This window comes from Martes martes (assembly GCF_963455335.1).
Source record: "Martes martes genome assembly, chromosome: 14".
Classification (NCBI taxonomy): domain Eukaryota; kingdom Metazoa; phylum Chordata; class Mammalia; order Carnivora; family Mustelidae; genus Martes; species Martes martes.
In genome coordinates this window covers 87,731,572-87,979,261 of record NC_137902.1, presented here as the reverse complement: position 1 = coordinate 87,979,261, position 247,690 = coordinate 87,731,572, and the positions used below count along the sequence as shown (strand labels likewise).

Below are 247,690 nucleotides of genomic sequence, written 5' to 3'. Positions count from 1 at the left end.
GGTGGGGGGATGATGATCCCAGGGCCCCCCGTTCTCTTTCCTGTCATCCTTGCAGCCCGACTGTTGTCCCGTGGCTGCATCCCTCTGAGGAAATCCGGGGAGTGGGCTTTGCTCCGACACATTCACATGCCGTCCTTTGAATGCCCCCCCCGCCCCCACCGTGTTGCTCCTCACGTGACGTGATGCTCAGGCCTCCCCATTTTTGCATTCATTACGACACTCTGTTTCCTGCAGCAGGTAATCGGTCCACGACTCGTCGTCGGAGGCTCTCACGGCGTGCTTACGAACGGCTAGGAATTAAGCCATACAGCGTCCTTCAAGAGAACGAGAGTTTTAGCATCAATGGAATTTTCTTTCTTTTTCCCCAGAGGCATTTGGCTGACTGAGCAGTCACAAACGGGTGGCTAATTTAGTTGTCATGGTTTTGTTTTCTGAGCAGCTTCCCCTGCATTTCCTGACACGATCCTCCACCATGTTGGAGTTTTTAAAAAGGAGACATTGCCTTGAGAGCGTGCAGCTGAGCTCCTGTGGGGAGCAGTGGGCTGGCCTGGCCTCCTGCCCTTCTGGGCCCTGAACTCCCCAGGGGTCTGCCCACAGCAGAGGGAGGGGCCCCTGTTCCGATGGCCTCGGGGCTGATCTGATATCCCGTCTGTTCTGCGTGAGTCGGGGGGCCGCTGAGAGGATGCCCTCCTAGGATTAGGACACGTCCCAGAGCCGCACTCCTTGTAAACACAGAGATTTCACAGGACCTGAATGAGCTCAGTCACACGTTTTATTCGGTCATAAACGAAGGATTTACGACCTGTTCGGGTCGTGACAGGCTTGCTGGGCAATTCTTGCTCTGTTTCCACAGTGGGAAATCGGCAGGACCGTCTCATGTTTTGCCGGGGCAGAACTTCCAACGAGTCGGAGCTGAGAGCCTCCGGTCAGATCTCAGGGGGTCTCCACGACACGTTCGGGAGTCTGTGTGAGGACAGCAAAACAAAACACACGGGACTGACCCATTTTTGTCTGTTTCATGCAGACAGAGCTGCAGTCAGAACGCTTGGTGTTTAAGGGCGTGGAAATCCGTCCCTGGGGAGGTCACACGTGAGTGCCTGTGGGGCGCTTTCTCTTCCTCAAGATCACTGGCACTTAAAGAAAACTCAGGGTGACAGGTGTGCACCGAGCACGTATTTTCATTTGCCTTCCGAAGGGTCTGTTTACCAAGCCATTTCGGGCGTCTTTGCATTGCATGTAGGAACCCGGCTCACAGTGAGGCACCTGCGGTGACGGTTCCCCTCTGGGTGCCCTTCGTGGGAAATGTCCTGTTCTCCCGGCTGAGGCTCCTAGCGCAGTGCAGGAAGCACACAGGCAGGGGAGTTGAGGGCCCCGAGGCAGGGTTTCTGGGCCTACTCCGTCCTGATCTCCGGAAGGCTACCTGGACACAGCTGGTGCTGCCTCTTGAGGAACCAGAGTTGCAGCAAATGCCTTCATGCCCTCAGTAACAGCAGCGTCTGACCCAGGCTTCAGTGCATCCAGCCCTAGGACCCCTGAGTGGGGAGGTCAGGGGGACCTCGACACCATCGCCAGAGCCTGTCTGCCTGCTGGCCCCTCTTTCCTGGGGATGCCCATGACCTTCCTGGGGACGCCTGTCACCTTCCTGGGGACGCCTGTCACCTTCCTGGGGACACCTGTCACCTTCCTGGGGCAGGCAGCGATGGGCTCCTGCTTCTCTCCTGCCCTTCCCGCTCCTGCTGGGCCCTGCCTGGAACTCTGAACGAGGAAAGAACACCATTGCTGGATGGGATCCCCTCCCAGACAACGGAGTATTGACTGCGAGGGGACACTCCCCTTGGCAACAATTGTAGCAGAGCCACTTACGTGCTCGGCATAGACACTCCGAAGATGGGTAGGTCTGTTCACGTCCAACTAACCCGCTTGACTTCTGCTCTGTGGGTGCCATTTCTCCCTCCAAATTCAAGTTAGTTAACACGTAGTACAGTGTTAGTCATTCGTCATTGCGAATGACACCGAGGGCTCGTCACATCGCGTGACCCCCTTTGCGCCCATCGCCCCGCTACCCCACCCCCGCCCACTTCCCCTCCAGCCACCCCGGTTTCCTGGAGCGAAGAGTCTCCTACAGTCTCTTACGGCCGCTCTCGTGCTTGCTGAGGCTTGAAGAAAGCGTGAGGTTTGGTTCTTCACCCCGGGGGTCATGTTCTTCTCTGCGTGAAGCCAACGGTTCACACGAGCACGGGTTCCGTGAGCACCAGGGGCTGTGGTCACGGTCATTGCCATTAGCAGACAGAGCAATTCAGGCCCCGCTGAGAGTTTCCTAGCCAACCTTTCCTCTCCCCGAGGAAGTGTCCCTGCTGCTGTCAGAGCCACCAAAGTGGGGGGAAGCAGTCACACAGGATTAACTAGAGACAGAAACCTTCCGACAGATCGATTTAAATACAGTCTGGCTGGCGGTCAGCAGACAATCTCGAATAACCCAGGAACTGCAGGGAGATGTCTGTACAAGGGGTGGAGGGTAGAAGGGGGCCAAGCTTTCATCCAACAGCCTCACAGGAACCTCAAGTGCTGTGTCTTCCTCATTGGCAGAGCAGGGACCATCGTGCCGGTCCTGTTTGCTGGGTGTGGGGCTTGTGGGGTCCCACGTGGGGCCCCAGGCGAGGTCCTTGGCCCATCACCCATGCGTGACAAGTTTGTCTTTCTTCGCCGTCTTACCTTTGTCTGAGAAGAAGTGCAGGCAACAGACCTTCAGTGATAAGGTCACCGGAAAGCTCAGCACTGCGGCTGTGGCCCCCTCATGACCTGGAAGCCATGGTGGGGACGGCCCGGTGTAACGGTGACTGTCATCCAGCCCCCAGCAGCCCGTGGGAGGGACGACACTGGGTGCTGCACACATCCTCCTGCATGCGTCCCTCACTGCCCACTAGCTAGCACACTGTCCCCAGGAGGGAGAAGGATGTTCTGTGTGGGGTGACCTTCCAGGCCCTGCAGTTTGCTCTGCGCAAGTGGGGCCCCCAGATAGGTTTTCCTTGGTACACATTGTGACACTGTATTCAGGAAGGGGCAGAGGGGGGAGAGAGGCAGGTGGCGGGGGCAAGGGATGCACACTCCCCCTGCACATCAGCCCCCAGCAGCGATCTGGGGGCACGGGGACCTTGTTAGCCTGCTGGAGCGAACCGCCCCTGGCATAGCGGATTCTGCCGTTCCATGCCTGTTGCCGCCCCAAGTTCATCTGTTGGCTTGTTGTGTATGCCAGAAGCATGTCCTCACCGCAGGTCAGGAGGAGATGTTCAGGGTCGGTTACTTGTGGGTGGGGGAGGCTGGTTGGCAGGTGGGCAGCGGCACCTTGGGAGAGGCTGGTCCCGGGGCAACATGCTGGTGGCATCGTGATCTGCTTACTGATTTGCTTCCCCGCACAGGTGACGCCATGCTGGTGATACTTCCTGGCCTCGAGAGAGGTTAAAATTCACGGGGAAAGATGATGACATGCCAGCAAGAGTATCATCAGCACCTTCTACAGGACTCTGCTGCGAACTAGGATGAGCCTGGATACAGGACGTCAGTAGTCCCTCAGAGATCGAAAGTGATCTGTAGGAAATTTCAAATGTGGAATCTCCACATTAAAACGATCTGCTGAATGCCAACACCTAATTTTTAAGGTTATTTTTGTGACAATTATAAAAATCACGCCCGGCTGCCAAGGAATGTCCCTCGGACCGTGAGTGGCTCTCAGCTAGAATACAGAAGGACTTCCGGTCATCCGCCGCGAGCGGGGCCCTCGGACAAAGCGGCAGAACCAATCTTGTCACGAGAGGCAAGAAAGGTGGCAGAACTGGCGTGGGCTGAGGACACAGAGGAGACTCGGTGTGTAAACAGCCTCCTGGTGCAGAGGAATGGGGTCAGTGGGGACACTGGGGAATCCAAATAACGTTTGTCTTTGCATTAATACTGTACTGTGTAAATACCTTCATCCTGATAGAAGCCCCATGACGATGTAGGATGGTAACTTTGGGGGAAACTGGTACAAAGGAGACAAGAATCCCCTCTACCACGTTTGTAGCTCTTTGGGCAATTGGAAGTTATTTCAGAATAAAAAGTTAAAGATGCATTATAGGATAACCCAAAATGCAGCGCATTTTGGATTCTGGGTCAAAGAAAATCATTGTGCTTGCGGTACATTGAGAGGAAAATTTGGAATACCTGAAAAAGATTCAGTCTGGGAGATCTGGGTAGAAAGAAACGAGAAAGAATCTGGGTTCTCCTGAAGGTTGTGCTTGAGCACGTGCGGTGAAGGGGGGACGTGGTGAAGGGGGACGTGGTGAAGGGGGGACGTGGTGAAGGGGGGACTTGGTGAAGGGGGAGGTGGTGAAGGGGGACATGGTGAAGGGGGACGTGGTGAAGGGGGACGTGGTGAAGGGGGAGGTGGTGAAGGGGGACGTGGTGAAGGGGGGACTTGGTGAAGGGGGGACGTGGTGAAGGGGGGACATGGTGAAGGGGGGATGTGGTGGAGGGCGGGACATGGTGGAGGAGGGAACCTGGTGAAGGGGGGACGTGGTGAAGGGGGGACGTGGTGGAGGGCGGAACGTGGTGGAGGAGGGGACCTGGTGAAGGGGGGATGTGGTGATGGGGGGGGCGTGGTGAAGGGGGGGAAGTGGTGAAGGGGGACGTGGTGAAGAGGGGACGTGGTGGAGGGGGGGACGTGGTGAAGGAGGGGCATGGTGGAGGGGGACGTGGTGAGGGGGGACGTGGTGAAGGGGAGATGTGAGGGGGTGAGGTGAGGGGGTGAGGTGAGGGGGGACGTGGTGAAGGGGAGACGTGAAGGGGGGATGTGGTGAAGGGGGACATGGAGAAGGGGGACGTGGTGAAGGCGGATGTGATGGAGGGGGGATGTGGTGAAAGGGGGACGTGGTGAGGGGGGACATGGTGAAGGGGGGATGTGGTGAGGGGGTGAGGTGAGGGGGGACGTGGTGAAGGGGGATGTGGTGAAGGGGGGGACATGGTGAAGGGGGACTTGGTGAAGGGAGGATGTAGTGAAGAGATATCCGTTCCCGCCCCCTGGGGACGCCCCCATCCTGATACAAGTGCCCACTTCCGTTTCCCTCCCAGGTGTCCTGGGACCATGTCACAAACTTCCTGACATACACTCAGCCCTACAGGCCTTAGCAAACCCAGTGGGGGGGGGGGGGTCCGTAAGAGCCCCTCATGGGAAGACGGTCAACGTGGTTTAATGCGTTAAGTCTCATTATGAGAACCTCAAGCGAGGGGTCAGAAGGTGGGGAAAATTGTTTTCCAAAACCCTCCTTTCATATTACAGATGACTTCCATGACTCGTATTTTCTGGACACAGATAATTGGCAAAATATCAGTTCCAGAAGGTGTTTCAAGCTTATTTTTCAGTTTTTTAATTGCTTATTCATTTAAAACCAGAAACTTCAATGTGACGTCTAACTCCAATTTCAAAACCCACGTTTCTGGACCTGGAAGAACAAAATATGTCCCAACACAGCCTCTGGGAGCCTCCTCGGAGTCTGCGTCTCATCTGTTTCTCACTGGACAAGACAGAGCCTCGTGATTTCTGCTCTGCACCTGTTGTCTCGAAAACCTAGAATGTCCTTGTTATTCACTCGCTCTGTGTTCTCCCTCAAGCCCCCCGCTGCCCCTCAGGCTCTCCCTCCCTGCGCAGGAAAACCTTCACGTCCACCCCTGCTACTCTGTGTTTCACATGGTTCTACGAAATGCCTGTTTCTCGCATGAACCTGTAAGCGTAGGAGTGTCGGGTTTGCCATCACCACCCTTCCCATCCTGTCATTCAGTACGGTACTTCCTCGTGCTGGGATTCCAGAATTAAGCTTTTCTAGTTCTACCACGGGCTGCTTGTATTCCTTCAGGTCCAGCCAAAGGTATGTCATACATACAGGCTGGCGGAGACACTAGTCTCAAGCAGGGAGGCGGTGACCTGGTGTTTGGTCGGCCACCTGTTGCTGGGAGTGCTGGACACCCGAGAGTCAGGGTTATGACCAAGAAACCAGAGCAATTCATGAGGAATGTAGGATTCATCTGTTTACTTAACCCATGGTTCTGAGCACGTGTGTGTCTGTGTGTGTGATCATGGGGGGTTATATGTTCTAGAATTTGGAACTCTGATTTTCGTAACTTTTATTTATGATCTCTTTCTTCACAGGATAATGTAGGTCTTAAAGATTTCTTTCCCTTTACTATTTTCTCCTGCTTCTGTTTCCTCTCAAGGGGCCGGTGGCTGGTCTCCACTTGTATCAGATAAATACCAGTGGCTGCAGGTCGACCTTGGAGAGAGAATGGAGGTCACAGCTGTGGCCATGCAGGGAGGGTACGGGAGCTCCGACTGGGTGAGCAGCTACGTCCTCATGTTCAGTGACGGCGGGAGGAACTGGAAGCAGTACCGGCGAGAAGAAAGTGTCTCGGTATGTTCCTTGCTGAGAGCCGTCTCTCGGTATGAATTGTGCCAGTCACTGCCTGTTGCTACGGATCTGTCAGAGCGAGCACAGAGACGGAGCCCCCGAAGTACCTGAGCATGTTTTCAAGTGAATATAAGATGCATGTGGCCCTGTATGATCTATGCGCTAAGTCAAACAGCCTGGTGCTGCAGTGAAACACTGAAAACGTCTCCCTGTTGTTCCTGGACGTAGTGTGTGATCGAAGGGGTGGGGTCGTGTGCAGCCTAGTGTAGTTTCCCTCCCAGAGCCCGGGAGTTGGTGTCCGTTGTTCAGCCAAGTAAATTCGTTCTTCCGAGTCCTCCGGTTAAGTGAGATTTCTGAAGTCTCCAGACACTGCCACACACGTCATGGGCAGTCTCCGTTTGGACGACAGCATGTTGAGGGACATATGTCTGGCTCCAGCAGGAACCTGGGCACTTGTGTGTCCCCTTGTCGTTAATGGGGGTAGATCTCAGGGATTCTTTGGAGTCACAATGACTTAAACTCTCTTACACCAGGGACGTGCTTTCTGCTTCTGATTCCATACCCGCACTTCTTTGAGAAGAATTAAATTTCATTTTCCTGACCTTCTGAATATTAAAACATATGGAATTTATCAGATATGCAGAGTTTTGAGTCTTCGGATCATAGGGTGCCCTGAGGGAGGAGCTCTGAAGATAGAAGGGGGTACATGTCTGCTGTGTTGCTGTTGGCTGTTGGGGCAACAGGGGCAGGGCTGTGGCCTCAAGAAGATTTCTCAGGTGGAGAAGGAATTACTTTCTTCTTATTATTAAAAATACACTTGGGGCGCTGGGGTGGCTCAGTTGGTTGAGCTTCTGACTGTTGATTTTGGCTCAGGTTGTGATCTCAGGGTCCTGGGATCGAGCTCTCTGTTGGCTCCGTGCTCTGCGGGGCGTCTGCTTGAGATTCTCTCTCTCCCTCTCCTACTGCTCTCCCCTCTTCCTTGTTCCCACACACTCTGTCTCATGAATAAATAACTCTTTAAAAAAATACACTTTAGATGGTTGTCACGGGCTAGGGGAAGGGAGGAATGGAGAATTACTGTTTAATGGGGACAGTGTCAGTTTAGAAGATGAGAAAGTTCTGGGGATGCATGACGGTGACGGTTGCCCAGCCGTGTGATTGTTAGTGTTACACAATGGCATGATTACAAGTGGCCGAAATGGTGAATTTTATATTAGGACAATTTACTCACAATAAAAAATATACAGTTTAGGTTCCATTTAATTTAGGTAAGGATATTTAGTTAAGTCTTAAAAATTCTATTGTCATGGTAAGAGGGGAAGTGTCAGCGAAAAAGCCGTTACTTATTAGGTGGTAGCTTGTTGCATATCTGTAACTCTAACAAGCAACAAAATTATAATACTAGTTGGGTAACAAATTGGCCTCATTTGAACTCCCTTAGAACTCTTTTACTTAGTATAACTTCATAGGTTATGGCCTATTTAATTTTTTATCTCTGGACGTCTTTCTAGTTCATCAATAGATGTTGATTTAAATTGAATCAGGAAGAACTAGCCAGTTGTCTAACGCTGGATAAAAGAACAAAAAAGGCAAGAATTTGTGTATAGGGGACCAGCTGACTTTAATACCCCAAACAAGCAGTTGCCAAGTGTGTAATCGGAAGTACATCTGGACATTGAGCTAATTCTAGGAATGCCAGGTCCAAACCAGGGTTAAGACCAACATTAATTAAGAATGAATAACAGTTAAAAGTTAAGGAAGCATTTACCTATATAGAGAGCTTTTGCTCCAAATTAAATCTTGTTTTTCGAAATCAGGTAATGGATGGCTAATGCATGCTTATTCTTGGTTGTATTAACCAAGGTTCATATTTTTACCCCCATCCCACCCCAATACATGGATGCGACATTGTGACCATTCCTGTTTTTTAGTTATGTGGTTTTGGGGGGACCCAAGCCCAAGCCTCACCATGTGGCACCTTGTTTCAAGGAGCCCAGGGGAGTAAGGGCCAAGGATAGTGGTGTTACGGACCCTAGACCACACAGGTGAGGACAGATGCTTGGACTCCTCGGTCCCACTGGCCGTCGCATGGTCAAGACTGCTGTGGTGGCCTTCCTCCCACACCCGGGGAGCTCGCTCACAGAGACCCACTTTGGTGAATGTTTGCTGGATGAGTGCAGGGTTGGAATCTACCTTCCCTTGAGGTAGGACGATTCTCCTGAGCTCCTTGCTCTGCCCCCTTTGAGGCCCTCGTCTCGGCTCAGGGCTTCTTGAAGCTCTCCAGGGCAGGAATCCCTTCTGCACTTTGGTCTCCTCTAGGAAAGGCGCTCCTCCTGGCACGTCCTTCAGCCATCCCCACGGCGCAAGTGGTGCTGTCTCCGCCCCAGACTGCAAACATAGCCGGCTCTGGCCACAGTAAGTCCCATGAGCTGATAATTAAGATTCTACCCACAGTCTCTTGAAGACAATTGGGGTGGATTTGGCTGCTCTCTGGCCCCTCTCACACAGAGGGCCCGCTCTTAACCCAAAAGCACGTACCTTCCTGGACGCCCGTCCCGTTCTTCAGGTGCTGGTTTTTAATGTGTGCTTCACTGCCACTAATTTGAGAGTTGATGACCCGACCGAACCAAGCCCCACCTCACGTAGGCAGTTGCAGAAAGGGTGTGCAGGGTCTGCAAGGTCAGACTGGGGTCTGGGCCAATGCCAGACTCACCAGGTCCAAGTGCAGTTCTGAGACCAGTCGGTTTGTAGCAGAATGAGAGCAGCACTTGACAATTCCATTATCGGTCACTTCCGTGTACTCAGCCTTGTGAGGACAAGGGTATCTCCTGCTTAACTGTCCTGCTGCTCACCTACAGTGTATCAATCACCATGGCAGCCCCCTCTACCCTTCTGTGTGGATGGTGCTTAACTGTTGTGGATGGCGATTGGATTTTATACGTTTCTTCCCTTCTTGGGCTTTGAGGGCCATTAGGTCAGGGACTGATCTCCAGGGAGGCCCAGGCCTATTATGGTTTCTCGATAAAGGGCTGTTGGGTTGCATTAAGGGAAAGTTGCTGTTCTCAAATAGGCCTCAACCAGATGTGTAGTTAATGATATGGAAACCTTAGCCACCCATGGGATGTGGCTTATGCAGTGGGAGGCTTTTGGTGCCAAATATGAGAGTGAGAAGTTTAACACTTCTTCCCCACAAAATTGTACAAGGATGATACCTATTGAGCCTAAGGTGGTCTCCCATGTGCCCTTAACTGCAGGTCTCAGTAACAGCAGATAAATGCTGGATTCCGTCCTGGAAAACTGTCCTTCTCCCTCCCTTCTTCCCTCCCTCCCTCCCTTCCTACCTTCCTTCCTTCTCTGTCAATGACGATCTTCCCCAACCTGAAAACCTTCACTCTGTACTGAAATTGCTTGGACACTCCCTGCATTCTCGCTCACTACTCTCTCACATCTCACACACTACTCTCTCATGTCTCACACACCACTCTCTCATGTCTCGCTCACTACTCTCTTTCACTCCACTCATTCATCTCATGACTATTTCACATCGGCTCTGGAGTCAGGGTCTCTGGCTTGTTTGTCTGTCTATCCTTTGTAACTACTTCATTAAAAGGATTTTTTTCAATTCCTTGAAAGAGCACAAAAATAAAAATTAAAAAAATCCTTTTTTGTTAAGCAGGAAAAGTGAACAATGGAAAAATTAAGTTCTTACAGAAAAGTTTCTGCAGTAGCCCAGTCATTGAAAGGAAACTTTGTTGAGCTGAGTCTCAGGGAGGTGGAAGGCAGGGAAGCTCAGGGAATCTCCAGCAGAGTCTCCTGGGGATTCTTCCCAACGCCTTGCTACTCGGGCAGTGGAGCTTCAGAGGATGATGTACCAACATTTGGTCTCAGATGGAGGGACCATCAACTCTACACTTTTCTACAACTTGCAGATACCGTAAATATACAGAATGCGCAAGTGTAGTGTATACTTAAGCATTCTGTATACGTACAGTATCTCCGCAAGTTGTAGAAATTGTAGCGACCTGCAGTTAGAACAGTTTTCCACCTTTGATGCAGAGTACATTTTGTAAATTTGTATAGACAAAGGCAACAAGGAAATAAATAATAGTATTTTGCAAAAGAGGATGACAGGTTTTTAGTATTTAAAAAAATGTTAGTGTCGCTGGTCCTAAAACTCTGAGATGGTGAGAATTTCTGATTAGCAATCCTCAAATTTCCAGCCAGTACTGTCGAGGCATCAGTTGAGAAGCTGGAGGTCCTCTAAATACATTCAGATTTCTCACACTGAGAGGACTGCTGGTGTGTTCCAGGGGTCTGCTAGCCTGTTCTGTAAAGGGACAGATAATAAATGTTTTTAGTGTTGTAGACCATACAGTCTCTGTTGTAGCTCCTCCCTTGTGTGAAAGCAGCCACAGGCATTGTGTAAGTGAATGAGCGTGGCTGTGTTCTAGTAAAACGTTATTTACAAAAACATGCACTGGTTGCATTTGTCTCTGGGCTACAGGTTTCTTGATCCCTGGTTTAGTCCATTTTGTATCTGTCTAGGGTGTGAGGTAGGGATCTGTGCTCATGGATTTTTCCAGATGGCTGCCTAGTTGCTACAGTATCATTTACTGAGCAGTGTTATGCAGGGAACAGGATTAACATGGCAATCTGAAGGAGACCAGTGTTTTTCATGTTTCTGTCATGAGGTCTTATGGGTGACTTGTCTTCATAATGGGTCGTCTTACTTAGGTAAGAAGTAGTCTTTCCCCTTATTGTTTGTTCATCTCCAGATTAAGTTTCAAACTTCTACTTCTGTCTTATTTCAGAACTTGTGTCAGAGATAATCAATCTGGGATTTCCTTTACTTTTGAGAATTTGAAGGGCTTTTTATTTTTATTTTTTTTCTCCAATTTTTTATTTATTTTCAGCGTAACAGTATTCATAGTTTTTTCACCACACCCAGTGCTCCATGCAATCTGTGCCCTCCCTAATACCCACCACCTGGTTCCCCCACCCTCCCACCCCGCCCCTTCAAAACCCTCAGGTTGTTTTTCAGAGTCCATAGTCTCTCATGGTTCACCTCCCCTTCCAATTTCCCTCAACTCCCACGTGACCTTAAAAGATGGGCGTGATGGGGCGCCTGGGTGGCTCAGTGGGTTAAAGTCTCTGCCTTCGGCTCGGGTCATGATCCCAGGGTCCTGGGATTGAGCCCTGCATCGGGCTCTCTGCTCAGCAGGGAGCCTGCTTCCCTTCCTCTCTCTCTGCCTGCCTCTCTGCCCACTTGTGATCTCCGTCTGTCAAATAAATAAATAAAATCTTAAAAAAAAAAGATGAACGTGTTAAGCCCTCCTTTCTAAGCCTCTAAACTTACATTCTCAAGTTATGACGTACATGCAGATAGAGAGGGAAATGATAAAAGAGACACAAAAATTAGAAACAAAGATAAATTATCATTGTATGTTCTTAGAGAATCATAGAAAATCTCCTGGGAAATAAAAATTAATAATAATAAAATAACTCAGCGATCTATCTCCTCATGAAAGTAATTTCCAAAATTAATTTCTCTTTGTGCCTATAAGTAATTAGTTAAATGATAAAGGAACCATGGACTTCATTTATAATAGAATGACAAACAATAAAATTGGCAAGAAATGCTCCAAAAAATACTTAAAACACCATTAAAGGGCATCAAAGAATAGTGAGATTAATCCTTGTCCTTGGGTATCAAGACTTGATAGTGTAATGATGTATGATGTATGCTCATCCTTAACTAACCCGAAATAAAATAAAATAAAGGCTGTCTTTCTTCCTCCCTCCCTTCCTTCCTTCCTTCCTTCCTTCCTTCCTCTCTTTCTATTTTATTTATTTGACAGAAAGAGAGAGAGAGACAGTGATAGAGGAAACACAACAAGCAGGGGGATTGGGAGAGGGAGAGCAGGCTTCCCATCGAGCAAGGAGCCTGATGCAGGTCTCAATCCCAGGACCCAGGATCCCAGGACCTGCCTTACCCAGGTAAGGCAGACGCTTAACCACTGAGCCACCCAGGTGCCCGTAAAATGAGGTCTTCCTAACTTTCATTTTAAAACGTTTGCATGCAGAAGTAGGCACAGCAATTGGTAAAAAGAATAGTATTAAAGGGAATTATTCCTATTAAGTTAATAAAATGCCTTACAAAGCTTAAATGTAGCTATTTGAAACTACTTAATATTAATATTGTTTATATTAGCATATTAATGCAAAGATTAGTGAAGAAACATAATAGGGTTCGTTAATAAATATATTTACAGAATTAGCAAAAAATAAATGTGGCATTTCAAATTAGTGACGGAAAATGGATTATTCAATAAATGATACTGGGACAACCTGGAAAAAAAAATAAAGTTGGATCCCTATTTTATACCTTAAATAGATACAATTTAAAATAAATCAGCCACAGAGAAAGGGCTAGATGAAATTAGAAAATGTTTTGTATGGCTTATTGGAAAGAGCATGCTAAGGAAAATGGGAAACCCAGATGCTACGAAAAAAAAAAAATTGATAAATCAGGTTAATTTAAAAATGATGTGGGGAAAAAATTGCTGTAAGAAGACACCAAACATAAATTGGGGGAAATTTAAATATATATGACAAAGAGCAAGTTTTCTTCACTTATAAAACATTCTTATAAATAAATGGGTGTGATTTAAAAAATCATTTAAAAATGGGTAAAAAGGGACGCCTGGGTGGCTCAGTCATGAAGCATCTGCCTTCAGCTCGAGTCATGATCTCAGGGTCCTGGGATCTAGTCCCGCGTCAGGCTCCTGCTCAATAAGGAGCCTGCCTCTCCCTCTGCCCTCCCTCCTGCTTGTGTGCATTCTCTTTCTCTCTCAAATAAATAAATAAAATCTTTAAAAAATAAAAAATAAATAAAAATGGGTAAAGATAGGGACGCCTGGGTGGCTCAGTTGGTTAAGCGTCCTCCTTCAACTCAGGTCATGACCCCAGGGTCCTGGGATCCAGTCACACACAGGTCTCCTTGCTCCGTGGGAAGCCTGCTTCTCCCTTTGCCTGCTCTGCCTGTTCTGCCTGTTGCTTTCCATGCTTTGGCTCTCTCTGACAAATAAATGAATAAATAATCTTGAAAAAAATTGGGTAAAGATAGAAATAGGCTGTAAACAAAACGAAACAGAGAGTTTTATAAATGCATGAAAAGTTGTTCACTCTCACAATCCCTTGGAGGGCAATTTCCATAAAATTAAGTAAAGGGGGTCCCAAACACCTGCCGCGTAGCTCTGAAGATGACAGTCCAGAAGGAGCAGCACCTTAAGTCCCCTCAGTACACTGTATACACTGAGTAGAAACTCCACTCCTGGGAACGAATCCCACAGGGATACGTGAGCTGCACAGACTACTCCTGTGAGGACAGTCCTCACGTCCTCACAGTCACAGTCCGGTTCTCTGCCGCTGGTGAGTGCAGAGATAAAGCATGCTACAGTGCAATATTGCATAGAATGCCTTCCTTTGAAAAGAGGGAGGTGAATCTCTTTATTGATAACGAGTTTTAGGAAATGCTATTTTAAAATGAGGAAAAGCGATGCACACACTGTGCCCCCATCCGAAGTCCCAGAGATGAACAGGCACATACGCATGCATGTGTGCACACGCAGTAATTCTGGAAAGACACACAACAAATTAGTAATAGCATTTCTCACTCTGCAGAAGGGGCTGGGGCTAAAAATACACAATAATTATTATTTTTAAACTACATGTATATATTGCTATTCAATTAAATACTGGGTGTTGAAAGGGTTTAAAAATACAAAAGTTAATTTTTATTGTGGTAAAAAGCATATAACATTAAATTTACTATTTTAACGGGTTTTAGGTATTTAGTTAAGTATAATTACTGAAGATAATTATATTGAGTTAATATGTATATTCGTGTAGTTGAGCAACACATCTCTAGAAGGTTCTCATCTTGTAAAATGGAAGGAGGTCTGAACACACTGAACACCAAGTTCCCCTTCCTCCTCTCCCCAGCCCTCAGAAACCACATTTTAGTAACTGTGTCTGGGACTTTGACTGCTTCAGGTGCTTTGTGTAAGTGGAATCCTATAGCATGAGTCTAGCTGTGTCTGGCTTGCTTCACTCCGCATAAGGTCTTTGAGGTTCATCCACACTGTAATGCGGGACAGGACCTCTTTCCTTATAATGGTTGCATAATATTCCATTGTCTTGATACACCATCTTTTCTTTATCTTTTGTGACGATCTGAATGTTTGTGTCCCACCTGAAGTCACTGCTCTAACCCAAACCCCCAACGGTGATGATGGCATTAGCAGGTGGGACTTTTGGGAGGTGCTTAGGTCACGGGAGTGGAATCCTCTAGAAGCGGATGATGCCTTATCAAAGAGGTTCAGACACATGCCTACCCCCTTCTGCCCTGTGAGGACGCAGTGAACGTGTGTGGCCCAGAAAAGGTCCTCACTGGTCATGTTGGCACACCATTCCCATACTTCCAGCCTCCAGAACTGTGAGCGGTAATTTTCTGTCATTTAGAAGGCACCCAGTCTACGGTGTTTTGTTCTGCCAGCCTGAATGGATTGAGATATCCCTTCTTCCATCAATGGCCCCTTGAGTAGCTTCTACCTCTTGGCTAATGTGAATAATACTGCATTGAACATGGGTGTGCACCTGTCTCTTGGGGATCCTAGTTTGAAGTTTATTGGACATATCCCCAGAAGTGTAATTGCTGGATGTGGTGATTCTATTTTAAGTTTTTGAGGAAGCTCCAAACTCTTTACCTCGAGAGCTGCACCATTTTGCATTCCCACCAACAGCGCACAAGCGTTCTAATTCCTCATCTACACAGTGTGTTTCTGTGGTTCTCTCACCCTTGAGCTTTGTAAGGACAGGTAATCCCCGGTGGACCCTGAGCGGCCCCACACGTCCTTGCTAGGTATGCCAGGTGTGCAAGTCCCTGGCTGTGGTTAACGGAGGCCATTCTCAGGGTGTATCAGAATAACAACCCTGAGAGCTGAGGGGCTGCCTCCCCCAGACCCAGTCCGGGTTTGCTTCTGCTCACTCTATGTGGATCCCCCCAAGCTCTGTGCTCTTGTCCTCTAAAGCAGTAGGACCCTTTGCATCTCTGTGGTTCTCAAGAAGGCATGATGACCTGACCCCATATTCACGAAGCCACGTCTTCTCTGTTGGGTGAATGGCTTCCAAAACGGTGTCATTCCTGGCTATGTTCCTCGATGATTGTGACTTCCATGATGCCAGTCTCTCCCTGGTGGCATTTGGAAACTTCCAGTTACTTACTTCTCCTTTCATGGTGCTCTGTGTTGGCCTTTCTCCCCAGATTACACCCTTGACATAAATTGTGTCGATTCTAAGATCTACAGGCTAATGGCTACAAGGCATATCATGTCATTCATGCTGTTTTGATTACACATAAAAAAAAATGAAAGTATGCTTGCCATTTATTTGAGATTTTCAGCTGAAATGAGGATTTTGGCTTGAGTGTCCTTCATGTAAATAGAATCTTAAGTCATTTCCACTATGACTATATTCCTAATATAGGCTTTTTGATACTGTAGTATAGTATAAATACTATACTATATAAATACTCTACTATAAATACTATTCCAACTTAAGGGATACCTTTTTAGGTGGGATTCATCTTGCATGTAAAAGGGCAAGCTGCCTCTGGAATTATGGTACAGAGGCCTTTGTGTATGGAGATGAGCATGTCTGTCTGTCCTGTTCCTGTGCACCAGCTGAGTTCTACACCTGAGACACCAGATCTCCTGCCATTCATAGTCACTGTGACGCTGTGCTGTGCTCAGAACTTTTTACTTTCTTAATGGCATAATCTTTTCCCTCCTGCCCTTGAGGAGAAATCAGTTAAAACTATCAAAAGAGTCCAGTTTTGAAAAAGAGTCCAAGGTCAGCCACCTTTTCCAGGAGGAGCGGTGAGCAAGAAAGGAGGGCAGGCAGTGGATGTCCCAGAACTTTGCCTCACGTCATGTCTCTGACCAAGAGAGAAGTTTAAAATCCTCCCCATTTGATGTGCATTAGGCAAAGGCACTTTATTTGGATTTGATCCCGTCTTCTATTGTGTATTTTTTTAATGGTCTTAATCATTCAAACCCTAGTGGCTTATCTTCCTTTCAGAGCTTTGATCACTGTAATGACTCAATAGCCTTCTTTCTTAAAAGAGAGAAGAGATCATTTTCAGGACCACGGAAAGAGACCCCCGGGGAGCTCAGTGCCTTCTGCAGCAAGAGCTTTATTATCAGAAGTTCCCACTGAGGGAAGATTCAGACCCAGCATCAGCTCCTATTTCCTGGGAGGAAACTTGAGGGTTAGCAGAAAAGTGTCTCAAAACGGAAGGTAAAGTTACTGTGGTAGTTCTTTTTTCTGTATGCCCCCAAAAAATAACAAGTGAAATGCTCAATGCATTCCTCACCTTGTCAAAGATTTTCTACCCTTAAATTAAATAAATCTGTTAATCGATTATTAAGGTGGCACACAGTGATCTCCAGCTCTCTTGGAAAACCTGCCTCTCAGACCCTCCTGGCCACCTTGAGGTGGGAAGGAATTAAGTCTATCCCTGTAAGATTTTCCTAGGTACTGTTACTAAGTACCTCGGGCTCAACACAACAGAAATTTATTCTTTCATGACTCTGGAGGCTAGAAGTACAAACTCAATCTGTCGTCAGGGCCCTGCTCCCCCCAAGGGTCTAGAAGAGAATCTTCCATGTCCTTCTAATACTTTGATGTTGTTGGTGATTCTTGGGGCCCCTGGCTTGTAGATGAATCACTGCGATGTCTGCGTCTGTCATCACATGGCACCTTCCGTGTGTCTTCTTGTCTCCCCTCTGCTCTTGTCTCTCTTGTTATAAACAAGAAGTTCCTGCCTCCATCACCACGTGGAGAGCCTCAGACGCCTGCCACTTGACTACCAGTTTCCCCGCAGCTCCCCAGGCAGGGGGCTGGACAGCACCCCAGAGCCAAGGCTCTCCCTTCAACAATTCCATGTCATTTTCAACTCTCCTTTTAAGTTTCTCCTTCACACTCGGTGGCTGAATGTGCTTCAGTTTTTCTTTCTGCTTCTTACTCCTGATTTTAGCATTGTGACTCCCAAGTTATACTTTTTTTTTTTTAGACATTTTATGTTGTTTGCCAAAGGCGGATTTTGTTACCTTGGTCCTGCTTAGCCTATGGGGCAGCCTCTGGAGATGATCCCGCTCCTGCTTTGCAGTCCCCAAGAAGACCGGTGGGGACAGGCTCACAGACAGCTTTCTGGGAGAGGCTGCCACCTGTTCTTGGGGTAGGGGGCAGTTTTAGTGAGACCTGGCTGCTCAGCTGTATGCCCTGCCCCCATGCAAACCATAAGGGGGTGGGAGGGGAAGCCTCTGATTTTATCCCTATGGAGTCATGGATTGTAACTTCCTGGGTTTCCCTGCTCTGTTTGGATTAATGAGTCAGAGTTCATTACTCTGAAGATAAAAGGTGTTGGTGGTGGCTACATCTAGGTTAAGAGACTGGGCTTTCTGAGCACCTGGGGGGCTCAGGTGGTGAAGCTTCTGCCTTGAGCTCAGGTCATGATCCTGGGGTCCTGAGATCGAGCCCCGCCTTTGGCTCCCTGCTCAGCGGGACGGCTGCTTCTCACTCTCTCCTGTCCTGGCTCGTGTGCTCTCTCTCAGTGTATGCACATGCATTCTCTTTCTCTCTCAAATCCATTAATAAAATCTAAAAAACAAAACAAAAAGAAACACCAGAGTGGGCATTTTGGGGCCCTCACCGTGTGAAGTTGGTGGGGGGTATATTCCCACTATGTGAGGACAGGTGAGAAATTGTGCCAAGCGTTCTGCCGCTCTGTGACTCCAAACGAGGCATGATGGCAAGTGGGTCCCATGTCACTGCCGTGATGTTCGGGGTGGGCATGGTGGCTGATGCACAGGGTGACCAGGAGATCTGCACTGGGGGGGGCGGGATTGGGTGGGGTTCCCCATCACCCCAGGGAGTGTATGTGCAGGTATTGGGTTTCTCACTGGATCACAAATCAGGCTGGGTTTCATTCACATTAATGAAAGCGCACTTTTTGTTTAAATATTTCTTATTGTGGTAAAACAGACATAACACAGAAGTTAACTTTGTAACTATTTTTAAGTAGACGGGTCAATGGCATTAGCACTTTCACATTGTCGTATCTCCAGAATCCTTACCATCTTCCCGAACTGAAACTCACTGCCCTCTAGACACTAATTCCCCATCCCTCCCTTTCTCCAGACCCCAGCAGCCACCATTCCACTTTCTGTCTTCATGAATTTGACTCATCCGGGTACTTCATCTAAGTGGCATCGTAGCATTTTTGTCCTTTCGTGACAGGCGGATCTCATGTAGCATAATGTCCTCCAGGTCCATCCGTGCTGGGGCGTGTGTCGAAATCTGAAGAATGGTCTATGGCATGTATATGCCAGTTCTGCTCATCTCTTGAGGGATCCGTAGACTTTTCTACCTTTTGGCTGTAGTGAATAAAGTTGCTGTGAAATTGGGTGAACAAATATCTCTTTGAGACCTTGCTTTCCGTTCTTTTGGGTATATATGAACAAGTGCAATTCCTGGACTCTATGGCAATTCTATTTTTAAGTTTTTGAGGAGCTGTCTGCTTTGCTGCTTTACATTCCCACCAGTGTACTACGGCTCCAACTCATGCTCATCAACACATCTTATTTCCCATTAAAAAAAATAGCCAAACGGTGTGAAGTGGTGTCTCACTGTAGTTTTGATTTGCATTTCCCTGATGACTTCTGATGTTGGCATCTTTTCATGTGCTCATTGGGCATTTGTATATTTTCTCTGGATAAATGTCTATTGAAGTACTTCGTGCATTTTAAAATTAAAGTGTTTGATTTTTTTTTGTTGTTGTTGTTGGGATGTACACAGTTCTTTATGTATTCCAGATATGAACCCCTAATCAGATAGAGAATTTGCAGATATTTTCTGTCATTCATGGGTTGCCATTTCACTCTGCTGATGGCATTCTTTGATGCACAAAAGTTTTAAATGTTGATGTATTTGAATTTATCTATTTTACTTTATGTTGTCTGTGCTTTTAGTGTCCTATCCAAGAAATCATCACCAAATTTAATGTGTTAAAGCTTTTGTCCTGTTTTTCTTCCCTAAGAATTTTTATAGCCCTAGGTCTTATGCTGAGGACTTTGATTCATTTTGAGTTAATTTTTGTATACGGTATAAGGTGAAGGTCCATTTTTATTCCTTTGCATACTATTATCCAATTTTCCTAGACTTGGTTGTTGGAAACCTGTCCTTTTCCTGTTGAGTAATCCTGGCACCCATGTTGAAAATTATTTGTGGATCACATTGCAAAGCATTAACATCTTAAATATATCAAGTTTTCCAAAACATGAACAAGGTATTGCCTTCCAGTTATAAGTGTATTCTTTCATTTCTTTCAGCAGCATTTCATAGTTTCCAGTGTACAACTCTACTACCTCTTGGTTAGGATTATTCCAATGTATTTTATTCTTTTTGATGCTGTTATACATGAAATTGTTTTCTTAGTTTCCTTTTTAAATTATTCATTGCTGGGGTATTGAATTGCAGCAGATTTCTGTATGTTGATTTTGGTCAACTATCATTGATTAGTTCTAAAAGTGTTGTTGTTTTCCTGGAATCGTTAGGGTTTTCTACATATAAGATCATGCCATCTGCAAACAGAGATAATTTTACTTGTTTCTTTCCAATTTGGATTCCCTTTCATGCCTAATGGTGCTGGCTTGTACTTCCAGTATTAGGTTTAGTAGAAGTGACAAAATCTGGCATCCCTGAATTGTTCCTGATCTTGGAGGAAAAGCTTGTAAACTTTCCCTGTGGGGTATGATGCTCACTGTGGGTTTTTCATATATGGCTCTTATTATGTTGACATAGTTTCTTCTATTCCTAGTCTGTTGAGTGCTTTTATCATGAAAACGTGCTGAATGTGGTCAAGTGCTTTTTCAGCATCAGTTGAGATGATCATGTGACTTACCCTTCCTTTCCTAATGTGACCTGTGACACTGATTGTTTCTTGTATATTGACTCATTCTTGCATTCCAGGAATTAATCCCACTTGGTAAAGGTGCATAATCCTTTTCATATGGTACCAAATTCAGTTTGCGAGTATTTTGTTGACGATTCTTGCACTCGTCTTAATCAGGGATGTTGGTCGGTAGTTGTTTTTTCTTCTAGTATCTCGGGATTATGGAGTAATGCTGGCCTCATTGAATGAGTCAAGGAGTTCTCTCTCCTCTTCATATTTCTGGAAATGTTTAAGAGGATTAATGTTGGCTCTTCTTTAAATATTTGGTAGAAATCACCAGTGAGGCCATCAAGTCCAATGTTTTTCTTTGTAAGGAGACCTGATGACTGATTCAGTAGCCTTACTTGTTATGGATCTGTTCATATTTTCTATTTCTTTTTGGGTTAGTCTTGATGAAATTTCATATTTCTAGAAATTAATCCATTTCATCTCAGTTATTCAATTTGTTGCTATACAGTGTTCACAGTATTCTCTTGTAACCCTCCCCTATCTATAAAATCTGTCATAATGACCAACTTTCATTGTTGCCTTTAGCTGTTTGAGTATTCTCTCTTTTTTTAATTAGTCAGTGTCACTAACAGCTTGTCAATTTTTTTATTTTTGAAGACTCAACTCTTGATTTTGTGGATTTTCTCTGTTTCTATTTTCTATTTTGCTTATCTTGTTTTGTTTATCTTATTTTTATTCTCTATTTTGCTAATCTTTATTATTTTCTTCCTTCTGCTAGCTTTTGATTTCATTTCTTCTTCTTTTTTTTCTAGTTCCTTGTGGTGTAAAATTAGGTTGCTGACTTTGAGATATTTCTTCTTTTTCAATGTAAGCATTGATAGTTATAAATTTCCCTATTAGCACTTCTTATGCTACATCCCGTAAGTTTTGCTAGGTTGTGGTTTCATTCCCATTTGTCTCAATAAATTTTCACATTTCCTTTGTGATTTATTCCTTGACTCATTTGTTGTTTAAGGTAATGTTCAATTTCCACATATTTGTAGATTTTCCAGTTTTCCTTCTGAAACCTTTCTGGTTTCATTTCATTTTGATCAGAAAAGATATTTTTCATGATCCCCATCTTTCTAAATTTTTTACGACTTGTTTTATGGGCTAACATTCTGGCCTATACTGGAGAATGTTCCATGTCTTTTTGAGAAAGATGTGTATTCTACTCTTGTTGGTTGGAGTATTTTGTAAATGTCTGTTGTGACCAATTGACTTATAGTCTTGTTCAGGTCCCCTAATTTTTACTGATCTTCTGTCTGATTATCTGTTTGTTATTGAAAATGTGGTATTGAAGTCTCCTTCTTTTATTCTAAATCAATCTATTTCTCCCTTCAATTCTGTCAGTTTGATATGTAGCTGCTCTGATGTTGGTTGCACATTTATTTATAATTCTTATATCCTCTTGATGAATTGACCTCTTATCATTATATAATGTTCTTCTTCAGTGCTTGAAACACTTCTTGCCTTAGTCTGTTTTATCTGATATTAGTATACCCAACCCTGGTCTTTTGGTTAGTAATTGCATGGAATATCTTGTTCTATCCTTTTTATTTCCAAATCTATGTTTGTGTCCTTACATCTAAAATGAGTATGTTATAGACAGAATAAAGTTGGATCCTGGTTTTTTTTTTTTTTTCTTTTTTTCTTTTTTTTTTTTTTTGTTATCATTCCGCCAACACAGGCCTTTTGATTGGGGAATTTATTTCACTTACATTTAAAGTGGTTACTGGTAGGATGGCCTACTATTTGCATTTTGTTATTTGTTGTCTTTATGTCTTAACTGTTTTGTTCCTCCTTTATTGTCTTCTTTTGAATTTAATTTTTTTACTCATTTTGATTTATACATTTTGATTTAATTTTCATTTCCTTTTCTGTAAATTCTATAAATATTTTCTTTGTGATTTCTATGGGGATTGCATATAATATCTTAAAGTTATAATAGCCTGTTTTTACCTGATATTTAACTTTATTGCATACAACACCCCTTCTTTTCACCCTTCTACCCACACCTTATTATTTATTTATTTATTTATTTATTCACCTACACTTTACCTTATTGATGTCACAAATTACATCTTTATATATTTTGTACTTAGTAACATAGATTTATAATTATTATATATACTTAAACATATATTCATGGCTATTTGTTGTAATTTTGTAGAAGAATAAAAAGTGGATTTATGTATATGTATGTCAGTAATTTCTCAATAAAAGTGGAAAGGAGTAACAATTTAAAATTACAATAGTACTTTGCTAGTTTTTGTATTTGTCCATGTATTTGTCTCTCCTGGAGAATCTGATATTTTCATATGGCTTTGAGTTGCCATCTAGCATCTTTAATTCCAACTTGATAGACTCTCTTTAGCATTTCTTGAATGGCAGATCTAGTGGTAATGGACATTTTCAGTTTCTGTTGTTGGTCTGGGAATGTCTTTCTTTCTCCCTCATTTTTGCAGGATATTTGCCTAATGTTGAATTCTCCCTGACTTGCCTTTTTGCCTGAGGAATCCACTAATAGTTTTACAGAGGCTGCCCTGTATGTGATGAGTCACTCTTCTCTTGGTGTGGGTCTGTTTGTTTTTATCCTACTTGGCATTTGTTAACCTTGTATTGCTATATCCATGACTTTCCTCAGATTTGTGAAATGCATGGCCATTATTTCTCGCAGTAACTTCTCTGCTTTTTTCTCTGTCCTTTTTCCCCTGCATGTCCCATAATGTCTATATTGGTCAGTTTGATGTTCTTCCATCATAAGTCTCTCAGACTCTGTTCACTGTTCTTCCTTTTTTTCTCATTTTACTCTTCAGTCTCAAAAGTTTCAAATGACCTGTCTTCAAGTTCGCTGAGTCTTTCGTTCTGTTTGCCTCTGCTATTGAACCCCTTAAATGATTCTTTTTTCAATTCAGTTTTGTATTTTTCATCTCCAAAATTTCCATTTGATTGTTTCTAATAATTCCAAATTCTTTGTAGATATTCTCATTTTGCTCATATATTTTCTCGATTTCCTATAGTTCTTTTGTCCATGTTTTCCTTTAGCCTTTAGAACGTACTTAAGGCAATTGTTTTAAATCCTTCCCCTAGTAAGTCCAAAGCCAATATTTCTTTAGGGATGGTTTCTGGAGATGTATTTTGTTCCTTTGAATGAGCCACATTTTATTTCTTCTTTGTACACCTTGTGATCTTTTGTTGAAAACTGGATATTTTTAAAAACAGCCCCCCAGCTTTGCATGCTGCCTTCATGCAGGGGAGACCCTCACTATTCACCTTGGCATGCATTTTTCTCATGCCTTTGTTGTCCCTCGATCTGTGCGCGTGCTCTCTTCCCAGGTCTCTCATTGATATGGCTGCTTTTAACGTCTTCTTCTCTGTTAGGCTCACACCTTTTCTCATTTTAGGGACGTTAGCAGTTCTATTGTATTCCTCAATCAGTAATCACTTGCCCCAGCTGTCTGTGTCTGTAAATACCTTTAGGACGGTTTCCACAAGTCGTACCTGCTGCTTCCAGTGATCCCCCCTTCTGTGGTGTGAGCCACGTTTGGTTGTCTGAACTCTTGTTGAGTGTCCCAAGACCAGTCCCTCAGGGATCCCGTAGACAGGTTAGAAATCAAAGGGTTGCAGAACAGTCCACTCTGCTCTCTCTGGTTTGCAGCGGGGACTAGCTTGTGGCGACCATTCTGCTCAAGCTGTTCTGCCCAGCACGGTCACGGAATTTCCTGCCCTGCCACACATGGCTCATTCTTGACCGGGCACTCACTTGGTTGCTGTGACTCTTTGGCCATTCCCATAGTTCTCATATGTTATTTTAGTCAGTCTCCAGTTGTGTATTTGGTGTTTCTGTGGAGGGAACAGGCCTGGAGTTTTTTTATGTGTCTTCTTGCTGACATCACTTTCCTGAATTTTTAAGTAAGTTTTTAAAATATCCAGTCTATTTCAAAATGTGCTGGTATGTACATGTTTGTGTTCCGTTATTTTCATCTGCCAGTTTCCATATTTTTAATATAAAAACATAGTGTTAGTGGGTTCCAGTCACTGGTGGAAGAAGAGGTCTTTACCCTGCCAGCCTGATATGTGTGATGCCTAAGAGGACCTTTAAACTGCACAGGGATATGGTCACTTTTACAGAGACCGAGTGACCGCCATATAAGTGGAGAGGCTCCTTGTTGTACACAGATCTGCTTCCTGCACTGAGGGCTGGTATCCGTCTCTCCAGATGCTGCTGGAAACACCAGGTGTCTGGATGCTCACAGCATGAAAGGGCACTGACAAGGCTCCTGGGTACCAGGGACCGTCCCACTGGTGCTCAGGCCGTGACAGTTACTGTAATAACCCACTGGCGACCCAAGCAGTCTTCCCTCCTCAGAGGAGGTTTGTGGGCAGCGTGTGACACTGACGGAGAGCTGGAGCCCCAGCTGGGACCAGCACTCAGACAGGCTCCTCACCTGTCCCTGTCAACCTACGGTCACATCCTGTGTGCCTCTGTCGCTGGCTCTGCAAAGCCCCTTCGCCCTTCCCTCCTCCAGCCCATTTTCAGGCACCCGCACTTCCCATTTCCTATCAGATGTTTCCTGAGGGTCAGCTGGATGTGACCGTCACCGGGGGGGGGGGAAGCAGTGCCATCTTGGGGACTCACTAAATGACCACTTCTGTGGGGCACATCCTCACAGCCCAGGGACCCTAACAAGTGCAGCAGGGAGGCCACTGGCAAAGAGATGAAAGGTCTGTAGGCCCCCTCTCAGGGCCCTCTCCAGGGCACCCTCTTCAGAGGAAGGAGGGACAGCCCCCCCTCCGACCTCAGATTGGGGAGGGTCGAGGACCGTGGATCCACGTGAGTCTCTCAGGGTGCCGGATCTCCCCCCAGGGATCCCTGGGGGAGCTGTATCCACACGAGGAGATGAGGACCCTGCTCCTGGTGGCTCCCACCCATGCCCAGCTAGTCACTGGAACTCTGCCTGATGCTGACTTCATGGCTGGTGGTTGGAAAAGAGGGAAACCCGACAACAACGAAAGCCAGGCTGGGCACCAGGAGACAAACCACCTTGCAACCTTACAAGAACTGGTCTCACTCCGTTTGACTCAGTCCTGATCACTAATTAGCTTCGTTTCAGATAGTCTGTAAAGATAGATTCCCAGCCCACGTTCCCAGCAGCCCCACTCCCCTCCACAACTCCGGGCACTGTGGGGTCATCCCACTGAAGCACATGTGGGTCTGTGCCCTGAAGCCTTGCCTGGGGACCATGGTCGCCCTTCCTGGCTTGGACACTCAGGGTCCCTCACAGTGCAGGTCCTGACCCGTCTTGCAGGCTCATCCCCTGGCCAGCCCGTGTCCTAAACGTCCTCCCGTGTCCCGGGGGCAGCCTGACAGCCCCCCACAGCCTCCTTCCAGCTCGGCGTCTTCCCTGCAGGTGTGCCCTGCCCCAGTTGTCCCTGCTCTGGTGGCCTCCGTCTAAACTCTGTGCCATGAAAACCCAGCATCCACCTCTTCCTCCTCCAGGAAGCACTCCCTGACTTCTGACCAACGCACCTGCTGCCTTTCCCCATGGACCCTGGCCTCTGGGGTTCCCGATCTGGTGGTGCTAGTTCCCACCCACAGCCCCAGCCTGGGCAGCCCTGAGAGCCCGCTCCAGCCCCTTGCACTCAGTGTCCAGTGTGTTTCCTCACCCTTCAGTCATTGGAATCTTGTAAGGAAGTATTCACTGCATTTCCAGGTGAAAGCAGCTGTCATCTCATAGAAAATAACCTTTTTAAATGATTCCCTGTGTATAGAGCATATTGTACTTCTATCACTGGTGGGTGGGCAGGGCTGATGTAAAGTATTTTACAGGATTCCTGGTGTCCAGTCAACAAAGAGATGACGGAAGGCAAGGACAGTTATGACAGCTTCAGCACAATAATTTTGAATTCACAAAACCCATTCATTGTAAGACTGAAAAGTCGTGTGTGACATAAGCCTATTGCATAAGCACATTGTTCTGGGTCCCCTGCCCTTAGATCCTCTCCGGACGGGTTAGCCTTTTAGCTGCATTCAGGACTTCTGAATTGCTCATGCTACAATATCCCATAGCATTATGGTTTATCTCATTTAGTAAAATGATGCTTAAAAATCACACGAATAAATACTGAGCAAAGGTCAAACTAACTCTTTTCTTAATCATAAAAAGATAATATCAGGGACTCTGTCTTTTTGTAAGGCATTCCAAAATTATGTAAGTTAAATTACGTTTACTTCGCACACACTGTCTTTTTAAAATCAGTCATAGATGGTAAGTGATCTGAGGGACTGGCCCGCTCAGACGGAGCTATGCAGCTCCGTCTATGTGCTAGATGTCCTGACATCTTCTGATTCATGTTTTAAGAAGTTTTTTAGTTTTAAGAGACTGTGGCAGAAGTAGGACTTCTGTCTCAATCATTTGTCATGCAAGGTCCTCCTTCTAGTGTATTTTACATAATTGGAATTGACTAGTCATAAGCCATGGCTGTGGTCATGAGAACAGGGTCAGTCATGAGCAGGGAAGCAAGGATTTGGGGCGGCGAGGAACTGAGCTGTTGTGATCCACTGTGCAGGAAATGGGCTCTCTGAGTTCATCAGGCATCTAGGATGTAGGGCACCTTCTAGAAGTCTGGCTTAGTGAATCACTTAGCTTTCCCAGACCACATGTATTTGCAATGAAGATTCTGTTTTCTGCCAATACCATTGTGTTGTGAGTGGGGGAGGTCAGTCCCCCTTGTGGGGTCGTTAAGGAACATTCCAGCGTGGTTGTGGAAGTCACGTGCAGGAAAGCTAAGAAATGACCGGGCTTGTTACGCTCACAGGTGCTAGGGCGGGAGGCACAACGGGCACTCCTTGCTCGTGGCCGCACGGCAGGTGGGCCCAGGAGGTAACCGTATCCAGCAGGTGCAGACCTGAGCCACTGAGAACCCCTGGGCAGCTCCCTGTATTTCAGGTTGGGGTGGCCACAAAGCCTTGCGGGGATTTCACTGGTATGTTTGGAGTCCCTGGGTCACAGACAGGGGAGGGCGAGATGGGGACCTTGTGACAGGAGCCTGCCTGACCACCCTGGTGGGCCCGGGAGGGGGCTCACGGCCTCTGCCTGGTGATGTTGAGTCATCAGGGAGAGAGGAAGTGCTAACAATTTACGATCCAGTCTTCACCCTTTCTTCTCATTTTCAACCTTATTTTCCTTCTCAGGTAAGAGAACCAAGACTCTGGTACTGCCCGGGACAGGCCCAAAATATATAAACAGTCTTTCATCACCTGAAACTGACAGAGAGGAAGCATTTCAGTTCATTAATGGTGACGTGGAACTGACATTTGTGTGTTCTGCTGAGGCTCAGGGGTCCGTGGCGTCCGCTGGGCCCTGGACCCTCCCTGGCCACCTTTCAGACTCCTCGGTGCATCTGTTACAGTCTAAAAGAAAAGGACACTGAGCCTTTTTTTTTTGTTGTTCCTTCTTTTACTTCTTCTTCCTACCTGGCCTGGTTCCACAAATCATCAGCCATGGGACTCGTGTGCTTTCCTCTCAGTCTACAAATCACAAGCACCCCTTCCCTCCTCCATGGCGGGGGCTAGCCAGGGCATCACTGTCCCCTCAATTTGGCATGGAAAGAGTGGAAGTCCATGAAGAGTCAAAGATGTAGGCACAGACGCTGCAGGATAGTCAAACTCTGCATTAGAGCTACTTAACAGATGTTTTCTTCCCTGGTCCGCCACTGCCTCACTAAGACTACATGTATGTCACATGTGGGCAGAAGGCTCTTATAACCCTCGTTTGCAACAGCCACCATTGCGTCCTGGGAGTGGGTGGCCGGGAGCTGAGGTGGGGTGCTGCCCGGTGAGGGGGCAGGGAGCCCAGGGGAAGCAGTGCTAAGCGTTCTCACTGCCCTTGATCTCCCCTTTTACTATCCTGGGCCATGGTAGGACTCTGTGGGCAGATCATGTGGTTTATTTACTGAGTAACTTATTTAATAAACCCAGGTGGGGCTTGAACTCAAGACCCTGAGATCAAGAGTTGCACACTCCTCTGCCTGAGCTGGCCAGGCACTTGGCAGTTAGCCTCTTGAAAGATATGGGAAGCCACAGAGAAGGTTTCAGAAGTATTTTTTTAGTTGCCCAGTGGTATTCAGTCTCCCTCAGAAGTTATTTAAAAATGGGGAGTTTTTGTTCAAGACGTCTAATGCTGGTATGAATTCCCCCCCCCCCAATTTATTGTGCTGCAGTTGACGTGTGACATCTCCCTGGGTACTCACGGGGTCTTCCCTCCATGTGCACGTTCCCTGGGGTCTCTGTGCATCCAGATTTCCTCTTGTAATGACCCAGGCTCGTTGGATCAGGACTCACTCTAATGGCCTCATTTTACCTTGATCACCTCTTTATAGACCCTGTCTCCAAACAATCACATTTGGAAGTATGGGGGGTTCAGGCTTCCACATATGAATTAGGGGTGGGGGACACAATTCAGTCCATCACAGTAAGTTAGATGGGTTCCCTATTTTAAAAATTTTTTAAAAATTTATTTATTTGACAGACAGAGATCACAAGTAGGCAGAGAGGCAGGCAGAAAGAGAGGAGGAAGCAGACTCCCTGGGGAGCAGAGAACCCGACATGGGGCTCGATCCCTGGACCCTGGGATCATGACCTGAGCCAAAGGCAGAGGCTTTAACCCACTGAGCCACCCAGGTGCCCCAGGTTCCCTACTTTATAAAGTATTTTAATGTTGAATTAAATACATATGGTATCTCTTCAAGTCACTGGTACTTCTCAATGAGAAATCTTCTAAATTTTATACAAATAACCCATTTGATATATCATTATTTTGAACATATGCAGGAGGCTAAGAGGATCGTGCTATTCTGCCAATAATCTGAGTTGTTAAAGAATGCCCCCAAACTGTGCCTGGAGTCAAGTTTATATTTAAGTCAAGTTATATATTTAATTCTTTTCATTCAGTTAACTTACTTAATTCCTTCAAGTTGCCGATAGGAGAGGCACACTATTAAACACTCATTTGAGGCATTTCTTATAACACTAACAATACCTCCTTTTGTTCTTTGGTGTCACTCTTCAAATACTGAAGGCTAATTCAGTTTCCAGAAAATACGCTTGTGCCACGTATCAAACCACACACCTTTTTTGCGATGTTCTGGTATTGTTTTCAGTAACCATACATTGCTTTTAAAGTATGAATTTTTGCTACTGGAAATGTTTTTTTCTGGCTTTTTCTCTACTTTCAACCTCTTTGCCAACACCAGTGGGACTTCCAGATAGCTTATAAAATGTATTTCTCCTGATCACATAAGAAGTTAGGGACGGGAGGAGCGTTGAGAAACCCTACTGGTTTTTCTGCAGAGTCAGAAACATGTCTTGTCTAGTCTGTTGGGTTCGTATTTCAAGCAGAAGGTAAAACTAAACAGTAAAGGCCTATAACTTCTCAATGTGCTTTAAAAATACTTCATTTCAATAATATTTTGGTAATGTTTACATTATCCTTTTATACAGCTGAGTTTACAAAAGCATATTAATGAAGAGTAGCATTCGGGACCGTGTTTCTGGCACCTGCTTTGGCCCTGGGACGTGGATGAGCCCAGGGCCAGGCGCTATGGGTTTCTGGGAGGTGTAGCTGTGCTCAGCCATGGGGCAGGTTCACTCTCCAGGTAGGGAAAGGTGCTGGGACCCAGAGACGTGGTCCTCTTTTTTTGCTCAGTCACTGGTTTGACTGTGTGACTTGATTCCACGGAGCCCATGAAAGAAATCAGGAAATGCTTACTAAGTGCACATTTTTTTCTGACACACTGAGATTGTCACATCAGAAGATGCTCATCGGGCACCTGTCTGGTTGTTTTAAGTGAGAAGGGAGATTATTCGTTCACTTTCTAGGACACTGTTGAAGTCAACTCATCCGCATGAGTTAAACTCTAGCGCTCACCTCGCATGAAGCGCCTGCCTGACTTACATATAAGGGGTCAGGCCCTCCCTCCGGGTCATACTTCTGACATCCCAGTCTGGCTCACTCAGTAAAATGACAGGAGGAGGATTTCCTTGAGTTATCTATGTGTAAATGTTGCGTACTTTCTAGTTCACTCAAATATTAAAAATAATTCATAACAAGATCACTTACTTTAAAGCAACTGAGTACAACTTTGACATGGTCTAACGACAGGAAATAATTTTAGTACGTCCCTTCATGGTCCGTGAGCCTCTGGAAATAATGGGGACAAAATATTATTTTTAATAGTAACAGTAATTATTATTATTCCCCCATTGCTCATGAAGAAACTGAGATGTGGGGAGATTTAAGCATCTTGTCCAAGACCATCATGGCCCTGTAATTAAAATGGCCGGAATTAGAGCTTGGGGATTCTTGCACACTCTCTTGATCCCAGCAACATCCTTCCTCCCAGCTCAGAGCTCTTAAAATAAAATGAACAGCGGTGAGTGAATAATGAAGCTCGGATTTCCTAGGGGCCTGCAGTAGAGGCTTAATATTTATTTATTTTTTAAATCACCAAGACCTGTTTCTATAGGCAACACTGCTTATTTGGAAAGAAGGCATTGGTATAAAGGCCGACCTTAGGACACAGATATTTCAAACCTGAAATGAAAAATACATAATAGGCATCTTGAGGTCATTTGTTGACTCCAATGAGGAATTGTGATGACTCAGTTTACACCCGGGACCATGGCTCCGAGGGAGTCTCCCAATGATTCCTTCTCCAGATTTAGAGTCGACTAACGTGACTGCTAACTAAATCAGTGCAGAGTTGGCAGCTTTTCAGAGATGTCACCGATTCCTAAAACAAATTATCTCCGAAACATATTTCTAGCACGTGAGCAGAGCCCAAGCCATGGACTCGGGTTACCTTCAACCTAACTAATGTGGAAACAGAAGACTTCATCAGACATCGTCTGCTCCTAATAGTGGACAAAGGATTCAATGTGATGCCTTTAAAGTGACCGGATATTGAGTCCGCGTCAGATGAAGTGTCCCTGGTGATCAGTCATGGGGAGAGTCTCGTCGGTGTGTTTTTTTTTCTTTCTTTTTTTTTTTAATAGAATGTGTTACAGGTTCTGTGACTTGTTTATATTTACAGAAGAATTTTTGTTGTTGTTGTTAGGTTTTATTTACTTATTTGACAAACAGAGATCATAAGTAGGCAGAGAGGCAGGCAGAGAGAGAGGAAGAGAAGCAGGCTCCCTGCTGAGCAGAGAGCCTGATGCAGGGCTCGATCCCAGGACCCCAGGATCATGATCTGAGCTGAAGGCAGAGGCTTTAACCCACTGAGCCACCCAGGTGCCCCGTCGTCGGTGTGTTTCTTAATGCTAGCGAGCCAAGAGGGATGCCAGAAAGACAGACCCATGGAACTCCTCCCACTAACTCATCAAAATTGTAAGAGAGGTTTTCTTGTTTTTACTTTACACACAAAAATGCTGGCTTCCCCGAGGTCAGTGCTATCACGAGAGATGGGGAAGATGGGGTTTTCATCTTCCCACTTACTAGAACACAGAGTGGGCCTTTGTTCCTGCAAGTTTGTGTGACCTGTTCACCCAGATCTGTTCTGGAAAACCAAAGCAAAAATACATACGGCAAAGAACAGATCACACCACCTCTTAAGAGATAAACACTAGCTTCACCAAAATATATGGGATCATTTCAGTAATGAGCCCTGAAAGTGAGAGTAACATGCTAGTAGGGATCCGTCTTGTGCCAAAGTCATTTCATTTAACTTCTGTATCTTTAAAGAAACGCATGACTGATTTCTACCCAAAGGGACTGGTGATAGTTCTTTGCAAGACAAAAATAATGTGATTCCTTAAAATTAGAATGAATTAACATGGTCACACAGCTGTGCACACATACATACATACGTTTCAATATCTGAATGTAATTAAAATCGTGTGTGACAAATGTTTCATATACAGATTCTCAGAAGTTTTAAAGAGCGCCTTCTGAATCTCCTCTTTTCTTAAACTATTAAGACATTATTGCCACTTGAAATATTCCTTAAATAGTATTTTGTCTAAATTCCATTAAAACAGCGCTAGAATTTCCTTTTGCTATATGGCATTGCCATCACACAGTCTGAATGAAGGTGTCCAGAATTTACCTTCCATGGACAAAGTGCTTCAGAAGGAAGTGATGATATCCAAGGAAAATAAAACAATTTGTTCAAATACCTTTCCTAGTTTTTGTCAGTTACCCTCAGATAAACATGGACTTCAGTTCTGAGGTTGAATTGTAATCTTGGCATCACAGTAAATGTGGGAGCCGATGGTGATCTGCACATCTTGGGTCTTGAACCTGAGACAGAGTGTAAGGAATGGGATGCAGAGTTGGACAGATGAACAGCCTCTGCCAGATGTGCCCGCCATAACCACAATGGCAGCCAAGGCCATGGCCACAGTGGCTGGTACTTGTGGACCACCTACCTCCAGGGAGGTGTGGGAACATGATTGTCAGGTATTATCTCATGTAATAGCTCCTCAACCTTCAGAGTTTGCTGGGCCAAGCTGGTTTTGTGAATGAAGGCAGTGGGTCTGGGAGCCTGTAATGACAGCCAAGAGCATGTTCTGGACAGTGGTGGTGTTGGTACAAAGCAGCTCCTGCCCACGCCAGCCTGCACTTCCTGCAGGAAGCTGGGGGCAGGGAGGGCACATTCCTGACTTCCCATTCAGAGCACAGAGTCAATGGAGAGGGTTTGCCTGCTCTTGGTGTAACGGTTGCCAACCCTTGAAGAACAGGGGACGTTGGACAAAGATGGCGCTTCCAGGGAGCAAGAGAGAGAGGCCAGAGGGCTTCCCAGATGATGTTTCGTTCACTAGCCAAGAGGAAGTGTTATAGGGTCTGAGACTGGCCCTGATACCACATTTAAGTTTTCTGTATTCTTGGTTCCATCTGTTCCTACCTGCTTGTCATGGCTTACAATCCCGAGTAGTGATCCAGCTTAGTTTGGTTGGGTTTGGATGTTAAGAGAGGTCTAGGGTTTCACAAAGCAAAATGACAAGATGGGCATTCTTTTTGGCCCAACTACGAGCTTTGCTCCCGTGTGGCGTGAGTATGTCTGACCCTTTTAACTGTGGTGGGAGGTGGAGTGTGTCCTTCTGATGCAAGGGAGCATAAGAAAGGGTCAAGTCTTCTGATCCCTCATTTTATTACTATTATATGAAGGAGTATTACGAGAACATCTTTGGCCCTCTGGATGATAAAACTTGGAGAGATCAAAGAATGTAGAACCTGAACTTTTGACAGGGGGCCCAAAGAACTGAGCATTGAGGTAGATTTACCAGTTGACATAGGTTTTTAGAAGAGAGGCACCATACCTGGGGCTCTGTTTGTTTTCAGAGCGTAGACCAGTAAGGTCCTTGGATGGGGCAGCATTTTTCGCTAACATGCTGTGTTACGATTGGAAAACCTTAGGCTCCTATGGCTTTGCTGTTGCATAGGTCCCCTGGGAAAACTGATGGACAGTCTGAGGAAGGGTCGATGGAATCAGTTTTAAAAGGGGGTGTACAGTGTCAGGGGCAGACACCGAAATGCCCAGAGCAGGAAGAGCCTGTCGAAATCCTGGTGTGAAGGAGGCTAGTGGAGGTTCTGGGGCCCAGGTAGCAGGACAGAGGAGCCCAGCATCTCAGGGGACTTTGCAGGCGCAAATTGTCAACACGAGAGCTGTGGTCCTGTGACTCACACACCAGCTTCTGGAAGATCGCTGTTCAGGAGTTAATGCTAAGGTAGGCAGGACCGTAGGGGTGAGGGGAGCGGATTCGCCGACAGGGGTAACTAAGTCCATGTCATCGGAAGCCCGCCCACCTTTTTCTTCCTGGACGCAAGTATGGAGCACTTCAGGAGCGTTCAAGAGAGGGTGCGGGTCAGGGCAGAGAGGCTGCGTGGGGACGCACTTCCTGGTGTTGGAGTGTGTGCTCAGTTCTCCGATTCTTCTCGCATGTATGTGTTACCTTTGAAAAACTGAGCAAATCATTAGTAACATCTAAAATAGATTAAAACATTAGTGATATAGCTGTCTAAAATAGATTAAATCATTAGTGATATGATCGATGTGTGTATATGTGAGCATCACCCTTTTTTGGGTTTCCCCATATGCTGATCTGCATATGAAATCAACGTGGTGAGAAACGAGTCACTCATCCCCTGTAACAACGTCCACTATGCTCACACTGGCCCCTTCTAGCCTGAGGCCAGGTGTCTGTGTCTGGGCAAGGGCACCCCTCTGTCTTGTGGGTCTCCCCAGTGCTCCAGAAATGCGGCTAACTTGGGGGCAAGCTGATTGCACACTAAGAACACTGCGACTGAAATCCAAAGCCCAGAATCTAGTCTTGGCCATGCTGGGTAGCCGCTGTCCTACCGCCACAGACTCTTTCTACTTCCTTGGACTTCCGTTTTGCCTTTATAACTGAAGGGTTTGGAACTAGAAGCCTGTGTAGGTCCCTCCCAGCGCTCAGACCCCAGAGTCGAGGGTTCTCCCTGCGCGGATGGCCAGTTAACATCGTGCTCGATTGCCTTGGATGTGGGGCTGCAGGAGAGCATCTTCGCTCCTTAGGGATGAGGGAAACGCTTTAGGGGAAGAGCAAGCCTTCAAGGGTGGCCGGTTTACAGCCAGCTTAATGGTGCCGCTGAAACGTAAATCACCCTGCAAATAAGGAAAGCTTAGAACAATGGTGACTAATCCAGGCCCTGAGGAAATGTGGTCACATCCCTCTTAAACATTAGCAGACTTTCTATAAAGCAGGCAGGCTTTTACCTAAGAACAGAGTGAAGCTTCTGCCCCTAACCCGCAGGAGAAGAGCCGGGAGCTCCGAGTCCTGCAGATACACTGATCCTTTCTCCGTTCTCTCCCAGGGTTTTCCAGGCAACACGAACGCGGACAGCGTGGTGCAGCACCGACAGCAGCCTCCCCTCGAAGCCAGGTTCCTGCGCTTCCTCCCCTTAGCCTGGAGCCCCAAGGGCAGGATCGGGATGAGGATAGAAGTGTACGGATGCGCGTACCGTAAGTGCTGTTTACCCCTCTCCCCGCCCCAAAATCAGTGACAGAGGGACAGGCTCTCATGGCCAGGCGGAAAACCGAGCTTGACTTGTTTCTAACTTTTTAGGCATCTCTGTGTGTTTTTGTGGAAAGCCTGGATACTGAGGTCTTTAGTTACTTTAGTTGGACAAAGATATGGGCCCGAACTGAGCCTCAGAATCCGAGATTCCCAGGAGAGAGCAGGGTACCTGTTTTAGAGTGGGTGCGTCATCCAAACAACGAGGTCCAAGTCAACCACAGCAATTCACTGTGATGGATGGTGCCGTTCTTGGGCACTGAGGTGACCCTGGTGTGGGGATGCAGGGGACAGCAGGTGATCTTGTTTTCCCCATAATCCAAAATGACTCTGGGCTTCTCCCATATTCACTGCTCGAATCCCCACTTTCCTCGATGTGAACCCTGGTTTGAACATCATTTATGTGTTGTGTCTTCCCTCCTTTCCCCACTGATGAGCAGAGGGACAAAAGTCACAGCCAATGTGAGTGTGAACACAAGCAGAAACACATTCAGTGACATCTGTGGGTAAATTGACTCTACCATTGCCATTTTGATGATTTGGAATATACAGGAATTTTTTAAACGAGTACAAAAAGAAAAAATATTAAAGAAAAATTTCTAGAAAACTGGAGAATAACTCAAAGAGTATGTTGGCTGGGAACATCGTGGGAGGTTGGGTTTTTGGTCACGCTTCATTTCATACCTGATCAGGGCATTAGCTTTGCAGAAAAGTGTCAGCGAGATCTGGCACAGGCAGAATATTTAATATGTCAGATCCTACCTAGCAGACATTTTCTCATTCAACAACCACACCGGCCAGACGTATCTGGTATGGCCTCGAGGGAGAAGAACTTGACCATGGAGACAGGGAGATGTTTGCGAGAGCTATTCCATACTGGACCTAGGATTTAAAAACTGTCTTCCCCCCAAATTTGGTTCTCATAACTACTATGTTATGCAGGCTTTCGTTTCTTTGTTCCCTCATGTGCCATGTCAGAATTTATCAGACACTTGCTATCTGCAAAGAACTGTGTTAGGGACTGGATGTAGGGGGCCCTTCTAAAATGATTGGTTTTCTTCGTCAGGATTTTATGAGAAGTCATAAAATTATACAAAACAAATGTGAAATATTGGAACACGGTCCTGGGGCCTAGGGAGGAGGGTGGTTAGTCAGTTTTCTGAGTGAAGGGCTTGCGGGGTGAGCTGGGGTAGGGAGGGCTTCTGGAGGGAGGAAGGCAGGAGCACACAGTGGCTGTGGGACTCTGGGCTTCTCTGGTCTCGGGGCCCGGGAGGGTGTGGGCGCTGTGGGGCACAGGGAGCCACTGCAAAACAAGGATACCATTGCCCGTTTGCTGGTCCCACAGGCAGGGAGACTTTCTGGAGGTGGTGCTCACCATCCCAGAAGTGACCCCATCCTAGATTCAAGCGTCCCCTTCGGCCTCAGCTCCACCATCTTCCTGAGCTCAGAGGGGCTCCACTTTCCAAACACTGTCTCTGTGTCGGCCTTTCCATGCAACATTCACTGGAGACGGTTTCGCGATGCTGTCCGCCCTTCCCCCCCTTTCCACAGGCCATCGCCTTCCCTCCTTTTGTGTCTGAGATCCGTGAACGTGCTCACTGCTGCAAGCGGCTGGGACACCCGATACTCCGTTTTCTCTTTGATCCCATAAAGTCAGCGTCTCCTTCCTCCCTTTACTCTGGAAACGGCTTCGGGTTTACTGACTTCAAAGCAGAACAGGGTCTTTGATGGTGATTTGCCGTTAGCCGGATGTTCTTCGTGAGGTGGTACCACCTCCTTGGGGGGAGAGGTCAGTCCCAGGGAGATCAAAGCTGCAGGCCTGGTCCCGGGAAGGACCTGCGTGCACCCTAAAGTCAGCAAACACAAGCTGTGCGCCACGGGGGGCTCCTAGCCTAAAACTGTGGACCGATAACAGTCACGGCAACTTGCAAAACTACGCGGCATCTGTGGCTTACTAGTGGAGCTTCTGTCTTGTCTTCATTCTTACTATTAATGAGAGCAGTTGTTCAAGCATAGAGCTTTGCACTTTTGTTTTTGACAGTAATTGTATATGTTATGATTTATAACCCAAAGTGCTAATTATTGCCCCCTCCATTTCTACTTTCACTGCTCTGTTGATATTGAGAAAATGTCCAGATTGCTTATCTTGGCATATAATGTCTCTTAGATGCAACTTGTCTCTTTGGTTTCACTTCTTTAAACTCCAATTACAATGATATTTGCTGTTCCTATAAACACCATGGCTTCATGGCTTCCTGGTGTGGCACACACAGGTTCTCTACCTAGAAATCCCTCCCTTTCCCCCACTTCTAGAGTGCACGTGGAGTGTGTGTGAGGTCTTCTTAGAGTCCCATGCCCACCAGCAGCCCCATGGAAGGGGGGAATCCAGGGCCATATTCCCCACGGACTTGTTCTAGGCTTTGTATCCCACTCTAAAAAGGTTTCTCTTTGGGTGTCCTCTGCTTTCTTAAATTTTCAGTTAACATTTACACACTCTGATCAGTTTCATGTTGACATCCTTGACGTAGGTCTCTGTAAGCCACAGACACCGACACTGGCCCCGGGTCCTCCTTCATTTCTTTCTCGACTGTTATTCTTCCCTGGGGCGTCTTCTGCTCCTTCTTTTCCACTTTGACTCCTGTGTTCATGGTCTGTGTCTTCTCAGGCATTCCCTTGAGCTTGTACTAGTCCCATCCTGTGGTGGTGTAATGTCATCTTGTGTTCATTAGCGTGTTGTTTGTCTGAATAAGGGAAGAGAGAGAGAAGGAGGGGAGGACAGAAGGAAAGAAGAGGGAGGGAAGGAGTGCATGAGTCCTTGGGAATACGGACTATGTAGGCACAGAATGGCCAACACCATGGGGACCTACCAGTCATCCCCGTGACACTCTGGTCCTGTGTCAAGTCAGGCCTGAAAATAAAATTGGGAGTAAAACATGTAATTGGCCATTTTAAAACATTGTGTTTATCTGGGGCACATGGGGGGCTTAGTCAGTTAACCATCCGACTTGATCTCAGCTCAGGTCTGTTTCTCAGGGTCATGACTTCAAGTCTCATGTTGGGCTCCACACTGGGCATGGAGCCTAGTTAAAAAAAATTAAAATATTGTGTTTATTTTAAAAATGTACTGACTGTTACAGCAGAAATTTATAGGTTTTGTTTAGCAACCTCAAGACATCCTTGATATTTATATATTTCTGTAAATATAAATATATATGTAATATAAATACATATGTAATATAAATATCATAAAATTTTAAATAAATAATGCATTAAATTATCCCTTAGCATCACACTTAACTTTTACAAGAAGGCTCCTGAAAAATGTGTTCGTACGTAATTCAACTAATTAAATTATTGGGGTACTTGAGATGGAGGTCCACTTATTATGAATCAAAATGGGAACCAGTAGTTTTGTCCATTGCAAGAGCGCAGAACCTACATTCCAAAATGGAAAATGTGATATGATGCTTCGTTGAAAATTTGAAGTGTTTTTCCAATTTATATGATTGTATTTTATAATTATTGGTTTTATTAACTGTGACTATTTTTTAATTAATTTATTTATTTTTATAAACATATAATGTATCTTTATCCCCAGGGGTACAGGTCTGTGAATCGCCAGGTTTACACACTTCACAGCACTCACCATAGCACATACCTTCTCCAATGTCCATAACCCCACCCCCCTCTCCCGACCCCCTCCCCCCAGCAACCCTCAATTTGTTTTGTGAGATTAAGAGTCACTTATGGTTTGTCTCCCTCCCAATCCAATCTTGTTTCATTTATTCTTTTCCTACCCCCCCAAACCCCCCATGTTGCATCTCCACTTCCTCATATCAGGGAGATCATATGATAATTGTCTTTCTCTGATTGACTTATTTCACTAAGCATGATACCCTCTAGTTCCATCCACACTGTTGCAAATGGCAAGATTTCATTTCTTTTGATGGCTGCATAGTATTCCTTTGTATATATGAACCACATCTTCTTTATCCATTCATCTGTTGATGGACATCTAGGTTCTTTCCATAGTTTGGCTATTGTGGACATTGCTGCTATAAACATTCGGGTGCACGTGCCCCTTCGGATCACTACGTTTGTATCTTTAGGGTAAATACCCAGTAGTGCAATTGCTGGGTCGTAGGGTAACTCTATTTTCAACTTTTTGAGGAACCTCCATGCTATTTTCCAGAGTGGTTGCACCAGCTTGCATTCCCACCAGCAGTGTAGGAGGGTTCCCCTTTCTCCACATCCTCGCCAGCATCCGTCATTTCCTGACTTGTTAATTTTAGCCATTCTGACTGGTGTGAGGTGGTATCTCATTGTGGTTTTGATTTGTATTTCCCTGATGCCGAGTGATGTGGAGCACTTTTTCATGTTAACTGGGACTATATTTTGATGGCTATCACCAGCATGGGCATGAAGGTGAGGGAACCTCTACTTTTACAGTTGGGCTGTCCCCCATCCATGCTTGGAGAGCTAGCCCATGCAAACTCACTGAGCGAAATCTTCTCTGTCCCACAATATGATGTTTTGGTTTAATTTTTTTAAAAATCTATTGCCTTGGGGCACCAGGGCAGCTCAGTGGGTTAAGCCTCTGCCTTCAGCTCACTTCATGATCCCAGGGTTCTGGGATTGAGCCCCACATCGGGCTCTCTGCTCGGCGGAGAGCCTGCTTCCTCCTCTCTCTGCCTGCTTGTGATCTCTGTCAAATAAATAAAATCTTTGAAAGAAAATCTATTGCCTTTAAAAATGGTGTATGAGTGACATATGTTTAAAAATGTCATGTTATGTTTAGTGACGTGTCCATTTGTTTTCAGATATTCGGACTGATTCATGAATGTTTGTAAGTGAACACCATCTACAGATTCTCTTTGACTAGGCCAGTGCACACACTACCACTGTAAGTCATTCTTGTGACAGGGCATACTCTTACTTATCACATGGACTTCATGTTTATCATGAGGGGCTTCTTGATCAACAGTATAGCCCATTGTTTGAACCATGTTGGCTGCTTTTGGGTGCCTATCTGTAAATTGAGTGTGACACATGCCATATGATTGGTGGGTCTTACCTTCTTTCTTTCCAGACAGTTCCCCAGAGAAGACCTCCCCGTTGATCCACTTCCTCCTTCCTGACTATGAGCTTCCTTGTCTCTAGTTTCCTAAGCAGCCCACAGTAAGACTAGGCTATTCCTGGTGAAATGTGTTCTTTTCATGATAGCTGAAGTGAGAAGGTGAGGGGAGCACTGTCAGCTCTGGAAAGGCCAAGCCATGTCTGTCCTCTTGGGTTTCATCCCAGCACCTAGTGGGTGCTACACCCATGTTAAATGAAAATAAAGTGTACTTGTGGGAACTAATGGAAATTAAGTCAGGGCAGTGTGGGGGTAGGGGAGGAAGGGAATATGGGGGAAAATGGTCTTTTAATAACAAAACTGTATTTTCCAAAGCCACATCCCTGCCAAGGCAGGGTCTGAAGCTACGGATGGTCTATATAAAACCAGTCTTCTGTGATGTTCCACAGGAGCCGTAGTATTTACCTATTTTTTGACTTCATAAATATAGATTCATGAAAGGCCACAAAAAGAGTGTATTGAATTATGCAACAGGCAGATCAACAGAAATAATTAAATTTGTGATTTCCCATCTAAAATAGGGTTTTTAATACTTATTTATTTATTTTTTTTCAAAATTTATTTATTTGACAGACAGAGATCACAAGTAGGTAGAGAAGCAGATAGAGAGTCGGGGGAAGCAGGCTCGCCGCGGAGCAGAGAGCTCGACGTGGGGCTCGATACTAGGACCCTGGGATCATGACCTGAGCCAAAGGCAGAGGCTTTAACCCACTGAGCCACCCAGGTGCCCCGGGCTTTTAATATTTAAATCGAAGAAGGATCGCCACATGTCTTGCGGTGAGCTGGTTCTTATCACGGCCACCTGTAAGCAGTCAGGAATCTGGCTCAGAAAGGATCACTGGCTAATGTCGCTGAGTGCGGGATGACAGGCGTCTGTAAAGGGCCAGACAGCACACATTTTAGGTCTGTGGGCACCTGTGCTCTCCTCCATGATTCTTCATTTTTTTTGTTTTTTATCGAACCTTTAAAAATTAGCTCATGGGGCCGTACAGGCTGCAGAGTGATGTAGGTCATTTCAGATGAAGAGAAACAGCCTCACATTCCAGACTTCTGAAAGCAATTCCTCATTTTTATCTGTGCTGTTTTAACTCCTCTCCACTGAGCTTACATTTGTTACCACTTAAGATTTTAGTGAAACCACCAGGACTACTACAAGATATATTGTTTGAAGTGGTTTTGTTTTACTCCATTGATGACATCTTTAGATTATAACTCAGCTCCCTTCTAGGCTTAGAGGACCTGTCAAAACACATGTTAAATGTGCCTCGTAAGATAGAAGGTGATGATTAGCTTGTGGTTGTTCTAGGTACGAGTGTTAGGGATCTCACTGGAGAGGAAACAAAAACATTACAACAAAAGGATTTTCAGCCCATTCTTTTGTGTTTCTATAAATCCAATAAATTTTTCACTACTCCATTTTGCCTGAGGGGAATGTTCCTGGAAATATAATCTAGGTTCTTTAGAGCAATGGTTCTCACACGTAGTCACCAGACCAGCGGCATTGACATCATCAACATTGCTAGGGGACATGTTAGAAAAGCAGACTCTCAGGTCCCACCCCAGGCGAGCAGAGTCGCAGTTCTGGGATGGGGCCGGATCTGTGCTCACCCAAAACACCAGGACAATTCATTCGAATTTGACAAAGGGATATGTTTTTATCAGACGTTCATTTAACTATGCAATGGAGAATAATTGCTTGTTTCCATGATTTTTAGACACACTGCTGTGTTTATATATTTTCCACCATGTACGGGAACCAGAATCAATCTCCTGAATTTTCAGAAGGTGGCTGCATGAAATAAAGGATCCCTTAGAGTTGTGAACATAAAGGGTTTACTGTATACATTTTGGTTTGTCTGAATGCAATGCAGGTCCTCGTGTACATTGGCCCCAGGCTTTTGTGAAGTTAAATAAACCCAACGTCGTATCACGTCGTATCATCGGCTCAGAAGACATCAGCCTCCTGTTTCTTTGGCTTCCTCTTGCACCTTCATTTATTGCACACACACATTTGAAACAAACTCTTTTTCAAAAATTTGAGTGCAGCGTACACACAGTGTTACATTAGCGTCAGGTGTACAACATGGTGATTTGACAATTTTACGGGTTGTATGGTATTCCCCACCAGCGTGGCTGCTGCACATCCCCGTACAACTCGATTAGAGTATCGTTGACTAATTTCTTGGCCGTACCTCTCACACCGTGTCTTATTCGCTCACTCCATGACCAGAGCCAGAAGCTGCCGCTCCGCGTCACCCACTTTACCCAACCCCCACCCCATCCCTTTGAGAGCCACCAGTTTGTTCTCTGCATTTATAGGTCTGGTTCTGCTTTCTGTTTGTTTATTCATTTCTTTTGTTTTTAGATTCCATGTATGAGTAAAATCATATGGTTTTTGACTTTTTAAGGGCAGTAAAGTCTTGTCTTTTTACTTGTGAAATATGAGAAATACGAGCGATTCTTCTGGGTAGTATGAATCCCTTTGTGTGTCTCCTGTTCTGTCTTTGGTTGCTTTGACCAGTGTTCTTTTTACATTAATGATAAAATATAACTTTTTCAATAAAGAGAATGCAAGTGACCTTGATAGTGGGAAAAATAAGACTGTCAGAGAGGTGAGGGACAATCGCAGCTTCGTAGCCACGATGTGCCACCGTGGGGAGTGACTTTAACTGTTTTATTGATCTTCGTTGTTTGCAGGATGAGAAGTGGCCAGTACAAAGCCAGAAGCAATTGGGCTTAGTCAACAGAAGTATTTCTAGCTGATACATGTTAGGGAAAATGTCAGAAAAGGCAAAGATTAGAGGTTAGGGAATCTCAACTACGGGTATCGGGGAGGATAGGCAGCACCATTTTTCCCCCCCTGGACTAAACAGACCAGAGATATATTATGTGTGCATGTGTTTTTATGTCAACTTACTCATTTCAGTGCATGAGTAAAGGTATATTATACTTAAATTATTTTCTAATTTCTCCCGCTATAGGATCTGAGATGGTTAACTTTGATGGGAAAAGCTTCTTGCTATACACATTTAATCAAAAATCCATGAGTCCAGCAAAAGATGTTATTTCTTTGAAATTTAGAACCAGGCAGACTGACGGGATTCTACTCCACAGAGAAGGACAAAACAGCAAACACGTCACCCTGCAGTTAGTTGGAGGAAATCTCATCCTATTGCTTAATTCAGGTAAAAATTTCCCAGTGGATGTTTTCAAAAATATACCTCTCTAGATGGAAGTGTCTTTTTATGCTTAGTTTTTCACAGTTAAATAGCTAATTTATCCTGAAACCAGAACACTTTCGGGAAAGAAAGAAGACCCTAGAAATAATTACCCTGGAGCAAGAGGCATGAAACAGAATGGTCTGGGCAAATGGAAGCGTGGTCGCTCCGCGGTTGAGGTGTACTACGGGGAACATGCATGTATCCCAAATGTACTTCACTGTAACAAGTTTTATAGCTCGATTAGTGTGTAAGACCATTTGCACAGGTTCAGTAAACAACCTGGTAATATTGTAAAGACGAGGGGTGGATCCCCGAAACCATGAGGCAGTGCTCTTCGTGAAGTTCTCAGGAGCTGTGAGGCCATGTGTTTCATGAGGTTCTCAGAAGATACTTCCAAGAAAAATGAAAATGCAATAACTAATAATAATAAATACAAGAAAAGTGGAAGAATCATTCCTGAGTGAGAGAAGGTTGTACATGAGGCTGAGGTAAAAGCAGTTGACCAGCTCTCCAGATAGAAGTGTGCAAGGAAAGTGATTGGGGGACATATTGACCTCCCACACGGCACCATGGTACCGAGTTGGATGGGGTGGTTCATTTGTTTCACCTGTGCTTGTAGGCCGTACTAACCTACCCTGCCCTGACGCCCATGCGACCCTCACCCTGGGCAGCCTGCTGGATGACGAGCACTGGCATTCTGTCCTCATCGAGCTTGGGAACACGCATGTCCACTTCACAGTGGACAGGCACAGTCAGCATTTCCAGGCCAAGGGCAAGTCCGACTACTTGGATCTTGATTATAAGGTGTGAACATTTCTTTTCAAGTATTATAGATTTTATTATTTAAACACAACATAACCTTTTAAGAAAATACCGCTACATAGAGAAATACCCATTGCTAGTAATTTGGAATTCTGGTGAAACGTTTCCCATGGGTGATGTCAGCCCAGAGAGAGACCCACGTGCATTGTTGAGATGTTTTATCACTCATAGGTGTGAGTTCTCCCCTGGGAGGAAGTAGTCGTTGAATTCGGAAAGTGTGTAGTTGAAGAGCTATCAGTATGACAGGCGGCACAGTAAAATACACGTGTCCAGACGGCTTTCCATATTATCTCTGGTGTTGGCCGTGACCCATTCTTTTGGAGATCTCTGTGTTTTAGGGCGATCGTAAACAGAATTAGCAATCTAGGGTGCTTGGAGAAGTAATCACCATACATTCCAACCTGCTTTTTTGAGGAACGAGAGAGCCAGAGTCAGGCGATTCAAAATACTGTTTCTCGGGACATTTAAAGGCTTAACGCATCCCCAGCGTGTTGCCCGCATGTATCTAACCAGCACTGGAGAACACCTTTTATTCTGCCAGTTCTGCGCAACACATCTATCAGAGCAAAGGGGATGATTTCAACATTCATTTAGTGTAAGTGGCCTCAGCCGAGGAGGCCAGCTGCAGAGCCTGGTCCTGAATGAGATCATCGATGCCTTCATTATTCTAACCGATCAGCAGTGTCCTGGCAAATACCCGGACCCTGAAGCTGGGTTCTAGGAAGGTTTGTAAAGTGGAATGTCATCACGGTCAGCCGCCTTGTCACCCAGATCAAGAGTGACTGTGGAAATGAACGTACAACATTCCCCATCAGCTGAAGTGACATAGCCCTTTGAGTAGCAAATTGTGAGAAGGGATATTTAACCTACTTATCTAAATGTAATAAAGAAAGCCTCGGTACATCTATGTCTAAAAATTCACTTGAAATTAACATGATAATGTTAAAATAATGCCAGATAGATTGGAGGCAATTATCCTATAACTGCTGAGCATACGTGTTTTAGGCAGACAATCAGGAAATCATTAAACAATATTATTTATGTCATTTTTTTTCTTTCTAAGATCAGCTTTGGAGGGATTCCTGGACATGGAAAATCAGTGGCATTCCCACATAAAGACTTTCACGGCTGCTTTGAAAATCTCTACTATAATGGAGTGGATATCATTGATTTGTCCAAGAAACACACACCACAGACCCTCGTCATGGTAAGAAAGCTACACATGAGGTCAAAGGAGAAGGGAACTGCAGCTTGTCTGATGGACCCAGTCTAGAATATGCCTCTCCTGAAGGCAGGGAAAGTGCCAATCACGTATACCTTTTAGTTCGTTTTTGACTTAATTCACTAAATAATTAACTTGATTTTTAAATTTAATTTTCTAAAATTTTAGTTCCAGTCACTAACATACAGTGTAGTATTAGCTTCAGGTGTACAGTTTAGGGAATCAGCATTTCCTGCATCACCTGGTGCTCCTCACAAGTGCCCTCCATCATCCCCACCACCGGCTTAATTTTTACAGGTGTATGAAAACAGATGTACGGTTTCACAAATGCATCATGGCACATCTGAATAAAGACTTTTCGGGGCAGGGTCTCTGTTTGGGATTGATTTCCTCTTGCTTCTTTCTACTGTTACTGAACTCCAAGCTCAGCTGCCTGTCACTCACTCGAAAGGCCAGTACTCGAGAGATGAATTTGGGTTGGGAAGGAATTTGAGCTTAATTTAATTTGAGGCCCGGAACCTGGGGAGAAGGTGGACTCTTGTGCAAAAGCCAGCTGCCGGGTTTCTGCCCGGCCCAGTGATTTGCAGAGGGGTTAGGAGTGGGTTGGTGAAGGGAGCGGGTGGTCTGCTGCATCTGTCCATCCCGGGCAGACTCCATGGTGCCGGCCACAAATCCTACCTCCGTGCTCAGGGGCTGTGCCCCGGGGGTCTGGTGCCTGTTTGCTGATGTGCAGGAACACCCTATTGTTCTGCAAAGGGAGGCCGAGGCCCACAGATACACAAAGGGAGGTTAGTAAAATCAGTCCTGGGAACTAAGGAAGAAAAAGGTTTGCCAGAAAACTTGCTTGACTCTTCGGAAGGCAGATGTGGCTTCGAACAGGCGACTGGGAACATTTGGGACCTTCTTGCCCCAAGGCCAGGGGTCTGTCTGCTGTGGATCTGGGGACTTAGGTCAGCGAATAAGGAGCATGTTATCTCAAGGCAGGCGGACCCCTCAGACGGGTTGGACTGTTGTCAGGCTTTCGTCTCGCCACGCGGCTGCAGGCCATCCCCCCGGGCCGGCGTGTTACGGAGCTGGCGTCTGTCCCCCCGGCCGGCGTGTTACCGAGCTGGCGTCCGTCCTCCCGGCCGGCGTGTTACGGAGCTGGCGTCTGTCCTTCCACGTTTGGTTCCTTAGACCCGAATCCTCTACAAGCAGTGCACCCAGCTTTGTGAATATCGATGCCTCCATATCGAGTGTCGTTTACAGAAATGGGATGGTTTTATGTAAGCTTTTCTCCATCTCCATTTTCCAACTCAGCGAAACCTGTGGGAATGCTTTTTTTTTTTAAGACTTATTTATTTTTTATTTATTTATTTTTTAGAGAGAGTATGAGCGAGAGAAAGAGAGGATCTCTCAAGCAGACTCCCCACTGAGCTCAGAGCCACACATGGGACTCAATCCTGGGACCATGAGACCATGACCTGAGCCAAAATCAAGAGTCGGTCACTCAGCCGACTGAGCCACCCAGGTGTCCCGATTTATAAGAGAGTTTTAGGTTTGATATATCACCTTATGTCATTAATGATCCAAATATTTCCTCAGATTAACCAATTTTCTATGAAATATAAGATCATGTTATAATATAATTATATATCATATATCATATCTTTTATATTAAATGTTATGGGCCATGTTGAGTATATAAATGCCTTTATTGATACATAGCCAATGTCTCAATGTATTTTTTTAATAGCTTTGTAGTATTTGGTCTTGCTTTGAAATACTTCTGAAACCCTAGACTCTAGATACAGTCTCAAGGATTTTCCTGTAAAAAGTTTTAAGGCGGTTTCATTTATTTATTTACTTTGAAACTGAAAAAAAATTAAGTCTTCAACTGTCTGGGCTTTACTCTTTGTGTGGATCAGTAGTTATTTTAGGTCTCACGGGTACCCATTCATGCCTGAGTTGTTTAGTGATCAGACCCAACCTCCGCACACAGGCTTGAATCTTACCTCTCACCACATACTGACTGTACCTGTGGTCTCAGATCTTTCTGTGGGTCAGTCACTGGGCTCTGCTGCTGTGTTTACCCCATACCAATGCCATATTGACTTGATTACAGTGCTTTTATGGTATATATTTTGGAGAGGAAGGACAATGTTTGGGCACATATTCCTCTGGAATTTATGAAAATTTATCTAAATTTTTAAAAGAATTTATTTACTTGAGAGAGAGAGAGAGCACATGCAGGGGGAGAGACAGAGGGAGGGAGAAGCAGACTCCCTACTAAGTCCTTGATCCCAGGACCCCGAGATCATGACCTGAGGTGAAGGCAGAGGCTTAACCCACTGAGCCCCCCAGGTGCCCCACTTAATTGGAGTTCTTTTAAGAACTTAAGTTCCTTTCTCCCAAACACTATGATTAAAGGTAAGTTTGCTCCTGGAGCAGTAGATATAATGTAAAGCTCAAAGGTGTGTTTTTTAGTAAAATAGAATGAAATAAAAGCAACAGGAAGCCAGCGGGTCAGGCTGGGGAGAGCATGCTGGTTGACACGGCCCATGGGAGCCTCTAAGAGGCTGACAGCCCACTCAGGCCGGCCACACCCCTGCCTCAGATGGGCCGAGGCTTAAGGCCTGCCTGAGCCAGATGTTTGTGTCCCCTGAGTAATGGGTGTGTAAGCATTCACACAAGCAAGGGGAGTGCAGGAAGGGCCCCGGAGCCGCTGTCCATGGTGCTGGGCTTCGTGCCGCACGTAAACAGCCAGTGCCTCGAGGTATAAGAAATCTGGCTCCTGTGTTGTGTCCTGCGCCCAGCACAAGGCCTGGGAAAGACGTATCTCCAGATTCCTTTGCCAATGCCCAGAAATGGAGGAGACAGAACTGCCCTAGAAGCCTCAGAAGGAGGTTTGCCCAGCCAGGGCAGTGTCACGGTTTGAGGGACCTGTCAGGTAAATCTGGACTGCAGCTGGGTGGGGAAGCCTAGGTCTTGGGTCCTTGCTTGCTGGAAGGTTGATAGGAAACTGCACCTCTTGGAAAGCCCGTTGTTCATGAAAGCATCCCTTCTGCCCCTTCCTAAATCCTTTTCCACTGTATTCACAGGGAAATGTGTCCTTCTCGTGCTCACACCCTCAAATTTCGCCCGTGACTTTTCCGAGCTCCAGGAGTTACTTGGCTCTGCTGGGCACCGTCGGAGAGGACAAGGTATTGGTCGCTTTCCAATTCCGAACGTGGAACAGGGCAGGGCTGCTGCTGACCATTCAATTCCGACATGGGCCAGCGGCTCTCGTCCTCGTTCTTAATGATGGAAAACTCAGGCTGAGTCCCAGCCCCGACACCCGGCGAGGGACGTCACAGCAGGTAATAGGCGTTTGCTGTGACCGCACGGTCCTTCTGTCACCTCTGCGTTAAACGTTGACTGAATCAGTAAGATACTCGTAATCCTTCTAGAGGGAACTAGAGTTCTTTCACCTTTGAACTAGGTACCTCCAGGCTGTTGGTGTGTGAGTCAGTGTGAGCCGAAGTTAGCTGCAGATCACACATACCTCTCAAAAAGTTTAAAAAATAACCTTGTTATCAACTGATGGTGGGGAGTTGGCAGTCCGCTTGAAACACTGGAGAACAGTAGCCTAAGTTAGAGTCCTGAGAAAAGAGGTTCCTTATACCGTCTTTTGAGTCTATACACACACCAGTCATAATATTTGAAGTTACAGTTTTTCCCAGATTTTCTGTTCCTTCGGGAATCCCTGTTTCGAATGAGGCTTCTTATAATTGTGGGTGAATGTTCTGCTTGGCTTCCAAGAAGGACCCACATTTCTAAACTCCCTTCCGGGGTTGTGTTATCCTCGGAGTCTGGGGACTGTTTTGCGTTAGAGTGCTGGTGAAAATGTAGAGCCAGGTAGGTGTCACTCCACGAGTGTTGACTACGGAAGGAGCACCTTGCCTGACCCAGGTTACCAGGTCAGGATTGAAAGCCAGGAATGAAATGTAGCTCCTTGTTTCTCTTTATAAATAAAAGAAAAAATCTGACCACTGGCATAGGGAGTTCCCTTTTGGACCTCAGCAGATGAGCACAACCAAGTCAGGTTTTGGAAACTGCTTCACTCTTGGTTTGTGTAGATTTACAAGCTGCGTGCCTTATTAATGAAGAGATGGTGTTTTGCTGTTGCTTCATGTGAGTACACACCGTTCTCCCTTCCAACACGCTGGGAGTAGTTATTTAACTTTTTTTGAAGGCTGGCACTGAAATATTATAGAAACTTTTATCGAATTGATTTTTTAAGCTTTCACTGGGCAATGCGTTAGTTTTTGGAAGCAAACCAGAGGTGCATTTTTCTTGCTGTTTTTTTTAGAAGCATTTGAGGGGTGATTTTTGTTTTGTTTTGTTTTGTTTTTTTACCTTTGAAATACAGGCCTGCTTCCAAGATACTCAGGTCTGGTTCCAGACCACCCCAATACAACAAATATTGCAATAAAGTGAACCAAATTGATTTTTTTTGGCTTCCCCACGCATATAAAAGTTATGTCTGCAGCATACCATGGTCTGTTACATGTGCAGGAACTTTATGTCTGGAAAAACAATATACGTGCCTTAATTTAAAAAAATACTCTATTGCTAAGAAATGGTGCCGCGTGAGCCTTCAGCGCGTTGTAATCGCGGATCACGGATCAGTGTCACGGATGTCGCCATGATGGAAGCGTCTGAAGGGTCGTGACACAGACGCGCAGCAGGAGCAGATGCTGTCGGAAACGTGTCCCCGAGAGACACGCTCCGGGCAGGGGCCATGAGCCTTCCGCTGGGGAAAGGCGCGGTGTCTGCAAGGCACAGAAAGCGAGGAAGAGGAGACAGATGGCGACTGCTTTTCATTCCAAACCCTGGATGAAGCGCAAAAGCACCTACCAAACCAAGAACCAAAGTTGAAAGGCTGAGTGAGACGTAATCACGCCAGATGCCAGGAAAGGACACCCGGTCACCGTTCATCCTGCTTCCCGCTTTTGGGTCCTATTTCCGAATAGTTACCTCACTGTGTTTGTGAAGGGATCTGGAAAGGTCCGGAGTGTACAACCTAGTGTCCGCGCGCTTGTGGAGCCGGGCCAGTGGAGCGTGGTGGGGACAGAAGGTCAGTGGGGGGGAGGGGAGCGTGCTTTCCCTTTCTGTAGGAAGAGACAGAGTCCACCCTTTCCCAAAGGGCCTCGACTGCCCAGGGCAGTGTTCTCTGCGATCAGGACGGATTTTGCACAAGCTGGTGGGAGACGTGTGTGAGAGGACTCACCTCCCAGGCCCATTTCCAGAACCACCTCTGTGCTGCTAGGGCTGATGGGCTCGAAAAGTGCCACCTGTGTTCTCCCCAAGCCTCGGGTCCTCGTCTTCAGAGGGACACTACTGTGACCGATGGTAGAAGAAATGATGTTGAGCCTACAGACCACGAGCCCCGTGCCTGCTAGTCAGCAGTCACTCCAAAACCTTTAGTTCTCATTATTCCAAAACTAGTCCCAAGACCATCACTGCCGCGCCACCCCCCCCCCGACCAAGACTGCAGCCTTTGTGGAGCTGGGAGGTGGGTGGGACAATGAGCCTCGTGTTCCCAGTAGCACAAATCAAAACCCCCCCGCCCCTCCCTTCTCCATCCATCCTTTGACTGTAAGTGCTGCCTGGGAGACAGGCCGTTGTTCCATCAGAAGTGGGGAGGGTAGAAGACACACAAAAGAAACACAAAGGTGAGAATTATAATGGGGAGAAACAGAATGATCGTAAGAGCAGGCATTTCACTTTTAAATGAGAATGCCGAATTTTATTAAAAACAGTTTTTTTATTATAGAGGTAAATGGCATCTATTACCCATTGAAGGAGATATTCTGGAGTGTTTTCTGCAAGTTCTCCCAGGAAATAACTCTTTGTCCTAGACAGGTGGGGGGAGGAGGGGACAGGAAGGAATTTTAACATCAGATTTTATTTTATTTTTTTAAAGATTTTATTTATTTATTTGACAGACAGAGATCACAAGTAGGCAGAGAGGGAGGTAGAGAGAGAAGAAGAAGCAGGCTCCCTGCTGAGCAGAGAGCCCGACATGGGGCTCGATCCCAGAACCCTGAGATCATGACCTGAGCAGAAGGCAGAGGCTCAACCCACTGAGGCACCCAGGTGCCCCATTAACATCAGATTTTAAATGGATGTGGTTCCCTCCCGACAGATCATGTTAGGTAAACTTCAAAATAAATATCGAATGGCAAGAGTGGAAGGGACACTCCCAGGTTCTTGTTTGTGGATACGTGGCCGTATTTTCTTTGGGGCTGATACACCCATGAGCTAGAAAATAACTTCTGGCCCTTGCAGGTTGACTTCCAAACTTAGAGGGCTCTAAGCAGTCAGAGCCTTTCTCATTTGCAAGAGGTATAGGGTAATCTATCAGGACAATTCCCCAAGACGATCAAATGAGAGTCAGGCAGGCTCATTTGTGAGCTTGGGCACAACATCAAAGAAATTAAGAGTCTCACTTTGTTTTCAGTGAGCTGAAGTATTTGTTTATGACCTGTTTCCCTGTTGGGCAAGATAATTTCTACAGATCCCAATTGTTCACTGTGCTCCTTCACAGCAGCAGGTGTCTCTGGGGCTGTGACAGTGGCCGTGACCTCCCCGTGGATGGGAGGAGTCCCTTGCCTTTGAACGAATGACTCGCTTTGACCAATGGAATATGGGCATGAAGGCAAACACAATTCCCTCATCCAAAGTTAATGTTAATATTTAAAAATATTTCCTACTGGTTTTTGTCCATTTTTAGACAGTGATTGAGTATGCACACACACACACACACACACACACACACACACACACTTTAATGTGGTGCTTTCTAAACTTTACATTTTGTTCTATGAATTTTCATGTTTTAGCAATACTTAAGTTGCTGATACATTTTTTCTAAAGAGTTATATTGATATATATGATATATTTTTCTAAATAGTTTACCAAGATTATATATGGTAATAATACATGAAAGTAGGGACAAGATTTTATTTTTATAACAACACTTTTGGAAAATCTTATGCTTCTCAACATCCTAAAATATTAACAAACTAGAAGAGGGGGAAGTATGCCCTGTGCCAGGGGACTAGGATATTTGGTCATGTTAGGTTGTTCAGGATCCTGTTGTGTTAGTCCTTAAAGCCCTAGCACTGGGAGAAACTAAGATTGCGCTGTCCAGGGCAGAATGTTTGGACTGTCCACTCTTGATTCTTCCTTCCCCCTTCAATTCAGCTTGCTTTCTTTTCTCTTTTTTTCTCCCTGTACTTTTCTGATTTAACCGAGCAATGAGAAAGTGAAACACAGCCACTGCCGTGTGCACATATGTCTTAATACTCTTAACTGACCACAGTAATTTTTGCTAGAATATAATTTGTGTTAGAACACGACTGGCCAATCTATGACTGGGAGGTCAGAGGCAAGGACCCTCTGGAACCACACATTTACTCAATGAGCCTCACTCCGCAGGTAACCCCTTCCTCCTAGATAAACATGACCAGGATACCACGTGATCTCATTGCCTGTTAAGAAACCCCGAAGCCCACATCTGTCCCAAGCCTCTCCCTTTCTCTCTGAGAGGCCCAGCTGTCCTCTGTGGTCAGTCTCCATTGCCCAGCCAGCTAAATAACCTGGTGGGTTTCAGGTGAGTTCATGGTGAAGTTTGGTAGGGTGTCTAAGATCATGACTGTATTGTTCTCAAGCATGGCTCTGTGTAGCTGCATCTATAGGGTTTTTAGGAATATCTTACCCAATTTTGTTTACTTCCAGGTGCTGGATTAAGTGATGGGCAGTGGCATTCAGTGTCCCTCTCATTGAAAGTAAATCACCTGAATGTGATGGTGGACGGTGAGACAGCCTCTGTGGCTCATTCCCTGCGTGGGCAGATTGATTCAGGGGACACCTATTATTTGGGTGGTAAGTGAAAGGAGCTGGCGGTGCCGGCAGTCAAACCATCCTTGTCTTTCCAGCTCCTGCCTTCTGACAATCAGCAATTTTAAATGAAGGTTAATACTGAAGAGTGAGGTTTCTTTTTCAGTTTAGTCAATGAGAATGTTGAGCAAAGGCAGTAAATTTTTCTTAAGGACTTATTTACTTATTTGAGAGAGAGAGCACAAGTGGGAGTGGCAGAAGGAGAGGGAGAGAGGATCCCAAGCAGATTCCCCATTGACTGCAGAGCCCGGCATGGGCTCGATCTCATGACCCTGAGATCATAACCTGAGCCGAAACCAAGGGTGCTTAATCTATTGTGCTTAACCTATTGTGCCACCCAGGTGCCCCGGACAAAGGCGGTAAATTATGGCATAAAACGCAAGTCTACGGGGGGCCTTGTTTCGATGTGCATTTGCTAAGACTGGTTTTGAATTTAGCACTTGTTTTCACTGCAGTCACCTGGAAAGCTTCCAGAATGCTAGGACTTGTCTCTGTCCCTAGAGATCTGATTTCTCTGGCTCTGAGGCCCGATGCCCGGGGAGTGGGCTCTCCAGGTGACTCTGTGCAGGCCACTCTGAGGGTCCTCGCTCTCTGTCTAATCTTTTGTGCTTCACTGTATTTTCCGAAGACCAGATAACCCTTAGAACCTTTCCTTCAGGTGTTTTTATGCAACAGTTTACTTGTTGCACATGGGTGGTCTTCTTTTTGTCAGCCGCTCTCCTCCCCGGGTGGCCAGGTCCTCCGGTGTGGCCCAGGAGCCATGCATGGCAGCACCACTTTCAAGCCTGTCACAGGTGCAGACGTAACTCCCCCGACTTCGTGAGCCAGAATCTGCATTTCCCCAAGATCCCCAGCTGCTCTGTTGCCCTAAACGTTCAGGAAGCGTTCTGTTGCCCACTGTGTACGCACAAAGACGCCGTTGCCTACACCAGAGCAAGAGAGGAACTTAATGGCTACTGACACTCACTCACTACCTCTTGGTGAACTTTACCAAGACAACACCAGGCCATCACCCCGACTGTGGGAGACGGCGGGTTTGCTTGTTCAGTAGAACTTTGACCGAGTCTGTCCAGGATCCGTGCAGCCAGGGAGGGGGAGCTTCTGAGGGTAACAAATGTCCATTCTGAGGCATCCGTGTGAGGAGTCTGAGCCACCAGAACTTAGGCCTGTCGGTTGTGAGACTTCCTTCTAATCGTGGCTGGAAGCCATCCTTGATATTATTGCTGTTTTGCATTTTATGGTTGTTTCTTTCCAAAATAAGTTTGAGGTCATGGTGGAGATAATTTGATAGCCCAACAAGAAAGTATAAAATCCTCCCAAAGAGTTGACAGTAAGCCCACACAGGGCGTTTAATCTTTCAAGCCTCCTAAAGCAAGCATCACTGTGAGCGTGGAGTGGTGCCAGGAGCGTGAGAACATTGGATTGCTCACTCTCCCCACCTGCCAAATATGGTGCACCTCTGACCCAGACAGGTTTTTAAACCTTTATGCTTATGATGGATTTTAGAGCTCTGCAGAGGAACCGATTCCTTTAAAACTAAATAAAGAATTTATCTGGGAGCTGTAACTTAAAAGGTAAAAGATTTTGAAACACTAAAAGGGATAGGAAGAAAAATCCTTGCTGTATCGTTTAATGGTGCAAAATGGAATACTTGTTATTTTGTATTAAAAAGTAAAAAAAAAAAAAAAAAACTTTCTAAAACCACAGAGTCTTCTCCCATATTTCAGCATTGGGCATGTTCCAAATGTGCAACGCACAGCTACATGAGAACAGGTACTTTCCATAAATACTTACATGTTGACGTGATATGAAGTCACTATGTAATTCATGTATGTATTTTAAAATACTACTCATGTTTCTTGAAAGAGCATTTGTGGGCTAACCCCCTAATGTACACAATTAAACACTACAATGCTTTTAGTGTCTCCCTCGCTCCTCTAAATTCTCACTCCCCCGGTTAAGGATTACCCTGCACCCCCCTTTTTTTACAAATCTTTGTATCACCTTTTTATGTTTTAATCAACGTGTAGCACCATGTCAGTTTCAGATGTGAGCATATGACTCAGTGTTTGTCTACATGAGGAAATAATCCCACAATAACTAGTTAATATCCACAACCATACATAGTTACAATTTTTTCTTGTTATGAAAATTTTAAGGTCTACTTTCTTAGCAACTTTAAAATAGACAAAGATATTATTAGCTGTAATCACCATGCTGTACATTGCATCGCTATGACTTATTTATTTTACAACTGAAAGTTTGTAATTTCTAATGTATTGCTTTTCTTTAGAACCTATATCCACGTAGGGGACTTCACACAGTAGTGTCCTGTGTTCCCTTGCTTTTCAGTTTACACACAGGGCACTGCCGTGGGCCTTCTTCTGGGTTCTTTTTACTGTTATTGCTGCCCCTGTTGTTCTAGATTAGTTTTGGGGATCCAGCCCTGCAAGTATTTATAGATAAAGTTAATTAATTTTTACTGCCCTGTGGTTTTGATGTGTACGACACCATGTTTCACTTATTAAATACGCCATCCCGTTTTATTGTAGAGCAACAACTTGATGGTGCCCGTTTTTTGCTATTATAAAAGATGTGATAAATATCCTACAGCTGCCAAGAATCATCTTGCCAGTGATTTTAAAATTTTCCTTATGTACAAACTATCAAGCTTTCCTAATAGGCATAGTCAATTTAATGAAACCACCTTTGGTGGTTTCCAGCCTTTGGTCTGTGAAAGGACCCTAGAGATTTGGAGAGAATGTGTTGAAAAAAAAAGCATAATAGGCTTTTCTTACATGTTTTCATAAAATTGTGTCGATGTGCAGAAAAACTGTCTCGTTAGTATAGTTTCCAATAACAAATCATATCTCTAAGATGAGCAGAATTACAAAGTTTAAACATCCCATGAGAGAGTATAATGACTTTTCTTCATTACCAGTTTGCTATTTTTTGGTTGTAATTAAAATTTGGCACTGAGTGGCAAAAATAATGTAAGATCTTGCAATCACAGCACATTATCTGTAACTAATGTATAAATTCAGAATGACCTGTACGTACTCTGCTGTAAACACCCACTTGATTCCTACAGAGCAATTCCAGGCACTGATTCAAACCAACGTATTCAACTCTCCTTTTTATACCAACATAACAGCATCTTTTTTCCTGGAGAAGGAATATACACTTTCCAAACAACCCAGATAATGCCATCACCAAGCTGGAGCAAACATTCAAAACCAAAACACCCCAATTTACTGATGTTAAATAAGAAGATGAGCATTATTTGTTGCGAAGGAAAAGCAGGAGAGGCAGGTCTAGGACCGGTGAACATGCAGCCCGATTCTCAGTAGTTGCGCTGTGCTCAAAGCTGTATGCACAGGGGAAGAATCCCTTGTTCAGAGCCCCTCGTCTGTATGGTCCGTTGGACTCCCCAGCTCTGTTCTGGGGAAGGGGGGGCAGCAGTTTCAAATTGAGTGGGAACTTTGAGACCCAAAGACATCAAGCCAAAGATGTTTTATCCAATCCCAAGAATGGTGTATGCCAGTGTCTCTTTAATTATCTTCTTAATGGATGTCCATTGGGACCAGAATATGCATTGCATTAACAGGGAAATTCACTTTATCCAGTGCACGCTCCATAGCAGTATAGCGGTATTGATGGCAGTCAGTGCCCCATGTTCCAAGACCCTCCTTAGCCCGCTCTCCTGATGGAGGTTCAGTGGCAAGTCCCTGCTCACCATGTGATCAGTGACTCTTTTTTGCTGTGCTTTCCCATAAGGGCAGGTTAGGGCGTCTTCCTATTACAGTTAGGGTGGCCACATAATTTATTGCCCAAACCAGGACGTTTTAGTGAATGTAGGGGATGATCTCGATAATTATGGCAGGACAGCAGGCATAAAGCAGGACTCTGTGGCTTTCTTTCCATGACAAAGTTCCTCTCAAAGATTCGTAGCCTTTTTACATGTGATGCAGGTTTCCCTTTTCCCTTTTCTATTTCTCCTCTGTGTGAGCTTTGTTTGTAAATTGTTCTTCTGACAACAGTTTTGCTCTACGCTACCTACACAGAGTTCGGTGCCTGCGGGGAGGGTAGTGGGAAGCTACTGTCCTCTGGATTCCTTTTGTGGAATCATGGTGCTGTCCACCAGCACACATGCCCTGCAGAGTTGGGAAACATTAAGTTATGCTCTGAATCTCTCGAGGGTCCTTGTGTGTGTGAGGCCTTAGCAGACCAGGGAACAATGACGGCTGTAATGAGGTCTCACCTCATGACCCATTCTGGAGTCATGACATCCAGAGACAATTTCTCTGTCATCCTCAGAGGTACTTAAATTTCTGACTCCTTCCATGGTGATGGGTATGTGCCATTGACTTAGCAATAACTATCCCCTGTCCACTTGCACTGTCCGTCCCGATTCAGGTCATGGAGGAATGACCCTCTGCCATCTTACCATTGGGACTTCGGGCAATCTGTGTGGATGAACAGACAGCTGGTGGTCTGGGCTTGTTTTGGGCCGTGGCACCCCTTGCTTCTTGACCTCTCTCTCATAACTGGAGCAAGGAAGGACTTTGCGGTTTGACCTTTCCTTCTTAATGTTCTGCTTTGGGAAAATTTTCTTTGTGGCCGCTGGATTCAGTTGAGTCTTTATAGGAACACTGAGGTACTGCACTATATATATATATATATTTTATTTTTTTTTAGAGAGAGAGAGAGTGTGTGAGCAGGGATGGCTGGGGAGGGACAGGGGGTGAGAGATTATCTTGCCCAGTGCAGAGCCCAACACGGAGCTCGATCCTATGACTCTGAGATCATGACATGAGTGGAAATCAAGAGTTGGACGCCCAGCTGACTGAGCCACCAGGCGCCCCAGATACGGCATTGTATTTTAGATGCGTCTGAAGTTTGTGATCTGGAGAAAGGGGAAGGTTTATTGGCTGAACGTTTCTGATCCTGTATCCTAACATTCTCAGTCCCTAAGCACCGTTGGTAGAAGTCACCCATAAAGATGCAAAGACACACCAGGTGTCTTCCAAATATATCCAGCCTCCAGAAATTCGTTTACAAACAGAAATGTGCATATTTTCACATAAAACAAGGAAAAAGGAAAGGGAACCTGGACAGTTTGTCCGTTCTTTGTGATGTAACATCACATTTGAAGTGTCGACGTCTCCATGAGGCTAATTTACGGGGCTTCATTGTGCCCAACAGTGGGTTTCACCGGACGAAGGCCTTGGCTGGTTTGGGGTGTATTTGTCAGGAATGCAAAGCCTCAGTCACTGAAAGAAGAGGAAGGATGACCGTGTGCGTCTTGTGGAGATTCTTAGGTGCAAGACTGTGTCCATTGGGCAGGAACGAGAGGAGGCTCCGTCTTCAGTCCCTGCCCTTTGAAGGTGCACCAGTGACCCTCATGACAAAAGTTCAGAGAGAGGAGAATGAAAAACATATAGGTATAATGAGTAAAATATTTATGAAATTACTGATTCCAGGGGCACCTGGGCGGCGTAGTTCAATGTCTGACGCCTGATATCGGCTCAGGGCATGATCTCATGATCTCGAGATCCGGCCCCACGCTGGGCTCCCGGCTTGAGTCTCCCACCCTCTGTCCCTCCTCCCCTTGTGCTGTCACTGTCTCTCTCTCTTTCTTTTTCTCACAAAAACAAATAAATCTTTCTAAAAAAAATTACTGATTCCATTTCATTTAAAAAATAAGAGACTTCTAAAGTAACCTCAAATCCCACCTGTAAATATTACCAAAAACTTCCTTAATATTTAAATGCGTGGAAAATGATTTTTTAATGATTTTTTTAAGAAAGATGAATAGTTATGACTCTGTATTTAACAAATTAAAAGAAAACATTCTCCTGGTAATGATGTCAATGAGACATAATTGTGTAAGGCACAGAATGAATTAAATAGGTGAGTTTCTCAGGAAGCATACAATTTGTTTCACAATTTCTTGGAATTAAAAGAATATTAAATTATTAAAAAGTGTTGTGCTCCTACTGTGTTTGCATCTGAAGGTAAAATACTCAATTAAGTGAATGCTTTGAGGTTTTATCCCACGTGGCTACAGGTAGGTTCCCCAGGAAGCTGGCTCTCTGCTTGGGAGACTCACGTGTGCCGTGGTTTAGTGAGGTTAGTTCTCGGGAACGACCCCTGCCGAGGGGGAGAGCAGCTGGGATGAGCGAGGCAAGGCGAGGCGTGATGCCGCAGAAGCCTCAAGGGAGCTCTGAAGAAGCGTTGCCCCTCAGGGACGTCCCCGTGGAGGCTGTGGGTCACGGACCCACCCATTGCACCCATGGGCGCTGGCCGTCCCTGGGGACGGTACCACCCATGAGACTCCACTCCCCGCAGCCAGGGCAGCTCCTGGGGAGAACCTCAGCCTCAGTCCCCAAAATCAGGGGCGTGTGTGAAATAGAGATGAAGCTGTGTCTGTAGATTTCTCCGCATGGTGGCCTTTCACCAAAGCATTTGCGGTGAGTGTGTTTCTCTTTTCCTGTCCCCGGGAATCTGGTGGCGCAAACATCGAAGGACCTGCGATTGCTTTGAGGGCGGCTCCGCAGAGGGTGGGAGAGCACGTGCCAGCCTGCTGGCCCCACGAGGGGAAGGAGGCAGCTCTGAACCCCGATCGGCTTTGACTTTGATTTCAAAGCTGGGTCCTTGCTCATCATGGGTGTAAGAGCCTTGTCTTCGTGGGAAACCAGGGGGATACAATAAAGCCACCACCTAGGCATTGTGGTTTGTAACGGTAGAAGATAACCTGAGGCGGGTTCAAATTTTTAAGGGTGTTTTGGAGCAAACACTGATCCAAATCACACAACACTAAAGTAGAAGTGGTCGGGAGTGCTCCGTGGGCCGGAGCCGGGGAAGGGCTCCTGGGGAGGAGGGGCGGCAGCTCCGGCTGAAAGCGGGGGAGGCGGTCTGGGGCCACTGTCCGTAGGTTCTGGTTTCAGAGCGTCGAGGAGCCATGCGAAGCCACACAGAAATCAAGCTCATTTGCAGCCTCAGACTCTGGTTTGCTGTCCTGGGCCACTAAAGCTTTTGGTGAGTCACCGCAGTCTGATGGCCTCTTTCCTTCATTAATTTAACAGTAATTTTCAGCAAGCCAATTAGTGAATGCAGCAGAACTTGTAAAAATTTACTATTATTGAAAACAGTCAAAGCCCGTTTCTTCTTGCATGGGGTGCTCCAGGATGCTAACTTCTCCGTGATTCTCAGGGCCGTATCATTGAGATACTTGTTAACTGTGTGTGTGTGTGTGTGTGTGTGTGTGTGTGTGTGTGTGTGTGTTAAAAGGTATTTGACTAAAATGCCTCATTCAGAAACACTTGGAAATGTAAGTCATTTACATTGTCGTTAGATGTCTCTGACTGTACAGTCAAACCTTGTTTTAACTGTGTTGCGCTTGCACACGCACACACGCACACGCCTAGAGTAGGAACCTCACATACATAATTATTTCTCAAGCATTTTAAATTTTGTAGGTCCTAGTAGGCCTGTGATTTTTTCCTTCTGATTCTGTTATCCCATGGCCTTTACTTCATATAGTTCAATATCATGCTGAAAGGACCGATTTCTTCGGGTGGTTTCAAAAGAGAACTCAAACTCAGCTTAGAGGAAACGGGCCTTGACTCTACAGGTAGAGTCTATCTTCAGCTCATCTGTCACCAGCCTGGCTCGAGTTGTTATTTCTGTGCTTTACCAAAACCAGTAGTGTCTGTTCTCAGCCGTCCACGGCCCCGTCCTTGAGGAAGCGTAATCTTCAGGCATCTGAGAGCAGGAGGCGGCAAACGTGCACGTACAGAATACTGACAGCTGTTTCGGTCATGACTGTTGACTTTCTCCTTTGTGCGTCTCTGTGTTCATTCAGGCTGTCCCAACAGCAGCTCTGGCCCTGGATGCAGAGGTCCTCTGGCCGGGTTTCAGGGCTGCCTGAGGCTCATCTCCATTGGCGACCAGGCAGTGGACCCTGTCACGGTACAGCAGGGGTTGCTGGGGACTTTCCGTGACCTCCAGATAGACACCTGCGGCCTCACTGACAGGTAAAGCCCTCCCAGGTCATTTTGGCATTCCTGATTTCAAAATTTTTGGATAGTGGGTTAAGAACAAATGAGCCGCTGAGGGAGAGTACCTCCTTCTAGCCCCTTCTCTCTTCCTGATAGCCAACCCTTATGGAAAACTATAATTAATTGAAGACTAGAAAATGACCCTGTTTAATTTCAAACAGTTGCTCCTTTCAGATGGTGTCTTCTTAGAAGACATACTGTTGTGAGTTTTCCTTGCGTGTGTCCCCAAGCCTCTTAGTTTTTACAGAATCCTGTTCGTGGTGTTGTAATTGTTGACGAGTATAAATACTGATGAGTAAAAATACTTCTAAAAATTCTTTCACGGCACAAAACAGATTATAATATTCTAGAGAGATGATGCATTGTTGAGGACCAGGAGGTTGAAAGCCACATGTGGTCAGCGGGATTCACCCTACGGCCCCTTCTCTATGTGGAAAATGAAAAGTAACTCTTCCCCCTAGACGGGTCTCAGCCTTGGAGATTCCTAATCACACAAACACAAGGAGGAATGGAGGGAACCCAGTTACCACACACTGAGCACGGTACCGGTCAGTGAGGACACAGTGGGGGACGGGTGCAAGGGGACAAGACACAAACTTCCAGCTCCAAAAGAAGTACGTGTGGAGATGTAATGAGCAGCATGATGACTGTAGTGAATGCTGCTGTGCGTATTTGAAAGTCGCTGAGGATCTTGAAAGTCCTTGTCGCAAGAAAGAAATTTTTGTGACTGTGTGTGGTGCCGGATGTTAGTGAGGCTTCTTGTGGTGATCACGTCACAAGATACACAAATATTGACTCATTCTATTGCACACCTGAAACTAATATGTTATAAGTCAATTATACCTCAACTTAAAAAAAATAAAAGAAAGAAAACCCCCTAAACCGTAGGACGTTAAAATCGCGAAGTCTTGCAACTTTATTCAAACTGTCTTGTTTGTCACGCTCTTGGACTTTCAGGTTTTCTAGCTAAAAGGGATGGCTTAGCTTGATGACATTAAATTTTTTCTGGGCCTGGTATGTCTGCCCTTCCTGAAGCAGGACTGCCTTACGTTCCTGTCGAATAAACGAGCACATTCCCTCCCACATCTGTGCGTGGCCAACCTCTTCCAAGTTCACTCTGTGCAAAGTGCTTTGTGCAGTAAATCTATTCCCAGTTTAACAACACTAGTTGGAATCCCACGTCATGTCCAATAAAGTACAAGTTGTGTTGCAATTTGGCATTGTGTTAGAAAACCATAAGTTCCAGTAGCTTGAAATATTAACTCATAAGAACTTGCTTTCCTTAATGCACATGTTCATGGGTATCGTTTATATTCTGTTCATTTGTAGGGAAAAAAGGAGATTCAAAGAATTAGGCAAAAACTCTGAATCCTAATTCTCAGATTATGAAATGTATGCTGGCATAGGAACTAGCTTCGTCTGTAAGTTATAGCTCCCGCCAGCTCTGGACTCCTGAATCTTAGTATTGGGAGGGGGTTCAGAAATACTTGCTTGGAGGTAGGGGACAGCCCTCCCCAGTGGGAATGGCTGTCAGTGGCTCAGGAGGGTCAGGGGTCAGGTTGTTGTTTAGTCGTGGAGCTCATGAAGCTCACAGGAAGTTACTTCAGTGCCCTGGGAATTCCCGCACAAAGAATGATACAATCACTGTGTTTCTCTTTCATAAGAAATGCATGTTGCCCCTTTGTGCAGAAAGGTCTTTAGCCAAAACACACAAAAAACCCCAAAACAAAAAACCAACAACAAAATATGCATGAGGTATGCCTCTGTGTGTGTGTGTGTGTGTGTGTGTATCACCAAAATAGAAAGATTTCCCATATCACACCCAAAAATGGTTGTTAGAAGTACGTAGCAGCAATGGATGGGGACCTCTGGGATCTGGGATATTAAGTTTCCTTCTCCGCTCAAAGCAGAAACTGAGGTTCATGGCAACCCTGTAAGTGGGTCTGAAAAGAGCCATCGGCACCTTGGCTGATGTAGCCAATAGTTGTAATTTTTTATGGTTTTCGTGGTTTAACATCAGAAAACACGTCCTTACTCTGCCCTGTTAGAAACGTTCCCTCTTCCTTAGTGCTTCAGGCCACACCTCCACCTCCACATTCAACGCACCACGAAAGAGATTCACGTGGAAATACGACAGAGCAACCATCCGTGGCAGGCTCTTGCCGGCACTTGCTTCATCCGAGCCCGGCCGTCCGCCAGCCCACACCTTGCTTGTCCAGAGCCAGTCATGCTGTGCTCAGGTGAAGCTGAGATGTATGACTGAAATGCAGGGGATTTTGTAACTCTTATCTGTCAGGCAAAGGAGTTAATAATTCACGATGCGTAACAGCATCCTGGCCCAATGGCACAGCAGGTTATGAAAAGATGTTTGAAGCCAGCTGGGGATACAGGAGACCTTCCTGAGCTGCACAAGGATTCATGCATACGGTGCTTTGTGCACCCCAGGCTCCCATGACATGGGGAAAGCTGTGGGTCTTTGGGGACAAGGCTTCGGGAACGAGGTTATCGTGGTGAGGGATCATGTCTTACAGCAATTGTGTTTTGGACATTAGAATTTCATGTCCTATAACTCAGGTTACACAGTCCTTTCCAGGTTTCTTTTAGGATCACAGGAATGCCACCTTGAACATCTCTAGGCATGGACTGTACTGATGGGGCCGCTTTGCCCACCTCTGTGGACTTTGGCCAGCGTTCATCTTCTAGATGCTAAATGCAACATCATGTCCTCTACATGTTGTTTTTTTAGAGATCAGTAGACTGAAGTGGAACTGTGGGGGGGTTGTGGAGACATGCGGGACGGGTGCCTAATTTGTGCTGGGACAAGGCAGGGCTATCAGAGAGGAGGGAGAGACACCTTCCCTGGGGTGGGAGGTGGGTATGTCAGTTGAGTGAGAGAGGCTGGACATCTAGCAAAGGTTCAGCCATGAGCCCAAACGAAACTTCTGCCATGAGTCTGCCTGTTTGAACATGGCTGCTGTAGAAATTGGGTGTCTGAGGACAAGCAGCAGGGATGGTGAGAGATGGGGTTGTCTGGCTGGGAAGGGGCTACACCGCAGAGCCCTGGTGGCCAGCTCAAAATCCAGACACTGATCTAAGGTTCCCCCGGAAGTCACTGAGGGCTCTGTGCTAGGAAGCCACTTGCACAGCTAAGCAATACTGCTGACGGGGGAAGATGGTTTGGGTGTGGGCCACAGAGAAAGGGTGTGTGGCCCGGAGGCCAGGTAAGGGGCTGCCTACCCATGGGAGAAGGGATGATAGCCTGAGGTAGGGAAGAGAAAAATGTAGATGATGTACGTGGTGTTTGGTGAACAGAAGCACAAGCTGATGAGTGCGTGGCTATGGGGGGATGGAGGGGGACTGGTCAGGATGACCCTTGGGTTCCGGCTTGGACATCTGGATAAGGGGTGGTATCGCCACTCAATGGAACACTGAAGAAGCAGCACAATTTTTGGAGGCACAGAGTCACGAGGCTTAGTTATTAAATCTGAAGATATTTTGGGACTCATAGAAGTACAAAATCCTAAAGTTGAGGAGAATCTCAAGCGTGGCATCTATTGAAGTTTCCGTCTCAAAGTGGGGATCTCTTTCTCACTGTAGAGAAGAGAATCCTGCTTCTGTTCTATCTTTCGGGAATGAGACCCTTGTCCATTCACCAAATGCTTCATCAGTGTCCTCTTTTCCACCCAGATTTCTACCACGAGTCTTCATATTTCCTGCTCTAAGTCTAGGCACAGCTTACCCCCATAGTCCAACAAGTACTCAGTGAATTCCCTTCATTGGCTCTCCTCTAGGCTAACATCTGTTCTCTTAGCAATTGTTTAGAGGTCAAGGTGTTAAGCACTCTCTCAATCCTGATTGCCCTCCTCTGCACCAACCGTGGCCAACATCTTCCCTAAATACAGAAGGGACCTGGTCCATGCACGATATTTAGGATTCATAACCCCCCTCCCCAAAGAAACTGGTGCAGACTAAGCTCACCTCATCTGCGTGTAAGCATCACCAGCATGCTGGACTTGTGGTTTCCACCAATCACAAATGTGGGGGTGTGCCGCCATTTTAGTTTTCTTACTACAGCTGGTGCCTCTTTCTGGTCTTCCTTGTGCATGCTGGGTCCTGCCAGGAAAGCTGGAGGTTTGGGGTAAGGAAGCTGACCTCAGGTGTGTAGAGTCAAGGAAACTGTCCTAAATAGGCCAAGGACATGGGACAACAGTCACTAAGGGAAGGGCCCGGGTACAAACAGACCTGCTCTATAATCATTGGAGGTGAAGAGATGTTCTTCCATTTTCCCAAGAAGCTCACCTTCTAGTTCTTGGCATGGAATCAGGTGTCCCCACTCAAATGCCAGAAGACCCAGCAGGAGAGAGTTTATGTGTGTCCTTTGAATGACATTGGGCTCATTTCCAGCACTTCCTCCCAAATAGCAAAGGAGTGCTAACTGCATAGGAGTAGAAGGAACCCAAAGTTATCCATTCCTTTGACTCCTTGAGAGAAATAGGCATTGAGCTCCAGAGGATAACAAGTACTTATGTAAGTTCCTGCAAATGTATGAGGCTTTTGACTATATCAAGAGCTCTAACTGTGTATCAGGAGAGGCCATGCAGCTTGTCAGGGCCCAAGTAATCTGCCTTTAAGTTGATGTCGGTCTTCATTTCTACATCATTGACAAAGTTGTGATGCAGAACATTCCTTTGTGAGGATATTCACAAATTTGTTTTACCCATTCCTCATTTGATGGACACGTAGGTTGTTTCTACTTTTTGACTCTTATGAATAATGCTGATATAAACATGAATGTACAGGTTTTTGAGCAGACCTGTGTGTTTGGTTCTCTTGGGCAGATACCTAGGAGGGGAATTGCTGGGTCAGGGGTGAGTCTGTGTTGAACTTCCTGAGGGACTTCCAGCTTGCTTTCCAAAGTACCATTTTATATTCCCAGCAGTGACATAGAACCGTCCAAATCCTCCTCGTCCCTGCCTGTCCCTGTTATGATGTCTTTTTGATGAGAACCATTCCAGTGGGTGAGAAGTGGCATCTCGTTGTGGTTTTGATTTGTGCTTTCCTAATGACTAATGATGTCGAGCATGATTACATACGTGTATTTTCCACCTGGTCATCTTCTATAAGGCATCTGTTCATGATTATATACATGTATTTTCCATCTGTTCAGATCTTTTGGCTCTTTGGACCCAGTTTTTAATTGGTTGCTCATTGCTCTTATTGTTGAATTTTTAAAAGTTTAAAAAAATTTTTTTTTGTTTTTTTTTTAATTTTTTATTTTTAAAAAGTTTTATCTATATTTTGGATATTCATCCTCTGTCAAATACGGATTTTGCAAACACAATCTTCTAGTCTGTGGCCTCTATTCTCATTCCCTTAAGTTTTAAATTTTAATGTAGCCTGAATTATCAATTTTTCTTTCATAGACCATATCTGAAAAGTCATTGCCATGCCCAAGGTCAGCTAGATTTTTCTCCTGCGTTCTCTTCTGGGAGTTTAACAGTTTGGTATTGTACAATTAGGTCTATGATCTAAGTTGAGTTAACTTTAAGTTCTTTTAATCTGTAATTAAAACACAGTTGACATATTGTATTAGTTTTCAGTGTACAATAGAGTGAATCAGCCATTACATACATTATGAAACACTCACCGTGAATGGTGTCGTTGCCACCTGTCACCACACAAACTCACTATAATATTATTGACTATATTCTCTATGCTGTATTTTTCATCCCTGGCACTTATTTTATAACCGGAAGTCTGTACCTCTCAATCCCATTCACATGTTTTGCCCTTCTCCTCTCCCCATCACCCAGCAACCACTAGTTTGTTCTCATATTTATGAGTCTGTTTCTCTTTTTTATGGTCTTTTGTTTGCTCATTTGTTTGTTTTTCTTTTAGATTCAACATTCAAATGAAATCATATGGTATTTGTCTTTCTCCATCTGACTTATTTCACTGAGCATAATACCTTCTAGGTCCATCCGTGTTCCATCAAAAAGCAAGATTTCTTTTATGGCCAAGCAGTCTACCGTTGTGTGTTTATATACCACATCTTCCTTGTCCACCCATCTGTTATGACTACTCAGGTGGCTTCCTTGTCTTGACTGTTGTAAATAATGCTTGCAATAAACATAGGGTGCCTGTATCCTTTTGAATTCATGGTTTTGTTTTTCTTGGATAAATACCCAGAAGTGGAATTACTGGATCATATGTCATTTCTATTCTTACTTTTTTGGGGAACTTCCATACTGTTTCCGGAGTTGATGCACCAGTTTACACTCCCACCAACAGTGCACAAGACTTCCCTTTTCACCACATTCTCCCTAACACTTGCTACTTCCTGTCTTTTTGATACTAACCATCCTGAGCAGAGTGAGATGAGATCTCATCGTGGTTCTGATCTGCCTTTCCCTGATGATGAGTCAAGAGCATCTTTTCACGGGTCTGTTGGCCATCGGATGGGCTTTTGGAAAAACATCTGTCCAGATTCAGTGCTCATTTTTTAATTTATTTGTTTTTCTGATGTTGTGTTATACTCATTCTTTATATATTTTGGTTATTAAGCTCTTATCAGATATATCATTTGCAAATATCCTCTCACATTCGAAAGGTTGCTTTTTTGTTTGTTGATGGGACAAAACTTTCTTAGTTTGATGTAGTCCCAATAGTTTATTTTTGCTTTTGTTGCCCTTGCCTGAGGAGGCATATCTAGAAAAATATTGCTAAGGCTGATGGGCAAGGGTTTACTGCTTATGTTTGCTTCTAGGAATTCTATGGTTTCAGGTCTCACATTTAGGCCTTTAATACATCTTGAGTTTATTTTTGTGTGTGGTGTAACAAAGTGGTCCAGTTCCATTCTTTTGCGTGTGGCCGTCCATTTTTCCCAACATTCATTGAAGAGACTGTCTTTTCACCATTGTATGTTCTCGCCTCCTTTGCCATAGATTAATTAACTATACGACCGTGGGTCTATTTCTGCACTCTCACTTCTGTGCCATGGATCTCTGTGTCTGTTTTCATGCCAGTACCATACTGTTTTGGTTACTGTAGCTTGGTGGTATAGTTTGAAATCTAGAATTATACCTCTAGCTTTGTTCTTCTTTCTCAAGATTGTTTTGACTATTCATGGTCTTTTGTTGTTCCATATAAATTTTAGGATTTTTTTTGTTCTAGTTCTGTGGAAAGTACTATTGGCCTTTTGATAGGGACTGCATTCAATAGGTAGATTGCTTTGGGCAGTAGGACGTTTTAACAATACTAATTCTTCCAATCCATGAGCGTAGCATGTCTTTCTGTCGGTTTGTGTCATCTCTGGTTCCTCTCATCAATTTATTATAGTTTTCCAGGTACAGGTCTTTCACCCCCAAACACTTTTCTGGCCCCCGATGTCTCAGTTTGCTAATGCCCCATTCGTCAGAGCAGGTCCCATGCCCAACCCAGGTCGAAGAAGGCCAAGCCTCTCGGTGGGGAGGATCTGCAGGTCCCACTGGGAGGACATGGAGGCCGGGAGGGGAACAGGTGCGGCTGGCCGCCTTTGGCCTTTGCTAGCACTTGGTCTCTCAGATCATGGGTGAAACCAATCTTGCCTTATTTGTGAAAAAGCAAACACATTTTTTTTGATAGAATGCAATGTGTAAAAAATTGATCTGCTGCCAATCTAGAACAATTGGTAGCATCTAGTGGGTTTCTTATCTGTGGTGGGTACTGCATTAGGAAACCTTCTTGACAGACCCAGCAGGTTTTGTCCATGGTCTCGTTTTTCCCCCGGAGGCCCTGTCGTTACCATGTTTCACTGTAGCAGGTTAGCGCTAAGACACGCATTTTCTCCTGACCGAACGTGGGGATCAGCCGGTGTATCTGTTCTCTTGCAGGTGTTTGCCCAGCTACTGTGAACACGGGGGCGAATGTTCCCAGTCCTGGGACACCTTTGACTGTGACTGTGCACGCACTGGCTACACGGGTGCGACCTGCCATTCCCGTAAGCCTCACACCTCGTCCCAATTTCCGTGCGGTTCCTTTCCCTTTCCGTGACGTGGTGTATGTGTCTGTATCTGTGCAACCGTGAGGTGGAAAACAACAAAACCAGCAGGTATTTTAGAGACTAATTTGTGTCTGGTTTGGTTATTTATTTATTTTAGAGGTGGGGAGGGGCCGGGGGAGAGGGAGAGAGAGAATCCCAGCCCTGTATGGAGCCCGACATGAGACTCGATCTCATGACCCTGAGATCATGACCTGAGTTGAAATCAGGAGTCGGACGTTTAACTAACTGAACCACCCAGGTGCCCTTGTCTGGGTTATTTTTAACCAATTTTATTTCCTAGTGATGTTACGACAGCTTACGGAAATCCATAGTATCACATAGGATAGGAAAAAGTAAAATAAAATAGGAGGCAAAGGAAGATAAGTATAGGAAGATAAAATGTAACAAAAAGTGAAAAAACAAGCTCCCCTCCCCCCAATACAAAAAGCAATCTAGATGGCGTGGTGGTGTTACTTGTTCTGTTCCTTGGGTTGGACCCAACTTTGGTTCTCAAATCCTGTCTGGCAAAGTAAAGAGGACAAAGTACTGATGGTCAGTATTTATAAAATCACACGGGGAGAGACTCTGGAGGAGCACAGGATGGGAAATACCATGGGGGGTTTCTAGATGTCAGCCAGAAGCCAGGCAAACGTTCAGGTCCCTTTGCAATCTTGGTGCTTTTTGATGACGGTGGTGGTTTACACAGTGGGGACTTACTGCATGCCTGTGGGACCCTCACTCTGTCTAGTTCTGCACGTTTCAACTCCTTTAACCCTCAGAACTGCCCTGGAAGGTAAGTACTTTATTTTCCACACTGTGCGCTTGAGGAAAGACAGAGGTCATCTTCTTTGACCGTGGTAGCACCGCTGCCAGCGAGGGCTCTCGACCACCTCTCCATCCCATTTCTTCCACTTCGAATGGAAGGTGAACACGGGGGAATTATTTTCTCAATTTCACAGCTAAGCACACTTTATGGACCCCTGATTCATTGCCACTAGAAGCTCACGACAGAGCCCCGAGATCCTCACTGCTTTCTAATTACTAGCTTTTGTTGTCTATGTTTTTATTCTACTTTTTCCTTTTTTTGTGTATCAGTGACATCTCTTTTTTAAAAAATTTATATATTTTTATTCCAATTCCATTCATTAACATGTAGTGTATTATTAGTTTCAGAGGGAGAGGCCAGTGATTCATCCGTCTTCTGTAACACCCAGTGCCCATGCCATCCCATGCCCTCCTTAAAGCCCATCACCCAGTGACCCATCCCCCCACCCCTTCCCCTCCAGCAACCCTTGTTTGTTTTCATGAGGATCTCTTATGGTTTGTCTCCCTCTCTGATTCCATCTTATTTTATATTTCCCTCCCTTCCCTTATGCTCTTCTGTTTTGTTTCTTAAATTCCAATTTTGAGTGAGATCACATGACGGTTGTCTATCTCTGATTGACTGACTTCACTGAGCACAATACCCTCTAGTTCCATCCATGTTGTTGCACATGGCAAGGTGTCCTCCGTTCTGATGGCTGAGTAACATTCCATTGTATTTTCACACCACGTCTTCTTTGTCCATCCGTCTGTCAGTGGACGTCTGGGCTCTTTACCTGGTTTGGCTACGGTGGGCATTGCTGCTATAAACATTGGGGTGCACATGCCCCTTTGGATTATGACATTTGTATCTTCCAGGCAAACACCCAGTAGTGGAATTTCCGGGTCACAGGGCAGCTCTATTTTCACCTTTTTGAGGAACCTCCGTACTGTTTTCCAGAGTGGCTGCCACCATTTCTGAGTCCCTTCTTTTGTAGCATGTCTTCCGTCTCTGGGCCTTTAGAGAGACAGCATGACATGAAAATTCACCAAGCAAAGCATGGATTGTCCCGTATCCAACCTTAAGTGAACTGAACCCCGGGGAAGCAGGCATCAGGGCTGGGGTGAGGAGGCCCGGTCACCGAGCAAAGCATGGATGGTCCCGTATCCAACCTGAAGTGAACTGAACCCCGGGGAAGCAGGCATCAGGGCTGGGGTGAGGAGGCCCGGTCCCCAGCCCAGGGGTTCTGCAGAGGAGCCCGGAGGCTCTGCAGACAAAGGGAGGTCACTCCCCCCCCCAAATCCCATAAGTTCAACCAGAGCAATTTACCTGCATCTCTGTTTACTATTACGGTGCCAGATAAGAACTTGCCGAGGCGACTGTCTGGAAGGGGCTGGGCATCTGGGCAGTCTGAGGCTGGGTAACTGGTCTAGAGGTTCAGCTGGGAATGGGGTGGCCTCCTACCTACAGTCTCTGCCCATCACATCGAGCAAGGTGTCCTGCACAGACTTAATGACTAAGGCACCGTTGCTAAAGCATTACCGGTAACTCTGATTCAAACATTCAAACAGCTCTGAGTGAAAAAGTCCCAAGTGTCATAAAAAACGGTCTTTCACTCGTGCCTCCATCATTTGACTTGGTCGAACGACTGAACTGACTTTACTGTGGTCCTCTGTCTACCGAAGTGAAGGTGGGAGAGTTCCAGAGCCGCAGGAAGGGATCAGAGACGATGAGATTTGGGTGTCAGGGTCCAGCGAATGTGTCTGCATTCACACGTACAGCAGGTGTCTTCCTAGTGTTTCCTTCTCTGCCTCTGGTCCGAGGCAGGCCCAGCCCCAACCCAAACGTAACCACCATTAGCACTTTGCGTCTGCCCCACTGGACACTCTCCTAGGCAGTTACGAGCATATTTATGTATTTGCAGAAACACAAACATGAGTGGGCAAACTGCCCGCATGTCTGGGAAAGCAATCCGTGTTGTCTCCGTGGCCATGAGAGTGGATGGCGGTGCTAGGTGTGGGACAGATGGGGGCCAATCTAATCTGACACACTGACACTCAGCCATAATTTATAAAAGAATGTCATGTTTTGCAAAATCCTTGGGAAGGCAGACATGACTTTGATCTTCTTCTTCTGTGAGAAAGGAGAAAATCCCTCTGCCCTGGCTGCCCTGCCTCCCGTTCTCCCGGATTCTCTTCACTCTTCAAAAGAGGCAGACTTTTAAAAAGTAGATAATTCAGTGAGCTTAGAATGGTGTCTGTTCTCCACCCACACTCGCCCCCTCTGTCCCTGCTAGGATCACTCCGCTCTGTGGCTCTGGCCTGGCCACTTGCGGGTCTGTGTCAATGTTAGTCACTTGCCTTGTGATAGCAAAACATTTATTGCATGTATAAAAAATTCAACTAAGGGGGCGCCTGGGTGGCTCAGTGGGTTAAAGCCTCTGCCTTCGGCTCAGGTCATGATCTCAGGGTCCTGGGATCGAGCCCCATGTCAGGCTCTCTGCTCAGCAGGGAGCCTGCTTCCCTTCCTCTCTCTCTGCCTGCCTCTCTCCTTACTTGTGATCTCGGTCTGTCAAGTAAATAAATTAAAAAAAATTCAACTAAGAATCGGGATATGTTGAAATTACTGAGAGATATTTCATGTGTGTGTGTATATATATATATATATATATATATATATATATATTATTTCAATTTGCTTGAATAATCATTTGTGAAGCATCTCAGGAAATTTCCTTTTAAAACACACATTATAAGTGGAGTGAAGGAGAGTTGCTGATTTATAAAACTCCTCTGGAAAGTAATGCATTGCACAAGTAGATCGTTTTAAGTAAACAGAGGATGTAATTACTGAATAATTTAATACATCAATGTGGTTATTAGATAATAACAGATCACTTAGGGAGATAAAGCCATTGCACTTCCAAGGCTTAGATATCATGGGGCAGAATAGGAGATAGCGGGAGGCCAGTTACTGTGGTTTTGGAATGAATCTTGTTGCTAGAGCTGGCAGGGTTCATATACAAACGGTGATAACCTCTTAAAATCTTTCGCTCCAAGTTTCAGGGTCTTCATGCTGCCTGACTGACACAGGGCAACACTCCCCTGGAGAAACCGTCCCACAGAGCAAGGCAGAACGAGTATCACTGGGGAAAGCATCCCATCACTAAGGACAGGGAGGGATCCGTCCCACTGCAGCCCTGTCTGAGACCCCTGTCCTTTGCAGCTCTGTTCGAGCAGTCCTGTGACGCCCACAGGCACAGAGGGGACTCCTCAGGGTTCTACTATATCGATTCAGACGGAAGTGGCCCGCTGGGACCTGCTCTTGTGTACTGCAATATGACAGGTACGCTAATGATACGCTTTATTGTGCCCGTTAAGCTCGTGTGATTGGTTGCTGTGTGCAAAACCACAAGGTTTAGCTCTGTCGAGGAACGTGTGTGTTCCTGTGTAACTATGCATAAGCAGTATTTCATTTTCCCTAGAAACCCAGTTATACATGGTGGATGGATACAGGTGTGTCGTAGGCAAGTCCTGCAAAGGATCAGTGCATGTACCGTGGTGAATGACAGCTACCTGTGTACTGATGCAACTTCGGATGCCTCCTTTAACCTGTCTGTGTGTGTGTGTGTGTGTGTGTGTGTGTGTGTGTGTGTGTGTGTCGGTGGCCACATCTTCTCTTCTGTGCTCATGTCACATTTCACTAGCAGAAACAACCCTCCTTTACAAACTTCCCATGCTACTCTAGCGACGTGGACCTGGTGGGGACTTCGGCAACCTTAGAGTGTGACCTTGCAAAGTCTGAGACACTGGTCAGAAAAGAGTCAGCTGTAAATGGTTCTCAGGTAACCCTAATCGGGTTATAATTTGCTTTCTTTGCTCTGGCTATATGTCACCCCGATAGGGTTGCAATTTCTAGATGGAAGGAGTCATTTATGGGGGAATTGACAATGGCGGTTCGTGACAAGCTGGAAGTTCTGCTGTGGTTTCTACACCTACTCTCACTCCATACACAAAATCTGAGCACTTTGGTGATGGTGAATCTAGTGTTGATCTGAATTGGATCAGTTATATCTTCCAGCCCCAAAACTATCCCCAACTTTGCATTGGATGGATGTATGACTGTTGGGGGCCTTGGGGCAAGCATCTTATCATAGAAACTGACCAAAACACTGCAACGGGATAAGAGGCAAATATATTGACTTACTTTACCGGAAGGTATGTGCAGTGTTAAGTATGTAAGGATCTTTCTACATATCCTGGGCTCCAGCGGTTGTAACAGGCCTTCAACTTACTCAATTTCTGCTTTGTTTTCATGGCTCAAGTGAATGCCAAGAACAGAGAAAGCTAAATAAAGATGCTGGCATCCCAGTAATACATTCTAATTTTATCAATCACATGTCTAATTACCACAGAAGTCTAGGACCTATTAAAGATTTTCATATATTTTGTCCTATAAGCAAAGTTCCTTTTACACTGAAAAATTTTGAGATCTGGAGAAAAGTGAAAATGATCCCAGCTGGCACATTGCAAAGGTGAGTAAGTTTTCAATGACTGAAGTTGTTTTCTTGATAATTAACTGCTGGCAGGGTTGGTAAGGCTGAGGTCACCTTTATTAAAAAAAAAAAAAAAAAAGACATTTGCTGCCAAAAGGCGTGACAGGCAGCTAACTGCCTGATTGTCTGCAGTGTACGGTTACAATAAAAGAAAAATAGTTTAACACGCAGGTGGACACGTGGTCCAGGCTTCCCCAGGAAGCTTTCGTCGTGCATATTTATAAAGTGCCTTTGGAATGTGCCGCTGGCTCATAGACACTTGTTTTAATACGAATTTCCTAACATCACTGACGTGTTTTGATGGTCTGTCATTGCTGCTGCCTTTTCAGAGCGAGCCCACTAGCAGAGGGAAGAGTAGTTATGGTCAAAGTGCGAAGAGAAAGCAAGAACAGAGCTCAGGTTTTGATTCTGGGTAACACGAGAAACTATCTGATGACATATAAGCCAGGGTTTTGTTTGTTTTTTATCCTCGAGGCAAGAAGGAGCCTCTAGGGGCGACTGGGTGGCTCAGTGGGTTACGCCTCTGCCTTCAGCTCGGGTCATGATCTCAGGGTCCTGGGATCGAGCCCCGCATCGGGCTCTCTGCCCAGCAGGGAGTCTGCTTCCCCCTCTCTCTCTGTCTGCTGCTCTGCCTACTTGTGATCTCTGTCTGTCAAATAAATAAATAAAATCTTTAAAAAAAAAAAAAGAAGGAGCCTTTAATAGGTAAAATCTCTTGGCCAATGTATATGAGAAGAAGGCCTCACCGACTGTCTCCTGAGGATGCGAATCACTTTCCTCCCAGGCATGACTCGAAGGAATGTCCAAGTAATGCCCCACACTGAGGAGTTGAAAAAACAGTGCCTCCCAACATGGAGCTCCTGTGTCCTCAGTACCCGCCCTGCGCTGGGCACGGCGGTAACTGCAGCAGGGAGCGGAGGAGAACACTCCCCACCCCCTGTATGCGGTGCGCAGGTCTGTGCGCAGAACCAGAGCCCTGAGAGCTGCTGCTGGAGCAGGTGGCTGGTGCGCAGGGGCAGGTGCCGTGACGCTGACTAAGGTGGGGGCGGGCGCACAGACCGTGGATGGGGGAAGGGTCACAATTTTAAATAGACCCATCCAGGAATGCACTCAGTTTGACAGTTAGGTTTGCTTCCAGAAAACCCGAGCAAGCCTCCAAGCAGAGGGAGTGCTCCCGGGATCCTAATCTGTTGGACAGATGTGGGGGGAGGAGGACCCGAGGGGGACCCTCGAGTCACACTGCTGGAAAGTGACAGGTCCAGGACTCCCACTGGCAGAGTAGTTGGGGCCTTTGGCCACCAGGCTGTGCCCGGCAGGAGCAAGGAGACCCGTTAGTGGGGATGGGGCAGAGCAGGGGGGAATGGAGGAGGGGAGGGAGTCGGGGCCGAATCCATGGACCGAATGTGGCTGGAGGAAGACAGGCATCTGGAACGTCTTCCATGTTTGCATCCGAGCCCTGGAAGGACGGTGCAGGTATTAGCAGCAGGGAAGAGGCGGGTCTGCAGAGGAGAGCAGCATTCCCGCAGTGACTACGTGAGGTTGCGTTTCCAGCTGTGCGACTAGTTAGTGGGGACCTGTTGGTCATAAAAACAAGTGCAATGTGTCATCTGAAAGCGTGCTGGGTAGTTAGAATCTCCTCGGCACTATGAACTTCTAAAAACACATTTTGGAGAGTGACTTTACACATTAATTGAACAGACCAGCAGGATCCCCTTTGCTTTGGGGTGGCTGGTGGATGCTGTCCAGCATCCCACAGCAACATGGGCCGTCTCTGGGTCCCCACACCCTTGTCCACTGTCCACAGAAGGGCAGCTCTGCTCTCAGCGGGATCGGGTTCTGCGGCAGCATCCCAGGAAAAGCTGTGTTTTTATGAAGCTCCCTGAGAAATTCGGAGGTACATACAGATTCAGAAGCCATGGCCACGGGGCTTGGATCTTTGGTTTCGTTGGCACAGCCTGCCCTGTGTCCACCAAAATTAAAATGGAAAGAGGGCAAAGGGCATCACAGAAGGGAGAAATAGAGCCGATGCAGCTGTAAAATTCGGTGCCACTGTTCATTTCTCGGTCCAGGCCACGGCTCCGTTGCTCCATTTGTAAAATTGGCTGTGGTGGAGTTTAATGAGCATCCGCGAGGGCAGCAGAGTGGCTCACGTGCGTTCAGATAATACTGAAGGCATGGATTCTGTAAGTTAAACATCTTCCAAACTCTCTAACTTAATCTTGGAAAGTCTTAGAGCTTTAAAGCGTGCATGTGCGTGTCTGTGTGTGTAGGAATTCGTGAACGTTAGGGGTCATGATTTAATGATTGATATTGCTATATGTTTTTATTATCAGATAACACTTAACAACCATGTACGCCTTCATATTGCTTTGCAAATGACCAAGCAAAGTACAGATCATTGTATCACAAGGCCTTTTGGGTAATTAGGTTTTTAGAAAAGTTTCTAGCTGCCTTTCATAAAAGAAAACCCCTGAGGTTGGTATATTCTTATTCTATGTGATGAATAAATGGCATGAAGTTCCATGAGTTAGGGTTGAGCTGGAGCATGGAACACGCACACGTGCACACACACGCACGCACACATCCTGCTTTGTTAGAAATACTGTGGAGAGGATTTCCAAATAATGGTAAATGCCCAGGTTTTTTATGAAACTCAAAGCCATAAGGAAAGCGTCATGCTAAAGACAGAGAAATGCAGAGCCAACTCAAAGACGACAAATATTTCCAGAAGCTACACTGCGAAGTTTTTAATCAAAAGTTTAAAACAATCCAAGGTGATCCAGGAAGGAACCAGAATTACAGTCCCATGAGGTCCCCCAACAGACCTCGTTGTGACTGTGGAAGAACTAAGATCCTGGCCTTCTTCTCCCGGGAGGGAAATATTTCCGCTGCAAGGCCACCTTCTCCGTGAAGCTACCAGGCCCGTGGACAATTAAGCATTCTTTAATTATTATAAAAAAATACTCACACTTGGAGAAACATGCAAAACACAAAATTCTAAAGCAATGGCTACAAGTATATACTTGGTAACAGCCTTCCAAACTCATGCCAGAATATACTCTGAATATACTCCGTATAAATTTTAGCATCTTTAGAATAAAAGCAACCAAAACAAAAAATAAACTATTTTGAAGGGACTGTTTATGCAATTTGTTAACAGATCGATCCCCTTCCTATGCAGAAGAGACAGAATCTAACTTCATTGATGCCAGGATGAGAAACGTGAGCTCGATGGCTCTGCCCGCGGGGACAGCGGGGCCGTCTGTGCCCCCGGGAACCCCCCGCAGTGGTCCTCTGATGTGTTCCTAGTCGTGCTCCAAACACTGGTCCCCAGACACGGCACCGCAGGAACATTTGTCTCAGGGAGGAGATGGCATGAAGGCAGAGCTATGACTCCGCATCAGATTCATAAGAGTCGGCATGGGCTCGAGGAACACGTCGAGTGCACGGCTCCACACCTGCCTGCTGCCCCGCTCAGATCCTGATTCATCGACTCAGCGTGTCCGTGACCCAGCACTTACCATGGACTCTGCCATGCTTGTGCTGACCGAGCCACCGTGTTTCTTAAACAGCCTCCTTCTTCCCATGACAGAAATGGCGAGTGGCCTCCAGCCGGCGTCGTGGCAGGACGGAGGGCGGCCAGTCAGCTGCTTTACATACTCTCCCATCAATTTCAAAAGGAAATTCTCTGCGGAACGGACACCTGTCAGGGCACCCTGCTGTGCTTTTTATGTCCGTGGATTGGTGTGGATTTTCTGTTTCTTTTGCCTCTGTCTTCCTGCAACAGCTTCTGTCTCAGCCCAGTCAACACCTCCCTCTCTGGTCAGATGTCCGATTCAGGCGTTTGGTCGCCCGTCCTCACCCCTGATCGCTGTGCCGCGGGCTTCCAGGGGCCACACCGCGTTTGAGTAAGAAGAGGAATGAACGTCTCTCGTTGACCTTCAGACGAGGGAGGGGGACAGATGGAATTCAGCTCACTGAACATACTATGACTATTATAGGTTGCATTTGCTATTTTAAATATAGGCATACCTCATTTTATTGCATTTTGCTTTACTGAGCTTGGATTCAGATCAAAGGGATTTGCTTTTTTTTTTCTTTTTTGAAACAAATTGTAGGTTTGTGGCAGCCCGGCGTGAAACAAGTCTACCAGCCCCATTTTCCAACAGCACCTGCTCACTTGGCATCTCTGTGGCACATTTTGGTGACGCTCACAGTATTTCTAACTTTTTTGTTGCCATCATATTTGTTATGATGATCTGTGACCAGTGATCTTTACTATTGGGGTTGTTTCCAGGCGCCATGAACTATGTGCATCCAAGACCGTGAACTTCATTGGTAAATGGCTCTACCGACTGGCCATTTCCTCACATAGGCTCCTCTCTGTCCTTGGGCTCGCTACTGCCAAGACACAGCAGTACTGAATTTAAGCCAACTCACAGCCCTACCGTAGTCTCTGCATGTTCACCAGAAGGGAGAAGCTGCTTGCCTCCCACTGTCAACAAAGGCTGGACACGATGAAAGCTCAGTGAGGAAGGCGTGTTGAAAGCGGAGGCCCCTGATGCCGGTTAGCCGAGTGGTGAACCAAAGGAAAAGCTCCTGAAGGAAATTAAAAGTGCTGCCTCGGTGAACACACGAATGAGAGGAAAGTGACACCGCTTTATCGCTGATACAGAGAACGTTTTAGTGGATAAGAGGCCCAACCAGCCACGACCTTCTCCTCAGCCAAAGCGGGAGGCCCCGGCTCTCTCCGGTTCTGTGCAGGCAGAGAGAGGGGAGGACGCGGCAGGAGCGAAGCCTGAAACGAGCAGAGATCCGTGCTTGAGGTTTAAGGAAGGAGGCCGCGTCCGTGGCACGGAAGTGCAAGGTGAAGTGGCACGCTGCCGTAGGAGCTGCAGCGAGTGACCGGGAGATCCAGGAGATCCGGAAGATCCGGAAGATCCGGAAGATGGCGATCGTTCCCGAAGGCGGCTGCCCTGACCAGCAGATTTTCAGGGTGGACGCGAGAGCCTCCCACGGGAAGAAGGTGCCATCGAGGACTTCCCAGCTAGACAGGAGGAGTCCGTGCTGCCTTCAGTGCTTCCACGGACAGGCTCATCGTCTGGTCGGGGCCAGCGCGACGGGTGACTTTTAACGTGCAGCAGGTGCTGATTTATCATTTCTCCAATCCTAGGGCCCTTAGGAATCACGGCAAGTCTCCTCTGCCTGTCCTCTGTGAATGGAACAGCGGAACCTAGAGGACAGGACGTCTGTTCACAGCATGGTGTACTGCGTGTTTTAAGACCATTGTTGAGACCCGCTAAGGAAAAAAAGGAAAAAGATTCCTTTCACATTATCATCACTTACCGACTGTGCACCCAATTGCCCCAGAGCTCTGATGGAGTCGGACAGCAAGATTTATGTTGTCTTCATGTCTGGTAACACAACATCCAGTCTGCAGCCCATGGATCAAGCGGTCATTTCAACTGGCAGGTCATCGTCATTAAGAAATAACATTTCCTAAGGCTGTAGCTGCCCTGGATAGTGATTCCTCGGATGGATCTGGGCAAGGTCAATTGAAAACCTTCTGGGAAGGATTCACCATCCTAGATACCATGGAGAACATTCATGATTCATTGGGAGAGATCAACAGGTCACCATAACTAGGAATTTGGAAGAAGTAGATTCCAGTCTTCAGGGATGACTTTGAGGGGCTCAGGATTTCAGAGGGAGAGGTCACTGCGGGAGTGGTGCAGACAGCAAGAGAGCCAGAATCAGAAGTGGAGCCTGAGGACGGGACGCACCCGCTGCAGGATACAGCTTGGACGGATGAAGAGTTGCTGCTGACGAATGAGCAGAGAAAGTGGTTTGTGGAGGTGGGATCTACTCCCAGTGAAGGCGGTTGAAAGAACAAAGTGTTTAGAATATTGCATCAGCTTTGTTGACAGTTTGGAAGAAATTCTACTGCAGGTAAAAAGCGAACCGATGGCATCCCATGCTATAGAGATGTCACTCAGGAGAGGAGGAGTCAGTCGTGCTGCAGATGTCACCGTTGTCTTCTTTTCAGAAGTGGCCACGGCCGCCCTGACCTTCGGCACTGCCACCCTGATCAGTCAGCAGTGCCAACAGCAAGGCAAGTCTCTCCAGCAGCAAAGATCGCGGCTCGCCGAGAGCGCCCACGATGGCTGGCATCTGTTCAGCAAGAGGCATTCTTCCATCCAAGTACTAACCAGGCCCGACCCTGCTTAGCTTCCGAGATCAGACGAGATCGGGTGTGTTCAGGGTGGTATGGCCGTAGACAGCAAGAGGCATTCTTGATCGAGGTATGTACGTTTGTTAGGCATCATGTCATCACACACTTCATACTGACTCCAGGAGGGCGGAGAGGTGAGCTGTACATGCAGTGGAAACCGAAACGTTCTTCTGACTCGCTGTCTTGCGGTATACATGTTATTCAGGTGGTCTGGACCGGGGCCTGCATATCTCTGGGGTATCTCTGGTGCCTGTAGATAGGGACACTTGCTGGGAATTTGTAAAAAATAAAATAAAATAAAACAAAATAAAAAGTCTCTGCATGTGGGTTGGAGAGTCTCCTTCATGAACACATGCACAGCCGCTGCGGAATATATTTTTCTCTGCTTAGGAAGAGTTGTGATTCCATTGTTCTCTGCTTTGCCCTTGAAAACTGAGACAGACAGTAAGCATGGCATCATCATGTCACGTGTGGCAGGTTTTGCTCGAAAATAGCATCTCTTCCAGAAGATTCTATAATGTTGAAATGTTAGAATTTGTAAGGAAAAAAAAAAGAGAGAAAATATGTTCCTTGATGATAGTCATGCACCACGACCCTGCATCTCTTTTCTATGGGCTTTTGCCTGGTAGGAACCCTTCCTGCGCCCACGGAGGGGACGTCATTCTGGCTGATCTCCTGCAGCTTCTAAAGGGAGTTCCCAAAGTAGGCGCGCCCAGCATGCGTGGGGACACACGACTTCCGGACCAGGTCCTGTCCCTGCTCCCAAGGGAGTGGAAAGATGCGTGTTTTGGGAAAGTTCGTCCTCCCGCTCTCATCAGCACGGCCCTGCCTGTGGATGGACGGGAAGATGGTCTCGACAAGCAGTGAGAGCCCAGCCCTCAGATGGTGGCTCGGCCAGCACTGTGCCTGGTTAACGGCCTTTGAAGATGGCCAGAACCATGGTTTTCAGTCTTTTGATGTCACCTGGTTCGGTCTCCCCATTTACCAAATTTGGCATCAAAGGCTTAGAGAATTTTTTGATGATTCCAAGAGCACCAGTTAGGGCCTGTATTCTCCCATTGACCGTGACACAGTGCTCCGTCTGTGTCTAATTTTGTAAGTGTCTACACAAGGTTCTCTCCGAGGAAACTGCTCTGCTCTCCTGCTGTGCGATGGGCTGAAATGCAGGGGGAGACCCTAATGACATTCCACGGTACTGACACGTGGGAGGTTCCAGGGGCGGGGCCCTGTGTCCCTCCACGTTAAACAGCAGGTGTCCACACGAATGACTGAGCAGACACATAAGGCTACACTTAGTGTGACCTGTTAAGTGACAAGATGACCCTCTGAAACTCCAGGAGAAGAAGACCGTGAGGTAGCTACACTTCTTGGAGTATCTAGTTGTGTCTCAGAGCGTTGTCTTGTGTGGAAAATATTAAAGTGAATCATGCAAAGCTCAAGGCCTCCAGACTGTGACAAGAATGGCTGCCCTTGTAGGGGCCCTAATGCAAGTATTGATCCGGAGGGACCCAAAGGGGTGGGGCTGAGACAGGGCGGCCTCTGGGCCTCTCCCAGGACCCAGGGGCTGCCTGCCGCAAGGAGCCGTCCCTCTCCTTGGTGAAATACAAGCGTCCAATCCTCCTGGGCTCTGGCACATGGACAACACGGCAAGGCCAGTGCCTCCTAGGTCTAGCGCAGGGGCAGATCAGAGCCGCCGATTGTCTTCCTCTGGCCCCCACTGGACGTTCACAGCAGCTGCTGGGCCCTCCCAGCCCTGCGTGCACATAGGTGCCCATCAGAGCCTGTGATCTGGTTCTATTTTCCCAGGAGTGTGTTTTCCTTTGAAATCCAGGATAAGACCCAGGGGCATGAGGCACTCTGGAAAGGTCACGGGCCTCAGCGCTCTTTGAGAACTTGAGCACCTCAGAAAGCCTGGTGGCCACACTGTGTGGTGCCGTGGCCCCGTCTCCTGGAGTTGGGTGAGTGGGTGCTCCCGGGCTCCCATCCCTGTTCTGTGCAGCAGGAGGATTGGGCCGTGAGGCAGATGGGAGCCGCCCGCTGTGGTGTTTCCCTCCGGATCGTGGTGCTGCCGAGTCCTGAGAAGGGTTGGGGCTGTCCGGCCCAGAACACAGGGTTCACGTCATCTTGTGACTGCAGGGACGCCTGCTAGTCTCCCCTTCCCTCTGCCGTCCTGCGTCACTGTGAGTGCCCGTCCTCCACTGGGTCCTTCTCCTGCACGTGGAGGGCAATGGGTCCCGTCGCCTCGAGTGTCGCCTGCCTCCTCGTCTTTGAGCTCGAGCACCCGCTTCCCATCAGAAGAGATGCTGGCAGCTGGCTTCCCTTCCGAAGACCTGGTGTTGGACCCAGCTTGGGCTTCATTTCAGGCTTCTGTCAGAAAGGGGATTCTTGCCTTCCCGTTCCTGGAGATCAATGTCCATCTCATGAGGGACAGACCGACCCCCTAGGCAGGCATCAGGGTTTTTGTGATCAAGTCTTTTTTCTTCTTTTCCCTTGGGGAGATGAAAACGAGCATAGCAGACCCACCGAGGGGCCACATTTCCCCGACCGTGGAAAATACACATCCGTTTCCTTTTTCCCATTCAACCACCTGCTTCCCCTTAAAAGATGCCTTGTATAGTTCAGAGATACAATCCACAGTGTACCAAGTGTTGCAGGTTGCCAAGTGGATATAATTTGGCAAAATAAAAAGAGAAACTAGGGGTATCATAAGATATGGTGAGTCAGTGTTATTTTTTATATCCTGCTTATCAAACCAAAGCATCACGTTAATGTAGGTTGGTTTGCCCAAGCAAACGGTGGGCCAGGAGCCCTGGTTAGCCTCCCTGCTCGTGGGCAGACGAGAGGCTCCACTGAGCTGGAGAACGTGATGTGATGGGGCCTCATTCAACAGTTCAAAAGTCCTGCTTGAAATTTTCCCCATGACAGTTAATTTCCTCCAATCTCGTTTGTGCTCGGTATATGGTGCGTAACAACCAAGTGTCTTTCCATCATGCTGGTCCCTTCAGTTCCCTGGTCTGTCTCCTCGTCCTCGAGAGCTTCCGTCACGCTGCCTCTCCAGGGTGCCTTCCCACTACAGTCGGAAACCTATGAAAATCCCACGTTGTGCCACATCGAGGAAACATAACAAGCCCTCGCTGGGGCCTTACAAGTGATATTTCTAGAAAGGACAAGCATTGACATTTCTCTTTTTTTCAAAAGGAAGCTTTGAGATTATGTTCACACTTTCCCTTCTCTCCACTCAAGAATCTCTGATTACACTGTAACATGCACGACCATGAGTCCATCACACGGCCACCAGCCTGCGGGAGCCCCTCAGGCACAGCGTTTCTCTTTGTGCCATAAACCATGGACATAAATGACCCTTCGGCATTAGAACCCACGAATCCCCGAGCCCAGCCCCTGGCTTCTCCTTCGGCACTCTCACCCCCTTTCGTCTGGTGGAAGAAACCCTGACCGTGAATGTGAGTAGGTAATTGCAAAAAATAACACCAGGTCCATTTAAGAAATTTTCCAGGAAAATGTTGAAATATAAAATGTCTGGTGAAAACATGATTAAAGGGGGGGAGAAAAACCTGTGGGATTCAAATTGCTATAGGAACGCTCAGAGCCCCTTAAATGAATTTGATTTTTTAACCTTGATTAACCTTAAAAAATCGATTTGATTTTTTAACCTTGTTTAGGTCTTAGCCATTAAAAGTAATAAGAACAAACCTCACGTGACTGTTTCCAGCCCCTATAATTTGGAAATATGTCGACCGATCATGTCTGTACCAGATGCGTGTTCCAGAGGATGTTTTATGTGATTTGATGTTATAAGTGAAGTTGGGTTAGGACAACATGAAGCCAGCCTTTTGGCCCCTGAACCATGGCCCTTTTACACTGTGGGAGGACCTAGATTTGGGGGGAAGGTAGAAGAAAGGGAGATCTTTCTCTTCTGTTTGAAACAGCGTGGAGGGCTCATCCATTGTTTCAAAATCTCTTTTAAAACTATGGGTGATCAGTGGAGCAGAAACAGGTCAGGATTCACCAGCAGACATGAGTGAGTCGTGCTCCTGGCAGGAATGGGTCTATCAGCGACTCCAGCGGGCGCTCGTTTGGGGCTGGGCACTGAGTGAGATGCTGACACACGGTCAGTCCATTTTTGTGAAAAATACTGATTTCCTATCGTTTTGCATGATCATGTGAGCTGCTCATTCCCCCCATGGGTCTCTTATGCATTTCTTTGATTACCAGAGGAAAAAATGCTGAGTCCAGTGGAGAGTAATATGTGTATTAACATAAGGGCACATACACACACAGTGAAAACTTAGCTTCTTCTTACAGTAATGGAAAGGCATAAATTAAGGGACAAAACGTTTTACTTATAACTGTGAATATTATAACACAGAGTTTTAAGAATTGGCCCCCTGACGATGTTGGCTGCATTCAGGGTAAGACGAATTCTAATAAAGAGAGTCCCCGTTCCTAACAGTTTAACCGTGTCCCTTATGCTGACTCCAACGCCAAAGAGACCTGATAGCTACAAACAATAAAACCCTAATTCAGATAAAAGAGGCTTCCGACTCTCACATTATGTTTAACTGCTCCAACCTAGTCACAGTCGCTGTCTCCCTCCCAACCCTGTTTCTGCCCAGAGGACACCACCTGGATCTCGGTACAGCACAATGGCTCCCAGCTGGCCAAGGTCAAAAGCTCGAATGGAGGAAGCCCCCAGCCCGTGTTTTTCAAGTACGCAGCCAGCCCGGACCAGCTCCAAGCCATCACGGACGGTGCGGACGACTGCCGGCAGGAGCTGGTCCTGCACTGCAAGAAGTCGAGGCTTTCAGCTGGCCGCGGTGAGTCGTGGGAGTCCCTCGCCATCGCGGGCTGCCGTGCCCACCGGTGGCAGGGGCCTGACCCAGGTGCCATGTCGCGATCGGGACGTTACAGAGATGCTTCCTCGGAGCGGAGAGCGGGGTCCGTATGTGTGGCCCCTCGCTCAAAGCGGAGAGCGAGCTGGGAAGTCTCTTCCCAGACTCAAGTGGGCGACGGATCGACGAAAGCCTCCTCACGAGGTCATCGGAACGCTCAGGGCTCAGCCACCATGAAGGGCGGCCACGCCTCCGAAATGTTTGGTCTTAGACAGATGGGGGACAGCACGCGGGGCTCAGTTATCTGGAGGCGATTATCCTGAGAGATTCTTCATCATGGGCTGAGTGTGATTAGTCTCTCGGTCATCATTAATAGGGAGCCGTGTCGGTGTTACGCAGCTCCTCTCACGCAGCACCCCGGCTAGTGGCTTTTCATAGCGCTTCTATTCTTGAAAATTTTACTTTTGGTTTCGTATGTTCTTCCTTTGAAATGCCTCATTTTGTCAGAACGGTAGTCAGGGTCCTCTAAGCTCAGGGTCTGAACCTGCCGCTCAGCAGCCCGGGGGTTCCTCTCCCCAAGACTTTCGTGCTCAGACACTGACCTCGCCGGGACCGAACTGCACAACGTCGATGAAAGGCATGAAGCAAACGCTGTTCCTTGGCCTCGCTCCAGCATGTGGAATGCGTGGTTAGTCCTGGGGGATTAGTGCTCCTTGCGACTGGGTTCCTGCCAAACAGATGAGCCAGCTAAACCGGGTCGCTCCCAGGACGGAGAAAGCAGCCCCCGGGGGAGGAACTCAGGGCGGCTTGGGCTGCTGGAGCAGGGAAAGAGGCGAAGCAGAGCGGTGTAGACGCCAGCCGCTAGCAGGGCCGGCAAGCAAACCCCCTTGAATCTGGGAGCAAACTCTGCGCGCTGGCGTGTGGTCTGTGCCACAGCCTGGACACGCGGCCCAGGTCAGTAAAGAATCCCCACACGGAGGGCGGGCCTCTCCCTACCTGATTCGCAAGTGATTCCTCGGCTGTGCTCCCTCCCACAGCGGTAAATAACGCAGCCACGGCCGCCACCAAACCGAGGCTTTAACTGGGGTTGGGGTGGAGACGGAATGAGGGACTTGTTAACTACACAGGCTGGAGGCTGCCCTTCCGTGGGCTGCTGCTGGAGAACTCGCACAAACCTCCTTCAGACGGGCGCAGTCCAGCCCGTGAGCCCAGTGGCCCTTCATTACGGCACAGGCGAGGCCTAAACACTGTCGCCTGAGACACCTGAAAAGGGTCGCACTGGTTCACGGTGGTCATCCACGGACATGAATGGGCGCAAGGAGCCTTCCCCGGGAGCCCTCAGTGGAAGGTTATATGGTGGGAAACCACCCTAGGTGGCTGTCGGGAGCTTAAGAGTGTCATGGAGCGGACTGGGAACGGGAATGTCAGTCAGAATCGAGTTTTCCCCCCAAGAATTCCCCTGTGTTCAAATCCTCAGTTGTTACCAGCTCACCGGGGTTTATCGTGAGAGGAGAGAAGGCGGGGGCCTGGCTCCTGTGGTTTTCCGGGAGGGCTGCTGGGGAGCCGTGGGCTTCAGCTCTTGTTAGGGTCCCGCGGCCTTTGCCTGCAGCAGCTGGTAGGTCTCTATGCTGCAGGTGTCAGGGGCTGCGGTTCTGGGGGCCTAAGAGGGAGCTCAAGGGCGGCAAGTGCTGATTCCAGGAGACTGTTCGGTCTCCGTGCCGTGGGCGTGAAGGTCCCTGAGGATGGCCCTTGTGGCCGGAGCGGAGCACAGCCAGCCAGGGGCTCAGGTGCCGGAGGTGGGGGGAGCCCTGTTCCCTTCCCTTCAGCCTCTTCTTCCTCTTTGCATTGTTCTTAATGATCCTTTTGCACGTTCTCTGGATTGCTCCAAGAAAGCTTGAATGGAGCCCAATGCATTCTGTACCTTGAACAACACTTGCTGGTTCTTGCTTGATAGAGGAAATGAGAGAATCGGGTGTGAGCAAACATCCGTGGGCAACGATGTCTTTGCTCCTCCGTCTATGGAAAGGATGTTGAATAATCCCATGTTTAAAATGGTGTTTTAAAAAGTGTCTGTTGAGTGGAAAAGATCTTCCACCCCCTACAGATAAGTTTCAACACACTGAGGGGAAAAAACAAACGTTGCAGACATTGATTTCTTGGCGCACATCTCACCCAGCGGGCCTGCGGTGGGCGGTCATGAGTGCGGCCCGTGTGCGCCCGCTGGGAGGCTGTGGGCAGCAGGTGAAGGCTCGTCGCACAGGGGACCATAACGAGCGGTGGCGGCTGTAAGTTAGGGAGAAGGTGGGACGTGTTCCAGATTCCCGGTGGGGGCCGGGTGGGGACAACCTGAGGGTCTGAGGGAGGGAGCACGCTGAAATGGACAGGTGTCTTCGCAGGCGGCTGATGGAGGTCACTTCCGTTTCTCCTGCTCTGACTCTGTTTATGAGGCACTGCTCCCCTCCACCCTCCCGAGGGCCCTCCTTCCCTGTCATCCTCACCCTGCATGTCTGTCCTGGGGCCTCAGCAGAGGACACAGCCCAGAAGAGCTGAGGGGGCCTCTGGCCCTGTTGGAGCATTTGAGCATTGAGCTAGACTGGCCTCAGTTGTCCAGAGCCCAGGACCCGCCTCGGGCACGAGGGAGGCTTATCAGGCCATGTCTGTGGTTTCCAGATACAAAGCCAACGTGTCAGTACGAGAAACTCGTTCCTCCAGCACACTTGGAAGACATGACGGGAGAGTACCGGTCTTTTCATCCCATAGATAAGAAATCCATATTTTGTCCCATATTACATCTTCCAATGGCATTTTAGGCTCTCGAACAGCTTTTGGATGCAGTGTACAAATTACTCTGGTTTTCATTCATTCCTTTTTTTTTTAAATGACAGTTCTTTCAATGTTTTGTCCAAATAAATGATGTCATTGGAGTCCTCAGGAGAAATGTGTAGATATCATGCCTGAATGAGTTAGGGACGACTTGCTCATTTTCTAATAAAAGTAAAACATATGGTGAGAATGTACATCTAGATGTGGAAATGTTTCTTAAACCTTTGGAAGTCCTCCTTGAAAGGACCCTGTTGTGGAGTTAACCTCTGCTCATCTGTGTTTTAGACAGAGGGGAGTAAAGGACTATGCTGGGGAGGCAGGCAGTGGGGGGCAAAGTAGGTGTCACTTTTCTCATACTTGTCTTTCAGATGGAACCCTCGTGAGCTGGTGGGTTGGAAGAACCAATGAAACACACACTTACTGGGGAGGTTCTCTGCCTGGTGCTCAAAAGTGTGCTTGTGGATTACAGGGGAACTGCCTTGATTCTCAACGTCACTGCAACTGTGACGCTGCCCGGGATGAATGGTGATTTCCATATAATTTCCCTGTGCAAACTGTAATTTCGTGTTGCTTAAACTGTGTAAGTTAGGCAGACATTGGACAAGACAGTTGTATAAAGAGAACAGATTAAAGTATTCCCCAGCCAGTTCGAGGTGTAAGCTTTGATGTGTACAGTGTAATTAGTCTGAGGATGGAGGCGTTAAGGTAGCTATTTCTGTTTACCTGTGAGTAACTAATCATGTCCATTTTTATTTTTTTCCTAATAAGATAGGAATACCAGATTAATGTTTCCCATTCACTGAAAGTACCATTATCAGAGTTCCTACGGTTAAGTTTAACCCGATAGATACGATGACAGCCCCGTGGCCGACCCCGGCATGCTTGCTCACCTCCCTCGCTGCCAGCTGCATTTTTAAATGGCCTCATAGGGGAAATCAAACAGGGTCTAGGGTGCATAAAAGGGGATTATGGGACACAAACCTTGCCCTGTCGCTGGAGGTCTCAGAAGGCTTCTAAACCCAGAGAGAAGGTGGAAAGGGACCGACCTTCCAGCTAACCCCCCAGGTAGCAAGAAATAACTCCCTGAAAACACACGTCCCCAGACCTGCCCTCACACAGATCCGGAGTTCAAATTTACATGGTCCTTGGATTAAGTTAGTGTGGCCACAGGTCAGCAGTACCGATGGCTCATCATAGAAGTATGTGACATTCTTGCTAGAGGCCCGCCCTCCCCAAGGATTCCCACAGATAAAAATGCCACCAAACATGAGCTCACAATCAGGGCTATGCAGCCCCAGGGGACAGAAGTGGGAGGCAGAAGAAACCACGGAGTAAACGGATGCCTAAAAATCCCAGATCACGCATACCTTAAGAACATCAAATAAAATAAATGCGTGAGCTGTTGGAAAAACAAGGTCTGGGACTGATTGAGAAAGCAACCAGGTACTATTGACAAAGGTGATCGTGACTTACAAAAGAACCGAGTGAAGGTTTAGAAACGAAAATATTCTCACTGAAATTTAAGACTTGTCAAATCAGATACTGGACATGTGGGATCAGAACACTGGAAACAACGGAAAATGAGTGTAGATAAGTGGCAGGGACTCTAGCCCAGAGAGACAGGCGTGGGAGGAAGGAAAGCGGGGACAGGGAGGGGAGAACTGGGGTCAGAGTCAAGTTTCAACAGAGGAGACTGGCAATAATTAAGGGCCAAAATAGCCAAGAAGTGGCCAGACTTGAAAAAATACTAGGATACCAGGCAGGATAAATAAGAGTAAATCCACCTGTAGAAGCATCATGCCGAAATCAAGGAAGATTAAAGAGAATGTGAAAGGGAGTGGAGGTGACCAGAAGGTGTCAAAGCAAGGACTGTCGGAGCCAGACAAGACCCCCTCTGTGGACCCAGCAAAGCCTGCAGGTGCCGGCACTCCCCTCGCCGTGTAGCATTAAGTACCGTAACTGTCCAGTTCCAAGTGTGTCCCCAGCCAAGATACAGGGACACCCAGACAGACAGACACAGAAGAAATACACCACCAGCCGACTCCAGAAGACGAAGTTTCAAGAATGGTTTTTAAAATGAAAGCGGGTGATCTGGTAAGGAGAGTCCCAGACGCTAGAAGAAACATCGAGGAAAGAAATGTGTAAACTCAGAGGGTAACAGAAACACAAGAGGCAAATACGGGACACCGGTCATGTGTCAGGCATGTACCCTACAGAAACAGGAGGGAGCGGTTCTGTCCAGGAAACAAAATGATTGTGATCGACAGAGGACTGCAGCCAGGGTTAGAAATAAGAACATGACTGAACTTAGAAACTTGTTCTGTGGAAGTTTGTCAGCACTAAACGGCTCATAGCGCATTGAGATTTCCAGTGTAAGCACTGAAGGATAGAAACGGTGTAAAACTCAAGTCCAAAGAGGGAAGGAAGGAAAAACAGGATTTTAAGAACAGTCAATTCAAAAGAAGGTAGGAAATAAAAGTTACAAAGGAAGAGGAAACAACGAGCAACAAAATAACGTAATATGAGTAATGAGGCACAATAAATGTGACAAAAATAGTCATTTAAATGCAGATAGGTCATTTTGAATTAAAAATAAGTATATCTTGTTTGTACACCTAGAAATATTGAAAGCAAAATCCTAAAACAAGTTACCAAGCAAATGTGCAAAGAAGTAATTTAAGTTTATAAGTCTTTTTTTTTAAGATTTTATTTATTTGACAGGGAGAAAGGGTGCCTATGCCCATAAGTGGGGGGAAAGGCAGAGGGAGAGGCAGACTCCCTGCTGAGAGGGGAGCCCAGTGACTTGGGGCTCATCAGAGGACCCTGATATCATGCATGACCTGAGCCAAAGTCAGATTTTAACCATCTGAGCCACCCAGGCGCCCCCAAATTTTGAAGTCTTAATATAGAATGATTAGTATCACCATATCATGATGCTTTTTAATTTCACCAAAAAACCCCTAATAATCCTAAACTCGTATGTTTCTAACAAAAATGACTCAAAATGTATATAAAAAATAAATGCCTGAATTGAAAGAAGGAATATACAAATCAACCATTGTAAGGAGAGGTTTAGACATACATCTGTTAGCAACTGGCAAATCATGTGGATGACAATTATTAAGGATATGGAATATTTTTATATGAAATCAACGGCTTGATTTGGTAGGCCCTGAAAATTACAGAATATATAATTTTCTCAAGCGCACATGGCACATTTTTGCAAAATGATTTTCTTAATGTTTCATAAAGCAAAACCCCCAAAATTTTACAGTAGTTGTTATGGTACGGACAATTTCTCTGATTACAGGACATTGAGGTTAGAAATGAATAGCAAAGGGATGAAAGTATAGGCGGCATTTCAAAGCCACAAATGATTAGAAACAAGGAAATGAAGATGACATTTTTCATAGGAAATATGGTTGCCTACCAGGAAAACCCAAGAGGATAGACAGAAATATTATTGAAATTAATGAGAATTTAGTAGGGCTACCCACTGAATCTTAGAATAACTGAATTCCTACAAAGAGCTTATTACTGTAAGAAAATATCATGAAAACCACTTACAAAATCAGCATGAAGACTGTAGATCCTGCAATAAAGATAACAGAAATATGCAGAACTTTTATGTTTTCTTATGAGATTGTAAGAAGATGTATCTAAATGGAGATATCACACGACTGCCATGAGTGGGAAAAATCAGTATTTTCTTGGTTCCATTTAATTCCAACACCAGTCGTTTGCTGAGTGTTTGGGACGGTGACGTGCTGGGAAGATGTGCGTGGGAAAGCAGTGGTCAGTGGTGGTTCTGAAGGTCGAAGCAAGGACGGGAGACTGGTCCCCCAGGACTTGGAGTGTCAGGGGACCGCAGGCTCTGAACCAAGGGCATTTGCCGACGGGATGAGCGAAGGGAACAGCACAGCCCGAGAGCGAGCCCGGGAGCTTTCAAAACAGGGAGCTCTGGGCGGCGATGGTTCCGTGGTCCCCAGTCTCGCTTTCTCCGGACCAATTAGGAAACGTGAAAGCCGACCCGGTGTTTGTTCCCTGCGGCCTTTCCCAGAACTCAGGGGTCGCGGTGGCTGTGTTGCACCTGCCAAAAAGTGTTCTGCGAAACACCAGCAGAAGAAGCATCTCTGGAGCGCTGGGAACTGAAGACCAAGAGGAAGGGGCCTTGGCAGTCCCGTCACTGCGGGCGCGAAACCTGTCGTGAGCATCGTCATGCCCAGAGAGCAACACTCCCAACCTTCGGGGAAAAGAGAGAAACATGGAGAGGCAAGAAAAAACCTGAGATAGAACTAAATTCGGCAATTTCAAATGAGTCTGGGGACCCTGGCAGTGAATCTCGTCCTACATGAAGCGTGGACATGTGGGAATGACCTGTGCTGAGAGAGAATTCTCAGTTCTGAGTTGTTTAAAATTTCCTCAGGTTCAGGAATTTACTTTGCAAACAACAGAATGAAAAAATAACGTATTATAATATCTGCCTTAACACACACAATTACCCATTATGATTTTCCTTAGGTTTTTTTGCAGGGCTCTCTGTGCTTTGTCATTGCTAAAAACAATTAAAGTGTAGCTTTTCACTACATTATAAATGTAGCTTTTAAATGGTTCTTTAAAATTCAGTTACTCAATGAATAACTAATGCCCTTGCATGTTCCCTCTAGATGCTCTACCAAAATAGCAATGACAGGAATGAAAATGCTTATTTGTAACATTTCCTGGTACTTAACACCAGGAATGAATTTTGCTGTGTTAGCCCCACGTTTATAACAAGCGTTTTTTCAGACTGACTCCCCCCGCAATCCATGCCACCCTCTGGCTTGTGACCGACCACCTGTACCGGTCCCAACAAAGCCAGGTGTTCCGTGTTTGGGACGACCTGCCTGTGTGCTTCCAAGCACAGAAATCACAGGGCCTTACCCAGATAAAGCCCTGGGATTTTGTTCCATCTGATTTTTGGAAACAATCTGACTCCAAAAAAATTGTTTCTGAACTTTCAGGATATTAGTTCAAAGTTTTGATATCTTGCTAATATTCACCAGCAGTCCCTTTGTAACATTTTTAAAGCAAAATAAAAATGCTAATAATTTTAAACTTCCTACCTCGAAAGAATATTTTTGATGCCTCAACAGAATTGGAATGATTAACTATTAAGTGATGCAGGGTCTTTTTGAAGCAAAGCGATTGGGCTGAACCATCCGAAATTGCTGGTTGTTTTGACTTGCAAAAACGTCAGTTTCCGACACTTCCGTTTGTGTACATCGGAGCGAGTGGGGCTTTATAACCGTCCGAAACTGAAACTTCCTAGGCTCTACACAGATGCAGGGCACCTGAAGGATACATTAGACAAACTATTTTCTGTTCTAAACCCAAAGCACATACGTAATTGAAGCAGGACGTAAGAACATGAGCAGCTCACAGGTGCGGAAGAATCTCCTTTCTTCGCCCAGAGGGGTGGCTGGTGGCACAGCTTCCTCCCAGGACCCCTGGCTCGAGTCTGGTGTTTGTTACATTGGAACCATAGATGTTCAGTCCCAAATATTCACTTACGTGATTTTATTGTATTACAATTATATTTTCACAATTGTTTATAATATCCACTAGATTCCTTGGGGACACTGATGGTGGTTTTTATGCCCACGCCCCTGACACGCAGGACCTGGCAAGGAGTCGCTGTGCACCAAATGTGGCCGAATGAACAGATAGTGACAGTCACGACGAGCACTTCCCACGCATTACCCCATGTATTAATTTTAAGAGCACATTGTATCATACCTTCTGTTTGGTTTAATCAACCGTCTCCTTCTTTCTTTCTTTCTTTCTTTCTTTCTTTCTTTCTTTTTTAATGGATGGCATCAATATGTAAGGAAATGCTTAGAAACCACGATAGGAATTTTGGAAAATTGAGTAAAAAAAGAAAAATCTGGGGATTGAAAACCTAAATCTTTTCAGTTGGGTGGTTTGGTTTTGTTTCTTTAATGAAGCCAAGCAGATCTTGCACATGTAAGTTTTGCATTTAAATCTCACAAGGCAGCTAGATGGGAAAGGGCAGCAAACTGCTTCATTGCAGGGAAATATAATGTCGTGCTCGCAGTGACGGTGATGACGTCAGCCCTGCCCGCTGTTATCTCTGTGGTCATGCAGAGGAACAAGGATCTCTGATCCTCAGAGACCTTATTAAGTAGGTTACTGTGTCAGAGTTCAGACGAGCCCTATGATTTCCTTATTGTTATATATTTACAAATTTAGCTTATCACGTCTTGTGCTACAGTAATAGACTATTTGCTCCTTCTCTGGATGTCGTTCAGAATAACGCTAAGGTGGTCATATTTGTTTTGTAGGACCCGCGACACAGTAGTCCTTTCCCATAAGGAGCACCTGCCAGTCACTCAGGTTGCGATGAGAGACACGGGCCGACCACAGTCAGAAGCGGCTTATGCGCTGGGGCCTCTGCTCTGCTCGGGGGACAGTAAGTAGAGGCAAGAGGAGCTGTTCTGACCCCTGGAAATGCATGTCAGTGTTTTAGGAGACATGAATACTCTGCATCTCATTAGGAATGTGTTAACTTACAAAAGAAGTGTACATAGGAGTTGTGCTTGAGGGAAAAATGAGGAATATGTATTACCTTCGGAGTGTGTGTCCTCTGTGTAGTATTTGAGTCGGACTAGTGCTGTGAATGTTGGTGGGATGATCTGAAACACTGATCACCCAGTCAGCAAGATCTAGTGATTTGATAATTAATTAATTGGAGTAAGTAAGTATTGGCTGAGCGCCGAGATGCCTAAAACTGGTAAGATACTGAGAAACGAGGTGACGGAAGCCATCACGTGCCTGTTCGTCGTCACCCCTGACAGTTTGCGAACCTCAGTGGTCCTAACTGTCCTCCCCCCTCCCACGGCATGTGGATTTCTCCGAAGCCTTCCGTCTCCCAAACTAACTGAAATAGAGCGGATCCACTCTATCTTTAATTTACTTCCTTCTGATCCCTCTTGAATGTGTCCCCTTCCGGCCGTCTCCTCCGTCACCCCCTACAAACTGCCTTTTCCAGGCGTCAGTGAGGCCCCAACCCGGCTAAACCTGCCGTCTGCTCTCAGGCGGCGTCGGACCTGACCTTGGCCTCCTGTCCTCACTCACTGTGATTCACGTCTCTGTTCAGCGGCCCGCTTACCCACAAAAGTCTGGGTTTTCCCTCCTTCCTTCCCCACGCCAGTGGCATTATCCTGTTGTTGTGCCCCTGCCTGCGTCCTCAGCCCTCCGTCTCTCTGCTCGCCAGTGCTGAGCTGTTCCCAACAGGCTCGTGGCTTTAAATCCCACATTGAGGTCAATGATTCCGCCATCGCTATACCCCAGGCCGTCTCCCTGCACTCCCGCCCCTGCCATGCAGCTGTTTAGGCTGTACCTCTCTGCCTCGATAGGCATTTCAGAACAGTTTGTCCAAAAGAAGGAAAAAAAAGTGTTTCCACGACAACCTTCCCCAACTCAGGGCATGGCAACTCCCTGCTTCCTTTCGCTTAGACGGAAAATGTAACAGCCACTCATAACTTCTTTCTTCTCTTAACACACATTGGACTCATCCACAAATACAAATGTATCGCTTTGAACTTCAAAACTGGATCCAGCGCCCCCTCCCAGTGGCTTGACTGGCCTGCTTGCAGCTGCTTCTGCCCACTTAGCGGAGACGCCACAGAACGGCCAGAGGGAAAGGTCAGGGCACGTCAGTCCTCTGGCCCAGACTCTCCACTGGCACTCGTGTCAGAGCAGAGGCCAGAATTCAACGTCTACCAAGGCTGCGGTGGCCAGCCCTTCCTGGGGCCGCATAGGAGATGCTGCCATGTGGAGAAGTCCTGGCATTTCTGAGCCTTGCCATTGAGAAAAAGAACGTTTCCTACGTCAGATGACAAAAATATTGCGAGGTGGATGGTCACAGTGTACGGAACATACGAACATGCCTTGACGGATGATAGTATGAAGAATTGTTCTTCCCACTCATGACTTAGACTGCAGACCTCACTCTGTGTCCGGATAGGACGAATTAAGCACGCCCACCCCATCTCTCCCATGAGTCCCCTATGAAACCTGGGCAGAACGCCTGAAACAGTTATCTCAGGGCACTGGGAAGCCAGCAGCGGCAAGGAGGAGAAACCAGAAGGCATCATTTACTTTTCCCTCCTGTATCTGTCGGTCAACCCAGACGTGGGCACTGGGTCACAGACAGAGAGGTTCCAGGAGAAGCCCTTGAGCCCTGGCTAGAGGCCAGAACAGAAAGTTTCTAACTCTCAAGGAATGCAGGAATCCCATTTCCCTCTTTTTCTATCCAGGCAGACCCATGACGATAGCAGCAGAAGCTGCCCAGGGAACACACAAAAGCCAGGACTTCAGAAGGGGACCTTTGCTCTGCATGGGGCAGCTGTGGCTCAGAGATGGTGGGGAGACTCCTCTTATTTTTGTTTTTTTCCTCCACTCACCCATCGCTTGGCAATGGACCAGGTAGAGTTGCATAGGAGAGTGTTACAGAGCAGTCTCAGTAGAGCCTGTTTTCTAGTTCTGTGACTGACAAGGGAGACCAGGGGACCAGAAAGTACCTGGAAGAGCAGAGGGAGGCAGCCGTTCAGGAGAGCATACTGTATGTTGTTCATGAAATCCGAGGCTCACCTTGGAGCCACACATGCATGGATCCGGTCCTAACTGTAGACCCAAGAAGTTGAGAACTGAATGGAGAGTCGACCACCCAAGACCCAGGCTGGCCACTGGGTTGTGCACGAATGAGGTAGAGTTGGGTCGTGCTGCAAAGGCTTTGGAAACTGGACTGCCATTAGAGACAGCCCACAGAAGGCAGGTTGCAATGTGTGGCCTGATCCTAACTAGGCCAAGTGCCTGCAAAAAAACCTAAATAAATTAAAAACAAAAAATAAAATTTGTATATGTGTATATATGTGTATATATGTATATATACATGTATATTCATATATATATATGTAATCAACATGCTCCACAACATTTGAACAGAGCCCAGAATTTATTAATATAATATTTAAAATATCTAGGAAGTCATCCAAAATTACTTAGCACAAAGAATCAGAAAAATCTAAGCTGGCTTAGGAAAATGTAGTCAACAGATACTAATGCAATTGTGACACAGTGGTTAGAATGAATTGATAAAGAGTTTAAAACAACTATTACATAAGAACTCTAACAAGCGATCATAAACACTTTTGTAGCAAATAGAAAAAGAACATTTCACCAAAGAAATAGGATATCCAAAGAGCTAAATGAAAACTTTAGAGCTGAAAAATATGAAACTGAAATAAAAGATGTCCTGGGTGGACCAAATAGTGGATCTGAGATGAGACAGTCAGTGGCCTTAATGATGGGAATGACTCATCTGATCAAAAGAAAGAAAAAATCTAAAAATGAACAGAGCCTCAAGGAACTCTGAGTCAACAACAAAGGATCTAACATTCATGTAATTGAACATCCAGAAGCAGACAGAACAGTGTGGTGCTGAAAAAAAAAATTGAAAAAAAAAAGGCTGAAAATTGTCCAAGTTTGGTAAAAAACAGACTTGAGAAGTTGAATGAACTTGAAACAGGATAAACTCAAATTCACCTCCAGACACATCATTATCAAACTGCTGGAAACAAAGGCAATGGAGAATGTTTTGAGACCAACCAGAGAGGAGTGATGTAGCATCTGCAGGTGAACTCCTACTCATATGGCCATGACTTTCTCATTAGAAATATGGAAGCCGGGAAGGAAGTGGCAAAACATTTCTCAAGGGCTAAAAGTAAAGAATTGTCAGTCTGGAATTCCATATTCAGCAAAAGCCTCCTTCAGGGATGAAGATAAATAAATTCTCAGACGAAGGAAAGCTAAAAGCATTCCTTACCAGGAAATACTTTAAAAGACTTTCTAAGGGAAGATTCAGACAGAAGGGAAATGATACCAGAAGGAAATTTGGGACCTCGGGGGTAAAAAATCAGCTTGAGAAATGGTAACTATCAGGGTATATATAATAGACTATTGTCCTGTTGAGTTACTTTAAATATACTTGTGGTTGTATTAAAAAATACAATATTATTTCATAAAATTCTTAATTTGTACATATGGAATACATTTGTACAGATGGAATACATTTGGCAGCAATAAATAAAGGGCACTCGGTAAACTGACAGAATTGTTGGCCAGGTTTTGACATATGAGTCCAAGTAGTTAAAATGTAGATTCTGAGCAGATTCTGAAAAGGTAAGTGTATATATTGTCACTCCTAAAATAACCAATCAAGGAAATGCTATAGACAAACAAAAATAGAAAACTAAAAAATGTTTAACCCCAAAGGAGACAGAAAAGAACAAAAAAGCATAAGGAAAAAATAACAGGAAAAAAATAATAAAATGATAAAACTAAATTAAACTTGTCAACATTTATATTTAATATGAATGGTCTAAACAAACCAGTTAAAGGACAGATGGTAATGACTCCACTATGTACTTTGTACAAGAAACTCACTTCAAATATAATGATATCATAAGTTTAAAAAGAGGGGCAGGGAAAGATATTCTACACAAACACTAATTGAAAGAAAGCTGGGGTTTCTGTATTAAAGTTTTTGCTTGAAAGCATAGAAAATTAACAGATACAAAAAGCGATTAAGAAGACATAAGAATCCTAATGAGCTTCAAAATACATAAAGCAACAACTGACAGGATGGAAAGGGGAAGTAGGCAAAATCATAATTATAATTAGAGATTCCAGTACTCCTCTCTCATTAATCTTTGGAACTAATGGGGGGGAAACAAGCAAAGTGTACATAAAACTTGAATGTCACCACAAAGCAACAGAATTTAATTGACATTTATGGAACACCCTACCAACAGTAAAATACACATTCTTTTAAAATGCACATGGATACACCATATTCTGTGTCACAAAACAAACTTGAGCACATATCAAATAAATCACACAAAAATACATTCCCTGACATAAATGAATTAAACTAGAAACAAAGAACAAAGAGAGTGAGAAAGTCTTCAAACACTTAGAAATTAAACACCAAACTGCTAAATATTAAATGAGTCAAGGAGGTCTCAATAGTAGACATTATAAAATATATTGATCTGAATGAAAAGGAAAATACAACATATCAAAAATGGTGGGAGGCAGTTATGTCAGTGCTTGGAGAGATAGTAATAGTATTAAATGCTTGTATTATGAAAGTAAAAGGTCTCAACTCAATGATTTAAGCTTTTACCATAAGAAATTAGAAAAAGAAGAAAAAATAATTCAAAATAGCAGAAGGAAGGAAATAATAAAGATAAGAGAAATCAATTAAAGGCAGAGATCTATAAAAACAAAATATTTATAAAAGAACAATAAAATAGATAAATCTCTAGCAAAACTGTTAGAGAGAGAGAAGAGAAATATTACCAATATGAGGCATGAAAGCTGGAGTATCACTACAGACCCTACAGACATCAATAGGATAATAACAGCATACCACAAACAACTCTACACACGTCAGTTCTCCAACGTAGATAAAACAGACTAATTCCTTGAGAACCACTAACTACTAAAACTCACTCAAGATAAATTGAACAACTAGTAGAGACCTAGAAGTATTGATGGAATTGAATCCATTCGGAGATGACTTCATTGGTGAGTTCCACCAAAGAAGAAATAACACCATGTTTACACAATCTCTTTTAGCAAATAGCAGAGGAAATTCTTTCCAACATTTTATAAGGGCCCAACATTGCCCCAGTACCCAAACTAGAAAAAGAAAATGCAAAAAAAAAATTAAGATAGAGATAACTACGGACAACATCATCACAGACACAAATACAAAAATCCTCAACTACATTAGCAAAAAAATCCAGGAACATTTAAAGAATAATACACTATCGCCAACTGGTGTTTACGCCAGGACACAAGGCTGACTCAGTGCAGCTGACCCTGGAACAACATGGGTCTGACCTGGGCAAGTCCATTTATGTGCAGATTTTTTTCAAAAAATACAGTACCATCCTGTACATGTATTTTCTCTTCCTTGTGATTTACTTAATAATATTTTGTTTTCTCCAGCTCACTGTATTGTAAGAATACAGTATATAATACTATAACATGCAAAGTGTGTGTTAATCAAATGTTGATGCTTCTTGGTAAGGTGTCCAGTCAACCTGTCCAGTAGGCTATTAGTAGGTACATTTTTGGAGGGTCCAAAGTTACATGTGAATGTCCAACTGTGCAAAGGTCAGTGCCCCAACCCCCTTGTTGTTCAAGGGTTGACCATATTTGCAAATCAATCAATGTCATCTACCATATTAACAGTTTAAAGAAGAACAATCACACCAGATGCTTTTTTTGCATCAATTGATATGAACATGATCATTTGAATTACTATGATTATATCATGAATTAACATGATACATTCATATCAGATACCACTCACAATAAAATTCTTAGCAAACTATGAATAACAGGGAACTTCTTGATCCTAATAAAGGTTGTCTATATACAAAACAGCTGGCATCATAGTTACTGGTGAAAAACTGAACCCTTTCCCTGCAGGAGTGGGCACGAGATAAGGATATTCAATCTCACCGCTTCTGTTCTGTGACTTCAGTCACACTGGACGTCCTAGCCAGTGTGGCCACTGAGGAAGGAAGGAAGGGCATCCAGGTTGGAAAGCAAGAAAGAAAACTATTTGCAGATACACGTGTGATGGGCAGACATGTTTAGAGCAGCTCTGTTTGTGAACGACCAAAGCTGGAAACCACACCGACGTTCTCCAGTGACAAAGAAATGGTGGCCCGATCCACGTGAGGAAGGACGATAGGGCAGCAATAAGTCGTGGCACACTGAGTGCATCTCGAGGGATTTCCGCTGAGTGAGAGGAGCCAGTCTCAGAAGGTTACCTACGGTGTGACTCCGTTTACATGACACTTGGAAAAGGCACAACGGTAGATCACAGTGGCCAGGGCTTAGGGGCAGAGGAGGGTGTGACTGTAAGAGAACAGCCCGAGGGAGGGGGGAGACGGAGCTGTCCTGGGTCCTGATTTTGGTGGTGGTTATACAAGCCTACGCATGTATTAAAGTTCATCTAACGGTACGTCCCCCCAAAGTCAATTTGACTTAATGGTAATCTATAAATAACATCGTCTTCTAAAAAACGCAGGGTATTTCCAGTGATTATCTGTTCACTCAGTTGCAGTCTTGTCCATCTTAATCCTTGAAAGAGTCAGTATCTGGATATTCACCTCGTGGCTGTATGTTTGGAAGAACCCCCAAGTGAAGGCTTGCATAGATAATGAATGCATTTAGTAATGGTAAAAATGGTAATAATGGTAAAAAAAATTGCTAGAAATGCAAAATGTGGTTGTTATTCTGTTTCCTTGCTATTGTCACTTTTTTTTTTTTTTGGAAACAGGTTCATTTTGGAATTCTGCTTCCTTCAACATCGAGACCTCATACCTTCACTTCCCTACATTCCGTGGAGAGCTCAGTGCTGATGTGGCTTTCTTTTTCAAGACAACAGCACCTTCTGGGGTGTTTGTGGAGAACCTGGGGATCACAGACTTCATCAGGCTAGAGCTGCATGGTGAGTTGCCCCCTGGGCAAAGCCACCAGGCCTCAGTATATAGCAATAACCCTTCTGGGAACCTAATTCCCAAAGTACTACTATGCTTTCTTCATCACTTGTATTCCTTTAGTACATACTAAAGGTCTAATACCTTTTTTTTCAAGATTTTATTTATTCATTCGACAGTCAGAAATCACAAGTAGGCAGAGAAGCAAGCAGAGAGAGAGAGAGGAGGAAGCAGGCTCCTTGCTGAGCAGAGAGCCCGACATGGGGCTCGATCCCAAGACCCTGGGATCATGACCTGAGCCGAAGGCAGAGGCTTTAACCCACTGAGCCACCCAGGCGCCCCTCTAATACCTTTTTTAAAAAGATTTATTTATTTGAGAGAGAGAGAGCAGGGTTGGGAGGGGGGAAGAGGCAGAGAGAGTCTTAAACAGACTCCACGCTGAGCATGGAGCCCAGTGCAGGGCTTGATCTCGTGACCCTGAGATCACAACCTGAGCTCACACCAAGAGTCGAATGCTTAACCAACCTTACCACCCAGGAGCACCTAAAGCTCCATTATTTTAAATCCTTATTTTTAATAGGGAGGAAAACAGTGATTCACAAAACACACAGCAGTCTGTCCAATTCTGTGCTGCCCTAACTGTGTGTGCAATAAGGATCTTTTAAACCAAACTGGTCCAGTAACTACTCCCTAAATTGCAGATTCATTTCATGTAATTGACTCGCCACATCGTTCATGCATGTATGCAAGTCTCAGTTCCTGGCTTCAAAATTTCACGGAGGGCTTTTTAAATAAAGTACATGAGGATTCCACCCACCTTGAAATAACTTCGCTGATATGTAAGAAGGCAGGTCACAGGCCAGTTTCCCTCCAGTGGGGAAAGATCCCTAGTCCTTAAGGTTTAGCAAGATGAGGAGCATTCTCTGAGGAGGAATAGGGTAAAATGGCTTTGTTTTTCTTCCCCCAGGACACACATTTCTGTTGCCCTCCTAGCCAGCTCAGAGTGACATTGGTCAGCAGCCGTGTCACCGTCCGCTTTCATAAGGAGCATGTCATGCCCCTGCCCTCCTGTCTCCCGAGACTGAATTTCCTCCCTGTGGAATGAACCGAGCTGCTCTCCTCTCTGTGTTTGCAGCTCCTGCAGAAGTGACCTTTTCTTTCGATGTGGGGAACGGGCGATGCGAGGTCACAGTGCGTTCTCCCACTCCCTTTAACGACAACCGGTGGCACCACGTGAGGGCCGAGAGGAACGTGAAGGAGGCGACCCTTCAAGTGGACCAGCTCCCCAGCAAGACGCAAGCCGCGCCCGCGGATGGCCATGCCCGCCTGCAGCTCAACAGCCAGCTCTTCGTGGGTGAGTGTGGCTGCCCTCTGGCAGGGCCGTGCTGGTGGACACAGAGAAGACGTGAGCCGTCCAGCCGTGACGGCAGCAGGTGCACGGGGCTCATGTCGGCACCGCGGACTGAGGGCTCCAGCAAGAGTCGGGCTCTCTTTCCACAGATGGTTGCTAATACAGTTTCCATAGCGCGTTGTTCGGGATCATGGTTTCCCTAGATTTCCCAGGTCACAGATGAGATAACAGATGTCCAGAGAGAGCGAGAGATGTAGTCTAGAAACGGAAATAGAAGAGAAACCCAGTCCCCAGTGGGTGGGTTCCCAGGCTGGACCTCAACAGTATTGACGACCTGCGTTAGCTTTAGTGACTTCTTATCAACGCTATTTATAAAACGGTTAGCAAATGTCACCCGGAACTCCCGGCTTCACTTCTCAGTGCAGTCGGGGAATCTGCCGTGTGACTGTGCCCGAATTCTCAGTGTCCCCTCTAACACAGCCCGCAGGAGGACTCGCGTGGCGGTGTCGCCCTCCTCCGCTGCCCAGTCCTTGCAGACACCGGGTTCAGAACTGGGCTGGCTCTGTTCTCGCTGCCGGTGCTTCAGGGATGAAAGCTCTGGGTAGAGGAAGTCTTCCTTTTCATGTACTCGCTTATTTTTTTTAAGACTTTTTTTCTTTTTCTCAATGGGAGAGATAAGTTTTGCTACATTACTTTTCAGACAACTCTATTCTAATTTGGAAAGCAAGCAAATCAATGACGTAGCTCTTCCTTGGTCATTTCTCATGTGTTTTCAAGTAAATAAGGAGCTGGTCCTATTAGGAACTAATCTAAATCACAGACTAGCCTGCAGTCTGCTTTGCCAGAGGACACCTACAGCTTCTGGGGACTGTGCTATGCAGGGAGGTGTGTGTGTGTATGTGTGTGTGTGTACAACCCATGACACAGAAAACTCTAAGTCTTCATGTCAAGTCATCAAACTGTGATGCAAATTAAACAGTTCTGTTTTCCGATTCGTAATCCTGAGGATCAAGGAATGGAATTTCTGGGAATGAAGTTGGCATGAACACCTACCTGGAATTGACATCCTCACAGAAACAATGTTTCCAGAGCGTGGGAAGCTGGTGGAAAATGCCGATATATGTGCCCCAGGCCCACCGAGTCAGAATCCCTGGGAATGATCCCCAACTCTGTTTTAGCAAGCGCTCCAGGTGACCCCCGCACCTCCAGATTTGAGATTAGGCTCGTGTGAGGCATGATAGAAAGAGAGAGAGCTACTCAGTGTTCAGGGACTGTTACCCTCCTGACCTCAGAGCCGGCAGGCTGGAGCGAGGCAGGCCTGAGCCTGGGTATTATTATTATTATTTTTTAAATTTTTTAAAGATTTTATTTATTTATTTGACAGACAGAGAGAGAGGGATCACAACCAGGCAGAGAGGCAGGCGGGTGGCGGGGGAAGCAGGCCCACCGGTGAGCAGAGAGCCTGACGTGGGCCTCGATCCCATGACCCTGGGATCATGACCTGAGCTGAAGGCAGAGGCTTAACCCACTGAGCCACCCAGGCGCCCCCAGCCTGGGTTTTAATGTCAACCCTACTTTCTTTCTTTGCCCGTTCCTCAATTCCTTTTTCATGGCATTGTTAATGGGAGCATTTCTCAGAAAGGATGGTATTCCATATATAATTTGTTATTATATATAATATATGTATTATATTATATACAAGTGTATAACAAATATGTAACAAAATATGTATGACAGATGCATATACAAATTATAATGTATATTACATATTAACTCTATACAATGTACATACATTGCATGTTACAAATTTGTAATATATATTGTATTGCAAAGATTTTCAACTATCTAACTTTATTGTGCCCATCACAGTTTATACACTTTAACTTTAAAAAGGAGAGATTTTTTTTTAATGAAGGAACCAACTTAAAAATGTACAAATCTTTCTAAATAGAACTTGAAGAAGTACTTTTTAGAGTAAATATTTACCAAGCTCAACTCCAAAAATATTTCCGTCCACGGTTTATTCGATATCGTTGGATGATTCTTAGTATGTGATCACAGCCTAGGTTTTCAAAATCGCATGTGTTTGTAGAGCTTCCGGCGGGTCCCTTTTCTGACGCGATCGGTCCACCCGCAGTGGGACGTGCAGTGGAAACGCCACCGAGACCCCCAGGGCACGGCTGTAATTGTTTCCCTTGTAGGCGGGACAGCCACCAGACAGAGAGGCTTCCTGGGGTGCATTCGGTCGCTGCGGTTGAATGGGCTGGCCCTAGACCTGGAAGAAAGGGCCACGATGACGCCGGGCGTGGACCCGGGCTGCCCGGGACACTGCAGCAGCTATGGACACCTGTGTCGCAATGGAGGGAGATGTAGGGAGAGACCCAGGGGCATCACCTGCGACTGTGCCTTCTCTGCGTATGACGGGCCATTCTGCGAGAGCGGTGAGTGTACCCTGGGCAGGACGGGGAGAAGGAGGCACCTCATTCGGCTGTTTGCCTCGTGTTTCTGGCATTTGATCCTTTCTCTACGAAAGGATAAGGCAGTTCTCTCTGACCAGCTAAAGGAGAGTTGTTTCTCTCCCAAATTTGTCCATTTATGATTCTGTTCTTGAGAAGCTCATGATGACTTCTGTTGGATTCAGCATCATTCACGCGACACTGAGATGGACAATAGCTCTAAGTTTATGTTTACACTTGGCATTTAATGCTATATAACTCTGAGATGAAGCATTTTGTGGGCCATAATAAAATATTGTTACTCAGTTTGACATCATGCGAATATACATGGGGATAAGTTATCTTTTTATCCATACTTGATTATCTTTTTTTTTTAAAGATTTGATTTATTTATTTGACACAGAGAGAGAGAGATGCCAAGTAGTCAGAGAGGCAGGCAGAGAGAGAAAGAGGCAGAAGCAGGCTCCCTACTGAGCAGGGAGCCCGATGTGGGGCTCGATCCCAGGACCCTGAGATCATGACCTGGGCTGAAGGCAGAGGCTTAACCCACTGAGCCACCCTAGGTGCCCCTTGGTTATCTTTTTAATCGGAAATATTTCTAAATTAAAAAAAAAAAACAGCAAAGCGTGACATTCTTGTTTCCTGTCTTGAGAGACTAAGGGTTAGAGATAGTGTGTAAACACACGCAGAGAAGAGCCTCGCCTTGACTTCGTGTTAACGTAACAAAAATGAGTGTCATTCCAGAGATTTCTGTGTATTTTGGAACCGGCTCGTCCGTTGTCTACAACTTTCAGGAACATTCTAACCGCACCGCCAGCAAGAACACCAGCTCCTTTGCGGCTTCACTTCCTGAGGGTCTGACGCTGGCTGGAGAAGTGGCCACACTGAGCTTCCGGACCACAGGGACGCCCAGCTTACTCCTCTATGTGAGCTCCTTCTACGAGGAGTACCTGTCCGTGATCCTCGACCCCAACGGTGAGTGCTGAGACTTCAAGAACAAGGAGGCTGGATTAGAAAATAAGGTCCACAAGGAGGGGGACCCTTTGGGTGTTTAACTACGAAAAGGAAACACAATTGCGTGGCTTGCCGTGCTCGTTACACTAGTTCATGATAACCCTCAAGTGTTTATCACTAAAGTTCACATTTCCATGATCACATTTAAGATACATTTCCCCCGTGGACGTTTGATCATTTTAGGTATTTCACGTGCCGCGAGGCTTCTTGCTATTCTGGGAAGTCTTTCCTTCTGTAAGTGAATAAATGAGTTCTGCAATTCACTTTGAAACGAGATAGCTCACTTTGTACATGGAAAATAATTCCTCCTCCTTTTTAGCAAAGTAAAGAAGTATATTTATCTAAAATCCACTATTCCTAAGCATCACATGAATAGGATTGCTCTTTACTCATCGGTGGGTGGGAAGCCATTCATGGCAATATCTACATACGAAGAAAAGTGGGATGAGAGGTTCCCAACTCATGGCCACCAAGTGTTTCCAAGACTGTTGCAGATGGAGCATTAGACCAAGCTGTAACCTCGCTTCACAGAGCGGAAGGACAGAGACCTACTTTCTGGAAGATCTGCTCCAGGCAGTATAGGGTTATGGGGTCGTGGGCATCCCTGTGAAGGACATCAGGAGATTTAGATGTTGTAGCACATCATTGGTCTTTCTTCTGTTTCTTGATTATGGCAGAAACATTAGGAAAAAAATTCTAGTTGTGCAAAAAAAAATTCATTATGCAAATGTCAGCAATACATTAAAATGCATTAAAATAAGTCACATTAAAAGAAGTGATGCTTATAGAAACTGAATGTTAATGCAATATTGCTTGAGGTTTTACCATTTAATATTACGAATATCACATGAATAATTAACTTTGAGCCTAGCTCTGACTTCCCATATGCTTAACTTAGAATTTTTTCCTTTTGTTAAGGAAAATGGAAGAACTTGGGAAAATACCATTTGGTCTTGACTTTTAAAATAGTGTAATTGGGGGGCGCCTGGGTGGCTCAGTGGGTTAAAGCCTCTGCCTTCAGCTCAGGTCATGATCCCAGGGTCCTGGGATCGAGTCCCACATCGGGCTCTCTGCTCCTCAGCGAGCCTGCTTCTCTTCTTCTCTCTCTGCCTGACTCTCTGCCTACCTGTGATCTCTGTCTGTCAAGTTAAATAAAATCTTAAAAAAAAAACAAACAAAAAAATAAAATAGTGTAATCGGATTCTGAATTCAGCCCTGGAATAGCAAATAAGTGATCACTCTTCCAGGAATAGAGACTCTCGGTACCCTTAAGCAAATGCTCAATAAATTCAAATTATAGGAAATAAATAAAAACAAAATGTGCTTTAGAACCTGTATTGACGGTTTTTATAAAATTCAATTTTACTTAAAAATGTCATTTTTTTGGTCTTGTTTAGGAAGTTTGCAGATCAGGTATAAGCTGGACAAACACCAAGAACCTGATGTTTTTAACTTTGGTTTTAAAAACTTTGCCGATGGGCGGTTTCACCAGGTGACGATTCACAGAGAAGCGGCGGGGGTCTCTGTAGAGGTAAGGGGTAGATTCACAGCAGCCACAGTAACCAGACTTGTGGCATTCAGTGTATGACCTCCAGCAAGGCTTTGAGAATAAATCCTAGTAAAAGAGAGACACGTTTAGCAGTCTTCCCAGAAAGTCCTGGGGACAGAAAACGTAGTCAAAGTGTTTTCTTTAGCAATGTCCTTTCTTTGTTTAGCAAGAGGCTGACAGGGTTCTTCTTAATATCTGACCTCTGAAAATGCCAAGCTGTCCTCGTTGGTAGGGGAATGTTGCCCAGTTTCTCCCAGCGATTACTGGAGACATTCTGACGAGAATGAGAGCCTACTTCCATCTGACTACAAAAGAGCAAAGGCGGCAGAAATGTAAACACAAGGGGAAAAGCAAGATTTTGCTGAAAGTGGGAATACATTTTTTAAAAGCCTCCATGTTTCAATTATTCATTGTCACTGGGCTTTGAAGAATAACCTTTATATATTGACTCTGTGCCAGTAATATGTTTTGTGGCTTGTGTTACTAATTTCTGTTTGAAATAAGCAAAAGCTTTAAGGTTTGAAATAGCTTATTGCATTTCTTTGTGGATTGTACCAATTACAGATCCCTAAACCATGAAGACAAATAAAGGGGAAAGAACAGGCAATGGGGTGGTGTGAAATCCGAGGTATTAAAACAATTGCTATGAAACCGATTCCCCTTCGTGACAGCCAAACGTATGGCTTGTTTTTACCGTTTTCCTTGGTCTCCCTCAGACTCCCATTCTCTTATCACCAACATTACTCGCCATTTTGATGTTTGCTTCTCATGGAATATTTAATAGGTTAACCAGAATGCAAGGAGACAAGTCGTCCTGTCATCAGGGACAGAATTCAATGCTGTCAAATCCCTTATGTTGGGGACAATTTTAGGTAAGTGTCAGAAAGAGCATCGTCCCCCACGCCCAACCCCGACATGGGTCGGAAGTGTCAGGTTGCAAACTTGGGGAGGGTTCATGAGGCTGAACGAGGCTCCTTGTCGTATTCGTGGTTTCCCAGCAAGTGACAATCAAGGTAGAAGCGGCCCTCTTGTCCGCGTGTGCCTGTAATCGCCAGTGAGGGCTGTCTGCTAGGGGAGCCACGGTGACCCCGGAGAAGTGTCTGCACACGTGCCCTCTCGCTTGGCAATCAAGCGGAATGAAACTTGGTATTTTTATAACAATCGAGGAAAGGCAAAATCAAAGCAGGTGTCACGTTCACAAATTGTATATTAATCAGCGGTCAAATGCAGAAACCAACCAATGGTAAATATAGATTTACATTTACAAGAAGAAAGGACTCACATTTTCTTTGAGCAAGTGAGTACGTGTTGGCGGTAGGCTGGGCCCTGCTCTGAGATGTGTTCAGTGCTCCCAGCTACCCTTGGAAGGTCAGGATCTGAAGACCCCCACGCCCCTGTAGGGCTGGTAAAAGCAAACCCGACTACTCAAGCATCAAATTATCTATGCCTTTGTTTCCCCCCTTGTCACCAAGAATTAGATTGAAATACAAATAACGTTTGAAAGATATTTTTTCCTTTTGATTGTTTCTATTGTAAACTGTATGTGCTGTCGATATAAAAAGTTATTTGGGAGAAATCCTCTTGTGGTCTTGGGTAGAATTTCTGCTCTGGTACGTGACACTCATCTGGCTGTGTTCGGACCGAGATAATTCATGGACTCTTTACTACCTTTTCAGCCATTTGTACCTTGATTCTTTGATCATTTCTTCCATCCCTGACACATAAAACATCCTACAGACGCTGGAGATTTAGAGACGGCCCACGAGTGCACATTCAAAATAGGGTGAGAAGCATAGTAACTGTTAAAACGGTGACATTTTTCTAAAAGATGATGGGCAATAAAATGATGAGTTCTTATTTTTCAGAGGAAATGGGGCAGATCGCAGCGCGCCCTTGTAAATGGTAGACACAGATGCGCATCGTTTAGATGGTAGAGGGGACGGGAAGCTACGAGTGGGTCCTGGGTGTTACAGGTGCGGGTTAAGCCAGTGAGGCAGGGTCCCGGGGTTCTTTGCTGTGAAAACATAGTCTTGGCATCGTGTAATGGATACCAACTTTGGGCCAAAGTGGTCCTGCTTTCTAACTGTGCCTTAGTGTGAATAAAGAGTCGGGCCCCATGATGTGTCGGCAGAAAGGCTTTGGTGTGGCTCGCCGTTCCTGCCCCCTCCGCACGTGCCGTGTGGGCCTCCAGCAGCTGCCGCAGGAGTGCAGATGAGTACAGTTGTTCCCCTCGGGCGCCGGGAGAAGTCTGTAGCTCAAACAGCCCATGGGAGAGGGAGGGGAACAGCTCAGTCTCTAATGTGCGACTTCAGGTATGTTTTCTAGGCATTTCTGGACATCCATGTTTTTGTGATATGAGTAGATTTTTTAAATTCTTTTTTTAAAAGTTTTTATTTAAATTCTAGTTGGCTGACATACAGTGTAATATTAATTTCAGGTGTAGAATTTAGTGATTCATGAGTTAGATACAACACCCAGTAAGTTTTTTTTTTTAATTCTATTTAGAACAGTGGCAAAAAAAAAAAACAAAAAAAGGGTGGGGGAGGTTTGCCTGGGTGGCTCAGTCGTTAAGCATCTGCCTTCGGCTCAGGTCATGATCCCAGGGTCCTGGGATCGAGCCCTGCATCTGGCTCTCTGCTCAGTGGGAAGCCGGTTTCTCCCGTTCCTACTCCCCCTGCTTGTGTTCCCTCTCCCACTGTTTCTCTGTCAAATAAATTTAAAAACCAAAACCAAAACCAAACCAAACCAAACCAACAAAAACAGTGACATGGTACAGAAAACCCACAAGAACTGGGAAAACAGTGGCAAGAGACAAGGTCCTCCTCTGGCTTTGACCCGTGAGAGCAACAGTATACAATAGTGGGAAGAGGTTATGAAGTTCCTAAACAGTCAGAGCCCATGTTGCGTTTCACAGAACAGTGGGATGGAACGCCATCCTCGGCGGTCAGCTGAAGCGTATAATTTTTTTATACAATCCAAGTGGAAAAGAATTTTTAATATCTAAGTGGAAAAGAATTTGCTCCCTTTTTATGTGCTGCTGAGCTCCACTCTCTGGCCTGACCGTTACCATCCATGGCTTGAACAGAGTGAGGAGTAGATCATCTTAGGGGTGTGCAAGCCTCAGAGCTCAGCTTACTTACGTGCCGGTGCGATCTGTGACTGCAGGGATGGTCCTGCCTGCCCCCAGCAGAGTCATCCCTCCGTTGTTGCTGGAGCAGGTGTCTGTGGGCACGCTTCCCGGCCAGGAGGACAGATAGGGTCAAGGAACAAAAGGAACACACCACACACTGCCTGCCCTCAGTGACTCCGGCTCTGACAGGAGAGATGAGGCAGGTTCAGAAGTGACTGTGGCACAAGGTAGGAAGTTGCCAGCAGAAAGTGTGAAATTGACAAACATTTTTAAAGACAATTTAGCTTTGGATGTATTATCTGTAAAAGGGTATGTCATGGATTATGGAAACTGATTTAATAACTAAACTGCCTTATATAAAGGGAATCATTTTAATAAAAAAGGAGAATAATACATTTTATCATATACATTTTTATTTTCCTGCAAGTTCATATGCAGAGAGCAGTAGCACGGAATCGAAGATGTTCATGTTTCTATTCAAGAAAGGTCTAGTCAAAAAACATCTCTCTTGGGCTATAGAAATTAAAGTTGAAATTCAGCAATGAAGTTTATTGCCTGAAGCAACTGAGTCTAATAAAATTATAAATATTCATCTCATCTGTACCTAGAGGTACGCATCTTGATCAAAGGCTAATAAAACTTTTCGAGTTTTGGGTAACTTTATTTCAGGATAGCTTCTACTTAGCAGTTAGTAACTATGAGAAGATGACTCTTTTGTGTTCAGATTCGGGAAATATAAGCTGAGCTTCCTTTCATAAACTTGCAGTAAAATACACCAACAGACTGGCTAATGACGAGCCGTTCATTTTCCAAAGACAGTTGTCCCGAGCTATGTCAGGCTGTCCTCCGCTTATTTTTGGTTAGCTCCCTCGACTCAACAACCTGTCCATTCAGTAAAAAAGTGTTGGGGGTCCCCGATGTGCACTTGTACTTCCCTGGGCATTTTGAGTCCCAGAAACAAGACATATTGTACCTGCCCTCAAAGTGCTCTCAGTACAGTAGGAAACATGAAGAATAAAATAGTGTTCATGACGAATCTCCTTTATCATCATTATTATTTACCCTAATATGTGTTGGGAGGAACAGCTCAGGGTCATCTTCTAAATTAACAGGCCATTCTTCCCATTCTTCAGTGGTCTTATTAATGATGACTACTCAGGTCAAGTGCTCCCGGTTACTATAAAATAATTTTAGTAAAATCCTAGTTTAAGTGCAGATCGTTAAGTTTCTAATTTTCTGTCCAGTCTTGATTTGGATGTGGCCTGTAACCCTGAAGTATGAGAGCTTTAAAATACAACAACCCAGTAAGGTGCCCTGGCATTTTCACTAGGTTTTATTTCTCTAAAGACTTTTGTGTAAATGGTATTCTTTGGATTTTGTCTTTTGTGCATTAAAGAGCAGCAACAGTAAAGATCCCCAAAATACCAAAATGAAAATCTGTTTTGAAGGGTGCAGAGTAATGATGTGCCTTTCTCCTTCCTCCTGGGAAAGAGTACAATACGTGGAAGGTAGTTCAAGTCCGTACAGTCATGCAGATAAACCTTAGTGGGGAGAAGAACCCCACGGAAGGATCTTGTGTTGAAGTGGAACTCCATATATGAGAATAGGGTTATAAATAATGTGGGAGTTACTTACTGATGCCTTCATGGACAGACTACAGTTTGGATATTAAAAACTCCATTGACTTCTGTGATGTATGTTTTGTCTTTGCTCTGCTCTGCCTAAGAATTTATCTCATTTAGGAGGAAAGTCATAGGGTGGAAGACACAAAAAGTTTATATAATTTTAGCAATGTGAATACAAATGCAAAGATCCTCAACAAAATATTCACAAATTGAATCCAGTAAAATCTAATCCAGTAACACAAACAAATTGTTATACACGACCAGATAAGATTTATCCTAGGAATTTAAGGTTGGGTCAGCAGATAAAAACAATCAATGTAAAACAGCATATTAACAGAATAAAGGACAAAAACCACGTGGTTGCCTCAATAGGCACAGAAACAGCATTTGAAAACAATCCACTGTGCTTTCATAAAAAAAAAAAAACCCAAAAAACAAAGTAGGAATAGAAAGAAACCTCCTCGTATCAAAAAAGACAGCTACAAAAACTCCATGCCTGGGCACCTGGGTGGCTCAGTGGGTAAAAGCCTCTGCCTTCGGCTCAGGTCATGATCCCAGGGTCCTGGGATCGAGCCCCGCATCGGGCTCTCTGCTCAGCGGGGAGCCTGCATCCTCCTCTCTCTCTGGCTGCCTCTCTGCCTACTTGTGATCTCTGTCTGTCAAATAAAAACAAAACAAAACAAAAAAACTCCATGTCTGACATCACACTTAATGGAAAATAATGGAAATCTTTCCCTAAGATCAGGAATAAGATAAGGATGTCTACTCTCACCGCCTTCCTTCAGGATTGTACTACAGGTTTGAGTGAGGGCTACAAGGCAAGAACAAAAGAGTAAAAAGTACCCAGAATAAAAAGGAAGAAGTAAAACTAACTCTATTTGTAGAGAATGGGATCTTGTAAGGAATCCATGAAAAAAGCTAATGGAGACAGTACACAGTTGGAGCAAGGATATAAGATCAACATACAGAAATTTATTGTATTTTTATACTAGCAATGAATAATACAAAAATGAAATGAAGACCAAAATGTAAATTCCACTTAAAGTAGCATCAGAAAGAACAAGATACCTTGGAATAACTTGAACAGAAGAGGTGTGAGACGCCTGCGCTAGAAACTAGGAAGCACTGCTGAAAGGAATCATGGAAGATTCACGGGAACGGAAAGACATCCGTGCTCGGGGACCAGAAGTGTTAACGTTGTTAAGTGGTGGGGCTCCCCAAATTGATCTACAGGTTCAATACAATTCCGATCCAAGTCCAAGTGGCAAGTCGATCCCAAATGCATACGGAAATGTGAGGGAATCCAATTAGCCGAAACCATGTTGAAAAGAAAAGTGAAGCTGGAGTTCTCACCTTGGATTTTAAGACTTGGTACAAAGCCATGGTGTCAGAACTGTGTGCTGTTGGCATGAGGACAAACATATTGACCAACGGAGTAGATGAGAGTCGAGAAGTCAAACTATTTATCGTCAGTTGACAGTAGACATGGTTGCCGGGCCCATCCAGGGGAGGAAGATTCGTGTCTTAAACAAATGGGACAGAGCCAACAGGTTAAAAAAGCGACGTTGACCCTACCTCACACCATTTAGAAAAATTAACTCAAAATGAATGATACTCCTCCAGGTAGGAGCTACATTTATAAAACTCTTAGACCAAACTATGGTTGTGCATCAGCTATGTGTGAGGCGCAGCAGCTGGCAGTGGCTGAAGAGTGAGACTGGGGAAGATGGTGGGAGATGAGATCTGAGCGGGGCTGGGTCATGCTGCACCTTACGGGCCACTGGGCAACTCTGGCCTTTACTCCAAGTGTATGGGGCACCATGGGAGGGTTTGAGCCAAAGAACCATGAGAACACGGGGAACATGTATTAGGCCTTTGTCCCCGTGTCCTGGCACAGAGCTCAGAAGACCCTTGGAGTCAGAGTAATGAGAGTAGCTTCTGCTTTCCAGTGACATGGCTGGTGGCCCCAGGATGGGAGCTGACGGCCAGGAGACCACCCATGTGGCTAGAGGGCTGGAATTTTCTACCCCCTTCCTGACTTCCTGGGAGAGGAGAGGGGCTAGAGGTTGAGTCAATCACCCATGACCAACGATTTAATCAACCGTGCCTATGTAATGAAGCCTCCCTGAAAATTCCAAAAAGACCTTCTGGGTTGGTGAAGGCATGGAGGTGATGGAGGTTGGTGACCCCCAAGAGAGCGTGGCAGTGCCCTGTCCCTCTCCACATGGCTCGCCCTGTGCCTCTCATCCACCTGGCCGTCCTGGAGTTGGAGCCTTTACAATAAACTGACAGTAGTGAGCAGAGCCCTTTCCTGAGTTGTGCGAGCCATTCGAGCAAATTCTCAAACCTGAGGAGCAGGTCCTGGAATGCCCAGGCTAGAGCTGGTCCAGCAGAAGTGTGAGTGGCCCAGGACTTGTGACTGGTTTCTGAAGTGGGCGGTGGTCTTGTGGGACTGGGGCGTCTTCCCCAGCTCGGGGTTAGTTCACATCAGAATGGATCTGAATTGTTCCACACCCAGCTGGTATCAGAGCCTGGGCCCCTGGTGTACAAAATGCCCATGACCTTTGGTGTCCAAGGCATTGTTAGTGAAAACAGCTTGGGGAAGATGCTCTGACAGCTAGGAAGGGGTTGCCTGGAGTGTTTGCATTCCAGATGGAGCGTGGCAGCCTGGCAGCCCGTCCGCAGCGGCCCGGTCGTCTGACTGGGATGGGGGAGGGGAGGACGGCAGCCCGCCAGCTGCTGGGACACCTGGACTCTGAACACCGCTCAATCCATGCTTTATTTCAGACACGTTGATCGTCTTGTGCTCCTCCAGGTCTTACGAGCCCTCCCGTCCTGGCGGCGATGAGGCATACATGCTGAGAGTGCTAAGGGGTCCTCGTGGAGAATGAGGACAGGCAGGGAGAGGAGATCCAGCCACCAGGGGGATGGGCCAGGACAAGGCAGCCGAGCCTGGAATGCAGAACGTGCTCTTGCTTGAGATTATCAGGAAGCAATCCGGTATTACAGAACAATTTCAGTGAGCCTGTCACTGTGTTGACTGTATGGCCAAGGGCCAAGAGACATTCAGCTTCATCGTCTAGGTAATAGGGAGCCAGGGGAGGCTTTCAGATTGAAAGGAGACGAAGCAGAACCATGGCTCACACATCTCCTGGCACAGTGTGGTAAGGACCAAGGTGCCGTGGGATGTGGGTAAGAGACAAAAGGCAGGACCACCAGAGGAGAGAGGGCAAAGGCAGCCTGGGGATTAAACCCAGGGAACCGGGAGGCTGGGCCAGCAGCCTCAGCCAGGAGCACTGGAGGAGGAAGAGATGTCACTTGGGTCACAGATTTCAGGGAGTGGATGCCACACCCAGGACGTGGAACCAGACCGAGTGTCTAGTTTAGGCAGGAAATAGTCTTTTTAGTTTTCAAAATCAAACATCCAGTCTTAGGATTTACTCATTTAATGTAGAGTAGCCTGTGGAGAAATGTGCTAGCATTTCCACTTCATATTTAATTTGCAGTATCTCGGCTCACTAGAACTTTCCGAAGACTTCTCATGCCTTCACTAAATTACACCAGAATAAATGAGTTGAGAACTTAGATCGTTTTCCCAGTTCAAGGTCATATATGCAAACATCCTCTGTTGTCTTACATCACTGCTTTTTGACCTACGCCACTTCTTCAACGTTGCGTATCTCATTACCCTGCATCTACGCTTGACTCAAGAAAATCTAACCAGAGCTAACGTGTGGGACAGCTTGTGACAACCTGAGGAGTCGGGGAACATTTTTTTTATGGCAGGTGTTCCAGAAAGGAGAAGCACGGCAGAGCCCAACTGATTCGATGACCTCGGGGTCTGAATTTTCTGTGTCTACGCCCTGAGCACTTTTCTTCCCTTCACGAAGGAGAATTCAAGCTTCGCATTTTGCTATGGTTCCCACTGCATGAGCAGGGAGTGGTTTTGCCACCTCTCCTCTCTCTCTCTCTTTCTCTCTCTCTCTCTCCCTTTCTCTCTTTCCCTCAGGCTTTCCAGGACTATTTGGTCATTCCCTCGGGGGTCAGAAAGCGAGTAGGGTCAAATCACATTTCCCTATATCTTCCTTCCATCAAAGACCACTGGTGACCAGGAAAGTGGGGTGCATGGGGACAGATAAACTCCTTTACTGGTCTCATTTTGTGAGTTAATCAAGGTTACCAGCTTCCAGGGTTGTAAATCCAGCTTCTGTCCTAGTCCTGAAACAGTGAACGCCGTCCAGAAGTCCTTCACCAGGGGAGTGAGTTCACAAACTGTGCTACATCCATACAACGGAACACGACCCATTAACAGAAGGAACACCTGACCCAGGCAAACATGTGGACGACTCGGCAATGCATTTCACCGTGAAGAAGCCTGGCCTGAAATGCTCTCCAGTCTCTGAGTCCATCTGTAACATCCTGGAAAGGGGAAGCAGAAGGGATGGGGCACAGATCCGTTACCATCAGGGCTTGCCGGTGCCCGGAGGGTTCCGTGACAGAAGCAAAGCACGATGGGAGTTTTGTGAAGAAGGAAATGACTTTGCCGGTGGGTATGTGACTGTGCACCTTGGTCAAAACCCATGGAGCGCACACCATAACGGGTGTCATTAACTAAAGCTCACTCCTCACGGATACCTGTTAATGGGGGAAATCAGCCAGGAGGTGTGTTAAACCACCAGCTTTAGCCAAGGACCTTAGCTCTGTCCTAAATGAATAACATAACCGCTCCAGCTCCTTGGGAGAATGAAGTCCTTACCCTCCGTTCTGGAGAATTCCATCCCTCCACAAATTCCACTTGTGCAGGAAGGAAAGCACCTCAGCATGAGCCAGCACTAAGCTGCCCCGCTCATAAATTTGGGGAAGACCCCCTAGAATCATTCCATTTGTCCACCTTTGTCTCGTCCCTAAGTGAAGCCTCTTCCAGAGAAGAATTGGGAAACTTTCTCTACCGCGGGATATGTAGTTTTCACCCTCGGGTTCCGCACTCGTCTGTGTAATGAAAGAACAGAAATGGGGCCAGCCTGGGCAGGAGATTCCGTCTCTGCTTTTGAGAAGCAGCCCTTCCCAAAGCTCAAGACAGCAAGAGATGAACGAGGTGTTTCTCTGATGGAATCACTGGTGAAATGTCGGGGTTCTGCTCGAGCCTTCATCTACCACCTCCATGCCAGCCCACCCCCGAGGAAAACCACAGGGACCCCCAGTGTCTGTGGAAATCAGTCTGAAAATCACTGACTGAGGGGAAATGTGGAGAAGCAAGAGGGGATGGAGGAAGGAGGAGGGAGACCCTGTTCTGTGCATGGTCACGGTGGTGGCCATCGATATGCATAAGCAGTTGTGTCACTCCCTACTTAAAGGAGGTCACATGATTCCCTGCATTTCACTGCACTTTTTGCCCTGCCCCTATTTTGGTGACTCTCCTTGTCTAACACTCCCAGTGCGCTGGGAACATCTACGATATTGGGCACCATGTAGAAGAACTTCCATGTTCCAGGTCTTTGCTAGCTGTTCTGACTTTATGCATCCGCTGACACCAGGTTCCTAGGACGCCCTCCTGTGCTCGTCTGTTTCTCAAGCTCATGTTCATGCTGCAGCTCAAGGGCTTCTGCTGGGGCCCTCGCTTGCCCTCAGGCACCCACACTTGTAACTATCTGAAGTGCTACCAACAAACCAGTTTTAATGGGAGTAATGAGTGGACTCAGCCAGAGGAGTCTTAAATTCCTTTGGACCTAGTCTCCTTAGAAAATCCTTTCAAACCTTTGTTAGGAATTAAAAAGCAGAGAGCGAGAGTATTTAACAATTGCATACAAATCTGAGATAAGTGGGACCCTTTCCTCCCCACTGTGGGTCCCTTAGGTTAGGGTTAGGTCAGGTAGGGTGAGCTCACCTTGTCACCATTATAATGTGCAGCACGAGGACAGCCCCCCCCCCACTTTCTGTCATCTCTTATTATGGTGCCTTTACCTGGATGTGTGGGGATATTTAGCTGGTATGTCTCCCTCCCCCCATGCTGTAATGTGTCAGCTTCTGATAGGTGCCCAGATCTGAATCTAGACAAGGGTCATCATAAGTGAAAAGGGGAGGAGGTATGGCCAGGTATCAGAGTCAGAGAGACGCTATCGGAAAACACTTGAGACAGATTTCTCAATGTGGTTTTAATTTGAATCTCCCTGATGGCTAGTGATGATGAACATTTTGTCATGGGTCTGATAGCCATTTGTATGTCTTCATTGGAGAAGATTTCTCTGTAATGAGTAAATGAACAATTACACATTATCAGGCCCCCAGTTTTTCACCCACCCCACTTTTCAGTGCCCATGGCCATGTCTCTTCCTCCTCTTAAGTGCTCTCCCCCCTCCCCTCTCCCACTAGACACCACTGCAGATGCGTTTCCCAGAATACACTAGCTCATCTGGAGCTTGGACTCTTCCAAGTAACTCCACCTCAAGCCCGGGTTCCCAATTCCATGTCCTGCCATCCCTGCCCAGTCCTGCCACCAAGCTCCTCTTCCCACGTCCCCAGGTTAGCCAATGCAACCATTCACAAGAACCTCAACACATGCCTCACAGCCACTGCTCTGCCTGTTGGTTCATGGCACTACCTCACTTGAAGGTCACAGTCCCATCCAAGGTCAACAAATGCTTCTTCCTTCAGTAAAATCTCCTCTATTGCTCCGGCTGAAAATGTGATTCCTTCTCTGCACTTCCTTCCCGTGTGTTTCCTATCTGCTGTCGTAACAAGTTATCGCAGACAATGGATTAAAACAATTCACAGTGATTCATTCTCTTTAGTCGGTGGTCCACACAGTTCTTCCTAGACTACAATTAAGATGTTAGCAGGGCCATGTTCCTTCTGGATGCTCTAGAGGAAAATCTGTTTCCTTGACTTTTACAACTCGTAGATGTATTGGAATTTCTTGTCTTGTGGCCCCTTCTTCCACCTCCAAAGTCACAGCATAGTATCTCTGACTCTGACGCCTGACCATTCCTCTCCTTTTCACTCATAATAACCCTTGTGATTACACTGGATCCGCCCAAACAATCCGGTATAATCAGTTCCTCTAAAAATTCTTAATTGAAGCTGCAATCCCATTGCCACGTATGGTAACCGATGCTGGGTTCCGAGGATCAGAATGTGAATATCACTGAGGGGGCTGCTGTTTGCCATCACAGTAATAGCACTCTCGGGGCTCATAGGAAATCCCTCCTACTATTACAATTATTTCTGTGCACATTTTATCTACCCTACAAATTTCTGTAGGATAAGGGCAAAAATTAGCCTGTACTTATATTTGTGCCCATGGCAAAGCATGCAGAATGAAAAGCATGCCCAGAAGACAGAGAAGGTTGTGGCCAAGGGAAAAGCAGTCTGGAGCAAGCTAGAGAATCTTGAGGAAATGCAAGACCTGTTTGATGGGTCCACTGACCCAAAGGTCCATGTTAGCAATGCTTCTTCATTGCTGCAATTTTTAACCTACGCCATCAAAACCCAAAGCACTTGGAGTGTAGTGGTCCTCCAAGAGTTAAATTGCAGCACAAAAGCAGATCATCATTTTGTAGATTCGTCCTCTCAGTTAAATTATGAGGAACATGGAACAAATCTTTTCTATTTATAGAAAACCATGCACTCTCTATGCAGCGATTGTTCTGTGCCCTACAGAATGTGATTTACATTCCAGAAAATAAGAAAAAGGACTACTTCCTTACAGAATTTGGAAATGATACTCTTTCAAAATTCAAGAAGTTTCCTTCTCTCTATTTGATTGGGGCGCAATTTCTTGGGCCCATTCAATAGCTCTTCATCATCTAAATATTTCCTTCCATTTTGATCAGTTTTTCATTCATAATAAAGATCTTCTGAAAATGTGTATTTGGCTGAATCTGTTATAATCGAGTGTCAGATACTAAAGCTTACACTCATGTACATGGTTGTGTATGAATTTTTAACTATTTTATATTTCTTTTTTAATATTTTATTTATCCATTTGACAGACAGAGACTACAAGTAGGCGGAGAGGCAGGCAGAGAGAGAGGAGGAAGCAGGCTCCCCGCTGAGCAGAGAGCCCAATGAGGGACTCGAACCCAGGACCCTGGGACCATGACCTGAGCCGAAGGCAGAGGTTTTAACCCACTAAGCCACCCAGGTGCCCCTATTTTATATTTCTGTAACTATTTATGGACAGTAGGTAAGCATCTATGATAAGATACTTTTTTTTTTTTCAGAGAGGATGGGATGGGAGGGAAGGGCAGAGGGAGAGGGAGGGAGAGAGAGAATCTCAGGCAGACTCCACGCCAAGTGTGGAGCCTGACATAGGGTTCAATCTCATGACCTTGAGATCATGACCTGAGCTGAAATCAAGTGTTGGACATTCAACCAACTGAGCCACCCAGGTGCCCTGAGAAGTTGTCCCTTCAATGCTCTCCCTGCCTTATCTCTCGAGCTGCTCATGATGCTGTTTCACTGCACTTTTGTTCTCTGGAACGCTCTTGTTTACGGTCTTCCATGCACAATTGCTGTTGGATTAAATGGCACCCAAGTGGCTTCTAAAATCAAACGGGGCTTTTCCCTTTTCTAACTTAGAATCAAAGAGTAATCTCTCACGAGAGGCATAGAAAAGATGTTTTTTCATTCATCTGAAGTGTTTTCCTTTAGGCTAGCAGGTCTTTACCAAGCTTTTTAAAAGCTTTTACTATTTTTTTTAAAAAAAGGTTAATTCATCTAATTTCAAGTCTATTCTGTAGAAATCAGAATTATCAAGAACATCAAAATGATGCATGCTTCAAAAGGTAACCATAAAAATTAGCTTCACTGCACAGAATACACCCACAAAAAGATGGCCGCCTGCCACCAGCCTTGCCAGAGAGGTCTGTCTGCCTCCAAGACCATGTGCTTTTTACAGTCTGTTAGTTTCCATAGTCTTTAGTCAAAGACCACGTCATTAAAGCCATTTTTGGGTTTTGAACCAAAAGGAAGAAATTTTAAAAATCAGGAAATAGAGTTTTATGTCCATACTCTACCGTATACTCTTAAAATGTATATACTTTATTTACCGTTATAAAAGTTAACCTCCAGAGTAATCAAACTTATGCTTACTGAACCTTAATATTATCAGAGTAAATTCCAAAAGCAGAGAAGAGAAGAAAATATGAAAATATACAGGAAACAAAGGAAGACTTTAAACAGATCACAGGAGTATGAATAAATATACTAGTAGATGAAAACAGGACAAATCTGTCTCTTACAAGAAAAGCTCCTCCCAAGAGATCCCAAAGCAAGACCCAACCATGTCTGAGTGAAATGCCAGAGACTTTGTGAGTCGGAGGAGGTCAAGGACAAAAGAACGGGAACTGGTATAACTAGTGGAGGGGAAATGGAGACAAACAGAAAACAGAAAGCAACAGAAATAAAACATTAACAACAATAAAACAAAGTACATTTATATTCAGGACAAAACCCAGTCACAAGATACAGAGGAGCATGTCGTAAAGGCAACCATCACCCGGGAGATGGGCTGCTAGATTTGAGGATGTGGAGTGACCCCAGTGGTTCCTTTCTAGGGCTGTTGAAGAAACTGCACACCTGAGGCTCTTGCCAGAGTATTCCAGCTGTCTGATATCTTCTGGCTACTGTGGTGAGGGTATGAGGAGACACTAGTCCATAATGCCTTCGTTATCTTGCCATGAGGACCTGTGGCATCTGAGATGATGAAGGAATTACTAGTCAGCATCCCTGTGCTAATATTTGATGCTGCGTCTTACTTCCTGAGGCTCACCTTCCATGTCTTCAGAGGGGGCCGGGTCCCATGCCCAGCTCCACCGGGTAAACCACAAATAGTCTAGTCAAGAAATAGACCCGGAAGAAATGATCCCTTGCCTCCTTCAGTGTCCTGTATGCTTGTTGAGGCCAACCTGTGAATGCCCAGAGCAATGGCAGCTATGCTGGGGTCACGAGGTGGGGGTTCCTCTGGGCAGGACATGCTGAGGATAGTAGAGCAGAAAGGTGGAAGCAACCTGATCCTTGATGACATCGCTGAGCCCCGGAAGGCATCAACCCTGGAGCTGCCCTACTCTGGCCTTCTTGTTATGTGGGCTGACTTTTCCTAGGTTTTAAAGATATTTCTAACTGGGTTTTCTCTTTCTCACAGCTGAAAACATTAAAACTCATGCAGAGCCCTGGAGAGGTCCGTCCTCCACAGCGTTCCACACCAGGCACACAGTGGGCTCCTGGTCAGCGGACTAAGGGGACACGTTTAAATGCATACATCCAGTTGTTATCTAGCAAACAGACTTTTTATTTTTTAAAAAGTCCCTTTGTAAAAGGGTTGCCTTCTTCCAGTCTCTCGGCAGGGTGCCCTCTCCCTAACGGGCATTTCAATAAATGGTGCTGAGCAAATTGGACAGCTATGTGTAGAAGAAGACACTCGACCAGGCTCTTACACCATACACAAAGATAAACTCAAATGGATCAAAGACCTCAACGTGAGGCAGGAATCCATCGGAATCCTAGAGGAGATCATAGGCAGTGACCACTTCAACATGGGCCACAGCAACTTCTTTCAAAACATGTCTCCGAAGGCAAAGGAAACAAAAGCAAAAATGAACTTTTGGGACTTCATCAAGATCAAAAGCTTCTGCACAGCAAAGGAAACAGTCAACAAAACAAAGAGGCAACCTACAGAATGGGAAAATATATTTGCAAATGACACAGACAAGGGGCTGATATCTAAGATTTATAAAGAACACCTCAACCTCAACACTCAAAAAACAGATAGTCACATTGTTTAAAAAAATGGGCAGAAGACATTAATAGACACTTCTCCAAAGCAGACATACAAACACTAACAAACACGTGGAAAAAAACTGCTCATCTTATTAGCTATCAGGGAGATTTCATCAGGGAGTTCCTCCAGTACAGATCCTTTACCTCTTTGGTTAGGTTTATTCCCAGGTATCTTATGGTTTTTGGTGCCATAGTAAATGTAATCGATTCTCCCATTTCCCTTTCTATATTTTCATTGTTAACGTATAGGAAACCAACTGATTTCTGTACATTGATTTTGTATCCTGCACATTGCTGAATTGCTGTATGAGTTCTAGTAGTTTGGGGGTGGAGTCTTTTGGGTTTTCCATAGAAAGTATCATGTTGTCTGTGAAGAAAGAGTGTTTGACTTCTTCATTGCTAATTTGAATACTTCTTATTTCTCTTTGTTGTCTGATTGCTGTTGCTAGGACTTTTAACACTATGTTGAACAAGAGTGGTGAGAGTGAGCATCCTTTTCATGTTCCTGATCTCAAAGGGAAGGCTGTCAGCTTTTCCCCATTGAGAATGATATTTGCGGTGGGTTTTTCACGGATTTGATGAAGATGAAGAATGTTCCTTCTATCCCTATACTTTGAATGGTTTTAATCAGGAATGGATGCTGTATTTTGTCAAATGCTCTTTCTGCATCAATTGAGAGGACCAGGTGGTTTTCCTCTCTTCTCTTATTGATTTGTTGTATCACAATCATTTGCGAATGCTGAACAACCCCTGCATCCCAGGGATAAACCCCACCTGGTCATGGTGAATAATCTTTTTAATGTACTGTTCGATCCTAATAGCTAGGATCTTGTTGAGAACCTTGGCATCCATATTCATCAGGGATATTGGTCTGAAATTCTCCTTTTTGATGGGGTCTTTTCCTGGTTTGGGGGATCAGGGTAATGCTGGCTTCATAGACTGAGTCTGGAAGTTTTCCTTCTGTTTCTATTTTTTTAAGGAATTTTCAAGAGAATTTGAAGAAAGAAAATTCAATAGAATAGGTATTAATTCTTCTGTGAATGTTTGGTAGAATCCCCAGGGAATCCATTAGGTCCTGTGCTCTTGTTTTTTGGGAGGTTTTTGATCACTGCTTCAGTCTCTTTACTAGATGTTAGTCTATTCAGGTTGTCAGTTTCTTCCTATTTCAGTCTTGGAAGTTTATTCGTTTCCAGGAATGTATCCAGTTCTCCTAGATTGCTTAACTTATTGGCATAAAACTGTTGATAATTTCTGATGATCGTTTCTATTTCCTTGGTGTTAGTTGTGATCTCTCCCCTTTCATTCACAAATTTATTAATTTGGGTCCTCTCTCTTTTCTTTTGGATTAGTTTGGCCTTTGTTTTATTGACCTTATTGATTCTTTCGAAGAACCAACTTCTTGACCTTTTTGATGTGTTCCACTGTATCTCTAGATTCTATCTCATTGATCACTGCTCTAATCTTGATTGTGCATGGGGTTGTGCATGGGGTTGGCTTAATTTGTTGTCAATTTTCCAGTAATTTAAGGTGTAAAGAGAGCTAGTGTATTTGGGATTTATCAATTTTGGGGGGGGAGGTGAGGCTCGGATGGCTATCTAATTCCCCCTTAGGACCACCTTTGCCATGTCCCATAGGTTTTGGACTGATGTGTCTTCATTCTCATTGGTTCCATGAATTGTTTAAGTTCTTATTTGACTTCCTAGTTGTTCCAAACATTCTTAAGCAGGGTGGTCTTTAGCTTCCAAGTGTTTGAATTCCTTCCAAACTTTTTCTTGTGGTTGAGTTCCAGTTTCAAAGCACTGTGGTCTGAGAATATGTGGGCAATAATCTCAATCTCTTGGTATTGGTTGAGCCCTGATTTGTGACTCAGTATGTGGTCAATTCTGGAGAAAGTTCCGTGTGCACTTGAGTGGAATGTTCCGTATATACCTATGAGGTCCATCTGGTCCAATGTGTCATTCAAAGCTCTTATATCTTTATTGAGTTTCTGCATGGATGATCTGTCTATTACATGTGGCATGGCATGTTAAGATCCCATACTATTAATTATTCATATCAGTCTGACTGTTTTGATTAACAGTTGGCTTATGTAGTTGGCTGCTGCCATACTGGAGGCATAAATATTTACAATTGTTAAATCATCTTGGTGGATAGACCCATTAAGAATGATGTAGTGTCCTTCCGTATCTCTGACTACAGTCTTTAGTTTAAAATCTAATTTATCTGATATGAGAATTGCTATACCAGCTTTCTTTTGAGGCCTGTTGGCATGAAAGATGTTTCTCCATCCCTTCACTTTCAGTCTGGATCTATCTTTAGGTTCCAAAAGGGTCTCTTTACGACAGCATATGGACTGGTCCTGTCAATTTATCCAATCTGCAACCCTGTGCCATTTTATGGGGGCATTTGGGCCATTCACATTGAGAGTGATTATTGAAAGATACGTTTTTATTGATATCATGTTGCCTATGATGTCCTTGTTTCCATAGATTGTCTCTGTAAATTTCTGTTCTTTGTCACTGTGTGGTTCTTTGTTCTTTTATAGAACCCTCCCCCCTTAATATTTCTTGTAGTGCCAGCTTGGTGGTCATGTAGACTTTTAAGCCTTGCCAGTCTTGGAAGCTCTTTATCTCTCCATCTATTCTGAATGGCCTTGATGGATAAAGTATTCTTGGCTGCATGTTCTTCTCATTTGTTGCCCTGAATATGTCTTGCCAGCCTTTCTGGCCTGCCAGGTTGCTGTGGACAGGTGTGATGTTATTTTGATGGTCCTCCCTCTGTATGAAGGGGTCTCTTCCCCCTACCTGCCCTGAAGACATATTCTGATTTTATAAATCAGGAATTTCACAATTATGTGTCTGGAGGTCTTTCTAGCCTTGTTGTTCTTGGGTGGTGTCTTCTCTGCCTCTAGGACATGAACACTTGTTCCATTCTCCAGGTTAGGAAAATTTTCATCCAGGATTTATTCAACTATATCTTCTAGGGGTCTCTCTTTCTTCTCCCCCTCATTCTTCCCAGTAATTTTGACACTGGAACATTTCATGGCATCCTTTTTAGCCTAAGTCTGTTGTCATGGCTTCTAAGCTACTTGTTCCAGGCCTCCTCCTTATTCTTCTTTTCTATCCATTATTTTCTAGATCAGTAAATTGATCTTCTGCCTTTTTTACCCTAGCTGTTAGAGTATTTAGATTAGATTGGATCTCTCTGATAGCATTTTTAACTTCTGCAAGATTTGCTCTCACTTCAGCCCTTAGAGATTCTATGTTTCCACTAATGGTCTTTGAAAACCTAGCTAGTGCTAGGTGTTACTCTGTTTTTGTTACTCTGATTTCCATTTACAACACCTTGTTTATGTTGATATCCAATAGTTCTGTACCAGAGGTCACGGTCTCTGAATTTTTCCTCTGTTGGGTATTCCTCCTCCTAATAATTTTGGTGAGAGGTGGATGAGGGGATGTACAGCTGAATATATCAACTACGATCCAGACAAGGTGCAATCTGGAACATTGCAGAGCTATCGGAAGTCACCACCAAAAAGAAAGAAAAAAAAAACAAAAACAAAAACAAAAAAAACAAAAAAGGGAGAGAGAAAGAGAGGGAGAAAGAAAAAAGAGAAGGCCCAGCCAAAATGAGCCCCCAAAGTAAGATTCATAATGTATATGAACAGAAATGAACAAACAAAAAGACTGACAAAATTAAATGAGAAAAAAAGAAATAAATGAAATAAAAAAAGAAATAAAGAAAAGAAAAGAAATAAAGCCAAAATAAACTCCAAGAATAAGATTTCTATAATACCAGAAAGAAAAAAAGATATGCAGAAACACTGACAGAAGAAAAAGTTGGAAGGTGGTTATAAATCCTCAGTGTGGGTGAGGAATGTTATTTTGGTTCTTCCTGGGAGTATCTTGATATCTTTGTTAAAGGACTCAACTTTCCAGAGATAAAGGGAGATTAAAACTGGTTTATATACAGGGATAGTACTGAATAGGGAAAAAGGAATACCTTGACACTTATATCTATATGTATATTTAAAAAAGAGAAAGAAAGAAAAGAAAAAGTAAAACACATGTATATGTATGAAAAACATTCAAGTTAAAAAAGTTATTATGAAATATATTGTATTAAACCTCTAATTGTAATGTTAAGTATGTTAAAAAATTTTTTAAAAACAAGAATCCTGAGAATGAATTTTTAAAAAGTTATATCTATGAAATTTACAGGTTTTAGGGAAATACCATTAGCTAATATATTGCTTTTCCCCCTGATATTGGAGTTTTATAGTTTTTGGAGACCATGTGGTGATTGTTTTCTCATTCTTTTGGCTTGTCTTATGGGGGAGGAGCCTGCCGCATTGTTTTTCAGTCAGTCTTGCTTGGGCTGAGTCTCCCCGACCCCTCTCGAGGGGCTGGGCTCTGTGGAAACTGGTTTTTCAGGGTTTTGTTCTCTGGAGGTTTTTTTCCTTTGGCGGCTTTTTGGAGGTTTAGTGGAAAGCAAACTGCACCCTGACCTCTGCCTCTGAGAGAAGCCTCAGTCTACTCCCCTCTGTGGTCCAGAAAACATAGACGACCCCCGCCCCCGCAACCTTCGCTGAACAGCACAACCTCCCACAATCAGTGCGCTCCCCAGCCACTGCCTCAGTGGTCACCAGAGGTGCCTGCTTGTCTCTGCACCTCCGTGCCACTAAAGCTGTGAGTGATATTGGTCTAGGGAGCCCCCTTCCAGAGGCTGCCTTTGCCAGGACTACTGTCCAGGCCCAAAGCAGGGTTTGTTCGTGGGAGGCTGCCATTGAGGCACCCTGACCAGAGATCATGCAACGTTCTCTCAGGCCTGGCCTGGAATCATTCAGATCCTTTGGCCAGTGACAGAAAGCCACAGTCCCAGAGAGCACCCACTGGTGCCCACACCAGACTCTCACACACGGGCGATAGTGCACACAGACCCCACGGTCCATGCAGGGCATGAAGAGTGTGGAAGTCTGTGGACCTAGAGAGCACCGGCAGGAGCTCACACCAGACTCTCACGTGCGGGCAGGAGTGCACACAGCCAAGTGGTGGTGCAGGCAGCAGAAAGCTGGGGGCTCAGGGGCCATGGACTGGAGGCTCTGCCACACTCTCTCTGGCATGGGTTGTCATCGGTAGTGGCCATCCTAGGTCTGTGGGACTAGGCCATGTTTGTGACTGCCTGATTCCATCAGTTGCCCCTTAAGATCTCTTGCTCTTTTTGAGTTCTTTTAACCAGACTCCAAGTTACTGCTGGCCTCCTACCACAGGGCACTTTTGTATTGGGGTATTGCTTTCCAATGGGGTTGCTTCTGGTGGCTCCCTCCCCCTTCTGTTTATGTTCTGATAACCGTCTGAGCATCCCCACTCTGCTTTACCTCTCAACTGGTGTCTTCTGCTCTCACAGAGATCAGAAGTGTATAATCTTACATCTCAGAATGATTTCCTAGATGTTCAGAGTGTTCTGGTAGATATGTAGCTCAATTTAGGGAACGGGTTGAAACAGGGTCTCCTGCTTCTCCGCCATCTTGCCCCTGCTTCCCAAGGACACTATTTAATGCTCAGTTCACTATCACATTGAGAAAGTTGTGGGAGTTTAAGATTCATTTTATCTGAAAATAATGAAACTCGGGAATCTAGTTAAGGGAAAGGAATAGGAAGTAAGCATCATGTTTGACCACCTAGAAATTATCCAAGTTCATAATTTTATTTTCAAGTTCTTTTCTATGATGAAGCAGAAGTGTTCCCATAAGAAGCCAAAGTTTCTACTATGACGACTAGATTCTTTACTGCATTGCCTAGAGGCAAAAAATACAGAAATATCATTACTTTGAAAAACAAATCTTGCTTTATATAACATGCTTTTTAGGTTAAAAACAAGGTATATTTTTGGGAAAATATACAGAGTCTTACTATTATAATAAAAAATACTATTTGCACTATAAGCAAGAAGTACAAAGTTAAACAAGTATATTAGATCCAATTCTATTTACACCATGAGAAAACACTCATCATTGTATTTTAACTGATGTTTTATAAAAATCAGGAACTTAAAAAAAAATCAGGAAGTTTGTTGCACAGGCAGAAATTCTCAAAAATTTTTTTTTCTTTCCTCTCAAGGAAGGAATCCAATTCTTCTTCTTTTTTTTTTTTAAAGATTTTATTTATTTATTTATTTGACAGAGAGAGACCCCGAGTAGGCAGAGAGGCAGGCAGAGAGAGAGGGGGAAGCAGGCTCCCCGCTGAGCAGAGAGCCCGATGTGGGGATCGATCCCAGGACCCTGAGATCATGACCTGAGCTGTAGGCAGAGGCTTTACCCACTGAGCCACCCAGGTGCCTTCAATTCTTTTTTTTTCTTAAGAAGTTGCCAATGAAATTATTATTCTAACTCTAAAGTATCCCAAAGAGAAAATAAGTAAAGCATTTAGGTTTCAGTTGGGAACCAAATTGGAAAGGGTTCTACTATTTATAATTTCAATCACTAAATTAACAATAAAAGTATAATCTGGTAACATTTCAACATTCAGATAACATGCCCTTGAAAACCATGATGTTTCCCTGACATTGGGTCTGCAAAAAGCTTTGGAACAATAATTGTTAATACACCAGTTATATATAACTTTTTCAACAGGTCATGTCAATGAAAAAGTCAGGATGCTTGGAGGGTAGATTAATTTGGGGTGGAAGGAAAATGCTAAGAGTCAAAAAATGGTGTCTTCTTAGTCATGATTTAACTTCAAATAAAACTTGATTATAAAATGTGCTTTTAGGGGCACCTGCATGGCTCAGTTAGTTAAACATCTGTCTTTGGCTCAAGTCCTGATCCTGGAGTCCCGGGCTGGAGCCCAGTGTCTTGTCAGCCTCCCTACTTGGCCGAGAGTCTGCTTTCTCCCTCTCCCCTGCCCCTGCCCCTGCCCCTACTCATTCTCTCTTTCAAAAAAAAAAAAGTGAAATCTTTAAGATGTGTTTTTAGTGAAGATTTGCTAAAGCAAAACAAATTCTGATCAGTGCAATATTTGATAAGGTTAGTAAACATTTCTGAAAATCATAAATGCTTCAAATAGAGGTTTTAGAGATATAGGCACATTGCTTCTAAATTTAAGGTGTTGCAAATACTTTGAGGGTACCGCTTTAAACATCGCCCTAATCAAAATCCTAGACTGGTTCTCATGTGAGAACAAGATGTTCTATAAAATCAGAAATCAAAGAGAAGTACTTCAGGATTAGAAGTGGACGTGGGATCAACATTTGAAGCTAAAAGGTCAATCTAATACATTATCAAACACCTGTGGAAATGGATTCCCATTCTAACAAGTGACTATGTATTGTTTAATAAACTTTCATGTTTCAAAAAAATAATAATAGGGACACCTGGGTGGCTCAGTTGGTTAAGCGGCTGCCTTCGCTCAGGTCGTGATGCCAGCGTCCTGGGATCGAGTCCCACACCCGGCTCCTTGCTCGGCAGGGAGCCTGCTTCTCCCTCTGCCTCTGCCTGCCACTCTGTCTGCCTGTGCTCGCTCTCGCTCCTCTCTCTCTCTCTGACAAATAAATAAATAAAATCTTTAAAAAAATAATAAACTTCCATGTTTCAATCGGACTCTGCCATTTAATAGCTGTGACTTTGGGCAAGTTACATAATGTCTTGAACCTCTTTTCCTATGGAAGCTAAGAACAACCAGTACCTCCTAACCCATTGTGGATGAAAGGCCATGGTAAAGACTAATTCTATAACAAGTTTCCTTCCTTTTACTATGTGTTGAGTGTTTCCAAACCAACTAATGTCTGTGTTTCTCTAATAATATATTTTTTTCTCTAATAATATTTTTATCTGCTATTCCATTTTCCCCCACAGATAAAAGTTCCAATGAAGATATTTCCCTCAAGCCCACAATACTTCTTCCTTCAATTGCCGAAGAACACTCCATAGGGCTGGAACGCATCTTGGTCTTCTTGAGGACTTTCCCCCTGATTTTATCAAGATGTATTGGAAAGAATAGAATGGCAAACCAATTCTGAAATCCCGGCTGGGAGACACCATGAAAACAAATGACACATACATGAAATTCAGCTGGCTGACTGTGACTGGAGTGTCAATGGATAAAGGACACAAAGGTATCATCAAACATGAGTGCAATAATGGAAGGATTGATCAAGAGATTCTTTCTCCTTCAATAAACAAAGGTATGTGCTTACAGAAAAAGATATAACCTCCTAGAAACTTTTTTTCCACCAAAGGGAATACTGTACCTTTCTGTCAAGTATTAATGGAAAAAAAAGGACTAGAAGTCTTTCTTTCATGTTGATGTTTTTAACAGTTGCATAATGTCCTGCTATATGTCCCCATGGAATCGAAATAGTATAGGCTTTGGAACATACAGAGAAAATGAGAAAGACAAAATCACTTGCCCTTTCTCCCCTTAGTTTTGTCATCCGAAATATTAAGGTCACAGTGATGTTTTTAGTGTCATTGTATGCATCAAATGCAACAATACACATGAAAGCACCTAGCAACCTCACACACAATAAACTCACAAAAGACCAGTTTTGATGATCTTACTCGATCAGGAAATAAGAACAATTATACATCTTTCAGGGATGTTTTACTCAACATTCAAATACCCTCTCATTTCAATCTTGCTCTACCCAAAGTATAAATCACAAACAATAAGATGAAGGCAACAAAATGCTGTTCATTTCTTGGAGCCACATTGCAGCTCTACAGAAAATAATAATTTGGCTGCTGAGGTTTTAATATGGTCTTGGGTTTCTCAAATTTAGATTTTATATATCACAGCAAGGTGAAATTTCAAGTGAAGATTGAGTGAGTCTAACGTGCCTCTTTTTCCATTGTACACAGGAATGTATTCCTTACCATTGGTAAATGCTGCTCAGCAAACGTTATTACAGCTCTAGTATGTGCCAGGTGTGGGAGCGATGCAGGATGAACTACTGTCCCAAGGAGGATCACTACAGTAAGGCCAATATACTTTTCCTAACCACTCAAGGTTATTTGTGATTCAGGCATGGTATCCCAAATTAGCCTCATTGGTGCGGACTCTAGTCATATTTAGAAAGTGTGTGCAGACGGCTGAATGTTCCCTGGCCAGGCAGTGGTTCAGTAACTCACCAGACTCAGAAGTCAACTCCTGAGCATTAACATCACAGATTAAGGCTCCAGAGAGCCCATGAGAAGGAATTTTTGTTTGTACTTTCCCCTGCTCTTAAAGAGCAATTTTTCAGCAGTGGGTGGAAAGCACATAACAAGACCTGTGAAGAGCTTTCTATATAGAAGTCTAAAATTTTAAAGTCAGTCTTCATCTTCTTGGATCTGTTAAAAAGAAAGCCATAGAGATGCCTGGGTGTCTCCATTGGTTAAGCGTCTGCCTTATGCTCAAGTCATGATCTGAGTGTCCTGGGATCAAGTCCCACTGGATCCCTGCTCTTCTCCCTCTGCCTGCTGCTCCTCTTGCTTGTGTTCTCTCTCTCTCCCTGATAAAAAAATAAATAAAATCTTAAAAAGAAAAACCCTACAGACCCAAAATGGCAACCTTTAACTTAAGGCCCAGGTCACTAAATGAAAACTTCCTGTCTAATTCAAGTACATTTCAACCCCAGAAGAGACCTTGAAGCAGTGAACATGGGAGTTTCCTGTTCAGCCCCAGGAAAATTCCTGATTGATCCTTACCATTCCTCTTAGGAGGGAAATAATACCTAATACAATGGATTTTTAAAAAAAAAAAAATTTACCCATTTATTTGACAGTAGAGACCGCAACTAGGCAGAGAGGCAGATGGCGGGGGGGTGGGGGGGAACAGGCTCCCTGCTGAGCATAGAGCCCAATGTGGGGCTCCATCCCAGGACCCTGAGATCATGACTTGAGCCAAAGGCAGAGGCTTCACCCACTGAGCCACCCAGGCATCCCACAATGGACTTTTTGCTATCGATTTCCTTTTTTCTTCTTTTCCTTTGCTGTAATCCTTTGGAGCTCACCTACATTTGCAAGGTGGGATGATGCCTCACTCGTGAATTGATTGATTAATACAGCCTTTGTATCTTTAACATTTACTTGGTTGAATTTTTGCTATTTAATAAATTTGGTGGCAGCAATGGGATCAGAAGTGGCCTTCCATGGACATTCAGACACAAGGAGAAACAGGTGTGGGAGCCTTGAGTCCTTTGTGTTCCCTGTCTTTCCTGCTATTTTCAAGTCCTGTGGATGGGTTCCTCTTGGTTCTCAGCTCCCTTTTCTTTCTATTCAGGCTCCTGATCTAATTGGCTTTCAGGTCAGCATGGGCTGGCCAAGGGTTATGCCCAGAGCCCAGCTGAGCTGGCGTGTTTATCTAGAGCTCCATTGAGCGCACATATTTGCCCAGAGCCCAGTTGAACTGGCAGAAACATCTGCCCCGAGCCAAACCCCTAAGCTTTCAGATCCCAGTACCCTGGGTATAATCCAAGCATGGTTCCAAGGAGAATTGTTGGTGCACACAGAGCCTTCCTTGTCCAGAGCACAGTAGTATCTTTACGGCCCATACACCAAGGTGTACACTGTTGTTTGTCTCCTTTTGTTTGTAGATAAAGACTACTCTTAATAGGGATCTCAGAGGCAGAATAACCTACAAAAATTGGAAGGCATTGGTCAAGCATTCAAAAGCTATTAGAACCCTTGCCACCCCAAGAACACCCCTTGATAATATAAGTTGGTCAGGGTGTGGGTAGGCAGGACAATAAGTCAGCCATTAACTTCAAGAAAACTCGTGTACTGAGAGCTAACACTGGAACACACACACAATCCCCAACTCCAGGACACTGCAAGGTGTTAGCTCTGCTCAGAGAAGTCTTAGCTCCTAGGATCATTAAATTATAATGAGTCAAGCTCACCACCTTCTAGTCCACCTGCTTATTGTACAACTAACAGCTATTGTCCCAAATGCTACAGATATCTAGCAAACATGGCAAGATCCTACTAAGCTTGTTTTGTGTCCTAAGGAACTGGCTTGGTAACTGTCAAATATAACGGTCAAAAATAAGGCCTGACAGAAATGTGAACTACAACTTATTTGTGGATATATAGCTGGGCAGAAATGGATGTTAATTCCATTAGTGGTTAGTTTCCTACCATTCTGCTGCCAGCCCTCAGGACAATTAGAACCTAGAAATACAATGTCCAAAATGGGGAACTTTCCAATTAGATAAGATCACTTAAGAAATACACTTAGAAGCAAGCATTCTCCAGTTAAGCAGACTAAGACACCTCTGTTAATTGGCAAGCAGAAGTCTCTAAAATGTTTCAAAATTCCAAAGTCATTGAAACATTCATTGTAAAAATTTAATGACAAATTAAAGTTTGGAGAAGTACCTAAAACAGAAAAACAGAAAAACCTATCGAAGACTGACATAACTCCTCATGCTCCTCTTTTTGCTCCTTTGAGCACTCATTCTAGTCTGAATAGTTTTTCCACTCTGCAGACTACACAGCCATAAACAGATGTCTGACATGGTCATGTACAGTATCTACCTTCATGGGAGGGTCCCCAAGCGAGCTCTTCCCAGACCTGATGAAACTGGATGGTTTCTGGCAAGCTACTATACAGGTGTCATACAGCCGGGTGGAAATTCTAGTAAAGTCCAGGGCCTGCAGAAGGGGTCCTGCAAAAACTGGCACTGTAGAGGGATGGGTACAAACCATTAGCAGAATTAGCTCCTTCCAGATCTCTCTGTCTGCAGTGCTTGATCCAGAGAGGATAATAAAATTTCACATTGTCTCATCCTTCCAAGTCCAGACCCATTTCGATGGATCCCTTCTCTCACAGAGATAGGCTACTGCCTTCTTGCTGGAGGCATCCTGCATAACTGTTCTTAGCTTTCTGCCTGCTGGGGACCTGCGGCTGGTTGGTTCCTTCCTTTGGCTCTCGCTGTGAGTGACTCTGGATCTTGGGAGAGAGTATCTTTGCACCCTCTTTGGGAGCCCATCTTATACCCAAGCAGGGTCATTCCTTACTGCCAGAAATCCTTAAAATTCAAGTTACACACCCAGAGGAAAGGAAGCAAATTGAAGCTCATGTGCTGGATAGGTTGGACCAACAACACAGGATGTCATTTCATGTAAATACAAGGCTGTGAGTCATTGAGAGCAACTGTCTTCACAAATCTGAGCAGAACTGTAAATGCAGCTCTTTCAGCAATCCAAAGTTCCCCTACTCCTTTTCTGGATCTCCCAACTTCTCCTGCTTATCAAAGGGGGCTTATAAAAGTTTGGCTTTTTTTCTCCTTAAAGTTATACATCTTATCGTATCTTTGAAATATAAGACCAACCTACAGATGCCCGAGACTGAGGGAAACAAAAGGAAAGGTGCCTTTTGAAAACACAAACTGCTGATAATACATAAATATAAAATACGAACTGCTAAAGGGATCCTGTGCCTACACTCTAGCACAGTCTCCCTAATATTCCAGGGACACAAACTGATCTTAACGTTTTCTCCATACGTGTTAGTGACACTAGGCTCCATGCAGTGCTCTTTGTGTCCACAAATACATGTTGTCAATGTGAGATATTTTTCTCACTGGATGGATATTGCCAAATTAATTTGTAGAGAGCTACAGGTACTTGTAAGAATTGGGCATTCTAAAACTGTCAGAAAGATAGAAACTAACCTAAATGTGTTCCAAATCCATATGATCTGGGCAAATAGACTTGGCTTTCGTTATCAGCACTAAAATTAAAACTTTTGTGTGCCTTGGTTTACTAAAATAAGTAGATGTGATCTCTATTCCAAAATGTTAAAAAAATAGCTTGGAAGAATGACAAGCTTTTATGTTTCCTAATTTCAAATTTTTTAAATTTTAATTAATTTTTATTTTATATTGTAAGATTTTATTTTAATTCCAGCTACTCAACACACCATGTTATATTAGTTCCATGTGTGCAGTACAGTGATTCAACACTTCCATCCATCACATGTGCACATCAGGACAAGCACAACTTGCAGTCCTCATCTCCTACTTCACTGATCCCATCCCATGTCTCACACAATTTTTATGGGTAATCTCAGTGAAACTGTTAGGAACAAGTTACATTGAATAGATGTAAATAAAGTTAGAAATTTTAGATAAAGTCTTAGTCTTCCAAATCTTTTTGGAAAACTGAAACTTTAATGTTTTGGTGAGTTAGGTCAATGGTTAAATGAAATTACTGTCATTAAATATCTAGATCATTACTAGGTAAGATAATACTAAGTTATTAGAAAATGAACATGAGTTTATCTCCTTTTGGTTACCTTATTGCAAAGAAACTGGGCTTGTTTTTAAATGCATTTTCTGCTTTCCTGAAAGATTGTTTAATGAAGAAGCACATATTTCAGCAAATTATGAAATGCATTCATACATTTCCCAACCTAAAGAATACTTGTTCACAGTTCACAACTGCTTTCTTTAAAAATGAAACTTTCCAAGAGTTAAGAACTCTAAGTAATGTAATGAAGGCTACTGAAAATAATAAGAAAAACAACTCAGAATGCAAAAATGTAAGATATGTGTTTTTCATAAGTAAAGGAATGAGGAACGGAAATCTATTTTTTTTTTCAGGATAAAAAAGAAAGGAATTTTGTTTTACAGCAAAGCTGGTTACCTAAAGAGGGTAAACTCAGGACAAAAATCTGAATGTAAAAGAGAAAGTTGTAAAGCCTTCTAAAAAGGGAATGTTTGGAAAGGAATGTCATGCATGGTCAGGAGGGCTTAAGATTGGAACGAAGAATTTTCTAATCAAAAGTAAGCTGGTAAAACATCAGAATTTGGTTGTCCTTCCTCAAGAGAATGAAGGATTTTGTGGATTTTTTAAAATTTTCTTTGGAAGGGCGCCTGGGTGGCTCAGTGGGTTAAGCCTCTGCCTTCGGCTCGGGTCATGATCCCAGGGTCCTGGGATCGAGCCCCGCATCGGGCTCTCTGCTTGGTGGAGAGCCTGCTTCCTCCTCTCTCTCTCTGCCTGCCTCTCTGCCTACTTGTGGTCTCTGTCAAATAAATAAAAAAATCTTTAAAAAAATTTTTTTTTCCTTTGGAGTATTGGCCCACTTCATTCTCTTTGACCTGGAACATCCCTAAGGATTTGCTAAATTAATTTAGCTTATTTGATATGTTAAATTACATGGGAATCATTGTCAAATAAAACTTCATACTAAGTTTTTTTTTTTGGTATTATAGTTGTAAGATTGTGGCTCATGTAGATAAGGTCCATTCTGGTTCAACAAAACATGGCTCCTCATTGCCAGATGCAGGCCATCCTGATGTCCTTGTAACATGGCACCTGTTTCCTTCTGAATCAGAGAGAAGAAGGTGGGTAAAGAATGGGAGTGACTTAAAGAAAGAGTCAGGGCTACGGGAAAACCAAGACAACCACTCGGTTCTTCCCAGATCCCTGGCAAGCCCCATTTTTCTTGATTGTTTTTTTCATTCCTTCACCCACCATAGGGAATTTAAGATGATTCAAATGATAAATGGACATCAGTGGGAAGTCTTCTAAAACAGTAAAAAAAAAAAATGTTCATCATCACTAGCCATCAGGGAGATTCAAATTAAAACCACATTGAGATACCACCTTACACCAGTTAGAATGGCCAAAATTAGCAAGACAGGAAACAACGTGTGTTGGAGAGGATGTGGAGTCAGGGGAACCCTCTTACACTGTTGGTGGGAATGCAAGTTGATGCAGCCACTTTGGAGAACAGTGTGGAGATTCCTCAAGAAATTAAAAATAGAGCTTCCCTAGGACCCTGCAATTGCACTACTGGGTATTTACCCCGAAGATACAGATGTAGTGAAAAGAAGGGCCATCTGTACCCCAATGTTTAGAGCAGCAATGGCCACGGTCGCCAAACTGTGGAAAGAACCAAGATGTCCTTCAACGGACGAATGGATAAGGAAGATGTGGTCCATCTACATTATGGAGTATTATGCCTCCATCAGAAAGGATGAATACCCAACTTTTGTAGCAACATGGATGGGACTGGAAGAGATGATGCTGAGTGAAATAAGTCAAGCAGAGAGAGTCAAGTATCATATGGTTTCACTTATTTGTGGAGCATAACAACATGGAGGATATGGGGTGATGGAGAGGAGAAGGGAGTTGAGGGAAATTGGAAGGGAAGGTGAACCATGAGAGACTATGGACTCTGAAAAACAGCCTGAGGGTTTTGAAGGGGCGGGGGGTGGGAGGTTGGGGGAACCAGGTGGTGGGTATTAAGGAGGGCACGTATCGCATGGAGCACTGGGTGTGGTGCAAAACAATGAATACTGTTATGCTGAAAATAAAAAAAAATTTTAAAAAAGCAAACAAACAAAACCTGTTTACCTAGTGTCTAACCAAGTGTCTAACTTGTCAGGTCCATAATCCTGAACAACTTTTTGTCTCCAGAGGTTTCGGGTCTCCTTCCTGTGGACCCTTTGAACACCTGCAGCTGGGTTCATTCCACTGCCACTTAGTAGGGTTTGTCATATACCTTTGTTGTTGTTTCTGTATTTTCTGGATCAGTTAAAGCCTTTCCCTGCCGAGAGACTGATGATTGCACTGTGACAAAGACCCTGTTAAAAATGGGTTTCTCCCTTGGGGCACACTTTCTGTGATCGCCAGTGACCAGGGCACATATTTCACTGGGCAAACCACAGGAGCCTTTAGGAAATTCTTGCAGACTTCGTTGAATTGTCTCAGTGTACAACCTTTTACTGATCCATTGTGTTGCACGCTGGTCTATCCAACTACTGTAAGACTGCGATGTCCAGTGCTCAAGCCTGTCATCAACAGGTTATGGAAGCCTTCCTAGATCACAGTTAAAAGGATCCTCTCCAACACAGTTCAGCCTGGTGATTAAGTATTTGAGACACATCATTAGAGGAAGGCAACCCTTGAAAGCCAGTAAAAGAGGGACCTTGCTAAGTCTCCTTCTGCAAAACTCATAGGTATTGAGCCTCCAGTGCACATCCCACAGCTACAGAAGTCTCCACCTGACACCTGGTCCTGCACAGACCCTTGATATTTCCGAATCTACTTGGAAGAAAGTGAAATAGCTGACATCTAGGTAGACCGTGCTCACCCAAGACAATGGATCAAGACTCTAAGCTTTGACCAAACATGTGATCATTTCTCTCTCTTCTCTTTTCCTTTATTCTGGCAATGGCCTGGAAAGGTAACACCCTCATCTGTATTGTCCAACCGGGTCATTACTACAGCAGTATCCTCTGGAATTTAGAGCTACCTTTTATTTCAGGCTACCAGAAAAGTCAACCCTGGTCTGAAATTACTCAAGCTAAATAAGACATTTCATTGGTTAACTTCCCTACATTCATGTTCTGAGTTAGAAGGGAACTACCAGGAAAAATTGTGTTCCAAGATTCATGTCTTTGGCTGGCCTTACTTCCCTGGTTAGGGACAAATGTAGATGGAGTATGATCAAGACCTTTTCCTTCGTTCTTGAAATTGTTGCAGGACCCCTTGCCAAAGCAATGTCTGCCCAACGAGAATCCTTCCACTCTGGCCAAAGGAGTTCTTGAAAATAAGACAGCCCTTGGTTATCTCTTAGCTGAGCAAGGCTGGGTCTGTGCAGTAGACAACAGCATGTGCTAAACCCGGATGAACAGTTCTGGGGGAAGTTGAAGCCCAATAACATCAGATTACTGAGGAAGCCACGTGGCTTAAAAGAGTGACTCCTTCAGCAGGGTCTTTCTTACTCGTTTGTTTTTAATTGCTTTGAGTCTTGGAGTACATAGCCTCAAGTTGCACTCCAAACATTGGGAATTATCTGGTTTATCATAATCAATATAATCTGTGTGGTGCTTTATGTTTTCTCAAAAGCTCTAAATGCAAAACAGAGACACTAACGTGCATACTAATGATCTTTCTAAGACTGGAACATCAGGAAAAAAAAAAAAGAAGAGCATGACCAACTCAAAAATTGTAAGACTGCAGTGGCGACCTGTGAACATCACAAGGGTTAATCAGAAAGGTCAAGAACTCTGAATACTACACTGAGGAGCAACAAGTACTGTGAGCACTTCAGAGCAGTTGCTGAGAGTGGCGTTAATGCCTTCAATTTAGATCTCTCAGTTAAGCTGAGAGTCTGATCAAAAGCTGGGGTTGTTGAAAAGGAAAACCACAGGCTCAAAATGCCCTCACATGGCTTAAGGCCCTAAGTTGGTAAGTCAAGACTTAATACCCACCCAACTGCAGTTTCAACATCCAGAACTATATAACCTTTAGCCAGTCCAGGTGGGAATTTCCTGGTCAGCGCTAGGAAGTCTACTGATTGGCCCCCTCTGTTTCCCTTAGGAGGGTGATCTTGCCAAAAACAATGGATTCTTAGCTGATTATGTTTTATTTTCTCCCTTGCTGTCTTATTTTTAAGATTTATTTATTTGTGGAGGGGTCAGAGGGAGAGGGAGAGCGAAACACAAACAGGCTCTGTGCTGAGCACAGATCCTTGTGAAGGGCTGGATCCCAAGACCCTGAGATCAGGACCTGGGCCAAAGCCAAGAGTGTGACACTTAATCTGACTGCACCACCCATGCACTGCATCTCACAGGCTATCTTGGAAGTCGATTCTTTCTGGTGGCCACGTGGAGCGCCCCTCTATCTACTGGATAGGATACTATCCAAGTCATTAGTAGATCAATTAATACAGCCCATTAGGTCTCAAAACTTACTGGGCTGCATTTGTCTTATTTCACAGATTCATATTTTGTGCATTTACCTTTGTTTACCTTTTATATACCATAAACATTTACCTTTTCTTTCACCTGGAGTGTGATGAAGATCCCATGAAATCATGTCAGTGAAAATGCTTGCCGTGGAAAACATAACAGGGGTGAATTTATTCATATTAATGCACATCTTATCCTAAAAGTAACACAAGTATGATCACAGAGACAGCCCCAAGGTTTCAGTTCTACTGCTAACAGAGCGCAAAGCATAAATTTAACATAATCACTGGGCTAAGTGTGCTGTTAAATTTTGATTTTTCTGGTGACCAGAGCAAAGTAAAATGGAGAGTTAAGTTCCCCAGTGAGCATTACGGTAAGGGAGAAGTTCTTGTTTATGATGTATTTCACTCGACACTTATTTCTCAAATGAGTATCTCCCAAGGTCTTCTCATACAACAAAGCCAACGAGGGCATTTCTGTTCATGCAATTCTACGGTGGACATCTAGTGCTGGTTCTTGGGAGCTTTTTTTTCTTTTAGTTTTTGAGAAAAGCTTGTTCATATGTCCGTACACTATATGTGGAAGCCCAGAACAGTGAGTGATTCTGAAGACAAATAAAACTCATCTTTTCCATGATTTTGACCAGCCTGGGTTGAGAAAGAGCACTTAGACACATATACACATTTTGTTATGCAAACTGTTTCCTTAATGTCTGTATGTCAATCGATGCACATGATGTTAAAAGATTTTTATTTATCTTTTTTAGGGTTTTTATTTTCATTCCAGTTAGTTAACTTAAGATTATATTATTTTCAGGTGCACAATATGATGAATAAAGTCACTGTATTGAAAAGAAGGAGGCATTGAAAGCACTTTAAGTTTAGCTTTTTAGGCTATTTTAACACTTAACATAATTACGCCAGCATTTTCCTTCTTGGGATTTACTCCTGTGCCTCTATCTCCAACCCACTTCCAGAACACACCTGCCGCCAGCCCTTATGCAGGAATTCTCTTAGGGCCCACTGATGACGTCCAGGGCGGGCCAGGCAGCTGCTGGGCAGCGGTAAGGGAGTAAGGAGGGCCTGCGTGGGGGACGCGACAGGGGCGGGGTGGGAAGCACAGCGGGGAGGGGTGGCAGAAACCACAGGGGTTGCAGTGAGGCAGTGGGGCCAACAGGGCGGGGCAGCGGGGAAGCGACGGCTCGGGGTGGTGGGCCGGTGGGCGGTGGCTGGGGTGAAGGGGTGGGGAGGTGGGGAGGCCAACACTGATACAGAGGTGTGAGGTGGGACGCACCTGGGCCTCAAGGGGGCGAGGGAATGAGGCGGCACGAAGGAGGCACGGCGGGGGAGGCAAGGATTTGGCGGGGGCAGCCAGGCAGTAGCAGCGGGGAACGGGAGGCGGGAACAGCGGGGTGGGAGCCCTTGAAAACGGGGAGGGCAGCAGGGCAGCACTTGGGGGTGGGGAGTGAAGCTAGACAGTAGCTCGCAGGGAGGAGAGGGGACCTGGGAGGGGGATGGACGCGAGGCCACGCCTGGCGTGGTGGGCAGGACAACAGGCATGTGAAGGGGGCGGGGCTGCGAAGCCGGCGCGACAGCAGCGTCTGGACCTGGGACAGCAGCCCATCGGCAGTGAGGCGGCGGTAAGTGTCACAGGGACAGAGAAGTGGCGGGGGGAAGGGTTTGCTGGGGCCACATGGAGGGCGGGGCGTGCAGCCGGGCCAAGAAGCAGAGGAGGGCGGGCAGCGGGGAGGCAATGTCACTGGGTCGCAGTCACAGAGGTGTTGGGGAGGTGCGGTGCGGTGGCAGTGGCGTTGGCGGGGCACAGTGGGTCGGCAGCAGAGTGGGGGGGCGAAGCAGGACAGTACTGGGGTGGGGGTTAATGGTGGGGGGTGGGCGGGACCAGCGGGGCGGCGGTCTCATGGTAGTGGGGCAGGGCAGGTGCAGCAGGGCCACCAAGGAAGGGGCGGTGGCCTTGGAGACCCTGGCAGCAGCAGCAGGCCGGCGGGTGGTGGGCCGGGGATGGGGGCGGGGGCAGGGCGGCAAGAAGGGGCAACGTGGGCAGTAGCTTGGGGACGGCTGCAGTGGCGCTGGGCAGATGTGCAGCGGGACAGCAGGTCCTGGGGTGCGGTAGATATGGGGGGTGGGGCGTGGCAGCGGGAATCAAGGGCAACTCAGTGGGGCAATGGGGCAGTCATGGCATGGGGTGGTAGGTGGGGCCGTGGGGCTGCCCAGGCGGGAGGTGGTGGCAACCAGGTGATGACCCTATGGTCGGGGGGCGGGACCGGTGGGGGAGGGAGCCGGGGTCCCCAGAGCCAGGTGAGGGGACAACCAGGCGGTAGTGGCACAGGAGAGGTGGCGGGTTGTGGTGGGGGAGCTGTGTGACAGCCAAGTGGGGCAGCGACTGGGCGGGGGGTGGAATCTAGACAGCAGCAACCGGAGTGGGGGTGGGACCAGCCCGGAGGCGGCGGCGGGGCAGCGGCAGCAGCAGCAGCATTGGGGCTGGCGTGGTGGGCGGGCCCATCGTGCCTGTCAAGGGGGCGGGGCAGCAGCAGTGCGGAGGGCGCGGTGGGCGGGCCCACGGTGCACGCCAAGGGGGCGGGGCAGCAGCAGTGCGGAGGGCGCGGTGGGCGGGCCCACGGTGCACGTCATGGGGGCGGGGCATCAGCAGTGCGGAGGGCGCGGTGGGCGGGCCCATAGTGCCTGTCAAGGGGGCGGGGCAGCGGCAGTGCGGAGGGCGCGGTGGGCGGGCCCACGGTGCACGTAAGGGGGCGGGGCGGTGAAGCGCGGAAGAGGCCGGGGCATAGGGCTGCAGCGGAGCGACGGCAGCTGAGGTAAGGGGGCCGGTGTGAGGGGCGCAGCAGGGTGGCAGGGGTGCACGTGGCGGTAGCATGTGGTGGAAGCCCGGGGAGGGGCCGGATATTCAGGGCGCTAGTAGTGAGGTAATACGCCTGGCAGCGGGGAGGCAACGGAGCAGGGGGGAGGGGGAAGCCGTTAGGCGGCAGTGGGGGGTTCGGGGGTGGGACGGGCCGGGCGTCCGCGAGGCGTCAACGTCACGGCGTGGTGGGCGGGGCTGCATGGGCCTGCGGAGTTGGCAGCCGTGAGACAACACTGAGGTGGGGGGACGGGATCACGGGGAGGGAGCAGGGGTCACCAGAGGCGGGGAAGGGGGCAGGCAGTAGCGGCACAGGGAGGGGTGGGAGCTGCGTGGCACCCGAGTGGGGCAGCCGTGCGGAACCTGTGGGGGATGGGCGGAATCTAGGCGGCAGCAGAGGGGGTGTGGGGGGGGGAGCAGCCCCAGGCAGTGGTGCAGCAGCAGTAAGGCGGGCGCGGTGGGCGGACCCACGGTTAACGTCAAGGGGGCGGGGCAGCAGCAGTTCGGAGGGCGCGGTGGGCGGGGCCATCGTGCGTGTCAAGGGGGCGGGGCAGCAACAGCGTGGTTGGGCGCGGTGGGCGGACCCATCGTGCGCGTCAAGGGGGCGGGGCAGCAACAGCGGGTCGGGCGCGGTGGGCGGACCCACAGTGCACGTCAACGGGGCGGTGTGGCGAGGCTTGGCCGAGGCTGTCGGCCCAGGGCCGCGGCAGAGCGGCTGCAGCTGAGGAAAGGGGGCAGTGTGAGGGGCACAGCAGGGTGGCAGGGGTGCATGTGGGCGGTGGCAATGTGCTGGAAGCGTGGGGAGGGGGGCGGATATTCAGGGCGGTAGCAGCGCGGTAATGCAGTGTCAGGGGGGCAGGGGACCAGGCGTGCGAAGGAGTAACGCACGTGGCAGCGGGGAGGCAATGGAGCCAGGGGAGGGGGAAGCAGATGGGCGGTCGTGGAGGGGAGGGACCAGCCTGGCATCATCAGGAGGCCAGTGTCTTGGCGTGGTGGGCGGGGTAGCAGGGCTGCAAGGGTGCCAGGAGGTGTCAGGAGAAAACGCTCAGGTATGGGGGCGGGACCAGCGGGGGAGAGAGCTGGGGTCACCAGGGTCGGGGAGGGGGCAACCAGTCAGTAGTGGCCCAGGGAGGGGTAGCGGCCCGTGGGTCGGGAGCTGTGTGCCATCTGAGTGGGTCAGCAGTGTGGCACCTGGAGGGGGTGGGTGGAATATAGGCGGCAGGGCAGCGTAGGGAGGGTGGGACCAGCCCTGAGGCAGCAGCACAGAGACAGCTTGGCTGGCTTGCTGGGCCTGCTCATAGTGCATGCCAACGAGGTGAGGCAGCGAAGCCCAGCAGAGGCCGGGGGCATGGGACAGAGGCAGCGCAGCAGTAAGGGGGCCTGTGTGGGGTGCACAGCAGGGCAGCAGGGGTGCATTTTTGGGGGGCAGCAAGCTGGTAGCAGCGCGGGGGGTGGTGGATGTGCTGGGCAGCCACACGCTTGGCAGCCAGGAGGCATCGGAGTGGGGGGTTAGTAGCTAGGCGGTAGTGTCGCTTGGGGGTGGGCAGGACTAGCTGGGTATAAGCGGAATGTCAGTGTCATGGCGTGGTGCGTCAGGCAGCAAAGCAAGGGCTTGGCTTTGCTGGACTTGATGCATGTGTACAGGGCGACACCACTGTTAGCAACAGCAGCGAAGACCCAGGGCAGCAGTTGAGAGGCAATGGTGGTTTTAAGTGGGGGCGCTGTGGACGGGGGTGCAGCGTGGTGGGTGCGGCTCATGTTGTGGGGGCAGCCTGGTGGTACCAGTGCAGGGAAGGTGAAGTACTTGGGGCGGCAGCAGCGTGGCAACAGGGGTAGGGAATCGGGAAAGCTCCAGAGTGGGGGGCAGGGGTAGCGGCTAGGTGGTAGCTGCAGGGAGGGGTGGGCAGGAACAGCAGGGGGCAGCGTGGCAAGTGGGGCAGTCATGCAAGTCAATAGGGCAGGCCTGCGTAGGGCTGGGCTACAAAGACCAGCAGCTGCAGGACCCAGGAAAGCAGCGGGACGTATAGGGCAAGAGTGGGACACAGGGTGGCAGCAGATCAGAAGCAGGGTAGCGGTAAGGGGGCAGTGATGGCGAGGGGCAGAGGATTGGTAGTGGGGGTGTGGTGTACTCGGCAGGGTAAAGGTGTGGGGAGAGCAGAGAGGGGTGGATTCATCAATGCGGTGGGGCAACAGGACAGTAATGAGCATGCTGGTGGGCGGGGTGGGACAGCGTGGCTGCACGGGTGCATGTGGGGTGGCCGGCAAGTGGTGGCGTGTGAAGGGGGGACGGAATCAGCTGGGAGGCAGCGGCACAGCAACTGCACAGGAAGGGCATGAAGGGTGGGGTAGGGCCTTAATGCATGTCAATGGGGTTGGACAGTGAAGTCTGTAGTGGCCTGGGGCACAGGGCAGAAGTTTAGCTGCAGCAGCGGTGGTAAGGTGGACAGTAGGAGGGGTGTGCTGTGGACTGCAGGGTCACGAGGCAGGGGCACCCAGGTGGTGGCAGCATTGCGAGAAGGCTGGGATGAGTGGGGCGGCAGCAGCAGGTCAACGGGGAGGGAATCTGGAGGCACCGGAGCAGGGGTAGGGGGGCCAACAGGTGGTAGCTGTTCAGGGGTGTTTGGTGGGACCAGCAGGGCAAGAGCATCAGGTTCATAGCTGTGTGGGCAGGGCAGTGGCTCTGCACAGCCGCGGCAGCAAGGGGACAGTATGCAGTGAAGAAATGGCGCGGGGGGAGGGGCAGTGAGGCAGCAGTGACTTGAGGAAGGAAGTGACTTGAGGAAGCGCAGTTGGATGGCAGCAGACGTGGAGGCAAAGCAGAGAGGCAAAGCGGGGAGGGATTGGCCCAGATGTGGTTGGGAGGGACTAGTGGCGCAGCAGGTACGTGGCAATGGTGCGGCATGGCTTGGGGGCCGGGTGGGGCAGTGGAGATGGGCGGGAGCAGCAGGGTGACCGCGGTAGCAGTGGTGGTGCTGTTGGAAACAACAGGCACCAGGGCAGTAGAAGCACTGGAGGGTGGCGCAGCAGGGTGGCAGAGTGCTGGGAGGTGCACACGGGAGCGGTAAGGGCAATGGGGGTGGCACAGCAGGGCATCAGTTGCAGCAGGCAGGGCAGCAGGGCGGCTATGGCGAGGGTTAGCCGTTGTGGGACAAAGAGGCAGTGCTGTGGAGTAGCAGGGTGGAGGGTGGCAGCGCTGGTGGCAGCGGCCTGTCGGGAATGGGGGGTGGAAGGGACCTTGGCGGGTGTGTGGGGCGCAGCAGGGTGGCAGTGGGGGGATGGCACAGTGGTGTGGCAGTGGTACGGGGTGTGGGGATGAGCCAGGTGGCAGAAGCACAGGTGGGGGGGGGCAGTGATTTGGTAGCAACGCTATCAAATGCTTTTTGTGCATCTGTTGAGATGGTCCTATGACGTCGACCCTTCGTTTTGTGAATGCGGCACATTAGTTTGATTTGTGGATGTTGAACCACTGTGGCATCCCTGAAATAAATCTTACGGGTTCGTACCTCTTCCTGTATTGTAGAATTCGGTTTGCTGATATTTGGGTGAGGATTTTTATGTTTACGTTCATCACAGATAATAGTCTGTCACTTTCTTGGGGCACCTTGGGAGGTTTCGATAAGGGCCATGCTGGCCTCATAAAATGAGGTGGGGAGCCTTCCTTCCTCTTGTTTTTCTGGCAGAGTTTGAGAAGGATTGGTATTCATTTTTTTCTGTGTATGATTCATAGAATTCACTGGTGAAACCATGGGGTCCTGGACTTTTGTTTGTTGGAAGTTTTTGATTTCTTATTTAATCTCCCTACTGGTCATTGGTCTGTTCGGATTTCTGTTTCTTCAGGATTCAGTCTTGGCAGGTTGTATGTTTCAGGGAATGTCTCCTTTTCTTTTGGATTATCCAGCTTGTTGGGGTGTAATTGTTCATAGTACTTTCTTATGAGCCTTTGCATATTTATGGTATCAGGGAACATCTCTTTCATTTCTGATGATGAGTCCTCTTTTTTGTTAGCTTGAGTCTGGCTGAGACTCTGTCAGCTTTGTTCTTTTCAAAGAACCAGCTCTTTGTTGATCTGTTTTTTTTTAAATATCTTTCTGTTGTCTTTTTAGTCTGTATTTCATTTATTTCAGTTCTGATGTGTTCCTTTCTTCTACCAACTTTGGACTTTATTTGTTCTTTTTCTGTTTCCCTGAGGTATCAAGTTAGGTTGCTTATTTGAGATGTTTCTTGTTTCTTGAGTTAGGCCTGTATCAGTATACACTTCCTTCTTAGAACCACTTTTTTTTTTAAAGTTAGCTCTAAGGGGTGCCTGTGTGGCTCAGTCTGTTAGTTGTTGGCCTTTGGCTCAAGTCATGAATTTAGGGTCCTGGAATGGAGCCCTGCATCAGCTCCCTGGTCAGCACGGGGAGCCATTCTCTCCCTCTTCTACTGCCTGCTGCTCCTTCTACTCTGCTCAGTCTGTCTGCCTCTGTCTCTCTCTCTCCCGCTCTGTGTCAAATAAATAAATGACATCTTTAAAAAAATAAAGTGAGCTCTATGCCCAGCGTGAGGTTGAAACTCCAAACCATAAGATCAGGCGTCACAGAGCTCCACCGACTGATCGACTCGACTAATCGACTAATCGGGTGCCCCATTTTAGAACCTGTTTTACTGCATTCAGTAAATTTTGTTTCATTGTATGATTTTTTCATTTGCCTCAAAGTATTTCTGTGTTCCTATTTTGGTTTGCCCATGAACCCAGTTGGTTGTTCAGTAGCATGTTGTTTAGTCTCTGTGTTTATGAATTTCCAGTTTTCTTCTTGTAATTGATTTCTAGTTCTATATCACTGTGGTTGGAAAAGATGGTTGATTTGATTTCAGTCATCATTTGGGAAAATTCTAGGCTTCTGGAGTTTATTGACTCGTCTTGTGGCCTCATATATGACCTATGGTGGAGAATGTTCTAGGTGTACTTGAGAGGAAAGTATTCCATGTGTTGCTTTTGGATGGAGGGTTCTGTGTGTATCTGTCAAGTCCATCTAAGTAACGGGTTGTCTGAGGCCGATGTTTCCGTTGTGATCTTCTGTCTGGATGGTGTATCATTGAGATAAGTGTGTGGTATTAAAGTTCCCTATGGTATTTGTGCTGATTGCTTCTCTTAGGTTTGTTCATATATGCTCTACATATTTAGTTGCTCCACCGTTGGGTGGGTAAGTATTTATAAATGTTGCATCGTCTTACTGCACTGATTCCATTAGCAATTTGTAGTGCCCTTCATTGGCTCTTGTTACAGTGTTTGGATTTTTTCTTTTTCTCCTCCATTGGACTGAAAATCAGAAGATCATCTCTTAGCTCTGCAGCCATGAACAAAGCACACCCCTGCTCTAAGTCCGGTTTTCTTTTTTTTCCTCTGTAAATAAACACAACAAATTCTTCTCCCAGGACCATATCCTGACTCCAATAAGACAAAGTGTATAAAAGCGCTTTGTAAACGAGGAGATACTGCCCAGTTATGAAAACGATTATGCAACCACCAAATGTTCAGGATGAGATTTTTTAAGACATACTTATTTATTGTAGAGACAGAAAGAGAGTGCATGCACAAGCATATGCTAGAGAGGGGAGGGTCAGAGGGAGAGAGGGAATCCTCCAGCAGCGTCCCCGCTGAGTGTGGACCCTGGTGCGGGGCTCTCTCCCAGGAGCTTGGGATCTTGATTTGAGACAAAATCAAGAGTCAGCTGCTTAACTGACTGTGCCACCCAGGTACCCCAAGAATCAGATTTTTTAAAGCATTTTTTGAGGGCTTACTCTCATAGGTACTATTCTAAGTGACCTCTATTTCATTCAATTCTAAAAACTATTCTTAAATTAAAAATAGAAGCTGTTCTAAAAGCAAATATTCATAATATCCTCAGAGGTGGGCAAACAGGCGGAAAAGGGGTTAAGTAGGGGCACTGGGGTGGTTCAGTCGTTGAAGCTTCTGCCTTCGGCTCAGGACATAATCCCAGGTTCCTGGGATCGAACCCTAGGTCAGGCTCCCTGCTCATTGCAGAGTCGTCTTCTCCCTCTCCCTCTGTCCCTCCCCCTGCTTGTGTCCCCCCCTTCTCTGTCTCTCAAATAAAAAATTAAAAAGGTAAGTTACTTGCTCAGTGACATGATAAATATTAGAACTAGATAGAGTCCTGAGTGTGTCACCCTGAAGAATGTGTTTTTTCATTTTTACATTTACCAAAAAATACCTAGCTCTCAAAATACTATAGATTCAATTAGTTTCCTCTTTCTCCATACATTGAGTATCGGAAGATGCTACAATTCCAGGACCCTGGCTGGCTGGGTCGGTGGAGTGTCTGACTCTTAATCTCCGGGTTACGAGTTTAAGCCATGTTGGTGGTACAGATTACTTAATTGAAAAAAAAAAAAAAAGATGCGATAGTTGGGCTTGTTTTCTTTTTTCCTTTTGACCCCTTCACCCATTTCTCCCACCTCCAACCCCAAACTTCTGCCATCCCCCATCTGTTCTGTCTGTAAGCTCATATTTTTGTTTTTGTTTTGTTGAAGGTTCTACATGTGATTTCTAGTATTTGTCTTTCTGTCTGGCCCGTTTTACTTAGCATAATGCCTTCATGGACCACCGTGTTGTAAATCGAAAGATTTCATCCTTTATTATGGCTGAGTAGGATTCCACTGTGTTTATCGACCACAATTTCCTTATTCATTCATCCACTGATGGCATTTAGGTCGTTTCTTTATTTTCACTGTTGTAAATAATCCTGCAGTGTGCTCAGGGCTGAATATACCTTTGTGAGTTAGTGTTTTCATTTCCTTCAGATAAATACTCAGAAGGGGAATTGCTGGCTCCTTTGGGTGTTCCATTTCTCATTTTTTTGAGGAACTTTTGTATTGTTTTCCATAGTGGCCGCACCCATTTGTACTTCTAGTAATGGTGCGCTAGAGTTTTCCTCTACTCTACATCTTCACCAAAACTTGCTATTTCTTGTGTGTTTTTGATAATGGCCCTTCTGACAGGTGTGAAGTGGTGCCTCATTCTGGTTTGATTTGAATTTCCCTGATGATTAGTGACGTTGAGCATCTTTTCATGTACGTGTAGACCATCTGTATGTCTTCTTTAGGAAAATGTCTATTTGGATCTGCTCCTGTTACATTAAATTACTTGTGGAGTTTTTGTTGGTTTTGGTGCTTTTGTGTGTTTTGTTTTGTTTTTGTTTTGCTGTTGAGTTGCATGAATTCTTTATATTTTGAATATTAACCCCTTACTGGATGTATAATTTACAAATGTTTTACCTTAGGTTACCATTTTATTTTGTTGATGGCTTCCTTTGTTTGGACATTTTATAGTTTGATGTTGGCACATATTTTGCTTCTTTGTTTGTTTTTACTTTGGTATAAGCTTAAAAGCACCACTACCAAGACCTATGTCAAGGACTTTTCCAAACCCTGCGTTTTCTGCCATAAGTTTTATAGTTCCAGGACTTGAATATATTCAAGTATTTGACCCATTTTGAGTTAGTTTTTGTGTATGGTGTAAGAGAATGGTGCAGTTTTGTTCTTCTGCATGTGGCTCTCCGGTGTTCCCAGCACCATTGATGAAAGAGACTATTTTCTCCCCCTCGTTTATTCTTGGCTCCTTTGTCATAAGGTCCCGGACCATAGATGTATGTGTTTACTTCTGGGCTCTCTCCTGTCTTCTGGTGATGTGTGTGTCTGTTTTTATGGCAATGCTAGATTGTTTTGATTACTCAAGCTTTGTCATTAGTCTGAAATGAACAAGCGCAATGCCTTTAGTGTGGTTCTTCTTTCTCTAGATTGCTCTGGTATTGTGTCTTTTGTGACATCATACAAATTTTTAGATCCTTTGTTCTCTTTCTGTGAAAAGTGTCCTTAGAATTTTGATAGGAATTGCAATGTAGATGGTTTAGGGAAGTATAGACATTTTACCACTATAGATTCTTCTCACCCATGAATATGCCATATCTTTCGGTTTATGTGTGTTGCCTTCGGTTTCTTTCCTTACTCTCTTGTAGTTTTCATTATACAAGATTTTACCTCTTGTTGAAGTTTATTCCTGGGTATTTTTTTTAAAGGTTTTATTTATTTATTTGACAGAGAGAAAGATCACACGTAGGCAGAGAGGCAGGCGGGGGGGGGGGGAAGCAGGCTCCCTGCTGAGCAGAGAGCCTGATGTGGGGCTCGATCCCAGGAGCCTGAGATCATGACCTGAGCCGAAAGCAGAGGCTTAACCCACTGAGCCACCCAGGCGCCCCTATTTTATTCTTTTTGATGCAATTTCAGGTGGGATGATCTTCCTAATTTATTTTCTGATGATTCGTTCTTAGCGTATAGAAACACAGCAGGTTTTGGGGTAGTGATATTGTATCCAGTCCCTTTACTGAATTTAGTCATAGTTTGAACAATTTTTCATTGGCTTCTTTGAGGTTTTCCTTATATTCTGTATCATCTGCAAACAGTGACCACTTTTCTTCTTTCTTTCCAGTTTTGGTGCTTTGTGGTTATCTTCTTGCATAATTGTTCTGCCTTGGATTTTCAATATTGTGTTCAGTAAAAGTGGCAAGGATAGATCGCCAGTGTTCCTAACGTCAGCGATCTTAGAGGAAATAGTAACAGCTAAAACTTTTCGGTATGGGATGTGACATAATCTGTGCGGTTGTCACATACGGCCTTTTTAAAAAAAGATTTTATTTATTTATTTGAAAGAGAGAGAGATCACAAGTAGGCAGAGAGGCTGAGAGAGGGGGAAGCAGGCTCCCTGCTGAGCAGAGAGCTTGATGCCGGGCTTGATCCCAGGACCCTGGGATCATGACCTGAGCCGAAGGCAGAGGCTTTAACCCACTGAGCCACCCAGGTGGACCATATATGGCCTTTTTGGTGTTGAGGTATGTTCCTGGTCTATGGACTCTGTTGAGAGTTTTGATTGCAAACGGATATTAAAGTTTGTCAAATGCTTCCCTGCATCTCAAGATGATCACATCATTTTTATTCTTTATTTTGTTAATGTGCTGTATCACTTTGATCGATGTGCACCTGTAAACCATCATTGCATTCCTGCAAGATCCCACTTGATCATAGTATATGATCCTCTCAGCATATTGGTGAACTTGGGTTTCTGGTATTTTGTTGAACATTTGTGCGTCTATGGTCATCAGGGATATTGGACTGTAAGATTCTTTTCTTGGGGTGTCCTCGTTTATTTTTGTATCAGGGTAATATTGGCCTCAGCAAGTGCGTTTAGAAGCTTTCTCTCCTGTTTTTTGGAAAAGTGGGCAAAGGACTGGTATGAATCCTTCCCTGAATGGTAGAATTTACCATGAAAGGCATCTGGTTCTGGAACTTGGATTTTTGGGAGGTTTTAAATTGCTGATATGATGAGCACTGGTGTTTTATGTAAGTATTGAATCACTAAAGATGAAACTGTTTCCATATCTTGGTGGTGGGATGGATGAAGGGGAACGAGAGTCATGGGGGCCCAGCACTCAGAGGCTCCATCCGCCACTGTGGCTGTGCCATTCCTCTCAGATGCTGGCAGAGGACGAAGGACGTGGTGGAAACACGGCAGAGTGGTGGTGTCGGGAATGTGGGGTCCGAGTGGGGTGATGAGACTGATGCGTGGCCCTCCTGTCCCACCCACAGGGTATCAGATGGCCTACTGCCTGGCCAACAGCAACTCCAGCACATTAACCACAGTGGAGATGGGTGCCATGGTGAGGCGATTCACGGCCACCGAGCTGGCCCCAGAGTCAGCATACATCTTTAGGCTGATGATCAAGATGAGGCAGGGCTGGGGGAGCCCCTAGAGGCCACCATCATCACCACTGAGAAGCGAGGTAAGGCCAGAGGCCCAGGTCCACTGTCCTGGTGACATGGGGAGGATAGCTGGGCCCTGTTGGGAGCCATAGACTTGCTGGGTCCACGGCTTCCTGGGGCAGGGCTTGCAGGGTAGTGTGTCTACACAGCCTGATATTTACCAGACAGGCAGGAATGTCTCTGGAGAGGAGGTTGTGTAACTGGGATCAGGGTGGCTCTGAGTCTCTGTGTTGGAGGGACGCTCCCTGAAGCCAGGTGCTTTTTCTCTGATGTTCAAGACCACATGACCAGCTGAGCCAGGTGTTCCAAAACACGTTTCCTACCAAGCAATCCTAGGGAGATGTGTCTTCATGGATGCCCCTTCTGTTCCAAGCACTGGTGTGAAGTGCTTATTGTTCATTGTCTTGGTTTATCCTCACCAAATGCTAGGGGACAGAGTGCTGTGAGGCCCAGTTCTACAAAAGACATGGGGCACAGACAAATTCTGTCATTTGCCAGGGACACAGCTGTTGACGCAGTGATGTGGACACCCTTCACAGACACTGGGTTCCCTGTTCCCACAGCAATCTGCTGTGGGTTCCCAACTCAGTGAGCCCCTGATATGCCGTCCAGCCTCATCCTGGGATCTGCCTCAGGGGGTTCCCTTCCCAGGGCCACCTCAACTACTATAGGCCCTTTTTATGCCACCTGACCTTGGAGGGACCACAGGGGTTCCAGCTTAGGTCTGAGTCAGGGCAGAGCAGGGGCAATCTGGAATGCAGAGAAGCCACTGAACCCCCACTCTGAGGCTGCCAGGAGCCTGTGTGGCTTTCAGGGCCGCGTGGTGCCTGTCAGTTTCTGTGCTACAACCAGCCCACATGCATAGTTCCCTTCGAGTTCTGGCTTCAGAATGTGTGGCTCAGGGACTGCATCCCAGTTCTCTCCACATCCAGGGAGCAGGCTGTGCTTTGGCCCTGCTGAGGTCACAGGGTAGCACACGGTTAGTAGCTTGACTCGGCCTATCCCAGGAGTGGTGTTGAGGGGAACATAGGGCTCATTTACCTCCTGTGCTCTTGAACGGAGAGCCCCATCCATGCCCCAGAGCTATCTCCCTGGACTTTGGAGCAAAATCAAAACAACAAAATGAAAGGATCCAGGATACATTTGGGCTCATTTCCCTGCAGAGGTGCTCTTGGTCTGTGGCTCATCAATGTCAGAGCAGGGCTTTTACTGGAGCACAGGTAGGCTGACAACCAGGCCTACTGCAGAGTATCTGGAAATGTTGCCGCCCTGGGAGAAACCCATTTGCTCACTACTCAAGTGTGATTTGTGCTGTTGTGCTGACTCCTCCTCTGACCCACCTGCGTACCATGAGAGGCTGAGTGAAATACAGTGCCTGGAGTGTAGATTGTGTTGGCTTCTCTATACATCTGTCCCTAGGGGTTATTCGGCTGGTGGGGTGGGGGCTAAGGGGCAGGTTATTTGGGGCCGATGTGCTTTGCTTCTGAGGAGCCCCCTGAGGTTGAGCAGGAAGGCGGGGGCTGCAGTCCGAACTGGCACCTGGGCCCACGTTGGTCACCACGGTGGTTGGGTTGAGGGGAGCGCAGGGCAGGCCAGCTGGAATCTACGGCTCCTCAACTGCCTGTTGACAGCCTGCAACCCAGGGCTCGGGGCACCGGAGCAGAGCCAGAGTCGCAGGGCCCAGCAGATGCTCATAGGGAAGGACTGGAGCCAGGGAGGGAGGCAGGCAGGCTCAGGCAGCCGCATCAGCCAGCCAGGTCGCCGGGGGGCTGAAGCCCGGCTCTGCTCTGTGCTGCACTGGAGGGTTGGCATGTCTCAGGGCAAAAAGCACACAGCGGGAAGTCTGCCATCACCACAACCCTGAAGTAGACGGTGTGGTGTGGCGCGCACTCAGGCACCTGGGTGCGGTGGGGGTGTCTCCTCATCCAGTCTCCTTTTGAATGCCTAGGTCAGCACCTGGGCGTTGGACGGAGGGCAGCTAGCTAGGGGGCGGGAGTTCTTTCTGAGGAGGCTGGCAGGTGGAATGCTGCCCCGTGGCTGGGGTGGGCAGTGGGGGTAGAGACCAAAATAGTCTGCTAAGCGCTAAGGCTTAGGATCTGTGCAAGGGGATTCTTGGAAGCGCCACAGAAGAAGAGCCCCATCTGCACGTCTCTGCAGCTCTGTTCCCCCTGCACAAACCTTGGATGGGTGCCAGGAGGGAGAAAGGGTGGGAAGGAGTATATTTGCTCCTTCCTCCCCTATGTGGGTTAGCTTCTTCCAAAGAGATCCATCGAGGATATGGAACACAGAGGCCGAGCGGCCTGGTGGACACCAGGAGAGGGTGTGCTGTGCAACCGGGGTAGGAAGGGCTAGACCTGCCTGACCATGGTGGATGCAAAGGGGGCACTGAACAGGTTTGTGGGCCTGGGGCAAGGCGGTGAGCTGCAGGGCTTCACCATCATCCAGGAAGCCTCCATAAACACCGTTGCAAATCCTTTACAACCCCTCTGGTTTTTGCCTTGGGAGAAAATTCTAGAAGCAGAACCCTTAGCTCAGAAGACATGAGCGTGTTTGGCTTGGAGATATGGAAACTCATGGACACGCCATGCCCTGGCGACCAGGATGCAGGTCTTGTGGCCTCTCTGCTTCCATGGTGATGTCTTGCCTTCTGTGTTTGGTGAAAATACATCTCATTAAGCGTGTGTCCGCAGGTCCTTCCTCCCTACTTTGCCATTAAATGCCTGTGACTGTACCCGGTGATGTATCTTGTGGGGTCTTAGTGTCTGATTGTGAAAATTCTCAAACTCACCTGGGTACGGATTTGCAGAACTCATGGAAAAGCTGCATTCAAGCCAAACAAGAATTAATAAGCGGGGACTGAGTGAGCTGAGGATCGTGAGTCTACCTTTGTGACTCTTGTTTGAAACCTTGCTGGTTCTTTAATGTTTCTTCTTCCAGATCGAGGGAAACTGTATCTGAAAATATCCATGATCTACAGAAATGTGATGAAACATTTCTGTGTGAACAAATGGGAGCATTTAACTTCTCTCCCTCCCTGAACCCTCCATCATTCAGGAACTCTCAGGGAGAATTCTTTCTTCCAAGGTACTTAGGATTATTGGCGTAAGTTCAGCACAAGCGCCTTTTTCTTGTAACAGGACACCGCTGGAAACGTTGGTTATTTTACCAAGAGATTGAGTGAAATGTCCAATTTGAGAGTAACGTGTATAGACTCGGATAACGACCAGACAGTTTTCAGGAATTAAGGGTGACTTTGTGGAGCCCCTTGGCAATAGCGGCTTCCCACCTCGATGACGCAGTGCCGAGGAGCCTTGCCAGATGAGTAGGGAATGTTACTTGTTGGAAGGTATGGGAACCTCAGGATATTTGGGGGACCTTGAGAAGAGGAATCCACCCAAATCGACAGGTATCGCAGTCAAGTCTGATGGGAGTATTGCGCTTGGCTTTGGCCTGGACGCACTACTGAAAGTTCACTCTAGAGATTCCTCATGAAAAGTTTCAGCACAGCAGGGTTTCAAAATCTGTATGGAATGGTCCGTCACTATGCCTGCCAGGCTTAGTTAGAATAGATGCTAAGAAACCAAGTGTGCTTGTGGCTGCCTTCTTGCATCTAAGAAACCATCCCAAATCCATTGAACTGAAATCCATCACCCATGTGGACTGGCATCTGCTGCCACCACCGCCAGGTGTTTCTGTGCCTCCAATGGGTCCCGTGAAGCTCTGAATCTATTTAGTTCACAATCCGGTTTGGGGACCTCACTTTGGAGGCTGGCAGTGTTTTCTGATTGGGAAAATCCTATCATAACTATACCCCAAATCGTCCCAGAATCCTCTAGAAGCTGGTTGTTGGAGGGCTTGCCCTTTGGGTCAGTAGCATAATCTCTGGTCAGGAGTGAAACAACTTCAATCTCCAAGGTATAGGTTATATTCATATTGGGTGGTGATTAGTTGTTGCTTTTTTTATTTCTTCTTTTGAGTTCCAGGGTCCATGAGAGGCATGTCTTAGAAAGGAAAGACCGGAGGCTCCTTTCAGCCAAATAGAGTTGTGAAAAAAGAAAGGAAGCAAGACTAACAGAGTCACTCACGTAGAGTAGAAAAGACATTGAGGAGGTAGAGTAGATGCATATCTCCTATGGGAGTTGTGTGTCATTGAAGTGACGGAGTAGGTGAATGAGAACCATGTCAAAGGTGAAAGACGATTCCAGGAGAAGTAAGCATCTCTAGGACGGTCATGCAAAATGCAGTTGAAATAGGGTTTATGCAGATTTTCTGTTTTGGTTCTGGGAGCAGCAGGAACTTTATTTAGACTCCTATCACTAGTTGCACATGGTGATGGACCTCTGGGCCATCTCCTGGCCCATATCCTCCTGCTTGGGTCTGGCAAAGATATCAAGGAACTCCCGGTAGCAAATTGACCATGTGTGTATGATTTGAAGGTCTGCCAGCAGCAATGCTGTCTTTCACAGATCGCGGGGCCCTGTGGTTTGGGCATCTTTGAGCTTGTGCTCTCTGCTGGAAGGGAGGGGCACGCTTTCAGTTTTGGGTGACATTGTGTCTTCCCGAGTGCGGGTCCTGAGACCTCAACTAAATGCTCTCCTTGTTTTTACAGGTGGTGCCTCAGGGCTCAGAGGACATGGCCTCATGGGCAGCATCCAAAAGGTCTGGCCTCTGTCTCTTCAGTGCAGATTCAAGTGCAACATGTACAGGAGTGTGACCCCTGCCGTCTCCCTGGTGGATGTACATCACAGTAGTAAGTTGTCTTGGTTTGGAACCTTCCGCCTGAGTTGAGGTTCAGGCCTTGACTTGGGTGTCTTTTTTGCTGGCTTCTGTCTTTCTTCCAGAGGGAAAGATGCCCTCTTATTGTTGATTAAATTGGAGATGTACCCTTAACCAGAATGTCTAGAGTTTGCTGCTTGGGGAAAATTACTTGGTGGCACATATGGAGAAGGTTCTGCAGGTCCCTGCCCCATACAAAACATCTTAACTCCAGGTTGCGTCTGTTAGCAGAATCCTGAGTTACTGCAGGGTTATCTTATAAATAGAAATTCTCTCCAAAATAGTGTTTTCTGCCAACGCATTCTTTTTAGGGCCAGTAAACTAAAGAATATTGGGCATCTTTACAAATGGATCTCTGAGTGGACGTGCTTTTTTTTTTTTTTTTTTGTAAGAGGGGGAGGTGGGAGAGAGAGAGGTAGACACTGGGCAGGCTCTACATGTTTTGCAGAGCATGACACAGGGCTCGATCTCACAACACTGAGATCATCACCTCAGCCAAAATCAAGAGAGTCAGTAAGAAGGTCACTCACATAGAGTAGAGAAGACATGAGGAGGTAGAGTGTATGCCCATTTCCTGTAGGAATTCCATATCACTGATGAATCAGGGTAGATGAGTGAGAACATGTTTCTAATATGAAGATTCTAGGAGAAGTAAGCATCGCTAAGATGGTCATGTGAAATGCAGTTGTAATAGGGTTTCTGCAAGTCTTCTCTTTGGTTTTGGGAGCAGCGGGAAGTTTATTTAGTCTCTTGTCACTAGTTGCCAGTGGTGGTTGACGTCTGGGTCACGTTTTGTCCTACACGCTCCTCCTTTCGTCTGGCATAGACATCATGGAACTCCTGGTAGCCAGATTTGGAAGTGGAGGGACTGAGGGAGAGAGAGACCCTTAAGCAGGCTCCACATGCTGTGCAGAGCATGACACATGTCACGGGCTCGATCTGACAACCCTGAGATCAGGACCTGAGCCAAAATCAAGAGTTGGTCCCTTAACTAAAAGAACCCTACAGGCATTCCTGGATGTGCTTTGTGTTTATGGAAGGCAGTGTACATACCCCGTCCTGTTCTATAATCTTCTAAATTAAGGACTATTTCCATATCGGCAGTGGTCTTACACCTTCTCAGGCTAAGAGATAAGTAACTATGTTTGGTGGTAGAGAAAAGCAGTTGGCTACCATATTCTCTCAGAGGGGGAGGTAGCACTCACTGCCTGACTCTGAACAGTACAGTTTTATTCCTGTCCTGATACACACAGTTCTTCCAAAACAGCACCTCTGTAAAAGATAAAATTAATTTGCAAGCCCCTGGGTGACACAGTTGGTTAAGCATCTGCCTTTGACTAAGGTCAGGATCCCTGGATCCTGGGGGATCAGGCCCTGCATTGGGTACGCTTCTCAGTGGGAGGCCTGCTTCCTCTCCCTCTTCCCCCCAGCTGACTCCCAACTATTCTTGATCCCTCTCTAGCTCTCTTGATCTCAAATAAGTAAAGGAATACAAGTATTTCTAAGTAAGAAATTAATTTGTAAGTCGTTTCTAATTTATGAGGATAATATTAGTAGAATTAAGGACACATGAGAGGTAGATCCCAAACCATGTGTTTGATGAATCTTGTGGCCATTCATCCTTGCGATCTACATACATCGATAGGTCAGTGTTTTTGTGAACGGACGTCGAGCACCTCGTGCTCTGAGATTCTGAGTTCACCCTCCAGTTGATGTTCTCATGGATCCCAGGCAGTGTTTCTTCCTGGGATCCCACTTCCTACCAAGAGACAGTACCCGTGTCAGTTGTGAGAGCTCGTAAAGGAAAAGTCCCCCGTTCTTACTCGGCACAGTGTGCACGGTTGTGAGACCCCCCCCCCCACGCCTGTTCGGGGATCCTGGCCTTTGTGCAAGTACTGATGGATCGGAGCAGATGTGCTTGATTTCTAGCGATTGGTTACTGGAATAGCGCATTGTGCATCCCTCAGCACGGGACCCAGTTGTATGTGTTTGCAGCGTCTGAGTTTGTATCTCAGTGTCACCCTAAGAAATTCCTTGGGAGGTCTTTGCCCAGTGATTTTCGGATGGGAGTGTCCGGGGAAGGGTTTCCCCGCGTTGCGCTGGGATCAGGGATTCCTCGGCGTGAGGGTGTCGTTGCTGGCTAAGGAAGAAGGGATACCTGAGCCCATTCCTTTCCTCATCACACCGGGAGGATTTTCTTGCGTGGGAATCCTCCCAGGGCCTTCCCGTGTTGGCTCCGTGAGGAATGGGATTCCCACATGGATCTCACCGGCATTCAGCCGCAGCGATGACGCAGGGGGTCCCGGGAGGTGCCTGCGCCTTCGCTCCCGTGGGAGGGATGACGCGCACTCTGAGATGGTAGCGGGAGCTCAGGCCCGAGCCCCAGTTGAAGCTTCTCCCACCAGGCTACAGCGCTCGTGGTTCTCCCCGTGTGAGTTCTGTGGTGTTGGGAAGGGGCCCGCTTCTGGCAGAAGGCTCTGCCTCCGTGACGGGAGACATGGTGTCTCCCCTGTGTGGTTTCTGTGGTGGTGAGAAAGGTGGGCGCTCTGGGTCCACGCGGGAGCCCAGTGATGACAGACCCAGGTTCCTCTGCTCTGACTTGTCAGGTGTCTCCAAATGTGAGAGCTGTATCGAACGTCTCTCCCACGTTGACCGCATCGGTCGGGGTTCCCGCCGGTGTGGATCCTCGGATGCTGGCTCAGGGTGTGTCTGGACTAAATGCTTTCCCCCGAAGGTGGCATTCAACCAGTTTCTGTCTGCGGGAACGTGCCCATGGCCTCGAAGGGATGCGTGTTGCTGCGAGCTCTCGTGCAGCAGTCCCACCACATGGCTTCTACCCCGTGGGAGGTGCTGGGCGTGAATGTGAGCAGAGCTCTCCGAAGGAAGGGTCTCCCACCTTCGTTCCCTCCCTAAAGGGCCTCTCCGGTGGTCTTGCTGTGTACCGAGGTGAGCACTGCCCTGCAATTGTTTGCCCCATGCGTGTCATGTCTCCTTTCCTCGGAAGGGTGAGTTCTCTCGTGTCTCGCGAGGGGAGAGCCCCGAGTCAAGGCTCTCCCACCCTGGGGAGAGGGGTGTGGTGCGATCCAGGATGAACGAGCCCTGATGTCCTTGGCACCGGGGACACATGGCCGAAGGCTCTTCCACATTGTCAGTAAATACAAGGCGTGTCTTCCCGGGACACAACACACATGGAGCGAGGTGAGGGATGTGAGACATCTCCCTCCTGGGCCCCAGCATTGGCCGGGTTCCTGGGCAGTGTGAACCCTCTGCTAATGGCCAGAACAGGAGGGGCTGTGGAAGGCTTGCTCCCTCATGTCCCTCCCTTCCCGCCTCAACGTACGCATTGCAGCCCCTCCCTTCAGGAACGGTCTCTGCGTCTACCTCTGCAAGCCGCTTGTAGTCGGGTGCCGTGTGCCTTTCCCGAATTCAGATAGACCTTTCTACACGGTAGCCTCACTCCCACGTCAACTGCTGCTTCAATTTTAGATGTTTCCGTTTCAAAGACTATATACCTGTGAGTCATGTTGAAGGCAGTGACTTTTCCAGACACTCGGGTGGTGGCTCGCCTTGAGGCCCATTTCAGCCGAGAAATGAAACTCTTCCGATTTCTGGTGGGACAGCCCGTATGCTCGGGGTCTTGGAAGACAGGAGAGTGTGGGGAATGCTTAGCGTAGCCCATGTCCAGCTGTGGTGTGGAAGGCCAGGGTTCATGACCCTGAAGCCTCCCGTTGACTTGCAGAGAAGCAGACCTTTGAGATGCCCCCGTGCGGGTATCCCTTCATCCTTTCTGATAGGGAAAGTATCGCCGTGAGCTCCTGGGTCTTCTACAGACAGAATGAGTCACGGAACACTAGGTGAAGAAGTCCTGAAGGGCTGTATGGGGGCTACCAAAACAGAACGAAAGAAGGAAAGAGGGGGAGGGAGGAAGGAATACAAAGAACAAAAAGGTACTGCAGGGGAGGAAGGGAGGGAGGGCGGGCGGGCGGCCTTGAAAAAGGGAGAAGAGAACCTGGTAGAGAGGCATTAGGGGAAAGAAGAATTTTGAAAGTTGTGAGACAAACATCTGAGAGTAAAGGTTTGAGCTTGATGACAAAGGGAAGGAATGGAGTCCTCTACTCAGGAGCAGAAACCTGTTCTAGGGTCTTGGTGAGGAGACCCTATGGACCAGACAAAGATGCGAGAAAAAGAAGGTGAGGACGGGATGCTGGGGCGTTTCAGATGGGCAAACTCGACCACGTCGAGGACGGAAAGAGGTGCCGTGTGAGGGTTTCAGTGCAAGAATCACAGAAGTGTCCTGTCCTCGGAGGACACGGAACGTGCAGTGGGTTAGGTGGATGGAGTCGGAAGAGTTGACAGACATGGGCCCGTGTGGCAGGGTTGTTTCCACAGGAGCCCTACAAGAGACAGGACCGATGTAGGAAAGACGTCAGCGTTCAAGACCGATGGTCAGGAAAGAAGTCTGGAGACGGCTTTGCTGGCAGGAGGTGATTTTTATTAAAGCACAGGGACACGGCCCGTGGGTAGAAAGGGTTGCTTGCTGGGGTGGTGACGGGAGGCTGACTCTCTGGGATGGCACTGGGGGAGGTCAGGACAAAGGGAGGTTTTACAAGAACGTTGCAGGAGGACAGAGGACACTCAGGATACCGGAGGCTTTGCTCTTGTCAAGGGAAGGTGGTTTTTCCTCCTAGGAAGGCATTAATTGAGAGATGGTGGGGGGCTTCCTGGAGGAATGTTGCCTTCCTCCTCTCACAGGTCCTTCTCAAGGGACTGCAGGTTGGAAAAGAAACTCTTGTCTTACGGACATTTCCTTCGGCCTCAGCCTCCCTCAGTGTCGTGGAGGGGAGGGAGATGTCAGGGCTTCAGGAAACGGAGATCCGGGTCTCTGGAAGGTCGCTAGCCTCTGGTTAAGCAAGCCTCTTCGTGCAGAATCACGGGGACGTTGACAAAGCGAGGGAGACTCCGGTCTTGCTGGGTTTGGATCTCCATCGGTGGAGAATCTGTTTTGTTTGTCCCTTTCCGTAGCTATTGGGCCGTCAGAGTGCCTTGAGGAATGTCCTCTGTTATCACAGTTTGGGGGGCGGTGTGGCGTGCCACCTCCTGCTTGGTGCTCAGCTAGCCTTCTCCTCCCTCCTCGTGTGCCCCTGACCAGTGTAGAGCCTTGCGTGGTTAAGGTCGTTGAAGGAGGATGGTCTCATCTTCTGTAACTTCTTCCTGCTGAATAGGGGCGTAGAGCTGTCCCTACCCATGGGTCATTCCTGGTCAGCTGGGGGAGGCCTCTGTTGTCAGAGCTGTAAAAGGAAGAGGCCGTGGAGTGCAGGGGAGAAGTTGTGACTGGATCTTCCTGAGCGGAAAGGACCATCTGTCCTCTGAACGTTCCTGCAGTGAAGGGTTCCTGGCACCACCTGCAGAGACGGGGCGGGGGGTGGGAAACAACACAACAGGGTTAGAAGAAGAGAGACCCGTGAAGGGTCCTTTGATAGTGGGTGAGAACCCTCCCCCAGGCCAAGAGTTGAGCCAGTCCTTAAAGAGAGGGATCCTTGGAAGTGCGGATTGGAGCAGTGGTGTCTGTGTGTGTGTGTGTTAGGAACCCAGAAGTCTCTTTGTGATCGTGAGGAATGTACGCCCAGCATTGTGTGTTTCGACGGGCCCAGGCTCCACCTTGTGCAGCAGTGACAACATCCGAAGCCTTTGTGTTTTGTAGCACAGCTCTGTGCGTTGGGATCATTCCCGTATCTCATTGAGAAATCCTGTTTGGGGTGACACGTAGGGCCTTGACTGTGGACTGGGTAAGGTGTTCCCCATGCCCCACGACGTCCTCCATTCCCAAAGAGGGGCAAAGATGGATGCTCGGTGGCCACGTCAGTGGAACGGAGCCCACGTGCACCGTTGTTTGAAAGGGGGAAGGTCGGCTGGGTCGGGGATGGTTCTCATAAGGCGCCCGGGCCTTTGGCCCACCCCAAGTGTCTGGTGGCCTCCGGAGCTTGGGGAAGCCATGGGCCCAGGTTCGAGCTTCATGGCCATTGGGTCCCAGCTAGGGGCCCTTATCTAATCCCGAGTCTCCTTGAACCACAGTCAGGCTTTCAAGGGCTCCTCCCTCGGGCTGGGAGGGCCGTTTCAGGCCCATATTGGGTTGGCGGGTTATGGCTTGGGAAGAGCCTTTTCTGTCAATTGCTTCACGGGCGAAGAGGACGAGGAAGGCCTGTCGGAGCCCGGATAAATACTTGGGTGATTTTTTTGCCAATTAGAACCGACGGGTGGGCCCTAGGATCTCTGCTGTGGGGGCAGCCATGTTTGCTGACAGGCTTTGGCCTCAGCGGTCTGAGTTCGACTGATGACAGCGTCCCTGGTTCTTCTTACCCCCTTTCCATGAAACTGTTGCCGTTGCTAAAGCACCTGTCCTCTGCACTTTGGGAGGGGCATCTTCAGTCGGGTGGACCTAAGACCCTTTCCGGAGTTAGGAGCCATGGGCGTGGAGGGGTCGGGTGCAGGCCTGAGGGTCGCTGGGTTTCAAGTTGGGCTGCGTTCGGGGGTTAGTTCGGGCGTATCTGGGAGCGTAAGGTGGTACTTGATAAATCGGCCTCCCGTCATGGTTCGGCGGCCTTTGTTCTCTGTGACGCTCTGGAGCTGATGCCAAGTCCTTAGAGTCAGGGGCCATCCCCGTAGCAACTGGGAGGTTCCTTTGCCCAGGAGGGCCGTTGGATGCTTAGCCGAAACCTTTGTTTGCCATCGTACCTGAATAGGGGGGGCTTCTTGCATCAGTAGGACTGGGAGGGAAGAAACCATTCCAGGAAGCCCTTTGGATTGGAGGTCGCGCCGGCAGATCCTCGTTAGGAGGAGTCGCTGGTAAGTGGGAGCAAACTTGTCCGGGAGATCAGGGCACCCCAAGTGCACCCTCCACTCCAGTTAGAGAGCGGGGTCCTTGATTGGCTCTGTAAGTCCCCAGAGAACCCTGTGGAGTGGTGTATGTTCTCTGGCTTTGAGGGAAAGAGTTTCTCACCCCAGCCCCATCCAGTTGGTCTCGGTGCTCGTTGAGTTCTACAGTCGTGGGGGAATCAATGGCATGTTCCAGTTGCGGAAGGAACCCTGAGCCCGTGGGGTCTCGGTATTATGCGCACAGAATAAGAAGCAAGGGGACTGCCTGTCCACGAGCTAATGTGGAAATGTTTCTGAAGGTGAGCTCAGGTCGTCTGGCTTAGTTGAGCAACACCTACGGAAAGGCCACCAGAGTGAGACGCGAGCGTCCACAAAGGCGGGTTCGTGAAACGTACTTTTCCTCTTCCAGAGAACACTCCCCTCCAGAGATAGCCAACTCAGGGCTCATGTCCTTGGCGAGCAAGCCCCGCTTTAACCCACGTGGCCCAGTTCCCGACTTGAGCTCAGCAAGCCTAGTGATCGATCCCGAGTGACGGCTTAGAATCTGCATCCCTGGGACTTTTCCGAGGAATCTGTAACCGTCGTCTCTCTAGGCCAGAATCCAAGGGAAGGGCTTGCCATCAGACGTGCCTGCCATACCTGTGGATTTGGGCAGGTTCCTTTTCCTGAGGTGCCTGATAGATCCTGAGGTCCCTGCACCTGCCAGGAAGTGACACCCTATCTGCTCCTGGTGAGGCGGTGGGTCGTCTGGAGGCAAGGGGTCAGGCCAGCCTTCCCGAGGGGCTTGATGGCCGCCGGCGTTCCGAAAGGCAGCCTCAGGCCCTGAAAGGCCTTTGGTCCCGTCTGGGTCTCTGCCTAGCTGTCTCCATAGGACAGTCCCATCCAAGCCTTGGTCAGATCACCCATATTTCCAGGGATGCCCCGTTCCAAGCAGAAGAGAGTCTTATGGAACATCGGGAGATGGTGAGGGTTGCCATGGGAGATGAAGTGCTTCCCGAGACCTTTGGACTCGGAGGGCTCAGGTAGAGTGAAACGTGCCACGCTTTCACGTGCTGCCAAAGGAATGTTGGGTCCCATTCCTGTACGTCCTAGATGTGTAGCATTGCCGTCCTTGAGGCCCAAGTTTTCCGCGAGGTGCAGCGTGGTGCTTGGGGCCCCGGTTCCTCTGCCGTGGTGTCTGGGTGCTGCGGAGTTGGAGCTCAGGTGAGGGACAGCCTCTCCTCTTCTCCGCGGGGCAGCGGGGAAGCGACGGCTCGGGGTGGTGGGCCGGTGGGCGGTGGCTGGGGTGAAGGGGTGGGGAGGTGGGGAGGCCAACACTGATACAGAGGCGCGAGGTGGGACGCACCTGGGCCTCAAGGGGCCGAGGGAATGAGGCGGCACGAGGGAGGCATGGCGGGGGAGGCAAGGATTTGGCGGGGGCAGCCAGGCAGTAGCAGCAGGGGACGGGAGGCGGGAACAGCGGGGTGGGAGCCCTTGAAAACGGGGAGGGCAGCAGGGCAGCACTTGGGGGTGGGGAGTGAAGCTAGACAGTAGCTCGCAGGGAGGAGAGGGGACCGGGGAGGGGGATGGAGGCGAGGCCACGCCTGGCGTGGTGGGCTGGACAACAGGCATGTGAAGGGGGCGGGGCTGCGAAGCCGGCGCGACAGCAGCATCTGTACCTGGGACAGCAGAACATCGGCAGTGAGGCGGCGGTAAGGGTCACAGGGACAGAGAAGTGGCGGGGGGAAGGGTTTGCTGGGGCCACATGGAGGGCGGGGCGTGCAGCCGGGCCAGGAAGCAGGGGAGGGCGGGCAGCGGGGAGGCAGTGTCACTGGGTCGCAGTCGCAGAGGTGTTGGGGAGGTGCGGTGCGGTGGCAGTGGCGTTGGCGGGGCACAGTGGGTCGGCAGCAGAGTGGGGGGGCGAGGCAGGACAGTACTGGGGTGGGGGTTAATGGTGGGGGGTGGGCGGGACCAGCGGGGCGGCGGTCTCATGGTAGTGGGGCGGCGGTCTCATGGTAGTGGGGCACGGCAGGTGCAGCAGGGCCACCAAGGAAGGGGCGGTGGCCTTGGAGACCCTGGCAGCAGCAGCAGGCCGCCGGGTGGTGGGGCGGGGATGGGGGCGGGGGCAGGGCGGCAAGAAGGGGCAACGTGGGCAGTAGCTTGGGGACGGCTGCAGCGGCGCTGGGCAGATGTGCAGCGGGACAGCAGGTCCTGGGGTGCGGTAGATATGGGGGGTGGGGCGTGGCAGCGGGAATCAAGGGCAACTCAGTGGGGCAATGGGGCAGTCATGGCATGGGGTGGTAGGTGGGGCCGTGGGGCTGCCCAGGCGGGAGGTGGTGGCAACCAGGTGATGACCCTATGGTCGGGGGGCGGGACCGGTGGGGGAGGGAGCCGGGGTCCCCAGAGCCAGGTGAGGGGACAACCAGGCGGTAGTGGCACAGGAGCGGTGGCGGGTTGTGGTGGGGGAGCTGTGTGACAGCCAAGTGGGGCAGCCAGGCGGCGACTGGGCGGGGGGTGGAATCTAGACAGCAGCACCGGAGTGGGGGTGGGACCAGCCCGGAGGCGGCGGCGGGGCAGCGGCAGCAGCAGCAGCATTGGGGCTGGCGTGGTGGGCGGGCCCATCGTGCCTGTCAAGGGGGCGGGGCAGCAGCAGTGCGGAGGGCGCGGTGGGCGGGCCCACGGTGCACGTCAAGGGGGCGGGGCAGCAGCAGTGCGGAGGGCGCGGTGGGCGGGCCCACGGTGCACGTCATGGGGGCGGGGCAGCAGCAGTGCGGAGGGCGCGGTGGGCGGGCCCATGGTGCACGTCAAGGGGGCGGGGCAGCGGCAGTGCGGAGGGCGTGGTGGGCGGGCCCACGGTGCACGTAAGGGGGCGGGGCGGTGAAGCGCGGAAGAGGCCGGGGCATAGGGCTGCAGCGGAGCGACGGCAGCTGAGGTAAGGGGGCCGGTGTGAGGGGCGCAGCAGGGTGGCAGGGGTGCACGTGGCGGTAGCATGTGGTGGAAGCCCGGGGAGGGGGGCGGATATTCAGGGCGCTAGTAGTGAGGTAATACGCCTGGCAGCGGGGAGGCAACGGAGCAGGGGGGAGGGGGAAGCCGTCAGGCGGTAGTGGGGGGTTCGGGGGCGGGACGGGCCGGGCGTCCGCGAGGCGTCAACGTCACGGCGTGGTGGGCGGGGCTGCATGGGCCTGCGGAGTTGGCAGCCGTGAGACAACACTGAGGTGGGGGGACGGGATCACGGGGAGGGAGCAGGGGTCACCAGAGGCGGGGAAGGGGGCAGGCAGTAGCGGCACAGGGAGGGGTGGGAGCTGCGTGGCACCCGAGTGGGGCAGCCGTGCGGAACCTGTGGGGGATGGGCGGAATCTAGGCGGCAGCAGAGGGGGTGTGGGGGGGGGAGCAGCCCCAGGCAGTGGTGCAGCAGCAGTAAGGCGGGCGCGGTGGGCGGACCCACGGTTAACGTCAAGGGGGCGGGGCAGCAGCAGTTCGGAGGGCGCGGTGGGCGGGGCCATCGTGCGTGTCAAGGGGGCGGGGCAGCAACAGCGTGGTTGGGCGCGGTGGGCGGACCCATCGTGCGCGTCAAGGGGGCGGGGCAGCAACAGCGGGTCGGGCGCGGTGGGCGGACCCACAGTGCACGTCAACGGGGCGGTGTGGCGAGGCTTGGCCGAGGCTGTCGGCCCAGGGCCGCGGCAGAGCGGCTGCAGCTGAGGAAAGGGGGCAGTGTGAGGGGCACAGCAGGGTGGCAGGGGTGCATGTGGGCGGTGGCAATGTGCTGGAAGCGTGGGGAGGGGGGCGGATATTCAGGGCGGTAGCAGCGCGGTAATGCAGTGTCAGGGGGGCAGGGGACCAGGCGTGCGAAGGAGTAACGCACGTGGCAGCGGGGAGGCAATGGAGCCAGGGGAGGGGGAAGCAGATGGGCGGTCGTGGAGGGGAGGGACCAGCCTGGCATCATCAGGAGGCCAGTGTCTTGGCGTGGTGGGCGGGGTAGCAGGGCTGCAAGGGTGCCAGGAGGTGTCAGGAGAAAACGCTCAGGTATGGGGGCGGGACCAGCGGGGGAGAGAGCTGGGGTCACCAGGGTCGGGGAGGGGGCAACCAGTCAGTAGTGGCACAGGGAGGGGTAGCGGCCCGTGGGTCGGGAGCTGTGTGCCATCTGAGTGGGTCAGCAGTGTGGCACCTGGAGGGGGTGGGTGGAATATAGGCGGCAGGGCAGCGTAGGGAGGGTGGGACCAGCCCTGAGGCAGCAGCACAGAGACAGCTTGGCTGGCTTGCTGGGCCTGCTCATAGTGCATGCCAACGAGGTGAGGCAGCGAAGCCCAGCAGAGGCCGGGGGCATAGGACAGAGGCAGCGCAGCAGTAAGGGGGCCTGTGTGGGGTGCACAGCAGGGCAGCAGGGGTGCATTTTTGGGGGGCAGCAAGCTGGTAGCAGCGCGGGGGGTGGTGGATGTGCTGGGCAGCCACACGCTTGGCAGCCAGGAGGCATCGGAGTGGGGGGTTAGTAGCTAGGCGGTAGTGTCGCTTGGGGGTGGGCAGGACTAGCTGGGTATAAGCGGAATGTCAGTGTCATGGCGTGGTGCGTCAGGCAGCAAAGCAAGGGCTTGGCTTTGCTGGACTTGATGCATGTGTACAGGGCGACACCACTGTTAGCAACAGCAGCGAAGACCCAGGGCAGCAGTTGAGAGGCAATGGTGGTTTTAAGTGGGGGCGCTGTGGACGGGGGTGCAGCGTGGTGGGTGCGGCTCATGTTGTGGGGGCAGCCTGGTGGTACCAGTGCAGGGAAGGTGAAGTACTTGGGGCGGCAGCAGCGTGGCAACAGGGGTAGGGAATCGGGAAAGCTCCAGAGTGGGGGGCAGGGGTAGCGGCTAGGTGGTAGCTGCAGGGAGGGGTGGGCAGGAACAGCAGGGGGCAGCGTGGCAAGTGGGGCAGTCATGCAAGTCAATAGGGCAGGCCTGCGTAGGGATGGGCTACAAAGACCAGCAGCTGCAGGACCCAGGAAAGCAGCGGGACGTATAGGGCAAGAGTGGGACACAGGGTGGCAGCAGATCAGAAGCAGGGTAGCGGTAAGGGGGCAGTGATGGCGAGGGGCAGAGGATTGGTAGTGGGGGTGTGGTGTACTCGGCAGGGTAAAGGTGTGGGGAGAGCAGAGAGGGGTAGATGCAGCAATGCGGTGGGGCAGCAGGACAGTAATGAGCATGCTGGTGGGCGGGGTGGGACAGCGTGGCTGCACGGGTGCATGTGGGGTGGCCGGCAAGTGGTGGCATGTGAAGGGGGGACGGAATCAGCTGGGAGGCAGCGGCACAGCAACTGCACAGGAAGGGCATGAAGGGTGGGGTAGGGCCTTAATGCATGTCAATGGGGTTGGACAGTGAAGTCTGTAGTGGCCTGGGGCACAGGGCAGAAGTTTAGCTGCAGCAGCGGTGGTAAGGTGGACAGTAGGAGGGGTGTGCTGTGGACTGCAGGGTCACGAGGCAGGGGCACCCAGGTGGTGGCAGCATTGCGAGAAGGCTGGGATGAGTGGGGCGGCAGCAGCAGGTCAACGGGGAGGGAATCTGGAGGCACCGGAGCAGGGGTAGGGGGGCCAACAGGTGGTAGCTGTTCAGGGGTGTTTGGTGGGACCAGCAGGGCAAGAGCATCAGGTTCATAGCTGTGTGGGCAGGGCAGTGGCTCTGCACAGCCGCGGCAGCAAGGGGACAGTATGCAGTGAAGAAATGGCGCGGGGGGAGGGGCAGTGAGGCAGCAGTGACTTGAGGAAGGAAGTGACTTGAGGAAGCGCAGTTGGATGGCAGCAGACGTGGAGGCAAAGCAGAGAGGCAAAGCGGGGAGGGATTGGCCCAGATGTGGTTGGGAGGGACTAGTGGCGCAGCAGGTACGTGGCAATGGTGCGGCATGGCTTGGGGGCCGGGTGGGGCAGTGGAGATGGGCGGGAGCAGCAGGGTGACCGCGGTAGCAGTGGTGGTGCTGTTGGAAACAACAGGCACCAGGGCAGTAGAAGCACTGGAGGGTGGCGCAGCAGGGTGGCAGAGTGCTGGGAGGTGCACACGGGAGCGGTAAGGGCAATGGGGGTGGCACAGCAGGGCATCAGTTGCAGCAGGCAGGGCAGCAGGGCGGCTATGGCGAGGGTTAGCCGTTGTGGGACAAAGAGGCAGTGCTGTGGAGTAGCAGGGTGGAGGGTGGCAGCGCTGGTGGCAGCGGCCTGTCGGGAATGGGGGGTGGAAGGGACCTTGGCGGGTGTGTGGGGCGCAGCAGGGTGGCAGTGGGGGGATGGCACAGTGGTGTGGCAGTGGTATGGGGTGTGGGGATGAGCCAGGTGGCAGAAGCACAGGTGGGGGGGGGGCAGTGATTTGGTAGCAACGCTATCAAATGCTTTTTGTGCATCTGTTGAGATGGTCCTATGACGTCGACCCTTCGTTTTGTGAATGCGGCACATTAGTTTGATTTGTGGATGTTGAACCACTGTGGCATCCCTGAAATAAATCTTACGGGTTCGTACCTCTTCCTGTATTGTAGAATTTGGTTTGCTGATATTTGGGTGAGGATTTTTATGTTTACGTTCATCACAGATAATAGTCTGTCACTTTCTTGGGGCACCTTGGGAGGTTTCGATAAGGGCCATGCTGGCCTCATAAAATGAGGTGGGGAGCCTTCCTTCCTCTTGTTTTTCTGGCAGAGTTTGAGAAGGATTGGTATTCATTTTTTTCTGTGTATGATTCATAGAATTCACTGGTGAAACCATGGGGTCCTGGACTTTTGTTTGTTAGAAGTTTTTGATTTCTTATTTAATCTCCCTACTGGTCATTGGTCTGTTCGGATTTCTGTTTCTTCAGGATTCAGTCTTGGCAGGTTGTATGTTTCTGGGAATGTCTCCTTTTCTTTTGGATTATCCAGCTTGTTGGGGTGTAATTGTTCATAGTACTTTCTTATGAGCCTTTGCATATTTATGGTATCAGGGAACATCTCTTTCATTTCTGATGATGAGTCCTCTTTTTTGTTAGCTTGAGTCTGGCTGAGACTCTGTCAGCTTTGTTCTTTTCAAAGAACCAGCTCTTTGTTGATCTGTTTTTTTTAAATATCTTTCTGTTGTCTTTTTAGTCTGTATTTCATTTATTTCAGTTCTGATGTGTTCCTTTCTTCTACCAACTTTGGACTTTATTTGTTCTTTTTCTGTTTCCCTGAGGTATCAAGTTAGGTTGCTTATTTGAGATGTTTCTTGTTTCTTGAGTTAGGCCTGTATCAGTATACACTTCCTTCTTAGAACCACTTTTTTTTTTAAAGTTAGCTCTAAGGGGTGCCTGTGTGGCTCAGTCTGTTAGTTGTTGGCCTTTGGCTCAAGTCATGAATTTAGGGTCCTGGAATGGAGCCCTGCATCAGCTCCCTGGTCAGCACGGGGAGCCATTCTCTCCCTCTTCTACTGCCTGCTGCTCCTTCTACTCTGCTCAGTCTGTCTGCCTCTGTCTCTCTCTCTCCCGCTCTGTGTCAAATAAATAAATGACATCTTTAAAAAAATAAAGTGAGCTCTATGCCCAGCGTGAGGTTGAAACTCCAAACCATAAGATCAGGCGTCACAGAGCTCCACCGACTGATCGACTCGACTAATCGACTAATCGGGTGCCCCATTTTAGAACCTGTTTTACTGCATTCAGTAAATTTTGTTTCATTGTATGATTTTTTCATTTGCCTCAAAGTATTTCTGTGTTCCTATTTTGGTTTGCCCATGAACCCAGTTGGTTGTTCAGTAGCATGTTGTTTAGTCTCTGTGTTTATGAATTTCCAGTTTTCTTCTTGTAATTGATTTCTAGTTCTATATCACTGTGGTTGGAAAAGATGGTTGATTTGATTTCAGTCATCATTTGGGAAAATTCTAGGCTTCTGGAGTTTATTGACTCGTCTTGTGGCCTCATATATGACCTATGGTGGAGAATGTTCTAGGTGTACTTGAGAGGAAAGTATTCCATGTGCTGCTTTTGGATGGAGGGTTCTGTGTGTATCTGTCAAGTCCATCTAAGTAACGGGTTGTCTGAGGCCGATGTTTCCGTTGTGATCTTCTGTCTGGATGGTGTATCATTGAGATAAGTGTGTGGTATTAAAGTTCCCTATGGTATTTGTGCTGATTGCTTCTCTTAGGTTTGTTCATATATGCTCTACATATTTAGTTGCTCCACCGTTGGGTGGGTAAGTATTTATAAATGTTGCATCGTCTTACTGCACTGATTCCATTAGCAATTTGTAGTGCCCTTCATTGGCTCTTGTTACAGTGTTTGGATTTTTTCTTTTTCTCCTCCATTGGACTGAAAATCAGAAGATCATCTCTTAGCTCTGCAGCCATGAACAAAGCACACCCCTGCTCTAAGTCCGGTTTTCTTTTTTTTCCTCTGTAAATAAACACAACAAATTCTTCTCCCAGGACCATATCCTGACTCCAATAAGACAATGTGTATAAAAGCGCTTTGTAAACGAGGAGATACTGCCCAGTTATGAAAACGATTATGCAACCACCAAATGTTCAGGATGAGATTTTTTAAGACATACTTATTTATTGTAGAGACAGAAAGAGAGTGCATGCACAAGCATATGCTAGAGAGGGGAGGGTCAGAGGGAGAGAGGGAATCCTCCAGCAGCGTCCCCGCTGAGTGTGGACCCTGGTGCGGGGCTCTCTCCCAGGAGCTTGGGATCTTGATTTGAGACAAAATCAAGAGTCAGCTGCTTAACTGACTGTGCCACCCAGGTACCCCAAGAATCAGATTTTTTAAAGCATTTTTTGAGGGCTTACTCTCATAGGTACTATTCTAAGTGACCTCTATTTCATTCAATTCTAAAAACTATTCTTAAATTAAAAATAGAAGCTGTTCTAAAAGCAAATATTCATAATATCCTCAGAGGTGGGCAAACAGGCGGAAAAGGGGTTAAGTAGGGGCACTGGGGTGGTTCAGTCGTTGAAGCTTCTGCCTTCGGCTCAGGACATAATCCCAGGTTCCTGGGATCGAACCCTAGGTCAGGCTCCCTGCTCATTGCAGAGTCGTCTTCTCCCTCTCCCTCTGTCCCTCCCCCTGCTTGTGTCCCCCCCTTCTCTGTCTCTCAAATAAAAAATTAAAAAGGTAAGTTACTTGCTCAGTGACATGATAAATATTAGAACTAGATAGAGTCCTGAGTGTGTCACCCTGAAGAATGTGTTTTTTCATTTTTACATTTACCAAAAAATACCTAGCTCTCAAAATACTATAGATTCAATTAGTTTCCTCTTTCTCCATACATTGAGTATCGGAAGATGCTACAATTCCAGGACCCTGGCTGGCTGGGTCGGTGGAGTGTCTGACTCTTAATCTCCGGGTTACGAGTTTAAGCCATGTTGGTGGTACAGATTACTTAATTGAAAAAAAAAAAAAAGATGCGATAGTTGGGCTTGTTTTCTTTTTTCCTTTTGACCCCTTCACCCATTTCTCCCACCTCCAACCCCAAACTTCTGCCATCCCCCATCTGTTCTGTCTGTAAGCTCATATTTTTGTTTTTGTTTTGTTGAAGGTTCTACATGTGATTTCTAGTATTTGTCTTTCTGTCTGGCCCGTTTTACTTAGCATAATGCCTTCATGGACCACCGTGTTGTAAATCGAAAGATTTCATCCTTTATTATGGCTGAGTAGGATTCCACTGTGTTTATCGACCACAATTTCCTTATTCATTCATCCACTGATGGCATTTAGGTCGTTTCTTTATTTTCACTGTTGTAAATAATCCTGCAGTGTGCTCAGGGCTGAATATACCTTTGTGAGTTAGTGTTTTCATTTCCTTCAGATAAATACTCAGAAGGGGAATTGCTGGCTCCTTTGGGTGTTCCATTTCTCATTTTTTTGAGGAACTTTTGTATTGTTTTCCATAGTGGCCGCACCCATTTGTACTTCTAGTAATGGTGCGCTAGAGTTTTCCTCTACTCTACATCTTCACCAAAACTTGCTATTTCTTGTGTGTTTTTGATAATGGCCCTTCTGACAGGTGTGAAGTGGTGCCTCATTCTGGTTTGATTTGAATTTCCCTGATGATTAGTGACGTTGAGCATCTTTTCATGTACGTGTAGACCATCTGTATGTCTTCTTTAGGAAAATGTCTATTTGGATCTGCTCCTGTTACATTAAATTACTTGTGGAGTTTTTGTTGGTTTTGGTGCTTTTGTGTGTTTTGTTTTGTTTTTGTTTTGCTGTTGAGTTGCATGAATTCTTTATATTTTGAATATTAACCCCTTACTGGATGTATAATTTACAAATGTTTTACCTTAGGTTACCATTTTATTTTGTTGATGGCTTCCTTTGTTTGGACATTTTATAGTTTGATGTTGGCACATATTTTGCTTCTTTGTTTGTTTTTACTTTGGTATAAGCTTAAAAGCACCACTACCAAGACCTATGTCAAGGACTTTTCCAAACCCTGCGTTTTCTGCCATAAGTTTTATAGTTCCAGGACTTGAATATATTCAAGTATTTGACCCATTTTGAGTTAGTTTTTGTGTATGGTGTAAGAGAATGGTGCAGTTTTGTTCTTCTGCATGTGGCTCTCCGGTGTTCCCAGCACCATTGATGAAAGAGACTATTTTCTCCCCCTCGTTTATTCTTGGCTCCTTTGTCATAAGGTCCCGGACCATAGATGTATGTGTTTACTTCTGGGCTCTCTCCTGTCTTCTGGTGATGTGTGTGTCTGTTTTTATGGCAATGCTAGATTGTTTTGATTACTCAAGCTTTGTCATTAGTCTGAAATGAACAAGCGCAATGCCTTTAGTGTGGTTCTTCTTTCTCTAGATTGCTCTGGTATTGTGTCTTTTGTGACATCATACAAATTTTTAGATCCTTTGTTCTCTTTCTGTGAAAAGTGTCCTTAGAATTTTGATAGGAATTGCAATGTAGATGGTTTAGGGAAGTATAGACATTTTACCACTATAGATTCTTCTCACCCATGAATATGCCATATCTTTCGGTTTATGTGTGTTGCCTTCGGTTTCTTTCCTTACTCTCTTGTAGTTTTCATTATACAAGATTTTACCTCTTGTTGAAGTTTATTCCTGGGTATTTTTTTAAAGGTTTTATTTATTTATTTGACAGAGAGAAAGATCACACGTAGGCAGAGAGGCAGGCGGGGGGGGGGGGAAGCAGGCTCCCTGCTGAGCAGAGAGCCTGATGTGGGGCTCGATCCCAGGAGCCTGAGATCATGACCTGAGCCGAAAGCAGAGGCTTAACCCACTGAGCCACCCAGGCGCCCCTATTTTATTCTTTTTGATGCAATTTCAGGTGGGATGATCTTCCTAATTTATTTTCTGATGATTCGTTCTTAGCGTATAGAAACACAGCAGGTTTTGGGGTAGTGATATTGTATCCAGTCCCTTTACTGAATTTAGTCATAGTTTGAACAATTTTTCATTGGCTTCTTTGAGGTTTTCCTTATATTCTGTATCATCTGCAAACAGTGACCACTTTTCTTCTTTCTTTCCAGTTTTGGTGCTTTGTGGTTATCTTCTTGCATAATTGTTCTGCCTTGGATTTTCAATATTGTGTTCAGTAAAAGTGGCAAGGATAGATCGCCAGTGTTCCTAACGTCAGCGATCTTAGAGGAAATAGTAACAGCTAAAACTTTTCGGTATGGGATGTGACATAATCTGTGCGGTTGTCACATACGGCCTTTTTAAAAAAAGATTTTATTTATTTATTTGAAAGAGAGAGAGATCACAAGTAGGCAGAGAGGCTGAGAGAGGGGGAAGCAGGCTCCCTGCTGAGCAGAGAGCTTGATGCCGGGCTTGATCCCAGGACCCTGGGATCATGACCTGAGCCGAAGGCAGAGGCTTTAACCCACTGAGCCACCCAGGTGGACCATATATGGCCTTTTTGGTGTTGAGGTATGTTCCTGGTCTATGGACTCTGTTGAGAGTTTTGATTGCAAACGGATATTAAAGTTTGTCAAATGCTTCCCTGCATCTCAAGATGATCACATCATTTTTATTCTTTATTTTGTTAATGTGCTGTATCACTTTGATCGATGTGCACCTGTAAACCATCATTGCATTCCTGCAAGATCCCACTTGATCATAGTATATGATCCTCTCAGCATATTGGTGAACTTGGGTTTCTGGTATTTTGTTGAACATTTGTGCGTCTATGGTCATCAGGGATATGGGACTGTAAGATTCTTTTCTTGGGGTGTCCTCGTTTATTTTTGTATCAGGGTAATATTGGCCTCAGCAAGTGCGTTTAGAAGCTTTCTCTCCTGTTTTTTGGAAAAGTGGGCAAAGGACTGGTATGAATCCTTCCCTGAATGGTAGAATTTACCATGAAAGGCATCTGGTTCTGGAACTTGGATTTTTGGGAGGTTTTAAATTGCTGATATGATGAGCACTGGTGTTTTATGTAAGTATTGAATCACTAAAGATGAAACTGTTTCCATATCTTGGTGGTGGGATGGATGAAGGGGAACGAGAGTCATGGGGGCCCAGCACTCAGAGGCTCCATCCGCCACTGTGGCTGTGCCATTCCTCTCAGATGCTGGCAGAGGACGAAGGACGTGGTGGAAACACGGCAGAGTGGTGGTGTCGGGAATGTGGGGTCCGAGTGGGGTGATGAGACTGATGCGTGGCCCTCCTGTCCCACCCACAGGGTATCAGATGGCCTACTGCCTGGCCAACAGCAACTCCAGCACATTAACCACAGTGGAGATGGGTGCCATGGTGAGGCGATTCACGGCCACCGAGCTGGCCCCAGAGTCAGCATACATCTTTAGGCTGATGATCAAGATGAGGCAGGGCTGGGGGAGCCCCTAGAGGCCACCATCATCACCACTGAGAAGCGAGGTAAGGCCAGAGGCCCAGGTCCACTGTCCTGGTGACATGGGGAGGATAGCTGGGCCCTGTTGGGAGCCATAGACTTGCTGGGTCCACGGCTTCCTGGGGCAGGGCTTGCAGGGTAGTGTGTCTACACAGCCTGATATTTACCAGACAGGCAGGAATGTCTCTGGAGAGGAGGTTGTGTAACTGGGATCAGGGTGGCTCTGAGTCTCTGTGTTGGAGGGACGCTCCCTGAAGCCAGGTGCTTTTTCTCTGATGTTCAAGACCACATGACCAGCTGAGCCAGGTGTTCCAAAACACGTTTCCTACCAAGCAATCCTAGGGAGATGTGTCTTCATGGATGCCCCTTCTGTTCCAAGCACTGGTGTGAAGTGCTTATTGTTCATTGTCTTGGTTTATCCTCACCAAATGCTAGGGGACAGAGTGCTGTGAGGCCCAGTTCTACAAAAGACATGGGGCACAGACAAATTCTGTCATTTGCCAGGGACACAGCTGTTGACGCAGTGATGTGGACACCCTTCACAGACACTGGGTTCCCTGTTCCCACAGCAATCTGCTGTGGGTTCCCAACTCAGTGAGCCCCTGATATGCCGTCCAGCCTCATCCTGGGATCTGCCTCAGGGGGTTCCCTTCCCAGGGCCACCTCAACTACTATAGGCCCTTTTTATGCCACCTGACCTTGGAGGGACCACAGGGGTTCCAGCTTAGGTCTGAGTCAGGGCAGAGCAGGGGCAATCTGGAATGCAGAGAAGCCACTGAACCCCCACTCTGAGGCTGCCAGGAGCCTGTGTGGCTTTCAGGGCCGCGTGGTGCCTGTCAGTTTCTGTGCTACAACCAGCCCACATGCATAGTTCCCTTCGAGTTCTGGCTTCAGAATGTGTGGCTCAGGGACTGCATCCCAGTTCTCTCCACATCCAGGGAGCAGGCTGTGCTTTGGCCCTGCTGAGGTCACAGGGTAGCACACGGTTAGTAGCTTGACTCGGCCTATCCCAGGAGTGGTGTTGAGGGGAACATAGGGCTCATTTACCTCCTGTGCTCTTGAACGGAGAGCCCCATCCATGCCCCAGAGCTATCTCCCTGGACTTTGGAGCAAAATCAAAACAACAAAATGAAAGGATCCAGGATACATTTGGGCTCATTTCCCTGCAGAGGTGCTCTTGGTCTGTGGCTCATCAATGTCAGAGCAGGGCTTTTACTGGAGCACAGGTAGGCTGACAACCAGGCCTACTGCAGAGTATCTGGAAATGTTGCCGCCCTGGGAGAAACCCATTTGCTCACTACTCAAGTGTGATTTGTGCTGTTGTGCTGACTCCTCCTCTGACCCACCTGCGTACCATGAGAGGCTGAGTGAAATACAGTGCCTGGAGTGTAGATTGTGTTGGCTTCTCTATACATCTGTCCCTAGGGGTTATTCGGCTGGTGGGGTGGGGGCTAAGGGGCAGGTTATTTGGGGCCGATGTGCTTTGCTTCTGAGGAGCCCCCTGAGGTTGAGCAGGAAGGCGGGGGCTGCAGTCCGAACTGGCACCTGGGCCCACGTTGGTCACCACGGTGGTTGGGTTGAGGGGAGCGCAGGGCAGGCCAGCTGGAATCTACGGCTCCTCAACTGCCTGTTGACAGCCTGCAACCCAGGGCTCGGGGCACCGGAGCAGAGCCAGAGTCGCAGGGCCCAGCAGATGCTCATAGGGAAGGACTGGAGCCAGGGAGGGAGGCAGGCAGGCTCAGGCAGCCGCATCAGCCAGCCAGGTCGCCGGGGGGCTGAAGCCCGGCTCTGCTCTGTGCTGCACTGGAGGGTTGGCATGTCTCAGGGCAAAAAGCACACAGCGGGAAGTCTGCCATCACCACAACCCTGAAGTAGACGGTGTGGTGTGGCGCGCACTCAGGCACCTGGGTGCGGTGGGGGTGTCTCCTCATCCAGTCTCCTTTTGAATGCCTAGGTCAGCACCTGGGCGTTGGACGGAGGGCAGCTAGCTAGGGGGCGGGAGTTCTTTCTGAGGAGGCTGGCAGGTGGAATGCTGCCCCGTGGCTGGGGTGGGCAGTGGGGGTAGAGACCAAAATAGTCTGCTAAGCGCTAAGGCTTAGGATCTGTGCAAGGGGATTCTTGGAAGCGCCACAGAAGAAGAGCCCCATCTGCACGTCTCTGCAGCTCTGTTCCCCCTGCACAAACCTTGGATGGGTGCCAGGAGGGAGAAAGGGTGGGAAGGAGTATATTTGCTCCTTCCTCCCCTATGTGGGTTACCTTCTTCCAAAGAGATCCATCGAGGATATGGAACACAGAGGCCGAGCGGCCTGGTGGACACCAGGAGAGGGTGTGCTGTGCAACCGGGGTAGGAAGGGCTAGACCTGCCTGACCATGGTGGATGCAAAGGGGGCACTGAACAGGTTTGTGGGCCTGGGGCAAGGCGGTGAGCTGCAGGGCTTCACCATCATCCAGGAAGCCTCCATAAACACCGTTGCAAATCCTTTACAACCCCTCTGGTTTTTGCCTTGGGAGAAAATTCTAGAAGCAGAACCCTTAGCTCAGAAGACATGAGCGTGTTTGGCTTGGAGATATGGAAACTCATGGACACGCCATGCCCTGGCGACCAGGATGCAGGTCTTGTGGCCTCTCTGCTTCCATGGTGATGTCTTGCCTTCTGTGTTTGGTGAAAATACATCTCATTAAGCGTGTGTCCGCAGGTCCTTCCTCCCTACTTTGCCATTAAATGCCTGTGACTGTACCCGGTGATGTATCTTGTGGGGTCTTAGTGTCTGATTGTGAAAATTCTCAAACTCACCTGGGTACGGATTTGCAGAACTCATGGAAAAGCTGCATTCAAGCCAAACAAGAATTAATAAGCGGGGACTGAGTGAGCTGAGGATCGTGAGTCTACCTTTGTGACTCTTGTTTGAAACCTTGCTGGTTCTTTAATGTTTCTTCTTCCAGATCGAGGGAAACTGTATCTGAAAATATCCATGATCTACAGAAATGTGATGAAACATTTCTGTGTGAACAAATGGGAGCATTTAACTTCTCTCCCTCCCTGAACCCTCCATCATTCAGGAACTCTCAGGGAGAATTCTTTCTTCCAAGGTACTTAGGATTATTGGCGTAAGTTCAGCACAAGCGCCTTTTTCTTGTAACAGGACACCGCTGGAAACGTTGGTTATTTTACCAAGAGATTGAGTGAAATGTCCAATTTGAGAGTAACGTGTATAGACTCGGATAACGACCAGACAGTTTTCAGGAATTAAGGGTGACTTTGTGGAGCCCCTTGGCAATAGCGGCTTCCCACCTCGATGACGCAGTGCCGAGGAGCCTTGCCAGATGAGTAGGGAATGTTACTTGTTGGAAGGTATGGGAACCTCAGGATATTTGGGGGACCTTGAGAAGAGGAATCCACCCAAATCGACAGGTATCGCAGTCAAGTCTGATGGGAGTATTGCGCTTGGCTTTGGCCTGGACGCACTACTGAAAGTTCACTCTAGAGATTCCTCATGAAAAGTTTCAGCACAGCAGGGTTTCAAAATCTGTATGGAATGGTCCGTCACTATGCCTGCCAGGCTTAGTTAGAATAGATGCTAAGAAACCAAGTGTGCTTGTGGCTGCCTTCTTGCATCTAAGAAACCATCCCAAATCCATTGAACTGAAATCCATCACCCATGTGGACTGGCATCTGCTGCCACCACCGCCAGGTGTTTCTGTGCCTCCAATGGGTCCCGTGAAGCTCTGAATCTATTTAGTTCACAATCCGGTTTGGGGACCTCACTTTGGAGGCTGGCAGTGTTTTCTGATTGGGAAAATCCTATCATAACTATACCCCAAATCGTCCCAGAATCCTCTAGAAGCTGGTTGTTGGAGGGCTTGCCCTTTGGGTCAGTAGCATAATCTCTGGTCAGGAGTGAAACAACTTCAATCTCCAAGGTATAGGTTATATTCATATTGGGTGGTGATTAGTTGTTGCTTTTTTTATTTCTTCTTTTGAGTTCCAGGGTCCATGAGAGGCATGTCTTAGAAAGGAAAGACCGGAGGCTCCTTTCAGCCAAATAGAGTTGTGAAAAAAGAAAGGAAGCAAGACTAACAGAGTCACTCACGTAGAGTAGAAAAGACATTGAGGAGGTAGAGTAGATGCATATCTCCTATGGGAGTTGTGTGTCATTGAAGTGACGGAGTAGGTGAATGAGAACCATGTCAAAGGTGAAAGACGATTCCAGGAGAAGTAAGCATCTCTAGGACGGTCATGCAAAATGCAGTTGAAATAGGGTTTATGCAGATTTTCTGTTTTGGTTCTGGGAGCAGCAGGAACTTTATTTAGACTCCTATCACTAGTTGCACATGGTGATGGACCTCTGGGCCATCTCCTGGCCCATATCCTCCTGCTTGGGTCTGGCAAAGATATCAAGGAACTCCCGGTAGCAAATTGACCATGTGTGTATGATTTGAAGGTCTGCCAGCAGCAATGCTGTCTTTCACAGATCGCGGGGCCCTGTGGTTTGGGCATCTTTGAGCTTGTGCTCTCTGCTGGAAGGGAGGGGCACGCTTTCAGTTTTGGGTGACATTGTGTCTTCCCGAGTGCGGGTCCTGAGACCTCAACTAAATGCTCTCCTTGTTTTTACAGGTGGTGCCTCAGGGCTCAGAGGACATGGCCTCATGGGCAGCATCCAAAAGGTCTGGCCTCTGTCTCTTCAGTGCAGATTCAAGTGCAACATGTACAGGAGTGTGACCCCTGCCGTCTCCCTGGTGGATGTACATCACAGTAGTAAGTTGTCTTGGTTTGGAACCTTCCGCCTGAGTTGAGGTTCAGGCCTTGACTTGGGTGTCTTTTTTGCTGGCTTCTGTCTTTCTTCCAGAGGGAAAGATGCCCTCTTATTGTTGATTAAATTGGAGATGTACCCTTAACCAGAATGTCTAGAGTTTGCTGCTTGGGGAAAATTACTTGGTGGCACATATGGAGAAGGTTCTGCAGGTCCCTGCCCCATACAAAACATCTTAACTCCAGGTTGCGTCTGTTAGCAGAATCCTGAGTTACTGCAGGGTTATCTTATAAATAGAAATTCTCTCCAAAATAGTGTTTTCTGCCAACGCATTCTTTTTAGGGCCAGTAAACTAAAGAATATTGGGCATCTTTACAAATGGATCTCTGAGTGGACGTGCTTTTTTTTTTTTTTTTTTGTAAGAGGGGGAGGTGGGAGAGAGAGAGGTAGACACTGGGCAGGCTCTACATGTTTTGCAGAGCATGACACAGGGCTCGATCTCACAACACTGAGATCATCACCTCAGCCAAAATCAAGAGAGTCAGTAAGAAGGTCACTCACATAGAGTAGAGAAGACATGAGGAGGTAGAGTGTATGCCCATTTCCTGTAGGAATTCCATATCACTGATGAATCAGGGTAGATGAGTGAGAACATGTTTCTAATATGAAGATTCTAGGAGAAGTAAGCATCGCTAAGATGGTCATGTGAAATGCAGTTGTAATAGGGTTTCTGCAAGTCTTCTCTTTGGTTTTGGGAGCAGCGGGAAGTTTATTTAGTCTCTTGTCACTAGTTGCCAGTGGTGGTTGACGTCTGGGTCACGTTTTGTCCTACACGCTCCTCCTTTCGTCTGGCATAGACATCATGGAACTCCTGGTAGCCAGATTTGGAAGTGGAGGGACTGAGGGAGAGAGAGACCCTTAAGCAGGCTCCACATGCTGTGCAGAGCATGACACATGTCACGGGCTCGATCTGACAACCCTGAGATCAGGACCTGAGCCAAAATCAAGAGTTGGTCCCTTAACTAAAAGAACCCTACAGGCATTCCTGGATGTGCTTTGTGTTTATGGAAGGCAGTGTACATACCCCGTCCTGTTCTATAATCTTCTAAATTAAGGACTATTTCCATATCGGCAGTGGTCTTACACCTTCTCAGGCTAAGAGATAAGTAACTATGTTTGGTGGTAGAGAAAAGCAGTTGGCTACCATATTCTCTCAGAGGGGGAGGTAGCACTCACTGCCTGACTCTGAACAGTACAGTTTTATTCCTGTCCTGATACACACAGTTCTTCCAAAACAGCACCTCTGTAAAAGATAAAATTAATTTGCAAGCCCCTGGGTGACACAGTTGGTTAAGCATCTGCCTTTGACTAAGGTCAGGATCCCTGGATCCTGGGGGATCAGGCCCTGCATTGGGTACGCTTCTCAGTGGGAGGCCTGCTTCCTCTCCCTCTTCCCCCCAGCTGACTCCCAACTATTCTTGATCCCTCTCTAGCTCTCTTGATCTCAAATAAGTAAAGGAATACAAGTATTTCTAAGTAAGAAATTAATTTGTAAGTCGTTTCTAATTTATGAGGATAATATTAGTAGAATTAAGGACACATGAGAGGTAGATCCCAAACCATGTGTTTGATGAATCTTGTGGCCATTCATCCTTGCGATCTACATACATCGATAGGTCAGTGTTTTTGTGAACGGACGTCGAGCACCTCGTGCTCTGAGATTCTGAGTTCACCCTCCAGTTGATGTTCTCATGGATCCCAGGCAGTGTTTCTTCCTGGGATCCCACTTCCTACCAAGAGACAGTACCCGTGTCAGTTGTGAGAGCTCGTAAAGGAAAAGTCCCCCGTTCTTACTCGGCACAGTGTGCACGGTTGTGAGACCCCCCCCCCCACGCCTGTTCGGGGATCCTGGCCTTTGTGCAAGTACTGATGGATCGGAGCAGATGTGCTTGATTTCTAGCGATTGGTTACTGGAATAGCGCATTGTGCATCCCTCAGCACGGGACCCAGTTGTATGTGTTTGCAGCGTCTGAGTTTGTATCTCAGTGTCACCCTAAGAAATTCCTTGGGAGGTCTTTGCCCAGTGATTTTCGGATGGGAGTGTCCGGGGAAGGGTTTCCCCGCGTTGCGCTGGGATCAGGGATTCCTCGGCGTGAGGGTGTCGTTGCTGGCTAAGGAAGAAGGGATACCTGAGCCCATTCCTTTCCTCATCACACCGGGAGGATTTTCTTGCGTGGGAATCCTCCCAGGGCCTTCCCGTGTTGGCTCCGTGAGGAATGGGATTCCCACATGGATCTCACCGGCATTCAGCCGCAGCGATGACGCAGGGGGTCCCGGGAGGTGCCTGCGCCTTCGCTCCCGTGGGAGGGATGACGCGCACTCTGAGATGGTAGTGGGAGCTCAGGCCCGAGCCCCAGTTGAAGCTTCTCCCACCAGGCTACAGCGCTCGTGGTTCTCCCCGTGTGAGTTCTGTGGTGTTGGGAAGGGGCCCGCTTCTGGCAGAAGGCTCTGCCTCCGTGACGGGAGACATGGTGTCTCCCCTGTGTGGTTTCTGTGGTGGTGAGAAAGGTGGGCGCTCTGGGTCCACGCGGGAGCCCAGTGATGACAGACCCAGGTTCCTCTGCTCTGACTTGTCAGGTGTCTCCAAATGTGAGAGCTGTATCGAACGTCTCTCCCACGTTGACCGCATCGGTCGGGGTTCCCGCCGGTGTGGATCCTCGGATGCTGGCTCAGGGTGTGTCTGGACTAAATGCTTTCCCCCGAAGGTGGCATTCAACCAGTTTCTGTCTGCGGGAACGTGCCCATGGCCTCGAAGGGATGCGTGTTGCTGCGAGCTCTCGTGCAGCAGTCCCACCACATGGCTTCTACCCCGTGGGAGGTGCTGGGCGTGAATGTGAGCAGAGCTCTCCGAAGGAAGGGTCTCCCACCTTCGTTCCCTCCCTAAAGGGCCTCTCCGGTGGTCTTGCTGTGTACCGAGGTGAGCACTGCCCTGCAATTGTTTGCCCCATGCGTGTCATGTCTCCTTTCCTCGGAAGGGTGAGTTCTCTCGTGTCTCGCGAGGGGAGAGCCCCGAGTCAAGGCTCTCCCACCCTGGGGAGAGGGGTGTGGTGCGATCCAGGATGAACGAGCCCTGATGTCCTTGGCACCGGGGACACATGGCCGAAGGCTCTTCCACATTGTCAGTAAATACAAGGCGTGTCTTCCCGGGACACAACACACATGGAGCGAGGTGAGGGATGTGAGACATCTCCCTCCTGGGCCCCAGCATTGGCCGGGTTCCTGGGCAGTGTGAACCCTCTGCTAATGGCCAGAACAGGAGGGGCTGTGGAAGGCTTGCTCCCTCATGTCCCTCCCTTCCCGCCTCAACGTACGCATTGCAGCCCCTCCCTTCAGGAACGGTCTCTGCGTCTACCTCTGCAAGCCGCTTGTAGTCGGGTGCCGTGTGCCTTTCCCGAATTCAGATAGACCTTTCTACACGGTAGCCTCACTCCCACGTCAACTGCTGCTTCAATTTTAGATGTTTCCGTTTCAAAGACTATATACCTGTGAGTCATGTTGAAGGCAGTGACTTTTCCAGACACTCGGGTGGTGGCTCGCCTTGAGGCCCATTTCAGCCGAGAAATGAAACTCTTCCGATTTCTGGTGGGACAGCCCGTATGCTCGGGGTCTTGGAAGACAGGAGAGTGTGGGGAATGCTTAGCGTAGCCCATGTCCAGCTGTGGTGTGGAAGGCCAGGGTTCATGACCCTGAAGCCTCCCGTTGACTTGCAGAGAAGCAGACCTTTGAGATGCCCCCGTGCGGGTATCCCTTCATCCTTTCTGATAGGGAACGTATCTCCGTGAGCTCCTGGGTCTTCTACAGACAGAATGAGTCACGGAACACTAGGTGAAGAAGTCCTGAAGGGCTGTATGGGGGCTACCAAAACAGAACGAAAGAAGGAAAGAGGGGGAGGGAGGAAGGAATACAAAGAACAAAAAGGTACTGCAGGGGAGGAAGGGAGGGAGGGCGGGCGGGCGGCCTTGAAAAAGGGAGAAGAGAACCTGGTAGAGAGGCATTAGGGGAAAGAAGAATTTTGAAAGTTGTGAGACAAACATCTGAGAGTAAAGGTTTGAGCTTGATGACAAAGGGAAGGAATGGAGTCCTCTACTCAGGAGCAGAAACCTGTTCTAGGGTCTTGGTGAGGAGACCCTATGGACCAGACAAAGATGCGAGAAAAAGAAGGTGAGGACGGGATGCTGGGGCGTTTCAGATGGGCAAACTCGACCACGTCGAGGACGGAAAGAGGTGCCGTGTGAGGGTTTCAGTGCAAGAATCACAGAAGTGTCCTGTCCTCGGAGGACACGGAACGTGCAGTGGGTTAGGTGGATGGAGTCGGAAGAGTTGACAGACATGGGCCCGTGTGGCAGGGTTGTTTCCACAGGAGCCCTACAAGAGACAGGACCGATGTAGGAAAGACATCAGCGTTCAAGACCGATGGTCAGGAAAGAAGTCTGGAGACGGCTTTGCTGGCAGGAGGTGATTTTTATTAAAGCACAGGGACACGGCCCGTGGGTAGAAAGGGTTGCTTGCTGGGGTGGTGACGGGAGGCTGACTCTCTGGGATGGCACTGGGGGAGGTCAGGACAAAGGGAGGTTTTACAAGAACGTTGCAGGAGGACAGAGGACACTCAGGATACCGGAGGCTTTGCTCTTGTCAAGGGAAGGTGGTTTTTCCTCCTAGGAAGGCATTAATTGAGAGATGGTGGGGGGCTTCCTGGAGGAATGTTGCCTTCCTCCTCTCACAGGTCCTTCTCAAGGGACTGCAGGTTGGAAAAGAAACTCTTGTCTTACGGACATTTCCTTCGGCCTCAGCCTCCCTCAGTGTCGTGGAGGGGAGGGAGATGTCAGGGCTTCAGGAAACGGAGATCCGGGTCTCTGGAAGGTCGCTAGCCTCTGGTTAAGCAAGCCTCTTCGTGCAGAATCACGGGGACGTTGACAAAGCGAGGGAGACTCCGGTCTTGCTGGGTTTGGATCTCCATCGGTGGAGAATCTGTTTTGTTTGTCCCTTTCCGTAGCTATTGGGCCGTCAGAGTGCCTTGAGGAATGTCCTCTGTTATCACAGTTTGGGGGGCGGTGTGGCGTGCCACCTCCTGCTTGGTGCTCAGCTAGCCTTCTCCTCCCTCCTCGTGTGCCCCTGACCAGTGTAGAGCCTTGCGTGGTTAAGGTCGTTGAAGGAGGATGGTCTCATCTTCTGTAACTTCTTCCTGCTGAATAGGGGCGTAGAGCTGTCCCTACCCATGGGTCATTCCTGGTCAGCTGGGGGAGGCCTCTGTTGTCAGAGCTGTAAAAGGAAGAGGCCGTGGAGTGCAGGGGAGAAGTTGTGACTGGATCTTCCTGAGCGGAAAGGACCATCTGTCCTCTGAACGTTCCTGCAGTGAAGGGTTCCTGGCACCACCTGCAGAGACGGGGCGGGGGGTGGGAAACAACACAACAGGGTTAGAAGAAGAGAGACCCGTGAAGGGTCCTTTGATAGTGGGTGAGAACCCTCCCCCAGGCCAAGAGTTGAGCCAGTCCTTAAAGAGAGGGATCCTTGGAAGTGCGGATTGGAGCAGTGGTGTCTGTGTGTGTGTGTGTTAGGAACCCAGAAGTCTCTTTGTGATCGTGAGGAATGTACGCCCAGCATTGTGTGTTTCGACGGGCCCAGGCTCCACCTTGTGCAGCAGTGACAACATCCGAAGCCTTTGTGTTTTGTAGCACAGCTCTGTGCGTTGGGATCATTCCCGTATCTCATTGAGAAATCCTGTTTGGGGTGACACGTAGGGCCTTGACTGTGGACTGGGTAAGGTGTTCCCCATGCCCCACGACGTCCTCCATTCCCAAAGAGGGGCAAAGATGGATGCTCGGTGGCCACGTCAGTGGAACGGAGCCCACGTGCACCGTTGTTTGAAAGGGGGAAGGTCGGCTGGGTCGGGGATGGTTCTCATAAGGCGCCCGGGCCTTTGGCCCACCCCAAGTGTCTGGTGGCCTCCGGAGCTTGGGGAAGCCATGGGCCCAGGTTCGAGCTTCATGGCCATTGGGTCCCAGCTAGGGGCCCTTATCTAATCCCGAGTCTCCTTGAACCACAGTCAGGCTTTCAAGGGCTCCTCCCTCGGGCTGGGAGGGCCGTTTCAGGCCCATATTGGGTTGGCGGGTTATGGCTTGGGAAGAGCCTTTTCTGTCAATTGCTTCACGGGCGAAGAGGACGAGGAAGGCCTGTCGGAGCCCGGATAAATACTTGGGTGATTTTTTTGCCAATTAGAACCGACGGGTGGGCCCTAGGATCTCTGCTGTGGGGGCAGCCATGTTTGCTGACAGGCTTTGGCCTCAGCGGTCTGAGTTCGACTGATGACAGCGTCCCTGGTTCTTCTTACCCCCTTTCCATGAAACTGTTGCCGTTGCTAAAGCACCTGTCCTCTGCACTTTGGGAGGGGCATCTTCAGTCGGGTGGACCTAAGACCCTTTCCGGAGTTAGGAGCCATGGGCGTGGAGGGGTCGGGTGCAGGCCTGAGGGTCGCTGGGTTTCAAGTTGGGCTGCGTTCGGGGGTTAGTTCGGGCGTATCTGGGAGCGTAAGGTGGTACTTGATAAATCGGCCTCCCGTCATGGTTCGGCGGCCTTTGTTCTCTGTGACGCTCTGGAGCTGATGCCAAGTCCTTAGAGTCAGGGGCCATCCCCGTAGCAACTGGGAGGTTCCTTTGCCCAGGAGGGCCGTTGGATGCTTAGCCGAAACCTTTGTTTGCCATCGTACCTGAATAGGGGGGGCTTCTTGCATCAGTAGGACTGGGAGGGAAGAAACCATTCCAGGAAGCCCTTTGGATTGGAGGTCGCGCCGGCAGATCCTCGTTAGGAGGAGTCGCTGGTAAGTGGGAGCAAACTTGTCCGGGAGATCAGGGCACCCCAAGTGCACCCTCCACTCCAGTTAGAGAGCGGGGTCCTTGATTGGCTCTGTAAGTCCCCAGAGAACCCTGTGGAGTGGTGTATGTTCTCTGGCTTTGAGGGAAAGAGTTTCTCACCCCAGCCCCATCCAGTTGGTCTCGGTGCTCGTTGAGTTCTACAGTCGTGGGGGAATCAATGGCATGTTCCAGTTGCGGAAGGAACCCTGAGCCCGTGGGGTCTCGGTATTATGCGCACAGAATAAGAAGCAAGGGGACTGCCTGTCCACGAGCTAATGTGGAAATGTTTCTGAAGGTGAGCTCAGGTCATCTGGCTTAGTTGAGCAACACCTACGGAAAGGCCACCAGAGTGAGACGCGAGCGTCCACAAAGGCGGGTTCGTGAAACGTACTTTTCCTCTTCCAGAGAACACTCCCCTCCAGAGATAGCCAACTCAGGGCTCATGTCCTTGGCGAGCAAGCCCCGCTTTAACCCACGTGGCCCAGTTCCCGACTTGAGCTCAGCAAGCCTAGTGATCGATCCCGAGTGACGGCTTAGAATCTGCATCCCTGGGACTTTTCCGAGGAATCTGTAACCGTCGTCTCTCTAGGCCAGAATCCAAGGGAAGGGCTTGCCATCAGACGTGCCTGCCATACCTGTGGATTTGGGCAGGTTCCTTTTCCTGAGGTGCCTGATAGATCCTGAGGTCCCTGCACCTGCCAGGAAGTGACACCCTATCTGCTCCTGGTGAGGCGGTGGGTCGTCTGGAGGCAAGGGGTCAGGCCAGCCTTCCCGAGGGGCTTGATGGCCGCCGGCGTTCCGAAAGGCAGCCTCAGGCCCTGAAAGGCCTTTGGTCCCGTCTGGGTCTCTGCCTAGCTGTCTCCATAGGACAGTCCCATCCAAGCCTTGGTCAGATCACCCATATTTCCAGGGATGCCCCGTTCCAAGCAGAAGAGAGTCTTATGGAACATCGGGAGATGGTGAGGGTTGCCATGGGAGATGAAGTGCTTCCCGAGACCTTTGGACTCGGAGGGCTCAGGTAGAGTGAAACGTGCCACGCTTTCACGTGCTGCCAAAGGAATGTTGGGTCCCATTCCTGTACGTCCTAGATGTGTAGCATTGCCGTCCTTGAGGCCCAAGTTTTCCGCGAGGTGCAGCGTGGTGCTTGGGGCCCCGGTTCCTCTGCCGTGGTGTCTGGGTGCTGCGGAGTTGGAGCTCAGGTTAGGGACAGCCTCTCCTCTTCTCCGCGGGGCAGCGGGGAAGCGACGGCTCGGGGTGGTGGGCCGGTGGGCGGTGGCTGGGGTGAAGGGGTGGGGAGGTGGGGAGGCCAACACTGATACAGAGGCGCGAGGTGGGACGCACCTGGGCCTCAAGGGGCCGAGGGAATGAGGCGGCACGAGGGAGGCATGGCGGGGGAGGCAAGGATTTGGCGGGGGCAGCCAGGCAGTAGCAGCAGGGGACGGGAGGCGGGAACAGCGGGGTGGGAGCCCTTGAAAACGGGGAGGGCAGCAGGGCAGCACTTGGGGGTGGGGAGTGAAGCTAGACAGTAGCTCGCAGGGAGGAGAGGGGACCGGGGAGGGGGATGGAGGCGAGGCCACGCCTGGCGTGGTGGGCTGGACAACAGGCATGTGAAGGGGGCGGGGCTGCGAAGCCGGCGCGACAGCAGCATCTGTACCTGGGACAGCAGAACATCGGCAGTGAGGCGGCGGTAAGGGTCACAGGGACAGAGAAGTGGCGGGGGGAAGGGTTTGCTGGGGCCACATGGAGGGCGGGGCGTGCAGCCGGGCCAGGAAGCAGGGGAGGGCGGGCAGCGGGGAGGCAGTGTCACTGGGTCGCAGTCGCAGAGGTGTTGGGGAGGTGCGGTGCGGTGGCAGTGGCGTTGGCGGGGCACAGTGGGTCGGCAGCAGAGTGGGGGGGCGAGGCAGGACAGTACTGGGGTGGGGGTTAATGGTGGGGGGTGGGCGGGACCAGCGGGGCGGCGGTCTCATGGTAGTGGGGCGGCGGTCTCATGGTAGTGGGGCACGGCAGGTGCAGCAGGGCCACCAAGGAAGGGGCGGTGGCCTTGGAGACCCTGGCAGCAGCAGCAGGCCGCCGGGTGGTGGGGCGGGGATGGGGGCGGGGGCAGGGCGGCAAGAAGGGGCAACGTGGGCAGTAGCTTGGGGACGGCTGCAGCGGCGCTGGGCAGATGTGCAGCGGGACAGCAGGTCCTGGGGTGCGGTAGATATGGGGGGTGGGGCGTGGCAGCGGGAATCAAGGGCAACTCAGTGGGGCAATGGGGCAGTCATGGCATGGGGTGGTAGGTGGGGCCGTGGGGCTGCCCAGGCGGGAGGTGGTGGCAACCAGGTGATGACCCTATGGTCGGGGGGCGGGACCGGTGGGGGAGGGAGCCGGGGTCCCCAGAGCCAGGTGAGGGGACAACCAGGCGGTAGTGGCACAGGAGCGGTGGCGGGTTGTGGTGGGGGAGCTGTGTGACAGCCAAGTGGGGCAGCCAGGCGGCGACTGGGCGGGGGGTGGAATCTAGACAGCAGCACCGGAGTGGGGGTGGGACCAGCCCGGAGGCGGCGGCGGGGCAGCGGCAGCAGCAGCAGCATTGGGGCTGGCGTGGTGGGCGGGCCCATCGTGCCTGTCAAGGGGGCGGGGCAGCAGCAGTGCGGAGGGCGCGGTGGGCGGGCCCACGGTGCACGTCAAGGGGGCGGGGCAGCAGCAGTGCGGAGGGCGCGGTGGGCGGGCCCACGGTGCACGTCATGGGGGCGGGGCAGCAGCAGTGCGGAGGGCGCGGTGGGCGGGCCCATGGTGCACGTCAAGGGGGCGGGGCAGCGGCAGTGCGGAGGGCGTGGTGGGCGGGCCCACGGTGCACGTAAGGGGGCGGGGCGGTGAAGCGCGGAAGAGGCCGGGGCATAGGGCTGCAGCGGAGCGACGGCAGCTGAGGTAAGGGGGCCGGTGTGAGGGGCGCAGCAGGGTGGCAGGGGTGCACGTGGCGGTAGCATGTGGTGGAAGCCCGGGGAGGGGGGCGGATATTCAGGGCGCTAGTAGTGAGGTAATACGCCTGGCAGCGGGGAGGCAACGGAGCAGGGGGGAGGGGGAAGCCGTCAGGCGGTAGTGGGGGGTTCGGGGGCGGGACGGGCCGGGCGTCCGCGAGGCGTCAACGTCACGGCGTGGTGGGCGGGGCTGCATGGGCCTGCGGAGTTGGCAGCCGTGAGACAACACTGAGGTGGGGGGACGGGATCACGGGGAGGGAGCAGGGGTCACCAGAGGCGGGGAAGGGGGCAGGCAGTAGCGGCACAGGGAGGGGTGGGAGCTGCGTGGCACCCGAGTGGGGCAGCCGTGCGGAACCTGTGGGGGATGGGCGGAATCTAGGCGGCAGCAGAGGGGGTGTGGGGGGGGAGCAGCCCCAGGCAGTGGTGCAGCAGCAGTAAGGCGGGCGCGGTGGGCGGACCCACGGTTAACGTCAAGGGGGCGGGGCAGCAGCAGTTCGGAGGGCGCGGTGGGCGGGGCCATCGTGCGTGTCAAGGGGGCGGGGCAGCAACAGCGTGGTTGGGCGCGGTGGGCGGACCCATCGTGCGCGTCAAGGGGGCGGGGCAGCAACAGCGGGTCGGGCGCGGTGGGCGGACCCACAGTGCACGTCAACGGGGCGGTGTGGCGAGGCTTGGCCGAGGCTGTCGGCCCAGGGCCGCGGCAGAGCGGCTGCAGCTGAGGAAAGGGGGCAGTGTGAGGGGCACAGCAGGGTGGCAGGGGTGCATGTGGGCGGTGGCAATGTGCTGGAAGCGTGGGGAGGGGGGCGGATATTCAGGGCGGTAGCAGCGCGGTAATGCAGTGTCAGGGGGGCAGGGGACCAGGCGTGCGAAGGAGTAACGCACGTGGCAGCGGGGAGGCAATGGAGCCAGGGGAGGGGGAAGCAGATGGGCGGTCGTGGAGGGGAGGGACCAGCCTGGCATCATCAGGAGGCCAGTGTCTTGGCGTGGTGGGCGGGGTAGCAGGGCTGCAAGGGTGCCAGGAGGTGTCAGGAGAAAACGCTCAGGTATGGGGGCGGGACCAGCGGGGGAGAGAGCTGGGGTCACCAGGGTCGGGGAGGGGGCAACCAGTCAGTAGTGGCACAGGGAGGGGTAGCGGCCCGTGGGTCGGGAGCTGTGTGCCATCTGAGTGGGTCAGCAGTGTGGCACCTGGAGGGGGTGGGTGGAATATAGGCGGCAGGGCAGCGTAGGGAGGGTGGGACCAGCCCTGAGGCAGCAGCACAGAGACAGCTTGGCTGGCTTGCTGGGCCTGCTCATAGTGCATGCCAACGAGGTGAGGCAGCGAAGCCCAGCAGAGGCCGGGGGCATAGGACAGAGGCAGCGCAGCAGTAAGGGGGCCTGTGTGGGGTGCACAGCAGGGCAGCAGGGGTGCATTTTTGGGGGGCAGCAAGCTGGTAGCAGCGCGGGGGGTGGTGGATGTGCTGGGCAGCCACACGCTTGGCAGCCAGGAGGCATCGGAGTGGGGGGTTAGTAGCTAGGCGGTAGTGTCGCTTGGGGGTGGGCAGGACTAGCTGGGTATAAGCGGAATGTCAGTGTCATGGCGTGGTGCGTCAGGCAGCAAAGCAAGGGCTTGGCTTTGCTGGACTTGATGCATGTGTACAGGGCGACACCACTGTTAGCAACAGCAGCGAAGACCCAGGGCAGCAGTTGAGAGGCAATGGTGGTTTTAAGTGGGGGCGCTGTGGACGGGGGTGCAGCGTGGTGGGTGCGGCTCATGTTGTGGGGGCAGCCTGGTGGTACCAGTGCAGGGAAGGTGAAGTACTTGGGGCGGCAGCAGCGTGGCAACAGGGGTAGGGAATCGGGAAAGCTCCAGAGTGGGGGGCAGGGGTAGCGGCTAGGTGGTAGCTGCAGGGAGGGGTGGGCAGGAACAGCAGGGGGCAGCGTGGCAAGTGGGGCAGTCATGCAAGTCAATAGGGCAGGCCTGCGTAGGGATGGGCTACAAAGACCAGCAGCTGCAGGACCCAGGAAAGCAGCGGGACGTATAGGGCAAGAGTGGGACACAGGGTGGCAGCAGATCAGAAGCAGGGTAGCGGTAAGGGGGCAGTGATGGCGAGGGGCAGAGGATTGGTAGTGGGGGTGTGGTGTACTCGGCAGGGTAAAGGTGTGGGGAGAGCAGAGAGGGGTAGATGCAGCAATGCGGTGGGGCAGCAGGACAGTAATGAGCATGCTGGTGGGCGGGGTGGGACAGCGTGGCTGCACGGGTGCATGTGGGGTGGCCGGCAAGTGGTGGCATGTGAAGGGGGGACGGAATCAGCTGGGAGGCAGCGGCACAGCAACTGCACAGGAAGGGCATGAAGGGTGGGGTAGGGCCTTAATGCATGTCAATGGGGTTGGACAGTGAAGTCTGTAGTGGCCTGGGGCACAGGGCAGAAGTTTAGCTGCAGCAGCGGTGGTAAGGTGGACAGTAGGAGGGGTGTGCTGTGGACTGCAGGGTCACGAGGCAGGGGCACCCAGGTGGTGGCAGCATTGCGAGAAGGCTGGGATGAGTGGGGCGGCAGCAGCAGGTCAACGGGGAGGGAATCTGGAGGCACCGGAGCAGGGGTAGGGGGGCCAACAGGTGGTAGCTGTTCAGGGGTGTTTGGTGGGACCAGCAGGGCAAGAGCATCAGGTTCATAGCTGTGTGGGCAGGGCAGTGGCTCTGCACAGCCGCGGCAGCAAGGGGACAGTATGCAGTGAAGAAATGGCGCGGGGGGAGGGGCAGTGAGGCAGCAGTGACTTGAGGAAGGAAGTGACTTGAGGAAGCGCAGTTGGATGGCAGCAGACGTGGAGGCAAAGCAGAGAGGCAAAGCGGGGAGGGATTGGCCCAGATGTGGTTGGGAGGGACTAGTGGCGCAGCAGGTACGTGGCAATGGTGCGGCATGGCTTGGGGGCCGGGTGGGGCAGTGGAGATGGGCGGGAGCAGCAGGGTGACCGCGGTAGCAGTGGTGGTGCTGTTGGAAACAACAGGCACCAGGGCAGTAGAAGCACTGGAGGGTGGCGCAGCAGGGTGGCAGAGTGCTGGGAGGTGCACACGGGAGCGGTAAGGGCAATGGGGGTGGCACAGCAGGGCATCAGTTGCAGCAGGCAGGGCAGCAGGGCGGCTATGGCGAGGGTTAGCCGTTGTGGGACAAAGAGGCAGTGCTGTGGAGTAGCAGGGTGGAGGGTGGCAGCGCTGGTGGCAGCGGCCTGTCGGGAATGGGGGGTGGAAGGGACCTTGGCGGGTGTGTGGGGCGCAGCAGGGTGGCAGTGGGGGGATGGCACAGTGGTGTGGCAGTGGTACGGGGTGTGGGGATGAGCCAGGTGGCAGAAGCACAGGTGGGGGGGGGCAGTGATTTGGTAGCAACGCTATCAAATGCTTTTTGTGCATCTGTTGAGATGGTCCTATGACGTCGACCCTTCGTTTTGTGAATGCGGCACATTAGTTTGATTTGTGGATGTTGAACCACTGTGGCATCCCTGAAATAAATCTTACGGGTTCGTACCTCTTCCTGTATTGTAGAATTCGGTTTGCTGATATTTGGGTGAGGATTTTTATGTTTACGTTCATCACAGATAATAGTCTGTCACTTTCTTGGGGCACCTTGGGAGGTTTCGATAAGGGCCATGCTGGCCTCATAAAATGAGGTGGGGAGCCTTCCTTCCTCTTGTTTTTCTGGCAGAGTTTGAGAAGGATTGGTATTCATTTTTTTCTGTGTATGATTCATAGAATTCACTGGTGAAACCATGGGGTCCTGGACTTTTGTTTGTTGGAAGTTTTTGATTTCTTATTTAATCTCCCTACTGGTCATTGGTCTGTTCGGATTTCTGTTTCTTCAGGATTCAGTCTTGGCAGGTTGTATGTTTCAGGGAATGTCTCCTTTTCTTTTGGATTATCCAGCTTGTTGGGGTGTAATTGTTCATAGTACTTTCTTATGAGCCTTTGCATATTTATGGTATCAGGGAACATCTCTTTCATTTCTGATGATGAGTCCTCTTTTTTGTTAGCTTGAGTCTGGCTGAGACTCTGTCAGCTTTGTTCTTTTCAAAGAACCAGCTCTTTGTTGATCTGTTTTTTTTTTAAATATCTTTCTGTTGTCTTTTTAGTCTGTATTTCATTTATTTCAGTTCTGATGTGTTCCTTTCTTCTACCAACTTTGGACTTTATTTGTTCTTTTTCTGTTTCCCTGAGGTATCAAGTTAGGTTGCTTATTTGAGATGTTTCTTGTTTCTTGAGTTAGGCCTGTATCAGTATACACTTCCTTCTTAGAACCACTTTTTTTTTTAAAGTTAGCTCTAAGGGGTGCCTGTGTGGCTCAGTCTGTTAGTTGTTGGCCTTTGGCTCAAGTCATGAATTTAGGGTCCTGGAATGGAGCCCTGCATCAGCTCCCTGGTCAGCACGGGGAGCCATTCTCTCCCTCTTCTACTGCCTGCTGCTCCTTCTACTCTGCTCAGTCTGTCTGCCTCTGTCTCTCTCTCTCCCGCTCTGTGTCAAATAAATAAATGACATCTTTAAAAAAATAAAGTGAGCTCTATGCCCAGCGTGAGGTTGAAACTCCAAACCATAAGATCAGGCGTCACAGAGCTCCACCGACTGATCGACTCGACTAATCGACTAATCGGGTGCCCCATTTTAGAACCTGTTTTACTGCATTCAGTAAATTTTGTTTCATTGTATGATTTTTTCATTTGCCTCAAAGTATTTCTGTGTTCCTATTTTGGTTTGCCCATGAACCCAGTTGGTTGTTCAGTAGCATGTTGTTTAGTCTCTGTGTTTATGAATTTCCAGTTTTCTTCTTGTAATTGATTTCTAGTTCTATATCACTGTGGTTGGAAAAGATGGTTGATTTGATTTCAGTCATCATTTGGGAAAATTCTAGGCTTCTGGAGTTTATTGACTCGTCTTGTGGCCTCATATATGACCTATGGTGGAGAATGTTCTAGGTGTACTTGAGAGGAAAGTATTCCATGTGCTGCTTTTGGATGGAGGGTTCTGTGTGTATCTGTCAAGTCCATCTAAGTAACGGGTTGTCTGAGGCCGATGTTTCCGTTGTGATCTTCTGTCTGGATGGTGTATCATTGAGATAAGTGTGTGGTATTAAAGTTCCCTATGGTATTTGTGCTGATTGCTTCTCTTAGGTTTGTTCATATATGCTCTACATATTTAGTTGCTCCACCGTTGGGTGGGTAAGTATTTATAAATGTTGCATCGTCTTACTGCACTGATTCCATTAGCAATTTGTAGTGCCCTTCATTGGCTCTTGTTACAGTGTTTGGATTTTTTCTTTTTCTCCTCCATTGGACTGAAAATCAGAAGATCATCTCTTAGCTCTGCAGCCATGAACAAAGCACACCCCTGCTCTAAGTCCGGTTTTCTTTTTTTTCCTCTGTAAATAAACACAACAAATTCTTCTCCCAGGACCATATCCTGACTCCAATAAGACAATGTGTATAAAAGCGCTTTGTAAACGAGGAGATACTGCCCAGTTATGAAAACGATTATGCAACCACCAAATGTTCAGGATGAGATTTTTTAAGACATACTTATTTATTGTAGAGACAGAAAGAGAGTGCATGCACAAGCATATGCTAGAGAGGGGAGGGTCAGAGGGAGAGAGGGAATCCTCCAGCAGCGTCCCCGCTGAGTGTGGACCCTGGTGCGGGGCTCTCTCCCAGGAGCTTGGGATCTTGATTTGAGACAAAATCAAGAGTCAGCTGCTTAACTGACTGTGCCACCCAGGTACCCCAAGAATCAGATTTTTTAAAGCATTTTTTGAGGGCTTACTCTCATAGGTACTATTCTAAGTGACCTCTATTTCATTCAATTCTAAAAACTATTCTTAAATTAAAAATAGAAGCTGTTCTAAAAGCAAATATTCATAATATCCTCAGAGGTGGGCAAACAGGCGGAAAAGGGGTTAAGTAGGGGCACTGGGGTGGTTCAGTCGTTGAAGCTTCTGCCTTCGGCTCAGGACATAATCCCAGGTTCCTGGGATCGAACCCTAGGTCAGGCTCCCTGCTCATTGCAGAGTCGTCTTCTCCCTCTCCCTCTGTCCCTCCCCCTGCTTGTGTCCCCCCCTTCTCTGTCTCTCAAATAAAAAATTAAAAAGGTAAGTTACTTGCTCAGTGACATGATAAATATTAGAACTAGATAGAGTCCTGAGTGTGTCACCCTGAAGAATGTGTTTTTTCATTTTTACATTTACCAAAAAATACCTAGCTCTCAAAATACTATAGATTCAATTAGTTTCCTCTTTCTCCATACATTGAGTATCGGAAGATGCTACAATTCCAGGACCCTGGCTGGCTGGGTCGGTGGAGTGTCTGACTCTTAATCTCCGGGTTACGAGTTTAAGCCATGTTGGTGGTACAGATTACTTAATTGAAAAAAAAAAAAAAAGATGCGATAGTTGGGCTTGTTTTCTTTTTTCCTTTTGACCCCTTCACCCATTTCTCCCACCTCCAACCCCAAACTTCTGCCATCCCCCATCTGTTCTGTCTGTAAGCTCATATTTTTGTTTTTGTTTTGTTGAAGGTTCTACATGTGATTTCTAGTATTTGTCTTTCTGTCTGGCCCGTTTTACTTAGCATAATGCCTTCATGGACCACCGTGTTGTAAATCGAAAGATTTCATCCTTTATTATGGCTGAGTAGGATTCCACTGTGTTTATCGACCACAATTTCCTTATTCATTCATCCACTGATGGCATTTAGGTCGTTTCTTTATTTTCACTGTTGTAAATAATCCTGCAGTGTGCTCAGGGCTGAATATACCTTTGTGAGTTAGTGTTTTCATTTCCTTCAGATAAATACTCAGAAGGGGAATTGCTGGCTCCTTTGGGTGTTCCATTTCTCATTTTTTTGAGGAACTTTTGTATTGTTTTCCATAGTGGCCGCACCCATTTGTACTTCTAGTAATGGTGCGCTAGAGTTTTCCTCTACTCTACATCTTCACCAAAACTTGCTATTTCTTGTGTGTTTTTGATAATGGCCCTTCTGACAGGTGTGAAGTGGTGCCTCATTCTGGTTTGATTTGAATTTCCCTGATGATTAGTGACGTTGAGCATCTTTTCATGTACGTGTAGACCATCTGTATGTCTTCTTTAGGAAAATGTCTATTTGGATCTGCTCCTGTTACATTAAATTACTTGTGGAGTTTTTGTTGGTTTTGGTGCTTTTGTGTGTTTTGTTTTGTTTTTGTTTTGCTGTTGAGTTGCATGAATTCTTTATATTTTGAATATTAACCCCTTACTGGATGTATAATTTACAAATGTTTTACCTTAGGTTACCATTTTATTTTGTTGATGGCTTCCTTTGTTTGGACATTTTATAGTTTGATGTTGGCACATATTTTGCTTCTTTGTTTGTTTTTACTTTGGTATAAGCTTAAAAGCACCACTACCAAGACCTATGTCAAGGACTTTTCCAAACCCTGCGTTTTCTGCCATAAGTTTTATAGTTCCAGGACTTGAATATATTCAAGTATTTGACCCATTTTGAGTTAGTTTTTGTGTATGGTGTAAGAGAATGGTGCAGTTTTGTTCTTCTGCATGTGGCTCTCCGGTGTTCCCAGCACCATTGATGAAAGAGACTATTTTCTCCCCCTCGTTTATTCTTGGCTCCTTTGTCATAAGGTCCCGGACCATAGATGTATGTGTTTACTTCTGGGCTCTCTCCTGTCTTCTGGTGATGTGTGTGTCTGTTTTTATGGCAATGCTAGATTGTTTTGATTACTCAAGCTTTGTCATTAGTCTGAAATGAACAAGCGCAATGCCTTTAGTGTGGTTCTTCTTTCTCTAGATTGCTCTGGTATTGTGTCTTTTGTGACATCATACAAATTTTTAGATCCTTTGTTCTCTTTCTGTGAAAAGTGTCCTTAGAATTTTGATAGGAATTGCAATGTAGATGGTTTAGGGAAGTATAGACATTTTACCACTATAGATTCTTCTCACCCATGAATATGCCATATCTTTCGGTTTATGTGTGTTGCCTTCGGTTTCTTTCCTTACTCTCTTGTAGTTTTCATTATACAAGATTTTACCTCTTGTTGAAGTTTATTCCTGGGTATTTTTTTTAAAGGTTTTATTTATTTATTTGACAGAGAGAAAGATCACACGTAGGCAGAGAGGCAGGCGGGGGGGGGGGGAAGCAGGCTCCCTGCTGAGCAGAGAGCCTGATGTGGGGCTCGATCCCAGGAGCCTGAGATCATGACCTGAGCCGAAAGCAGAGGCTTAACCCACTGAGCCACCCAGGCGCCCCTATTTTATTCTTTTTGATGCAATTTCAGGTGGGATGATCTTCCTAATTTATTTTCTGATGATTCGTTCTTAGCGTATAGAAACACAGCAGGTTTTGGGGTAGTGATATTGTATCCAGTCCCTTTACTGAATTTAGTCATAGTTTGAACAATTTTTCATTGGCTTCTTTGAGGTTTTCCTTATATTCTGTATCATCTGCAAACAGTGACCACTTTTCTTCTTTCTTTCCAGTTTTGGTGCTTTGTGGTTATCTTCTTGCATAATTGTTCTGCCTTGGATTTTCAATATTGTGTTCAGTAAAAGTGGCAAGGATAGATCGCCAGTGTTCCTAACGTCAGCGATCTTAGAGGAAATAGTAACAGCTAAAACTTTTCGGTATGGGATGTGACATAATCTGTGCGGTTGTCACATACGGCCTTTTTAAAAAAAGATTTTATTTATTTATTTGAAAGAGAGAGAGATCACAAGTAGGCAGAGAGGCTGAGAGAGGGGGAAGCAGGCTCCCTGCTGAGCAGAGAGCTTGATGCCGGGCTTGATCCCAGGACCCTGGGATCATGACCTGAGCCGAAGGCAGAGGCTTTAACCCACTGAGCCACCCAGGTGGACCATATATGGCCTTTTTGGTGTTGAGGTATGTTCCTGGTCTATGGACTCTGTTGAGAGTTTTGATTGCAAACGGATATTAAAGTTTGTCAAATGCTTCCCTGCATCTCAAGATGATCACATCATTTTTATTCTTTATTTTGTTAATGTGCTGTATCACTTTGATCGATGTGCACCTGTAAACCATCATTGCATTCCTGCAAGATCCCACTTGATCATAGTATATGATCCTCTCAGCATATTGGTGAACTTGGGTTTCTGGTATTTTGTTGAACATTTGTGCGTCTATGGTCATCAGGGATATGGGACTGTAAGATTCTTTTCTTGGGGTGTCCTCGTTTATTTTTGTATCAGGGTAATATTGGCCTCAGCAAGTGCGTTTAGAAGCTTTCTCTCCTGTTTTTTGGAAAAGTGGGCAAAGGACTGGTATGAATCCTTCCCTGAATGGTAGAATTTACCATGAAAGGCATCTGGTTCTGGAACTTGGATTTTTGGGAGGTTTTAAATTGCTGATATGATGAGCACTGGTGTTTTATGTAAGTATTGAATCACTAAAGATGAAACTGTTTCCATATCTTGGTGGTGGGATGGATGAAGGGGAACGAGAGTCATGGGGGCCCAGCACTCAGAGGCTCCATCCGCCACTGTGGCTGTGCCATTCCTCTCAGATGCTGGCAGAGGACGAAGGACGTGGTGGAAACACGGCAGAGTGGTGGTGTCGGGAATGTGGGGTCCGAGTGGGGTGATGAGACTGATGCGTGGCCCTCCTGTCCCACCCACAGGGTATCAGATGGCCTACTGCCTGGCCAACAGCAACTCCAGCACATTAACCACAGTGGAGATGGGTGCCATGGTGAGGCGATTCACGGCCACCGAGCTGGCCCCAGAGTCAGCATACATCTTTAGGCTGATGATCAAGATGAGGCAGGGCTGGGGGAGCCCCTAGAGGCCACCATCATCACCACTGAGAAGCGAGGTAAGGCCAGAGGCCCAGGTCCACTGTCCTGGTGACATGGGGAGGATAGCTGGGCCCTGTTGGGAGCCATAGACTTGCTGGGTCCACGGCTTCCTGGGGCAGGGCTTGCAGGGTAGTGTGTCTACACAGCCTGATATTTACCAGACAGGCAGGAATGTCTCTGGAGAGGAGGTTGTGTAACTGGGATCAGGGTGGCTCTGAGTCTCTGTGTTGGAGGGACGCTCCCTGAAGCCAGGTGCTTTTTCTCTGATGTTCAAGACCACATGACCAGCTGAGCCAGGTGTTCCAAAACACGTTTCCTACCAAGCAATCCTAGGGAGATGTGTCTTCATGGATGCCCCTTCTGTTCCAAGCACTGGTGTGAAGTGCTTATTGTTCATTGTCTTGGTTTATCCTCACCAAATGCTGGGGGACAGAGTGCTGTGAGGCCCAGTTCTACAAAAGACATGGGGCACAGACAAATTCTGTCATTTGCCAGGGACACAGCTGTTGACGCAGTGATGTGGACACCCTTCACAGACACTGGGTTCCCTGTTCCCACAGCAATCTGCTGTGGGTTCCCAACTCAGTGAGCCCCTGATATGCCGTCCAGCCTCATCCTGGGATCTGCCTCAGGGGGTTCCCTTCCCAGGGCCACCTCAACTACTATAGGCCCTTTTTATGCCACCTGACCTTGGAGGGACCACAGGGGTTCCAGCTTAGGTCTGAGTCAGGGCAGAGCAGGGGCAATCTGGAATGCAGAGAAGCCACTGAACCCCCACTCTGAGGCTGCCAGGAGCCTGTGTGGCTTTCAGGGCCGCGTGGTGCCTGTCAGTTTCTGTGCTACAACCAGCCCACATGCATAGTTCCCTTCGAGTTCTGGCTTCAGAATGTGTGGCTCAGGGACTGCATCCCAGTTCTCTCCACATCCAGGGAGCAGGCTGTGCTTTGGCCCTGCTGAGGTCACAGGGTAGCACACGGTTAGTAGCTTGACTCGGCCTATCCCAGGAGTGGTGTTGAGGGGAACATAGGGCTCATTTACCTCCTGTGCTCTTGAACGGAGAGCCCCATCCATGCCCCAGAGCTATCTCCCTGGACTTTGGAGCAAAATCAAAACAACAAAATGAAAGGATCCAGGATACATTTGGGCTCATTTCCCTGCAGAGGTGCTCTTGGTCTGTGGCTCATCAATGTCAGAGCAGGGCTTTTACTGGAGCACAGGTAGGCTGACAACCAGGCCTACTGCAGAGTATCTGGAAATGTTGCCGCCCTGGGAGAAACCCATTTGCTCACTACTCAAGTGTGATTTGTGCTGTTGTGCTGACTCCTCCTCTGACCCACCTGCGTACCATGAGAGGCTGAGTGAAATACAGTGCCTGGAGTGTAGATTGTGTTGGCTTCTCTATACATCTGTCCCTAGGGGTTATTCGGCTGGTGGGGTGGGGGCTAAGGGGCAGGTTATTTGGGGCCGATGTGCTTTGCTTCTGAGGAGCCCCCTGAGGTTGAGCAGGAAGGCGGGGGCTGCAGTCCGAACTGGCACCTGGGCCCACGTTGGTCACCACGGTGGTTGGGTTGAGGGGAGCGCAGGGCAGGCCAGCTGGAATCTACGGCTCCTCAACTGCCTGTTGACAGCCTGCAACCCAGGGCTCGGGGCACCGGAGCAGAGCCAGAGTCGCAGGGCCCAGCAGATGCTCATAGGGAAGGACTGGAGCCAGGGAGGGAGGCAGGCAGGCTCAGGCAGCCGCATCAGCCAGCCAGGTCGCCGGGGGGCTGAAGCCCGGCTCTGCTCTGTGCTGCACTGGAGGGTTGGCATGTCTCAGGGCAAAAAGCACACAGCGGGAAGTCTGCCATCACCACAACCCTGAAGTAGACGGTGTGGTGTGGCGCGCACTCAGGCACCTGGGTGCGGTGGGGGTGTCTCCTCATCCAGTCTCCTTTTGAATGCCTAGGTCAGCACCTGGGCGTTGGACGGAGGGCAGCTAGCTAGGGGGCGGGAGTTCTTTCTGAGGAGGCTGGCAGGTGGAATGCTGCCCCGTGGCTGGGGTGGGCAGTGGGGGTAGAGACCAAAATAGTCTGCTAAGCGCTAAGGCTTAGGATCTGTGCAAGGGGATTCTTGGAAGCGCCACAGAAGAAGAGCCCCATCTGCACGTCTCTGCAGCTCTGTTCCCCCTGCACAAACCTTGGATGGGTGCCAGGAGGGAGAAAGGGTGGGAAGGAGTATATTTGCTCCTTCCTCCCCTATGTGGGTTACCTTCTTCCAAAGAGATCCATCGAGGACATGGAACACAGAGGCCGAGCGGCCTGGTGGACACCAGGAGAGGGTGTGCTGTGCAACCGGGGTAGGAAGGGCTAGACCTGCCTGACCATGGTGGATGCAAAGGGGGCACTGAACAGGTTTGTGGGCCTGGGGCAAGGCGGTGAGCTGCAGGGCTTCACCATCATCCAGGAAGCCTCCATAAACACCGTTGCAAATCCTTTACAACCCCTCTGGTTTTTGCCTTGGGAGAAAATTCTAGAAGCAGAACCCTTAGCTCAGAAGACATGAGCGTGTTTGGCTTGGAGATATGGAAACTCATGGACACGCCATGCCCTGGCGACCAGGATGCAGGTCTTGTGGCCTCTCTGCTTCCATGGTGATGTCTTGCCTTCTGTGTTTGGTGAAAATACATCTCATTAAGCGTGTGTCCGCAGGTCCTTCCTCCCTACTTTGCCATTAAATGCCTGTGACTGTACCCGGTGATGTATCTTGTGGGGTCTTAGTGTCTGATTGTGAAAATTCTCAAACTCACCTGGGTACGGATTTGCAGAACTCATGGAAAAGCTGCATTCAAGCCAAACAAGAATTAATAAGCGGGGACTGAGTGAGCTGAGGATCGTGAGTCTACCTTTGTGACTCTTGTTTGAAACCTTGCTGGTTCTTTAATGTTTCTTCTTCCAGATCGAGGGAAACTGTATCTGAAAATATCCATGATCTACAGAAATGTGATGAAACATTTCTGTGTGAACAAATGGGAGCATTTAACTTCTCTCCCTCCCTGAACCCTCCATCATTCAGGAACTCTCAGGGAGAATTCTTTCTTCCAAGGTACTTAGGATTATTGGCGTAAGTTCAGCACAAGCGCCTTTTTCTTGTAACAGGACACCGCTGGAAACGTTGGTTATTTTACCAAGAGATTGAGTGAAATGTCCAATTTGAGAGTAACGTGTATAGACTCGGATAACGACCAGACAGTTTTCAGGAATTAAGGGTGACTTTGTGGAGCCCCTTGGCAATAGCGGCTTCCCACCTCGATGACGCAGTGCCGAGGAGCCTTGCCAGATGAGTAGGGAATGTTACTTGTTGGAAGGTATGGGAACCTCAGGATATTTGGGGGACCTTGAGAAGAGGAATCCACCCAAATCGACAGGTATCGCAGTCAAGTCTGATGGGAGTATTGCGCTTGGCTTTGGCCTGGACGCACTACTGAAAGTTCACTCTAGAGATTCCTCATGAAAAGTTTCAGCACAGCAGGGTTTCAAAATCTGTATGGAACGGTCCGTCACTATGCCTGCCAGGCTTAGTTAGAATAGATGCTAAGAAACCAAGTGTGCTTGTGGCTGCCTTCTTGCATCTAAGAAACCATCCCAAATCCATTGAACTGAAATCCATCACCCATGTGGACTGGCATCCGCTGCCACCACCGCCAGGTGTTTCTGTGCCTCCAATGGGTCCCGTGAAGCTCTGAATCTATTTAGTTCACAATCTGGTTTGGGGACCTCACTTTGGAGGCTGGCAGTGTTTTCTGATTGGGAAAATCCTATCATAACTATACCCCAAATCGTCCCAGAATCCTCTAGAAGCTGGTTGTTGGAGGGCTTGCCCTTTGGGTCAGTAGCATAATCTCTGGTCAGGAGTGAAACAACTTCAATCTCCAAGGTATAGGTTATATTCATATTGGGTGGTGATTAGTTGTTGCTTTTTTTATTTCTTCTTTTGAGTTCCAGGGTCCATGAGAGGCATGTCTTAGAAAGGAAAGACCGGAGGCTCCTTTCAGCCAAATAGAGTTGTGAAAAAAGAAAGGAAGCAAGACTAACAGAGTCACTCACGTAGAGTAGAAAAGACATTGAGGAGGTAGAGTAGATGCATATCTCCTATGGGAGTTGTGTGTCATTGAAGTGACGGAGTAGGTGAATGAGAACCATGTCAAAGGTGAAAGACGATTCCAGGAGAAGTAAGCATCTCTAGGACGGTCATGCAAAATGCAGTTGAAATAGGGTTTATGCAGATTTTCTGTTTTGGTTCTGGGAGCAGCAGGAACTTTATTTAGACTCCTATCACTAGTTGCACATGGTGATGGACCTCTGGGCCATCTCCTGGCCCATATCCTCCTGCTTGGGTCTGGCAAAGATATCAAGGAACTCCGGGTAGCAAATTGACCATGTGTGTATGATTTGAAGGTCTGCCAGCAGCAATGCTGTCTTTCACAGATCGCGGGGCCCTGTGGTTTGGGCATCTTTGAGCTTGTGCTCTCTGCTGGAAGGGAGGGGCACGCTTTCAGTTTTGGGTGACATTGTGTCTTCCCGAGTGCGGGTCCTGAGACCTCAACTAAATGCTCTCCTTGTTTTTACAGGTGGTGCCTCAGGGCTCAGAGGACATGGCCTCATGGGCAGCATCCAAAAGGTCTGGCCTCTGTCTCTTCAGTGCAGATTCAAGTGCAACATGTACAGGAGTGTGACCCCTGCCGTCTCCCTGGTGGATGTACATCACAGTAGTAAGTTGTCTTGGTTTGGAACCTTCCGCCTGAGTTGAGGTTCAGGCCTTGACTTGGGTGTCTTTTTTGCTGGCTTCTGTCTTTCTTCCAGAGGGAAAGATGCCCTCTTATTGTTGATTAAATTGGAGATGTACCCTTAACCAGAATGTCTAGAGTTTGCTGCTTGGGGAAAATTACTTGGTGGCACATATGGAGAAGGTTCTGCAGGTCCCTGCCCCATACAAAATATCTTAACTCCAGGTTGCGTCTGTTAGCAGAATCCTGAGTTACTGCAGGGTTATCTTATAAATAGAAATTCTCTCCAAAATAGTGTTTTCTGCCAACACATTCTTTTTAGGGCCAGTAAACTAAAGAATATTGGGCATCTTTACAAATGGATCTCTGAGTGGACGTGCTTTTTTTTTTTTTTTTTTGTAAGAGGGGGAGGTGGGAGAGAGAGAGGTAGACACTGGGCAGGCTCTACATGTTTTGCAGAGCATGACACAGGGCTCGATCTCACAACACTGAGATCATCACCTCAGCCAAAATCAAGAGAGTCAGTAAGAAGGTCACTCACATAGATTAGAGAAGACATGAGGAGGTAGAGTGTATGCCCATTTCCTGTAGGAATTCCATATCACTGAAGAATCAGGGTAGATGAGTGAGAACATGTTTCTAATATGAAGATTCTAGGAGAAGTAAGCATCGCTAAGATGGTCATGTGAAATGCAGTTGTAATAGGGTTTCTGCAAGTCTTCTCTTTGGTTTTGGGAGCAGCAGGAAGTTTATTTAGTCTCTTGTCACTAGTTGCCAGTGGTGGTTGACGTCTGGGTCACGTTTTGTCCTACACGCTCCTCCTTTCGTCTGGCATAGACATCATGGAACTCCTGGTAGCCAGATTTGGAAGTGGAGGGACTGAGGGAGAGAGAGACCCTTAAGCAGGCTCCACATGCTGTGCAGAGCATGACACATGTCACGGGCTCGATCTGACAACCCTGAGATCAGGACCTGAGCCAAAATCAAGAGTTGGTCCCTTAACTAAAAGAACCCTACAGGCATTCCTGGATGTGCTTTGTGTTTATGGAAGGCAGTGTACATACCCCGTCCTGTTCTATAATCTTCTAAATTAAGGACTATTTCCATATCGGCAGTGGTCTTACACCTTCTCAGGCTAAGAGATAAGTAACTATGTTTGGTGGTAGAGAAAAGCAGTTGGCTACCATATTCTCTCAGAGGGGGAGGTAGCGCTCACTGCCTGACTCTGAACAGTACAGTTTTATTCCTGTCCTGATACACAAGGTTCTTCCAAAACAGCACCTCTGTAAAAGATAAAATTAATTTGCAAGCCCCTGGGTGACACAGTTGGTTAAGCATCTGCCTTTGACTAAGGTCAGGATCCCTGGATCCTGGGGGATCAGGCCCTGCATTGGGTACGCTTCTCATTGGGAGGCCTGCTTCCTCTCCCTCTTCCCCCCAGCTGACTCCCAACTATTCTTGATCCCTCTCTAGCTCTCTTGATCTCAAATAAGTAAAGGAATACAAGTATTTCTAAGTAAGAAATTAATTTGTAAGTCGTTTCTAATTTATGAGGATAATATTAGTAGAATTAAGGACACATGAGAGGTAGATCCCAAACCATGTGTTTGATGAATCTTGTGGCCATTCATCCTTGCGATCTACATACATCGATAGGTCAGTGTTTTTGTGAACGGACGTCGAGCACCTCGTGCTCTGAGATTCTGAGTTCACCCTCCAGTTGATGTTCTCATGGATCCCAGGCAGTGTTTCTTCCTGGGATCCCACTTCCTACCAAGAGACAGCACCCGTGTCAGTTGTGAGAGCTCGTAAAGGAAAAGTCCCCCGTTCTTACTTGGCACAGTGTGCACGGTTGTGAGACCCCCCCCCCACGCCTGTTCGGGGATCCTGGCCTTTGTGCAAGTACTGATGGATCGGAGCAGATGTGCTTGATTTCTAGCGATTGGTTACTGGAATAGCGCATTGTGCATCCCTCAGCACGGGACCCAGTTGTATGTGTTTGCAGCGTCTGAGTTTGTATCTCAGTGTCACCCTAAGAAATTCCTTGGGAGGTCTTTGCCCAGTGATTTTCGGATGGGAGTGTCCGGGGAAGGGTTTCCCCGCGTTGCGCTGGGATCAGGGATTCCTCGGCGTGAGGGTGTCGTTGCTGGCTAAGGAAGAAGGGATACCTGAGCCCATTCCTTTCCTCATCACACCGGGAGGATTTTCTTGCGTGGGAATCCTCCCAGGGCCTTCCCGTGTTGGCTCCGTGAGGAATGGGATTCCCACATGGATCTCACCGGCATTCAGCCGCCGCGATGACGCAGGGGGTCCCGGGAGGTGCCTGCGCCTTCGCTCCCGTGGGAGGGATGACGCGCACTCTGAGATGGTAGCGGGAGCTCAGGCCCGAGCCCCAGTTGAAGCTTCTCCCACCAGGCTACAGCGCTCGTGGTTCTCCCCGTGTGAGTTCTGTGGTGTTGGGAAGGGGCCCGCTTCTGGCAGAAGGCTCTGCCTCCGTGACGGGAGACATGGTGTCTCCCCTGTGTGGTTTCTGTGGTGGTGAGAAAGGTGGGCGCTCTGGGTCCAGGCGGGAGCCCAGTGATGACAGACCCAGGTTCCTCTGCTCTGACTTGTCAGGTGTCTCCAAATGTGAGAGCTGTATCGAACGTCTCTCCCACGTTGACCGCATCGGTCGGGGTTCCCGCCGGTGTGGATCCTCGGATGCTGGCTCAGGGTGTGTCTGGACTAAATGCTTTCCCCCGAAGGTGGCATTCAACCAGTTTCTGTCTGCGGGAACGTGCCCATGGCCTCGAAGGGATGCGTGTTGCTGCGAGCTCTCGTGCAGCAGTCCCACCACATGGCTTCTACCCCGTGGGAGGTGCTGGGCGTGAATGTGAGCAGAGCTCTCCGAAGGAAGGGTCTCCCACCTTCGTTCCCTCCCTAAAGGGCCTCTCCGGTGGTCTTGCTGTGTACCGAGGTGAGCACTGCCCTGCAATTGTTTGCCCCATGCGTGTCATGTCTCCTTTCCTCGGAAGGGTGAGTTCTCTCGTGTCTCGCGAGGGGAGAGCCCCGAGTCAAGGCTCTCCCACCCTGGGGAGAGGGGTGTGGTGCGATCCAGGATGAACGAGCCCTGATGTCCTTGGCACCGGGGACACATGGCCGAAGGCTCTTCCACATTGTCAGTAAATACAAGGCGTGTCTTCCCGGGACACAACACACATGGAGCGAGGTGAGGGATGTGAGACATCTCCCTCCTGGGCCCCAGCATTGGCCGGGTTCCTGGGCAGTGTGAACCCTCTGCTAATGGCCAGAACAGGAGGGGCTGTGGAAGGCTTGCTCCCTCATGTCCCTCCCTTCCCGCCTCAACGTACGCATTGCAGCCCCTCCCTTCAGGAACGGTCTCTGCGTCTACCTCTGCAAGCCGCTTGTAGTCGGGTGCCGTGTGCCTTTCCCGAATTCAGATAGACCTTTCTACACGGTAGCCTCACTCCCACGTCAACTGCTGCTTCAATTTTAGATGTTTCCGTTTCAAAGACTATATACCTGTGAGTCATGTTGAAGGCAGTGACTTTTCCAGACACTCGGGTGGTGGCTCGCCTTGAGGCCCATTTCAGCCGAGAAATGAAACTCTTCCGATTTCTGGTGGGACAGCCCGTATGCTCGGGGTCTTGGAAGACAGGAGAGTGTGGGGAATGCTTAGCGTAGCCCATGTCCAGCTGTGGTGTGGAAGGCCAGGGTTCATGACCCTGAAGCCTCCCGTTGACTTGCAGAGAAGCAGACCTTTGAGATGCCCCCGTGCGGGTATCCCTTCATCCTTTCTGATAGGGAACATATCTCCGTGAGCTCCTGGGTCTTCTACAGACAGAATGAGTCACGGAACACTAGGTGAAGAAGTCCTGAAGGGCTGTATGGGGGCTACCAAAACAGAACGAAAGAAGGAAAGAGGGGGAGGGAGGAAGGAATACAAAGAACAAAAAGGTACTGCAGGGGAGGAAGGGAGGGAGGGCGGGCGGGCGGCCTTGAGAAAGGGAGAAGAGAACCTGGTAGAGAGGCATTAGGGGAAAGAAGAATTTTGAAAGTTGTGAGACAAACATCTGAGAGTAAAGGTTTGAGCTTGATGACAAAGGGAAGGAATGGAGTCCTCTACTCAGGAGCAGAAACCTGTTCTAGGGTCTTGGTGAGGAGACCCTATGGACCAGACAAAGATGCGAGAAAAAGAAGGTGAGGACGGGATGCTGGGGCGTTTCAGATGGGCAAACTCGACCACGTCGAGGACGGAAAGAGGTGCCGTGTGAGGGTTTCAGTGCAAGAATCACAGAAGTGTCCTGTCCTCGGAGGACACGGAACGTGCAGTGGGTTAGGTGGATGGAGTCGGAAGAGTTGACAGACATGGGCCCGTGTGGCAGGGTTGTTTCCACAGGAGCCCTACAAGAGACAGGACCGATGTAGGAAAGACGTCAGCGTTCAAGACCGATGGTCAGGAAAGAAGTCTGGAGACGGCTTTGCTGGCAGGAGGTGATTTTTATTAAAGCACAGGGACACGGCCCGTGGGTAGAAAGGGTTGCTTGCTGGGGTGGTGACGGGAGGCTGACTCTCTGGGATGGCACTGGGGGAGGTCAGGACAAAGGGAGGTTTTACAAGAACGTTGCAGGAGGACAGAGGACACTCAGGATACCGGAGGCTTTGCTCTTGTCAAGGGAAGGTGGTTTTTCCTCCTAGGAAGGCATTAATTGAGAGATGGTGGGGGGCTTCCTGGAGGAATGTTGCCTTCCTCCTCTCACAGGTCCTTCTCAAGGGACTGCAGGTTGGAAAAGAAACTCTTGTCTTACGGACATTTCCTTCGGCCTCAGCCTCCCTCAGTGTCGTGGAGGGGAGGGAGATGTCAGGGCTTCAGGAAACGGAGATCCGGGTCTCTGGAAGGTCGCTAGCCTCTGGTTAAGCAAGCCTCTTCGTGCAGAATCACGGGGACGTTGACAAAGCGAGGGAGACTCCGGTCTTGCCGGGTTTGGATCTCCATCGGTGGAGAATCTGTTTTGTTTGTCCCTTTCCGTAGCTATTGGGCCGTCAGAGTGCCTTGAGGAATGTCCTCTGTTATCACAGTTTGGGGGGCGGTGTGGCGTGCCACCTCCTGCTTGGTGCTCAGCTAGCCTTCTCCTCCCTCCTCGTGTGCCCCTGACCAGTGTAGAGCCTTGCGTGGTTAAGGTCGTTGAAGGAGGATGGTCTCATCTTCTGTAACTTCTTCCTGCTGAATAGGGGCGTAGAGCTGTCCCTACCCGTGGGTCATTCCTGGTCAGCTGGGGGAGGCCTCTGTTGTCAGAGCTGTAAAAGGAAGAGGCCGTGGAGTGCAGGGGAGAAGTTGTGACTGGATCTTCCTGAGCGGAAAGGACCATCTGTCCTCTGAACGTTCCTGCAGTGAAGGGTTCCTGGCACCACCTGCAGAGACGGGGCGGGGGGTGGGAAACAACACAACAGGGTTAGAAGAAGAGAGACCCGTGAAGGGTCCTTTGATAGTGGGTGAGAACCCTCCCCCAGGCCAAGAGTTGAGCCAGTCCTTAAAGAGAGGGATCCTTGGAAGTGCGGATTGGAGCAGTGGTGTCTGTGTGTGTGTGTGTTAGGAACCCAGAAGTCTCTTTGTGATCGTGAGGAATGTACGCCCAGCATTGTGTGTTTCGACGGGCCCAGGCTCCACCTTGTGCAGCAGTGACAACATCCGAAGCCTTTGTGTTTTGTAGCACAGCTCTGTGCGTTGGGATCATTCCCGTATCTCATTGAGAAATCCTGTTTGGGGTGACACGTAGGGCCTTGACTGTGGACTGGGTAAGGTGTTCCCCATGCCCCACGACGTCCTCCATTCCCAAAGAGGGGCAAAGATGGATGCTCGGTGGTCACGTCAGTGGAACGGAGCCCACGTGCACCGTTGTTTGAAAGGGGGAAGGTCGGCTGGGTCGGGGATGGTTCTCATAAGGCGCCCGGGCCTTTGGCCCACCCCAAGTGTCTGGTGGCCTCCGGAGCTTGGGGAAGCCATGGGCCCAGGTTCGAGCTTCATGGCCATTGGGTCCCAGCTAGGGGCCCTTATCTAATCCCGAGTCTCCTTGAACCACAGTCAGGCTTTCAAGGGCTCCTCCCTCGGGCTGGGAGGGCCGTTTCAGGCCCATATTGGGTTGGCGGGTTATGGCTTGGGAAGAGCCTTTTCTGTCAATTGCTTCACGGGCGAAGAGGACGAGGAAGGCCTGTCGGAGCCCGGATAAATACTTGGGTGATTTTTTTGCCAATTAGAACCGACGGGTGGGCCCTAGGATCTCTGCTGTGGGGGCAGCCATGTTTGCTGACAGGCTTTGGCCTCAGCGGTCTGAGTTCGACTGATGACAGCGTCCCTGGTTCTTCTTACCCCCTTTCCATGAAACTGTTGCCGTTGCTAAAGCACCTGTCCTCTGCACTTTGGGAGGGGCATCTTCAGTCGGGTGGACCTAAGACCCTTTCCGGAGTTAGGAGCCATGGGCGTGGAGGGGTCGGGTGCAGGCCTGAGGGTCGCTGGGTTTCAAGTTGGGCTGCGTTCGGGGGTTAGTTCGGGCGTATCTGGGAGCGTGAGGTGGTACTTGATAAATCGGCCTCCCGTCATGGTTCGGCGGCCTTTGTTCTCTGTGACGCTCTGGAGCTGATGCCAAGTCCTTAGAGTCAGGGGCCATCCCCGTAGCAACTGGGAGGTTCCTTTGCCCAGGAGGGCCGTTGGATGCTTAGCCGAAGCCTTTGTTTGCCATCGTACCTGAATAGGGGGGGCTTCTTGCATCAGTAGGACTGGGAGGGAAGAAACCATTCCAGGAAGCCCTTTGGATTGGAGGTCGCGCCGGCAGATCCTCGTTAGGAGGAGTCGCTGGTAAGTGGGAGCAAACTTGTCCGGGAGATCAGGGCACCCCAAGTGCACCCTCCACTCCAGTTAGAGAGCGGGGTCCTTGATTGGCTCTGTAAGTCCCCAGAGAACCCTGTGGAGTGGTGTATGTTCTCTGGCTTTGAGGGAAAGAGTTTCTCACCCCAGCCCCATCCAGTTGGTCTCGGTGCTCGTTGAGTTCTACAGTCGTGGGGGAATCAATGGCATGTTCCAGTTGCGGAAGGAACCCTGAGCCCGTGGGGTCTCGGTATTATGCGCACAGAATAAGAAGCAAGGGGACTGCCTGTCCACGAGCTAATGTGGAAATGTTTCTGAAGGTGAGCTCAGGTCGTCTGGCTTAGTTGAGCAACACCTACGGAAAGGCCACCAGAGTGAGACGCGAGCGTCCACAAAGGCGGGTTCTTGAAACGTACTTTTCCTCTTCCAGAGAACACTCCCCTCCAGAGATAGCCAACTCAGGGCTCATGTCCTTGGCGAGCAAGCCCCGCTTTAACCCACGTGGCCCAGTTCCCGACTTGAGCTCAGCAAGCCTAGTGATCGATCCCGAGTGACGGCTTAGAATCTGCATCCCTGGGACTTTTCCGAGGAATCTGTAACCGTCGTCTCTCTAGGCCAGAATCCAAGGGAAGGGCTTGCCATCAGACGTGCCTGCCATACCTGTGGATTTGGGCAGGTTCCTTTTCCTGAGGTGCCTGATAGATCCTGAGGTCCCTGCACCTGCCAGGAAGTGACACCCTATCTGCTCCTGGTGAGGCGGTGGGTCGTCTGGAGGCAAGGGGTCAGGCCAGCCTTCCCGAGGGGCTTGATGGCCGCCGGCGTTCCGAAAGGCAGCCTCAGGCCCTGAAAGGCCTTTGGTCCCGTCTGGGTCTCTGCCTAGCTGTCTCCATAGGACAGTCCCATCCAAGCCTTGGTCAGATCACCCATATTTCCAGGGATGCCCCGTTCCAAGCAGAAGAGAGTCTTATGGAACATCGGGAGATGGTGAGGGTTGCCATGGGAGATGAAGTGCTTCCCGAGACCTTTGGACTCGGAGGGCTCAGGTAGAGTGAAACGTGCCACGCTTTCACGTGCTGCCAAAGGAATGTTGGGTCCCATTCCTGTACGTCCTAGATGTGTAGCATTGCCGTCCTTGAGGCCCAAGTTTTCCGCGAGGTGCAGCGTGGTGCTTGGGGCCCCGGTTCCTCTGCCGTGGTGTCTGGGTGCTGCGGAGTTGGAGCTCAGGTGAGGGACAGCCTCTCCTCTTCTCCGCGGGGCAGCGGGGAAGCGACGGCTCGGGGTGGTGGGCCGGTGGGCGGTGGCTGGGGTGAAGGGGTGGGGAGGTGGGGAGGCCAACACTGATACAGAGGCGCGAGGTGGGACGCACCTGGGCCTCAAGGGGCCGAGGGAATGAGGCGGCACGAGGGAGGCATGGCGGGGGAGGCAAGGATTTGGCGGGGGCAGCCAGGCAGTAGCAGCAGGGGACGGGAGGCGGGAACAGCGGGGTGGGAGCCCTTGAAAACGGGGAGGGCAGCAGGGCAGCACTTGGGGGTGGGGAGTGAAGCTAGACAGTAGCTCGCAGGGAGGAGAGGGGACCGGGGAGGGGGATGGAGGCGAGGCCACGCCTGGCGTGGTGGGCTGGACAACAGGCATGTGAAGGGGGCGGGGCTGCGAAGCCGGCGCGACAGCAGCATCTGTACCTGGGACAGCAGAACATCGGCAGTGAGGCGGCGGTAAGGGTCACAGGGACAGAGAAGTGGCGGGGGGAAGGGTTTGCTGGGGCCACATGGAGGGCGGGGCGTGCAGCCGGGCCAGGAAGCAGGGGAGGGCGGGCAGCGGGGAGGCAGTGTCACTGGGTCGCAGTCGCAGAGGTGTTGGGGAGGTGCGGTGCGGTGGCAGTGGCGTTGGCGGGGCACAGTGGGTCGGCAGCAGAGTGGGGGAGCGAGGCAGGACAGTACTGGGGTGGGGGTTAATGGTGGGGGGTGGGCGGGACCAGCGGGGCGGCGGTCTCATGGTAGTGGGGCGGCGGTCTCATGGTAGTGGGGCACGGCAGGTGCAGCAGGGCCACCAAGGAAGGGGCGGTGGCCTTGGAGACCCTGGCAGCAGCAGCAGGCCGCCGGGTGGTGGGGCGGGGATGGGGGCGGGGGCAGGGCGGCAAGAAGGGGCAACGTGGGCAGTAGCTTGGGGACGGCTGCAGCGGCGCTGGGCAGATGTGCAGCGGGACAGCAGGTCCTGGGGTGCGGTAGATATGGGGGGTGGGGCGTGGCAGCGGGAATCAAGGGCAACTCAGTGGGGCAATGGGGCAGTCATGGCATGGGGTGGTAGGTGGGGCCGTGGGGCTGCCCAGGCGGGAGGTGGTGGCAACCAGGTGATGACCCTATGGTCGGGGGGCGGGACCGGTGGGGGAGGGAGCCGGGGTCCCCAGAGCCAGGTGAGGGGACAACCAGGCGGTAGTGGCACAGGAGCGGTGGCGGGTTGTGGTGGGGGAGCTGTGTGACAGCCAAGTGGGGCAGCCAGACGGCGACTGGGCGGGGGGTGGAATCTAGACAGCAGCACCGGAGTGGGGGTGGGACCAGCCCGGAGGCGGCGGCGGGGCAGCGGCAGCAGCAGCAGCATTGGGGCTGGCGTGGTGGGCGGGCCCATCGTGCCTGTCAAGGGGGCGGGGCAGCAGCAGTGCGGAGGGCGCGGTGGGCGGGCCCACGGTGCAGGTCAAGGGGGCGGGGCAGCGGCAGTGCGGAGGGCGTGGTGGGCGGGCCCACGGTGCACGTAAGGGGGCGGGGCGGTGAAGCGCGGAAGAGGCCGGGGCATAGGGCTGCAGCGGAGCGACGGCAGCTGAGGTAAGGGGGCCGGTGTGAGGGGCGCAGCAGGGTGGCAGGGGTGCACGTGGCGGTAGCATGTGGTGGAAGCCCGGGGAGGGGCCGGATATTCAGGGCGCTAGTAGTGAGGTAATACGCCTGGCAGCGGGGAGGCAACGGAGCAGGGGGGAGGGGGAAGCCGTTAGGCGGCAGTGGGGGGTTCGGGGGTGGGACGGGCCGGGCGTCCGCGAGGCGTCAACGTCACGGCGTGGTGGGCGGGGCTGCATGGGCCTGCGGAGTTGGCAGCCGTGAGACAACACTGAGGTGGGGGGACGGGATCACGGGGAGGGAGCAGGGGTCACCAGAGGCGGGGAAGGGGGCAGGCAGTAGCGGCACAGGGAGGGGTGGGAGCTGCGTGGCACCCGAGTGGGGCAGCCGTGCGGAACCTGTGGGGGATGGGCGGAATCTAGGCGGCAGCAGAGGGGGTGTGGGGGGGGGAGCAGCCCCAGGCAGTGGTGCAGCAGCAGTAAGGCGGGCGCGGTGGGCGGACCCACGGTTAACGTCAAGGGGGCGGGGCAGCAGCAGTTCGGAGGGCGCGGTGGGCGGGGCCATCGTGCGTGTCAAGGGGGCGGGGCAGCAACAGCGTGGTTGGGCGCGGTGGGCGGACCCATCGTGCGCGTCAAGGGGGCGGGGCAGCAACAGCGGGTCGGGCGCGGTGGGCGGACCCACAGTGCACGTCAACGGGGCGGTGTGGCGAGGCTTGGCCGAGGCTGTCGGCCCAGGGCCGCGGCAGAGCGGCTGCAGCTGAGGAAAGGGGGCAGTGTGAGGGGCACAGCAGGGTGGCAGGGGTGCATGTGGGCGGTGGCAATGTGCTGGAAGCGTGGGGAGGGGGGCGGATATTCAGGGCGGTAGCAGCGCGGTAATGCAGTGTCAGGGGGGCAGGGGACCAGGCGTGCGAAGGAGTAACGCACGTGGCAGCGGGGAGGCAATGGAGCCAGGGGAGGGGGAAGCAGATGGGCGGTCGTGGAGGGGAGGGACCAGCCTGGCATCATCAGGAGGCCAGTGTCTTGGCGTGGTGGGCGGGGTAGCAGGGCTGCAAGGGTGCCAGGAGGTGTCAGGAGAAAACGCTCAGGTATGGGGGCGGGACCAGCGGGGGAGAGAGCTGGGGTCACCAGGGTCGGGGAGGGGGCAACCAGTCAGTAGTGGCACAGGGAGGGGTAGCGGCCCGTGGGTCGGGAGCTGTGTGCCATCTGAGTGGGTCAGCAGTGTGGCACCTGGAGGGGGTGGGTGGAATATAGGCGGCAGGGCAGCGTAGGGAGGGTGGGACCAGCCCTGAGGCAGCAGCACAGAGACAGCTTGGCTGGCTTGCTGGGCCTGCTCATAGTGCATGCCAACGAGGTGAGGCAGCGAAGCCCAGCAGAGGCCGGGGGCATAGGACAGAGGCAGCGCAGCAGTAAGGGGGCCTGTGTGGGGTGCACAGCAGGGCAGCAGGGGTGCATTTTTGGGGGGCAGCAAGCTGGTAGCAGCGCGGGGGGTGGTGGATGTGCTGGGCAGCCACACGCTTGGCAGCCAGGAGGCATCGGAGTGGGGGGTTAGTAGCTAGGCGGTAGTGTCGCTTGGGGGTGGGCAGGACTAGCTGGGTATAAGCGGAATGTCAGTGTCATGGCGTGGTGCGTCAGGCAGCAAAGCAAGGGCTTGGCTTTGCTGGACTTGATGCATGTGTACAGGGCGACACCACTGTTAGCAACAGCAGCGAAGACCCAGGGCAGCAGTTGAGAGGCAATGGTGGTTTTAAGTGGGGGCGCTGTGGACGGGGGTGCAGCGTGGTGGGTGCGGCTCATGTTGTGGGGGCAGCCTGGTGGTACCAGTGCAGGGAAGGTGAAGTACTTGGGGCGGCAGCAGCGTGGCAACAGGGGTAGGGAATCGGGAAAGCTCCAGAGTGGGGGGCAGGGGTAGCGGCTAGGTGGTAGCTGCAGGGAGGGGTGGGCAGGAACAGCAGGGGGCAGCGTGGCAAGTGGGGCAGTCATGCAAGTCAATAGGGCAGGCCTGCGTAGGGATGGGCTACAAAGACCAGCAGCTGCAGGACCCAGGAAAGCAGCGGGACGTATAGGGCAAGAGTGGGACACAGGGTGGCAGCAGATCAGAAGCAGGGTAGCGGTAAGGGGGCAGTGATGGCGAGGGGCAGAGGATTGGTAGTGGGGGTGTGGTGTACTCGGCAGGGTAAAGGTGTGGGGAGAGCAGAGAGGGGTAGATGCAGCAATGCGGTGGGGCAGCAGGACAGTAATGAGCATGCTGGTGGGCGGGGTGGGACAGCGTGGCTGCACGGGTGCATGTGGGGTGGCCGGCAAGTGGTGGCATGTGAAGGGGGGACGGAATCAGCTGGGAGGCAGCGGCACAGCAACTGCACAGGAAGGGCATGAAGGGTGGGGTAGGGCCTTAATGCATGTCAATGGGGTTGGACAGTGAAGTCTGTAGTGGCCTGGGGCACAGGGCAGAAGTTTAGCTGCAGCAGCGGTGGTAAGGTGGACAGTAGGAGGGGTGTGCTGTGGACTGCAGGGTCACGAGGCAGGGGCACCCAGGTGGTGGCAGCATTGCGAGAAGGCTGGGATGAGTGGGGCGGCAGCAGCAGGTCAACGGGGAGGGAATCTGGAGGCACCGGAGCAGGGGTAGGGGGGCCAACAGGTGGTAGCTGTTCAGGGGTGTTTGGTGGGACCAGCAGGGCAAGAGCATCAGGTTCATAGCTGTGTGGGCAGGGCAGTGGCTCTGCACAGCCGCGGCAGCAAGGGGACAGTATGCAGTGAAGAAATGGCGCGGGGGGAGGGGCAGTGAGGCAGCAGTGACTTGAGGAAGGAAGTGACTTGAGGAAGCGCAGTTGGATGGCAGCAGACGTGGAGGCAAAGCAGAGAGGCAAAGCGGGGAGGGATTGGCCCAGATGTGGTTGGGAGGGACTAGTGGCGCAGCAGGTACGTGGCAATGGTGCGGCATGGCTTGGGGGCCGGGTGGGGCAGTGGAGATGGGCGGGAGCAGCAGGGTGACCGCGGTAGCAGTGGTGGTGCTGTTGGAAACAACAGGCACCAGGGCAGTAGAAGCACTGGAGGGTGGCGCAGCAGGGTGGCAGAGTGCTGGGAGGTGCACACGGGAGCGGTAAGGGCAATGGGGGTGGCACAGCAGGGCATCAGTTGCAGCAGGCAGGGCAGCAGGGCGGCTATGGCGAGGGTTAGCCGTTGTGGGACAAAGAGGCAGTGCTGTGGAGTAGCAGGGTGGAGGGTGGCAGCGCTGGTGGCAGCGGCCTGTCGGGAATGGGGGGTGGAAGGGACCTTGGCGGGTGTGTGGGGCGCAGCAGGGTGGCAGTGGGGGGATGGCACAGTGGTGTGGCAGTGGTACGGGGTGTGGGGATGAGCCAGGTGGCAGAAGCACAGGTGGGGGGGGGCAGTGATTTGGTAGCAACGCTATCAAATGCTTTTTGTGCATCTGTTGAGATGGTCCTATGACGTCGACCCTTCGTTTTGTGAATGCGGCACATTAGTTTGATTTGTGGATGTTGAACCACTGTGGCATCCCTGAAATAAATCTTACGGGTTCGTACCTCTTCCTGTATTGTAGAATTCGGTTTGCTGATATTTGGGTGAGGATTTTTATGTTTACGTTCATCACAGATAATAGTCTGTCACTTTCTTGGGGCACCTTGGGAGGTTTCGATAAGGGCCATGCTGGCCTCATAAAATGAGGTGGGGAGCCTTCCTTCCTCTTGTTTTTCTGGCAGAGTTTGAGAAGGATTGGTATTCATTTTTTTCTGTGTATGATTCATAGAATTCACTGGTGAAACCATGGGGTCCTGGACTTTTGTTTGTTGGAAGTTTTTGATTTCTTATTTAATCTCCCTACTGGTCATTGGTCTGTTCGGATTTCTGTTTCTTCAGGATTCAGTCTTGGCAGGTTGTATGTTTCAGGGAATGTCTCCTTTTCTTTTGGATTATCCAGCTTGTTGGGGTGTAATTGTTCATAGTACTTTCTTATGAGCCTTTGCATATTTATGGTATCAGGGAACATCTCTTTCATTTCTGATGATGAGTCCTCTTTTTTGTTAGCTTGAGTCTGGCTGAGACTCTGTCAGCTTTGTTCTTTTCAAAGAACCAGCTCTTTGTTGATCTGTTTTTTTTTTAAATATCTTTCTGTTGTCTTTTTAGTCTGTATTTCATTTATTTCAGTTCTGATGTGTTCCTTTCTTCTACCAACTTTGGACTTTATTTGTTCTTTTTCTGTTTCCCTGAGGTATCAAGTTAGGTTGCTTATTTGAGATGTTTCTTGTTTCTTGAGTTAGGCCTGTATCAGTATACACTTCCTTCTTAGAACCACTTTTTTTTTTAAAGTTAGCTCTAAGGGGTGCCTGTGTGGCTCAGTCTGTTAGTTGTTGGCCTTTGGCTCAAGTCATGAATTTAGGGTCCTGGAATGGAGCCCTGCATCAGCTCCCTGGTCAGCACGGGGAGCCATTCTCTCCCTCTTCTACTGCCTGCTGCTCCTTCTACTCTGCTCAGTCTGTCTGCCTCTGTCTCTCTCTCTCCCGCTCTGTGTCAAATAAATAAATGACATCTTTAAAAAAATAAAGTGAGCTCTATGCCCAGCGTGAGGTTGAAACTCCAAACCATAAGATCAGGCGTCACAGAGCTCCACCGACTGATCGACTCGACTAATCGACTAATCGGGTGCCCCATTTTAGAACCTGTTTTACTGCATTCAGTAAATTTTGTTTCATTGTATGATTTTTTCATTTGCCTCAAAGTATTTCTGTGTTCCTATTTTGGTTTGCCCATGAACCCAGTTGGTTGTTCAGTAGCATGTTGTTTAGTCTCTGTGTTTATGAATTTCCAGTTTTCTTCTTGTAATTGATTTCTAGTTCTATATCACTGTGGTTGGAAAAGATGGTTGATTTGATTTCAGTCATCATTTGGGAAAATTCTAGGCTTCTGGAGTTTATTGACTCGTCTTGTGGCCTCATATATGACCTATGGTGGAGAATGTTCTAGGTGTACTTGAGAGGAAAGTATTCCATGTGTTGCTTTTGGATGGAGGGTTCTGTGTGTATCTGTCAAGTCCATCTAAGTAACGGGTTGTCTGAGGCCGATGTTTCCGTTGTGATCTTCTGTCTGGATGGTGTATCATTGAGATAAGTGTGTGGTATTAAAGTTCCCTATGGTATTTGTGCTGATTGCTTCTCTTAGGTTTGTTCATATATGCTCTACATATTTAGTTGCTCCACCGTTGGGTGGGTAAGTATTTATAAATGTTGCATCGTCTTACTGCACTGATTCCATTAGCAATTTGTAGTGCCCTTCATTGGCTCTTGTTACAGTGTTTGGATTTTTTCTTTTTCTCCTCCATTGGACTGAAAATCAGAAGATCATCTCTTAGCTCTGCAGCCATGAACAAAGCACACCCCTGCTCTAAGTCCGGTTTTCTTTTTTTTCCTCTGTAAATAAACACAACAAATTCTTCTCCCAGGACCATATCCTGACTCCAATAAGACAATGTGTATAAAAGCGCTTTGTAAACGAGGAGATACTGCCCAGTTATGAAAACGATTATGCAACCACCAAATGTTCAGGATGAGATTTTTTAAGACATACTTATTTATTGTAGAGACAGAAAGAGAGTGCATGCACAAGCATATGCTAGAGAGGGGAGGGTCAGAGGGAGAGAGGGAATCCTCCAGCAGCGTCCCCGCTGAGTGTGGACCCTGGTGCGGGGCTCTCTCCCAGGAGCTTGGGATCTTGATTTGAGACAAAATCAAGAGTCAGCTGCTTAACTGACTGTGCCACCCAGGTACCCCAAGAATCAGATTTTTTAAAGCATTTTTTGAGGGCTTACTCTCATAGGTACTATTCTAAGTGACCTCTATTTCATTCAATTCTAAAAACTATTCTTAAATTAAAAATAGAAGCTGTTCTAAAAGCAAATATTCATAATATCCTCAGAGGTGGGCAAACAGGCGGAAAAGGGGTTAAGTAGGGGCACTGGGGTGGTTCAGTCGTTGAAGCTTCTGCCTTCGGCTCAGGACATAATCCCAGGTTCCTGGGATCGAACCCTAGGTCAGGCTCCCTGCTCATTGCAGAGTCGTCTTCTCCCTCTCCCTCTGTCCCTCCCCCTGCTTGTGTCCCCCCCTTCTCTGTCTCTCAAATAAAAAATTAAAAAGGTAAGTTACTTGCTCAGTGACATGATAAATATTAGAACTAGATAGAGTCCTGAGTGTGTCACCCTGAAGAATGTGTTTTTTCATTTTTACATTTACCAAAAAATACCTAGCTCTCAAAATACTATAGATTCAATTAGTTTCCTCTTTCTCCATACATTGAGTATCGGAAGATGCTACAATTCCAGGACCCTGGCTGGCTGGGTCGGTGGAGTGTCTGACTCTTAATCTCCGGGTTACGAGTTTAAGCCATGTTGGTGGTACAGATTACTTAATTGAAAAAAAAAAAAAAGATGCGATAGTTGGGCTTGTTTTCTTTTTTCCTTTTGACCCCTTCACCCATTTCTCCCACCTCCAACCCCAAACTTCTGCCATCCCCCATCTGTTCTGTCTGTAAGCTCATATTTTTGTTTTTGTTTTGTTGAAGGTTCTACATGTGATTTCTAGTATTTGTCTTTCTGTCTGGCCCGTTTTACTTAGCATAATGCCTTCATGGACCACCGTGTTGTAAATCGAAAGATTTCATCCTTTATTATGGCTGAGTAGGATTCCACTGTGTTTATCGACCACAATTTCCTTATTCATTCATCCACTGATGGCATTTAGGTCGTTTCTTTATTTTCACTGTTGTAAATAATCCTGCAGTGTGCTCAGGGCTGAATATACCTTTGTGAGTTAGTGTTTTCATTTCCTTCAGATAAATACTCAGAAGGGGAATTGCTGGCTCCTTTGGGTGTTCCATTTCTCATTTTTTTGAGGAACTTTTGTATTGTTTTCCATAGTGGCCGCACCCATTTGTACTTCTAGTAATGGTGCGCTAGAGTTTTCCTCTACTCTACATCTTCACCAAAACTTGCTATTTCTTGTGTGTTTTTGATAATGGCCCTTCTGACAGGTGTGAAGTGGTGCCTCATTCTGGTTTGATTTGAATTTCCCTGATGATTAGTGACGTTGAGCATCTTTTCATGTACGTGTAGACCATCTGTATGTCTTCTTTAGGAAAATGTCTATTTGGATCTGCTCCTGTTACATTAAATTACTTGTGGAGTTTTTGTTGGTTTTGGTGCTTTTGTGTGTTTTGTTTTGTTTTTGTTTTGCTGTTGAGTTGCATGAATTCTTTATATTTTGAATATTAACCCCTTACTGGATGTATAATTTACAAATGTTTTACCTTAGGTTACCATTTTATTTTGTTGATGGCTTCCTTTGTTTGGACATTTTATAGTTTGATGTTGGCACATATTTTGCTTCTTTGTTTGTTTTTACTTTGGTATAAGCTTAAAAGCACCACTACCAAGACCTATGTCAAGGACTTTTCCAAACCCTGCGTTTTCTGCCATAAGTTTTATAGTTCCAGGACTTGAATATATTCAAGTATTTGACCCATTTTGAGTTAGTTTTTGTGTATGGTGTAAGAGAATGGTGCAGTTTTGTTCTTCTGCATGTGGCTCTCCGGTGTTCCCAGCACCATTGATGAAAGAGACTATTTTCTCCCCCTCGTTTATTCTTGGCTCCTTTGTCATAAGGTCCCGGACCATAGATGTATGTGTTTACTTCTGGGCTCTCTCCTGTCTTCTGGTGATGTGTGTGTCTGTTTTTATGGCAATGCTAGATTGTTTTGATTACTCAAGCTTTGTCATTAGTCTGAAATGAACAAGCGCAATGCCTTTAGTGTGGTTCTTCTTTCTCTAGATTGCTCTGGTATTGTGTCTTTTGTGACATCATACAAATTTTTAGATCCTTTGTTCTCTTTCTGTGAAAAGTGTCCTTAGAATTTTGATAGGAATTGCAATGTAGATGGTTTAGGGAAGTATAGACATTTTACCACTATAGATTCTTCTCACCCATGAATATGCCATATCTTTCGGTTTATGTGTGTTGCCTTCGGTTTCTTTCCTTACTCTCTTGTAGTTTTCATTATACAAGATTTTACCTCTTGTTGAAGTTTATTCCTGGGTATTTTTTTTAAAGGTTTTATTTATTTATTTGACAGAGAGAAAGATCACACGTAGGCAGAGAGGCAGGCGGGGGGGGGGGGAAGCAGGCTCCCTGCTGAGCAGAGAGCCTGATGTGGGGCTCGATCCCAGGAGCCTGAGATCATGACCTGAGCCGAAAGCAGAGGCTTAACCCACTGAGCCACCCAGGCGCCCCTATTTTATTCTTTTTGATGCAATTTCAGGTGGGATGATCTTCCTAATTTATTTTCTGATGATTCGTTCTTAGCGTATAGAAACACAGCAGGTTTTGGGGTAGTGATATTGTATCCAGTCCCTTTACTGAATTTAGTCATAGTTTGAACAATTTTTCATTGGCTTCTTTGAGGTTTTCCTTATATTCTGTATCATCTGCAAACAGTGACCACTTTTCTTCTTTCTTTCCAGTTTTGGTGCTTTGTGGTTATCTTCTTGCATAATTGTTCTGCCTTGGATTTTCAATATTGTGTTCAGTAAAAGTGGCAAGGATAGATCGCCAGTGTTCCTAACGTCAGCGATCTTAGAGGAAATAGTAACAGCTAAAACTTTTCGGTATGGGATGTGACATAATCTGTGCGGTTGTCACATACGGCCTTTTTAAAAAAAGATTTTATTTATTTATTTGAAAGAGAGAGAGATCACAAGTAGGCAGAGAGGCTGAGAGAGGGGGAAGCAGGCTCCCTGCTGAGCAGAGAGCTTGATGCCGGGCTTGATCCCAGGACCCTGGGATCATGACCTGAGCCGAAGGCAGAGGCTTTAACCCACTGAGCCACCCAGGTGGACCATATATGGCCTTTTTGGTGTTGAGGTATGTTCCTGGTCTATGGACTCTGTTGAGAGTTTTGATTGCAAACGGATATTAAAGTTTGTCAAATGCTTCCCTGCATCTCAAGATGATCACATCATTTTTATTCTTTATTTTGTTAATGTGCTGTATCACTTTGATCGATGTGCACCTGTAAACCATCATTGCATTCCTGCAAGATCCCACTTGATCATAGTATATGATCCTCTCAGCATATTGGTGAACTTGGGTTTCTGGTATTTTGTTGAACATTTGTGCGTCTATGGTCATCAGGGATATGGGACTGTAAGATTCTTTTCTTGGGGTGTCCTCGTTTATTTTTGTATCAGGGTAATATTGGCCTCAGCAAGTGCGTTTAGAAGCTTTCTCTCCTGTTTTTTGGAAAAGTGGGCAAAGGACTGGTATGAATCCTTCCCTGAATGGTAGAATTTACCATGAAAGGCATCTGGTTCTGGAACTTGGATTTTTGGGAGGTTTTAAATTGCTGATATGATGAGCACTGGTGTTTTATGTAAGTATTGAATCACTAAAGATGAAACTGTTTCCATATCTTGGTGGTGGGATGGATGAAGGGGAACGAGAGTCATGGGGGCCCAGCACTCAGAGGCTCCATCCGCCACTGTGGCTGTGCCATTCCTCTCAGATGCTGGCAGAGGACGAAGGACGTGGTGGAAACACGGCAGAGTGGTGGTGTCGGGAATGTGGGGTCCGAGTGGGGTGATGAGACTGATGCGTGGCCCTCCTGTCCCACCCACAGGGTATCAGATGGCCTACTGCCTGGCCAACAGCAACTCCAGCACATTAACCACAGTGGAGATGGGTGCCATGGTGAGGCGATTCACGGCCACCGAGCTGGCCCCAGAGTCAGCATACATCTTTAGGCTGATGATCAAGATGAGGCAGGGCTGGGGGAGCCCCTAGAGGCCACCATCATCACCACTGAGAAGCGAGGTAAGGCCAGAGGCCCAGGTCCACTGTCCTGGTGACATGGGGAGGATAGCTGGGCCCTGTTGGGAGCCATAGACTTGCTGGGTCCACGGCTTCCTGGGGCAGGGCTTGCAGGGTAGTGTGTCTACACAGCCTGATATTTACCAGACAGGCAGGAATGTCTCTGGAGAGGAGGTTGTGTAACTGGGATCAGGGTGGCTCTGAGTCTCTGTGTTGGAGGGACGCTCCCTGAAGCCAGGTGCTTTTTCTCTGATGTTCAAGACCACATGACCAGCTGAGCCAGGTGTTCCAAAACACGTTTCCTACCAAGCAATCCTAGGGAGATGTGTCTTCATGGATGCCCCTTCTGTTCCAAGCACTGGTGTGAAGTGCTTATTGTTCATTGTCTTGGTTTATCCTCACCAAATGCTGGGGGACAGAGTGCTGTGAGGCCCAGTTCTACAAAAGACATGGGGCACAGACAAATTCTGTCATTTGCCAGGGACACAGCTGTTGACGCAGTGATGTGGACACCCTTCACAGACACTGGGTTCCCTGTTCCCACAGCAATCTGCTGTGGGTTCCCAACTCAGTGAGCCCCTGATATGCCGTCCAGCCTCATCCTGGGATCTGCCTCAGGGGGTTCCCTTCCCAGGGCCACCTCAACTACTATAGGCCCTTTTTATGCCACCTGACCTTGGAGGGACCACAGGGGTTCCAGCTTAGGTCTGAGTCAGGGCAGAGCAGGGGCAATCTGGAATGCAGAGAAGCCACTGAACCCCCACTCTGAGGCTGCCAGGAGCCTGTGTGGCTTTCAGGGCCGCGTGGTGCCTGTCAGATTCTGTGCTACAACCAGCCCACATGCATAGTTCCCTTCGAGTTCTGGCTTCAGAATGTGTGGCTCAGGGACTGCATCCCAGTTCTCTCCACATCCAGGGAGCAGGCTGTGCTTTGGCCCTGCTGAGGTCACAGGGTAGCACACGGTTAGTAGCTTGACTCGGCCTATCCCAGGAGTGGTGTTGAGGGGAACATAGGGCTCATTTACCTCCTGTGCTCTTGAACGGAGAGCCCCATCCATGCCCCAGAGCTATCTCCCTGGACTTTGGAGCAAAATCAAAACAACAAAATGAAAGGATCCAGGATACATTTGGGCTCATTTCCCTGCAGAGGTGCTCTTGGTCTGTGGCTCATCAATGTCAGAGCAGGGCTTTTACTGGAGCACAGGTAGGCTGACAACCAGGCCTACTGCAGAGTATCTGGAAATGTTGCCGCCCTGGGAGAAACCCATTTGCTCACTACTCAAGTGTGATTTGTGCTGTTGTGCTGACTCCTCCTCTGACCCACCTGCGTACCATGAGAGGCTGAGTGAAATACAGTGCCTGGAGTGTAGATTGTGTTGGCTTCTCTATACATCTGTCCCTAGGGGTTATTCGGCTGGTGGGGTGGGGGCTAAGGGGCAGGTTATTTGGGGCCGATGTGCTTTGCTTCTGAGGAGCCCCCTGAGGTTGAGCAGGAAGGCGGGGGCTGCAGTCCGAACTGGCACCTGGGCCCACGTTGGTCACCACGGTGGTTGGGTTGAGGGGAGCGCAGGGCAGGCCAGCTGGAATCTACGGCTCCTCAACTGCCTGTTGACAGCCTGCAACCCAGGGCTCGGGGCACCGGAGCAGAGCCAGAGTCGCAGGGCCCAGCAGATGCTCATAGGGAAGGACTGGAGCCAGGGAGGGAGGCAGGCAGGCTCAGGCAGCCGCATCAGCCAGCCAGGTCGCCGGGGGGCTGAAGCCCGGCTCTGCTCTGTGCTGCACTGGAGGGTTGGCATGTCTCAGGGCAAAAAGCACACAGCGGGAAGTCTGCCATCACCACAACCCTGAAGTAGACGGTGTGGTGTGGCGCGCACTCAGGCACCTGGGTGCGGTGGGGGTGTCTCCTCATCCAGTCTCCTTTTGAATGCCTAGGTCAGCACCTGGGCGTTGGACGGAGGGCAGCTAGCTAGGGGGCGGGAGTTCTTTCTGAGGAGGCTGGCAGGTGGAATGCTGCCCCGTGGCTGGGGTGGGCAGTGGGGGTAGAGACCAAAATAGTCTGCTAAGCGCTAAGGCTTAGGATCTGTGCAAGGGGATTCTTGGAAGCGCCACAGAAGAAGAGCCCCATCTGCACGTCTCTGCAGCTCTGTTCCCCCTGCACAAACCTTGGATGGGTGCCAGGAGGGAGAAAGGGTGGGAAGGAGTATATTTGCTCCTTCCTCCCCTATGTGGGTTACCTTCTTCCAAAGAGATCCATCGAGGACATGGAACACAGAGGCCGAGCGGCCTGGTGGACACCAGGAGAGGGTGTGCTGTGCAACCGGGGTAGGAAGGGCTAGACCTGCCTGACCATGGTGGATGCAAAGGGGGCACTGAACAGGTTTGTGGGCCTGGGGCAAGGCGGTGAGCTGCAGGGCTTCACCATCATCCAGGAAGCCTCCATAAACACCGTTGCAAATCCTTTACAACCCCTCTGGTTTTTGCCTTGGGAGAAAATTCTAGAAGCAGAACCCTTAGCTCAGAAGACATGAGCGTGTTTGGCTTGGAGATATGGAAACTCATGGACACGCCATGCCCTGGCGACCAGGATGCAGGTCTTGTGGCCTCTCTGCTTCCATGGTGATGTCTTGCCTTCTGTGTTTGGTGAAAATACATCTCATTAAGCGTGTGTCCGCAGGTCCTTCCTCCCTACTTTGCCATTAAATGCCTGTGACTGTACCCGGTGATGTATCTTGTGGGGTCTTAGTGTCTGATTGTGAAAATTCTCAAACTCACCTGGGTACGGATTTGCAGAACTCATGGAAAAGCTGCATTCAAGCCAAACAAGAATTAATAAGCGGGGACTGAGTGAGCTGAGGATCGTGAGTCTACCTTTGTGACTCTTGTTTGAAACCTTGCTGGTTCTTTAATGTTTCTTCTTCCAGATCGAGGGAAACTGTATCTGAAAATATCCATGATCTACAGAAATGTGATGAAACATTTCTGTGTGAACAAATGGGAGCATTTAACTTCTCTCCCTCCCTGAACCCTCCATCATTCAGGAACTCTCAGGGAGAATTCTTTCTTCCAAGGTACTTAGGATTATTGGCGTAAGTTCAGCACAAGCGCCTTTTTCTTGTAACAGGACACCGCTGGAAACGTTGGTTATTTTACCAAGAGATTGAGTGAAATGTCCAATTTGAGAGTAACGTGTATAGACTCGGATAACGACCAGACAGTTTTCAGGAATTAAGGGTGACTTTGTGGAGCCCCTTGGCAATAGCGGCTTCCCACCTCGATGACGCAGTGCCGAGGAGCCTTGCCAGATGAGTAGGGAATGTTACTTGTTGGAAGGTATGGGAACCTCAGGATATTTGGGGGACCTTGAGAAGAGGAATCCACCCAAATCGACAGGTATCGCAGTCAAGTCTGATGGGAGTATTGCGCTTGGCTTTGGCCTGGACGCACTACTGAAAGTTCACTCTAGAGATTCCTCATGAAAAGTTTCAGCACAGCAGGGTTTCAAAATCTGTATGGAACGGTCCGTCACTATGCCTGCCAGGCTTAGTTAGAATAGATGCTAAGAAACCAAGTGTGCTTGTGGCTGCCTTCTTGCATCTAAGAAACCATCCCAAATCCATTGAACTGAAATCCATCACCCATGTGGACTGGCATCCGCTGCCACCACCGCCAGGTGTTTCTGTGCCTCCAATGGGTCCCGTGAAGCTCTGAATCTATTTAGTTCACAATCTGGTTTGGGGACCTCACTTTGGAGGCTGGCAGTGTTTTCTGATTGGGAAAATCCTATCATAACTATACCCCAAATCGTCCCAGAATCCTCTAGAAGCTGGTTGTTGGAGGGCTTGCCCTTTGGGTCAGTAGCATAATCTCTGGTCAGGAGTGAAACAACTTCAATCTCCAAGGTATAGGTTATATTCATATTGGGTGGTGATTAGTTGTTGCTTTTTTTATTTCTTCTTTTGAGTTCCAGGGTCCATGAGAGGCATGTCTTAGAAAGGAAAGACCGGAGGCTCCTTTCAGCCAAATAGAGTTGTGAAAAAAGAAAGGAAGCAAGACTAACAGAGTCACTCACGTAGAGTAGAAAAGACATTGAGGAGGTAGAGTAGATGCATATCTCCTATGGGAGTTGTGTGTCATTGAAGTGACGGAGTAGATGAATGAGAACCATGTCAAAGGTGAAAGACGATTCCAGGAGAAGTAAGCATCTCTAGGACGGTCATGCAAAATGCAGTTGAAATAGGGTTTATGCAGATTTTCTGTTTTGGTTCTGGGAGCAGCAGGAACTTTATTTAGACTCCTATCACTAGTTGCACATGGTGATGGACCTCTGGGCCATCTCCTGGCCCATATCCTCCTGCTTGGGTCTGGCAAAGATATCAAGGAACTCCCGGTAGCAAATTGACCATGTGTGTATGATTTGAAGGTCTGCCAGCAGCAATGCTGTCTTTCACAGATCGCGGGGCCCTGTGGTTTGGGCATCTTTGAGCTTGTGCTCTCTGCTGGAAGGGAGGGGCACGCTTTCAGTTTTGGGTGACATTGTGTCTTCCCGAGTGCGGGTCCTGAGACCTCAACTAAATGCTCTCCTTGTTTTTACAGGTGGTGCCTCAGGGCTCAGAGGACATGGCCTCATGGGCAGCATCCAAAAGGTCTGGCCTCTGTCTCTTCAGTGCAGATTCAAGTGCAACATGTACAGGAGTGTGACCCCTGCCGTCTCCCTGGTGGATGTACATCACAGTAGTAAGTTGTCTTGGTTTGGAACCTTCCGCCTGAGTTGAGGTTCAGGCCTTGACTTGGGTGTCTTTTTTGCTGGCTTCTGTCTTTCTTCCAGAGGGAAAGATGCCCTCTTATTGTTGATTAAATTGGAGATGTACCCTTAACCAGAATGTCTAGAGTTTGCTGCTTGGGGAAAATTACTTGGTGGCACATATGGAGAAGGTTCTGCAGGTCCCTGCCCCATACAAAATATCTTAACTCCAGGTTGCGTCTGTTAGCAGAATCCTGAGTTACTGCAGGGTTATCTTATAAATAGAAATTCTCTCCAAAATAGTGTTTTCTGCCAACACATTCTTTTTAGGGCCAGTAAACTAAAGAATATTGGGCATCTTTACAAATGGATCTCTGAGTGGACGTGCTTTTTTTTTTTTTTTGTAAGAGGGGGAGGTGGGAGAGAGAGAGGTAGACACTGGGCAGGCTCTACATGTTTTGCAGAGCATGACACAGGGCTCGATCTCACAACACTGAGATCATCACCTCAGCCAAAATCAAGAGAGTCAGTAAGAAGGTCACTCACATAGATTAGAGAAGACATGAGGAGGTAGAGTGTATGCCCATTTCCTGTAGGAATTCCATATCACTGAAGAATCAGGGTAGATGAGTGAGAACATGTTTCTAATATGAAGATTCTAGGAGAAGTAAGCATCGCTAAGATGGTCATGTGAAATGCAGTTGTAATAGGGTTTCTGCAAGTCTTCTCTTTGGTTTTGGGAGCAGCGGGAAGTTTATTTAGTCTCTTGTCACTAGTTGCCAGTGGTGGTTGACGTCTGGGTCACGTTTTGTCCTACACGCTCCTCCTTTCGTCTGGCATAGACATCATGGAACTCCTGGTAGCCAGATTTGGAAGTGGAGGGACTGAGGGAGAGAGAGACCCTTAAGCAGGCTCCACATGCTGTGCAGAGCATGACACATGTCACGGGCTCGATCTGACAACCCTGAGATCAGGACCTGAGCCAAAATCAAGAGTTGGTCCCTTAACTAAAAGAACCCTACAGGCATTCCTGGATGTGCTTTGTGTTTATGGAAGGCAGTGTACATACCCCGTCCTGTTCTATAATCTTCTAAATTAAGGACTATTTCCATATCGGCAGTGGTCTTACACCTTCTCAGGCTAAGAGATAAGTAACTATGTTTGGTGGTAGAGAAAAGCAGTTGGCTACCATATTCTCTCAGAGGGGGAGGTAGCGCTCACTGCCTGACTCTGAACAGTACAGTTTTATTCCTGTCCTGATACACAAGGTTCTTCCAAAACAGCACCTCTGTAAAAGATAAAATTAATTTGCAAGCCCCTGGGTGACACAGTTGGTTAAGCATCTGCCTTTGACTAAGGTCAGGATCCCTGGATCCTGGGGGATCAGGCCCTGCATTGGGTACGCTTCTCATTGGGAGGCCTGCTTCCTCTCCCTCTTCCCCCCAGCTGACTCCCAACTATTCTTGATCCCTCTCTAGCTCTCTTGATCTCAAATAAGTAAAGGAATACAAGTATTTCTAAGTAAGAAATTAATTTGTAAGTCGTTTCTAATTTATGAGGATAATATTAGTAGAATTAAGGACACATGAGAGGTAGATCCCAAACCATGTGTTTGATGAATCTTGTGGCCATTCATCCTTGCGATCTACATACATCGATAGGTCAGTGTTTTTGTGAACGGACGTCGAGCACCTCGTGCTCTGAGATTCTGAGTTCACCCTCCAGTTGATGTTCTCATGGATCCCAGGCAGTGTTTCTTCCTGGGATCCCACTTCCTACCAAGAGACAGCACCCGTGTCAGTTGTGAGAGCTCGTAAAGGAAAAGTCCCCCGTTCTTACTTGGCACAGTGTGCACGGTTGTGAGACCCCCCCCCCACGCCTGTTCGGGGATCCTGGCCTTTGTGCAAGTACTGATGGATCGGAGCAGATGTGCTTGATTTCTAGCGATTGGTTACTGGAATAGCGCATTGTGCATCCCTCAGCACGGGACCCAGTTGTATGTGTTTGCAGCGTCTGAGTTTGTATCTCAGTGTCACCCTAAGAAATTCCTTGGGAGGTCTTTGCCCAGTGATTTTCGGATGGGAGTGTCCGGGGAAGGGTTTCCCCGCGTTGCGCTGGGATCAGGGATTCCTCGGCGTGAGGGTGTCGTTGCTGGCTAAGGAAGAAGGGATACCTGAGCCCATTCCTTTCCTCATCACACCGGGAGGATTTTCTTGCGTGGGAATCCTCCCAGGGCCTTCCCGTGTTGGCTCCGTGAGGAATGGGATTCCCACATGGATCTCACCGGCATTCAGCCGCCGCGATGACGCAGGGGGTCCCGGGAGGTGCCTGCGCCTTCGCTCCCGTGGGAGGGATGACGCGCACTCTGAGATGGTAGCGGGAGCTCAGGCCCGAGCCCCAGTTGAAGCTTCTCCCACCAGGCTACAGCGCTCGTGGTTCTCCCCGTGTGAGTTCTGTGGTGTTGGGAAGGGGCCCGCTTCTGGCAGAAGGCTCTGCCTCCGTGACGGGAGACATGGTGTCTCCCCTGTGTGGTTTCTGTGGTGGTGAGAAAGGTGGGCGCTCTGGGTCCAGGCGGGAGCCCAGTGATGACAGACCCAGGTTCCTCTGCTCTGACTTGTCAGGTGTCTCCAAATGTGAGAGCTGTATCGAACGTCTCTCCCACGTTGACCGCATCGGTCGGGGTTCCCGCCGGTGTGGATCCTCGGATGCTGGCTCAGGGTGTGTCTGGACTAAATGCTTTCCCCCGAAGGTGGCATTCAACCAGTTTCTGTCTGCGGGAACGTGCCCATGGCCTCGAAGGGATGCGTGTTGCTGCGAGCTCTCGTGCAGCAGTCCCACCACATGGCTTCTACCCCGTGGGAGGTGCTGGGCGTGAATGTGAGCAGAGCTCTCCGAAGGAAGGGTCTCCCACCTTCGTTCCCTCCCTAAAGGGCCTCTCCGGTGGTCTTGCTGTGTACCGAGGTGAGCACTGCCCTGCAATTGTTTGCCCCATGCGTGTCATGTCTCCTTTCCTCGGAAGGGTGAGTTCTCTCGTGTCTCGCGAGGGGAGAGCCCCGAGTCAAGGCTCTCCCACCCTGGGGAGAGGGGTGTGGTGCGATCCAGGATGAACGAGCCCTGATGTCCTTGGCACCGGGGACACATGGCCGAAGGCTCTTCCACATTGTCAGTAAATACAAGGCGTGTCTTCCCGGGACACAACACACATGGAGCGAGGTGAGGGATGTGAGACATCTCCCTCCTGGGCCCCAGCATTGGCCGGGTTCCTGGGCAGTGTGAACCCTCTGCTAATGGCCAGAACAGGAGGGGCTGTGGAAGGCTTGCTCCCTCATGTCCCTCCCTTCCCGCCTCAACGTACGCATTGCAGCCCCTCCCTTCAGGAACGGTCTCTGCGTCTACCTCTGCAAGCCGCTTGTAGTCGGGTGCCGTGTGCCTTTCCCGAATTCAGATAGACCTTTCTACACGGTAGCCTCACTCCCACGTCAACTGCTGCTTCAATTTTAGATGTTTCCGTTTCAAAGACTATATACCTGTGAGTCATGTTGAAGGCAGTGACTTTTCCAGACACTCGGGTGGTGGCTCGCCTTGAGGCCCATTTCAGCCGAGAAATGAAACTCTTCCGATTTCTGGTGGGACAGCCCGTATGCTCGGGGTCTTGGAAGACAGGAGAGTGTGGGGAATGCTTAGCGTAGCCCATGTCCAGCTGTGGTGTGGAAGGCCAGGGTTCATGACCCTGAAGCCTCCCGTTGACTTGCAGAGAAGCAGACCTTTGAGATGCCCCCGTGCGGGTATCCCTTCATCCTTTCTGATAGGGAACATATCTCCGTGAGCTCCTGGGTCTTCTACAGACAGAATGAGTCACGGAACACTAGGTGAAGAAGTCCTGAAGGGCTGTATGGGGGCTACCAAAACAGAACGAAAGAAGGAAAGAGGGGGAGGGAGGAAGGAATACAAAGAACAAAAAGGTACTGCAGGGGAGGAAGGGAGGGAGGGCGGGCGGGCGGCCTTGAGAAAGGGAGAAGAGAACCTGGTAGAGAGGCATTAGGGGAAAGAAGAATTTTGAAAGTTGTGAGACAAACATCTGAGAGTAAAGGTTTGAGCTTGATGACAAAGGGAAGGAATGGAGTCCTCTACTCAGGAGCAGAAACCTGTTCTAGGGTCTTGGTGAGGAGACCCTATGGACCAGACAAAGATGCGAGAAAAAGAAGGTGAGGACGGGATGCTGGGGCGTTTCAGATGGGCAAACTCGACCACGTCGAGGACGGAAAGAGGTGCCGTGTGAGGGTTTCAGTGCAAGAATCACAGAAGTGTCCTGTCCTCGGAGGACACGGAACGTGCAGTGGGTTAGGTGGATGGAGTCGGAAGAGTTGACAGACATGGGCCCGTGTGGCAGGGTTGTTTCCACAGGAGCCCTACAAGAGACAGGACCGATGTAGGAAAGACGTCAGCGTTCAAGACCGATGGTCAGGAAAGAAGTCTGGAGACGGCTTTGCTGGCAGGAGGTGATTTTTATTAAAGCACAGGGACACGGCCCGTGGGTAGAAAGGGTTGCTTGCTGGGGTGGTGACGGGAGGCTGACTCTCTGGGATGGCACTGGGGGAGGTCAGGACAAAGGGAGGTTTTACAAGAACGTTGCAGGAGGACAGAGGACACTCAGGATACCGGAGGCTTTGCTCTTGTCAAGGGAAGGTGGTTTTTCCTCCTAGGAAGGCATTAATTGAGAGATGGTGGGGGGCTTCCTGGAGGAATGTTGCCTTCCTCCTCTCACAGGTCCTTCTCAAGGGACTGCAGGTTGGAAAAGAAACTCTTGTCTTACGGACATTTCCTTCGGCCTCAGCCTCCCTCAGTGTCGTGGAGGGGAGGGAGATGTCAGGGCTTCAGGAAACGGAGATCCGGGTCTCTGGAAGGTCGCTAGCCTCTGGTTAAGCAAGCCTCTTCGTGCAGAATCACGGGGACGTTGACAAAGCGAGGGAGACTCCGGTCTTGCCGGGTTTGGATCTCCATCGGTGGAGAATCTGTTTTGTTTGTCCCTTTCCGTAGCTATTGGGCCGTCAGAGTGCCTTGAGGAATGTCCTCTGTTATCACAGTTTGGGGGGCGGTGTGGCGTGCCACCTCCTGCTTGGTGCTCAGCTAGCCTTCTCCTCCCTCCTCGTGTGCCCCTGACCAGTGTAGAGCCTTGCGTGGTTAAGGTCGTTGAAGGAGGATGGTCTCATCTTCTGTAACTTCTTCCTGCTGAATAGGGGCGTAGAGCTGTCCCTACCCGTGGGTCATTCCTGGTCAGCTGGGGGAGGCCTCTGTTGTCAGAGCTGTAAAAGGAAGAGGCCGTGGAGTGCAGGGGAGAAGTTGTGACTGGATCTTCCTGAGCGGAAAGGACCATCTGTCCTCTGAACGTTCCTGCAGTGAAGGGTTCCTGGCACCACCTGCAGAGACGGGGCGGGGGGTGGGAAACAACACAACAGGGTTAGAAGAAGAGAGACCCGTGAAGGGTCCTTTGATAGTGGGTGAGAACCCTCCCCCAGGCCAAGAGTTGAGCCAGTCCTTAAAGAGAGGGATCCTTGGAAGTGCGGATTGGAGCAGTGGTGTCTGTGTGTGTGTGTGTTAGGAACCCAGAAGTCTCTTTGTGATCGTGAGGAATGTACGCCCAGCATTGTGTGTTTCGACGGGCCCAGGCTCCACCTTGTGCAGCAGTGACAACATCCGAAGCCTTTGTGTTTTGTAGCACAGCTCTGTGCGTTGGGATCATTCCCGTATCTCATTGAGAAATCCTGTTTGGGGTGACACGTAGGGCCTTGACTGTGGACTGGGTAAGGTGTTCCCCATGCCCCACGACGTCCTCCATTCCCAAAGAGGGGCAAAGATGGATGCTCGGTGGTCACGTCAGTGGAACGGAGCCCACGTGCACCGTTGTTTGAAAGGGGGAAGGTCGGCTGGGTCGGGGATGGTTCTCATAAGGCGCCCGGGCCTTTGGCCCACCCCAAGTGTCTGGTGGCCTCCGGAGCTTGGGGAAGCCATGGGCCCAGGTTCGAGCTTCATGGCCATTGGGTCCCAGCTAGGGGCCCTTATCTAATCCCGAGTCTCCTTGAACCACAGTCAGGCTTTCAAGGGCTCCTCCCTCGGGCTGGGAGGGCCGTTTCAGGCCCATATTGGGTTGGCGGGTTATGGCTTGGGAAGAGCCTTTTCTGTCAATTGCTTCACGGGCGAAGAGGACGAGGAAGGCCTGTCGGAGCCCGGATAAATACTTGGGTGATTTTTTTGCCAATTAGAACCGACGGGTGGGCCCTAGGATCTCTGCTGTGGGGGCAGCCATGTTTGCTGACAGGCTTTGGCCTCAGCGGTCTGAGTTCGACTGATGACAGCGTCCCTGGTTCTTCTTACCCCCTTTCCATGAAACTGTTGCCGTTGCTAAAGCACCTGTCCTCTGCACTTTGGGAGGGGCATCTTCAGTCGGGTGGACCTAAGACCCTTTCCGGAGTTAGGAGCCATGGGCGTGGAGGGGTCGGGTGCAGGCCTGAGGGTCGCTGGGTTTCAAGTTGGGCTGCGTTCGGGGGTTAGTTCGGGCGTATCTGGGAGCGTGAGGTGGTACTTGATAAATCGGCCTCCCGTCATGGTTCGGCGGCCTTTGTTCTCTGTGACGCTCTGGAGCTGATGCCAAGTCCTTAGAGTCAGGGGCCATCCCCGTAGCAACTGGGAGGTTCCTTTGCCCAGGAGGGCCGTTGGATGCTTAGCCGAAGCCTTTGTTTGCCATCGTACCTGAATAGGGGGGGCTTCTTGCATCAGTAGGACTGGGAGGGAAGAAACCATTCCAGGAAGCCCTTTGGATTGGAGGTCGCGCCGGCAGATCCTCGTTAGGAGGAGTCGCTGGTAAGTGGGAGCAAACTTGTCCGGGAGATCAGGGCACCCCAAGTGCACCCTCCACTCCAGTTAGAGAGCGGGGTCCTTGATTGGCTCTGTAAGTCCCCAGAGAACCCTGTGGAGTGGTGTATGTTCTCTGGCTTTGAGGGAAAGAGTTTCTCACCCCAGCCCCATCCAGTTGGTCTCGGTGCTCGTTGAGTTCTACAGTCGTGGGGGAATCAATGGCATGTTCCAGTTGCGGAAGGAACCCTGAGCCCGTGGGGTCTCGGTATTATGCGCACAGAATAAGAAGCAAGGGGACTGCCTGTCCACGAGCTAATGTGGAAATGTTTCTGAAGGTGAGCTCAGGTCGTCTGGCTTAGTTGAGCAACACCTACGGAAAGGCCACCAGAGTGAGACGCGAGCGTCCACAAAGGCGGGTTCTTGAAACGTACTTTTCCTCTTCCAGAGAACACTCCCCTCCAGAGATAGCCAACTCAGGGCTCATGTCCTTGGCGAGCAAGCCCCGCTTTAACCCACGTGGCCCAGTTCCCGACTTGAGCTCAGCAAGCCTAGTGATCGATCCCGAGTGACGGCTTAGAATCTGCATCCCTGGGACTTTTCCGAGGAATCTGTAACCGTCGTCTCTCTAGGCCAGAATCCAAGGGAAGGGCTTGCCATCAGACGTGCCTGCCATACCTGTGGATTTGGGCAGGTTCCTTTTCCTGAGGTGCCTGATAGATCCTGAGGTCCCTGCACCTGCCAGGAAGTGACACCCTATCTGCTCCTGGTGAGGCGGTGGGTCGTCTGGAGGCAAGGGGTCAGGCCAGCCTTCCCGAGGGGCTTGATGGCCGCCGGCGTTCCGAAAGGCAGCCTCAGGCCCTGAAAGGCCTTTGGTCCCGTCTGGGTCTCTGCCTAGCTGTCTCCATAGGACAGTCCCATCCAAGCCTTGGTCAGATCACCCATATTTCCAGGGATGCCCCGTTCCAAGCAGAAGAGAGTCTTATGGAACATCGGGAGATGGTGAGGGTTGCCATGGGAGATGAAGTGCTTCCCGAGACCTTTGGACTCGGAGGGCTCAGGTAGAGTGAAACGTGCCACGCTTTCACGTGCTGCCAAAGGAATGTTGGGTCCCATTCCTGTACGTCCTAGATGTGTAGCATTGCCGTCCTTGAGGCCCAAGTTTTCCGCGAGGTGCAGCGTGGTGCTTGGGGCCCCGGTTCCTCTGCCGTGGTGTCTGGGTGCTGCGGAGTTGGAGCTCAGGTGAGGGACAGCCTCTCCTCTTCTCCGCGGGGCAGCGGGGAAGCGACGGCTCGGGGTGGTGGGCCGGTGGGCGGTGGCTGGGGTGAAGGGGTGGGGAGGTGGGGAGGCCAACACTGATACAGAGGCGCGAGGTGGGACGCACCTGGGCCTCAAGGGGCCGAGGGAATGAGGCGGCACGAGGGAGGCATGGCGGGGGAGGCAAGGATTTGGCGGGGGCAGCCAGGCAGTAGCAGCAGGGGACGGGAGGCGGGAACAGCGGGGTGGGAGCCCTTGAAAACGGGGAGGGCAGCAGGGCAGCACTTGGGGGTGGGGAGTGAAGCTAGACAGTAGCTCGCAGGGAGGAGAGGGGACCGGGGAGGGGGATGGAGGCGAGGCCACGCCTGGCGTGGTGGGCTGGACAACAGGCATGTGAAGGGGGCGGGGCTGCGAAGCCGGCGCGACAGCAGCATCTGTACCTGGGACAGCAGAACATCGGCAGTGAGGCGGCGGTAAGGGTCACAGGGACAGAGAAGTGGCGGGGGGAAGGGTTTGCTGGGGCCACATGGAGGGCGGGGCGTGCAGCCGGGCCAGGAAGCAGGGGAGGGCGGGCAGCGGGGAGGCAGTGTCACTGGGTCGCAGTCGCAGAGGTGTTGGGGAGGTGCGGTGCGGTGGCAGTGGCGTTGGCGGGGCACAGTGGGTCGGCAGCAGAGTGGGGGAGCGAGGCAGGACAGTACTGGGGTGGGGGTTAATGGTGGGGGGTGGGCGGGACCAGCGGGGCGGCGGTCTCATGGTAGTGGGGCGGCGGTCTCATGGTAGTGGGGCACGGCAGGTGCAGCAGGGCCACCAAGGAAGGGGCGGTGGCCTTGGAGACCCTGGCAGCAGCAGCAGGCCGCCGGGTGGTGGGGCGGGGATGGGGGCGGGGGCAGGGCGGCAAGAAGGGGCAACGTGGGCAGTAGCTTGGGGACGGCTGCAGTGGCGCTGGGCAGATGTGCAGCGGGACAGCAGGTCCTGGGGTGCGGTAGATATGGGGGGTGGGGCGTGGCAGCGGGAATCAAGGGCAACTCAGTGGGGCAATGGGGCAGTCATGGCATGGGGTGGTAGGTGGGGCCGTGGGGCTGCCCAGGCGGGAGGTGGTGGCAACCAGGTGATGACCCTATGGTCGGGGGGCGGGACCGGTGGGGGAGGGAGCCGGGGTCCCCAGAGCCAGGTGAGGGGACAACCAGGCGGTAGTGGCACAGGAGCGGTGGCGGGTTGTGGTGGGGGAGCTGTGTGACAGCCAAGTGGGGCAGCCAGACGGCGACTGGGCGGGGGGTGGAATCTAGACAGCAGCACCGGAGTGGGGGTGGGACCAGCCCGGAGGCGGCGGCGGGGCAGCGGCAGCAGCAGCAGCATTGGGGCTGGCGTGGTGGGCGGGCCCATCGTGCCTGTCAAGGGGGCGGGGCAGCAGCAGTGCGGAGGGCGCGGTGGGCGGGCCCACGGTGCAGGTCAAGGGGGCGGGGCAGCGGCAGTGCGGAGGGCGCGGTGGGCGGGCCCACGGGGCACGTCAAGGGGGCGGGGCAGCGTCAGTGCGGAGGGCGTGGTGGGCGGGCCCACGGTGCACGTAAGGGGGCGGGGCGGTGAAGCGCGGAAGAGGCCGGGGCATAGGGCTGCAGCGGAGCGACGGCAGCTGAGGTAAGGGGGCCGGTGTGAGGGGCGCAGCAGGGTGGCAGGGGTGCACGTGGCGGTAGCATGTGGTGGAAGCCCGGGGAGGGGCCGGATATTCAGGGCGCTAGTAGTGAGGTAATACGCCTGGCAGCGGGGAGGCAACGGAGCAGGGGGGAGGGGGAAGCCGTTAGGCGGCAGTGGGGGGTTCGGGGGTGGGACGGGCCGGGCGTCCGCGAGGCGTCAACGTCACGGCGTGGTGGGCGGGGCTGCATGGGCCTGCGGAGTTGGCATCCGTGAGACAACACTGAGGTGGGGGGACGGGATCACGGGGAGGGAGCAGGGGTCACCAGAGGCGGGGAAGGGGGCAGGCAGTAGCGGCACAGGGAGGGGTGGGAGCTGCGTGGCACCCGAGTGGGGCAGCCGTGCGGAACCTGTGGGGGATGGGCGGAATCTAGGCGGCAGCAGAGGGGGTGTGGGGGGGGGAGCAGCCCCAGGCAGTGGTGCAGCAGCAGTAAGGCGGGCGCGGTGGGCGGACCCACGGTTAACGTCAAGGGGGCGGGGCAGCAGCAGTTCGGAGGGCGCGGTGGGCGGGGCCATCGTGCGTGTCAAGGGGGCGGGGCAGCAACAGCGTGGTTGGGCGCGGTGGGCGGACCCATCGTGCGCGTCAAGGGGGCGGGGCAGCAACAGCGGGTCGGGCGCGGTGGGCGGACCCACAGTGCACGTCAACGGGGCGGTGTGGCGAGGCTTGGCCGAGGCTGTCGGCCCAGGGCCGCGGCAGAGCGGCTGCAGCTGAGGAAAGGGGGCAGTGTGAGGGGCACAGCAGGGTGGCAGGGGTGCATGTGGGCGGTGGCAATGTGCTGGAAGCGTGGGGAGGGGGGCGGATATTCAGGGCGGTAGCAGCGCGGTAATGCAGTGTCAGGGGGGCAGGGGACCAGGCGTGCGAAGGAGTAACGCACGTGGCAGCGGGGAGGCAATGGAGCCAGGGGAGGGGGAAGCAGATGGGCGGTCGTGGAGGGGAGGGACCAGCCTGGCATCATCAGGAGGCCAGTGTCTTGGCGTGGTGGGCGGGGTAGCAGGGCTGCAAGGGTGCCAGGAGGTGTCAGGAGAAAACGCTCAGGTATGGGGGCGGGACCAGCGGGGGAGAGAGCTGGGGTCACCAGGGTCGGGGAGGGGGCAACCAGTCAGTAGTGGCCCAGGGAGGGGTAGCGGCCCGTGGGTCGGGAGCTGTGTGCCATCTGAGTGGGTCAGCAGTGTGGCACCTGGAGGGGGTGGGTGGAATATAGGCGGCAGGGCAGCGTAGGGAGGGTGGGACCAGCCCTGAGGCAGCAGCACAGAGACAGCTTGGCTGGCTTGCTGGGCCTGCTCATAGTGCATGCCAACGAGGTGAGGCAGCGAAGCCCAGCAGAGGCCGGGGGCATAGGACAGAGGCAGCGCAGCAGTAAGGGGGCCTGTGTGGGGTGCACAGCAGGGCAGCAGGGGTGCATTTTTGGGGGGCAGCAAGCTGGTAGCAGCGCGGGGGGTGGTGGATGTGCTGGGCAGCCACACGCTTGGCAGCCAGGAGGCATCGGAGTGGGGGGTTAGTAGCTAGGCGGTAGTGTCGCTTGGGGGTGGGCAGGACTAGCTGGGTATAAGCGGAATGTCAGTGTCATGGCGTGGTGCGTCAGGCAGCAAAGCAAGGGCTTGGCTTTGCTGGACTTGATGCATGTGTACAGGGCGACACCACTGTTAGCAACAGCAGCGAAGACCCAGGGCAGCAGTTGAGAGGCAATGGTGGTTTTAAGTGGGGGCGCTGTGGACGGGGGTGCAGCGTGGTGGGTGCGGCTCATGTTGTGGGGGCAGCCTGGTGGTACCAGTGCAGGGAAGGTGAAGTACTTGGGGCGGCAGCAGCGTGGCAACAGGGGTAGGGAATCGGGAAAGCTCCAGAGTGGGGGGCAGGGGTAGCGGCTAGGTGGTAGCTGCAGGGAGGGGTGGGCAGGAACAGCAGGGGGCAGCGTGGCAAGTGGGGCAGTCATGCAAGTCAATAGGGCAGGCCTGCGTAGGGATGGGCTACAAAGACCAGCAGCTGCAGGACCCAGGAAAGCAGCGGGACGTATAGGGCAAGAGTGGGACACAGGGTGGCAGCAGATCAGAAGCAGGGTAGCGGTAAGGGGGCAGTGATGGCGAGGGGCAGAGGATTGGTAGTGGGGGTGTGGTGTACTCGGCAGGGTAAAGGTGTGGGGAGAGCAGAGAGGGGTAGATGCAGCAATGCGGTGGGGCAGCAGGACAGTAATGAGCATGCTGGTGGGCGGGGTGGGACAGCGTGGCTGCACGGGTGCATGTGGGGTGGCCGGCAAGTGGTGGCATGTGAAGGGGGGACGGAATCAGCTGGGAGGCAGCGGCACAGCAACTGCACAGGAAGGGCATGAAGGGTGGGGTAGGGCCTTAATGCATGTCAATGGGGTTGGACAGTGAAGTCTGTAGTGGCCTGGGGCACAGGGCAGAAGTTTAGCTGCAGCAGCGGTGGTAAGGTGGACAGTAGGAGGGGTGTGCTGTGGACTGCAGGGTCACGAGGCAGGGGCACCCAGGTGGTGGCAGCATTGCGAGAAGGCTGGGATGAGTGGGGCGGCAGCAGCAGGTCAACGGGGAGGGAATCTGGAGGCACCGGAGCAGGGGTAGGGGGGCCAACAGGTGGTAGCTGTTCAGGGGTGTTTGGTGGGACCAGCAGGGCAAGAGCATCAGGTTCATAGCTGTGTGGGCAGGGCAGTGGCTCTGCACAGCCGCGGCAGCAAGGGGACAGTATGCAGTGAAGAAATGGCGCGGGGGGAGGGGCAGTGAGGCAGCAGTGACTTGAGGAAGGAAGTGACTTGAGGAAGCGCAGTTGGATGGCAGCAGACGTGGAGGCAAAGCAGAGAGGCAAAGCGGGGAGGGATTGGCCCAGATGTGGTTGGGAGGGACTAGTGGCGCAGCAGGTACGTGGCAATGGTGCGGCATGGCTTGGGGGCCGGGTGGGGCAGTGGAGATGGGCGGGAGCAGCAGGGTGACCGCGGTAGCAGTGGTGGTGCTGTTGGAAACAACAGGCACCAGGGCAGTAGAAGCACTGGAGGGTGGCGCAGCAGGGTGGCAGAGTGCTGGGAGGTGCACACGGGAGCGGTAAGGGCAATGGGGGTGGCACAGCAGGGCATCAGTTGCAGCAGGCAGGGCAGCAGGGCGGCTATGGCGAGGGTTAGCCGTTGTGGGACAAAGAGGCAGTGCTGTGGAGTAGCAGGGTGGAGGGTGGCAGCGCTGGTGGCAGCGGCCTGTCGGGAATGGGGGGTGGAAGGGACCTTGGCGGGTGTGTGGGGCGCAGCAGGGTCGCAGTGGGGGGATGGTACAGTGGTGTGGCAGTGGTACGGGGTGTGGGGATGAGCCAGGTGGCAGAAGCACAGGTGGGGGGGGGGGCAGTGATTTGGTAGCAACGCTATCAAATGCTTTTTGTGCATCTGTTGAGATGGTCCTATGACGTCGACCCTTCGTTTTGTGAATGCGGCACATTAGTTTGATTTGTGGATGTTGAACCACTGTGGCATCCCTGAAATAAATCTTACGGGTTCGTACCTCTTCCTGTATTGTAGAATTTGGTTTGCTGATATTTGGGTGAGGATTTTTATGTTTACGTTCATCACAGATAATAGTCTGTCACTTTCTTGGGGCACCTTGGGAGGTTTCAATAAGGGCCATGCTGGCCTCATAAAATGAGGTGGGGAGCCTTCCTTCCTCTTGTTTTTCTGGCAGAGTTTGAGAAGGATTGGTATTCATTTTTTTCTGTGTATGATTCATAGAATTCACTGGTGAAACCATGGGGTCCTGGACTTTTGTTTGTTGGAAGTTTTTGATTTCTTATTTAATCTCCCTACTGGTCATTGGTCTGTTCGGATTTCTGTTTCTTCAGGATTCAGTCTTGGCAGGTTGTATGTTTCAGGGAATGTCTCCTTTTCTTTTGGATTATCCAGCTTGTTGGGGTGTAATTGTTCATAGTACTTTCTTATGAGCCTTTGCATATTTATGGTATCAGGGAACATCTCTTTCATTTCTGATGATGAGTCCTCTTTTTTGTTAGCTTGAGTCTGGCTGAGACTCTGTCAGCTTTGTTCTTTTCAAAGAACCAGCTCTTTGTTGATCTGTTTTTTTTTAAATATCTTTCTGTTGTCTTTTTAGTCTGTATTTCATTTATTTCAGTTCTGATGTGTTCCTTTCTTCTACCAACTTTGGACTTTATTTGTTCTTTTTCTGTTTCCCTGAGGTATCAAGTTAGGTTGCTTATTTGAGATGTTTCTTGTTTCTTGAGTTAGGCCTGTATCAGTATACACTTCCTTCTTAGAACCACTTTTTTTTTTTAAAGTTAGCTCTAAGGGGTGCCTGTGTGGCTCAGTCTGTTAGTTGTTGGCCTTTGGCTCAAGTCATGGATTTAGGGTCCTGGAATGGAGCCCTGCATCAGCTCCCTGGTCAGCACGGGGAGCCATTCTCTCCCTCTTCTACTGCCTGCTGCTCCTTCTACTCTGCTCAGTCTGTCTGCCTCTGTCTCTCTCTCTCCCGCTCTGTGTCAAATAAATAAATGACATCTTTAAAAAAATAAAGTGAGCTCTATGCCCAGCGTGAGGTTGAAACTCCAAACCATAAGATCAGGCGTCACAGAGCTCCACCGACTGATCGACTCGACTAATCGACTAATCGGGTGCCCCATTTTAGAACCTGTTTTACTGCATTCAGTAAATTTTGTTTCATTGTATGATTTTTTCATTTGCCTCAAAGTATTTCTGTGTTCCTATTTTGGTTTGCCCATGAACCCAGTTGGTTGTTCAGTAGCATGTTGTTTAGTCTCTGTGTTTATGAATTTCCAGTTTTCTTCTTGTAATTGATTTCTAGTTCTATATCACTGTGGTTGGAAAAGATGGTTGATTTGATTTCAGTCATCATTTGGGAAAATTCTAGGCTTCTGGAGTTTATTGACTCGTCTTGTGGCCTCATATATGACCTATGGTGGAGAATGTTCTAGGTG

The 247,690-nt window shown here is 48.8% G+C and overlaps 1 pseudogene across 1 annotated transcript; it reads left to right on the top strand.

The window, feature by feature from the left end:
* The first annotated feature begins 4,840 nt into the window (after positions 1-4,840).
* Positions 4,841-112,437, top strand: LOC308355049 (contactin-associated protein-like 3; annotated as a pseudogene). The gene is made up of 21 exons: positions 4,841-4,889; positions 6,244-6,437; positions 35,355-35,502; positions 43,670-43,873; positions 44,529-44,713; positions 45,795-45,938; positions 49,034-49,291; positions 53,718-53,864; positions 61,747-61,918; positions 69,814-69,920; positions 73,990-74,109; positions 86,186-86,386; positions 89,593-89,749; positions 95,569-95,696; positions 102,651-102,821; positions 103,946-104,164; positions 106,363-106,602; positions 107,362-107,592; positions 109,029-109,162; positions 109,965-110,052; positions 112,346-112,437. The product of its transcript is annotated as a contactin-associated protein-like 3 (transcript).
* Positions 112,438-247,690: the final 135,253 nt, after the last annotated feature.